Genomic DNA, 280,840 nt, shown 5'->3' on the forward strand with positions numbered 1-280,840 from the left:
CACGTTGAGATCCTATCGAGGAGAAGTCGGAGAGCCTTGGAAGATGACCTCGATCGGAAATTCACCGTGGAGACCTCCTTAGGACCAAACATTGCCATCTGCTCCAGCACCACAAGGGCTCTTCAAGGGCAGTCCCACAGGAAGAGTGAATTGAGGCGGCGCAGCAGAGGAACAAGGAGAGGTACGCGTCTTCTGTGCCGCCGAGCTGGGTGCAAGGCGCACACATATCCGTAGGAAATCGACCGTCGGGAACACGAGCTTCAAACGCAAAAAGACAACGAGCGACCTGGCAGAGCCGGCCGTGGAGAGCGCCCAGAGGCATTCTGGGTTTAAAAGAGCAAAACACCAGTGAGCTGACGACTTTGCAGGCAACCCAACGGCACTGTCGGAGGCGCGTCAGGCAGAAGTGACCTGCCGCCGCACCGTCTGCGCTCTCATTCGACACGATCACTGACATATGTTGGGGATAAACATGCGACCCGATAACACACAGACAAGACGGATGGAGGTGACCGGCTGATCTTTTGACTGACACAGAGCCCATTTATACGTGGTCAGCAGCATTTCTTGGAATGCGCTCCCATTCTTGTAAGCTTGTGGACAATCAAAACAATGAGGGCAGATTCCCTGAAAAGAAAGGTTTTTGTACAGTTACACAATGGGGCCAAATGACCTTAACTCTCTGGTGCAGGTTCACCTTAGTTCATTCCACCATAGAGACTGGCTAAACAATGAACTTTTCTGTTGCTCGGATTAATGGCGACGACGTGCTCTCTTGAGGTTCAAACGCATAGTGTGCCGTAGAGTTGATGTTAGCTAGCAGGCTATCCATTATTAGTTTGACGAAATTACTCAAAAGCAACCCAAGCAAACATTTTCTGCAAAGCCTTGAGAAAATGAGGTTTGCTTCCCAGTCTATCCCTTGACAAGGATCGCAGGAGTGCTGGCCCGCGGACAACTGCTCCTCCAGGACCACCCCTGGGTGGTCCACTGGTCCTCGGCTAGCATTCAAAGGACCAACGAGCTTCCCTTTATCATTATCCATCCATCCATCCATCCATCCATTTTCTTCCGCTTATCTGAGGGTTAGGGTTGCGGCGGTAGTAGCGTTAATAGGGAAGCCCAGACTTCCCTCACCCCAGCCACTTCAACCAGCTCGAGGCTTTCCCAGACCCGCCGGGAGACGTAGTCTCTCCAGCGTGTCCTGGGTCGTCCTCGGGGTCTCCTCCCGGTGGGACGTGCACGGAGCACCTCACCGGGGAGGCGTCCAAGAGGCATCCTAATCAGATGCCCGAGCCGCCACATCTGGCTCCTCACAATGCGGAGGAGTAGCGGCTCTACTTAGAGCCCCTCCCGGATGACCGAGCTTCTCACCCTATCTGTAAGGGAGAGCCCGAACACCTTGCGGAGGCAACTCACTTCGGCCGCTTGTATCCGGGATCTTGTTCTTTCGGTCACGACCCACAGCTCGTGACCCTAGGTGAGGGTAGGAACGTAGATCGACCGGTAAATCGAGAGCTAAGGCGAAAGTTAGTTCCTTCTTCACCACAACGGACAGATACAAAGTCTGCATCACTGCAGACGCTGCACCGATCCACCTGTCAAGCTCCCGTTCCATTCTTCCCTCTCTCATGAACAAGACCCAACTCCTCCACTTGGGGCAGGATCTCATCCCCAACCCGGAGAGGGCACGCCACCCTTTTCCGACCGAGGACCATGGTCTCAGATTTGGAGGTGCCGATTCTCATCCCAGCCGCTTCAAGTGGACACCCTTATCCTTGAACATGGCGTTTGTTATGGACAATCCGTGATGAGCACAGAAGTCCAATAACAGAACACCACACGGGTTCTGATCGGGCAGGGGGGGGGCGTTCCTCCCAATCACGCCCTTCCGTGTCTCACTGTCATTGCCCACGTGAGCATTGAAGTCCCCCAGCAGAACGACGGAGTCCCCAGCGGGAGCGCTCTCCAGCACCCCCTCCGAGGACTCCGAAAAGGGTGGGTACTCTGAACTGCTGTTTGGTGCATAGGCACAAACAACAGTCAGGACCCGTCCCCCCACCCGAAGGCGGAGGGAGGTTACCCTCTCGTCCACCGGAGTGAACCCCAACGTACGGGTGCCGAGCCGGGGGGCAATAAGTATACCCGCACCTGCTCGGCGCCTCTCACCGTGGGCGACTCCAGAGCGGAAGAGAGTCCGACCCCTCTCGAGAGGACCGGTACCGGAGCCCGAGCCGTGCGTGGAGGCGAGCCCGACTATATCTCGTCGTAACTTCTCGACCTCGCTCACCAGCTCGGGCTCCTTCCCTGCCAGAGAGGTGACGTTCCACGTCTGTAGCCGGGGATCGGATCGCCAAAGTCCCCGCCTTCGGCCGCCGCCCAGCTCGCAGTGCACCTGACCCCTATGGCCCCTCCCACAGGCGGTGAGCCCATGGGAAGGGGGACCCACGTTACCCTTTCGGGCCGGGCCCTATTGGTGCAGGCCCGGCCACAAGGCGCTCGCCTTCGAGCCCCGACTCCAGGCCTGGCTCCAGAGGGGGGCCCCGGTGACCCGCGTTCGGGCTTTGAGCCGTACTTTGTCTGGTCCCTCACCAAGGACCTGTTTGCCACGGGTGGCATAAAGCCCGAGAGACAACCTAGCTCCTAGGATCATAGGGACCCACAAACCCCTCCACCACGATAAGGTGACGGCTCACCTTATCATTAGGAAGGAAAGATCGACTAAAAAAGTAACCTAATGAAATTAAAATTGGGATTAGAACTGAATATCTCAATCGACCCAAATCACCAAAATCTAAAGAAACCCATTTCAAAAGCTTCAACGAGATCGATCCTTGAAATGACTAAATGACTTGAGATAAATGAAAAAAGCGACTGAGGCAGGAAGTTGCACAAGTTTTAACGAATGAAGTTGGGAAACTCAGCCAAAGGAAGCGATTGATCGATGTCACTTTCGGATTGTCATCCATCCTTCCATTTTCTGTCGCGCTTCTCCTCACGCGGGTCGCGGGCGCGCCGGAGCCCATCCCAGCTATCGACTGGCAGGAGGCGGGGTACACCCTGAACTGGTTCCCAGCCAATCGCAGGGCACATTTAAACAAACAACCGTTCGCGCACACATTCACACCTACGGGCAATTTAGAGTCCCCAATCAATGCATGTTTCTGGGATGTGGGAGGAAACCGGAGTGCCCGGAGAAAACCCACGCAGGCGCGGGGAGGACATGCAAACTCCACACAGGCGGGGATCGAACCCGGGTCCTCAGAACTGCGAGGCTGACGCTCTAACCAGTCGACCACCGTGCTGTAGGTGTGAACGTGAGTGCGAATGGTTGTTAGTTTTTATGTGCCCCGCGATTGGCCGGCAACCGGTTCAGGGCGTACCCCGCCTCCTGCCCGATGACAGCCGGGATAGGCTCCGGCACGCCCGCGACCCGCGTGAGGAGAAGCGCGACAGAAAATGGATGGATGGATGTAATAAAGTATGAAATACTTATTATACGTTGTATATTGTAAATAAAAATAATTCAATGATGTATATTTACTTCTTATTTATTTGTAATAAGAATTGATTGGTTAGCAGTTCATGGTCTTTTTTGTCAAATCCTCCTCAGCCACACATTCACTGGATATATTTCGATTTATATGAAGTCGATGAAAACTCCCTCCTGAACCTTGGGGAATATCTGGTGGCGCAAACTCAAACACAGCAAGTTCAGGTTAGTCGTAATCAATCGCTTTTCTGCCACCCGGAAGCAACCCCCACGCCAATTGTTTACAAAAATGATGAGAACGTTCCATCAATGAGATATTAGCCAGCATGCTCCACTTTACTGCCCCTTAAAGAAAGCAGGTCACATGACCCACTGATGGACGGTCAGACGGTCCAGCCCCCTCACCTGCCTGTGTGCGTGAAGACGGAGGAGCTTCCAGAAGGTCCTGCTGGAGCAGATTAGCATTGTGGTATGCTAATCTTCTCCTGCATTCATTTGTATTCATGAGCACCCTGCTAATCAACATGCTTGCGCTCTCTTGATTCTTTCTTTCCTTCATTCTTCTTCTTCTTCTTCACTTCCTGTCGCTCTTTGTCTCTTTCGTCCTCTCTGTGTTCACAATGAGTGCGCGCGTGCGAGCATGCAAGCGTGTGTGCGTGTTCGTGTGAAAGTGGAGAACATTCCTGAGCATTCACACAAAAGGCAGCGCTCCATTAATCTGACTGTCAGACAGTTGGGGGTTTAACACGTACGCACACACGCGCACACACACACGCACGCACACACGCACATACACACGCACACACACACACACACACACACTCGCATGCTGGATGAAGAAGAAGAGTTCAAAAGTGAAAAACATGCTATGAACGTCATATGATGAAGATGATGATGAAGGTCATTGCTTTATGTAAACAAAGTGTGTGCGTGTATGTGTGTGTGTACGTGCGGTCGGCCATTTTCAAAGAAACTAATCCACAGGGTGCTAAGTGTTTTGTGCAATGACCTTTGACCCTGACCTGATAGCTGATGGTCTCACAGGTTGTGAGCATGACCTTTGACCTTCATACAACGCACACACATTCCACCGCCAAGGTCAACTAAGGGCAACATCCTCACATTACCACGGTAACACGGCTACAACTTTTATCCAACATCTGATTCTCGCGCTCACACACACGTTCACACATAAACACACACACTCACACGCATAGACAGAAAGAGAGAGAGAGAGACACACACACACACACACACTCTAACACAACTCTCACACATACACGAATTGACACAAATACACACATACACACGTTAACAACAACTCACACAGCTCATACACGCACACACACACACACACACACACACACAGTGAGTGATTTCTATTTTTGTCTTCTGTTGTCACGGCAGGCGCCCCCCCCCCCCCCCCCCAGGTGCCCGCTCCCCCCTTATCTGTTTATTTTTACACTTGTCAGCTGTCTGTGTGTCCGTCCGTCTGTTGTTGGTCGACTGGCCGGTGGCAGACGGGCTATTAATAGAAACACGTAACATGGAGGGGGGGGGGGGGGGGGGGGGGCAGCTCTGCGGTGCATTCCACTTCTCCGGTTACACTTGAATGAGCGCTCTGACCCAACATGGCTGCCACAGGAGACACCGCTAACCTGTTTTTAGTAACATTAGCAGACGGCTAACTCGCCAGGAAAATACATGAAAACATTGTGATTGGCTGCCATCGATCAGACGATGACTTTTTTTGGCCTATCGTCTTCTAATTATTATTATCATTGTTACCACGGCAACTGGTGGGTTGGGCCCCACGACAATAGCCAACAAGTGTCTTCTTAACAAGCTAAAGCTGTTATCTAAACCTAATCTGTGAACTCCTGAAAACTGAAAAATGCAGCTCTGCTTAACGTGCGAAGCCGCCACTCAAGTAAGAGCACTGTGACTTTAGAATGATATGACTCAAGTAAAAGTAAAAAGTAGTCCTCCGAATAATTGAGTAAGAGGAAGAAAGTAGCTCAGTGAAAAAACAACTGAAGTAGTGAGTCACTCTTATTTGATCTTATTAACTTATTTTTTAAATCAGAGCATGAACTTCAAATAAAATAAAAATAACTAATGCCTCACAGTTTTGAGGTCGCAGGTTCAAATTCGGCCCGGCCTGTGTGGAGTTTGCATGTTCTCCCCGTACCCGCGTGGCTTTTCTCCGGGTACTCCGCTTTCCTCCCACATCCCAAAATCCTGCATGCGAGGTTAATTGAAGACTCTAAATTGCTCGTAGGTGTGTATGATTGTTTGTTTCTATGTGCCCCGCGATTGGCGGGCGACCAGTTCGGGGCGTCGCCCGCCTCTCGCCCGCAGTCAGATGGGATAGGCTCCAGCGCACCCGCGACCCGCGTGAGGAGAAGCGCTACGGAAAATGGATGGATTGAGGAGTATCTGTAACATTTGCACAACCGACATTGTCCCAGATGATCGCACGACTCGTCACTTTAAACCGCATACACTCCTTGAAGTCTCAGCGCCCTTTGCACAAAGGTCATTGCACCGGACTATTGCAATATTGGTCGTTCGAACTGCTCTAAGTGCTAGAGGACTCTGCATCTTTTTGCACAATTGTTTTTTGTCAATGTCTTTATGTCCCCAAAGTGTTCTGTAAATTGACTGTTTGTTGTGCTAGAGCGGCTCCAGCTACCGGAGACAAATTCCTTGTGTGTTTTGGACATACTTGGCAAATAAAGATGATTCTGATTCTGATTCTAATTCTGATATGAATGCGCAAATTCAGATATTGCTGAACAATGTCACTTCACCTCAAAGATCATGAATAAAATCTAATAAAAAAAAGAAATGGTCTGATACTCTTTTGTTTCTGATTGTTAAACCATCTTGGATACTGATTGGTCAACTCGAGTCAAACATCACCGCCCGATGCAGAAGTCGAAAACAAAAGTCAAAAAATAGAAAAAAATTGAAACTAAAAGTAGCGAGCGGCTTGTAGATCATTGCAACGGAGTAAAAGTAGCATTTATTCTTAACATAAATACTCAATTAAAAGCAAAATGGATGATGCATTAAAACTACTCTGACAAAATGTTACTTGAGTAAATATAACGGAGGAAATGTAATGCGTTACTACCCACCTCTGCTATACAGTGTGTGCGTGCGTGTGTGTGTGCGTGCGAAAGGGTGTGTGTGTGTGTGTGTGTGTGTGTGCGTCAGGCAGGCACAACGGCGTGTCGTAAAATGGCTGGGAGACGTTGACGTTGGTGTCAGCTTTTATTTTTTTCCGAACCAGATGAACAGATGTTCAGACCAACCTGCTGCCTTCAGGGTTGGGGGGGGCGGCGGGCGGGGGTCCACGGGCTATCCGGGGTCGGGGGTCAATAAAGAAGAGCCGAGAGTCGGACACGGAAGAAAAGCAGTCCGACAGAAAGTGTGAAAGAAAGAAAAAGGTGCTTTTGTATTTCTTGCAGCGGACTTTTCTCCACTTTCCATTCTGGCGCGTTCTTGAACTTTTCTTGAAACTCTTCCTTCCCAAAGGTCGCAACCTCCAGCGCACTGCGAACCAAAATCAATCGTATTCTTTGTCGCCAGAAGCATTCGAGCATTCCGATCCTCCCTCATGTTGGCCCCGCCCACCCGCCGGGCACGCCGCCACACGCTCGCCGCCTTCCCAGCATTCTGCAGAGTGACGTCGCCGTCTTCCGTTTCTTCTTCTTCTTCGGCTCGCTCAACGTGCGGACGCTCAACGACGGAATATCGTTGCTGTCGGGCAAGAAGCCTCGCAACTCCAAAATCCCTACATTTCAGGAAATCCAAAAAACGACATCTGGCCATTGGCCGCTTCTTTCAAGTTGCAATTATGCTGCATATTGCTATCATGCGTACGAGGCGCACAGATGGGAATTTCGAACTGGGGAGAAAGTATATCCAACCATCCATTTTCTGTACCGCTTTTCCTCACGCAGGTTGCGGGCATGCTGGCGCCTATCCCGGCTATCTTCGGGCGAAAGGCGGTTTACACCCTGAACTGGTCGCCAGCCGATCGCGGGGCACACATAAACAAACAACCACTCGCACTCACATTCGCACCTACGGGCAATTTAAAGTCTTCAATGAACCTAGCATGCGTGTTTTTGGGATGTGGGAGGAAACCGGAGTGCCCGGAGAAAAGGCAAGCGGGCGCGGGGAGAATATGCCAACTCCACACAGGCGGGGCCGGGATTTCAACCTCGGCCTCAGAACTGTGAGGCAGACGTGCTAACCAGTCGCCCACCGTGCCATATATATGTGTGTGTATATATATATATATATATATATATATATATATATATACACAACCCCAATTCGAATGAAGTTGGGACGTTGTGTTAAACGTAAATAAAAACAGAATACAATCACTTGCAAATCATGCTCAACCTATATTTAATTGAATACACTACAAAGACAAGATATTTCATGTTCAAACTGATAAACTTGATTGTTTTTAGCAAGTAATAATTAACTTAGAATTTTTGGGCTGCAACACGTTCCAAAAAAGTTGGGACGGGGTCATGTTTGCCACTGTGTTGCATCACCTTTTCTTTGAACAACATTCAATAAATGTTTGGGAACTGAGGACTGGTTTGGCATTGTCTTGCTGAAACAAGCAGGGGCGTCCATTGAACAGACGTCGCTTGGATGGCAGCGTATGTTTCTCCAAAACTTGTATGTACCATTCAGCATTATTGGTGCCTTCACGGATGTGTAAGTTACCCATGCCATTGGCACTAACACAGCCCCATACCATCACAGCTGCTGGCTTTTGAACTTTGCGTCCATAACAGTCCGGATGGTTCTTTTCCTCTTTGGTCCACAATTTCCAAAAACAATTTGAAATGCGCACTCGTCGGACCACAGAACACTTTTCCACTTTGCGTCGGTCCGTCTCAGATGAACTCGGGCCCGGAGAAGCCGGCGGCCTTTCTGGGTGTTGTTGATAAATGGCTTTTGCTTTGCATAGTAGAGTTTCAAGTTGCACTTATAGATGTAGCGCCGAACTGTATTTACTGAGGGGTGTGCCCCGCCTGGATGGATGGATTCAATTCAAATGAAGTTGGATAACGATCCAAAACACACCAGCAAGTCAACTTCTGAAAGACTTCAAATAAAACAAAATGAAGGTTTTGGAGTGGCCTCGTCAAAGTCCAGACTTGAATCCGATTCAAATGCAGTGGCATGACCTTAAAAAGGCCGTTCATGCTCGAAAACCCTCCATTGGTGCTGAATTCAAACAATTCTGCAAGGAGGACTGGGCCATAATATCTCCACAGAGATGTGAAAGACTCATTGCCAGTTCTAGAAAACGCTTGATTTCAGTTGTTGCTGCTGAGGACGGCCCAACCAGTTCTTAGGTTTGGGGGGGCCGTTACTTTTTCACACAGGGCCAGGTAACTTTGAATAGTTTGTTTTTCTGAATAAATCAAATCACTATTTCAGAACTGCATTTTATGTTTAACTTTGTCCAATATTTACATTTCTTTGATGATGTTAGACATTAAAGTGGGGAACCTATGCAAAAAAAATAAGAATTTGAGAAGGGGACAAATAGCTTTTCATGGCACTGTTGTTTGTCGTTTTTGTCGTTCTTCATCGTCGTCCAACATTCCTCCGTTGGCAAACTCGGAGCCTTCACGCCGACCCCTGACGAGATTCCGCCGATCCCAGAGAACCCGAGCAGACGTGTTGGGTGTCGCATTCCTCAGACGACCCGGCCCGAGGGCGACGTCCCCCCGCCCCAGGAACAATGCATCAAAGGCGGGATGGCGCCCGTTCCTCTCGGATTCTCGAAATACTTTCGGTCACCTGCCCGCGGGACGCCACCGGATCAGGACGGGAGCTCTCTTGTTGCCGTAGCAACCTCGCATATGATATACGTTATGTGCAAATTCCAAAAGGGAACACGTGCAAGGAGCTGACATCACTTGCTAGGCCACGCCCCTAAAAGGCACAGATCAAGTATTGCGAAAGCATTTTTTACATCACAGATATTGTTGTACAACTCGGCGACGCTTTGTCTTGATTAAAACAGAATGGGAAAATGAATTTGATATTCGAGTAATTTGAATGACGAGCTTGAGCGTTTGCGACATCCCACGATATGCGAACGACGTATTTGGCATGATGGCAGTTCAATGTGGTCACGTGATGCGCGCGCGAGCCGGATCCCGCCAAAATGTCAGTTTGTCCGTCTTTCATGCTACGGTGACCAATCATTTGGGAGGTGACCCGCTTTTTTTGCTTTTTTGCGTTTTGATTTCAGTTTCATTTGTTGCTTTCTACCGGCGCTGGTTGAACGCCAACGTTAGCGTTTCAGCACCGAAAGAAAAACTTTTCATCCGTTTGCCATCCGCCAGTCAATCGCACCATCGCAGCAACAGCAACTTTCAACGAAGCTAACATGCTAACATGTTTTGGGAAAACCCGCAAAAGCGCACGGACAACATGCTAACATGCTAACTTCACACAGGAAGGACGCAGCTGAGGTTCAAACCCAAACCTCGGCACTGTGAGACCGCTATGCTAACCAGATGATCGCGCTACTCGTCACTTGAAACCGCATCCGCTCCTTGAAGTCTCGGCGCCCCTTTGCACGACGGTCATTGCGCCGGACTATTGCGAGATTAGTCGTTCGAACTGCTCGAAGTGCTCGAGGACTCTGCATCTTTTTGCACAATTGTTTTTTGTCAATGTCTTTCTGTCTCCAAAGCGTTCTGTCAATTGACCGTCTGTTGTCGTACTCGAGCGGAGACAAATTCCTTGTGTGTTTTGGACATACTTGGCAAATCAAGATGATTCTGATTCTGATTCTGATTCTGATATAAACACACGCACACACAAGTGGACACTCACCCCAAGTCTGATGTGTTACTTTTTACACAAATGTGTGTGATGATGTGTTTTATTGACATAAAGTTTTCATCTCTCTCGCGAGAGAGATAGAGTGATAGAGAGAGATAGAGAGATCTGCATATATTTATATATGTTTCTATGCTATGTATGTGTCACGAGTCACAAGTCACGACACGCTCTGTTGTTCATTCATTCATCTTCCCTTCCGCTTTTCCTCACGCGGGTCGCGGGCGCGCCGCAGCCTATCCCAGCTATCTTCGGGCGAGAGGCGGGGGTACACCCTGAACCGGTCGCCGGCCGATCGCAGGCCACATAGAAACAAACAACCGTTCACACCGGCGGGAAATGTAGAGTCTCCAATTCACGCATGTTTTTGGGATGTGGGAGGAAACCGGTGAAAAGCCACGCAGGCACGGGGAGAACACGCAAACTCCACACAGGCGGGCCCGGGGATCGGACCCCGGTCCTCAGAACTGCGAGGCGGATTTGCTAACCGGTCGGTCACCGTGCCGGCATGCTTTGTTGTTCAAAGGAAAATGTTCAAGAAATTAAAAGATATATATATCTATATATAGATATATATGTGTATATATAGGATTAGTCAAAAAGTGGGCGGAACCTATCTTTGGCCTGCTCAGCGAGCCAAATGCTAACAAATGCTAACATGCGAATGTGCTAAGCTGCTCCTGTGGCTGGTGACGTCACCGCGCGGAGGAATCACGACGTGAAAAAGTGAGAGGAGCAAACAAGGAGAGTGAGGAAGGGCTGGAAAAAAGGGGGCGCGCCCTCGCCGTGGCCCCTCCCTCGCCGCCTCTATCCCCGCCCCTGCATGTATTGCTCCATTGTGGATCTCCGCCGGCTGACATTCGCGAGCCGAGCCCAGCCGAGCCCAGCCGAGCCCCGAACGGCCGGTAGCGACGACGAGCCCGGACCAGACCGAACGCCACGGAGCCTTTTCTTCGTCGTCTTCTTCTTCCTCGAAGAGCGCCAGCGGCAAACCTTCCCACGTTCACGGCGGTCAGTGGCGTCTTTGCACGTAAGAGGAAAGAGAGAGTCGTCGTGCACGCGCGCGCGCGCCGCCAGGCAGGCAGGCGAGGAGAGCAAGACGACGTCCCCCTTAGCGGGGACCTACCCGGCTGGCCCGTGCGCGTGCACGATGCGTGTGTCCGCTCGCCTCGGAACAGGTGCACGGAGGGGACGTGCGTGCGTGGGGGTTATTTGTGTCCGCTGCGGGGGTCTCAGGCCAACTTGGTGCGTGACCTCATTCCCCGTGCACGCGCACGCACACAAAGGTGTGAGGATGATGATGTTGACCTTCTTCACAGATCAACACTGCTGCGCGCCTCGGCTGAGGAAGACGTCCAACTTTGGACGCACGTGAACAATTGTTGACGTCGATGTGCAAATTTGGCCTCTTTTCAACGTCATCGGCGGTTCAACCTTTCATTCAAGTGTAAAAACAAGTCAGCAAATAACTTGGGCGATGTGTTGTTTGTCATGCTCAATCCCGCTTGCTCCGATTTCGCAAACCTTCCCTAGTTTTTCGCCTAAAAAGCTTCCGTCCAATTGCTCAGCTCCGCCGGCGACGGTCGCTCCCGCTCCGGAATGTTGACCTCTTGCTGCTAAATGCTAACATGCTAAGTGGCGTCTCGAACGTCGTACGACGACGACGTCGGACGGTGTTTATGTTTGCCGGGGATATTATGGGATGTTGACAGTTGGGAAATTATAAAATGGCCAAGATGACCCTCACATATCTTTTTGGGTCCGCCTTCTTGAGACTTTTTGTGGGTCTGCGCATGACAAACATGTGAACCAAATCTCACGTTTCTACGTCAAACAGGCTTCAGGGGCTGAATTTTCCAAAGGGGGGGGGGGGGGGGGGCGCTAGAGTGATCGCTACTCACGGCCCGGTCCCTTTCCCCCATATAATATATCGCAAATTTCAATGAAAAAAAAGAATACTGAATCACATTTTCGCATTTGATTGGAAACAAATGAACTCGTATCTTCTTCCGACAGGAACTGGAATGAATGAAGTCATGTGCCCGCCGCGCCCCATTTGACTTACGGCACACGCGCGGTTGTAGAGTACCCGCCGTAAGCCCCGCTGTATAATACGTAACGTATCACGGAGCCAGCGCCGCTGAGACAAGAATCTCCGTGGAAGAAAGTGCACGAAATGTTCACGGCAGACTCGTGCGAGCGCAGCAGATGAATTGGAGAAAGTTATTCAGCACATCATGGCAAATGATTGACAAGGGCTACCGCTAACTAGCAGGTAAGCTAACTAGCTAGTAGTAGACAAGATGTTGCCAGCCAGCGTGGAGTAAGCGTTTCTTTTGGCACAGACACCCGCGAGCGACCATGTTGATTAAAGTAGGCCATTCTAACTAACAAGAAGCGTTTGCGCAACTGCTTTTTTTCCGCCCAATTTCTTTACGTTGCGAGTAAATCCCAAAAATTGCGAGCAGGACTTCAAGAGGGGGCTGGAGATACTTTTCAAATAATCAAATTGGAGTTTTCATTTGTTGGACTATTATTTTGGAATAATACAAGAAGTAAGAGACGGAATTGATTGGATCATCGGACATCAAAGACAACGCGAATATCATTTGGGCTTTTCGGGGGCAAAGCCAAAACAACGTATGAAATTGAGTCCATGACCCGAAGCGCTAACCCTTTCCGAAGGAAGGAGCGAAGAGCCGAGTGTGTGTCGCAGCGCGTCGGGGCGGGCACCGTTCAGGTTTCGGCCCGCCGTGGAATTTTTCTTCCTGCCCGCAAACATCCCGGCTCGCCGCCTCGGTAACCATGGCGACCACTCCCAAGTCAAACAGTAGCCGACCTGCTGGGACACGCACGCGTGCAGACACGTGTGCGCGCTCCTCCTGTGCGTGAGTGAGTCGGTGCGCCGAATGTGTGCTTGTTTATGCGTGCGTGCGTGCGTGTCGACAGGAAACAAACAGCGCAGCAGCAAGTGTCGAACGTCGAAGTGTCAAAAGTAACATTCGAGCATCGGCAGCTCTGATGTGCGTGTGTGTGCGTGTGTCAATGTACAACACGCACACACGAGCTCCATTCCTTCAAGTGGCCCGAGGTTGGTGTTGTTTCTCACTTCCTGTTGTCATGAAATGCTGCGATTGGCACTGGGCTGAACGATTTCAGAAAAAGTTGAATTGCGATTGGCTGGCGACAAGTTAGGGGTGTACCCCGCCTCTCGCCCAGAGTCAGCGACCCGCGTGAGGCTAAGCGGTACGCCAAATGGACGGATGGATTTTCATTGTGTAGATCGCAAAACTCTGAAACTCAGCAAAAAGTAGTGCATTGTACACACAAGCGTTTGAAAGTTTGGTGTTGCGCCGCTCAACATTTCAGGTTAGCTTCGCAATGAGGTTGCCATCGCTTCTTGCACACTTAGCTACTCCTCGTCCACCTTCGGTGATAACAGACGTGTCACAAGCGGAACGTATTCGCCGCCACGGAGGCCACGATGACTTACTTAGAGGAGAGGATCCGCACCGCGGAAGCAAGTGCGGCTCGCAGCAAGTTAGCTTAGCGCACCGCGTAGCGTTCCTCGCCTCTTGCGGGAAAGGAAGACGGATGTGCCTTTTTTTTTTTTTTTTACCACGTCAGAGCTTTTAGCATCACTTGCTGCCGCTTTATGCCACTTCCTGTTACTTGCTGTTACTTCCTGTCTTTTCTTGCCACTTCCTGTTTGATGCTTTCTGCACAGGAATTTGATGACAATCGTTCAGATTTATTTATTTTTGATTGTAAAATTCGATCGTCCAAACTTAGAAGCTCGTCAGTTTGCCGATTCTTTGGTGACTGAGTTCGACCAATCATGTGCAACTTGGGGCTGGGCCGTGTGGCCGTCACATTAAAGTCCGGTTTTTGGGGACTCCTTTCTTGTCGTACGCAAACTAATGTGAAAAGGATTGTCCTCATGTTGTATGTTTGTTAGCGGGAATTAAAGTCACTCGTCACTTTTGGGAGAAGAAGTCGCCGGAGGGGTTGGAAAAGTGTAGATGTCAACACTAACTGTGCTTTTGTTAACTAGCGCCTCTCTGTTGGCACTCATGTTGTTCGCGGAAGCAATGCACATCAGCCAGGATGCGCTTTCACCTATGGAAGATATGAATCGTCCTGACAAATAAGCTCGAGTTAATCAATTAATAGCAATGAATCGTGCAGCCCGAGCGCAACCTGAGCAAGGAAGTGTGTGTTTGTGTGTGTGTGGGCCAGTACACGCCTAAAAACAATCAGGCTGTTTTTCAATCAGGCCGATTGTGCCCCTACCCGACCAAGGATCTTATGTCTTCTAAGATGATCCCATTAGATGATCCTCAGGTCTGCAAGCGACCTGACTGACGAACAAGGAAGTGGCCGTCAAAGCAAACGAGTCCTACCCGATGTCGGATTTTGTAGCTTTTGTAGCATCGAGTCCGGTGGACCTCAGAAACGGAGGACCAGCTCGTGGAGCTGTGGGAAGAGTGCTTATGAACGTTTTTTCACCGGCTTTGTTTTTGTTTTGTTTTTTGTTTTTATTATTGGGGTATTTTTCTTTAAGAAACAGATCCCAGGCCACCATCATTTCCTCCTCTTGTGTGCTCTCTTCGACGTTGCATCTCTGTTTTCTCTTTGTTTTTGTTAAATCACGTTTGATCACATGAGAGTTCGGTCTCAGAGCACCGGATTGTAGATCGGCGGCGGAACAGAAGCTTGATGCGTGCGGTGTCCTGTGTCGAGATCATCGGAGCACATTACGACCAAAACTGCGAAATCTTCTTTTTGGTCTTTATTGTGTAGGGTCTCCAACAGTTGAAGTCTTAAGATTTGAAAATGTGTGCAGGGGGCCTCAGACATGCGGCTGTCATTTGTGTCACACAACAAGTGTCCTCTTAACTGTTTATTTCAAACAAACACGCACACGCGAGCAGCTGGCAGCTGTTTGCGTGTGCATCGTGTCAGGTCTTTGCTGGTGGTCCCAAATGCAAAGTACAGGATGTTGTCGTGTGTTGTGGCAGCAGCAGGTGGGATGAGACACACACACACATCTTAGGCCTGGTACACGAAAAAGGATTTTTCCAAATCTTAAAAGATGATTTATCTGTGACAAGACCCCACACATAAAGATCCTGAATGTGGCATTCAGCAATTGTGTGTGGTGTGCTCCGCTAATTTCGACACAGGACACCACACACATCAAGATTCTGCGCCGCCGCTGATCTCAAAATGTCGCGTGATCTCACTAAAATGAAGACGAGCGGACACGATGTTACCCGAATGTTTCTGAGGGCACCGCAGGCGGGACAGTTGTTACAAAAACGACGCGCTTGCCCATACGAGGAACCACCGTTATACAAAATACGACATCGGGGTAGGACATCTTTGTTTGTTTTGTTGGTTTCGTTTTTTGCATGCCGCTTCTCTGATTGGCTAGATTCCGTTTCACGTCACCGTTCACGGCGTCACGATTCGGGATGAAGAGTTTTGTCGTGAATATTAAACGCGTTCGTTATTTAAGATTGTCGGCCCTCCGCCAAAAATCGCTCTTCACGCGGCTTTGACCGCAAGACTATCGTATCGGCTCCTCTTTTAAGACGTAAGATCGTCTGGCGTGTTACGTGGTCGATCGGGAAGGGGCGAAATCGGCACAAAAAGAGACCGATCGTCTGGATGCGTGTACCGCCCTTAACAGCTTTGTTGTGGCGCTTCGCCAGCAGCGGGTGTGATGTTCGCGCACTCGTGCGCGGGCCGAGGGTCAAAGTGCGTGTGTGCCTAAGACGAAGAAACATCCCTCAATGCTTAGCCTGCGATTGTGTTCTTTGAAGTTTGGTTTTGCTAGCAATACGGTGGCCGTCTGCGAGGGGGCGTGGCCTGCGCAAAACATGATGATTGGAAGACAGGAAGTTGTCGCGGGGAATAACAAAAACACACCTGACGGAACAAAACAAACAAAACCTTCCTGCTGGGTTTTCCGGAGCGGTCCGCTCGGGGTCGACTTCCTCCAACGGCCTCCGTGGATTTCCCAAAAGTTTATTCTCCGAGGAGTGTCCGGAACATTCCTGGTGGAGGGGGGGGGGGAGGCGCAGATGAAGATGGCGCAGCTGTCGTTTCCCAGGGTTCCGGCTGGGTTGCCACGGTTACCACATCGGGGTCAGAGCACCGGCCTCGGCAGACGTCTTGAGGAGGCCGTCTTCGTCATCTTAACCATCTTCATGTTCCGAAACTTAACCCCGTCTTGATTCTTGATTAGCATGTCGACTGGCATCATTAGTGTGTTTGTTAGCATTTTGACTAGCATCATTAGCGCGTTTTTTAGCATGTTAACTAGCATCATTAGCATATTGACGAGCATGTTCAGGCATGTTCATCAGTGATGAAACCAACATTTGCCAATCGTGCGGGTTTTGCCAGCAGGTAGAAGAAGATTGTGACAAGAATGAAAGACGTTTGTGATCTCGTTCGGAAAGTTTGGAGCGCGGCAACAAAGAAATGTGTTGTGTCCTGACTGGGACACATTTTTTTTTTCCATCGTGTTTTTGTTGTTGCCGGGAACTCCTGCGGCGAGTTCTCTTTTTGTGTCCGGCGGGCTTTTGCTCCCAGGAAGAAAGCGTCAGCGGGGTTTCTGCCGCACCCCCAAAAACCTCACAAAGCTAACAAAACCTCCCACCTCGTCCTCCCCCGCTGGTGGCCCGACTTCAAGAGGTGCATGAATAACGCCACGCACGCACGCAGAATAGTGAGTGGCCGCGTAGTTGATCGTTGGGTTTTCAAAGGGGGTTCGGCTGGGGGGATTCTTAGGAGGTTGATGGCGCAAAATGCAGTAATCAGATTACTTCTTGACAATTCCCGCACTTCAGAGCTTTTCTTTTTCTTCTTTCTTTTGTAGATGAGTGAAAAGTGAAAACGACATTGTGGAAGGAATGTGGAGAGTGGGCGGGGCCACGGTGGATTAGCGAACAAAGAAAAGAATTCAAAGCTTCGATGAATCAATGCGGCCTTTCCTCGTGTGTGCGTGTGTGAGATAGTGCCGGGGTTCGTGTGCGTGTGGAATTTTGTTCACAAGTGCGTGTGTGTAAACACCGTGATGTTGTCACGTCGCCGCCGCGCCTCCTCTCACGTTCCGTGCCCTCCTGTCAGGTTGTGGGCGGGGTCCGCCATGACTTCCTGCTGAATATCAGGCAGTGATGCTAACAAGGGGCGGGGCCAAAGAGGACAAAAGAGGAGGAGCTGGTCAAGTAGGCCCCTCCCCCCGCACGAGGAGTCGGCGGCACGTGGGCGGACTCGGGATGTGGGCGGGGCTGGTGGCCCTGCTGGCGGCGGCGGTCGGCGAGGCCGACGTGGAGGCGGACGCCCGGATCGGCCAGCTGGAGGCGTCCATGAGCTCCTCCCTCCTCCGAGACGTCCGGGAATCGACCCGCGACGACGCCAGGCGCAACTTCCCCGACGCCGACGCGGCGGTGGGGCGCCTCTTCCGCATCGAGGTGCCCGCCGCCAAGATGGACGACCGGCTGTCGGAAGTGAGTACGAGGCGTGCCGCCGCTTGACTAACCGACCGGGAACCACAGACGCCTTTTTGCAAAAGTAACTTGACTGATAAAGTGGCGACCTCAGAAAGCAACAAAAGTCACTTTGCTTGTGAAGGAAATGCATTCCAAAAAGAATGATGACTTCAATAACTATATTCCAACAGTAACAACACTCACTACAACTACTACATTCCGAAGGTAAAGGCAATACTCTTCAAAAGTAGCTTTACTCATGAAGTAACTACATTACAAAAGCTCATGACATAATACTATTAGGAAAATAAAGTAACTTGATGAGTAAACTAACGAACACTCCAGAAGTAACTTCTTTACTCATGAAGAAACTTGGCACGAGCGGTCATCAGGGAGCAGCTCTGTGATTGGCCGACGGCTGCCGTCTCCTGCGGCGTGTCCTGAAGCCGGTCGCTAGGCAACAGGCATCCACACATCCCATCATCGGGTGTGTTGTCTGGACGGCGATCGGCGGTCACAAAGGCACGCCGCGTGTGCGTGTGGTGGCGCCTGCGTGTGTGTGCGTGTCTTTAAAAAGCTCCTCGCCATCAATGACGATAATTACATGGCAACCACGCTGACTCACGCTCTCTCTGTACGCGTGTGTGTGTGTGTTTAGGTGCTCCCTGTAATCTCTCTCGCTCTCACGCTCACACACACACACGAGGAGTCCTCAAAGTGATCAAGCCCAAACTGGAAGTGATGATGATGATGATGATGATGATGCAATGGCCAGGAGAGTTAGTCTGGCCACGCCCACCGCACGGATCGCCTCCCTCTCGACTTGACAGCTCACGTCCCCCATGTCGACGTTACGATGTCATCACGCTTTCCGACTGGAAACATTCACCATACGCGCGCGCGCAGACTCGTACACGCGCCACCGCAAACCCGAGCGCGCCACACACGCGCACAAACATACACACGCGTACACGGAGGCTTTTTCACGAGCCTCCCCCTTCCTCGACATTTTCCACTGCCGTCCGTCCGTGTGTCTGTGGCCTACGCCAGGAATCCCCTCGCTAGCACCTCCCCCCGACCCCCTTCTCTCTGTTCATTCCACATTTTGCGTTCTCTTGTCTTCCTTCCTTCCTTCCTTCCTTCCTTCCTTCCTTTTCTTCCTTTTTCTTTCCTCCAACAATCAGTTCGTGTGTGTGCGCGTGCGTGTGTGTGGGGGGGAGGCATATGCGCATAATTGAATAGCTAATGAGTGGAGTGGGTGCGTCCTTCATAATTCATCCAACTTGAAAGCACCGTAAGGTGGCCGTTTGTCCGTGACATTGTTGCTTTTGAGCAGGACTAATAAGAATCATCTTTTTTCAGACGTCTGAGTCTGGGAAGGACGGTCTTCCATCCTGGCTGCACTGGGACGCCCCCCACAGGACACTGCAGGGACTGCCGCTGGATGAGGACGTCGGCGTCTACTACATCTCGGCCGGCGTCTCCGACGAGTCGTTTTTGTCCTCGTCTTCGTCTTTCTCGGAGGTCTTCTCCGTCGAGGTTCGCGCCGAGGACCCGTCGGAGGCGGAGTCTTCTCAGACGGCGACCGATCGAGCGGGCGCGGACGGCCGGTGCGGCCCCGACGAATCGGTCACCGTGTTGACGGTCATCCTGGATGCGGACTTGACCAAGATGAGCTCCCGCCAGAGGGTGGAGCTGCTGAACAACATGAGGAGCTTCTCGGGGGTGGAGCTCTCCCTCATGAGGGTTCTTCCCGTGGTCAACAACAGACTCTTCGACATGTCCGCCTTCATGGCCGGACCGGGCAACGCCAAGAAGGTCAGTCCGACTTCACGGCCGGGTTGAGAAGTGAGCGCGCGGGATGCACCGAAGGCGCTATTATCATTGACGAATCGGACAAGACGGTCGGCGGTGACGATCTGATCTTTTCAGATCAGACACCGAGCCCAATTATACAAGGTCAGCGGTATTTCTCGGACGATTGTCGGACAATCGAAACAATGAGCGGAGATTCCCTTAAAAGGAAGCTCACTGACGAAACGTGGTTCTTCTGTCCAGTTGCACAATGGGCGAAGTGGCCTTAACTCTCTGGTGGGGTTCATCTGGGTTCATCTGGGTTCAGTGTACCAGAGACAGTGGAACCTTGGCTTACGAACGAGTCTGTTCACAAGCGATTTATGCAGGGCTCTGCACTCACTTTTGCACTAGTAGCACCGGTGCAGCACATTATTTTTTTGAGGCGGTACAGCACGACCACGCCGTACCATACTTTCGTGCGAAGTCAAGACTGACATTCGCTGGAGATACGCTATCGCCAAAACATGTCACCGTGAACGAGAGGTTTGTCTGCGACAAGCAGGAGCGCGATTCGATTTGAAAAAAACAAAGGCTTTCCTTTTATTTGATCCTTTGTTGGAATCAGAGGGGCCGGTTCTTCTCGTGAGAGCTCCCGAGCCTCTTCCGCTGGGAAAAGGTACGACTTCATTTTGAGCATGATATATATCATTACAAAATGATTGCGTAAGTCTCCCAGCACCATCTAAAAGTATCGTTAATGATTATTCACACTATTTTGCGAATGATTGACTTGCAAAACAAACCAATTTGCCTATTTAAAATCACAGTCCCGAACAGAACACGGATAAATCATTACTACTGCAATCTCTGCACTTTATTTTAACGCTGCTCTCTTTTCCGATACAATCCTCTTTAAAAGAGTTCGTTTTGAACTTTGCACCTACGAACAGAGTATAGCTAGCTTTGTTAGCTTCTTAAAAAAAGCACATGACTGTCTTTGTAATGAGGAGTGAAATGAAAACAGACAAATTAAGCAGGCAATCTTTCGAGGCAGCGGCGTGCCGTCGCGCGGTCACAGCGCTCGCTCGCTCGCTCTCTCTCGTGCAGGCGGAGTTGCAGTGGAAAAAAGCAACTTTCAACCATGAAATCATGCGCTCGCGCAAATGCGACAAGATGAAATCTGTCACGGCACAAGCTGAAAAAAAGGTCGCCAATACGACCGGCTCGGTCGCGGTCTTGAGCCGTTATGTAAACCGTTTTCGTGTTATTTGGGATTTGCAAACGTTCTTTGTATGGACGAATGGAAAGATCTACGCTGCGCTTCTACTCGCGCCGTGAGACCATCATTGGCGCACAACGCTCGGGTGTAAGCTGAAAAGTCGTCGTCCGCTCTGCGGCGGAAGGCGGAAATGTGTTCGAGGCGGAAGTTCCGCCTCCGCGTCCTCGATCATCCGATCGCAAATCTGATCGTGTTTCTGTTTCCGGAAATCATTTTAGTTTGTTTGTATTGAATTGTAGCGTCTCGAATTAAAACAACGAACGGTTAATGTCGACGTAAATACTGTCGCTCTCTACGGAGACGTTCGTTCGGCGGACGTTCCGCCTATCCGCGCATTCGGCCAATCGGATGCGACCGGCAGCCGCCGCGTTAGGAACGAAGTCGCAATGGCGTCCGAGATGAAAGGGAAAGCGCTCAAGATAGCACGAGTAACCCTTTTCATCGATGAGCGGAAAGATCTGCGCATTGTGCAAGCGTCACCGACCGCGTGTCACGCGACGCAACCACGGCAGGCACCGCATCTTCTCACCGAGGGCGAGCGCGGTGATGCTAATCCGCGTTTGTACTTCCAGGTGGTGGAGAACGGCGCCTTGCTGTCGTGGAAGCTCGGCTGCGCGCTGGACCAGAGCAGCGTACCGGATCTGGCCGGCCTCCGGGGTCCGGCCAAGGAGGGCGCCATGTCCGCCAAGCTGGGGTACCCCGTGGTGGGCTGGCACGTGGCCAACAAAAAGCCTCACGTGGCCAAGCGTGTTCGGCGGCAGTTGAACAACACGCCCACGCCGGTCCTGACGTCGCTCCCGCCATCCTCCGCGGCGGAGCCGCCCGTCCGAATCGTCCCGACGCTGTCGTCCCCGTCCGTCGCGGCGCCCCCCCGGAGCTCTGCGCCGCCCGTGCGGGGTCCCGTCCCGCTGCCGGGAAAACCCACCATTCGAGTCCGAGACCCCGTCGCCCGCACGCCCACCGTGGAACCTCCTCAACCCACCAGGGCGACGGAGACCACCAGCTCCGTCCTCCTCGAGCCCACCGCCACCCGGCCCGTCCACGTGGAACCCACCGCCGCGCCGCCCACCCCCACCCCCACGCCCGCACGGAAACCCACCAAGAAGCCCAAAAGACCCAAAACCACGGCGGCGCCCCGCGAGCCAAAGACGTCCACGGCCAAGCCGTCTCGCCGCACCACACCTTCGCCAGGAGTCCTCCCGGATCCGTACAATGAAAAACCGGTTTTGCGTAATCCCATCGACCAGGTGAACGCTCTGGTGGGGACGTACTTCGAGGTGAAGATCCCTTCGGACACTTTCTTCGACAAAGAAGACGGAACCACCGACAAGCTGCGGCTTACCTTGAGGAAGAAACTGAACGAAGCGGTGGGAGAAGGTTCCTGGATCCAGTTCAACAGGTGGTTAGAGCTACTTTTATCTCGTCAAGTGGTTGAATTTGACTCGGCACGGCTGCAAATAGCCCTAGCTCATTCCACTGGAACAGTTGAGGCACCGCCGTGTCATATTGGTTCTTGGGTTCTGTACTCACTTGCTGAATTTGATTCCTCCTTTTCTACTTCTTAACACGATATTGCTCTTTTCGTCCTGTAAGGTAACGTCGAGTGACATGACAGGTGCCCCGAATCAAATGTCAAATCTTCTTCTTCTTCTTCTTCTTCTTAACAGCACCAGCCAGCTGCTTTATGGCCTCCCCGATGCGCATCACGCCGGCAAGCACGAGTACTTCGTGCAGGCCACCGACAAAGGAGGCCTGAACGCCATCGACGCCATCGAGGTCCGCGTCAAGCGCTGGCCCGCCAACGACAGAAGTCCCGTGGCGTTCGCGGCCCGACTGGAGGGAGAACCGCGACGGCTCGCCGGCGACATCCACAAGAAGATCCTCCTGGTGCGGAAGCTGGCCTACGCTCTGGGAGACCGCAACAGTAGCACGGTGAGCCTAAGGAACATCAGCAAGGGTTCCATCCTCGTGGAGTGGACCAACAGCAGCCTCCCGCACACGCCCTGCCCCAAGGAGGACATCATGACCCTGAGCAGGATGCTGGGCGACGCCGACGGGAGGCCCACGCCCAACTTCCGCAATGCCATGCAGCCCGACTTCCGACCCCTGGGCGTCACGGCCAAGGGGCGGGCCGACTGCGCCGCCGTCTCCTTCATCCCGCCGGGCGAGACGGAGATCCCGCCGCCCGCCGCCGTCACCCCGGCCCTCGGGACCGGACGGCAGAGCGCCGACGACGTTTACCTCCACACCGTCATCCCCGCCGTGGTTGTGGCGGCCATCTTGCTGCTGGCCGGAATCGTGGCCATGATTTGCTACCGGAAGAAGAGGAAGGGCAAGCTGACCCTGGAGGACCAGGCCACCTTCATCAAGAAGGGCGTCCCCATCATCTTCGCCGACGAGCTGGACGACTCCAAGCCGCCGCCCTCCTCCAGCGCCCCGCTCATCCTGCTGGAGGAGAAGCCGCCCCTGCCGCCTCCCGAGTACCCCAACGCCGGTCCGCCGGAGACGGCGCCCCTCAACCGGGAGCTCCCGGGCGAGTACGCGGCGCTCCGAGACGACGACCCCAACGCGCCGCCCTACCAGCCCCCGCCGCCCTTCGCCACGCCCCAGGAGGGGAAAGGCTCGCGCCCCAAGAACATGACCCCCTACCGCTCGCCGCCGCCCTACGTGCCCCCCTAATTACCCGCTGGCCCCGCCTCCCGCGGCGCTCCCGCTTTGGGCGTCACGAGGACGTACCCGGTGCTAATGTGCTAACGCTCGGCGCCGCTTTGGGGGAGGGGCTACCGGGGAGGGGGTGGGCTTTGGCAGCCGGGAAGGACTCCTGGTGTCGCCGGATGCTAAGTGACCTTTGACCCCACACACACACCTGACCTTGTGAGACCTGCGCTTACGTCTATTTCACCGATTTGGTTTTTTTCTGGACTTTTTCGAACAACAAGGTACAACGCGTGTGTGCGTGCAAGCAGGTCGTGATGGTAACTCACCTTGAGTGTTGCGTGCGCGCGTGTATGCAAATGTGCGTGTTTGCGCGTGCATGTGTGTGTGCGCGACTGCGTGTATGCACGTGTGCGTGTTTGTGCATCTGCTTGCGTGTGCGTGGGAGCGCATGTGTGTAAGAGGTCCAGGTCGTCACGGTAACTCAACGTGAGCGCACGTCGAGGCCGTCCGTACGTGACCTCCACGTCACGTGACCCCGCCTCACGCGATCATATTTCACGAGTACGTTTGAATAACTGAATGTGCTTTCGTTTTGTTTCATGTGTGAAGCAATAAAATGTTGAAATATTTGGCACAAAGATATTTGTGATAAAAAACAAAATGAAAGGGTGCTACGATGACGATGACGATGATGAGGCTTGTTTAGGTTCTGAAATATTTTTCTACATACGTCAAAGAACTCGTCATCTTTTCAAGGACTTTTGATACAAGTTTGATTTCTTTGAGGATTCGTCGACAAGCGCAAACGCGACGATGAGTAATCGTAATTATTTGACGAGTGCGTTCAATATTGACTCCTTTTGCTTCTTTTTGACATTTGAGCAACTTTTTTGCAATAATGCCGCTAACAGCTTCGTTTGCTTTCCACAATAAAAAGTCGACTTTCCGCCACAGCGCCGACTCGCTCTCTTTTTTCCCAGCATGCAACACAAACGCCAAGCAGCACTGATTGGTTGACAGCTCACGTCGCACGGGTCACTCGGGTAACGCCGTGCTATTACGGTGGAACTTGGATGGACAAACTTTTTTCTTGCAGGGGTTTGTAAATTGAACGTGATTTTCCCATTAGCAATAATGCAAACGTGAAGCATTGGTTCTGGCCTCGACAAAAGTCCCAATTTTCGTCAGTTTGTACACTTTGAACCCAATATAAACATATACACAACTGCAATGTCAAACATGAAAAGGGGCGATGAATCAAAAATCTCTGTTAACCAAGTTAACAACAACAAGTTCAAATGCAGCTGCCGAACAGAAAAGGAAAAAGGAAAGGTGGCGAGATGCATTTGTGGCACAAATCGGGGGGAGATCGAATTTTCAAGCGAAGAAGAGCGAAACGTCCATTTCACACATTTTTGTGTTATATGCGGAAGAAAATAACAATAACAACAACTTTTCAAATGAAATGTGGGCAGCACACTGGACGACTGGTCAGCACATCCGCCTCGCAGTTCTGAGGACCGGGGTTCAATCCCCGGCCCCGCCCGCGTGGAGTTTGCATATTCTCCCGTGCCTGCGTGGCTTTCCTCCCGCATCCCAAAAACATGCATGCGAGGTTCATTGAAGACTCTAAATTGCCCGTAGGTGTGAATGCGAGTGCGACTGGTTGTTTGTTTCGATGTGCCCTGCGATTGGCCGGCGACCAGTTCAGGGTGTAGCCCGCCCGAAGATAGCTGGGATGGGCTCCGGCGCGCCCGCGACCCGCGTGAGGAGAAGCGTTACACAAAATGGATGGATGGATGAAATGTGGCGTGACAAACAGTCCGTTCAGCGCCGCGTGTCACGTGACGGCACGTGCACTTCGGAGACAGTCGGAAATCAGAAACCCCCTCACTTTAACAAACAAGTTGCTCCAATTATGGAGAGTAAAAAAATGAAAGACACTTTACGTGGACTTCTCGGCTTACAGCTTCTTTTCTTTCGAAGTCACCAATATTTTCCTTTTTCCAAATGAGCAACAGCTTTTCCGCTCGGTCCGGCAGTTTCTCTCGCGTCCTTTTCCAGAATCGTGGCAATTGCGAGCGAGCTGTGCAACGCGCGCGGGTTGGAATATTGCGCAAATCGTCTATCGGGTTAATCGGGCCTCATCTTATTGCGCGATTGTCGGCGGGCGTCCCGGGTGACGTCCCGGATCGGTCGCCGGAGATTGTCGCTAGTCCATGTCAGAGCACACGGATGACAGATTGGTCGCCGGTCTTCTGCGAACTCGCGGCCCAGATTCGAACCCCGACGTCCCAACTGTCAGCCACACGCGCTAACCGCTAAGGCACCGGGATTCATTTCATTTTGATGATCACGATCAGACTCAGAATCGTTTTGATGTCAGTGTGTCAGAAACACGAGGAATTTGTCTCCGGTGATGATGGACGCCAGGGACGAGTTCACCAATGATGATGAGGATGATGATGACGATGAGGATGAGCGGGCGGTGGTCGGGAGCCACGGGGGGCGGGCGAGCGCGTGTCAAACGGGAAGCTGACGAATCCTTTTCATGAGGCCCGCAAGCCACGCCCTCGGCGGCGGGGTTGTTTAAAAATGGATCCTGTCGCCACGACAACGGTCAGCACGCTTATCGAACGTGACGAGGTCGTCAAGGTCAATCAATAAAAACAGGAAGGAGCGCTCACTTCCTGTTTTTATTGAAGGTCCAATCATCAAGGAGAACGTCACATGCTCATCAGCGTGTGCGTGCGCGTGTGCGACGTGCATTTTCACGTGTATATTTGTTTGTGCATGTTTGAGTGTGTGTTTTGTATGTATGTTTGTGTGAGGCTCCGTGTGTTCACGGATGTGTGTGCATGTGTGTAAGCACGGTGTGTGTGTGTGTGTGTGTCTGTGTGTCTGCGTGGGTATGTGAGGTCTGTGTGCGTGCGTTTGTGCGTATTTGCATCTAAGAGTGTTTGTGTGTGTGCGTTCTTGTTTTACTTGTGTGCGTGTTGATTGAGTTTGTTTGATGATTTTGTGTGAAAGTGATGATGAAGCGTGTGTAAATCTGCAAATGGGGCGTTGACGTTCGAGCCTTCCAAACCAGTCTAATAAACAAAAAAGACATGTTTTCCACGTATGTCAGCCAATCGGGAGCCGGTCCTCACGGCCGATCGGATTGCGATTTATTAGCTGACGTTCCAAACAACGAACGGAAGCCGTCGTCACGGAAACGCAGCAAAACCACAACGACTTGTTCCCATGTCTCTGCCTCCACAGAAGATTAACAGCAGAGGCTCCGCCCTCTTGTCGCCGCAAAGCTTGCTGTTGTTGCCGCGGCAACGCCAACGCAGCCTGACCTTTGGCGGGAACGCAGACAGCAACGAAAGGGCGCCAAACAGCCCGCGCTCTTTCGGTACTTATTATGCTTCTTTTATCAATTCTATTTGAGTATTTTTAACTAACTTTTGGCCCGGCACGGCGGACGACTGGTCATCACATCTGCTTCGCAGTTCTGAGGACCGGGGTTCGATCCCCGGCCCCGCCTGTGCGGAGTTCGCATGTTCTCCCCGTCCGTGCCTGCGTGGGTTTTCTCCGGCGCTCCGGTTTCCTCCCACATCCCAAAAACACGCGTGGTAGGTTCATTGAAGACTCTAAATTGCCCGTAGGTGGGAATGGTTGTTTGTTTCTATGTGGCCTGCGATCGGCTGGCGACCGGTTCGGGGTGTACCCGAAGATAGCTGGGATGGGCTGCAGCGGCCCGTGACCCGCGTGAGGAAAATGAAGAAATACTTCTGCTACTCGGTTGCACTGAAATACATTCGGCTCGCTACTTTTCATTTTTATCATTTGGTTTCTCCATTTGGTTTACTCCATTTTATCATTTGGTTTACTCCATTTTATCATTTGGTTTACTCCATTTGACCAATCGAATGTAGCCAGGCAGTCACATGACCGCACACAGAAGCAACATTTTCAGTTTCGGTAGCCTAACCAAAGAAAGTTCCAAATTTCTTACGCATCATTTACCTCGATGATGTTTTTTTTTTAGATTACATATAAATATCCCTAAATAACCTTCTCAGCTGGCTGCGGCTCAAGGGTCGCCGGTTCCAATCCCGGCTCCGACCTTCTGCGTGTGGAAGTACCCTTGGGCAAGACACTGAACCCAAATTTGCTCCCAGTGGGCCTCGCACGGCAGCAGCGCCCATTGGTGTGCGAATGCGTTCGCCAATGTGCCAATTTGTGCGTGAACGTGCGAAAGCGAGGTGTAAAGCAGGATAAAGCGCAAAAGAAGCGCAGTCCACTTAGCAATATCTGAATTTGCACGTTTCCGCTTTATATTTTTGTCAAGTTGACATTCGTGCTTCAATTGAAAAAAAAAAAAGTCCGAAGTTAGTCACCAGTTGCTCTACTTGAGTATTTTCCCCCTGAATATTTACTGACTCTTACTCGAGTATTGATTTGGAGGCGTACTTTTGATTTATCATGGGAAAGCAAGAGTCATCTAACTGGAGTGCGTCGCATCCATCATCAATCAACGTCAGTAAACGTCGCACGTGGCGCTGCTCTCATCGGCGGCAGCATCGATTAACACCCGGCGCTGACATCCCATCATCGTTCAATTCATATTTGTGCGTGCGTGCGTGCAGAACTGTCACCAGACCTTAATTTTGAAAGGTCCCGTATTTGACCAAACCAACTTTTTCTTGTATTTGGGATGTTAAATTGGCTCTACGGGTTGGGGAAATTCAATAACCAAATCATTTAGGGGAGGCCTTAAGAACTTTTTTGGGTGGGGCTAACACCTGTTTTTGTGTTTTTTGAGGCCTAAAAACATTTCAGGGGGGCGGCTGAGCCCCCCCTGAAATAGGCCTCGCGACGCCACTGAGCAAGTATGAGCAGCGACACGTCGATTGTATTGAAAGCGATACAATCGACATGACGTGACATAGAAGCATCTCTCGCGGAGGAAGCGCCCCTGCACGGCCATTGCGGCTTGGGGGCGAAGCAGACTTGCAACACACACACGCGCGCGCGAACCTACTTTGAGTGTGCGCGCTGATCGCATCGTTGCCATCAGACTGAAATTTGCTCAAATCATGGAAGTTCATTTTTTTCCTCATTAATGTACACACAGCACCCCATATTGACAGAAAACAAAGAAATTGTTGTATTGTTTATGAAAAAGGAAAAACAGGAAATATCACACCGCCATAAGTATTCAGAGCCTTTGCCGAGTATTTAGCAGAAGCCCCCTTTTGCGCTAATACAGCCGCGAGTCTTTTGGGGAATGAGGCAACAAGTTTTTCACACCTGGATTGGGGGATCCTCTGCCATTGCTCCTTGCAGATCCTCTCCAGTTCCGTCAGGTTGGATGGTGAACGTGGGTGGGCAGCCATTTTCAGGTCTCTCCAGAGATGCTCAATTGGGTTGAAGTCAGGGCTCTGGCTGGACCATTCAAGAACAGTCACGGAGTTGTTCTGAAACCTTTCCTTCGTTATTTTAACTGTGCGCTGAGAGTCATTGTCTTGTCGGAAGGTGAAGTCTGAGGTCCTGAGCACTCTGGAGAAGGTTTTTGTCCAGGATATGAACCTGTAGCCTCGCTGCAGAGGATGGACCGGCGTCATTTTGAAGCCTCTGGATTAGTTAGGGATGGGATGTCACTTGCATTCAGATGGGAGTCGAGGCAGCTCAGCCAATACAATATGGTGTATGAAATATTATTATTGTTATTATTAGAGAGCGCTGTTTCTTAAATGGGGGCGGGGGCACGGCCCCCTAACACACTGGCGTCCTCTGCAGAAAAGAGCAACATGGCGACCTCTGCTGGTCAAATATTGACAGCTTCTTCTTTTCCTTTGGGCTTCTCCCTTTAGGGGTCGCGCCACAGCGCGACATCCTTTTCCACATCTCCTGCATCCTCCTCTCGAACACCAACTGCCCTCATGTCTTCCCTCACGACATCCATCAACCTTCTCTTTGCTCTTCCTCTCGCTCTCTTGCCTGGCCGCTCCATCCTCATCATCGTTCTAACAAAATACTCACTATTTCTCCTCTGGACGGGTCCAAACCATCGAAGTCTGCTCTCTCTAAATTTGTCTCCAAAACATCGAACCTCGGCCGTCCCTCTGATGAGCTCATTTCTAATTTTATCCAACCCGGTCACTCCGAGAACAAACCTCAACATCTTCATTTCCGCCACCTCCAGCTCTGCTTGCTGTCGTCTCTTCAGTGCCACTGCCTCTAATCCGTCCATCATGGCCGCCGGCCTCACCACTGTCTTCTAAACTTTGCCCTTCATCCTAGCAGAGACTCTTCTGTCACATAACACACCTGACGCCTTCCTCCACCCGTTCCAACCTGCTTGGACCCGTTTCTTCACTTCCTGACCACACTCACCATTGCTCTGGACGGTTGACCCCAAGTATTTCAAGTCCTCCACCCTCGCTATCTCTTCTCCCTGTAGCCTCACTCTTCCCCCACCAGCCCTCTCATTCATGCACATATGTTCTGTTTTACTTCGGCTAATCTTCATTCCTCTTCTTTCCAGTGCATGCCTCCACCTTTCTAACTGTTCCCCCAGCTGCTCCCTGCTTTCACTGCAGATCACAATGTCATCTGCAAACATCATGGTCTATTGGGATTCCAGTCTAACCTCATCTGTCAGCCTATCCATCACCACTGCAAACAGGAAGGGGCTCAGGGCCGATCCCTGATGCAGTCCCACCTCCACCTTCAATTCGTCTGTCACACCTACAGCACACCTCACCGCTGTTCTGCTGCCCTCGTACATGTCCTGTATTATTCTAACATACTTCTCTGCCACTCCAGACTTCCGCATGCAGTACCACAGATCCTCTCTGGGTACTCTGTCATACGCTTTCTCAAGATCTACAAAGACACAATGGATCTCCTTCTGACCTTCTCTGTACTTGTCCATCAACATCCTCAAGACAAATAATGCATCTGTGGTCCTCTTTCTAGGCACGAAACCATACTGTTGCTCGCAAATACTCACTTCTGTCCTGAGTCTAGCCTCCACTACTCTTTCCCATAACTTCATCCCTCTCTAGTTCCCACAGCTCTGCACATCACCTTTGTTCTTAAAAATGGGCACCAGCGCACTTTTCCTCCATTCCTCAGGCATCTTCTCATGCGCTAGAATTCTATTGAACAAGCTGGTCAAAACCTCCACAGCCACCTCTCCGAGATGCTTCCATACCTCCACAGGAATGTCAGCAGGACCGACTGCCTTTCCATTTTTCATCCTCTTTAATGCCTTTCTAACTTCCCCCTGACTAATCATGGCCACTTCCTGGTCCACCACACTTGCCTCTTCTCTCTCATTTTCCTCAGTCAGCAACTCCTCAAAGTATTCTTTCCATCTAGCTAGCACACTGCTGGCACCTGTCAACATATTTCCATCTCTAGCCTTAATCACCCTAACCTGCTGCACATCCTTCCCATCTCCATCCCTCTGTCTGGCCAGCCTGTAGAGATCCTTTTCTCCTTCTTTAGTGTCCAACCCGCCATACATGTCCTCATATGCCTCTTGTTTGGCCTTTACCCTGTGTCGCATCTCAATGTATTCCTTTCGCCTCTCCTCGGTCCTCTCCGTGTCCCACTTCTTCTTCACTAACCTTTTTCCTTGTATGATTTGCTGTACTGTGAGGTTCCACCACCAAGTCTCGTTCTCTCCTTTCCTGGCAGAAGATACACCAAGTACTCTCCTGCCTGCCTCTCTGATCACCTCGGCTGCAGCGGTCCAGTCTTCTGGAAGCTCCTCCCGTCCACCGAGAGCCTGTCTCACCTCTTCCCGAAAAGCTGCACAACACTCGTCCTGTCTCAGCTTCCACCACGTGGTTCTCTGCTCTGCCTTTGTCTTCCTAATCTTCCTCCCCACCCCCAGAGTCATCTTCTTTGCCGTCTAGCCACACTCTCCCCTACCACCACCTTACAGTCGGTAACCTCCTTCAGATGACATCGTCTGCACAAGATGTAATCCACCTGCGTGCTTCTACCGCCGCTCTTGTAGGTCACCCTATGTTCGTGCCTCTTCTGGAAAAAAGTGTTCACTACAGCCATTTTCATCCTTGTTGCAAAGTCTACCACCATCTGTCTCTCCAAGTTCCTTTCCTGGATGCCGTACTTACCCATCACTTCTTCATCACCCCGGTTTCCTTCCCCAACACGTGCATTAGAATCTGCACCAATTACGACTCTCTCTCTGTCTGGGATGCTCTACTACTTCGTCTAGCTCCTTCCAGAATTTCGCTTTCACCTCTCGGTCACATCCTACCTGCGGGGCATAGCCACTAATCACATAATACATAACGCCCTCAATTTCAACTTTCAGCCTCATCACTCGATCTGATACTCTTTTCACCTCCAAGACATTCTGAGCCAATTCTTCTTTTAAAATAACCCCGCCTCCATTTCTCTTCCCATCTCCACCATGGTCAAATCATTTCAAGCCTGCCCCTAAACTTCTCGCCTTACTGCCTTTCCACCTGGTCTCTTGGACACAAAATATATAAACCGTTCTCCTCATCATCATGTCAACCAAATCCAGAGATTTTCCTGTCATAGTCCCAACATTCAGTTCTAGGCTCTGTGCTTTCCTATTCTCTTTCTGCCGAAGAGCCCGCTTTCCACCTCCTTCGACTTTGACCCACAGTCGCTGAATTTCCAATGGCGCCCTGCAGGCTGATGGCGCCGGGGGTGGACGTTGTTAACCCGGGCCCCGGCCGATACGTTATGGAATTCTTTAGATGAACACTCATATTTGTTTGGCCAAGTTTTAAGCCGGATGTCCTTCCTGACGCGACCCTCCGCATTTATCCGGGCTTGGGACCGGCCTACAGTTTGCACTGGCTTGTGCCCCGCATACGGCTGCATTTGGTCAAATATTGACAGCAATCGTCCTAATTTTGCACATTGAGAATTGACAAAATGAACTCACACACACACTTAACATTTGCAACCTGTTCAAATATGATCCTAATGACATCATCTCTCAATGTTTATGATTGGACCACTGTCTCCTGGCGTCACTTCCGGCCCACGTCAGATATCTCTTCTTTGCACAATCAACATTGTCCCAGATTATCGTACTCCTCGCTTGAAGTCTCGGCGCCCTTTGCACAATGGTCAAAAAAATAAATAAAAAATAATAATGTACCGGCATTACCAGATAACTAGCAACCCTTTATTGCTCAGTGACTGTCCTTCTCAATGTCTTTCTGTCTCCAAAGTGTTCTGTCAATGGACCGTTTGTTGTCATACTGGAGCGGCTCTGACCACCGGAGACAAATTCCTTGTGTGTTTTTTGGAGAAATAAAGATGATTTTGATTAAAACCTTGGATTTATGTGTACTTTATAGTGCATTTTTTGTAAGCCGTTGTTTTGTCTTTTTACCACAGATTGTTCATCACAGTCACGCAATCGGGTTTGTATGTTGTTTCGGAATAAATAGTGAAAAAAATAAATAAATCATTGCTAATGCTATCACCTTCTGATTATTAGCTTGCAGATTAGCATGGGTACTGCTGGAATGCTGTTTGCTAGCATCTGGATTAACACTAGAAATGCTAAGCTAATGTTGAATGCTTACAAGCTATGCTATCCATCCATTTTCCGTACCGCTTCTTCTCACGCGGGTCGCGGCGTGCTGGAGCCCATCCCATCTGATTCCGGGCGAGAGCGGGGTACACCCCGAACTGGTCGCCAGCCAATCCTAGCTATGCTAATGTTAGACAATTACATACATTTATTAGCATGTGGACTAGTATGACTCATTCTGGCGTTTACAATAGCAGAGCTAGTGCTATCACCTTCTAATTATTAGTGGATTCGCATGGCTAAACCTAAAATTCTGTTCCTAAGCATCAGGATTAACATGCTCATGTAAGCGTGGCTAATGCTGGCACCTTCTGATTTTTAGCACGTGGATAAGATTGGTTTTAGCATTGCTAAAGCTACAATTTATCATGTATGATAGCATGTGGATTAGCATGTGGCTAACTGCAATGTTTGTGCTGTGCGATAAAAAAGCATACCGTGAAGAGTTAACATTTTTGCTTTAACATGACAACATTTGTTAAGAACAAAATACATAAAAAGAGAATTATTCCTTTAAAAGGGTTACCATGGAAACAACATTTTCAACTGCTCACATTTCTACTTTCGGTTGGTTCCAATGCGTTCGAAAGCAAAAAAGTATGAAAAGTTCAAAGAAGTTTTTGTAGTGTTAAAACAGAACACACCAACGTGCTAATTATTCATGAGGGAAGATGCTTCAGTTTGTTTGTAGTGTTTGGGTGCCGCTGTGCCCTCTGGTGGACCGCCAAAGGAGTCTGGATTAGGAAGGGCGCCACCTTGAGGTCAATTAGTGTCGTTAACCACCACCACCACCATGTGCTCCTCGTCCAGAGGCGTCGCCACCCTCTTGGCCGCCTGCAGGAACTGCACCGAGAAGTCTCCCGGCGGAAAAGCGTACAGCATGGCACCCGGGCCGCCCTCCTTGGCGCCGGGCAGGCTCACCACGCCCGCCGCCTCCTTGTTGCGCAGGTAAGCCACCAGGTGGCGCAGCAGGCGGACCTGGAGCCCCGCCGCCCCTGGTGCGCCGGCCTGCCGGTCCACGGGTCCCTGGAGGGCCAGCAGCACGGCGAAGCCGTCGGGGCGACCCGCCTTCACGCGCCGCGCCACCTCGTCCAGACGGCTCTGATCCATGCGGAGGCGCTGCGCTATCTTCAGCAGCTCGCCGTTGCGCCGCATGATGGCGCCGAAGAAGGGGGCACCACCCTCCAGCAGGTACAGGTGGGCCGGGAAGCTGCTGTTCTTCAGCGCGAACACGCCACGCCAACACTTGGCCAGCGACGCCGCAGCGAACTCCGACAGCGAGCCTGGACACGCCGGGGGCGCACCCGCGGGGAGGGGCGGCGTCACAGCGGGCCGGGCGGCGGCCTCGCTGCCGCCGCGGTGGTGATGGGGGTCGGTATGTTTGCCACGGTGGCGAGTGGGCGGAGACTCTGGCTCTTTGGCGTCGGGGGTGTGGTCCCGCGGCTCTGTGGTGGAGTCGGGCGCCCGGACGCGCGCTCGGTCGGGGCTGACGTCGGGCGACGCGCGCGCTCGACCCCGCCCCTTCTCGCGCTCCGCCGAGGGACTGCGGCTCCGCCTCCGACCCCGCCTCTCCTCACGCTCCTTCGGCCAGCGCTCCCTGCTGCGGCTGCGTGCCCGGCCGCTCCTGCCAAGGGCCTCCGCGGCGCCCGCCCTCCTCTCAGGGCCCCCCGGGGGGCTCGGGGCCAGGTCGCGCGGGGACGGTGCACGCTCCCTGACTGCGCCCCGGACGTCGCGTTCCAGGCTCCGGCGGCGTCCGTAGGCGTCGCCCGGCACGTCGTAGTGGGGCAGTAGCTGCACGGGTGCGAAGGGCCGGGCGGGGCTTTCCTCCACCTTGGCGAAGTCCACGCGTAAGCGACGCTCGGCCCCGCCCAGGGGAAAGCCCCTCATTTGCGTGCACGCCGCCTGCGCCGCATCCAAACTTTCGTACTGGACGTACGCGAAGCTGTCGCCCTTGACGTAATCGATGTTCCGGATGCTTCCGAAGCGGTCGAACTCGCGCGCCAGAGTGGCCAGCGAGTTGGAGGGTCCCAGGCCGCCCACCCACAGGCGCGTAGTGGGGTTGGCTTTGCCGTAGCCGATCTTGACGGGGTGGCCGCCCACCAGGCGCCCCTGCATGGCTACCTTGGCGCGGTGGGCCATGTCCAGGTTCTGAAATTTGACGAAAGCGTAGGCGCCACCCTGGCCCCGCGCTGGCCTCTTGATGACCACGTCCTCGATGGCGCCGTACTTGTCGAAGCCGCGCCTCAGCTCGGCCTCGGTGACGCCGCCGTCCAGGTTGCCGATGAACAGGTTGCTGGTGGCGCGCTGGTCGTCCTCGGGCTTGAGGTCGTCGGGCGGCGGCTGCGGTGCGGGCGCCAGGCCGTAGGGGCGCCCCCTCTCGTCCAGCATCCCGTAGTAGTCGAGCAGGCGCTCGCGGCTCAGGCTCTCCAGGGCGTAGTGGCGGGCGCGCAACTCGCGCAGGCTGAGCGAGGGTCCGGGCGGCGACAGCGACCGCTGGCGGTAGGGCGGGTAGGGCGCGTGCGCGTGGGCGTGCACGGCCAGGTAGGTGACATCGGGCGGCGTGACGCTCCTCCTGCGCACGTACACCGGCTCGATCTTGAGCAGCCGCTCAGCCAGCAGCAGCCGCGAAGTGGTCTTCGCGTGGCGAGCCTCTTTGGCATCCTCGGCGTGCCGGAAGTTGACGTAGGCGATGCGGCCCAGTTCCGGCGTGTGCGACAGTTTGACGCTGACGTCGCCGAACCGCTTGAACTCGTGGAAGAGAGCGTCCTCCAGGTCGTCGTCGGGGACCTGCGGGCCCACGTTGCTGATGAGCAGCGTCTTGTAATCCCGGGCCGGGGGCCGCAGACTGGCCGCCGCCGGTTTGTCGCGCTCCCGGCTGCGGCTTCTCCGCCGGTGGCCGCCGCGGGTCTCGGCCAGCAGAAGGGCCAGCGGCGGCGGCAGCGCATGGAGCTCCTCCCGGCGGCCGCTCTCTCGGTCTCGGTCTCGGTCCCGCTCCCGCTCCCGGAGGCGCTTGGGGGCCGCCCTGGACGACAGCGGCGGCGGCGGCGGAAGATGAGGCGGGGAGGAAGCCTCCCTGACGGCCTGCCGCTTCATGTCGGCCGGGAACGTCAACGACGACGACGACGGCGGCGGCGGCGGCGGCGGCGGCGAGAAAGACGAGCGGAACGGAGCCCCTCCGGCGACGACAATCCGCGGCGTCCGTGCGGCGGTTTTAGCCACAAGCGGCTCCGCGAATGAGTCACTTCCGCCCCTCGACGGAGAAGCCAAAAGCGGCTAAAAAAGCACTAAAAAAGCAAAACATGTCCGCCAGTCAGCGACTCGACGACGACGCCATCTTGGACAAAAGAATGTGCGCCTTCGCCTCGGGGCGGACGTTGGTGACGTCATCGTACAGGGACACGCCTCCTCTTCCTTTTACAAATTTCAACCCAGTGAGTTTACCGAACTCAATTAGAGTCGTGTCAAAAGCTTCATTTCCTTCGATCGTTCAGTCCAAAAAGGGCAACTCATACTGTGGAGATGCACGACAGAGTGAAATATTTCATGATTTCTTTTAGATGTTTGTTGGAAAATGTATGTTTTATATATGTATGTATACCAAATATTACTTCTAGTTGTTTTGTACAACCTTCACAGGCTTTATTGTTATGTTGTGACGACTAACTCGCTCCCGGTCACACTGTGCGTATGAATTGTTCCCAGCTGTGTTGTGACTACAAGCTGCTATTCGTAAAGTAAGTTGATTGCAGCTGGACAAAGATTGTTGTTTTGTTTTCTTTCTCTCACTTCGATATAACAAAGGGGATTTTTGTCTGGGCTTCAGTAAGGAGTGACAACTCGTAAGACTTTTCTTTCTTTTTTGTAATAAAAACCTACAAAGACAAGAGTGCTTCCTCACTTATTCTATCAGAAAAAGATTTGCCTATATAAATGCATAATTTTGGTGATTATATTACATTTTTGGTGAAACGAAAACCCCAAATTCACCATCTCTAGAAACTACAACGTTATGTAACAAATAATGAAAATGATTTTTATGTAGAAATTAGGCAGGAATTTACCTTGTGAAAAGTCTTTTCTAAAGTATTGAATGAAACTATATCATGCATGAGTCACAAAAAGACACACTATCAATACCTATTGCAGAAATCTAACAAGAAACACAACTTTGAGTGTAAAATAAAAAAGATGGAAACAATGTGCAAGATATAATGAGATTTTTTCAAAAAAAGAAAACATTTGAAATCTTCCACTTGTCTCTGATGGAAATCGTTTGAACAATATTCTCTAGAATGTTGCTGGTTTTTATGGCCTGGATTTTTCTTCATCTTCAGGGAATTCTACAAACTTTTGAGTTCAGAGTAAAACGTGACTGACTATTTACGCCGTGAGTAACTCATTAAACTGCCTAAACCATTGGTATTTGTATTGTACAAAATTTCCGTAATGTAAGAAAGAAACTATTTCCCAACCTTTATTGCGCCAAGGCATACATTTTACATGAGTAAAATATTGCAGCATACCACCACACAAAAAAAGTATAAATACTGAAATAACGGTCTACTTTCTCAGTGTGAAAAGTGGGCGTGGTTAGTTGATGACTGCTGTTCATCTGTCTCGTATGAATGGCAACGGGCGGATTGTACTTTACTGGAAGAGCATTTCATTTGTTCTGCCTGTCATAGACAGATGAACAAAGATATATTTGGAATGATGTGTGTGTAGATTGTCAGTCATCTGCAAAGGTCAAATCGAGACATTTCTGTTCATGTTTGGCTTTTTACCTTTAACACATTCGCTGCCATTGACGGCTTTAGAAGTCAAATATCCATGTTAACTGAGGGCTGGCAGAGCATGAGCTAAGTGCAATAAAAACCTTCAATGGTGGAACGGTGGACGACTGGTTAGCACATCTGCCTCACAGTTCTGAGCGTGGCTTTTCTCCGGCTACTCCGGTTTCCTTCGACATCCCATTAACACGCATAAGAGGTTAATTGAAGACTCTTAACTTGCCCGTAGGTGTGAATGTGAGTGGACATACTTGGCAAACAAAGATGATTCCGATTCTGAAAGGTTGTTTGTTTACATGTACCCTGCAATTGGCTGGCGAGCAGCTCAGGGAGAACCCCGCCTCTCACCCTAAGATAGCTAGGAGAGGCCCCAGCACGCCCGCGACCCGCCTGAGTAGAAGCACTACGGAAAATGAATGAATGAAAAACCTTCAATGTTAAGGTTTACAAGAGCAGCAAAAATGAAGAGACAAAAACTAAAAGGTGACAATATTTATAAACTTATTCCCAGCCAGGAAGTGACTTTCAAAGTTCCTGGGTCCATGTTGACTTCCATGCTTTTTGTAAGTCTTTTCCTGCAGTTTTGAAAAGTCATTTCATATAATACATTTATTTGGAAGCAGCAATGAAGACTTTGCGTCCGGGTGGAAGAATTTTGTTTTTTATTTCACATCTGAAAACTCATAGTGAGGAGTTTTCCATCCATTCCCAGCAAGATGAACCGCACGCCAGCATCTGTGAAACAAACTTGAGCAAATCAAATACAGAAAGACAATTCCATAAACATCCCCGCCTTGAGCTGGAATGACATGTTAGCGTGTTTCTGGGACTCACTCACACGTTTGCTCTTCGCCGTTTCCTCCAAATGAGAAAACTTGGAATGTCCGTCATACATTTGACAGAGGTTAAAGGACTACAAATGTTACAAATAGCAGCTTGTGACTTGATGCTAAGCTAAGCGGACCCCCTCATTAGCCAAACTACCACACAGACCCCTAAATGTCATAGGAATGAAAAAGTTGGCTATTTTTCAAAAATGGTATAATGTTACAAGTTGAAAATTATTTTTCAAAGATTAATGCTTTAAAAAAAAAAAAAAAAAAAATGGGTCGATCTAAAAAATGTCACCATGTCTCAGCAGAAAAGGATATTTTGAATGTAATAATTTAGGGCCTGACCGATTTAATCAGCCAAGTTGAACCCCTTTCCAAATAGCCACAAAGCGGCCGATTATTATTTTTTTTTTTTAAAACACATTACAACATAAAACAAAGAATGAAATTCAAACAAACAAATCAGCAAAAATTGGTTGCAAAGTTCAACAGATAGCAGAGGACAAAGTTTTTTTTAAAAACAATCACATATTCTGCCTATAGTTCATATCTTTGTTGTTGTAAGCATTAAGAGACCAAAACAGAAGTTATTTTAGTTGGCATATATTTTTTAAATTAATCGTCCGATGAATCGGCTATGGGAATTTTATTCCCGCCAAATATCGGAACCGGCCTCAAAATATCCATATCGGTCAGGCTGTAGTAATAATACCCCTTTTTGTTGTATTAAAAATATGAATATTAATGTGGAAAGGGAGGATTGAAGCAATGACACATGGTAATCGAATCAGAGCTTTTAACTGGCCCAAAGCTAACACCGACCCTGCGGAGCCCGTTCCAGAACCGCTGCACTATTGTTTGTTTATATATTTTTAAAAAATAATAAAAAATGCCCATGAAACATCTTTTAATACAAACACAGACATCAAGTCACAAACAGGAAGTGATGACTGCGGCCTCTGGCCCGGACAGCGAGCGGAGCCAAACGTCCGCCTAACGGCGTCCTGAGCGAGTCGCATGAAAAGAAGTGAGAGGACGAAACTGCCAGTCAAGCAGGAGAGTCCCCGTGGGTCAGAGGTCACAGGTCAGTCCGTGCCCTGGCGGCGGCAGGGGCGTACTTGGGCATCAGCTCCGTGATCTTACGGATGAAGTCGGACTTTTCGGCGCAACCCTTGCACGACTCGCCCCACTCCTCCAGAATCTTCTTCAGGTCCTTCACCTTCAGCTTCTTCAGGTCCACCGAGCTCAGGTCCAGCTGCTTGTCTGCGCCCACATTAGCACAAGGCGGCACAAAACGTCAATGTGATTGCGCGGCGCACATGCCGCAATATTGTTTTATCGAAGACTCCAAAAATAAATCATAGAAGAAATTGAGAAACTTCTTATTGTCTGCTATGTTTTCTGTACAGCACTTTGCTACAGCTGCGGGTGTCATTAAAGTGCTCTCGAAATAAAGTTGAGTTAATTGCACAAAGTGTTTATCTTCCGCCAGACGTTACGCGAGTTGAACACTGTCTTTTACTTTTGTACCTGAAGTCGGCCACGTCACGTCTGTCAGCATTAGCATTTGGTGGTAACTTAGGATCCCGTGCTAAGTTGTCAGTGCTACGATTGACTTAAGTCGTCCGCTAACACGGACGTGTCCTAATCGAGGCGCTTTGTGTGACGCAATCCGGTATATGCGCCGCCCACTTCCGCATTCGGCAAAACGGGTCCAAGCGCTTCCTCCCGCTTCGGGTGAATGGCGAAGGGGTCCGTGACAAAAGCCACCGTGGGAACATTAAATGTCAGAGCCACCAAAGGTGACAAAATTCCATGTTTAGACTTCGTTAGTGTTTATGCATATCATATCATGCTTGTATAAACAAATTCTATATTTGTATTTAACTTTTGTCCAAAGACGGCAGCCATAAAGAAAATTTGAGCGAGTTTGACTTCAAACTGGGCTTTACACCATCAGGATTTTTGGGGCTGATCACAGAGTTTAAAAAAACAAAAAACAAAAAACCGAGAACCGATCACAAGATGGAGCAATGTGTCAATTTAAATGACTTGTTCATTTACGGTTTATACTTGTGTACCTTCAAATATATCTTGACAGGTCATGTATTCTAATCAGTCAGGTCAAACCAACATTACATGACAGAAATAATGGGTGCCAACTTACTTCAATGAAATGACTTTATTGTAATTCAATTACTTCACACACACCCCGAAACTTTAAAGCATGATTCGACAGAACTCCGGTACAACCGTTAGTGCTAGTACTAGCTTACTAGGTTACATTACATTTTGTTGCCTCTGTGCGAGCCGTATAGTACGTGAACATACCTCAAGCAGTCCTTGAATTAAAGTCCTCTCCCGAGCATCGGTGACCACCAGCACACGTTTTCCCCCATTTTGTTCTTATAATACAACCGACGCGACCGATTGTTGTTGTCGTCGTCGTCGTCGTGGCCGTGGTAACGAGTGTATCCGGTCGCGTTTGAGTTGACGAGATAAAGCCCAGTGATCGTAAAAGACGGGATGAGGTGGTATAAGAATACAAGATTTTATTGTAGTAGTCTGACATAGTGCAATCGTGAAAGACCAAATTTGTCTTGTAGTCTGATTATGTGTTGTCTGTCCCACACCGCCGACTTTTTTTTTTTTTTTTTTTAAATAACCTAATTGGCTGTCAGATATTTACAGTACTACATCAAAAGACATGCGACAAGACTAAAAATAAACCCGCTTTCAGATTCAAATGTAATGCACACGATGGCGACGCGGAGTAAACGTCTTTTGCGGAGCCGGTCAACGACGTCATTGATCGGCTCGGCAAATTACGACATTAAGGCCGATCAGCATAAAATGCTAATTATCGGCCAATACCGATCAGATCGGAGTAAAGTCTACTTCAAACTATCATATTATCAACCTGTACCATAGCGTGCGTGGTGTAGCATACACAGGAAGTCCAGTAACCCGTTTTCTGCGTTGGTCATTTGACAGTTCCCTTCAAAAAGACTTATTTTTCAGCTATACATTTAGCGGACTTTTATATTTGACGTGGACGCTTGTTCATCAGTGCTACCTAAATACGTTTTCTTTGGTGGTGTTTTTATTCCACAACACTCAATCAGATCTGACAAAAAAAAACCTAAGAACTAAAACTAAGCATATTTTCCCAAGGTATAAAACCAGCAAAAACCTAATTTGAGCTAAATGAATTCAAACAAAGAAGTTTAAATTAAATAACTAAATTTCCAAAACTATTACAACACTGGTTTATGCACACGCACGCACACACAAAACCAAGTGTCAGGTACCGTATTTGAGTTCGCAGATCTGGCTGTCTTTCTTCTTGAGCTTCTCGCAGATTCTGTCCACAGGGACGTGGTAGCTGAGCGGCTTGGACACCTCGTTGATCATCTTGGTGGCGGCGTCGCTGGTCGCCCCGATGTAGTAACACTGCGCGCAGGTACGCACGCACACACATGCGCACGCATCCTTGTTAGAAAGCGGCAGTCGAGCGACGACGTGACGGTTGCGTGGCAACTCACAAAACGATTTTCTTTGCCTTTGGCGGCGCCGCAGCTCTTGAGGAGCGCCTTCTCCACATCGCCGCTGTTCAGGTCCACTTTGTGCTCCTGAAGAGAGCCGTAGAACTTGCCCAAAAAAGTCACGCACACTGCAAGCAAGAAACATCGCATCACAAGTCATCAAGATTCGCTTGGCATCTGTGGCTTTGCGGTGACAGATTACAGGAAACAAGTAGTGCAGCAACTAACCATTATTTGAAATTGATTCATCTCGATTATTTTGATGAATTTGATTTTAAAGAAACCCCCCCCTTTTCCTTTGAATCAAAAACAAAATTTCGAATAGACTTTACACGATCAGGATTTCTGGGGCCGATCACCAATCAACAAGATTAAAAAAACGATCACCAATACGATCACTAGATGGAGGAGCAATGTGTCTATTTACATGGAGATCTCTGGAACTGTGCGAAGTACCATCCTGTTTCAAATGCTCCACCATCATTCCAGTCCCCAAGAAACCTGCAATCTCAGGTCTAAATGACGACAGGCCTGTCACCTTGACATCTGTGGTCATGATGTCCTTTGAACGTCTCGTGCTGGACCACCGCAAGAGCGTCACAGGTCCCCTGCTGGACCCCCTGCAGTTTGCCTACCGAGCAATGATGCGGATGATGCAGTCAACATGGGACTGCATTTCATCCTAGAACACCACGACAGTGCAGGGACCTACACGAGGATCCTGTTCGAGGACTTCAGCTAAGCGTTCAACACCATCATCCCTGAACTCCTTTCCTCCAAGCTTCTCCAGCTCAGCGCCTCGCCTGCCATCTGCCAGTGGATTTACAGCTTTTTGACGGGCAGGACGAAGCAGGTGAGGCTGGGGGAGACCACCTCATCCACACGCAGCAACAGCACAGGGGCACCGCAAGGTTGTGTCCTCTCTCCGCTGCTCTTCTCGCTCTACACAAACGACTGCAACTCAACGCACCCGGCTGTCAAACTCCTGAAATTTGGAGATGACACCACTGTCATCAGCCTCATCAAAGACTGTGACGAGTCTGCATATCGACAGGAAGCGGAGCGGCCGGAGCTGCGGTGCGGCCGACGCGACCTGGAGCCGAACACGCTCGAGACTGTAGAGATGATCGTGGACTTCAGGAGGCATTCTTCACCACAGCTGCCCCTCACGCTGTTCAGCTGCCTTGTGTCAACCGTCGAGACCTTCAAGTTCCTGGGAAGTACAGTCTCTCAGGACCTGAAGTGGGCGACCAACATCAACTCCGTCCTCAAAAAGGCCCAGCGGAGGATGTACTTCCTGCGGCTTCTGAGGAAGCACGGCCTGCCGCGGGAGCCGCTGAGGCGGTTCTACACAGCGGTCAGTCGTGTGTTCTTCCATCACAGTCTGGTTTGGTGCTGCTACAAAAAAGGACAAACTCAGACTGCAACGGACAATCCAAACTGCTGAAAGGATTGTCGGTACCCCCCTACCCACCATTGAGGACTTGCACGCTGCCAGAACTAAGACAAGAGCGTGCAAAATCCTCTCAGACATTCCACATCCCGGTCACCGGCTCTTCCAGCTCCTTCCCCTCAGGTAGGCGCTACTGATCAAGGCCAACTAGAACTAGCAGACATTCCAACAGCTTCTTCCCTCTTGCAATCAACTTCTTAAACAGCACCCCTGGGGTGCCATTATTTCTTGCCATGAGTGTATAAAAAGACACACTTTTGACATGGTGTGACATCGAGCCAGCGACCGCTCTTTTTCTGTTGTACAGCTGCTACTCGGCCGCTCGTCGTCGTCACCGTCAGGTTCCGACCTCCCGATCGGCTCAAACGTGCACGCTTTGACGATGCCGAGTTCAGTTAGGTGCTCCCGTATGTCGAAATCTTCCTCCTCCTCATATTCAAACACATTGCTCGCCCTTGAGTGTAGTGTGTAGCGTGCTGTTTGGCAATTGCAATGTCACTTCTGTAACCCTTGCGATGGATAGAGTAACCACACTCCAGGGTCTCGAGCTTCGGGTACGCTCGGGGAGTGCTCAATACTCGTAATAAAAACCTCATTTTTAGCTAAACTATGGTTGACAACTTGCTGGAAGTGACGTGCATGTATGGCATAACATATAAACAATGCAAATATGAATGTTAACTGACCCCATAACATATTTGCAGTGTGAGAGTTAAAATTTCCATTTTGCGCCTCAAAGAACATTGAAAAGCAAAACTGCAAATCACAGTTTTACCGCGGAGACGGTCGCGGATGCACGCAGGGGCGTGCATGACAACGCGCTTATGTCACCGTTTCGTGGGAAGTAGGACGCCAAAGTTATTCAGTTTCAGGAGCGGGAAGATGCGACGCCAAATCGAGAAGGAATTTTTTTATTTTTTTTATTTTAAAAAGGCAAAAGTGTGGAAGCATTTTATTGTGAAATACAAGGCGAGCACCCGTTTGTTGGAACACCGACCATTTTCTCCGCCTAAAATGCCGAGTATGACGCCAAGACCCGAGATACAAGATTAAATTAACATAACGCAAATCAGAAGGAATTACGTTAGTCTACCTCACTAACATAACGTTCGCCCTGTGTAATGTCGCTACTAAAGCTCCAATCCACAACTTTTTTTTGGTTAAAATTGTTTTTTTTCTGTAAATGCTGATTAAGCCTGTCAGCTCCTCTTAACAGCTTGCTGTATTCTTCAATTTTTTATTTTCTTATATTTAGTAAATGCCCGATTCATTTCGCACGCCGGCCCAGTTGGTGGCAAACCGAAAATGACGTCGAAGGAAACGATGGCACGGAAATGAGGCATTTTGCCGAGCAATGGGCGGAGGGTAGTTGTAAAACGCTCACTAAAAATATTATTTTGAGTTTCTGTTGCTTAAAATAGTCACACAATAATTACTGCGTAAACAAAAACAATACAAATTGCAGCAAATGAACAACAGCTACCTCTTTTGGAGGAGCCGTTGGCTGCCTGCAGCCGTGCGGGCGGTCACGAGCCAGCACTTCTCTCGTCCTTACTGATCGGTTTTTATTGTTTTGGGTGATTTCATTTCTTTTAACATGTGTGACAAAGGGCAGCCTTGGCGGAGTCCAACCCTCACCGGAAACGAGTCCGACTTACTGCCAGCAATGCGGCCCAAACTCTGACACTGGTCGTACAGGGACCGAACAGCCCGTATCAGGGGGTTCGGTACCCCATACTCCCTAAGCACCGCCCACAGAACTCCCAAGGGACATAGTCGAACGCCTTCTCCAAGTCCACAAAACACATGTATACTGGTTGGGCGAACTCCCATGCACCCTCGAGGACCCTGCCGAGGGTGTCGAGCTGGTCCACTGTGCCACAGCCAGGACAAAAACCACACTGCTCCTCCTGAATCTGAGATTTGACTTCCCGACGGACCCTCCTCACCAGCACCCCTGAATAGACCTTACCAGGGAAGCTGAGCAGTGTGATCCCCTTGTAGTTGGAGAACACCCTCCAGTCCCCCTTCTTAAAAAGGGGGACCACCACCCCAGTCTGGAAATCCAGAGGCACTGTCCCCGATGTCCCAGCGATGTTGCAGAGGCGTGTCAACCGGGACAGCCTATAACATTCAGAGCCTTAAGGAACTCCGGGTGAATCTTATCCACCCCTGAGGCCTTGACACTGAGGAGCTTTTTAACCACCTTGGTGACCTCAACCCCAGAGATAGGAGAGCCCGCCTCAGAGACCCCAGACTCTGCTTCCTCTTGGGAAGGTGTGTCAGTGGAATTAAGGAGCTCTGCAAAGTATTCTCCACACCGACTCACAACGTCCTGAGTCGAGGTCAGCAGCGCCCCATCCCCACTATACACAGTCTCGGTGGTACACTGCTTCCCCCTCCTGAGACGCCGGACCAGAATTTCCTCAAAAGCCATCCGGAAGTTTTCCTCCATGGCCTCACCGAACCCCTCTCACGCCAGAGTTTTTGCTTCAGCGACCACCAAAGCTGCATTCCGCTTGCCCAGCAGCTGCCTGAGGAGTCCCACAGGCCAAAGTTATGTCAGAGGTGGGAGTCCAAACTCCTTCTGACGGGATTGCGCCAGACGTTCCGAGCAGACCCTCACAATACGTTTGGGCCTGCCAGAGCTAGCTTCTGTAGCCGGAGATCAGATCGCATTAGGCCACCGCCCAACTCACACTGCACCTGGTCACATATAGCCTCTCCCGCAGGTGGTGAGCCCATGGGAAGGGGGACCCACGTTACCTTTTCGGGCTGTTCCCGGCCAGACCACACAGGTGCAGGCCTGACCACCGGGTGCTCGCCTTCGAGCCCCACTTCCAGGCCTGGCTCCAGAGGGGGGGCACCGATGACCCGCGTCAGGGCAAGGGAAACCTACATCCATTTATATTGCGTATCATAGGGGTCTTTTAGCTGTGCTTTGTCTGGTCCTTCACCAAGGACCCGTTTGCCATGGGTGACCCCTACCAGGGGCGTGAAGCCCCAGACAACTTGGCTAATAGGATCATTGGGACACACAAACCCCTCCACCACGATAAGGTGAGGGCTCCAGGAGGGGAGTAAAAATATAGTTTATCCAAATACTCGATTGTTTGATCGAATTTAGTAGGATCCTCGACTACTAAATTATTTGATAGGTGCAGGCCTACATTCAACTCCCCCTTTATATTGTCATATTTCTATTGTTTAAAGGTCAGATGACAAAGATGTTATGGGGTCAGTTAAAATTCATATTTTCATTGTTCATATGTTATGTAATACATGCACATCATAGTTTAGCTAAAATGAGGTTTTTATGACGCATATTGAGTCCTCCCCAAACATACCCGAAGCTCAAGACACCGGGGTGCGGTGACTCTATCCGCCGCAAAGGCTACCGGAAGTGACGTCCCAATTGACAAACGCAGCACGCTACACACTATACGTAATGGCGAGCAATATGTTGGAATATGTGGAGGACGAGGATTTCGACATACGGGAGCACCTAACTGAACTCGGCATCGTCAAAGCGTGCACGTTTGAGCCGATCGGGAGGTCGGAACCTGACGGTGACGAAGACGAGCGGCCGAGTAGCAGCTGTACAACAGAAAAAGAGCGGTCGCTGGCTCGATGTGACGCCATGTCAAAAGTATGTCTTTTTATACACTCATGGCTTGAAATAATGCCGCCCCAGGGGTGCCAATATTTTTCAGCACGACTATACGTATTATATATTCATATGTGATTCAGTGACACAGCACACGCTTTTACATAGGATGCAGTATTGCTCTATATTGTGTGCCCCTCGCTGACAGGAAGACCCTCACATCGAATTAAATGAACGCGCGAGGTCGCTATGAGCGCTTGGCCCTGCCGCAGAGATATCGCCATTCGCCAGCGGCCAATTAGAGCAGATCCGTTTTGGATATTTAAATTGGGGAAGATCCAATCACAGCAAAGCTCATTTACATGCTGCATTTTAATGAGAAACTCGGGCGTCTGAACTGCCAGGTGGAAAAAGTCCGACGAGAATAGCTTCAAAAAGGGACTGTCTAGGCATTTTCAACCCAAAGTATCTGCCAAACTGGGTGAGAAGAGATAAAGCTGACCAAAAATAACAAAAATTAAAACTGATGACATGGGACCTTTATACGATCTGCGTGCGCGCTGTTTTTTTAATTCCTGCAAGTTGTCAGCTTCGTGTTCGACTAAACCAGCCCAGCTTTCACCCAGAGTAAGTCGATAAAGGAGAGTAAATATGAGGCCTGGTCAACATTATTTCCATGTATATACTTTTGGGGACTTTTTTGGTTTCATCAAGTGTGGTGGTGTGCCGTGGAATTTTTCTAATGTACAATAATAAAGCGAGGGAAACACGTCACTATTACACTGAAAACAGGATATGCCCATAATTATTATTATTTTTTAAAATCCACGTTTATTCAACCATGCTTATCCTTTATAACTCCGCAGGAAACTCAAATTACCACTCAAAATAGTATGATCAATTCACACACATGATGATACTAACTCAAGCTTAATACCCGAGTTCAAACATGACCTTGCGCTGTCCATCATTTTTCGATTCGTTTTCGTCCAACAAGCAACCGGTGGCACACTTATTATTGATATTTCTGCTTGTCATTCGGACTAATTTGATTGGAGACGAGCTGCCGGTGCTAACGTTAGCTGGCCGTTGTTGAACTTACCTTCACATTCTCCTTCTTTGAGCGCCTCGCTCGTCGTCAGCACCGCGGCGAGCAGCAGAGCCGCAGACACGCCGCCCGGACTCAACATTTGCGACTTTCTTCGACGCCAAATTCAAACAATTCCAATTTCAAGCTCGCCGCCGCCACAGAGCCCGCTGGACCCTTTGCTTGCTACTAGCCTAGCGCCACACCAGAAGTCGGTCGCTCCGTTAGGTAGCCAATCAGGCACACTTGCCAGGAGCCAACGTGCGAGTTCGGGCTTTTACGTCACAGAAAAGGCGGAGTCTTATTGGCTGAGAGCAGCGGCACGCAACACTTCATTCCCCGTCCTTTGCGCTAATTGGACGAAGAGGAAACGGCCCGGTGTAACGTCCAGTTGGCGCCTTGTGATTGGACCAACACAAAAATCGTAACTATGACATATGAAGACAAGAGATACGCCATGTATATTATATATGTATAAAATAGTGCAAGTAACAGCAGTAGAAACAAAAACAAAGCAGTATTGAGGACAGGTTGAAATCAATTTAAATCTAATAAAGAATAAATAGAATCAAACCACGAATAAGAAGTGAGATGATGTTACAGTGATATTTGTGGGACGACTAATATTACTGATGTGATGATAAAAGGGGAAACGTGAGCGAACGTTCAAATGTGAACTTTCCAAACTGCACTGTATCACGTAATCGCATTCGCTTGACGTCGCGTTTGCTTGTTTTTGTGTGTGTGTGACGTCAGCGGTTGCAGGACACAAGCGCAGTCGCGATAGACGACGACGGCCGCATACTTCTTATTTGGAAGATTAGTCTTACTTTTTATCATTATTGTTATTCTCCTCGTCACGTTCACTTGACGTCACTCTTGGTGTTTTCAACGTGTTCGGAGCAGTTGGCGTCGTTGTTGTCAGCTAGCCGGACTGTTAGCATTGTGAGCTAGCTAACTCGTTCGCTGCTGAGCGTGGCCGTCCTCGAGGCCCCTCGGGCGGGTTCGACGGCCTCTATGTGCGTTGTGGATCCGGTGGTCGGCGCGGCGTGGACTTTGTGAACAAGCGTAAGTGTTGTAATTCGTTTCTTTGCTTCTTGTTGTCAAGCTTTCGCCTCGCTCGTTCGTTAGCCGAGCGGCTAACATTAGCCAAGATGGTGGCAGCAGGCAGCGATGAGGAAACATTTTGCTTCATCTTTTTAGGGCCCGACCAGCGACCGCTGCGAGGTTCTTATTGTTTTGAAAAAAATATATTATTAGGATTTGGCTTATTGTTATTATTATTATTACAGTCTTCACAAACAAGGGCATTTTTGAGGCCCTAAACATGCACGAAAACTCCTGAAACTTTGCACGCACATCGGGCTTGACGAAAAATGTCATATTTGATTGAAGACTGAGAGCGTCGGTGTGAATGTGCGTGTGAATGGTTGTTTGTCTCCTTGTGCCCTGCGATTGGCTGGCGACCAGTCCAGGGTGTAGCCCCCCTTCTCCCCCAGAGTCAGCTGGGATAGGCGCCAGCTCGCCCCAGAGCGACCCAAGTGATCATAAATGGTACAGAAAATTGATGGCTGATTGGCCTCTGTAGAATGCTAAAAGTACATCAAAGGACTACTCAGTGCTAAGTTTGACCTACGGCTACGAAAATCGGTTCGCATGTAAAACACCTCCAGATGCACAAAAACGTCAGCACAAGCCATATCCTAAACCCAATAGGAAGTGACCTTTTGAATACGAAATTTGCAAAATATTTGCAGTGTTTGTACTTTTGCAAACTTCTCATACAGCTTTCATCCAATTCACTTCAAACATGGTCTGTAACATCTCAAGCCCTGGGACATGAAAGTTGCCAACGTACAATATGACGCGGTCGGGCTAGGCTTGGGCATTGCTTGAATTTGTGCGATTCCGAAGTTTGCATGGTTTAAATTAGTCTTTAAATTAGTCTTCACACCGATTTGATCGGCCTGATCGGTATCGGCCGATAATTAGCATTTTATGCTGATCGACTGATCGGCTTTAATGTCATCATTCACCGATCTGATCAATGACCTCATTGAGCGGCTCCGCGAAAGGCATTTACTCCGCTTCGCCATCGTGCACAGTATATTTGAATCCAAATGCTAGTTTATTTTGAGCCTTTTTGCGTGTCTTTTGGCGTAGTCCTGTAAATATCTGACTGCCAAGTTATAAAAAAAACAAAAAAACATCGGCGATGTGGAACAGACAAAACACGTCTGAGACAGGCAAAACGTAATGCCCGGATCAGACTACAAGACAAATTTGCTCTTTCACGATTGCACTATTTCAGACTACTGCAATAAAATCTTGTATTCCGATACCACCGCATCCGTTTTTTTTACGATCATTGGCCTTTTTCTTGTCATCTCAAATGCGACCGGATACACTCGTTACCGTGGTGACAACAACAAGAGTGGATCGCGCCGACTATAATATAAGGACAAAATGGGGGAAAACGTGTGTTGGTGGTCACCGGTGATCAGGACAGGAGAGGACGTTCGTTTAAGGATTGCTTAAGGTATGTTCATGTACTTTGAATACGATACGGCTCGCAAGCAGGCAACAAAACGTTATGTAGCCTAGCAAGCTCCTGCTAGCACTGACGGTTGTCCCGGCGCTCTGTCGAGTCATGCTCTAAAGTTTCGGTGTGGGTGAAGTAATTGAATTACAGTAAGTTAGCACCCATTCTTTCTGTCATGTTGTAATGTTGGTTTGACCTGACTGATTAGAATACCGATGTGACTAGAGCAGTGATTTCCAACCTTTATGGAGCCAAAAAAAAAAAAAAAAAACATAATAAAATGTTACTTTCCCTGGTAGGACAGTCGATGTGCTGCTTGTATTTTGGGAGTTCGTGGGTGAGTTTAGCTTTGTTAAAGTCCCCGAGAATAATGAGGGTGTTTTTTTTCAATTTTGCTTCCTTGTTCAGCGAGCGTTAGCAGTGCAGCATTCGTGTTAGCTTGAGGCGGAATGTAAACACGGGCGAGTATGAAAGATGCGAACTCACGAGGCGAGTAGAATGGCTTACAGTTCAAAAACAGCGACTCTAAATGCGGGCTGCAGTGTGTGCTGAGCTCCGTGACGTCCGTACACCATTTTTCATTTATATAGAAGCATATCCCGCTGCCTTTTGATTTCCCCGATGATTCCATATCGCGGTCTGCCCCGGTGAAGATGGAAGCCGGGAAGCATGACCGCGCCATCGGGTAAAGCCTCACAAAGCCAAGTCTCCGTAAAGCACAGGGTGGCGGAACGTCCGAAGTCTTTACTGGTCTTTATCAGAAGATGAAGCTCGTGAAGCACGGGTAGGCGCCATCTTGGGGGTGACGTCACTCCAGTGAACAAAATTGCGTCAGCATGTAAACTGTCCAACACGTTTGACTTCAGGGGTCACATTCACCCCAATTTGATCTCAATTGGGCCAGACCAATCTTATACGCTACAAATAACTTCCAAATATTTCCCATCTTGTTTTGGGCTGCAAATAATTTCAACACATTTGGAAAATATTTACATTTATTGATTATCTTATTGCAAATCTTGTTTTAAATCACGAGCAGTCTGAAATTTCCAATGATTGCAATTTCAACAAATCCATGTTTTCATTTACATGGGTGCAATTTAGAGATCATGTCTGTATTTACCGTTTATATGTCTACTTGTAGGCGGCACGGTGGACATCTACCTCACAGTTCTGAGGGCCGGGGTTCAAATCATGGCTTCGCCTGTGCGGAGTTTGCATGTTCTACCCGTGCCTCCATGGGTTTTCTGCGGGTACTCTGGAGAATCGGCACCTCCAAATCTGAGACCATGGTCCTCAGTCGCATAAGGGTGCGTGCCCTCTCCGGGTCGGGGAGGAGATCGTGCCCCAAGTGGAGCAGTTTAAGTATCTTGGTGTCTTGTTCACGAGTGAGCGGAGAATGGAACGGGAGATCAACAGGCGGATCGGTGCGGACTTTGTATCGGTCCGTTGTGGTAAAGGAGGAGCTAAGCCGAAAGACGAAGCTCTCAATTTATCGGTCGCGCTACGTTCCTACGCTCACCTATGGTCACGAGCTTTGGGTTGTGACCGAAAGAACAAGATCACGGATACAAGCGGCCTTTTACGATCACTGGGCTTTATCTTGTCGACTCAAACGGTGCCAGGATACACTCGTTACCATGGCCACGACAACAACAATACTGATCGTGTAAAGTGTTAATTTATATACACTGTTTGTACCGTTTATAAAACTACTTAAGATCTAGAAATCATTGTTACATGGAGATACGATGCAGGGTGTGTTGACTGGTGCCAGTCGTGTGCTGGATAGATGGAAAGAATACTTTGAGGAGTTGATGAATGAGGAAAATGAGAGAGAAGCGAGGAATAGGCAAGAATAGAAGAGGCAAGTGTGGTCGGTCAGCAAGTAGCAATGATAAGTAAGGGGGAAGTTAGAAAAGGCATTGAAGAGGATGAAGAATGGAAAGGCAGTTGGTCCTGATGACATTCCTGTGGCGCTATAGAAGCATCTAAGAGAGTTTTTGACCAGCTTGTTCAATAGAAATCTACCAGGTGAGAAGATGCCTGAGGAATGGACGAAACGTGTTCTGGTGCCCATTTTTAAGAACAAGGGTGATGTGCTGAGCTGTACAGAAATATAGAGGAATAAAGTTGATGAGTCACACAATGAATTTATGGGAAAGAGTAGTGGAGGCTAGACTCAGGACAGAAGTGAGTATTCGCGAGCAACAGTATGGTTTCGTGCCTAGAAAGAGGACCACAGATGCATTATTTGCCTTGAGGGTGTTGATGGAAAAGTACAGAGAAGGTCGGAAGGAGCTACATTGTCTTTGTAGATCTTGAGAAAGCCTATGACAGAGTACCCAGAGAGGATCTGTGGAACTGCATGCGGAAGTCTGGAGTGGCAGAGAAGTATGTTAGAATAATACAGGACATGTATGAGGGCAGCGGAACAGCGGTGAGGTGTGATAGAGGAGTATAAGCTAGAGGTGGGAGTGCATCAGGGATCAGCCCTGAGCCCCTTCCTGTTTGCAGTGGTGATGGATAGGCTGACAGATGAGGGTAGACTGGAATCCCCGTGGACCATGATTAGGGTTGGGCATCGAAAAGCGATTGGAACCGGGACTAACGTTCCGGTTCTCCCGGAACCGTTCAAATTAAAAAATTTCGGTTCCCGGTTTCGATGCATACAGTCCTCCCACCACGAAGAAGAAGCGGCGAAAACCAACGAAGAACGCGCATGAAAGCCTGCTTGGCGGCGAACAAAAGTGTGTCTTAACTTTGTTAAAATGACCAGTCGCCTCGGTGCAACACTCGGAATAAGATTATATTAGGCAAAGGAGGCGTTGTAGATGTGTAGCGTCTGACGCGCTCCGAGCCTCAGCCTACGCCGCGCGGAGCTTCAGTCGAGTCAATAAAATAAGTCTACGCCAACATTGAGACAGCTAACAAGGTAAACGGTTGGTTGCACTTTTGCACTGATGGTTTTTAGCGTTTATTTCAGTCTTCAACGTAAGCACCGATGAGAAAAAAAACAAAGCTTGACATTGAGCTTAAACTTTGCCGTAGCAACTGTACATCACAATGAATTGGGACAAAATTCACATAAACGTCTCACAGTATCACAAAGACTAACCTCGTGCCTCATCGATGTGTAGGGGAAGGAATCAGCGTTTTATAGTATTTTGTTCTATCCATTTAAAAAAAAAATAATAATAATAATAAAATACAATCAACGGTGCCGTGTGAGAAGTTACTTTTCGTGCCAAAATGAGGAGTTCCGGTGCGTACCCTTCAAAATAAAAGGCTACAAGCTTAAAACAGGAAGTCAAGTTAAAACTTTCACATAGAAAACATTTGACGTGATGAAAGAGTCCCAAATAACTATTTGAACTATGATATATTTAACATATATCTAACCCTGAAACATTAATCAATGAATATTAAGTTATTTCCACACACACAGCGTTTTAGTTCATAGGTTTGATATTGATGCTCGTCAAATGTTCATCTTAGTCTATGCAGCGGGCTGCTCAGAAAATGGATGTTCATCATTTGGACACCCTTTATTTAAACCATGCAAACTTTGTCCCACATATTTACAAGCTATGGCAGCGCATGGGGAAAAAAAAAAACAAAATCAAAGGGTTCCGCCGAAGCAACTTTTGTTGAACCGATGCTGTTTGCTGACATTTTTCAGTAGGAGGTATTGATTTTCGCAGAACTAGCGCAAAGGTGGTGATATGAAGTAGGCTTCCGTTGCTCCTGAAATGCCATCAAAATCAGGTGTCAAATCCTGAACGGCAGCCATTTTCAGAAAGTCATTGACGCGGTAAGTGGTTGTCAGTGCGATCTCCAGTGGACAAAATGAGCAACAACAGTTAAGCTCATTGACAAATGTACTTGTTTATATCTCTTCAGTTTTATCGATCCATGAAACGTAAGCCAAATAAGAGGTGAAGGAATAATTGCCGTTGTTTTTGTGTCAGCTGGGGTCCGCGGCGGGTCCACCATGGCAGCGGGGGGTCCGGAGCGCGAGGACGAAACGCTGCGGACGGCCTTCAAGAAGCTGCGAGTGGACGCCGACAGGTACGAGCCGTCCCGTCGCGTGAGCCGGCACACGCCGATGGGGCGTTGACGTCTTTGCCGTCTGTGCAGCGCGCTCGGCGGCGGTCCCGAGACTCCTCGAGTGGCGGCGCGGGATGCCGCCGCGCCAAAGTCCAAACACGGCGGGACCAAGGATAACCGGCACGGGTGAGTGGACCCTCACGAACTGCGTTGGCAATCGTACGTGCGTTCGACAACCCCAATTCCGATGAAGTTGGGACGTTGTGTTAAACTTAAATAAAAACAGATTACAATGATTTGCAAATCATGTTCAGCCTATATTTCATTGAATACAGTTCAAAGACACGATATTTAAAGCTCCATCAAATTCTAAGTCCGTGATCATTTGCTGCACAAGCCGCTGTCACCGTTTCTGTAGATAGTTTCCTTCAGATCGCCACTGAAAATGTCTTTGTTGGCAATCGGGAAAGAGTGAATGATTCTGAACTCTGCCTGCACGATATATCGTTTGCGGGTCGTCGTGGCGACGTACATGGGAGCAAAAGTCCCATCTAGAGCTGCAACTAACCATTATTTGCTAATTATTCATCTGTTGATTCCTTTTTGATTAGTTTAAGAATCAGATTTTAAAATCACTTTTTTAAAAAAAAAAATATTGTAAAACAGGTCATGATTTCAAATTGACAGTGCAGAAAATGCAAAAAACAAAGCGATGACAATTCAGTTCCCGGTTTGGTGCGCAACAGCCGTCAGGAAATGGGCAAAATTGTTGATCGCGCCGACGTCACCGCGGCTATCCCGCGCGCAGTTTGCCTTTTTACTCGAGCGCAACCCACGCGCTGTGGTTTGAAAGTGTGCTGCAGTTCTCCTCCAAGGCGGGGGTGTCGCTACGGCTGGCGTCGGCTAGGACGCCACGGGGTGGAGTTTCGTCTGCATTTTTTGGCCAATTGCGGGAGCCGTTTTTATTTTCCGGAACAACGCGACAACAGTGGCGACCGTGGAACAGTGCCTGCTAGAACAAATGGACCCAGATGATGCGTTGAATTCGATTCCAAAATCGATCAAGAAAGCGGCGGCGTAGGTGGTATGTGCGGCTGAGGACGTCACCAGAGAAGGTGACTAAAACGGACCAATCACGAGAGATGATCTCCGAGACACAATTTGTGCCGTGTCGCGTCGGGGACCGCGCGGCCCAATGTGTCAGTCACGTGATGCGGTGCGTGCGCGGGGGTACAAAGGGACCCTAAATGTTGATTGACATGACAGTTGAAGTTCAATGTAAAATGATCAAAACAATTCCACCCATTGAACGTTTAAATACATCAGACTTTGTTTCTTCATCTTTGTTCGCAAAAATTACAAGCTCAAAGCTAACACACAATGATTGGAAAAACACAATTGATGAGCTAACAAAAATTAGCATTGAACTCGTAGTACTTAATAATGAATATTGGTACACAAACGCTGGATAAACACATGCAAACAGGCAATATAACAACACTCTCTGGCATATATTCTTCAAGCTCTGTCAAAAACGAGTTCCAATAACGATATTCGATCGTGACTTTTACTACGTTCTTGTTCCCACCCCATACTGATGGTAACAAAAAAAAAAAAAACATTTAAAAACTGAATTTTACACTTTTAAAAGTGTGATTTGTATTTATTATTGATTGAGATTATTTTTGTTTTCTAATTCCTTTTATTGAATCTATTCAAATGTAATCTCCTGTTTAAGTTAAGCAGTAGTTATGTTCCAATTAAAATCTGTTAAAATTTTGTTCAGGGTTATTTTCCAGGATTTCTTTATACAATATTTATTTTATTCAATTGTAGTACATACTTACTTTTAAAGTTAATTCATGTAACCCATTTGTTAATAAATGGGTCATTTTCTTATCACACCTACTGTTGCCAATTGTTATTGTTCTCCGTTTGAGTAACATCGCTTGATCGGCCGTTTCTAACGTTCCATATTACAAAACATTGTGTTTATCGCTGTAATCGGGTATCGGCCAAAATTCAAGGCAGCGATGTCGGTATCTGATCGGAAGCGAGGAAATTTGATCGGGACGTCCCTAGAAATACTAAAGCATATTATGTTTCAACATATATTGCCAAAAGTATTCACTTGCGTGCATTGACTCAGATAGGAATTGAAGTGACATCCCCTTCTTAATCCACAGGGTTTAAGAAGTGACATCGGTCCACCCTCTGCAACTCTTCTGGAACGGCTGTCCACAAGGTTTAGGAGTGTGTTTATGGGAATGTATGACCATTTTTCCGTCGGACGAGAATGCCTGCTTCTCAGTCTTTTCTCGAATTCATCCAAAAGTGTTCTACGGGTTTGAGGTCAGGACTCCGTTAAGGCCAGTAAAGTTCATCCACGTCCAACGCTCTCATCCGTGTCTGTAGGAACCTTTCTCTGGGCACTGATGCACAGACATGTTGGAAGAGGAAAGGGCCATCTCCGAAGTTGCAAATGTCCCAAATATTCAACCCTGAGCTCCGGCGAAGAGAACTCTGAATGTCTCCGCATACCAAGAGATTTTGGACAGTCAAACAGTTTGGGGAGAAGCCCTTCCTCTTCCAACATGTCCGTTGCACCAGTGAACAAAGCTAGATCCAGAAAGATACGGAGGAGAGAATTTGGTGCGGATGAACTCGACCGGCCTGCACAGGGTACCGACCTCAACGCGATAGAACACCTTTGGGTTGGTTTGGAGCGGACAGCGAGCCAGGCCTTGTCGTCCGACATCGGTGTGTGACCTCACAAATATGCTCCTGCGAGAATGGGCAAACATTCCGAGAAACTCACTCCTAAACCTTGTGGAAAGCCTTCCCACAAGAGTTGGTGCTGTTACAGATGCAAAGAGTAGACCAACATCATATTCAACCATTTGGATTTAGAATGGGATATCACTTCAAATCATATGTGAGTCAAGGCAGCTGAGCCAATACGTTTGGCAATATAGTGTATTAGTCAACACTTAAAATCGAAGGAATAAGGTTAGGAATGTGCTAATGACTACTTTGCAGTATTACTGGGCACGAAAAATGAACTTGAAATCCAATGCAATTAAATGCAGACAGACGTCATACAAATAAGCTCATACACGCTATGTTTGGGGTCTACTGAGCAGTTTTCTACTCGAGCTAATATTAACTATCCAAACAATACAAAAAGGGAAAACGAATTGTCGGTTTTTACATGTCATGCGTATGTTATCCTGTGTTTTTTCACATTGCAATATATATGGCAGTGTTAAAAAAAAAAAAAAAAAAAAAAATCACGTCTTTCCCCCTCACCCCCCCCCCCCAATATAACGCAGTCCTTTCCCGAACGTTCGGAATCATTCACTCGTTCTCGAGTCCCGAATCACAACAAAGGAATTTTTCGATAGTGGACCTAGTTACTTCCTAAAAAGTTTGAAATCTTGTTTGCAATCCCGAGACAGAGAACAAAACCCAAAGAGCAAAACTTGCTTTGCACGATTCCGTCATGTGCCTTTTGTATAATAATAAATAATCATGAAAATTTGAAATCAAAAAAATGAAAACACGTGAAGTGCGTTTTGTCTTGTCAGCTGCGTGAGGAAAACGTCACGAGGACCGAGTCGAACGCAGCGGCGGCGGCGCTCCAAGTCTCCCATCCTGCACCCCCCGAGGTTCACCTTCTCCACAATGCCGCCCCCCGCGGGAGCCCTCCAGCACCACACGGAGCTCGGACCCCCATCCCCCGCCGGGTTCGGAGCACCGTGCGCTAGGGTGACGCCCGTCGGGGGGGCACCGCGAGATCTCCCGGCTGCTGCTTCCCCATCTGATCTTCCCGGGAAGGACGAGGAAGGTTCAGGAAGCGTTCGGGAAAGGGACAGCGGCGACTTTGGAGTTTTATCCAAGCGTCACGGCGGCGGCCCGTGCACGTGTCCGCCCCCAGACGGCGACACGGATGGCCGGGACAAAGCGAGCGGCGCGGCGGCCCCGTGCGGCTGCGCGTTCAAAGTAGGCGCTTGGGGCGGCGCGGCGGCGTATTCGTTCACCGGACTGCGCGACGTCATCTCGGAGTGCGAGCGGCGCGGCCGAGCCCCGCCCGCCAGGACCAGCGGCGCCGCCCTCTCGCCGGCCTCCCCTCGCTCGTGCTCGTCGCAGGCACTCGTCTCCGTCGACGACGTCACCATGGACGACCTGGCGGGATACATGGAGTTCTACCTCTACATCCCCAAGAAGATGTCGCACATGGCCGAGATGATGTACACGTGAACACGTGACGATCGCGTATGAAGACAGAATGGTCACGGGCGGCATGACCCCGTGATGACGTACACGCAGTTTCTTCCTGCTGTTCCTGCTTCAATAAAGTTCAATGTTTGAACGTTGTCTTTTTTGATTGAAAAATGAAATCAACAAACTTCATTTGATTGATTGAAAACTGATAATTGGTTGCCAGCCAATCACATAAAGACAAACGGGATCTTACCAACGAAGGTCACATGACTACACAATTGCGCTTTGTCCGAAATCACTCACCAGCCGGGGGCCGTTTTCTTGTGGTGTCTAGTTCGTCATATAGTGCGACGGTCACTAACCGAGTTGTGATATTATTGTGTCTTCAGAAAAGAAATACAATGGCAGGGCTAGATGCTTTATTTTCCCCCCCAAAATAACCAACATGGAATGGAGTCATTATTACAAAACGGGGGGGTTAAACAAAAATATGAAATGTGTAAATTGCTTTTGTGTTTTTGGAGTTAATTATTGCATTAATAAAAATCCAAAAAGTTTGGAATGACAACGTTTTGATTTGTCCGTGTGGAATTTTGCAAGAATAGTTACGAAATCAGAAATACTTGTTCAGATTTGTTGCTATTATTGAAGGAACCAAACAATACATTTTCCCAATGAAGAGTGAAGTTAGACATGATCAATAACAAACCGGCTTGTATTTAGTTGCCGTTTGTATTTAGGGAACACGCTTATGTCGCATCAGACGCAGTGAGTCGTCATCGTCCAATCAGAGAACGCGTTGTTCCCTGACGACCTCCATCCAAAGGCCAATCAAGACATACAAACATCCTTGTTGTCAAACTGAGTGGCTGTGTGCGTGCATACACTGTGAGCAGTGGTACACAAAAGACGCACGCAAGCGGGCTCCCCCTTAGAGAACGGGTGAGAAACTCGGTCATCCGGGACGATCCCAGATTAGAGCGCTGCTCCTCCACATTGAGAGGAGCCAGGAGAGGTGGCTGGGGCATCTGATTAGGACGCCTCCCCGGTGAGGTGTTCCGGGAACGTCCCACCGGGAGGAGACCCCGGGGACGACCCAGGACACGGTGGCGAGACTATGTCTCCCGGCTGGCCTGGAAACACCTCGGGATCCCTGCGGAAGAGCTAGTTGAAGTGGCTGGGGAGAAGGAAGTCTGGGCTTCCCTGCTAAAACTACTGCCCCCGCAACCCGACCTCGGATAAGGAGAAGAAAACGGATGGATATATAAACACGTAATTTGTTATATCTTCCAAAAATAGCGGCCTGTCTTTTTTTTTTTTTTGTCTAAGGCATTGTTTACATTATCTGGGGGAAAAAAGACGAAAGGAGAGATCAGCGGTATCGAAAATGGATGATGTATTATGTGGCCAGATAGTCATAAAAAAGAAAAACGATGAGAAGCTTGCATGCAAATAAAGACACTTTGGGGTTTTTTTGTGCATAATTTTTTTTTTTTATTTCCACAAACAAAGATGACCAACCTATGACTTTGAGCAGCGAGCTAGCAAATGTACGCTAGTCGTGGAAGGTCAAAGTTCAAAGACTGAAAACTCAACATAAATAGAAAATGACAATGATGTGACTTTTTCGTCTAACGAGCAAACCAACTCAAGTTTGGTTGAAATATTTGGCAGATGTCATTCTGCAAGTTCACGCAAATCTATAAAAAAAAAAAAAACGAGCATATTGACAAAAGAATGGAAATAAAAAAAAAAGTACCGCATCACTTCGTCCAATCACAAACAAGCGTGTTGTGAGAGGAGAGGGCGGAGCTAGATGTTAAATTGGTTACAGCTAAGCTAACTAGCAGCTGCCCCCCCCCCCACACACACACACGCACGCCAGCCAACCAACCAAACACACTCGAACATGCGCACTCAAACAAACGCACTTAAACACGCACTCAAACATACAAGCTCAAACACGCGCAGCCGAACACACGTGCACTCACACACACACTAGTTACTATGTCCAATCACAAGCAAGGGCGTGGTGAGAGGGTGGGGCTAAATGTTTACTTGGCAGCTTCCAGCTTTTTGCTCCACTGAGCCAACCCAGCTACCGCACATCCCCCCTGCAGTCCCCTCACCCGCCATCGGAAGCACCGTTCGCTATGCATCAGCTGACGAAGCAGTTAGTCAACAACCAAGCCTTTAGCATTAGCATGCTAACTTGTACCATTTGCCTAAATGTGTCAACGGCAGTTGTAAATTTGTTCCAAGTCAAACCGCTTTGATTCACATGGCGTTTTCACACCACCCAAGTGTGTCTAGTGCATGTAATGTTTATATAAAGATAAAAGTTTGTTTTTCTAAAAATGCGCTTAGTGTCACGCAAACTCCTTGACAGGAATAACAAGGATTGGCATGAGGATCGACTGGAATATTTGAAAGGCAGAAAGGACGCCATCATCTTAAAGGCCACGTCGGCGATACAAAAATAAAAAATATATTCAGATTAGCGTCACGGGGGCGCTACCGATAGCTTAGCTCGTGTGTAGTGAATAAATAAGGGGGAAGCGGGCGGGTGGGGGGCTAGGCGTAGATCTCCGCAGTGGGGGTCTTGGTGTAGATGGGCTTCTTGGCCAGCTCGTAGCTTCCTTCGTCTTTCTTCTTCATGCGGTGGACGAGCAGCAGAACCGCCAGCGCCAGGCCCACGCCGCCCCCGCAGATTAGCGCTGCCAGTAAAAACAAACAAAGGCACAAAGTCGCAAATGCACGCCAGGGCCGACTTTCCTCAAAAGGCGCAACAATTGATCTATTTTGATGATTCATTTATTATTTCAAGACCTTGTTTCAATGAGGGCTGCACGATAGTGGAGAAAAACAAATAAATATATATATATATATATTTATGACATTGCGATTTATAATATCCCTGCGATATATATTGCGATGTGAAAAAAAAATAGTCGCATACTCAAGATGGGAAAACTGGCACAATTCTTTTCCCCTCTTCGTATTGTTCGTATCGGTTCCGAACCACCACCGCAATAAGTGAATTCCGCGATGTAGGAGCCATGTTTTTTTTTCTTTTACAAATTTTTAAGTTGTATGAATCTCTCCAGTCCCACACTTGGTTCCATGACTCTTATTGCCCTCTATTGTACTCAAACATTTCCTTTACCCTTAAACACTTTATACTCTGAAACATATATATTATTATCAATATTTAAAATGAAGCTACTCGCCATTAAAGTTGATGCCGATTGTACTGCGGCAAGAGCATTGCGGCTGTCACCCAGATATTATTTTTGTCCTCCTTTATGAAGCGGACCAAAGATTCATTTATGCCATAATGGCTACAGACAGGCAGAACCTTTGCTCCGGTATGCCTTTTATTCAACTGGTCGAGAAGTTCCATCTTTACCGCGAGATAGCTGCTACCTGCTAGCATCTTGCTCCGCCGCTAACTGCCAGCCAGCAGGTAACTTGTTTGGGCGGCATTGTAGTGCTTGACAAAGTATTGTAACTTCTTCCAATGATAAACGGCGAGATGTCAGTCTATTTAGCTCACATTTATCGATAACGTAACGAAACACGGTTACCGTGAGACGTACACAGTCAACAAACAAACTCTCTCTGCTTGCCCACAGGCACGGAGAAGCGATGCGTTCAGAGACTCTCTGAATTATCAGTAGGCTTTACACGATCAGGATTTTTGTGGCCGATCACCGATGACCGATCCGATAAGATAGAGGAATGTGTCTATTTAAATGACCTGTTCATTTACTGTATATACTTGTGTACTTAATTGCTCCAAAAATTATATTTACAAGAAATACTGTATCTTTGTTCCTCCATTTATGCCAGTGAGGCATAATGACAGACAGAACAAATGAATGGTCTTCTATTCGACGGCAGGGAGTAAATAAAGTACATTTTTGTTTGTTGGTGTGCCGTGAGATTTTTCAATTGTAAAAGATGTTCCTTGGCTCCATAAAGGTTGGAAATTGCTGCTCGAATTAGTTCGTGTATTCTAATCAGTCACGTCAAACCAACATTACATGACAGAAATAATGGGTGCTAACTTACTGTAATTAAATGCCTATTTTTAATTAAATTACTTCACCCACAACGAAACTTTAGCGCACGATTGGACAGAACGGTGGCCGTCACGTCAAACCAACATTACATGACAGAAATAATGGGTGCTAACTTACTGTAATTAAATGCCTATTTTTAATTAAATTACTTCACCCACAACGAAACTTTAGCGCACGATTGGACAGAACGGTGGCCCGCCACCTCCAGCTCTGCTTCCTGTCGTCTCTTCAGTGCCACTGCCTCTAATCCGTCCATCATGGCCGCCGGCCTCACCACTGTCTTCTAAACTTTGCCCTTCATCCTAGCAGAGACTCTTCTGCCACACAACACACCTGACGCCTTCCTCCACCCGCTCCGACCTGCTCGGACCCGTTTCTTCACTTCCTGACCACACTCCCCATTGCTCTGGACGGTTGACCCCAAGTATTTCAAGTCCTCCACCCTCGCTATCTCTTCTCCCTGTAGCCTCACTCTTCCCCCACCAGCCCTCTCATTCATGCACATATATTCTGTTTTACTTCGGCTAATCTTCATTCCAGTGCATGCCTCCATCTTTCTAACTGTTCCTCCACCTGCTTTCACTGTAGATCACAATGACATCTGCAAACATCACGGTCCACGGGGATTCCAGTCGAACCTCATCTGTCAGCCTAGCCATCACCACTGCAAACAAGAAGGTACATGTCCTGTATTATTCTAACATACTTCTCTGCCACTCCAGACTTCCGCATGCAGTACCACAGATCCTCTCTGGGTACTCTGTCATACGCTTTCTCAAGATCTACAAAGACACAATGGATCTCCTTCTGACCTTCTCTGTACTTGTCCATCAACATCCTCAAGACAAATAATGCATCTGTGGTCCTCTTTCTAGGCACGAAACCATACTGTTGCTCGCAAATACTCACTTCTGTCCTGAGTCTAGCCTCCACTACTCTTTCCCATAACTTCATCCCTCTCTAGTTCCCACAGCTCTGCACATCACCTTTGTTCTTAAAAATGGGCACCAATACACTTTTCCTCCATTCCTCAGGAATCTTCTCACGCGCTAGAATTCTATTGAACAAGCTGGTCAAATACTCCACAGCCACCTCTCCGAGATGCTTCCATACCTCCACAGGAATGTCAGCAGGACCGACTGCCTTTCCATTTTTCATCCTCTTTAATGCCTTTCTAACTTCCCCCTGACTAATCATTGCCACTTCCTGGTCCACCACACTTGCCTCTTCTCTCTCATTTTCCTCAGTCAGCAACTCCTCAAAGTATTATTTCCATCTAGCTAGCACACTCCTGGCACCAGTCAACATATTTCCATCTCTAGCCTTAATCACCCTAACCTGCTGCACACCCTTCCCATCTCCATCCCTCTGTCTGGCCAGCCTGTAGAGATCCTTTTCTCCTCCTTTAGTGTCCAACCCGCCATACATGTCTTCATATGCCTCTTGTTTGGCCTTTACCCTGTGTCGCATCTCAATGTATTCCTTTCGCCTCTCCTCGGTCCTCTCCGTGTCCCACTTCTTCTTAGCTAACCTTTTTCCTTGTATGATTTCCTGTACTGTGAGGTTCCACCACCAAGTCTCGTTCTTTCCTTTCCTGGCAGAAGATACACCAAGTACTCTCCTGCCTGCCTCTCTGATCACCTCGGCTGCAGCGGTCCAGTCTTCTGGAAGCTCCTCCCGTCCACCGAGAGCCTGTCTCACCTCTTCCCGAAAAGCTGCACAACACTCGTCCTGTCTCAGCTTCCACCACGTGGTTCTCTGCTCTGCTTTTATCTGCTTAATGTTCCTCCCCACCCCCAGAGTCATCTTCTTTGCAGTCTAGCCACACTCTCCCCTACCACCACCTTACAGTCGGTAACCTCCTTCAGATGACATCGTCTGCACAAGATGTAATCCACCTGCGTGCTTCTCCCTCCGCTCTTGTAGGTCACCCTATGTTCGTGCCTATTCTGGAAAAAAGTGTTCACTACAGCCATTTGCAACCTTTTGGCAAAGTCTACCACCATCTGTCCCTCCAAGTTCCTTTCCCGGATGCCGTACTTACCCATCACTTCTTCATCACCCCTGTTTCCTTCACCAACACGTGTATTAGAATCTGCACCAATTACGACTCTCTCTCTGTCTGGAATGCTCTACTACTTCGTCTAGCTCCTTCCAGCTTAGTACGTTATGTCTTGTAAACTTAGAAACCTCCCTATTTTCAAATAAATGCAGGAGCGACGGGAGAGATTGTTTAGAGCGTGTTGAGAGGCTGTAATCTGAACAATCTCCCATGCGCCCTCCTCATGAGTAAAATGACCAACGTCTTCATTCCTTTTGTGTTTATTCATTATAATGTTTGGTGAGATAAATCCAACAATTTCGCTTTCACCTCTCGGTCACATCCTACCTGCGGGGCATAGCCACTAATCACATAATACATAACGCCCTCAATTTCAACTTTCAGCCTCATCACTCGATCTGATACTCTTTTCACCTCCAAGACATTCTGAGCCAATTCTTCTTTTAAAATAACCCCGCCTCCATTTCTCTTCCCATCTCCACCATGGTCAAATCATTTCAAGCCTGCCCCTAAACATCTTGCCTTAGTGCATCCATTTTCTGAGCCGCTTCTCCTCACGCGGGTCGCGGGCGTGCCGGAGCCTATCCCAGCTGTCATCGGGCAGGAGGCGGGGTACACCCTGACCTGGTTGCCAGCCAATCGCAGGGCACATAGACACAGACAACCATTCGACAACCATTCGCACTCACAGTCATGCCTACGGGTAATTTAGAGTCTCCAATTAATGCATGTTTTTTTGGGATGTGGGAGGAAACCGGAGTGCCCGGAGAAAACCCACGCAGGCACGGGGAGAACATGCAAACTCCACACAGGCGGGGCCGGGGATCGAACCCGGGTCCTCAGAACTGTGAGGCTGCCGCTCTAACCGGTCGGTCACCGTGCCGCCTTTTCAGCAATATGAATAGTAAAAGTCCACGATGCACTGAATCTGCAATCGGTGAACCGCGATATAGCGAGGGAACACTGTACATCAATAAAAATAGAAGAAAATGTTCATGCGAGGAAATACTTGACGGAAAGGCCACGTGACCGGCGGCCGACTCACCTGCGAGGACGTCGGTCCTGGCGAAGAAGTCGTCGCGGGTGGCGGCGGCGTGCGACATCAGCACGTCGGACGCGCGGGGGGGCCCCTTCCGCAGCGGCGGGATCACGTTGCCGTTACGCGCCACGTCCTCGTCGGCAGGACGGGACGGGGCCGCCCGCTCCGGAATCTCGTTGTCTGTGTCGGGGCGCTGACGATGAGGAGCGACAAAGGCTTCATCAATCTGCCGCTTTGCTTTTCTATTCTTAAACCAACGCGGCAGTCGTGGATGCGTGTCAACTTGGGGCAAATGGAACTTGTACAAAATCATCTTCGGCAAAACTAACTAGTAGTAACTGGTAGAAAGCTGTAGAAAAGATAACTAGTAGTGTGTGTGAGCATTTCCTTGTTACACAGTGGTGCCTTGAGATAAGAGTGCCTTGACTTAGAACTTTTTTTCTTTCAATATGAGCTGTCGCTTGGTTGATATTTTGTCTTGAGATAAGAGCGAACATCTAAAATAGTGCGATCAGGCCCCCACCACTAGATGGCGCTATTAAACCAATTCATATTTTCCTTGCAGTGACAAGACAAGATCAGTTGGTGGTACTAATGCGCCATTAAGAAGAAGAAGAAGAAGAAATTAGGTACATTGGTGTTTTTGTGCTTCAAAGGACCGGAGGGTGTGTTCCAACTCCAGGGGGATCACACTCCTCAGCCTCCCCGGCAAGGTCTATTCAGGGGTGCTGGAGAGGAGGGTCCGTCAGGAAGTCAAATCTCAGATTCAGGAGGAGCAGTTGGGTTTTCGTCCTGGCCGTGGAACAGCGGACCAGCTCTACACCCTCGGCACCCTCCGAACCCCGATACGGGCTGTTCGGTCCCTGTACGACCGAAGTCAGAGTTTGGTCCGCATATCCATCCGGCAGTCAGTCGGACTCGTTCCCGGTGAGGGTTGGACTCCGCCGAGGCTGCCCTTTGTCACAGATTCTGTTCATAACTTTGACGGACAGAATTTCTAGACGCAGCCGAGGCGTAGAGGGGGTCCGGTTTGGTGGCCTCAGTATTGCATCTCTGCTTTTTGCAGATGACGTGGTTCTGTTGGTTTCATCGAGCCGTGACCTCCAACTCTCACTGGAGCGGTTCGCAGCAGAGTGTGAAGCGGCCGGGATGAGAATCGGCGCCTCCAAATCTGAGACCGTGGTCCTCAGTCGGAAAAGGGTGGCGTGCCCTCTCCGGGTCGGGGATGAGATCCTGCCCCAAGTGGAGGATTTCAACGAGTGAGGGAAGAATGGACCGGGAGATCGACAGTCGGACGGGTGCGCCGTCTGCAGTGATGCGGACTTCGTATCGGTCCGTTGTGGTAAAGAAGGAGCTAAGCCGAAAGGCGAAGCTCTCGATTTACCGGTCGATCTACGGTCCTATCCTCACCTATGGTCACGAGCTGTGGGTCGTGACCCAAAGAACGAGATCCCGGATACAAGCGGCCGAAATGAGTTTCCTCCGCAGGGTGTCCGGGCACTCCCTTAGCGATCGGGTGCGAAGCTCGGTCATCAGGGAGGAGCTCAGAGTAGAGCCGTTACTCCTTCACATCGAGAGGAGCCAGATGAGGTGGCTGGGGAATCTGATTCGGACGCCTCCCCGGTGAGGTGTTCCGGGCACGTCCCACCGGGAGGAGACCCCGGGGACGACCCAGGACACGCTGGAGAGACTACATCCTTCGGGTGGCCCGGGAACGCCCCGGGATCCCCCCGGAAGAGATGGATGAAGTGGCTGGGGAGAGGGAAGTCTGGGCATACCTGCTAAAGCTACTGCCCCCGCGACCCGACCTCGGAAAAATAGAAAATGGATAGATCTCGAGGCACCGCACTCTCTTTTTTTAACAACAAATTTAGCTTGAAATCACAAAGTAGCTAAAAGAACAATATTCATACGCATGAACAAATATTTTAGGATTGCCAATTTGTCTTATGGCAGTTAGGGGAAATCAATGGTTGTAAAATCATGAAGAAAAGTGAGTCAGAAAAATGACAATTTGGGAACAGATTTTCTGTCACAATGAAAAAGAAATTTAAATATTTTCAGCAAGAAACATGAAGTGGACACGGTCGCTTTGCTTTTCGATGAGCCCGCTTTGCTTTCACAGGCTTTTCAACTCTTAGGTGAAGCTCGGTCGCAACTCAAAAATACGCCGAGTAAGACTCCTAATTCAAAACGTGTCGAGCGGACGGACCTCGACTACGGCGACCTGTCCCGTCAGTCGGGCGGGAGAGGCGCGTGGCCCGACTGCGACATCATCGCGAAACTCACCCTCGTGGGCGGCGGTCCGTCACGTCTGGGAGACCGGTCCTCGCCCGATCGGTCGCTCTCTGCGGACAAAAACGAAATTGAGGTCGCGATTCGACTTTTCGGCGTCGCTGTGGAAATGTGGACAAACCCGCAACGTCGCCCGACCCTGACATCTCGTCTTCATCCTCCTCGTCATCGTCGTAATAGTAGTCGTCGTAGTCGTCCATGAAGCCGAAGTCGCCCGACGACTCGTGGCGATCGTGCTGGTCTGTTGCCATGCCGACGGCGTGCGTGGCCTTCAGGGGCATCCACGTCTCCGTCTCTCGCACCTGTCGGGACGGCGACACGTCGTCACACCCGCCGCATATTTACCACACGGAACAAAAGACGCCAGTTCCACGAGGACGGGCCAAATGCACGGAAAAATAACCAAAATTTTTTTCCCCATTTATTTATTTATTATTATTTATTTTATTTTTTTTTAAACACCCCCGCACAAAAATTGTACACGCGTTCGTGCGTGAGTGGGGGCGGGGTGTGTGACATGCTCATTAGCTTTTTGTGAGTGTACACAAATAAGCGCTTCAGAGCGGGCGACGTCGCCCTTGGGTGAGCGGCGTAACCACGGCGACAAGATTCGCTCTTATGCTGCTCCCCGGTCCCGCTGCGCGGGGTGAAAGGTTGCGACAATAAGAGAGGTTCCGCACGTAATCGAGCGGAGGGGGACACCGGACGACTTTCAGTTTTCGGGGCACGACGATGTCGTCGTTTGTCAGAAGGAGAAAGCGCTTGCCAAATTGCCAAAACCAGCAGAAAAACTCTTTACCGCCGATGTCAACATTTCTGAGCCGGAAGAAATTTCAATCTGGCGACAGCAGAAACGTCAACAAACGGGTTACGGCGGCAGATGTGGATCCAGAAGGTGGCCATTTTGGATTTTGGCACCTGCGTGTCCAAAATCATTTTGGCCTGTTCGAGTGCTCTCGCTTTTTTTTTTTCTTACATCGTTTCAGGGATCGAAAACCTTCGAAAAGGAGCAGGTGCCACATTCTAACATTTTAATCAATGACAGCATATTAAATTCGTGGGGTTTTTTTGCATTTTAAGTGAGCAATTGAAGATGATTTTGGCATGTCAAAGCAAAAATATAATCGCAACTTGAACAATACGGTGTTTGGAAACTCCAAAAAGATTCGGGTTTTTTTTGTTTTTTTTTTTTATTTCAAGTCATTTTGACGATGGGAGGATTCTGCCCAACAGAGACGAAACGTCGCTTGTCATTGCTGAATATTTGTGGGGATCACACGTCACATTCGGGACGGCTGATTACACGGCTTCACGTGAGAAAAATATCCGCACCTGAAATCAAAAGCAAGCGTGTGTTGATGTTATCATATTTATTTCTGAACTTTGTACCGACCGGATCAGGCCGGTGTCCGCAAGCTACGCGGTGGCCCGACGCGGCACCGTACCGGCCGCGGGCCATCGTTAACGTCGGACCCGGGGCGTAGCGGCCCCGAGGCCGACTGAGCTTGGGGGGAAAATAGGGGAAAATGTGCGGGTCCGGCATCCTATTCAAGTGTGAACGTGATAAAAGGCACAAGATGCACAACGGGAACGCGGAACTCAGATGGCCGTCATTCCAGAAGCTTCTGGAACACCGCGGTCCCACCCGGTCCACATCGCCAAGAAAACCATCAGTCGAGAAAGGCCCGGAAGGTCGGACCAAAGGTGTCGGCATTCCAGGTCTTTGTGTGCGTGTGTGGGGCCTTTGGAAAGGGTTCCGGGTCCATTGAGACTCTGCCAAGTGTGCAAAATCCCCCAGAGGGCCACTCAAGGTCAGCGGAGGTCACATTCCACAGGCAAGGAACAAGAGCACAAAAGGGGGGAAAGCGCCGGGACTGACGGACGACCCAACCGCGAGGAATGCCGACACACACACACACACACACACACACACACACACACACACACACACACACACACACACACACTGGGGATGAAAAGGGCGCTGATGTGATTTGGGGGCAGAAGTGAATCATAATCAAATAATAACACAGCGGGCTCACGCACGTCCAAACAAACATGTCGGAACGAGCACACAAACGATCTTCAACACGTCAATTACGACCAAGAAGAGTTACGATGGCTGGCGAGTTAGTTAGTTAGTTAGTCTTGCGGACAAGCCGTCCGTTCCAAGGTTAGCCTGCTAGCGGCTAGCCGGAGGCAAAGGTTTGTTGGTGTTTTATTAGTGTTCCAAACCAAACGTCGCGAGGACAAAACACGAAAACAAAGACGAGCCCAAAACGAACTTGAAGTTCGACCGATGAGTGACTTACCGACTCGGAGGACGACAAAGTGGAGAAAATGAGTAGAAGGCCGAGAGCCAAAAGGTTTGCCCAGGTTCCAAAAGGTGACATTTTTCTTCGTTTTCGTCTCTCCAAGTCAGTGAGCAACGAGACTAAACGACTGTTGGGACTTGAGGCTCGTGTTGGCGTAAAAAGTTCAACTTGTTGTCGGCAACTTTGATTGGGTCGCGTTCGTTCGTCGTCTTTTTGGCTCTCCGATAACTTGAACCTAACCCCGCCCTCGCGGCTCTCCGCAAATGAGCGGCTGGCACGCTACTGACGTCATCTTCAACTTTCCCGTAAACTGTCGCGAGCAACAGGTTGGCCGCACCCCTTTCCCCGAGGCCCACTACACAATAAAAGAACAAAACACAAACGCAGCTTTCATTTACTTTTGAGTTTACCCTTTATTTTTAAGAAATCAATTATATATATGTACACAAACACGTAGTGTATTTGCTTTTGGGGGATTCCAAGAAAATTTGCGCAATGTTTCAGTTCATCAGGAGTCAGTTCCGTCGTGTTTTATTTTGACGAAAGAGCAGCCAACTTCCTGTGGGACGGAAATTCCTCCAAGTGACGTCACTTTCCAGTAAAAACTTTCCCTTTTCTTCTCCAAACACGTTGACATTCACATTCCATTCTCTTGTCTTGTGACCTGTGTTGTCATGTTTTGTGTGTGTTTTGATTCTTTGTGTGTGTAAGTCATTTTTATTATCGCTAGTTATTACAATACTAATCATTATTATTTTAAAAGTCAAAAGTTGAGCAGCGGAAGTAGTAAATACAAACAAAATGTAAGGTTGCCAACGTGATGAACATGCGAAAAGTTCCTTTTTCCTCTCTTACACCGTGTGCGTGTGCGCGTGTGTGTGCATGTGAGGAAGAGGAAGTTGTCGTTCCGAGATGGACTGTGCAGCTTCTGTGACGTCAGAGCTCCTGTCCACACTTGTCGCTACGTAGACAGCTGGACTTGATTGTTCCCCGTTGGGAAAAGCCACCGTCCTTCCAATGCATCAAAAGACACGCGGCGTACACTTCAACCCTTACATGATATTGACATACACTACGTACTTTGTGCAATAAATGTCATTCTTCTATTTGATGACTTTTTCTAAATGGACCCAAAGTACACACACATGAAAATCCACATGCAGGTGCTAGCAAATTTGTCGCTGTTCCGGGTGCAATTTGCCGCCACGTGTGTACTAAAATGGATTTCACATTTCTCAATGTGTGTTCAACCAGGTTCAAAGGTAACAATGAAGGTGTGTATTTTTTTTTATGGGAAAGTGGTAAAGTGCTCAAGCGGGACCTCGAACTGTTGTGTTTCTACCGCATTTGCACAGGTTTCCGCGTCCGTCCTTCGCGTCCCTCGCATCCATCATTTGCATTCCTTGCATCCGTCCTTCGCGTTCCTCGCGTCCATCCTTCGCGTTCCTTGCATCCGTTGTTCGCGTTCCTCGCGTCCGTCCTTCGCCTCCGTCCTTTGCGTTCCTCGCGTCCATCCTTCTGTTCCTTGCATCCGTCCTTTGCGTTCCTCGATCCGTTGTTCGCGTTCCTCACGTCCGTTCTTCGCTTTCCTTGCGTCCGTCCTTCGCGTTCCTCACATCCATTGTTCGCGTTCCTCACGTCCGTTCTTCGCTTTCCTTGCGTCCGTCCTTCGCGTTCCTCACATCCGTTGTTCGCGTTCCTCGCATCCATCCTTCGTGTTCCACACTTCCATTGTTCGCGTTCCTCGCGTCCGTCCTTCCCGTCCGACCTTTGCGTTCCTCGCGTCCATCCTTCTGTTCCTCGCATCCGTCCTTTGCGTTCCTCGATCCGTTGTTCACGTTCCTCGCGTTCGTCTTTTGCGTTCCTCGCTTTCGTCCTTTGCGTTCCTCACGTCCGTTCTTCGCGTTCCTTGTGTCCGTCCTTCGCGTTCCTCGCATCCATTGTTCGCGTTCCTCGCGTCCATCCTTCGCGTTCCTTGCGTCCTTTGCGTCCCTCGCGTCCGTCCTTCGCGTCCCTCACATCCGTCCTTTGCATTCCTCGCATCCGTTGTTTGCGTTTCTCGCGTCCGTCCTTTGCATTCCTCGCATCTGTTGTTCACGTTCCTCACGTTCGTCCTTCACGTTCCTCGCGTTCGCCCTTTGCGTTCCTCACGTCCGTTCTTCGCGTTCCTCGCATCCATCCTTCGCGTTCCTCGCATCCGTCCTTCACGTTCCACACATCCCTTGTTCGCGTTCCTCGCGTCCGTCGTTCGCGTCCGTCCTTTGCGGTCCTCGCGTCCATCCTTCTGTTCCTCGCATCCGTCCTTTGCGTTCCTCGATCCGTTGTTCACATTCCTCGCGTTCGTCCTTCGCGTTCCTCGCGTCCATCCTTCGCGTTCCTTGCGTCATTTGCGTCCCTCGCGTCCGTCCTTCGCGTTCCTCGCATCCGTTGTTCGCGTTCCTCGCGTCCATCCTTCGCGTCCCTCACATCCGTCCTTTGCATTCCTCGCATCCGTTCCTGGCGTTCCTCGCGTCCATCCTTCGCGTTCCTCGCGTCTGTCCTTCGCTTTCCTCGCGTCCGTCCTTTGCATTCCTCGCATCCGTTGTTCGTGTTCCTTGCGTCCATCCTTCGCGTGCCTTGCGTCCATCCTTCGCGTCCCTCGCATCCGTCCTTTGCATTCCTTGCATCCGTTGTTAGCGTTCCTCGCGTCCGTCCTTTGCATTCCTTGCATCCGTTGTTAGCGTTCCTCGCCTCCGTCCTTTGCGTTCCTCGCATCCGTTGTCCGGGTTCCTCACGTCCGCATTTCTCATTTCTCGCGTCCATCGTTCGCGTTCCTCACGTCTGTCCTTTGCGTTCCTCGCATCCGTTGTTTCCGTTCCTCGCGTCTGTCCTTCGCATTCCTCACATCCGTTGTTCGTGTTCCTTGCGTCCATCCTTCGCGTGCCTCGCGTCCATCCTTCGCGTCCCTCACATCCGTCCTTTGCATTCCTCGGATCCGTTCCTGGCGTTCCTCGCGTCCATCCTTCGCGTTCCTCGCGTCCGTCCTTCGCGTTCCTCGCGTCCGTCCTTTGCATTCCTCGCATCCGTTGTTCGTGTTCCTTGCGTCCATCCTTCGCGTGCCTTGCGTCCATCCTTCGCGTCCCTCGCATCCGTCCTTTGCATTCCTTGCATCCGTTGTTAGCGTTCCTCGCGTCCGTCCTTCGCATTCCTCGCGTCCGTCCTTTGCATTCCTCGTATCCGTTGTTCGTGTTCCTTGCGTCCATCCTTCGCGTGCCTTGCGTCCATCCTTCGCGTCCCTCGCATCAGTCCTTTGCATTCCTTGCATCCGTTGTTAGCGTTCCTCGCGTCCGTCCTTTGCGTTCCTCGCATCCGTTGTTCGGGTTCCTCACGTCCGTCTTTCTCATTTCTCGCGTCCATCGTTCGCGTTCCTCGCGTCCGTCCTTTGCGTTCCTCGCATCCGTTGTTTGCGTTCCTCGCGTCTGTCCTTCGCGTTCCTCGCATCTGTCCTTTGCACGCTTTGGGAAAAATAAACTTTGGTGGTCACGCCCCCCTCCACCTCCTGCCACCCTCAGCCCCTCCCCCTCTGGATGAGAAAACTTCACGCCGCCGAAGTTTACGTTCTCGTCATGACACTTTTGTGGCAAGTCCAAGGATTTTGTGAAAACGGAGTCAACATGTTCTTCTATTGATTAGTTGTAAAACCTCTTCTTTTGGCCACGGACGTTGAACGAGAAGGCCTGGCTCTCAATCTGCAGTCTAATTCATCCCAAAGGTGTTCTATCAGGTCGGCGTCAGGACTCTCAACAATATTGTCATTCCGTATGTATCAGGTCTGTCTGAGCAACTCAGAAGGAATTTCAACCTACACAACATTCTGGGACACTACAAACCGGGTAACACCCTGAAACAAAGGCTAGTACACCCCAAAGACCGCCAGACACCACACATGTAGAAAAGCAATCTGGTGTATGCGGTCAAATGCAGTGAGTAATGCACAGATACATACTTTGGGGAAACCAAGCAACCTTGGCACAACACAGACGGGCATATGTATATTCTGGACAGGGAAGACAGGTGGTTTAAAAGAGGGCTGAGAGGGGCCATATACATTCTAATATGTTTGATTGTATCAGCTGAGCTAGGCGCCAGCACACCCGCAACCTTAGTCAGGATAAGCGGTACAGAAAATGGATGGATGGATGGATAGCATGTTTTAAATGTATTTTCATTTTAATTGTTTTTATATTTAATTCAGTGATTCTATCATATTCCACGAGAGGGAGCCTAAGTAACACTAGTGGTAATTGTTGAATCATTGCTCTATTGTAATAACAATAATAATATCCATCCATCCATTTTCTGAACTGCTTATCCTCACGCGGGTCACCGGTGTGCCGGCGCCTATCCCAGCTGACTCTGGGCGAGAGGCGGGGTACACCCTGAACTGGTCGCCAGCCAATCGCATGCCACATGTAAACAACCAGTCGCACTCACATTCACACCTACGGGCAATTTAGAGTCTTCAATCAACCTAGCATGCATGTTTTGGGGATGTGGGGGGAAACCGGAGTGCCCGGAGAAAACCCACGCAGACACCGGAAGAACATGCAAACTCCACACAGGCGGGGCCGGGATTTGAACCTGTGAGGCAGCTGTGCAAAACAGTCGTCCACCGTGCATAATAGGAAAGAGAAAGGATGAAAGTTAAGAGAGAAAATAGATGCAGACAACCAATAAATAACAAAATAATTTAAGAAAAGTAAATAAAAAAGAAAGTACAGAACATTATACAGCATTGTGCAGAAAGAAAGAAAAAGAAAGAAGGAAAGAAAGAAAGAAAGAAAGAGAAAAGAAAAGAAAGTAAAGAAACGAATCAATCAATCAATAATAAAAGTAATACCTGAAAATAAAATCGAAAAAGAAAATAAGGAAAAACATTAAAGAAAGAAAACATAAAAGAGAGAAAATATTTTCAAAGAATGTAAAGATACTGAGAAACTAAATAAGGTCGCAAATAAAGAAAGAAAGAAATAAAAAAGAAAGAAAGAAAGAAAGAAAAAAGAAAGAAATATAGAGAGAAGGAATGAAATTAGCTCAAGAAAGAATCGATAGAAGATAAATAAAGAAGGAAAAAAGGTAAAGACGTAAATGAAACGTCAAGCGGAACGTTGGTTGTGTTGCCTTTAGTTCCTGGACGGAGCACAGCGCGCGCGGGACTCAATCGGTTGACATTGCAACAGTTAGCAGCAGTTAGCTGCCGATCGACGCCGAGGTTTGGCCCGCCCGGCCTTTCCGTGGAGCTGTGCGGGTCATGTGGGCCACGTGGCTCGCGTCCCGGCGGCCGTTGCAGTCGGCCGTCAGAGGGGTCGGAACCGTCAGAAGAGTCCGAACCGTCCGAACCGACCTCTTCAACCACAAGGTTAGCCACTTTAGCCTTGCCTAGCTTCGCTACGTAACTCGACTCGATTTCATCAAGACACGGCAACGATTCATTTGTTTGCCATAAGTTAGTTAAAATGACATCTGAGTGACTCAGATATTTTAATCATCTCATGCAATGATGTTAACCCATTGACACTAAACGCTTTAAAAATAATCTTGTTTATGTCAGTATAAGTTCCCAGTAATGTTCGCAATAGCAAAAATGATGTTCATCATATCCTAAAGAACGACTTGGTCATTGGTGGCACGTGTGTTTAGTAGTAGTAATTGAGAAAGATTAAAAAGTAGACTCTTTTTCAATTTTGTTCCTGGCCTTCCATGGAAGGCAAATATTCCAATATCTTGTTCCTGACTGTCACAAAACCTCAAGTCTCCTCAATTACATCTTCATTTGCCTTCAGCTTTTCGTTCTTTGTGTTGTGTGAGTGCGCGCGCGCGCCCGTCTGTCTGTCTGTCTGTCTGTCTGCAGGTTTCCCAGCAGGTCTCTGCCATCAGCAGGCCTTGTGCGGTCCACTTGACAACAACATCCCAGCGCACGCTACACTTGGGCACACAGGTGAAATCGTGTTGTGTGTGTGTGTCTGTCTGTCTGTCTGTGTTGAACAGTAACGGGAAATGAAAATTGGAAAGTATTCCAAATGCAAAAACGGATGTTCATTAATTCACAGTTTGGGCATTCTGGCATAAACATCATAGTGTTAAAAAAGCTTTGTGACTATTGAATATAAATTGAAAATAATATGTATCAAATGATATATTTAGTCAGTAATGTTGTAGTATTTGATCAGAATCAGAATCATCTTTATTTGCCAAGTATGTCCAAAACACACAAGGAATTTGTCTCCGGTCGTTGGAGCCGCTCTAGTACAACAGACAGTCAATTTACAGAACACTTTGGGGACATCAAGACATTGACAAAAAACAATTGTGCAAAAAGATGCAGAGTCCTCTAGCACTTAGAGCAGTACGAACGACTAATATTGCAATAGTCCGGTGCAATGACCGTCGTGCAAAGGGCGCTGAGACTTCAAGGAGTGGATGCGGTTTAAAGTGACGAGTCGTGCGATCATCTGGGACAATGTCGGTTGTGCAAATGTTACAGATACTCCTCAATCGGTGTGCAAATGGAGCAGATGCGACTCTGGCACGAGTGGCCAATATATGCAAATAGTGCAGCGTGGCGAGACCACTACAGTGAGTGCACGAGTAATACATAATTGGCCCCACAGAAATGTGACAACGAACTCAAGTCAAAAAATTGCCAGCTTGTTGTCATGGAATTATAGGTTTGGTGTTTAAGAAGTTGATCGCAAGAGGGAAGAAGCTGTTGGAATGTCTACTAGTTCTAGTTTGCGTCGATCGGTAGCGCCGACCTGAGGGAAGGAGCCGGAAGAGCCGGTGACCGGGGTGCGGACGGTCCGAGAGGATTTTGCACGCCCTTGTCTTAGTTCTGGCAGCGTGCAAGTCCTCAATGGTGGGTAGGGGGGTACCGACAATCCTTTCAGCAGTTTGGATTGTCCGTTGCAGTCGGAGTTTGTCCTTTTTTGTAGCAGCACCAAACCAGACTGTGATGGAAGAACACAGGACCGATTCGATGACCGCTGTGTAGAACTGTCTCAGCAGCTCCGATGGCAGGCCGTGCTTTCTCAGAAGCCGCAGGAAGTACATCCTCTGCTGGGCCTTTTTCGCCTCAAATCCAGCCGAGCGAGCGTAGTTGTGAAAGCTTGTTTGTGTCTACGCTCTTGTTCAGACTTAAGAATCAAACGGGATCTTGAAGCTCTCTCATCTGCATTTATTTTAGCTGGAAGTGAGCACATCAAATTTGTGACCTCCACACATCAAAAAGACTCATCTGTAATGGTCGTCGGTAACCACATAGACATTGTATGAAGGCGGGCAATGTCATATTCAAACTAGGGCTGTCAAAATTAAAGCGATAATGCATATGATTCATTGCAAAATCATGTATTAATGGAGATTAATCACACAATTTATTCTGCCCGCACATGCCCCTTAACAGCAGATGGATATCTGAAAGGCGGCGCAAGTTGCTATACGGTCAGTGATCAATGCTTACGCCAGTGCAAAGATGAGTGAGGAGACTCCGACTGGTGTGCTCAGCGGCAAATTTTGCTTCAAAAGTCACTCCGATGAGACTTTACGGAAAACAAAGGTCATTTGCATATAGTGCAGCGCTGAACTCTTTTCATCCAAGCACAAGTTTCAAATACCATCTCAAAGAAAAATGTGTTGATGTGTGTGGTATATTTGGCACCTATGATTAATTGTAATTAATCGAAATTAAAAAGTGTGATTAATCTCATTTAAAAAAAAAATTGCTTTACAGCCCTAATTCAAACATAAAAGTATGAGCGGTGGGGAAAAACAGTAATCACAAAGTAATATTTTATGAAAGGCTTAAATAACAGTATAAAGACACTAAATGCAATATACTGACTACATCTAAATGTGCACGTGGATAACATTGTTGGTACCCCTCTGTTACTGTACGAAAACCCCACAGTGGTCACAGAAATAACTTTAATCTGACAAAAGTAATAATAAATAAAAATGTAATAAAAATTAACCACTGAAAATCTGAATTGTGGTTCAATAGAATTTTTTTTTTTTTTTAAACAAAAAAAAACACACGAAACAGGCTTGGACAAAAATGATGGTACTCTTAATATTTTCGTTCACAACCTTTTGACGTAATCACCGCAATCAAACGATTTTTGTATCTTTCAACTTGTGCACCTCTCAGCAGCTATTTTGGCCCACTCTTCATGAGCAAAGTGCTCCAGTTGTCTCAGGTTTGAAGGGTGCTTTCTCCAGATGGCATTTTCAGCTCCTTCTTCAGTAGGGTTTAGATAAGGGCTGAAAGAAGGCCACTTCAGAATATCCAATGCTTTGCTCTTAGCCATTCTAGGGTGTTTTTAGCTAGTCAAGACAAGTTTATCTGATTCGCCCTTAATCACAAAAGAGTCTCAAAGGGCTTCACATGCCCACAGTTGGCAAAGATTGACGACATCCTCTAATCTAAACCCCCAACTGGCCAAGCAAAAACTCAAAAATCCATTTGGGGAAGAAAGAAACCTTGAGAAGGGACTGCAGTAGGAGGGGAGCGGGGTCCTTATCCCACCCTCCGAGGATGACCAAGCTGCAGAAGATGTCGAGTAGGCAACATTTATCACATAGTCTGCTGCTGTGGCAAAAGAGACCATTAAAAGAGAAAAGGCGTCGCAGGGTAGACACCTTCGGGGGTTCTGCCTCAGGACCCGGTCCGGTCAGATGGAGCAGAATCCTCCATGGCAACGTCTCCGGGGAAGTGGGTCCACCGCAGGTCTCCTCCCGGTCGGTCGTTGCAGAACCCAAACAGCAACAGCCTCAGATTCGGTCAACGTCCCCCTCGGAGAGAGGGGGGAGGAAAAAGGACGAGCGGAAGTAAAACCAGCCAACATGTACGTTAACTAAATGCCAAAGAGTAGGAAACAAATCTTAAATCGGGATTGAAACATAGCAGCTCTAATATCCGTAGGTAGGGCATTCCAGAGTACTGGAGCCCGAATAAAAAAGGCTGGCGAGCCTGCGGACTTCTTTCTGGCTCTCGGAGTCACCAAAAGACGAGCGTAGGTGTCTGGACAGAACGTACAGTACGACTAAGTCAGCCAGATATTTCACGGGTTAGCACCCTCTTATTTTATGAGTAAGAAACAAGACCTTAAAAATCGCATCTCTAGTAGAGCGGGAGCCAATGCAGTTGGCCAGAATGGGGCTAATATGATCCAACTTGCTCGTCTTCGTAACAAAAGCGTGGACTATGATCTCTGCGTCACTAGCAGATAAGATGGGCCGTGTCTTAGTGATATTGCCAAAATGATAAGACACACTTTTGGTAATATTCTTAATGTGCTTTTGAAAGGAGAGAGTTGAGTCAACTATAACGGCAAGAGTTTTTGCTGTGTCACTTTGGGTAATGGTGCTTTTGTCAAAACTCAGAGCGGTGTCCTTAAACAAGTGGCTGTGTCTAAGCAGACTTGATGAATTGTCCCCTTTAATTCTGATTCCACCAACGTAATATTAATCCGAGTGGCGTGTTTTGACGAATGTTGCCACCCAATGTATTCTGGATTTTGGGGTACCATGACTCTGGTGGTAGAGTGGTTGTCTCACAACCCAAAGGTTGTGGGTTTGATCCTCTGCCACCTGTGACTATGTCTAAGTGCCCTTGAATAAGATACTGAAGCGCCAGTTGCTCCTGTTGTTGTGTCATGAGTCGGCGAATGAGGAGACTGCGCAAAGGCTCTTTGGTGCCTTGAAAGTAGAAAAGTGCTATACACGTTTTGGGCTGAGAAAGTTGTGGCTGGTGGCTTTTTTTGGGGGCAGGAAAGCTCAACGGCCTTGTTGGACGACGTTTAGATTCCTTTCAACTGCAAATTGCATGTACGAGTAAATTGAGTTTGGCACAAGGTCACAGAAGCAAGGCTCGAATTAAGCGGTCTGTCATCGCTATTTGCGAGTCTAAATTTGCATTTTGTGCCTCATAAAACACATTGAAAAGAAAAACTGCGAATCACCGAATGTTGTGTACCCAAAAGCTTCGCTGTGCTCGACAGACGCACGGACGTGACGACGCGATTACGTCATCACCGATAAGGCGCAAGTGAAGCAAATCTTGGTTGGTTGAATCATGTACCCAAACAGATGACGGTTTTGGTGAAGTCAGATGAAGGAAATATTTGTTTTCCTCTTGAGGTGTCTTCTTTTCCATTTGAACATGTCCATAACTACAAAGTACTACAAAGAATATTTGTCTTATTTCTAAAGATCATCAATGCAAAGGCATGAACCAAATGTATTATGTCACAAAATGCTAAAATGTTAGCTGCTTAAGTGAAGTTGCACAAAGGCTGTTAATGCTTTTTTTTTTAAATTAATGCCTTTTATGCCTTATGCCCAATGTGAATTTGAGAAATGAACTGATGAACAACCAATTAGTTATACGTTATTAAATGAAAGATTTTATTTTCTCTTTTATATTAATAATTGCTCTTGCAGAAGGAATGAAACTCACAAGTCAAGGTAGCGGTGTACCTGTGTTGTGACTGTAGGTGTGTGTGTGTGTGTGCGTGCATGTCAGGTGCACAATGTGAAGGAGACGCCGGCGCCCACGGAGGAGGAAGTTGGCGGTTTCACCAAACTGATTGAAGCCATGGGCTTCACGGGACCCCTCAAGTACAACAAATGGGTGAGGGGTGGGGGATAGGCGGGGCTGGGGGGGCACATGCAACGTTTCGTCAATGAATGAATGAATGAATGAGCGCGTCAACGTGTCGTTTTTGTTGTGTGCAGAAAATCAAGATTGCGGCATTGCGCATGTACACGTGCTGCGTGGAGAGGATCAGCTACGACGACTTCTTCAACAGTGGGTGGTACTTGTCCAATTTTGACACAAACAGGAAGTGGCTAACCAGCTGCCGCTTCTTGGAGTGATGTAGCTTAGCATAGGCAGCGCTAACGCTGACGCTTTTGTCTCAGGGTGCTCGCTGCCCGACACGCTCAACTCGTGGTTCCTCGTCGCACAGCTGCATGTGTGGTGAGACGCGCACACACACATGCAGACACATACACTAAGGCTGCCACAAATGTTTGTTTTGAAGTAGACTAGTAGTCACAGATTATTTTTTACAATCAGTCGTCTAATCGGATCGTATTAAATTTATCTTATGGCACCTGCAAGCAGATGCTCTTATCCAACCATCACTTAGCTTCCAGATTGAAGTGTTCAAGGCAGTGGTTCTTAACCTGTTCGACTATTGAATTGTCAACGATTTTGATCCTTGACGTAATTGTGACTAGTCGACTAATCTTGGCTGCTCTAATGTACACTAAGTTTAGGAATCCCTGGCATCAGGCCGCTACCAAACATACCCTGTATCTAGATGCACAGTTAAAAAAAAAAAAAAAAGGTTAGATATGATTCGGTTCAGTATGGGAGCGATACGATTCGGTTCGATTCCATACATACAATACGGAAACAATGTGATAGTTAACTTTTGTCAGGCACGTGCACAAATATTCTTAGGAGCAGGTGCTCAAGCCCAAAAAAAGGGGCACACGTTGCCAAAATTATTCATACTGTTAAGAAAGAACAAGTTTATATTATATATTTTTTTCTGTTAACAATCAACAGAGTTAATAAAGCAACTATTAACAAAGGAGGTGAAGGGAAGCTTTGGTGTACAAGTCTAAAAAAACACCAAAAAAAAGTGGAAAGAAGTATACACACCCCTGTTCAAATTACAGGTTTTTGTGGCATACCGAATGAGACCAAGACAAGTCATTCAAAACTTTTTCCCCCCACTATTAGTTAACCTTTAACCTGTACAACCCAATTGAAAAAAAATGAGAGACGTAAAAACAAACGAGATAACTTGGTTGCACAAGTGCACACTCCCCTCTTATAAATGGGATGTGGCTGTGTTCAGAATGAAGCAATCTCAGTCATGTTAATGAGGGTGCTGTTTTAAAGCTCCCATATTTTACCAGACCAATTTTTTTCTAGTATTTGGGATGTTATATTGGCTCAATGGTGCCTCAGTAAACATATGAAATATGAATTAAAATTGTCCACGCATTCCAGAGGTTTTTCTGCCGAGATGCCTGAAATCAGCTCACTGAAATTTCGAGCTCCTCTACGTCACTAGTGACGAGCTCCGCCTACCTCTCCGCTCCCAGGCCGGCGCTGTCAACATAACACACACGTGTGCTATCTACACAGACAAGCAACCAATTAGAGGAAAGGACAAAGCAGATACAAAACTGGGTCAAACAGAAGTAGCTCTCAGAGGGGCCTTTTGTGGACACTCTTAGAACAAAACCAAGGTGTTTTTTTTTAATGAAATGGACACCTTTATACTAAATCTGTGTTAGAGAGTCACTCTATGGAGGTCTAAATAGCCAAAATATGGGACCGTTCAGCCGGACTGAGTGCCGTAAAATGTGTAAATCCATGCTGGCTGGCAACATATGCTACTACTAAACCAGCTAGTTAGCTTGGCTGCTAGTTAGCAGTAGTAGCAGTAGTACTAGCTCTCGTCCATCTTCTGCCACGATGTGTTGAATGAATGGTGCATAACTTTATCACATTCGTCTGCCGCAATCTACCATGAACATCGGACGCCTCGTTCCACGGAGATTATCGCCTCGGGGGAGAGTACTGCTCCGTGATCCATGCTATCGGCGACTGTAGCCAATTGTACAACTGTGCATATGTGCATGGGCAGTAATTTGGAAGTCTAAATGGCAGCGGACGTAAACAAATGAAGCTATGCACCGTAGCAGCATTGCAGCGCTTGTCAGAATAAAATACGCACTGTTATTCTTTGATTCATTTTGATTCAAATCTGAAAATGATGAGTCAGTATTTGTTTTTTCAAGCGGACTCGCGAGTGAATCAAAATCACTTCAATCGTTCGTAGCTCTACTGTGTGTACATTCATGAGGGGGAAAAATTAGCTTAAATGATTTTAGCAAATGGCTGAAATATGACAGTTAAAAAAAATCTATGTGGGTCACTGTATATGCAGTATGAATGAAGAAAATAAACGGGCTGCAGCAAAAAGGGCCATTTTTTCCTCCAGGGCAGAAGGGCAGGTGCTTGAGCACAACTTGGGGTCTATGTGTGCACGTGCCTGACATTTGTTGATGTAGACCAGTGCTTCTCAATTGTTTTCTGTTACGACCCCCCAGGAAGAAGAAAAAATGTTGCGACCCGCAGTCCACGCGAGTACACTTCTATATAACATTGTATATAAAGGATAATCTAATCGTTATAAACATTGAAGAAAGTACAAAAGAAAGATATAGATCAACTTACAATAAAGAATACATTTATTGTTGTTTTCAGTCCGTAACAGAAAATAAAGTGCATAAACTTCCCTGAAATAGAAAAGAGCGACAGCAATGAGACTCCCATCTACTGTATTGGATGTGCAATTACACTTTATTCTAGTACGGCAAATTATGTTCTTCAGGGTCTCACACGCCCCCCCCATGGCATTGCAACGCAACCCCCAAGGGGGTCCCGTCCCACTATTTGAGAAGCACTAATGTAGACAATCATAAAGAACCAAATAATATAAAGTGACATTCTTACAGTATTTTCAAACATGTAAAAGAGAGAATTGCTGCTTTCTGGCACTGTAGAAAAATAAACTACAAAATATCTTACTTAAACTTACTACAACAATTTATTTTTGTAGAGAAAATAATCTGCACAAACCGAGCCAAAGGTGGTCTCGCATACAGGGTGCCATTCAAGCTCGGACCGCCACTGCATACACGCACGTGCTGATCGACTTTTTGAACTTGGAAGTTGTGAGTGATGTCTATCTTAGCCCCAGTGGCGATGACTGTGTTAGCTTCGGGGTGTGTGTCCTTATAATGGACCCCTTGGATGTTCACGGGAGCTGCTTTTTGGGGTCTCAAAGTACCAACCCGGTACGTGTAAGCGGACTGTGAGGGGTCGATAGTCTGTGGGAATTGCCCAAACAAACTGTACAAACTTCTGCCATTTTCTGCAGTTGCATGTTTACACGCTGCTGAGCACATTTCATTGTCGGCAGAAAAGCTACATAGCCTGGCGTTGCAGTAATGTTTACAACTTCCTGGGGAAATGTAGCGTCTGTGAACTCCACTTTGCTATCGCTGTGTGATCACAAAAATAGGTTAACTACTGAAAAGCTATTCGATGTTGAAAATAGTGGTGCTCATGTGACTGAGAAATGGAGTTAACTAGTTGTGTCGCTGCTGTTTGTTGTTGTAATCATAACATTATGTACAAAGCACAGAGTGAGAGCTCTCGCTCTTATTTTAAGAGATGAAGACTCTAAAACCTCAAGCAACCGATTCCCAGCCGAGCGATAGGCGGTCCGCACTTCGATAAGCTGTGTTTCGACCCATTGTCTATCCGTTGAGGAGTCTGCTACCGATAGTCGTATTTCTCGCCTTTACGAACGGATATCCCGTCGTAGCGCTTTATCCTTCCCAACGCTAATGTACACACGCATCGAACATACACTCACGTCTTACACACACACTCACATGTACACAGAATAAGGAAGACATACAGATGTGTGTGTGCGTAACGCACGACATACTGTATGTCTCACACACACAGGCACACATTCAAAGTGGCATAAGCCAAGGTAACACTGTGTATTATATTTGATTGACAGCTTATTGATGTGTGGTTTGGCAGGATGTGTCTGGTGCGGATGCGTCAGGAGGGCCGCGCGGGCAAATACATGTGTCGCTACATCGTGCACTCCATGTGGGAGGACGTGGAGCAGCGCAGCAAAATCATGGGGGTGAGCCACACTTCCTGTTTACATGGCTTCAAGTACTCCGGCGTAGTGCCGGAAATCTGGCGTATTCATTTTCTTTGACAAGTCTCACTTTACTTTCATGTGTGTTTGGGGGGGCGGAAAAGATAGCGGGATCGCACCAGTTAGAGGTGTGCGTGCACTGTAAAAGCATCTACCATACTGTTGTTATCTTGGATTTTCTTCTCGGCGCTGCTGACTTGAGTTTTCCCTCTGAGGGGCTCGCAGACGCGAGTAGCCCCGAGCCTCAGTCGATCGATAAAGAGAAGCCTGCAGCATTCTGGGGGAGTCTATACCCTAGGCCACAGGTTATTCGGAGTCTAAAACCGCCAGGTACGTTTAGCTGGCCAGCCCAGGCCGAGCGATCCACCGTTACGCCGTCACACTTTAGTTTTGTGGACTGGTCGCCGCCGGCTAAGCACAGCGGCGTGATCCAAGGCAAACACAGTCGAAGCGGGCCTTTGACATCCACATCAACTCAAGTATTGTACTTCAGTTCAGTTTGGACAAAGGGTGAGTACTGGCTCTCATTTCAGTCCACCTCCACAATAAGAGAAATCCGTGCCATAGAAGTACCCTATTTCAATACACCCGAGGCATGTTTTTGTTGCATTGACTGCGCTTACATTTTTTGAAAGGTCAATAAAAACACATAAAACAATACAAACACATTTAAACACATACATTGCCACCAGAAAGTATTCATTACTTTTGCCACATTTTGCTGTGTTACAGACATATTCTAAAGCTGATTTGAGTGTAGTGTTCTCTTTCAAAAATCTACATAGAATATCCCATAATGACTTAGGGTTGGGCATCGAGAACCGATTGGAACTGGGGCTAACGTTCTAAACTAATTGTTCAAATTTAAATATTGCGGAACAACAGTGTCTTAACTTTGTTAAAATGAATGACCAGTCGCCTCAGTGCAACACTTGGAATAAGATTATATTGTGCAAAGGAGGCGTTGTAGACAATGTGTAGCGTCTGACGCGCTCCGAGCCTCAGCCTACACCGCGCGGAGCTTCAGTCGAGTCAACTCTCAGTCACCTGGGTGAGTGAAACAATAAAATACGTCTATGCCAACATTGAGACAGCTCACAACGTAAACGGTTGGTTACACTTTTGCACTGATGGTTTTTAGCGTTTATTTTAGTCTTCGACGTAAGCACCGATGACAAAAAAACAAAGCTTAACATTGAGCTAAATCTTCACCGTAGCAACGTTACATCACAATGAATTGAAACAGAATTCACATAAACATCTCACAGTATCACAAAGACTAACCTTATACCTCATTGGTGAAAATCGGGAAAGGAATCAGCGTTTTAGAGCATTTGATTCCATCCATTAAAGAAATACAAGTAAATAAATCACCGGTGCCGTGTGAAGTTACTTTTCGTGCCAAAATGCTGACTTCCGGTGACTTCTCCGCCACTCCTTGGTCATCTTGGCTGTGCGCTTTAGGTCATTGTCGTGTCGGAAGGTGAATCGACGCCCTTGTCTGAGTTCCAGCGCACCCTGGAGCGAGTTCTCTTGAAGAATCTCATTGTTTGGCAGCTGTCATCTTACCCTCTATGCGGACTAGTCGCCCAGTTCCTGCAGCAGAGGAGAAGAAAAAAAAAAACGGCATGATGCTGACACCAGCATGCTTCACAGAAGGGATGCTGTTAGCCAGGTGACGCTTGCAATTCAGGCCAAAAAGTTCTATTTTGGTTTCATCAGACCAGAGAATTTTGTTTCTGCAGGTCTAAGGACGTTAAGGTGCCTTTTGGAAAACTCCAAGCGGGCTGCCATGTGCCTTTTAGTGAGAAATGGCTTCCATCCGGCCACTCTACCATAAAGGCCTGATCGGTGGCGTGCTTTAGCAATGGTTGACCTTCTAGATGGTTCTCCTAGCTCTGCAAGGGAACACTGGAGCTCCGTCCTAGTGACCATAGGGTTCTTGTTCACCTCTCTGACCGAGGCCCTTCTTCCCCGGTTACTCAGCTCGGTCGGACGGACAGATCTAGGACGGGTCCCGGCGGTTCCAAACTTCTTCCGTTTCCGAATAATTGAGACCACGGGGCTTTTTTTGTCATAGCAAAGGGTGTGAATACTTATTACTTTGAATGTTTACATTTTTCATAAATTTAGGCAAATGTCTGAAAATATGTTTTTACTTTTGTCATTATGGGATATTTTATGTAGATTTTATTTTTAAAGAAAACTATACTTAAATCCGCTTTAGAATAAATGTGTAACATAGCAAAATGTGGAAAACGTGAAGGGGTCTGAATACTTTCTGGTGGCACTGTATTATATATTGAGAGAGAGCAAGAGAAATGGATACAAATATTGTGGAAACGGTATGAAAAAAATTGAGTAACACATTACTGTAATTAAAATCTGCAATATAGTGGGACTGTAAAGCATGAAATCCCCCCAGGAAAAGAAAAATTCAGACCCAGAGATTTTCCTCACTTCAAGCCATGTGTTTACCAACGCGTTACTTCCTGTTTAACGCATAAATGTGGCACAACGAGAAGTTAGAAGTTTTTTTGCGGTCTGGCTTGCGTTGTGCCGACTCAGCAATTTGAACACTGACTCTTTTGTCGGCTTGGAAAAACACACGCCAACAGTGATGAAACGATCCCTGTATCATGTTGCGCAGGTCCCGGCCCATTTTGCTGCTCGGCTGACTTTAACGAGCACGGCTGGCCAAACATAAACAAACATCCCTGCTAAACTTCATCGGACGTCAAAAGGAGAAAAATGCAAGTAAAATTAGAATACAAAAGTCAAATGAGTGAAAGTTGTTTCATGCGGTGATCAAAGTAAATAAAATTACAAAGGTGATGCCAAGGCATGAAGGGAATCGCACAATATAATATAATGTAATCGTATTGTTGTACGGCTGGGCGATTTGGCCTTACAGTAAAATATTTTTTTTTAAATAAAAAGATGATGACCACTTGAGATTCGTAAAAATAATTTAAATAATACAAAATATACAAGACATAATAGATTTTCTGAAGGGTCAGCGTATAATGAACCGAAGACCGTCAGCACAAAACCAAGATACGAGCCGATCCGTCGATTTGGATTTTGTTTTATGTGCGCCCCTTTATTACTACTGTGTTGTTGTTGTTTTCTCGGTGCTCTATTAATAAAGTTGAGTACAGATAATGTGAAGACAAGTGCTTACTCTTGGAAACGAAATACATCATCCCTTAATAAATTCACAATTGAATTGTCAACCATTTGATGAGCTTTCAACGCCGGAAGCTGTAAAAAAAATAATGGATGAAAAAAAACATCTTGACTGACAAATAGAGCGGAATAAATGAATGAAAGGGAAGTGGCCCAGTCCTGGGAGATTGTTTGTTGTGTGACGCCACCTGGTGGATGGATGCGTAAACACTGCTGAAGACATTTTGGGTCCTTTAGCGCAATCATGAGGAGAACGCTACTAATGGCATTAAGATGATGATGATGATTGTGTGGCTGCAGATCGACGCCATCCATCGAAAAGAAGCCCTCAAAGCCATGACCGAGACATTCTACGCCGCCTTGTTTGGATACGACGAGGTGCGTATGTGCTTGCGTGCGTGCGTGCGTGCGTGCGTGTTGACGTTTGTGTGTGCGCGCGCTTAGGGCATCCTGTCGGGTGACGGCATCCTGGCGGCCGCTCTGTGGAGAAACTTGTTCAACTGCCAGTGTGACGACCCCGCCCAGTTGGAGCTCATGGTGGAGTACGTGCGCAAACAGGTGTGTGTGTGTGTGTGACAGCTATGATTCATATTGATACATAGAGTGTGTGCATATGCAGCACTGAGTGTGTCACGTTGGGCTGCTTGCTTTATTAGAGTTTCCAAAGAAGTGACCAGCATCATTTTGATTGGCTGTCTCGCATCCCTTTGATGTTTTGTTGCCGGGCAGCTTCCACGCGCGCACCAGCGGTCTTCGTTTTGAAGTCCGCCCACTCTTGCCGCTCGCTTCGTTGGCCTTGGGTCCTCACGGCTCGCCCGTTGTTAGATTTTAGATTATTGCTGCAAATGTATCCATCGACCGCTACATGAGAGAGGACCGTGTGAGAGTTGGAGCAAGTGCAATGTTAGCCTTCGATCGACTACATTCGACTCATTCAATGCCAGCCCTCCTGGTTAACATGGGTATTTGGATTCTTAGTCCGTAAATGAGTACATTTTGAATGGTAATTCATTGAGGATTGTTTACATTCTTGTTTTAACAAAAAAGGGGAAATTTTTCAAATAGGAATCCGAATTGCGTTTAATGGCAGAAGCGAAGAATTTGTAGCCGCTCGAGTTTGACACCAAACGAGCCACGAGAACAAAATATATTTTTGTACATTTACAACAAAAACAAGTACAAAGAGTCATTGCGCAGTATCAAGTGTGATTCAGACGGCAACAAATATGCAAACGATGCAGAGAATTGTCAAGCTACTTAAAGTCCACCACGTATTTTCACATTATTTGAAGAAAAAAAGAGGAAAAATTTTACTTATGTGGTGGTTGATGCAAGTTAAAAATATTTATATTTTCAAAGGTTGGCTGGTGTCAGCAGAAAGAAAGCAAATCACAAAATGGGGGGAAAAAAACTAAAGAGGGGAACTCCCGTCGTTTTCTGTAAGCGAAGAGAAAAGAAAACGGTTATAAGTTGTCATTTTGTGGGGGGGCGGGTCGGAACGGTTCACACGCAAGAGAGGACACGCTCAGCCAATGTGTGATTTTCATTTGGTGGTTTTTCAGATGCAGTTCATCGACACACTGGACGGCGAAGACCTGCTCCTGACTGGCGAAGTCAAATGGCGCCCTCTACTGGAGGAGAATGCTCAGAGCATCCTGAAAGTGGCCACGCCTACGTATAATGACGCCGGACTGTGACTTCCTGTCTCCTGCGTCACCTTGTAGATGTCACGTTTCCGGTATACGCTGCCGGCCACACGGGGGCGCCATTGCACTTACAAGAAGTGACCATCGTTCTGATGTCCTTTTAGTCTCGCGTATCAGACGTATTTTTCTACCCGAGTTGAGCATTTTTCCACATTTTGTCTTTCCGACCCTTCCTGAGGAACGTGTGTGCGTCAAGTCAAATAAAAAGTCTAAATGCCAATTGACTGCTCGTTCTACAGTTGCCACGGAAACCAGCCGCCGACGAGTCGTGTTCTGTCCGCCTCGTTTGGAAGTCGTCAGACGGGTTTGCTTATTTGGGCGGCGGGTGACCTGCAGCCCGTCCTGGACGCATTGGGGCGAGAAGCGGTATACACCCTGGACCGGTCGCCAGCCAATCACAGTCAGAAAACAACTTGCTTGCTGGGTACATTTGGGCCATCCAATCCGTTCCGTCAATTGGGGGGGTTGTAAACTCGACAAACATCAAAGGTTCACGACTTGTTCAAGATGTCACGTGCGTCAGTAGCGGCGTCATTGTCACGGTTGATCTAGCCGTAATTGACGTGAAAAATAGTGTGTGGGGACAAAGGGTGTGTTCCATTTTTGGCCACCGGTGGGGTGGGTGGGTGGGACGCGTTGTCGCCCAAGACAAAAGAGAAAAGGAAACCAAAGAAGAAGTCCAACCCGGAAGTTAGTTCTTCCAAATTGTCACCGAAATCTTATTAAACCTTTCCAAAATGGTAAGAAATGTTTACTATGACGCACTTTACGCTCGAAGTGTGAATTTGTATGTTTATATAATGAGCGCAGGGAATGTGATGTGTTGAAATGTTACCGGAAGACGTTTTGTTTGCTGCTCGGGCGTTGTCAGGTTAGCGCGACATTAGCACTAGATTGTTAACGCATTTTGTCATCAGATTGTCTAGTCTTATGCATTATATTGTAGAGCACAGTTGTAATAAAACACTATGATGAGATCCAAAGGGCACGTTTTTCACCAGCCAACGTCGAATCACGACTGGCGGATGCTGCTTGCTATCATTTTGCCTCGTTCATTGACATGACTTTATAAAGATATTTATAACCTGTACATTCAAATAGACGAGATCATTGGATAGAGTGATACACGAATAAAATGAGCCATAGTTTGTAAGAAGTGACTAAGGACTTTTTTATTAAACCATCACGCCTGCGTTTGCGAATGCACAACCAACCAATTTTGACGGACGCAAAAAATAACATTTAAAAATCGTTGAGTACGTATCAAATTAGGTGGCATTTTTCATACAAGTACCTTAGTACATAAGCTTACACTTCTTCAAAGTATCCGACAAATTCTTACTCACCTTCGACTAAATCATTGTTTTTTTTTTCTCCGAGCAAAAGCTTCAAACAGTGAAGCCATTGTTGAGGAAATTGAAATCCAACAAAACTAAGTGGAGGCTGAACTCGGGCTTTTCCCCAATGACGTTACAAACGGGAATTCCTTTCCGCATCCGAACCTCTAGGCGGCCGCCAAATCAACAGATGCTAACATGAGTCCTATATTTCATGATAATCATAAGTATGGTCAGTTGTTCGAGTATGCGTACTAGTATGTACAGAAGGGTGCTAAGTGCCAAAGAAAAGGTAGTGAGGGATGTTAAAGGTACAAGTTAAACATGGATGAAATGCTACTTAATGTTGTATTAAAAAAAGTATTATTATGGCAGTTGGGTAGCTTTGTAATGTTTGTTGTTGCTTAGGCTGAAGTGGAGGAGACCCTGAAGAGAATTTTGGGCCAGAAAGGAGTTCAGGGCCTCATCATTGTCAACTCTGACGGTGAGATGACAAAGAAAGTTGCTATTTGTTGGCCGGGTTGGGAATCATTCTCTACTCCCCAATCCCAATGAAGGGATTTTCATGTCACGGACCTAGATAGTTTCAAATTTCCACTGCAGTTGATTAATTCCCTGTCTAGTAAGTAGGGAGTGGGGAATGAGTGAGTGATTGCCAAAGCTTTTGCTCGTCATGCGTTTACTATTCCCTAATCACTATGTAGCCATTTTTATATTGTGGACTGAATAGTTCACTCAAGAGTCCGCTCGAAATCTAAAGACCAGGTGTGTCAAACAAATGTTTGTCGCGGGCCACGTTGTAGTCACGGTTTCCCTCAGAGGGCCGTTGACTGTGAAACCATAGAACTGTTTTGTCACCTCATAATACTATTACATACACACAACAAATTGAAGAATAACTAGTTTTGAAATCAGAAGTCAAAGGTAATAGTTTGCTCAACTTAGTTACTGTAAACCGGAACAGTAACTTGCAATAGCTAAACAATACTATTTATTATATATATAGAATTTGAGCAAGAATCATATGGAAGTTGACACAGATGACTTGCTTTCGCGGACCACATAAAATGAGTTGGTGGGCCAGATTTGGCCCCGGGGCCTTGAGTTTGACACCAGTGCTCCAACCAAGACAGTGATACATTGAGGGCACTATATCGAGGCTAAACTATAAAAACTACTAGAGGGGCAACAATTAATCGATGAATCGACCACGAATGATCAAATTAACCAACCACTATTTTGAAAGTTGATTAATCATTTGGAGACCTTGCTTCACTGAAAAATGAAATTGTCCAAGTCCTCAGCATTTCAGCCTCAACAGAAAATATTCTCCAATTTGTGTTGTCCTCCATGGAAGCAGAGTCATGATCCTTTTTCAAAAATCTGACATTTGCAAACATTGGCTTTTGCTATGCAAAACACTGATAAACATCTTGGCTGATTTTCTGATGTGTTACGGAGGAAACCAGGAACTGAATCACTGTCAATTTCAAATAAACTCCTGCATTTGAATGAAGGGATGGATATTAAAAAAAATATTTTTTTAATCCGATTCATCGAAAAAATAATAAGCAGCTTGACACCGGGGAACACAATATTTGTTGGGTTAGGTCTGACGGCTGTTTTTAACTAATTTATGTGTGCGGAATCCAAAACCGATCTCAGTTTTTCTCTATCACGTCAAGTCTTTGAACAAAGTGGAATGAAGGAAATATACATCTATATCAATAAAACACAAAGATGGAATCGTCACAAGCTTTGAAATCTAAAAAAAAATCGAAATGGAACTTACTACGTTATGCTCCTGGTTACAAGGTTAAGAGAAAAGCCAGCACAAATCCTCTTAATTCCTACTATGCTAGCTTTCTTTTTGCAGATATTGATAGTGCTGATCTATTGGGAGCTCTCACTGCACTGTCTCAATTGTGACTGCGCAAACAAGTTGCCACTTAGCGTTAGATGAGTCCAATCGTAATCAGCTGGCAAGTCTTACTACAGCTGATCAGTGGAAGCTGTGGGGGAAAAACTCGACGTGCTAGAAAAGACGGACTGCAATTTTGGAATCGGCATGCAATCGAACTCAACACAATTTTTTTTTCAAATTGTTCCCCGGTGATTAGTTGCAGCCGTTTTCACATTCCAACAGCACTACAAAATGGCGTAGCGGGAGGGCACCGGTGTGAGGATTGCGCGTGAACCTTTGTTTGTGTCAGGAATCCCGATCCGCTCGACACTGGACAACTCCAGCACGGTCCACTACGCGGGTCTGATCCACCAGCTGGTCCTGAAGGCCCGCAGCACCATCCGTGACATCGACCCCCTCAACGACCTCACCTTCCTGCGGCTGCGCTCCAAGAAGAACGAGATCATGATCGCGCCAGGTCAGGTCAGGTCCTCCTCCTCCTCATCGTCACACCGAGTAGTATTAACGTGATGATTGCTTTGTGCTTTGCAGATAAGGACTATTTCATGATCGTCATTCAAAATCCATCAGACTGAAAACGTTCTCGTTTTTAGCATCCGAAGAAAAAAGTGAAGATGGCACTTTTATCAACGAGATATGTCCAGCTTTTCCTTTTGCTCGTTCCTCCTTTTTTGTGTGTGCGTGCAGACAACATGACAACCTTGTCGTCGGCATGAAAAATGTTTTCAATAAACATCCGCAACATCTTCACTGTCTTCTTAATTACCGTTTGGAACACTGATCATTCCGCTTCTGTCGTCTCGCCCAGGACTGGTCTCTGCTCAATGTTAAGGCACTTCTTGTCAGACGGACTGGTCGCCAATGTCAGGGCACGTAGACAAAACGACCGACTGGTCGCTCGCTAATGACACCGCACGGAGGCAAACGGAACTGGTTGTGAAACGCGGGTTCCCGCCAATTTGTAACTCTTGAATGAAGCGAACATTGTTTCGTGGAAGGAAAAGGCCACCCTGAGCACGAGAAGAAGACGCAAAGCCAGCTCGGGAGCCTCAACTACGCACATGCTAATTTCAATCCCATTCACACTTTAATGCTAATTTTATTTTATTTTATAAATGACATTTCAGTCAATATCGGACATATGAACAATGTACAAACTGGGCCCAAAAGATTCCAACGTGGAACCTTGTTTCTGTGAGAGAGAGGCATGAGCCACGTTCTCCACTGTGGAAGAAATTGCTAAAAAAAAATGTTTTGGGGGGTCTGCAACATTGCACAATTTGAGGTGTTTTACTGTGGACAAAAAAAGTCGTTTACTCCTGACGAATGAATCCGGAGATTTTTCAATTGTGGACCATCTTGGATCGTTCCACTACCGAATCGGCCATTTTTAGATTGTGGACTGTCCTGGATGGTTCCACTTCAAATGAGTGAATGATTCCAAAGGTAATCGATTCATCATTCCCTCCTCCAAATCCCTTTTCACTGGTCCCTGGTTTATCGTGGGCTTTATGTTTTAGAACCCCCACGATTGATGAAAATCTGCATGGTAGATCATCGACCATTTAGGTACATTTTGAATCTTAATGACCCTCCCTGCGCACTCATGAACCTTTCTAAACACTTCCTAGTAGGGCAAGGGCTATCGAATATATTTAGAGTCGATTATTCAAGTGTTCAGATGAAAGTGATTTTGCATTATGAAACCAAACTAATACAAAATACGCATATGCAGTGGAGGTATAATGTTTGTGTCCAGATGTATGCGATATCACTTGAAAACAATTTATATTTGCCACAACTCAGTTTGTGTTGTGACAAAAATTGAATGATGGAAACATCAAATTGTTTTTCTGTATGCTCGCAATGCATCATGGGATATATCTGACTTCTATTGAGCATTTTTATTCCCAACGAGGGCCCTATACGAAGTAACCTATATTCACGTCACCTAACTCTAACCCATAGATTGGATGTATTATTATTATTATTATTATTCATCCATTTTCCACACCGCTTCTCCTTACGCGGGTCAAGGGCGAGCTGGAGCCCATCCCAGCTGACTCTGGGCGAGAGGCGGGTTACACCAATCGCAGGGCACAAATAAACAACCTTTTGCACTCACAATCACACCTATGGACAATTTCATCTTCAATTCTGATTCTTATTATTATTATGGGTGACTCGGCGGACGACTGGTTAGCACATCTGCCTCACTGTTGTGAGGTGCGGGTTCAAATCTGGCCTGGCCCCGCCTGTGTGGAGTTTGCATGTTCTTCCGGTGTCTGCGTGGGTTTTCTCCGGGCACTCCGGTTTCCCCCCACATCCCCAAAACATGCATGCTAGGTTGATTGAAGACTCTAACTTGCCCGTAGGTGTGAATGTGAGTGCGACTGGTTGTTTACATGTGGCATGCGATTGGCTGGCGACCAGTTCAGGGTGTACCCCGCCTCTCGCCCAGAGTCAGCTGGGATAGGCGCCGGCACACCGGTGACCCGCGTGAGGATAAGCAGTTCAGAAAATGGATGGATGGATATTATTATTGTTATTACAATAGAGCAATGATTCAACAAGTACCACTAGTGTTACTTAGGCTCCCTCTCGTGGAATATGATAGAATCAATGAATTAAATATAAATACAATTAAAATGAAAATACATTTAAAACATGCTATCCATCCATTTTCTGTACCGCTTATCCTGACTAAGGTTGCGGGTGTGCTGGCGCCTAGCTCAGCTGATACGATCAAACATTAGAATGAAGCTCGTAGCTTGGCATACATCTCGTCAAACGTTTTGAAACATTAATTTAGGTATAGCTAGTTGCTATTTAACTCGTGTGCGTGTGCAATGCATTTGGTTGAATCATGATACAAGTGTGCTTTGTTCTTCTATATTTAAGCAGTGTTAACATTCAAACTGCATAATGTTACAGTGGCTTACAAAAATATGAACTATACTTTTTAGGAATGTGACCACTGCCTCGTTTGTGATGAACATCTGGGCCTACTACGCTACTGTATTTGAATGTTGTTCATGATTGTGGTACCTGGAGCGCAAAGTAGTTTTCCAGCTTTTACTCGGTGTCGAAAACGTGAGAATCACTTTGCAGTTTGTAGCCAAATATTTGGGTGCCGAGGCCTCGCCCACGTTGGCTTTGCGACTAAAATGGCGTCGCTGTCTTTGGCGTAGAGAAGCCAACGTCACTGACGAGTCACGTGTCTTTGGTGGGGAAAAATAACAGATAAAAAAAATAAAAAAGCTTGTGTTCGCCGTCAGCAGCAGCAGCTTGTTTTGCGTTCTTTCTCTCTCTTCGCTCAAGCAAGAGGCTCCAAAGTGTTCACGACCTTCTTCGTCAAGTTTAACGTTAACCGTCGTCCGCAAGCCGCAAGATGCCGTCCGACAGAGCCTTCAAGCAAAGGAGGACTTTCGGTAAGAAGAACAGCAGCACCCGAGCTAACATGCTAACGAGCTATCCGGCCGCTATGTTGACAACATTGCGGCTCGCTCACATTTTCAACGTGAAATCTTTTGTCTTCTTAGTAGCTCGCAGCCGAGTCGAGGCTGTGACATTTGAAGGAAAAAAAACAAAACAAATAAACATCGTCAACCTACAAGTTGGAAGACTGTGACGTCACCACACCTGCTGAAAAATGCAACAAGAATCTAAGCATGATAGTGTTTTCTTTGAAATGTGTTTTAACAGCTGAACGCTGCAAAGAAGTCCAGCAGATCCGAGAACAACATCCCAACAAGATCCCTGTATGTACACACACACACACACACACAGGTTCCATGAACATTTTACACACTGACACACAAGATGCATGTGTTTTTTTTACACAAACGCACACATACACATCCGTGTACATTTTCCACATGTGTGTCAGGTGATCATGGAGCGTTACAAGGGTGAGAAACAACTTCCTGTTCTGGACAAGACCAAGTTCCTGGTCCCTGACCATGTCAACATGAGCGAGCTGGTCAAGATCATCAGGTGTGCGCACGCACGCACATCCGCTCTGTTGATGTGATTGCGATTGATGGTATTGTTGGGTCGGGTTAGGTTGGTTGGGAAGTTTTTTTGTTTTGTTTGATTGATTGCACTTGACTTGAGTGCCGGCAGCGCGGCCTCACTTCTGCTCGGTGACGATGGCGGACGGTCGTCTGGCTCTACCTGTGCCCCGCGACTGACTGGCGACCAGTCCGGGGCGTCGCTTGAGGGGGGAAAAACATTCCGCTCGAGGGAGCCTAAGTAACACTAGTGGTACTTGTTCCACACTAAGAATCACTGCTCTATAATAATAACAATAATATCCATCCATTTTCCGAACCACTTATCCTCACGTGGGTCGCGGGCGTGGTGAAGCCTATCCCAGCTGACTGTGGGTGACACTGGTTCACTGGTGAACTGGTCGCAGGGCACATAGAAACAAACAACCATTCTCACTCACAGTCACACCTACGGGCAATTTAGAGTTTTCAATTAACCTACCATGCATGATTTTGGGATGTAGGAGGAGACCGGAGTACCCGGAGAACACCCACGCAGGCACGGGGAGAACATGTAAACTCCACACAGGCAAGGCTGGATTTGAACCCGGCTGGGTCCTCAGAAGTGTGAGGCACATGTGCTAACCAGTCGTCCACCGTGCCGCGTAATAGACATGTTGGTTAAGGAAACAGGGGTGATGAAGAAGTGATGGGTAAGTACGGCATCCAGGAAAGGAACTTGGAGGGACAGATGGTGGTAGACTTTGCAACAAGGATGCAAATGGCTGTAGTGAACACTTTCTTCCAGAAGAGGCAGGAACATAGGGTGACCTACAAGAGCGGCGGTAGAAGCACACAGGTGGATTACATCTTGTGCAGACGATGTCATCTGAAGGAGGTTACCGACTGTAAGGTGGTGGTAGGGGAGAGTGTGGCTAGACAGCAAAGAAGATGACTCTGGGGGTGGGGAGGAACATTAAGCAGATAAAAGCAGAGCAGAGAACCACATGGTGGAAGCTGAGACAGGACGAGTGTTGTGCAGCTTTTCGGGAAGAGGTGAGACAGGCTCTCGGTGGACGGGAGGAGCTTCCAGAAGACTGGACCGCTGCAGCCGAGGTGATCAGAGAGGCAGGCAGGAGAGTACTTGGTGTATCTTCTGCCAGGAAAGGAGAGAACGAGACTTGGTGGTGGAACCTCACAGTACAGGAAAGCATACAAGGAAAGAGGGTTAGCTTAGAGGAAGTGGGACACGGAGAGGATCGAGGAGAGGCGAAAGGAATACATTGCGATGCGACACAGGGCAAAGGTAGAGGTGGCAAAGGCCAAACAAGAGGCATATGAGGACATGTATGGCGGGTTGGACACTAAAGAAGGAGAAAAGGATCTCTACAGGCTGGCCAGACAGAGGGATGGAGATGGGAAGGGTGTGCAGCAGGTTAGGGTGATTAAGGCTAGAGATGGAAATATGTTGACTGGTGCCAGGAGTGTGCTAGCTAGATGGAAATAATACTTTGAGGAGTTGCTGAATGAGGAAAATAAAGAATAGAAGAAGAAAGTGTGGTGGACCAGGAAGTGGCAATGATTAGTCAGGGGGAAGTTAGAAAGGCATTAAAGAGTATGAAAAATGGAAAGGCAGTCAGTCCTGATGACATTCCTGTGGAGGTATGGAAGCATCTAGGAGAGGTGGCTGTGGAGGTTTTGACCAGCTTGTTCAATAGAATTCTAGCGCGTGAGAAGATGCCTGAGGAATGGAGGAAAAGTGTATTGGTGCCCATTTTTAAGAACAAAGGTGATGTGCAGAGCTGTGGGAACTAGAGAGGGATGAAGTTATGGGAAAGAGTAGTGGAGGCTAGACTCAGGACAGAAGTGAGTATTTGCGAGCAACAGTATGGTTTCGTGCCTAGAAAGAGGACCACAGATGCATTATTTGCCTTGAGGATGTTGATGGACAAGTACAGAGAAGGTCAGAACAGGAGAGGACGTTGGTCTAAGGCTCGCTTGAGGTATGTTCACATACTTTGAATACGATATGGCGCACAAGCAGGCAACAAAACGTTATGTAGCCTAGCAAGCTAGTGGTAGCCCGAACGGTTGGACGTAAACATGCCGCCGTTCTGTCAAATCATGCTCTAAAGTTTCAGTGTGGGTGAAGTAATTTCATTCAAAATAAAGTAATTTAAGTACAGTAAGTTAGCACCCATTATTTCTGTCATGTAATGTTGGTTTGACCTGACTGATTAGAATCCACGATCTGACGAGAGCAGTGATTTCCAACCTTTATGGAGCCAAGGAACATATTTTACAATTAAAAGATTTCACGGAACACCAACAAACAAAATGTAGCAAACAGTGGATACATTAATAACTATGTACTTCCTGCCATCGAACAGAAGACCATTTATCATTTGTTCTGTCTGTCACTATGCCTCAGTAGGATATATAGATGAACAAAGATACATTTATTGTAAATATAATTGTTTGAGCAATTAAGTACATACGTATATACAGGTAAATGAACAGGTCATTTAAATAGACACTCCATCTTCTTCCTCCATCTTGTGATTGGTTATCATTTTTTTCAACTCGCTGATCGTGATCGTGTAAAGCCCAGTTACTGGTTTGGCCTGTAACATCTGTCAGAAAATTGGTAAAAATGTGAGTCCTTGTTTTCCAAAGTAGAAGCAGGTGTTTGCAAATGTCTTTATTTTGCTTTCATCAAGGACTTCAGAAATGCTCGAATATTTACTGTCGAGAGTCTGAAATCAGAGGATTTTTGACAATTTCAAGTTAGTTGATTATTTGATCAGATTGTTTGTTGCACCTCGAACCCCGTTTATCGCGGGGGTTCACTGTAAAGTACCCAGGGAATCCTCCTTGTGAGAAGCGCTTCTTACTTTGAGCTCCCACCTGCAGGCGCCGTCTTCAACTGAACCCCACCCAGGCCTTCTTTCTGCTGGTCAACCAGCACAGTTTGGTTTCCGTGGCGACGTCCATCTCAGAGATTTACGAGCAGGAGCGCGACGAGGACGGCTTCCTGTACCTGATGTACGCCTCGCAGGAGACCTTCGGCCGCGCACGCTCACCAATTCTTTAAATTTCTTTGAACAATCTTTTATTTTGAAGGGTTGGAAGAAGCATCTGGCACAGTCAGGCAAAATGTTAAAGTTGAATATTAGCAGCAGCTAGCCGGTGTTTGGTAACGTCAGTCTACTTTTGTTTCCCGATATCAATAAAAGTAGATGTAGGCTATTATAATGGTATTCTATTTTTGGTAAACAATTTTTGCACAGTCACAGCAGCAGTTGGAAATCTGTGATCCATCAATGTTGGCGTGCATGCTAACAGGCACGCGCAATCTTGACTAAATTTACAATCGGGCTCACGAGGCCACACGTGTGAGATGCATTAGCATTACGACAACACGTAGACAAGGTGTTTTTCCCCCGTCAATCAAAGAGCACGGCCAGAGAAATGTTAAGCTAAACCGTAGAGCCCCTTTATCCTCTGTTTAACGTTGTCAATTGAAGTAAATGCCAAGTTGGAGCATCTTTTCTCTTGAAGTTGACTTGCCAGTGTGTTAATGCAAACAGGAAATGGTGAGGCGTGTCACTTCCTGTAAGACAAACAAGCATCTTTTGCACTGCAAACATAAAACGTCATTATTCCTGGTAGGAACACTACAAACTTCGCACAGTTTTTTTATTTTTATTTTATTTTACTATTGAAATTGAGAAATCTACAAACCAAAATGTGAAATGTGTGTGTTGTAATGATGTGAAGTTGTACTTAAATGTAAATAAATGTCAACTTGAAAAGCTAAGTGGAAAACTGGTCAGATTGTCATTCTTCTCCGTGCACGTTTTATTGCCACAACGTTTAAAGACTCAAAAAGCCCTGGCGGAGGTTTCGACATTGAGAGAAAGCTGAAAAAAAAGTTTTGTGGGACATGACATTCTTCTCACATACACTGCTAAGATCCCTGTATGTTTCACACGCACGCATGTTCATTTGAGGGGAGGTAAAAATAAAGCAACAAGTTTGTAAAACGTTTAATGGAGGACGTGATGACATCACAGCATGTTAGACTCGTGACCTCGGCGGTTCTTCACGCACCCATCGGACAAGACGTCCAAAAAACAACCAAAAAAAAGGTTTCGTGGCCAACGGTAACAAACGTGTCACTTCCTGCGGCCTCACCCCCTAGTGGTCAGCTAAGGCGGCGTCAGCACCCCATCTTTTCCGCCCTCAAGCGTGGCCCAAAGATTCCCCAAAATTCAAAATGTTGACGGTGATGTGCGACAGGTGGTCTTCTTAAGCCATGCTGAACACACAAACGTCACATCACATCAACGTTAACGACGTGTCACGGTGTACATGGGTGAGTGTATACGAAAGTGTGCTTGCGCAACCTGTCGATGAGCGAGTCCCTCATGCTGGTGGTGATGGCGGCGGGTTGCGCGGCGTCTCCCAGCCTGAAGACGCTCTCGATGACGGACATCTCGGTGCTGGTGGTGTCCAGTCCGCAGAAGGCGCACCAGTCGTTCACCACCATGCCCGCCGCGATCACCTCGCTGCCCCGGTTCACCGTGCCCGTCTGCGGGCGCACACGCACGGTCCAAAATTAACACTTGCCAGGCGCCAAATTGCGACTAAATTATCCGTTTGGCGAGGGAATCTCAGAGTGCTACTCGCCATGTGGCGAGTCAATGTTTGTAGTACCGACGTACACAAACATACACATGTTTGTAGTACCGACGTACACAAACATACACGTGCCAATCATTGTGCAGCGGCGCGTGTGATGGAGCCAGTAATAATAGAGCAGGGCTCAATCCAACTGACAGAAATGCGCGTGAGGGCAGCCAATCAGAGACGTACTTTTCCGGCTCCACTTCCGTTTGCAAGCAGCGGGAGGGAAACAAGCCGCGCCTCCTCGGCTAACTCGCGCTGTAGTGAGATCTTCGAGACGCCGTCTCAGCTGTCCCCGGAGCCTGCTGAGTGGGCGGCGCCCTGTCCTCGCCCTGGCGACGTTGGTCCGCGAGTACACAGCGCCGTCTCCAAAGTAACGTGGCACAATGCTATTATAACGAGCCGACACGTAAGGTACGTCGGCAACCTCGAAAGCGGACATTGTGTTTATTCATTGGAAGAAGTACCAGCCAAGGGATTACGTGGAAAGCAAAAAAATAAATAAATAAAAATGCGATTGCAGTCGTCAGTACAGAACTGTCACGGTCTGTTGCTAGTATGGGTAGCATTAGCAGTTAGCCATGGCTAGCGGTGAGGCCACTAGCAACAACATGGATGTCAAAACTATTTTTTTCTTATTGCTGTTGTTTAATGTTGCTGTGACTTCTTTCAGTCTCATCCGACATATTACCATATTATATAAATGTGTGTAAAATTAGGGCTGCACACACATACATATTTTTTCGATATATTGCGCAATCCTATGTAAAATGTTTAGATATTTTGGCTGGAAAAAATATGCTTGGGCAACGCGGCCGGTGAGTCAAAAAGATCATTTCAGCCCCTGCACACACACACGCCCACCAACACGTTGACGGAAAGGCGACTGGCCGCGGGACTCGCAAGCACTCACCACCAGGGGGACCTGCAGGAGCGAGGACAGCTCGTCCTGGTCCTCGATGGAGGTCTTGGGATGCACCAGACCGCCCTGGTTGCTGAAGGCGCAGTACGAGCCCACCAGGACCTGATCGGCCACCGTGTGCCGGAACACCTCCACGTTCAGGGTGTCGCTCAGAACCTCCTCCGTCTCCTGGGGGAGGGGAGGGACAGCAAATTTGTCAGCCGACTGCGTGTGGGCACGCGCGTGTGCCGGTGCGTGCGGTCCGGCCAACCCTGTCCAGGTCCGGATGGACGAGCGCCACGTAGTCGTTGCACGCGATGACGTTGCCGAGCGCTGACAGACGTTCTTCCACTCGCTGGATGCTCACGGAAGAAGGGAGACAGTTTCGGATGTGCTGCAGTTCCTGGTCCGTCGTGTTGTTGGGAACCAGCAGCCCGTGGCGGTTGCCTGGAAACGAGAACGCCGGCAAATCACCACACGCGGCAGCGGGAAGTGGCAGGAAGTGAGAGGAAGAACACCAGGAGACCTGGCGCTCCCTGATGCTTTTGGGATGCTTCGCTGACTTCCGGCCACTCGCTCAAGCGACAGGAAATGAGGCCAAGCGGCGCCGGACTCACCCACACACATGCGTCCGATGATACGACAACCGGCGATGGAGGCGTGGACCACCGGAATGCTCTCGGACAACTCTCCTTCAAACACGCTAAGGAACGACACAAAGCGCATCGGTGACATCGCCGGCGGGGACGCCGTGCCGTCACCTGGCCTCACCTGTAAAAATTTTCAGCACCGCCGATGGCGACCAGGCAGTACGTGTTGGTGAGTTTAGCAAAGCAGCCAATCTCATTGTTCTTCTCAAAGGAAGCTCTCACGGCCATGACGTCACTGTGAGCTCCAATAACAGCCTGAGGGTGAAAAGACATTTCCTTTTTTTTTTTTTTTTTTTTTTTTTTTAACTTTAATTTGTTTACATTCAGCGTCAAGCATGAGTTTTCAAGTCCTCAGGCTATTGCCTCCAAAAGTACTGATAGCTCTTGTGTAAATGCCATGGGCAGACACACGTATATTTGGCGACGAGCCCTCTTGTATGATTCTGGAAGATCATTTATATACAGGCTGAAGAGTAATGGTCCTAAAATTGATCCTTGAGGGATTCCTGTTTTATGTTCAGACATGCAAACACCAAAAGCATGAAAACGGCGACAAAAAAATAATTGTGTAGAATTTTTTTTTAACTTTAACATAAATTAAGCAATCTGCAAGACTCTAAAGAGTACAATAAGGCAAAAAAATATAATTAAAATTCTTCATGCAGAAAAACTTCTTTTTTCTCTTCTTCACCTGATACCAGCTTCAAGCTGTGCCACATGAATAGCATCCTCCTCTTTAAGCACTCTCATTCTGGAAAAGAATTTACTAAAATCTTGACTTCATTTTTTACTATTACCAACTTCAAATGCTAATCCCAAATGCATCCTCCAGCAAAATATTAAGTACAATATTTTTCTGTTTTTATTGGCCATTTCTGAATTTGAAGTTAGTTCATTCTGTGTTGTGACATAATCCACAGACATTTAACATTAACATCAGTAAACTAATTAGATAATTGTAGCCGTGCTTCCTAATTAATACAAAATCTACTTGCGGCTCAGCTCTTGTCACCGATGTTCGTGTGCTTCGCGGTTCCACTTGGGACCGCAACCAGGGACCCGACCCGCAGCACCTCAACGTGAAACTACAAAAGACCAGCGCAACAAATACCACACTGGCTGATCTGATGAGCAACAATGTTGTTTAAACGTAAGAGTAGCAATAGAAGATGCCTGCTCCAGAGGTGGGTAGAGTAGCCAAACATAGTACTCAAGTAAGAGTACTGTTACTTGACAATAATGTGACTCAAGTAAAAGTAAATAAGTCCTCCAAGAAATTACTTAAGAGTAAAATGTACACAGTTAAATTATTACTCAGGTACTGAGTAAATAGTGAGTAACGTCTTATATTTTTTTACCACAGCATGAACATCTATTTAAAAAAAAATTCAAAATAAAATGCAGATGTACAAATTCTGATGTTGCTGTGTCTATGCACAGTCAAAACTACAAAAAAAACATCTGCAATTTACTGCACGGTGTTTTCTCAAGTGAGCGAAAATATCCACGTTTGGGCAGAAAGTGCCAGACAAAAACTCATCGGAGCTATACGATTTAAGTAAATGGCCTATTATGAGTTTAAAACGGCAAAGGCGACTGATTTGCATGTATGTACATTGAAAAGATAACGTATTGTTCATGATTCATAGGCTATTTGATTTAAACACACGAGAGAAAAAAAGAAACGAGAAGCCGAATACTCGGCGTTAGCACCCTAGCTAACCGGCTAGTTAGCTAGCTGACGAGCGGCTCGTTTGAAGGCGGTGACGTCACACATTAACTTAACCGGACACGTCAAGTGTTGTATGGCGGGGGGAATAAGAATCTGAACAATACCTGACAGAGAAAGTTTGATACTTCTTTCACCGTGCGCGTGTCTTCTGCGGCCTCACGTGTTCACTTCCACTATGCCTGTACGTCATTACGTCATGTACGCCAACACCAGCACGTTTGGACGTAGGCACGTCTCCCACCGTGTTCCACGCAGGACACGCCTCGCTGCAACATGATTGGCTCCTGCATCGCGAATGGGGCGGCTACGCTGTTGTAACGAGATGACCGTTATAAATATGTATCACATTTCTCCAGAATAAAAACAACATGGCCCTGCCCATAATGCTTTCCCCATGAGCGCTCCCAGGAATAAAATGGATTGGGTCAATCATCTTCATCATTATAACTTTTAATTCTATTACTGATGTGATTAAAATAAGTCAATAACAAACACACGTGGTAGAGATGTTGAATTGAAAACAAACTTTTTCTTTGAAATCGTCACCAAATCAATAAGAGCACGTCTGTCTATTCGATTGTACTCTATGTGGAAAGTACTTTTTTAATGTTGTTGTTGTAGCGCAAGTAGAAAAGTGACGCTCATTAGCCCCGCCCCCATGAGCCTGCAGCGGAAGTGGATGCGACCGAGGTCCTCTTGGTCCTTTTGGCCCTCTGCGGATTCTCGTTCTTGCTCAGGACATTTAAAAAAATCATAATAATAAGTTCTTGCTCAGGAACTCTCATTTTCTAGGCGAGCGAGATGAACCGGAACTACTTGAAGGATAGGTCGTTCGAATTCTGCAAAATGCTTCGGGTTGGAAAGAAGCGAATTGCTGTATTTTTTGTGATAAGGACAATTGAAAACTTGGGACATCTTTTTTTTGAGTTGCGAATCAGTACAGACCTTTTGGTTGGATATGCAGAGCTGGCTAGCTCTCTAAAAATATTGGACTGTCACCTTGGACGATGGAGTCCATTAAGTTTGGTGTGTTTGTCAAGGACAAGAATTTGGATTTTGTTGTTAATGTGTTGTTATTAGGGAAGTTTTTTGTTCACAAATGCAAATATTTCAAGACAAAACCGTGTTTAAGTCATTGGTTGAACGAGTTTCTGCTTTGGTACAAATCTTTGAAGTTTGTAAAGCATAAGAAAGCCCTTAAACGTATTTCTCTTCTTAGTAGATTTAACTTATATTTATAAAGCCCTCTTCTGTATTTGATTTATTTATTTTTATTTTAAATTTGTCAGTTTCTGTGACGTTTACACACACAAAAAAGATCTCTTAAAGGTAAGAGTTGTCACTTTGCACTAATCTGCTTTTGCCAAACTTTTCGTCTCGTTTACATTGCGATTGTCAGTACATTTGAGTTGAGGTCTTTTAAAAACAACAACAATTTGATTAATCCCTTAGGGAACGCTGCATTGTTTGTATTCCCAAAATATCATCACAAAATAAATATTGCCAGGAGGTACGACTTAACTTCTATTCTGTGCGAGTGGTGTTTAAACACGTAAATAAACGTGCAAGAAGTGTGAAATCAATAAATACATAAATCAAACATGACCGCGTGAAGGCGCGTCAGATAGATCGGTAGATAGGACACGCCCATTTTTTAGCTCCGTGCCCACGGCGACGGTAAGCTTGGGAGGTCGAAGTCGTCGGCGCCCAAAAAAAGAGAAAATTCAAGAAATCAAATCAAAAGAGCAGGTGCTGCTACATCGTGCTACATACGGTTGCGTAAAATGACGACAAGAGAACCGGAAGTCCTTATCGCGTGTAAAAATATATGTTTGCTTTTAAAAAAAACCAAATATGTGTCTGGATAGTATACGCTTTGGCGTTGACAAAACTGTAAGCTGCATGAAAATCGGTTACGAAAGGAGCAAGTTCGGACTGAAATGTGTCCGTGCGTTTGCCTTCTATGGGAACGACGACCTCCCCAACACGGCCGCCACGTAGGCACGTCGGTTAGTCGGGCAACTGCAGCGCGCTGGCGTACCTCGTCATCATATCTAAGGGTTCCTCTCTCCGGCACAATCTTTGGTGCAAGCCGGAATCCCCGCTTGGAAACCAGAAAAATCACCCCGCATTTGACGGCGCATCAAACGTAGGTGCAACTTTTTATTACATACATATACTTAATGTGTTTGTAAATATTCGTGAGATGTGATGATGTCATCATGTTCAGGAGTGAAAAAGGATGGGAGGGCAACAAAGTCAACAAGGCCAACAGCAAGACCCGCCCCCTGCCGATATTGCCCAATCGCAAGGTCACATCGTCACACACGTATAGTGTATAAAGATGTGTACAGTCAACAAGTTGTGCCGACGTGTGTCCTGGCCCCTCCCACAGAGGCTGAAGGAGAGCTGCCGCAGTGTATGATGGGAAACAGGAAGGTCGACGACATGCGCTACCTGATTTCATGCACCAACTGGTACTGATGAGAGATGACGATGCGTTCAGGGCCCTCCGGACGCAGCAAAATTACAAAACGAATACAATATTGGTGAATTGACTGTCTGTTGTACGCTCTGTTGTACTCGAGCGGCTCCAACTACCGGAGACAAATTCCTTGTGTGTTTTGGACATACTTGGCAAATAAAGATGATTCTGATTCTGATTCTGAATAATAATGCAGTTGAGCAATATTAATAATCATTTGCAAAACGGCGGCACGGTGGACGACTGGTTAGAGCGTCAGCCTCACAGTTCTGAGGACCCGGGTTCAATCCCCGGCCCCGCCTGTGTGGAGTTTGCACGTTCTCCCCGTGCCTGCGTGGCTTTTCTCCGGGTACTCCGGTTTCCTCCCACATCCCAAAAACATCCATGCTAGGTTAATTGACGACTGTCAATTGCCCGTAGGTGTGAATGTGAGTGCGAATGGTTGTTTGTATGTGCCCTGCGATTGGCTGGCAACCAGTTCAGGGTGTACCCCGCCTCCTGCCCGATGATAGCTGGGATGGGCTCCGCCGTGCCCGCGACCCGCGTGAGGAGCAGCGGCTCAGAAAATGGAGGGATGGATTTGCAAAACGCGTGGTTCATCGTGCACATTGGGTACGCTGGCGCAGCTTGCAGATTGGGTAAGTGCAACATCAGCGGTCATGTGATGATGTCATATGTGAAGTGATTGCTGTCATAGATACGATCAAAAAGTCCAATATTTTTCAAATTAGATTCTATAGTCACGTGTCCAAAATATATTTGTATTTTTTATTCATGCAAAAAGTTTGCAAGACCCTGTAAAATCAGAATCATTTTTATTTCCCAACTATGTCCAAGAAACACAAGGAATTGGAATCCGGTGGCTGGAGCCGCTCGAGTACGACAGCAGACGGTCAATTGACAGAGAACACTTTGGAGACAGAAAGACTGACAAAAAACAGGCAATCAGCAATGAAGGGTTGCTAGTTATCTGGTAATGCCGGTACACTTTAAAAATTTTTGGGGACAATTGTGCAAAAAGATGCAGTCCTCTAGCACTTAGAGCAGTTTGAATGACTAATATAGCAAGAGTCCGGTGCAATTGCCATTGTGCGAAGGGCGCCGAGACTTCAAGGAGCGCATGCGGTTAGCGCGATAATATATAATAGCGATAATCTGGGACAATGTCGATTGTGCAAATGTTGCAGATACTCCTCAGTCAGAGTGCAAGTGGGGCAGATGCTACTCTGGCATGAGTGGCCAGTATTGGTCAACAACAGAGTTAGCAGCACCAAACGAAGAACACAGGACCGATTCGATGGCCGCTGTGTAGAACCGCCTCAGCGGCTCCCGCGGCAGGCCGTGCTTCCTCAGAAGCCGCAGGAAGTTCATCCTCCGCTGGGCCTTTTTGAGGACGGAGTTGATGTCGATCGCCCACTTCGGGTCCTGAGAGACTGTAATTCCCAGGAACTCGAAGGTCTCGACGGTCGACACAAGGCAGTTGGAGAGCGTGAGGGGCACCTGTGGCGACGGATGCCTCCTGAAGTCCACGATCTACAGTCTCGAGCGGGTTCAGTTCCAGGACGCGTCGGCCGCACCGCAGCTCCGGCCGCTCCGCTTCCTGTCGATACGCAGACTCGTCACCGTCTTCGATGAGGCCGATGACACCCCCACCAATCACATTTCATATTCCACAAACAGGGATACCTCGAAGGTCCCGAGTGATGTCGGCATTTGCCCGTCCTCGATTGGTTGATTAGAACAGAAGGTGACAGACTTGGTGACCTACATTTATATATCAAACAAAAATGTGAAAAATTCAAGCTGGACGTTTCAAGACAAAAGTGGGCATTTTGAGGATAGGTCGACCAACACAGTCGCTGGTTGTCTTGTTTCGCCTCTGTAAAGGTTTATTCGGCACTTTCAGAGCACTACACAAAGAACTTTATGATACAGCTAGTTTATAGGGAGAAGCAGAAGAAAAAGGGGCGGTGGCCACAGCCATTTATGGTCATCCTTATCCTTTGAGTGCTTTAAACTTGTATTCATTTGTGTAATGTTGTTTGGTGCCGTTCAAGTGAAAAGTGAAGCTGCTTGGCGATCGTCAAGTTAGTCCGCCACTGACCTTTTCCTTCGGGCTTGTTCCTTTAGGGGTCGCCGCAGCGCGTCATCCTTTTCCACGTAAGCCTATCTCCTGCATCCTCCTCTCCAACACCAACATCCATCAACCTTCTCTTTGCTCTTCCTCTCGCTCTCTTGCCTAGCAGCTCCATCCTCATCATCATCCTACCAATATACTCACTATTTCTCCTCTGGACGGGTCCAAACCATTGAAGTCTGCTCTCTCTAACTGTGCTTCCAAAACATCGAACCTCGGCCGTCCCTCTGATGAGCTCATTTCTAATTTTATCCAACCCGGTCACTCCGAGAACGAACCTCAACATCTTCATTTCCGCCACCTCCAGCTCTGCTTGCTGTCGTCTCTTCAGTGCCACTGCCTCTAATCCGTCCATCATGACCGCCGGCCTCACCACTGTCTTCTAAACTTTGCCCTTCATCCTAGCAGAGACTCTTCTGCCACACAACACACCTGACGCCTTCCTCCACCCGTTTCTTCACTTCCTGACCACACTCCCCATTGCTCTGGACGGTTGACCCCAAGTATTTCAAGTCCTCCACCCTCGCTATCTCTTCTCCCTGTAGCCTCACTCTTCCCCCACCACCCCTCTCATTCATGCTCATATGTTCTGTTTTACTTCGGCTAATCTTCATTCCTCTTCTTTCCAGTGCATGCCTCCACCTTTCTAACTGTTCCCCCAGCTGCTCCCTGCTTTCACTGCACATCACAATGTCATCTGTGAACATCATGGTCCATGGGGATTCCAGTCTAACCTCATCTGTCAGCCTATCCATCGCCACTGCAAACAGCAAGGGGCTCAGGGCTGATCCCTGATGCAGTCCCACCTCCACCTTAAATGTGTCTGTCACACCTACAGCACACCTCACCGCTGTTCTGCTGCCCTCGTACATCCATCCATTTTCTGAGCCGCTTCTCCTCACTAGGGTCGCGGGCGTGCTGGAGCCTATCCCAGCTGTCATCGGGCAGGAGGCGGGTTACACCCTGAACTGGTTGCCAGCCAATCGCAGGGCACATAGAAACAAACAACCATTTGCACTCACAGTCATGCCTACGGGCAATTTAGAGTCTCCAATTAATGCATGTTTTTGGGATGTGGGAGGAAACCGGAGTGCCCGGAGAAAACCCACGCAGGCACGGGGAGAACATGCAAACGCCACACAGGCGGGGCCGGGGATTGAACCCGGGTCCTCAGAACTGTGAGGCTGACGCTCTAATCAGTCGTCCACCGTGCCGCCCCTCGTACATGTCCTGTATTATTCTAACATACTTCTCTGCCACTCCAGACTTCCGCATGCAGTTCCACAGATCCTCTCTGGGTACTCTGTCATACGCTTTCTCAAGATCTACAAAGACACAATGGAGCTCCTTCTGACCTTCTCTGTACTTGTCCATCAACATCCTCAAGGCAAATAATGCATCTGTGGTCCTCTTTCTAGACACAAAACCATACTGTTGCTCGCAAATACTCACTTCTGTCCTGAGTCAATCCTCCACGACTCTTTCCCATAACTTCATTGTGTGGCTCATCAACTTTATTCCTCTCTAGTTCCCACAGCTCTGCACATCACCCTTGTTCTTAAAAATGGGCACCAGCACACTTTTCCTCCATTCCTCAGGCATCTTCTCACGCGCTAGAATTCTATTGAACAAGCTGGTCAAATACTCCACAGCCACCTCTCCGAGATGCTTCCATACCTCCACAGGAATGTCATCAGGACCAACTGCCTTTCCATTTTTCATCCTCTTTAATGCCTTTCTAACTTTCCCCTTACTAATCATTGCCACTTCCTGGTCCACCACACTTGCCTCTTGTACTCTCCCTTCCCTCTCATTTTCCTCATTCATCAACTCCTCAAAGTATTCTTTCCATCTAGCAAGCACACTGCTGGCACCTGTCAACATATTTCCATCTCTAGCCTTAATCACCCTAACCTGCTGCACATCCTTCCCATCTCCATCCCTCTGTCTGGCCAGCCTGTATAGATCCTTTTCTCCTCCTTTAGTGTCCAACCCGCCATACATGTCATCATATGCTTCTTGTTTGGCCTTTACCCTGTGTCGCATCTCAATGTATTCCTTTCGCCTCTCAGTGTCCCACTTCTTCTTAGCTAACCTTTTTCCTTGTATGATTTCCTGTACTGTGAGGTTCCACCACCAAGTCTCCTTCTCTCCTTTCCTGGCAGAAGATACACCAAGTACTCTCCTGCCTGTCTCTCTAATCACCTTGGCTGCAATGGTCCAATCTTCTGGAAGCTCCTCCTGTCCACCAAGAGCCTGTCAAGATGTAATCCACCTGCGTGCTTCTACCTCCGCTCTTGTAGGTAGTCCGCCACGGACTAAAAGTGCAACTTTAAAGTTCAAAATAATAGCATAACAAGAAGTGCTATATGCGCTGCTTAAAAGTCGCTGTCTTAACATTATTTTGATAGAATAGAACAGAAGGCCTTTGTTGTCACGATACAAACATTTGCTTTGTAAACTGTAGTTCTATCTTAGAAAACCACACCCACAAAACTAAACACGTATACACCAAGAGACAGGAATTGTATTCAAGGGAAAAACTGAAAGAAGTCAAAGATTGAATTTGCAAGTATTTTTATGAGGTTAAGCTATTACATTTGGGTACCTTAAGCATTTTTCTTGTTTCATGTTCATTTGTGTATTATTATTTGAACTGTCACGGAGTTTGTGCATTGGTAGTAATGTCACAGTTGCTGGAGGAGCAAAACTTGCAATACAGTTGGTAGATGATAGTGTGTGCGTGTACAGGATTGTTTGTTTGGCCGTATGCTTTAACGACGAGTAGCGACACAAGTAGACGTGTATAAGTTCCCTGTTAACAATAGCCAGTAACTGTGTGTTATTCGTGTTCCATTCAATATGTAGTGAAAGATGCTGTGTAGCAATTGCTAAGTTAGCGGCTAAATCCATTTTCTGTCGCGCTTCTCCTTATGCGGGTCACGGGCGTGCTGGAGCCTATCCCAGCTAACTCTGGACGAGAGGCGGGGTACACCCTGAACTGGTCACCAGCCAATCGCCGGGCACATAGAAGCAAACAACTCACGGTCCAAATGACGGTAACAGATAAAATGTTAAGAAATGTTCAAATGTTTTTCTCCCTTTTCACAAGAGTTGAAACGGAAGCAACAAAAAGCTTCCAAGAAACTTTTCAATGTCTTGAAAAAATGATACAAATACAAAATGTTTAAATGTTCACATTTTTAATGGTTAGACAATGACATGGTTTAATCAGTTTTTGTTTCATAGAAGAAAACATGACAGCTGTATTGAAAAAATGAAACAAGTTCTTGTTTAATCATAAACCTAAAAAAAAGGAAATATCATAAAGGAGTTTGTTTTTATTTCATTGATTTAGTTTGATCACAAAAAGCAAAAATGCAAACAACTGTGTTCTTCTGCAGAATGTATGTTTGCATCGAAGAATACAAAAAAGCAAATATGTACACACCTGCCTGTGACCTCCGCCAAGGGCAAATTGCGACACCGCTCACATTACGTTTTGTATTTGTGGACGTCTTACGCTGACGAAAGAAGTCACGGAAGGTTTTCTTTGCACCACCTACAGGACGCAGATGCACTGCTTTGGCAGAGCTCTGCTCCGTTCTACGATATTGCATAGATACAAATATACGGTCAACCCTATGTGTACTCTACCTGTAGGGGGAACTTGTGATCTCGCATCCTTGTGTGCTCGATCGACTCCTAGAGTCCTTGTGGTTAGAGGTCACGAACTTTGTTTTTGGCCTTAGTGTCTGTGAGAAGTATTTCTTGTATTACAGAGTGTTTTGTAAGTGCTTTTTATTTTTGAGGCTGTGAGATGATTTTGAATATGTGATCATAGTTTGTGGTGTACAGTAGTTAGTGTTGATAAATTATCAACCCATCTCACCATTAGCTGCAAAAATAAAGGACCGACAAGATACTTTAAAATGATAACATTTTTGGCGGAGGCATTGACTAATGGCATGGGTTCTGGTTTCTAACCCCCGCGAATAGCGAGGGTTGACTATCATCAAAAGTCACAATAAAGCCAAGAGAATTCCTCTGAAAAGAAGAAAAAAAAACTGCATTCATGTGTTCACACACAAAATTACAAAGTTCTTCCGTGGCTTTCCAGACAAGTTTGTGGTGCTCGGGTGGCTCGGGGACACCCGGGTGGTCGTTCGGGGGCCTGATTTACTAAGATGTTCACGCTAACATATTGCGCGTGATCTACTAAGATTGCCATCTTTTACTGAGATTTAAAAGGCAAACAAATATATCACTGAGTACAGAAAACAAATCTATCACGCCGATAATTTGGGGGAAGCCAGCAAGCGTATAAAAGCCATCTTTTGCTTTATTGAACTCATCCCAGGGGTGTGGCAATTGGATGTATCCTCAGTAGAATTGTTTAAAACCTGGGACGGCAAACCAAAAAACTGCCCTGAGAAAGGCTAGCGCCAATTGTCACAGTGCACCAAAATGTGCCAGCTGCAAGGAAATGCTAAATTTTGTCATGGGTGACATGGCATGACCCCTTCTTGTGAGTGGCGAACGAGTCACCCCTCGAATCATTCACAAGCTCCAAAACTGCACAGACGATACAGCGCAATAATTTGTTTCTGGCATTTCAAAAATGTTTACACAAGCTGAAAAGTTCTCCCCACCGCCTCTCACGTGGCCTGCACGACACTGGAATGGCTCAGACGCGCTTTTTAATGACACAAAATCGCAATTCCTGTCAGGTTTGAGAAGTCAGATTGCGTGTGCTAAATTACTCTATTTGCATACACTCCTCTCACGTGGCGCAAAAGGAGCTGTATTGTATTTTGGCGGTTTGGCAAACGCAATCCTGGTTGGTAGATGAGGGTCCAATATTGTGCCTTTTTGAGGGTTTGCTCCATATAGTCATGATGTCAGTTAAATTAATTTAGAACTCTCGCATACGATTTAAGTTTTCGAAAAGCCCCTCTTAATAGTTGTGAATGAGAAAATATTGACAGCTTAATTTTCTTTAAATTTCAGCTTTGATGTTGAATTTATTCAATACAATGTCTTGGTATTTTATCGTGAGTCTAATATACAATATTTTGTTTGTCTTGAGTTTGTTGTCACATTTCTGTCGGGCCAATTATACATTACTCGTGCATTCCAGTCTCGCCACGCTGCACTATTTGCAAATCTGTTGTTTACCAATACTGGCCCACTTGCACACTGACTGAGGAGTATCTGCAACATTTGCACAATCGACATTGGCCCAGATTATCGCGCTACTCGTCACTTTAAACCGCATACATTCCTTGAAGTCTCGGCGCCCTTTGCACGATGGTCATTGCGCCGGACTATTGCAATATTAGTCATTCGAACTGCTCCAAGTGCCAGAGGACTCTGCATCTTTTTGCACAATTGTCCAAAAAATAAATAAATGGTACCGGCATTACCAGATAACTAGCAACCCTTTATTGCTCAGTGACTGGAGACATAAAGACATTGACAACAAAACCAAAGTGTTCTCTGTCAATTGACGGTCTGTTGTCGGACTAGAGCGGCTCCAACTTCCGGAGACAAATTCCTTGTGTGTTTTTGGACATACTTGGCAAATAAAGATGATTCTGATTCTGATATTGTAGTGACAGTTTTAGTTCCAGAATGACACAGAAGAAAACTCAGGTTTAGTGATATTTTAAGCGAGTTACTCAAGTAGATTTCCAAGTCAATGAGAACATAATGCTCCAATGAAATGAAATTATATTTCTCATATAGATTCAGCTGCGATCACTTGACTTGGAGTGGCTTGCTGCAGCAGCCTCGACAGCAAAAGCCATTTGCAGAATACATCTCGGAGGGTATCCCTATTATGGCCCATGATAGAGGATTGTTAACCTGATATGCACCAAGAATGTGCGCAGGCAGTGCGGTAAAATTGCTTAGTGCATTTAAGTGGATAAAACTCCAAATATTTGGGGTGAAAGACAAGAGCATAGGGCTGGGCGATATGGCCTAAATAAATATGTAATTTGGACATGTAGTATGCATAATTATTTTCTCTTTTCTCTCCAGTCACTTATTTCTCCTACTAATTTGCTGTTCGCTGTAACGTGCTTCCGGGCTTCTCGAATTCAGTCAAAAGTCGACTTACTGTAGCACCCAAGTAATTCTTTCCGATGTTTGGCGACTACATGTCACGTTAGCTTAGCCGTTAGCATGGCTTCTCTGTTGTCTTCTCCTGTTAAATACTCCTGGTCATCCCTTGGTGATAACAATACTTTGCAGAAGTGTAGTTTGTTCGCCGCCTAGTGACTTTGAGTGGCGCCCCGCTAGCTAGCCGGATGAAGGCCGTAACGAGCTGGAGCACCAAGCATTCCCCGATAGTACCCGGAACAGCAGAAAGCAGCGATTTTGATAAGAATGTGTTGATTTCATCGTATTTATTTCAGAAATTTGCACAGGCCTGATCGGGCCAGCGTCTGTAAGGTATACGGTGGTCCGGCACGGCGCCGTTCTGGCCCCGGGCGCTGGGGCCTGCGTTAGTGTCAGACCGTGTAGAATAGCTTCTAATTGTGTTCGTGAACAATCCAGTTTGTGCCATGCAAGCTTTTAGTAAATCAGGCCCTAGGAGGTTACTAGGAGGTCACAAGGATTTCACTGGGAGCTCGACTGTGAACTTGCTTGGCCCTCATTTTCAGATCCAGGTTGCTGTGGCACTTCTGGTCCAGTCTGGTGGTTCGTTCTGATCTGGTGGTTTGATCCCGTTTGATGTTCTGGTCCTGCCTGGTAACTGAAAACCATTAGAGGCCACGAGAGCCAAGAGAATTCTTTTGAAAAGAATCAAATGCATATTCATAGCATATTTTCACCAAAAGTTCTTCCCTGGGTTTCCGGGCGAGTTCGTGGTGTTCGGGGACACTTGGTTTGGTCGCCAGGAGGTCATTGGGAGTTCTTGAGCTCGAAACGACTGTAAACCTGCTTGGACTTCATCTTGTTGTACTGATTGACCAGATCCAGCTTGCTGTGGCCCAGAGTCATGCGCTTCTGGTCCTGTCTGGTAATCTGGTCCTGGCTAACAGTTTGGTCCTGTTGGGTGGTATGCTCCGGTCTGCTGCTTTTTTCCTGATAGACGTTCTGGTCCTGCCTGCTGATCTGTGCCAGGGGGGGCGGCTGTGGCGGCGGCGGCTGTTGGCTCTCGGGCTCACTTTGGGAGAGGTCGGGTCCCCCCCATGCGATGGTACCAGGAGGCGAGGCAGACCTGGCCAAGTGGTCTTTCCCGGATGGCGGTAGGAAGAAGTCCGACAGTTTGTGGAGGAGCTGATTGGACGAGCTTCTGTGCTTGGCGCCCAGTTTGGTTTCCGGAATCACCAGGGGTGGGCTGCGGCTCCGGTGGAGGAGAGGCGGCGGCGCAGTGGCTTGGAATAGTTTCACTTTGTGCTCGTACAGTCCCAGAGCTTGGAACTTGGAGGCCGGTGCTCCCCGGTGGGACCAGATGATGTCGGCCGGGTTGCCTTTGGTCCCCTCGAGCCCGTAGGCCAGAGTCCGGCGCTCCAAGAGCGGACTGTGATTGGTGGCCCCGTTGGAGGAGGCGCGTGGCGACGCCAGGTTCTGGACCCGCCGCTCGGCGCCGCGCCGCTCTAGACTGAGGTGAGAGCTGAGCGGGTCGGCTTTATCGTGACCTTGAGTCACCTTGTAAACTGGGTTGGAGGTCAGGCCGTGCGCAGCCTTTACGCTGGACAAGCTGCTGCCAGATTGGCTGCTGGAGTTGTCGGAACCGGGCCGCTGCCTGTCAGTTAGGACCAGAATGGACTGTTACCATGACTACAAAGACACACACTGACAAAAAACATGTTAAAGGAGAAAGTATCCACAAATGGAAACCACAAATTAGTGCAAGCACTATTATAAAGAAACAAAACAAATAAACAGGGTAAGTTTAATGTTCATTAACTTTAACTAAGGAGGGAAAGGGGAGGAGGACTACAGATCCTCATTGAAGAACCTTCTTCCAAAATAACACTGTTTTCTTTTCTTATTCATTGGTTGATTTTGTACAACCAACTGATCCAGGATAACTTTTTTTCTTCTCAGAAAAAATAAATAAATGTGAAAGTGGGACATCACATTGTCATTTGAAAGTTGCTCTGTTGGCCAGTTTGCTGCACATTTCTTTTAATCATTTTGCAATTTTTCAAATGTTGTGTATTGATAGCATATGCTTTGCCGCTGACAAAACAGTAACCCCTCATGAAAATCAGTTATGAAATGAGCAAGTTACGACTTAATTTCAATGTCCATTTCATGGCCTTCTATGGGAACGTCGCCCTTGCCAACATGGCTGCCACGAAGGCACGTCAGTTAGCTAGGCTGCTACTGCGCGCTGGCGTAGCGACTCTTCATATCTATGTCAACAGCTATTTTGACTTGATTACGCCAACATTAACTGTTCATTGTCTGAATTAAAGAGACGTTACCATTCAATGAATAGTGTAAATACAACCCCAATTCCAATGAAGTTGGGATGTTGTGTTAAATAAAAACAGAATACAATGATTTGCAAATCATGTTCAACCTACATTTAATTGAATACACTACAAAGACAAGATATTGAATGTTCAAACTGATGAACCTTATTGTTTTTAGCAAATAGTCATTAACTTAGAATTTTATGGCTGCAACACGTTGCAAAAAAGCTGGGACAGGTGGCAAAAAAGACTGAGAAAGTTGAGGAATGCGCAAACACCTGTTTGGAACATCCCACAGGTGAACAGATAATTGGGAACAGGTGGGTGCCATGATTGGGTAGAAAAGGAGCTTCCCTGAATTGCTCAGCCATTCACAAGCAAAGATGGGGCGAGGTTCACCTCTTTGTGAACAAGTGCGTGAGAAAATAGTCCAACAGCTTAAGGACAATGTTCCTCAACGTACAATTGCAAGGAATTGAGGGATTTCATCATCTACGGTCCATATCATCATCAAAAGGTTCAGAGAATCCGGAGAAATCACTGCATGTAAGCGGCAAGGCCGATAACCAACCTTGAATGCCCGTGACCTTCGATCCGTCAGGCGACACAGCATCAAAAACCGACATCAATGTGTAAAGGATATCACCGCGTGGGCTCAGGAACACTTCAGAAAACCAATGTTAGTAAATACAGTTCGGCGCTATAGCCGTAATTGCAACTTGAAACTCTGCGATGCAAAGCAAAAGCCATTTATCCACAACACCCAGAAACGCCGCCGGCTTCTCTGGGCCCGAGCTCATCTAAGATGGACTGACGCAAAGTGGAAAAGTGTTCTGTGGTCCGACGAGTCCGAATTTAAAATTGTTTTTGGAAATTGTGGACGTCGTGTCGTCTGGGCCAAAGAGGAAAAGAACCATCCGGACTGTTATGGACGCAAAGTTCAAAAGCCAGTATCTGTGACGGTATGGGGCTGTGTTAGTGCCAATGGAAAGGGTAACTTACACATCTGTGAAGGCACAATTATTGTTGTACGATACATACAGGTTTTAGAGAAACACGTGCTGCCATCCAAGCAACGTCTTTTTCACAGACGCCCATGCTTATTTCAGCAAGACAATGCCAAACCACATTCTGCACATGTTACAACAGCGTGGCTTCGTCGTAAAAGAGTCGGGGTACGAGACTGGCCTGCCTGCAGTCCAGACCTGTCTCCCATTGAAAATGTGTGGCGCATTATGAAGCGTAAAATACGACAACGGAGACCCCGGACTGTTGAACGGCTGAAGCTGTCCATCGAGCAAGAATGGGAAAGAATTCCACCTCCAAAGCTTAAACAATTAGTGTCCTCCGTTCCCAAACGTTTATTGAATGTTGTTAAAAGAAAAGGTGATGTAACACAGTGGTAAACATGACCCTGTCCCAGCTTTTTTTCCCAGAACGTGTTGCAGCCATCAAATTCGAAGTTAATGATTATTGGCTAACAACAATAAAGTTGGGATGTTCCAAACTGGTGTTTGATGAGCATTCCTCAACTTTCTCAGTCTTTTTTGCCACCTGTCCCAGCTTTTTTGCAACGTGTTGCAGCCATAAAATTCTACGTTAATGACTATTTGCTAAAAACAATAAGGTTCATCAGTTTGAACATTCAATATCTTGTCTTTTTAGTGTATTCAATGAAATATAGGTTGAACATGATTTGCAAATCATTGTATTCTGTTTTTATTTGTTTAACACAACGTCCCAACTTCATTGGAATTGGGGTTGTATTATTTTTGTACGAAAATAAAATGAAACTTCTTTTACTACGTCAATCACAAATGCTGTTAGATTTGTGATTGGATGATCGTGGATGTGGAGGCCGAACATCTGCCTCGAACAGGTTTCCGCCTTATGCCGCGGTGCAGACGAGTTTTCAGTTTACATCAAATCGGTATGCACGGAGTCAATGATCGTCACACAGCGCGAGTAGAAGCACGACATAGATCCTTTTGGTCGTTCATACCTGTGCCAAGGGCTTTAAAAAATATATATAATAAAACAATTGAATGGTGTTCGTGTTTTGGATCTTTCTGTGTAGTTTTGTTAGGCCAAAAATGTGTACGCACTATTCTCAACACCGAAAGACTCTTAGCATAGGCACATGAGACGAAGTATGTTTTCACACATTTCTGTATTGTCTTGTATTTATTTTGAACCACACTGATAAAAATATGATAAATATAACTGATGAATTGCATTACCCTTCATTTCAGTGTGAAACATTGACCTCGGTTTGCGAATGTTTCAGTGCATGAACGGAGTCAAGAACTGATTCAAATTGTGAAGCGAGGTTCCATTGTAGTCCAAAGATTGACTCGGCTGTTTAATTTGACACTTGGTGAGTGGGCTGCAGGCACTCCACACACACAAACAAACTACAGCGGAACCTCAATAAAACAGACCGGATCAAACAGACCGTCGCGACTGAACAATGTCTCCAAAAATAGTTCCCATTTGTCACTTACAATGCCGTAGACAAAATCTGTTAGTTCCAGAATTAGCCGCTGTTGTTTACTGGCGCCGTGGCGCATTGCATGCAGAGAATGAGACCGATGTATTTCCGGACCACAGATATACATTAATACTCGATGCTTCCGTGCCTTCATGTCAGCCATGTTGAATGTTGATGGATAGATCTATTGCCTATTGTACATAGAGTAGAGAGAGAGCATCATGGCTGCAGTGTTAACTCTGAGGAATACAAAAGTCTTTGGAGTCTGGAACATGCCATTTTTGGGACAGTACCTTTTTTGTTTTTGTTTTGTTTTGTTTTGTTTTTAAATCAAGCCGTTTGCAACAGATTTAGAACTAGAAAGCACATGAATGCCCCGCAGCTCATGAAAGCGACTCTCATACGATAAGTACTGTATGTCAATAATGTCACCATGACCAAGCACACACCGGCGTGGTAAATTTGGATAAAATGTGAACCTTTCAAACACTTAAGCTATTTTTTTTACATTCATTTAAAATAACTTTGCACTGTTTTAGGCCACGAAAAAAAAACCTACAAAACAATTTTGTACTCTACAGCAATATGGGTGCATATGGCCTCCCAAAAAGAAAAAGTGCTTCAACGTAACGGACAATCTGCTCTATCAGACGACCCCCCACCCTATTAGTCTGTTCTATCAAGGTTCCACTGTGTTTGTATAAGGCACATTAAAGTCACTTTTGCACAATATGTCCCCTTTGAAGCTACACAACTGACGTAGCAGTGGCATACCTGTCTGAAAGCTGATTGGCCTTGATGAACGGCGTGAACCCCATCAGCGGCGCTTTGTATGCCGGAAAATTAGGAAGAGCCTCGTCCTCGTCGTTGTAGAAACACTCGATGATCTGAGAGTCCGCGTACAAGCAGCGGAACTCGCGGTCGAAGCTCTCAGTGATGTGACCCGAAAAGTGCATCACCATGTTGCTGTGTACCTGAGCTGACAACCAAGTGAAGCTGAGAACACACACACAGACACACACACGATAAGACTTTGCTTCAACAACAGCAGCGAAGAATAACGTCACTCCAGCAGCTAGCATTAGGGTTAGCGCTTATTTTGAGAGCCGCTAGCATTAGCTGAGCAGCTAATGTCGCGTTAGCCCTCAGCAGTGAGCCTGTGGCTAATGTTAGCAGTTTTGTTTCCATGTCAGCTTTAAACCCTTAACGTGTTTGACCTCATTACCATGCTCGAAGGCATTAGCATGAAGGCTACTCGATTTGCCTGGCGTCAACGTTGCACGCAAACCTCGAACAACCGGAATGACAGCTTGTCACTTTTTTTTTTTTTTTTTTTTTTTTTTTTTTTTAAACCTGTGCTTCAAATTCTTTTGATTTGTTTTTTTGATCACCATCCCAGGCAAACTAAACTGCGTCCGTTCTTAGTATTATGGAATACAATAAAATAACCTCTGTAGTGTTGTTAACCCTACTGGAAAAATCAGAAGAAGTCGGCAGGATGGGGTTTTGTTGATCTCTAATGGAAAGGTGCGGGGAAGAGTGGTGTCATTCAAGATTGTCCTAATCGTCCACTTCACGACGACTTTGAGCTTTTGTCCTCAGGCCGTCGTTTTGGGGCTCCTACGAGCTGATGTATGTGACTGTAATCCATTACACTGCTGTGAGGAAAATTTGGGACTTTTTATGGAACAATCACTTATCCGGTTTGTCATATGAAGCGACATGGTTTAAATTGTGCACATTTGTCATTAGGTCAACATTGTATAATGTTTCCCATATGCTGTACACGTAATGCAACAAACATTAATATTTCATCATGTTTTGGTATCAGTTTAACAGTTTATTATTTGGGTAAAGAACAAATATGTGGTTAATTCCAAAATGGTTTTAACCCACTTTTTTTTCGAGGAAATATCCAAAGGTCATGTTGATGTATTCATTCAAAATTAAAGTCATCAAAATGTAATCAAATGTAATTAGTTATATTACTTTTAGAAATTGAAAAGGTTCCACTACTATTACATTTTCAACAGGGTAACTTGTAATTGTAACCAATTAATTTCCAAAGTCATCTTTCTAACAATGCCTACGAGGAGGATGAAGACTTCAGCTTTCAGTTATCCCCACTGCAATTTGATCTAATGGCAATTAGCCCTTAAGTTGCTCAGGTTCTTCTTGCACGTTTATTTGCGCATTTGCACTTTTTAATAACACTTGGTAGTTATTTGACATTTCATACACCGTTTATATATGGTATACTGTACATATACTCTATATGAAGGAGTGTTGAGGAGGTCAAAGTGATTGACAGACACACCCAGCTGTCAAGTTTAGAATTCCTGGGGGGGGGGTGATACGTAGAGGTGGAGCCTCGCCCTTCATTCCTGCGAGGTGTGTCAAGTCACCGCACACACTAACCAACTCAACTAGCTAATCGGAGTCAACTCTGGATGCTCAAACAACACTTACTGACCCGAGTTTTGTGCTTTCAAGCCACAAATGTTGCTGAGGTCTTGCTTCAGCTCTACAACTCTAAATGAGAAAAGAGTGTGCGAATGGTGTAATAGCTTCTTTTGGTGTTAAATTGATTTGCATTTTAATTTATTAAGGACGCTGTTTACATCAATGTTCTGACTAAAGGCACATTTTTCCAAGAGGAAACACTCATTTTCACATTATGCACAGAGAAAAAAAAAATTTTTTGCTACAGAAGCTAATGCTGGGGGGAAAAAATGTCATCAGCTTGTTTGGGAGGGGCAGGGGGAGGGAGAGATGGGTGGGGGGTGGATCAGCTAACTCGACGCAAAAATTTCCGTCTCGAACCAATAAAAATGATTAAAAGCACATGTTTACTGCCCGGCCATTTGTTTCAGATGGACGCGCTCAGTCCGGGCAGACATGATACATGACAAATAAAGATGCCCACGGTTTAACATCGCTTATAAAAAAAAAAAAAAAAAAAAAAAAAAAAAAAAGGACGTGTAATTATTGCAAAACGGGGCTCGGGTCGGTTGGCGAGAAAACATCCCAGTACAAACAGCACGACGGACACTACCCGCATATACATAAGGTAATTTTTGTATTTTTATTTTTTTACTTATTAGCTAATGTAATATATCCTATCCTACCTTCGCTAATTAGAACATTCCGTATGGTGTTTATAGACTACACAGTGTAATGAATTCACTCTGCAAATGACAGTGTGCGTGGCCAGTCTCATGTCCTTACAAGTAAATACAACGTGTGAGGGTAAAGTGACGTGATTATTGTGGGAAATGTGTACGAAAAATAAATACGAGCAGGCGAGCACAATGGTTGCGACTGGCTCTCCTCCCCAGCCCCCAGCGATCCATTGGAGCAGCCGGCTGCGAGGGGCACTTGAGCCGTCATGAAAGCGAGACATCCAAGCCTGGTTTATATTACAATTTATGTGCAAATACTTACTTTGAGGTGAGTATCGTTTTAGTAACTTCGGCAAACTTGTTGATTAACGGCTATCAAATAAAAATTTATTTTGCAATACATTTGACATTCAATTAATCAAGATCAAGATTATTTATTGTCGTACAAGAGATGATAGAATGAAATTCAGGTGCATTGAAAGATGAGAATAAAAACGAGTCGTAAAAAAGAAAAAAAAACAATTTTGGTGGGGAAAATCTTTTTTTGGGGGGCGGGGGTTACTCTGGAATAGTCGAACAGAATACTTGATTCTTAAAAGATTATTGACAGCCCTAATCAGGGGAATCCCAGAAGAGGGGAAAAACTGTAAAAAGCAAAACTTGTTTTGAATGATGTCATTGTCATTTGCTTTTTTTCCTGTACGTGAAGAGGAAAATTGTAAAAGGTGTTTTTGTGGGAAGCCAAAGTGGATATTTTGCAGCCCTAGTGTGTGTCCATGTTTGACCTGTAGGATCCGGCGATGACCTCCTCACAGTCGATGATCATGAACTTTTCCAGGACTTGGCCGCTGAACTTCCTGCCGCTCTTGGCGCAGTACGTGTCCCCGCACACGCTACGTATGCGCATGTTCTGCGAGTGACAGGAACGGGAAGCTTGAGTCACGCTCGTGTGTGTGTGTGTGTGTGTGCGTGAGACTTACGCTCATGTTGACGCTGTGCACGTCCAAAGAGGAGCACATGTCGGTGAAGAGTTGAAGGTTTTTGTGGTCCAGGAGGATGTAGACAGGAACTTTGCGTTTGCTGGATGCTTCCATCAGGTCACACAGCAGATCCACATCACTGAACTCGTCCATGACCAGCGCAATTACCTGCAACAAACGCACGCACGAGTCAATCAGTAAGAAGTGTTGTTGTCTGTACCTAAGGCAGTTTTTCCCAACCTCTATGCTCCCCGGGCGTGTTCCAGCAACATGTGTATGTGTTCACTGTGATGGGTTAAATGCAGAGAACAAATTTCATGTACATGCATGCATGTTCATGACAATAAAAGGTGATTATTCTTCTTCTATTTTACATGAGAAAAAGCTGACGGAAGAACACCAGTAAACAAAATTGCCCCAAAAAGAACAACTACTGAAAGCATTCTGTTGGCCTCCCATTTCCTGCCAAACAAACTTCGTGTGAAACGTGGCCGTGTTTGATTCGACACAAAGCTGACATACTCGCGGGAAGTTTGGTTTTATGAATGGCAAAAGGTGGACAGTGAGGTTTACTGTACTTGGATAGGATCTCCTCCTACACCCTTTTCCGACGGAAGACCGTGGCCTCAGATTTGGAGGTGCTGATTTTCATCCCAACCGTTTCACACTCAGCTGCGAACCGGTCCAGTGAGAGTTAAAGATCACTGCTTGAGGAAGCCAACAGAACCACATCATCGGCAAAAAACAGAGACGTACTGCTGAGGTCACCAAACCGGAACCCCTCAATACCTTGGCTGCGCCTAGAAAGTCCTAGAAATTCTGTCCATAAAGGTCATGAACAGAACTGGTGACAAAGGGCAGCCTTGGCGGAATCCAACCCTCACCGGAAACGACTTACTGCCAGCAATGCGGACCAAACTCTGACACGGGTCGTAGAGGGACCGGACAGCCCGTATTAAGGGGTCCGGTATCCCAAAATCCCGGAGCCCGCTCCACAGGACCCACGGGGTGACACGGTCAAACGCCTTCTCCAAGTCCACAAAGCACATGTAGACTGCTTGGGCGAACTCCCATGCACCCTCGAGGACCTTGCTCGGTGCCTCTCCCCATGGGCAACTACACAGTGGAAGAGAATCCCATCCCTCTAGAGAAGACTGATACCAGATCCCAAGCTGTGTGTCGAGGCGAGTCCTACTATGTCTACTCTGAATTTCTCGACCTCGCACACCACCTCAGGCTCTTCCTCTGCCAGAGAGGTGAGATTCCACATCCCTAGTGCTAGCTTCTGTAGCTGGGGATTAGACCCTTCAGCAGCCACCCAGCTCACAGTGCACCTGAACCCCTTGGCCCCTCCCACACTTGTTGAGCCCATGGGAAGGGGGACCCACGTCGCCCATTCAGGCTGTGCTCTGGGCTTGGCTCCAGAGGGGGGCCCCGGTGACCCAAAATTTTTACTCATCACAGGGGGTTTCAGAGCCATGCTTTGTCTGGTCCCTCACCTAGGATCTGTTCGCCATGGAAGACTCTGCCAGGGCCGCTAAGCCCCAGACAAATTAGCTCCTAGGATCATTGGGACACATAAACCGCTCCACCATGATGAGGATAGGGAGGGGGGGGGGGGGGGGGGGGGGGGGGGGGGGGGGGTTTCTTTAATTTAAATCTGAATTGTATTTATGTGGAAGCCAGAAGAAAAAAAGCATGACCACAAACACATTTTGCAATAGAATGACAATATTTGATCATTCCAGCATCCTGGCCAAAAGTCACAGATATTTGCAACCATTTACACGAAAACATTTGAGATTCACAAGTACTTTTCTGAACTATATTGCTCTATGAAGTCTATGAGCAGCATACAAAAGAATGATTGATTAATTCAGATTTTACTGGCATAATAGGCTCATTAGGTCAAGTTTATTTGTGACAAAGGACTTCAGAGGCCCACGGGTGACACGTATATCCCCTGATCTAAACCTCGCAATCATTATCTTTGAAGCCATTTTATGTTACCTTAGGTGCCCCACTAAGCTCGAATTCTGCCTGACAACAAAAGAACAGAGCAGTCGCTTCAATATGACATCGGCAATGCATTTTGTGCTCCTTGTATGCGATTCTACAACATTTTTATTATGTTTTGAAGGACAGCGGGTAGGGGAAAATAATGTGATTCTTTGGAAGAGGTCATTCTTGTAAATTCCCAATCACTGCTGCATTTTTTTGACTGCATTATTCGGTGCTGAATTCTGTTTTTTACATCGGGCAATTTGTTGGGCCGCGATAGGTCCTCGGGAATATGGGACCAAAGTGCCGACTTCAGGACGCATTATTAGGATTCCCACATAGTTTCTAGGCAGGACACGCCTGCTCCAATATTACTGGCTCAAGGACAAGTGCTGCGTCACTATGATTGGCCATTGTATCCCCTGTAGAACACACCCTACTGCTTCCAGATGGGAAAAGATGACTTAAGTGTGGTGGCGTTAATGTTTCCCACTAAACCTAGCCCACCCTTATCCTAACCCTAACCTATCCTCAACCATTTTAGGCCCCAACTCTAGCCCTAAAGCTAACCATAACAAACTTCATTTTTATTTCGTACAAATGTGATACGTTTGGGATGGTCATCTCGTTACATCTGCGTAGCCTGTCCTAACCCGGGACATGGGAGCCAATCATGTTGCAATGCGGCGTGTCCTTCGTGACAGTTGTTTTCTTTTTACATCGAACCCTGTCTGTGTTTGTGATGAAGATATCACAGAAATATCCCAGGCAGCAAAATACAGACAGAGCGAGTCATTCCGTATTATTGCTACATTTTGTGCTTCGTGTAGTTCACATCAGCCACTTTGTTGGGAGTTTTTTTTATTTTTTTATTGATGCTCGTAAGAAGTCTGGACTTTGTTCGTGGCAGTTATTGTTTCCTTTTTACATACATGCCTGTCTGCGTTTGTAATGAAGCCGTCGGACAGAAATATTCCAGGCAGTTAAACGCAGACAGAATGAGTCATTCCCAATTATTGCTACCGTTTGTGCTTCCTGTATTCTACATCAGGCACCTTGGTGGGCAGCTAAGGCCTCGCAAAGACTTTGAGTTGTGTCGCAGAAGTTATTTACATTTTGTTTTCATTTACACAGTAATTATTGTATAATTAATTTCTGGTAAAAAATGCAAAATATGTTAATTGAAATTTTTACAACCGGCGGAGCCCATTGCTTTGTAAAATGTGTCATTTCCATACCGTCATTTGTGGTGCGCCAGAGCGGGCAATAAATCGGACATTCACTAAGTATGAAAAATAAAATACTGAAAAATACAGCAAGATGTTAGAGGAGCTGACCGTCTTAATCAGCATTCTGTCATCTCCCCTATTACTTGAGTGAAAAGGACTTTTTGTTAACAAAAATATTGTAGGTTTTAACGACCCAAATTTGGTTTCTAAGTTGAAATGAAAGGTAGGTCTTAAAGTTGAGCTACCGGACAGTCTGATGAGGAAACAGTTTTGTGCCAATCTTTTGAACAATTTCAAAGTATGAAGGGATTTCTGTCATTAACAGTGAGCTAAAGAGAATCAAAACAAAATGAAAAAAACTATATTGATCATTTTGATCAAAAACTATATTGATCATTTGCATATTTCACTTCCTGTACACACGCATCTGATCATTAGTGAGCTGACTGCTTTGAAACTTGGTCTCGGATTTGGCGCCTCCGAAGAAATATGCAACAATTCGTTCTCCACGGTGAGAAACGTTTTCAGACCACAGCACAGGGTGCTATGCAAAGTTTTTTTTTGTTTTTTTTCTAGCAGTCAAATGTGCTCCCCCCCTGCGCCGACCGAATGTCCTCCCATAGGACGTGCTCTGGCGCTGACACTGATCTCAATTAGTGATCGAGGGGTGCCCTTATTTTGGCTTGAGCACCTGCCCCTGAAAATGTCTGCACATGCCTGTCTCCCAGACAATAACAAATGTGACTTACTTTTCTTCCCGCATTTATCATGTTCATCCTCAACTTGTTTTGAGACAGACTTTGTTAAACATTTGTCATGTCAAGAAAGTATACAGCAAGTAAACAAACATGACATATAGCGGACCCCCCCATATATCCGCAGCTCGGCATTTGCAGATTTTCCTGGGGAACCTATCCCTGAAATTTTGTGGTATTTTTCCCATCCCCTGTTTATTTGAATATCTTTTTTTCGGGGCGGGGTGCTAGATTTTAGTTTTTGTCCTCCCCCCACGGCAAATATAATGCATGTCAATTATTCATAGATCTTGGCTCTTCACGGTCGGGCATAGTCCCTAGCCCCAAGTATATTTTTTCGATCAAAACATTTTCTTGGTTGTTCTTCAGTTGGTCGTGACTTCGCCCACTCGGGAAATTGCGGTCACAGGCTAACAACAGTTGAGAAGCGCATAATGGTGACACATCGTCATCATGTAATGAGCGAGTAGACATCTCCCTCACGTCTGTATGTGGGGGGTCTCTTTCGTTTTCCTTATGTCATTCTACATGTTTTGTGTTGTGTTGTGTTGTGTTTGTTGTGTTCACCTTCTTCGCCTTGTTGATGAGCGAGCGTATTCGGTCTTTGACGTTGACGGTCTTGTCCCTCTGAAAGTAGATCTGCGTTTCCGAGGGCCCGTACCTGAGCAGAGCGTCCGGCCAGCCGAGCTCCAGCACCGGCGGCTCGTCGTCGGTCATCGTCGGGAAGTAAGTCCCGGAGGTGAGTTCGGACGCGACGTCATCACCCGCGTCGCTTTCGGCGGCGTCGCGATGCTGGTGCTCCTCCGCTCCCGAAGCCGCCGGGCTGGCCCCGGCACCACTGCCGCTCCCGGTGACCGCGGCGGTGCCGTTGCTGTCCGGGTCCCGGTACTGCGTGACGTACCGGATCTCGGCTTGGGACAGGAAGCTGAGCTCCCTCTCCTCGGTGAGGACCCGGCGGTACTCGCGCTCGCCGTGCTCGAGCAGGGCGTCAGTGGCCAGGCGGGCGGCCTCGTTGTGGCTGAGCTCCAGGGAGGACACCTGCCTCCACGGACTCTTGAGATCCTCCAGGCGGGCCGCCAGCTTGCCTAGCGGCTTGCGGCCTCCGGGGGCCGGACGGAGACTCTCCGACGAACTCATGGCTGCCTGCGACCGCCGCGAGCGCAAACTTTCATCAGTCTTCTGCGAAAGTAGAAGTAGCCAACAATAGATGACGAGTCAAAAGTTGTCGCCCTTGGACGAGGAAGAAAAAGAAGAATGAACAAGTGAAGTGACAATGGGGAATCGACTTCCCGGTCGCTCGCTCGGTTGGCAGTTTTCAGGTTCCGGTCTTCCGGATCACCTGTTGCTACCTTGGCTGTCACTCAGTCGCCCGAGCCCCGCCCCTCACTTCCCCCTCCTTCCCGCCTCTCGCCTACCGCTTCCCGTGGCGTCTATAGACTTTCACAATAAAAGCGCATCCACAGAGTAGTAACACTTGAAAACAAATCATTTGACTGAATAGGGCAGTTGTGACGCTACCTACCCAACTGCCCTATTCAGTCTAACCGTTAGAAGAAGGTGGCTAGAGAAGAATAGGATGGACGGTTGGTGTGTAGTTTTTTGTTGGGTACAGTAGGGGGGTGGTAGGTCAAGTAGGGTAGAGAAGTGTGGGTAGCAAGTAATAGGGCAGGTACTATAGGCAGAGTATGTATAAGAGGGTAGAGTTTCAAGACAGGATTAGAGTTTTAAACAAGGGTGGAGGATAAAATGATTTCTGTACTTCCTTTCGCCCTTCCTTCCTTCAACCCTTTGTGTTTAGTGTCACCTGCTGTTCTGTGGAGACATTGTTCCAAATCCTTCACAGAACATGAGCTCCGTGCCTGTTTGCTCTTCATTTGCTTTTGAAAACAAAGTGTATGATGATGAAGGTGATGATGATAATGTCAGTAGCTGCTCCTCCTCATTAGTCAACATTGAGTCAGCTTCCACAAGGATGTTGACTAAAAACACAAGGGTGTACGACATGTGGGATACGTACAACATCAACATATAACACATGCACAACCTAGACTATAAGACACAGTCGAGTATAACCCAGGGGTGGGCGAGGTATGTACGAGGCGGGGGGCTTGCCTTGTTCTTTTATCCGGCCCACCCACCATTAACATGATCAAGAGTTCGGCGCCGTCAACCTGCAGGGCGCCGTCGGAAATTCAGCTACTGTGGGTGTCACGTACGTGGTTAGGGCGAGGGCGAGTAACGCAAGGCAAGAACATGGTGGACCCAATTGCAGGGAAGCAGGGAGGCAAGGCAGGAGTGCGGGAGTCTCAAAATAATATTTAATCTTCAAAAAGGGAAAACTGAACAAAGTCTCACAACAGATACCAAACCAAAGTAACAAAGAAACACTTGAATATCTAAAACTGGAAACAAACTATGACCTGTGAGTAAGACATGGAATAGATAGGGAAAATGACACCTGACAATGACATATCGCAATGATAAAGACAACTGACGACTATGACATGGCAAAGACATGTGACAACGACAATGAACCGACAAGAACTGAAAGAAACCAGGGAACTAAATACAAACAGATAGACGAGACAACGAGGAACACCTGGACAAGACATGAGTGGCTGGAGAGAGCTGATTGGTCGACACAAATTAGACGAGAACAGGTGGACACAACAACTTAATGAGCACACGACAAACATGGAACACAGGAAAACATGGAACAAAACTAAACACAACCCAAACCAAAACACAGACCATGACAGTGGGTCAAAGTCGAAGAAGAAGAAGAGGTGGAAAGCGGGTTCTTCGGGAGAAAGAGAAGAGGAAAGCACAGTGTGGCTAGACAGCATATGATGCTGGTGTGTAAGATGACTCTGGTGGTGGGGAGGAAGATTAGGAAGACAAAGGCAGAGCAGAGAACCATGTGGTGGAAGCTGAGACAGGACGAGTGTTGTGCAGCTTTTCGGGAAGAGGTGAGACAGGCTCTCGGTGGACGGGAGGAGCTTCCAGAAGACTGGATCACTGCAGCCGAGGTGATCAGAGAGGCAGGCAGGAGAGTACTTGGTGTATCTTCTGGCAGGAAAGGAGAGAAGGAGACTTGGTGGTGGAACCTCACAGTACAGGAAATCATACAAGGAAAAAGGTTAGCTAAGACTAAGTGGGACACTGAGAGGACCGAGAAGAGGCGAAAGGAATACATTGAGATGCGACACAGGGCAAAGGTAGAGGTGGCAAAGGGCAAACAAGAGGCATATGAGGACATGTATGTCGGGTTGGACACTAAAGAAGGAGAAAATTATCTGTACAGGCTGGCCAGACAGAGGGATAGAAATGGGAAGGATGTGCAGCAGGTTAGGGTGATTAAGGATATAGATGGAAATATGTTGACAGGTGCCAGCAGTGTGCTAGCTAGATGGAAAGAATACTTTGAGGAGTTGATGAATGAGGAAAATGAGAGGGAAGGGAGAGTACAAGAGGCAAGTGTGGTGGACCAGGAAGTGGCCATGATTAGTAAGGGGGAAGTTAGAAAGGCATTAAAGAGGATGAAAAATGGAAAGACAGTTGGTCCTGATGACATTCCTGTGGAGGTATGGAAGCATCTCGGAGAGGTGGCTGTAGAGTATTTGACCAGCTTGTTCAATAGAATTCTAGTGCGTGAGAAGATGCCTGAGGAATGGAGGAAAAGTGTGCTGGTGCCCATTTTTAAGAACGGGTGATGTGCAGAGCTGTGGGAACTAGAGAGGAATAAAGTTGATGAGCCACACAATGAAGTTATGGGAAAGAGTCATGGAGGCTAGACTCAGGACAGAAGTGAGTATTTGCAAGCAACGGTATGGTTTCGTGCTTAGATAGAGGACCACAGATGCATTTGCCTTGAGGATGTTGATGGACAAGTACAGAGAAGGTCAGAAGGAGCTACATGGTGTCTTTGTAGATCTTGAGAAAGCGTATGACAGAGTACCCAGAGAGGAACTGTGGTACTGGATGCGGAAGTCTGGAGTGGCAGAGAAGTATGTTAGAATAATACAGGACATGTACGAGGGCAGCAGAACAGCAGTGAGGTGTGCTGTAGGTGTGACAGAAGAATTTAAGGTGGAGGTGGGACTGCAACACCCTTCCTGTTTGCAGTGGCGATGGATAGGCTGACAGATGAGGTTAGACTGGAATCCCCATAGACCATGATGTTTGCAGATGACATTGTGATCTGCAGTGAAAGCAGGGAGCAGGTGGAGGAACAGTTAGAAAGATGGAGGCATGTACTGGAAAGGAGAGGAATGAAGATTAGCCGAAGTAAAACAGAATATATGTGCATGAATGAGAGGGGTGGTGGGGGAAGAGTGAGGCTACAGGGAGAAGAGATAGCGAGGGTGGAGGACTTGAAATACTTGGGGTCAACCGTCCAGAGCAATGGGGAGTGTGGTCAGGGAGTGAAGAAACGGGTCCGAGCAGGTCGGAGCGGGTGGAGGAAGGCGTCAGGTGTGTTATGTGACAGAAGAGTCTAAGTTAGAGCGAGCAGAATTGGATGGTTTGGACACGTCCAGAGGAGAAATCAGAATCAGAATCAGAATCATCTTTATTTGCCAAGTATGTCCAAAAACACACAAGGAATTTGTCTCCGGTAGTTGCAGCCGCTCTAGTACGACAACAGACAGTCAATTGACAGAACACTTTGGAGACAGATAGACATTGACAAAAAAAAAAAAAACAGTCACTGAGCAGTAAAGGGTTGCTAGTTATCTGGTAATGCCGGTGTATGTATTTATTTATTTACAAATACATGTATTTACATGTATTTATTTTTATTTTTTTTTACAAATTTTTTACAATTGTGCAAAAAGATGCAGAGTCCTCTAGCACTTAGAGTAGTTCCAATGACTAATATTGCAATAGTCCAGTGCAATGACCATCGTGCAAAGGGCGCCGAGACTTCAAGGAGTGTACGCGGTTTAAAGTGACGAGTAGTGCGATAATCTGGGACGATGTCGATTGTGCAAATGTTGCAGATACTGTTACAAATAGTGAGTATATTGGTAGAAGGATGATGAGATGGAGCTACCAGGCAAGAGAGCGAGAGGAAGACCAAAGAGAAGGTTGATGGATGTCATGAGGGAAGACGAGGGCAGTTGGTATTCGAGAGGAGGATGCAGGAGATAGGCTTACGTGGAAAAGGATGACGCGCTGTGGCTCAGAACCCAGCCGAAATGAAAAGAAGAATAGCGATAAAATACAAAACTTGGATAAAGTTCACCACACATTTCTGATGACATTTCAACCACAGCACCTGAGTTGACGTGGGGGCTAGTACACTTTGTGTTTCGAGTCTTCAATCCACCTACCAAGCATGTTTTTGGGATGTGGGAGCAAAGCGGAGTGCCCGGAGAAAAGCCACGCAGGCACGGGGAGAACATGCAAACTCCACACAGGCGGGGCCGGGGATTGAACCCCGGTCCTCAGAACTGTGAGCCTGACACTTTAACCAGTCGACCACCGTGCTGCCTCGGCCTGTAATCAAGCCTTTTATAAATGAATGTCAAATTTATTTTACATTCAAATACGTCAAAATGAATGTTTTCACTTTGACTTCATTTTGTAGTTCACTTATTTGTAAGTCATGAAAAACATGAATAAAAGTAGAGCTTGCTCCAAAGTTTGATTTGAAACTGGCTACATGGGTCGATAACTTAACGGACATCGCTGATTGAAAATGCACAATATGAAAATCATGTCAATATTATGCAGGTGCTGACCCCCTCAAGTCGGGAGTGAGTGAATGATTGCAAACGCGGTCGCTGCGATCCGAATCTTCTCCGATTATAGGATGTAGAATGAGTGAATGATTGCGTGCTCAGCCGTTTGTCCAGAGGAGAAGACGACGCCCACCTGACAGGATGGGAATGTCCCAGGCACCCTGAAGGCATCACTCCATTTAAGCTCCCTTCCAGCTTCACGTGCGCAACCAAGTCGACTTTTAGAGGAGGCTACTAGTGCCACAGTACTATAGCTCCTACAGTAAGATTACTATACGTCATTGAGTTTAGCTGTCGAGGACAGGTCAAGTCCCTCCATACTTTTGGAACGATTCACTCACGGATGGCGTGATTTTTCCCTGTGACGTCAGGAAGCCAACACAACGGGTGAGTGTTAAGCAAGAGTAGTAATATTGAAATGACACTTTATTGACTCACGGCGATGCTGACGATGAAGTGATGGAATCAAACAAAATTTGAGCAAGTTCATTTGGGAAGTTTCAGGCTGCAGCGGAGATGAACTCGAACCCGAGCGGGCGGGACCTTCCTTCTTGTCGGGAGGCGGCATTTCTCACCACTTATTCCCCGTACCCCTTCCCTGGCTGCTACTAAGTTATTATTAGGGTTATTCTCTGTCATTTGTTTACGTCTTCCTTTGATTTATTGTCAAGTGTTTGTGTCACTGGGCTCCCACCATTGTGGATGCCTTCCTGTTTCCTCTGTGCGTGCGTGCGTGAGAGAGAGAGAGAGAGAAAGAGAGAGAGAGAGAGAGAGAGAGAGAGAGAGAGAGAGAGAGAGAGAGAGAGAATGAGAATGAGAATGCCTGTGCACATTACCTCCTGTGCGCATTTCCGTCTCTGTGCGCGTGTGCGTGTGTCTTTCCTGCAGTATTGTTGTGTGACGAGCCTGCTATTTATCAATTCAAGTGTAAATGTTGAGGTTATTGTTCTGTTGTCATTCATCAGACAAACATTTATGCTGTGTGCGCGTGTGTTTTCTCCTGGAGAAATTGCATTTACCACGGAAACATTATTTTCCCACATTATTATTATATTACTTATTCATATAATAATAATAAAAGGCATGTAAGCTCAAGAACTTAAAAAGTAGCACAGTCACACCATAGCATTCTTATTCTTAATAAATTCCAGATAAAGGTCAACGTAATAAATTGCAGCTAATTGGCTAGCGTGACCCCAAGAGGGCGGGGCTTACGAAACCTGCTGGCATAATAGTTCAACAACTGTCGTTTTTTGACTTTTACTTTTTTAGAATGCTTTTGTCTTCAGTGAAAGCAGCCCCCCAAAACACGCGCGCGCGGGCGCGCATACACACACACACACACACACACACACAGAAGCTCACTTTGAATGACTTAATTGGATCATGCACATCGGTTGCATATGATTAAAATGTGTTAAATCGGTTTGCCACTTCAAAATTATGTGCATCTGAAAATTAAGTAACTTTTTTTTCAGTGTAGTACACGGGTGTACTTGTTTACGTATCTTGTCGGTGTTGTGGTTGTTGTGAGACTCGTTTACTTACTTACTTTATTCAATTGAAATGTTTGAAGACAAAAGTTGCATCACAGTTTATCCAACATCCATTTAATTTAATCCGTTTAAGTAACATCGGGAGGGGCAAGTCTCTCCGGCGTAGTCCCCGGGGTCTCCTCCCGGTGGGATGTGTCCGGAACACCTCACCGGGGAGGCGTCCGGGAGGCATCAGAATCAGATGCCCCGGCCACCTCATCTGGTTCCTCTCGATGCGGAGGAGCAGCGGCTCTACTCTGAGATCTTCCCGGATGACCGAGCTTCTCACCCTATCTCTAAGGGAGAGCCCGGACGCCCTGCGGAGGAAACTCATTTTGGCCGCTTGTATCCGGGATCTTGTTCTTTGGGTCACGACCCACAGCTCGTGACCATAGGTGAGGGTAGGAACGCAGATCGACTGGTAAATCGAGAGCTTCGCCTTTCGGCTTAGCTCCTTCTTTATCACAACGGACCGATAACAAAGTCCGCATCACTGCAGACGCCGCACCGATCCGCCTGTCGATCTCCGTTCCATTCTTCCCTCACTCGTGAACAAGACCCCTAGATACTTGAACCACTCCACTTGGGGCAGGATCTCATCCCCAACCCGGAGAGGGCATGCCACCCTTTTCCGACTGAGGACCACGGTCTCAGATTCGGAGGTGCTGATTCTCATCCCAGCCGCTTCACACTCGGCTGCGAAACGCTCCAGTGAGAGTTGGAGATCACGGCTTGATGAAGCAAACAGAAAAACATCATCTGCAAAAAGCAGAGATGCAATTCTAAGACCACCAAACTGGACCCCCTCTACGCCTCGGCCTAGAAATTCTGTCCATAAAAGTTATGAACAAAATTGGTGACGAAGGGCAGCCTTGGCAGAGTCCAACCCTCACCGGAAACGAGTCTGACTTACTGCCGGATATCCGGACCAAACTCTGACACCGGTCGTACAGGGACTGAACAGCCTGTATCAGGGGGTTCGGTACCCCATACTCCCGAAGTTCGGTACCCCATGCTCCCCACAGGACTCCCCGAGGGACACGGTCGAACGCCTTCTCCAAGTCCACAAAACACATGTAGACTGGTTGGGTGAACTCCCACGCACCCTCAAGGACACTGCCAAGGGTGTAGAACTGGTCCATTGTTCCACAGCCAGGAAGAAAACCAGACTGCTCCTCCTGAATCTGAGATTCGACTTCCCGACGGACCCTCCTCTCCAGCACCCCTGAATAGACCTTACCAGGGAGGCTGAGGAGTGTGATCCCCCTGTAGTTGGAACACACCCCACGCCCCATCCCCACTATACACAGTGTTGGTGGTGCACTGGTTTCCTCTCCTGAGACGCCGGATGATGGACCAGAATTTCCTCGAAGCTGTCCCAAAGTCTTTTTCCATGGTCTCACCGAACTCCTCCCATGCCCGAGTTTTTGCTTCAGCGAACACCAAAGCTGCATTCCGCTGGGCCAGCCGGTACCCATCAGCTGCCTCAGGAGTCCCAAAGGCCAAAAAGGCCCGATAGTACTCCTTCTTCAGCTTGACGGCATCCCTCACCTTTGGTGTTCACCAACAGATTGGGGGATTGCCGCCACGACAGGCACCGACGCCCTTACAGCCACAGCTACGGTCGGCCGCCTCGGCAATAGAGGTCCACTCGGACTCAATGTCCCCCGCCTTCCCCGAGACATGGGTGAAGTTCTGCCGGAGGTGGCAGTTGAAACTACTTCTGACAGGGGATTCTGCCAGACGTTCCCAGCAGACCCTCACAATACGTTTGGACCTGCCAGGTCGGACCGGCATCTTCCCCCACCATCGGACCCAACTCACCACCAGGTGGTGATCAGTTGACAGCTCCGCCCCTCTCTTCACTCGAGTGTCCGAGACATGCGGCCGCAAGTCCGATGACACGACCACAAAGTCGATCATCGGACTGCGACCTAGGGTGTCCTGGTGCCAAGTGCACGTGTGTACACCCTTATGCTTGAACATGGTGTTCGTTATGGACAATCCGTGATGACCACAGAAGTCCAATAACAGAACACCGCTCGGGTTCTGATCGGGGGGGCCGTTCCTCCCAATCACGCCCTCCCAGATATCACTGTCATTGTCCACGTGAGCATTGAATTCCCCCAGTAGAACAATGGAGTCCCCAGCGGGAGCGCTCTCCAGCACCCTGTCCAAGGACTCCAAAAAGGTTGGGTACTCTGAACTGTTTGGTGCGTAGGCACAAACAACAGTCAGGACCCGTCCCCCCACCCGAAGGCGGAGGGAGGCTACCCTCTCGTCCACCGGGTTGAACCCCAAGTACAGGCGCAGAGTCGGGGGGCAATAAGTATACTCACACCTGCTCTGCACCTCTCACCGTGGGCAACTCCAGAGTGGAAGGAGAGTCCAACCCCTCTCGAGAGGACTGGTACCAGAGCCCAAGCTGTGTGTGGAGGCGAGTCCGACTATATCTAGTCTTGAACTTCTCGACCTCACACACCAGCTCGGGCTCCTTCCCTGCCAGAGAGGTGATATTCCACATACCCAGAGCCAGCTTCTGTTGCCGGGGATCGGATCGCCAAGGTCGCTGCCTTTGGCCACCGCCCAGCTCACACTGCACCCGACCCCTATGGCCCCTCCCACAGGTGGTGAGCCCATGGGTGCAGGCCTGGCCACCAGGCGCTCGCCTTCGAGCCCCAGCTTCAGGCCTGGCTCCAGTGGAGTGACCCGTGGCCGGGCAAGTGAAAATGTCTTCCTGAATTTTTTGTCATCATAGGGGTTTTTGGAGCTGTGCTTTGTCTGGTCCCTCACCTCGGACCTGTTTGCCATGGGTGACCCTGCCAGGGGCATAAAGCCCCAGACAACTTAGCTCCTAGGATCATTGGGACACACAAACCCCTCCACCATGATAAGGTGATGGCGCAAGGAGGGGATGTTTGTACGTCCGCATATGGAAATGCTTCACAGCACTACACGCACGCACGCGCACACACACACAGTCCAACAGTCAAACAGAGAAACGGCGTGGGGGGAGGGGCCGGAAGGGTCCTTACCTGATTGGAATGCATCCAGATGTTTCACACCTTTCTATTGGCTAGCTTTGTGAGCAGACATCCTGGAATCCGCTGACTCTTGAAGGCTCAGAACCCAGCTGACATGTATTTCTAAACTGTAGAAATCAGAAGTTCAGCAATAATTGATTGCAATTTTTTTATGACATTGTCGGCCGTCTTTGTGTCCGTTTCAGATCCAAAATGGCGTCGTCGTCTCAGATCGCGATGCTGTGGCTCCTCCAACTGGCCATGCTAACGGCTACAGATGCTAACCCGCGCGGCCAATGGGAAGCCAGGCTGAAGCTGTCGCAGCAAGGTAGGAAAGGGCAGGCTCAGCTTCTGGTTCTGGTTTATGTTCTGTTCTAAAGCCCGCAGTTGGAGGTTACAGGACAGGAAGTGAGTTCATGTTTGTGTCTGATTGACAGAACTGAAGAATGGTTCGGCGGTCTATTGGGGGAGTGGGACCAGCGGCGGTTTCCAGGTGCTCCTATTGGATGAAGATCGGGGTCGCTTATTGATTGGAGGGAAAGATCACATCCACATGCTGAGGTCGGACAGCGTGGACCTTCCTTAAGCACGGTCAGAAGTCTGCAAAGCAGCTCCCATGTTACCTCAATGTCACTTCAATGTCATCACAATTTCACTTCAATGTCACCTCAATGTCCCATCAATGTCACATCAGTGTCAGAATCCGAATCATCTTTATTTGCCAAGTATGTCCACAAAACACACAAGGAATTTGTCTCCGGTAATTGGAGCCGCTCTAGTACGACAACAGACCGTCAATTGACAGAGAACGCTTTGGAGACAGAAAGACATTGAGAAAAAAAGGGTTGCTACATATCTGGTAATGCTGTTACATTTTTAATTTTTTTTGACAATTGTGCAAAAATATGCAGAGTCCTCCAGCACTTAGAGCAGGTCGAATGACTAATATTGCAATAGTCCGGTGCAATGATCATTGTGCAAAGGGCGCCAAGACTTCAAGCGAGTAGTACGATAATCTGGGACAATGTTGATTGTGCAAATGTTGCAGATACTTAAGTGCCGTCTCAAAGTCACTTCAGTGTCATCTCAATGTCACAAATGCTAGCTAGGTGGCTAACTAACGTGCAGTTGTGTGCAAAATATATGAGGCAACTTTAACCAACACCTCCAATCTGAGGACATTGATTGGACTCTAGGTTGTCTGGAACCTGACTCAGATGAACTCATGGATAAGTTCTGAGTCTCGAGGTTCACATACTTGTACCACCAGTGTTGTGTGTTTAGGCCCTGACACAGCATCGAAGAAGAACGGCACCGACATGAACCCGTGTGCTCTCGTGAACCCACTTCAGTGAGGCAGAGTTCTGTCTGCCTTGCGTAATGCTTTTTTTTTTCCATCTGTGGTCAGCAAAACTGAAACTGAAAACGGAGCCCCCCTGGTGCCAAGGTATGAGAACAATAAAATTCATTGATACACTGGGGAACAATTTGGGGGAAAAAAATCTGTTGAATTAGATTGTTACTCTGATTAAAACTAAAATTGGCATGCTGATTCCCAAATTGCAGTCAGTTTTTTTTCTAGGATGTCAAGTTTTTCTCCACAGCTTACCCACCAGATAAGCAAAATTCCTCTGATTTGCTGTAGTCATCTACAGCTACGTGGCAACTTGTTTGAGCAGTCATAATTGAGACAGTGCGGTGAGAGCTCCCAATAGGCCAGTACTATCAATATCTGCAAACAGAAAGCTAGCATAGTAGGAATTAAGAGGATTTGTGCCATATTCTTTGTAAAACATCCAGCCATTTTCTGAGCCGCTTCTCCTCACTAGGGTCGCGGGCGCGCTGGAGCCTATCCCAGCTATCATCGGGCAGGAGGCGGGGTACACCCTGAACTGGTTGCCAGCCAATCGCAGGGCACATAGAAACAAACAACCATTTGCACTCACAGTCATGCCTACGGGCAATTTAGAGTCTCCAATTAATGCATGTTTTTGGGATGTGGGAGGAAACCGGAGTGCCCGGAGAAAAGCCACGCAGGCACGGGGAGAACATGCAAACTCCACACAGGGGGGGCCGGGGATTGAACCCGGGTCCTCAGAAATGTGAGGCCGACGCTCTAACCAGTCGGCCACCGTGCCGCCCTTTGTAAAACATAATAGTGTTAAATAAACATTGCAGTCATGCCTGTTTCTTTCATATTTCATTGTATGGCAATATTTGAAAAGTTTTATAAAGCAAGCACATATCTGTTAAGTAAAGTATTTTTCACGTTTTTCAAGAAAACGGGGATGTGTCGTTCAAAAACTTGACGCGATAGAGAAAAACTGAGATCAGTTTTGGATTCCGCACCCAAAAATGAGTTAAAAACCGCTGTCAGACCTAACTGAACAAAAATTGCGTTCCCCAGTGTAATCTGTTCCCGCCGTTTAAGTAAACTGTACCCTCACTTTACTACAGTTTACTAAACGGTGGGAGCAGATTACTAAATTGAGGGTACAGTTTACAAAACCGAGGGAACAGATTACTAAACCGAGGGTAAAGTTGACTAAACTGAGGGAACAGTTTACTAAACCGAGGGAACAGATTACTAAACAGAGGGTAAAGTTTACTAAACTGATGGAACAGATTACTAAATTGAGGGTACAGTTTACAAAACCGAGGGAACAGATTTCTAAACTGAGGGTACAGATTAGTAAACTAAGGGTACAGATATGTAAATTCAGGGTACAGTTTACTAAACTGAGGGAACAGATTATCAATGAATTTTATTTTTCCCCATACCTTGGCTCTAGGGGACCTCTGTATGAACATGAAGCACCAAAATATGAAATATATAAATCTGACAATGGAAAATGAGAGTGCGCATTGTGAGCCATGAAGATATTGTGAGACATGAAGAGCACCAGCCAATTACGAACCTTACGAGGTTGTGAGGGATTGTGCAATCTGAGGTGAGGTGAGGCTGTTCACTGCCACACTTGGCGTCTTGAACCGAACAGGAAATATGCTAATTCAGCAGTTTTGACGATGAAATTATTGAATATAATGATTGTTTAGTTTAGTCTGAAAAGTGAGCTTGTGTCTGTCCGCAGTTTTCCTGGCCTGCCACTCAGAGCGCCTTGCAGCACTGCCTCACGATTGGAAAAAGTTTGCACGTAAGTCATCATTTGAACTCATTCACTGCCAACCTTCCCAGTCAGTGAATGTGTTAAATTCACTGCCATTGACGGCTTTAGAAGTCAAATATCTATGTTAACTGGGAAGGCTGGCAGTGATTAAAGAGGACTAAGACCAAAAGCGCTGAGCTGTTGTTTTGTCGTTTTCAGGACGACTGCGCCAACTTTGTCCGTCTGCTGCAAGCGTTGAACGACACGCATGTTTATGTTTGCGGCACGGGCGCCTTCCGGCCCCAGTGTGCGATCCTCTTAGTCCAAAATAAGGTGAGCCGTCATCCTGCGTGACCACCGGGTGGCGCTCCTGCTGAGGACACGATGGAGTGACGGAGGGCTCCAGTTCCCGCTCAAGTGGAATAAATTGAAATTACATTTACAGAGGAGACCTGTATATTCGGGGTTGGGCACCCACGGATTCACCAATATGTGGATATTTTTGCCCCCCAAAAAAGTATATATATTTTTTTTAAATCTTCCCAACCCCGAAAAGGGTTACTGACGGTTTATCTGTTTATCCGGTTATATATATATATATATATATATATATATATATATATATATTCAATGCAATTATATCCATTTTCTGAGCCGGTTCTCTTCACAAGGGTCGCGGGCGTGCCGGAGCCTATCCCAGCTGTCATCGGGCAGGAGGCGGGGTACACCCTGAACTGGTTGCCAGCCAATCGCAGGGCACATAGAAACAAACAACCAGTCGCACTCACATTCACACCTACGGGCAATTTAGAGTCTCCAATTAATGCATGTTTTTGGGATGTGGGAGGAAACCGGAGTGCCAAATGCCAAGTCAAATGCCAACATAAAATATACAAGATACTGAATTGTCATTTGCTTCGTGAAATAAATTTTAGTAAACCATTTTTTTTATAGAATAAATAACAAAATAGCTAATTGTGCAGTGGTACCTTGACTTACGGATGTTGTGGTATCCTCTCCTGCCATCTCGCAGCGGCGTATCTGAAGCGGATGTTGTTGCGTGCGCTGCTGCCATCTCGTGGCTGCGTATCTGAAGCTTGCTCGTAACTCAAATTTGCAAAAATCCAACAATGCGAAAAAATTGAAGTTGGTGCACTCGTAAGTAAAGCGTTCCCAAAATATGCAAATGTTTTAATTTGACAAAAATCTATTATTTAAGGAGTTGAATCAATTTTTAAAAAATGAATGCATTTTATGAAGACGTTTTGGATGCGTTAAGAATTAATACAGCAAATATTAGAGTACACTTAACAATATCAATGCTCAGCGGCTGGATGAAAGAACAGAGCTGGCCAAATGTGGCCCTCGGGCCATATTTTGCCCACACCTCATTTAATTGATTTTTTAAAAAAATGCCCCTGGAAGCTCGGTGTAGGAACTTCATTTGTTCCGAGACCGCTCGTGAAACGAAACAGTTTTTCCATTTAAATGAATGGAAATCGAATGAATCCATTCCCGCCCCAAAACCAACTTGCCTTTGTGTGTGACTGGTGCAGAAGCGCAGTGAGGACGGTGGGGCGAAGCACTTTTGGGACTGAGAAGTACTGTGTGCTGTCATTACCTCTGGATGGCATGGAGTTCCATACGTTGCCGGAACAACAAATAGAAGCCTTGTCACTTTGGTTCATGTCAATACACTTTTCACTTAGAAGCCAAAATGAGGGCTAATTCAGAGGCCCAAAACTCAAAGATACAAATCTGTATATGACATACATGACACATGGCAAACGCTGCGAGAGAGAAAACACAACTCGGTCCAACGCGTCCATGCCAAGACTGTTTGTGAACCCAAGCAGAGTGCGTGAATCAAGGCAGTAATTCTTCAACAATTTTGTTGGTAAAATATATTGTTGGTGAACCGAGGTTCCACTGTCCTTGAAAGTGTCCATGCAAATGTGTGTCCTATAGGAAGCGCTCTCTATGCTGCCTCACACTGTCACGTCCGGACTAGGAAAATGTCCTTACAGTCCCAAAGAACCTTTCACTGCTCAACTCAGTGGTACTACACGTGCACACACACATGCACACACACATGCGCACATGTTTTTATTTTCAGTTTGCAGCTGAGCTAGCCGATTGTTAGCTTGCTGAAGTCGCTGCTAAAGTGACATACTTGATTTTAAGAGCCACGATAGCGTGTATGCGCGTGTTGAAGAGCTCCGTCCGCCAGTACCATTAATGAGATCTTCGTGCTGATATCAGCAATATAAGCGAGGCTGCGTAGTACGGGTGCGATTGTGAGAAGGGCCCAGGTGCAAATGGAAGATGCCAAGAACGGCTTCTCATGCAGAGTGTAGCATTTGTGACTGCTCAGAACCCAAAGCGGACACAGAAACTTGTGAAATCCAAACAACAGTCTTCATTTACAAAAGTAACAAACTAACCCATGTAGCGTACTACGGAAGCATAAGAAGAACACCATCAAAGGTAATCTGAACAAAAAGTGCTAAAACTGTGGTGCAAAGGCCAAGTTAAAGGAACGCAACAAAAAGAAAGTACAAGAGCAAAAATGTGGCTTACGACCAAGGAGTGGAGCAAGAAGGCACTAAAAACTAACGAGAAGAAATCAGGACTATAAAAACAAAAACAAAAAACATCCAACACAGAGTAGATCGTAAAAAACAGCATGTTTGAATGTTGATTTGTCATTTGTGTTGATGTGTTTGCGCTGTAAACGGTAAAAGATCGAAAGCGTCTTTTGTTCAGACGGTGACGTGTATGCCGCCACGTCTGTGGATTTCATGGGAACCAACGCCGCCATCTTTCGGACATCCATCGGGGCCGCTGGGCGCCACCTCCGCACGGAAGCGTACGACCGCAACTGGCTCAACGGTGACTTAACGACGCCATCGCCGGTTACCTTGGAAACCACACGGACCTCCTCTGACTTGTTTCTCGTGTCAGTTCCCGAATTTGTGGCTTCCTTCGCCATCGCCGACACTCACAACAGCGACGACGACAAGATCTACTTCTTCTTCAGGGAGGTGGCAGTGGAGGCGGAGCAGTGGGATAAGAAGATCTACAGCCGAGTGGCTCGAGTTTGTAAGGTACGACTGCCCCACTCCCGCCGTTGGCTGACGTGCATTCGGACCCTTCGTCGGGGACTTAATAATAGCGCCACAATTATACAAACCGTTAATACTACCTCAACATAACGGCACGCAACCGTGCCACACGCACACACCACCTGGAACAGTTCGCCAACAATACTGATCGAATAACATGAAAAAAACATCAAACATTCATATCAGATGCACATCAAAAGATTCTGATTATTAACTCGTTCACTGTCAGCTGGTTTCAAAAAAGGGTTGCGCATATTATTTCAGCAACCATTTTACAGCATTTTATTGTCATCTTTCAAAACCCACACAATATTTTGTTCTGTGATAATAGAAGCACCAAACATGCCAAAAGAAAGAGTAGACACTCTTCTTTCGCCAGAAAAAAAGTTTGTCTTTCCCTTTTTCTGTTCTTTGGTAACGGGAAGTAAAACATGGGTTAGTTTCCCCCAAAACACTGGTTTCTAACCAAGAAGTGGAGAAAATGAGCTTTTTGTGAAAAGAAATGTCAAACAGAACAGTGAGGTTGATGCTAGTATTTTTTGCTTTGGTGAAACCTCAAACTATAAAAGAACAAAACCAAGACTAAAGACGGGCTTTTGACAGCCAAATCATCTCTTTTTTTTGTGACAGATATACAACGAAAAACGCGCCGTGAGCAACGCTCACTTGAATTGAACGTCAGCACCTTTTTTACATGGCGTTCGCCATTCGCTTCATGAACGGCATCAGCTTTTCACACACTTTCTACTACCTACCGCCGCACATACTCTGTTTATAGTAAACATATTCACACTCTGTTGGAGCATGAGGCGCCTAGACTTGTCCGTCTTCCAACGTGTTGGACTATTTCTCCCTCCTAATCGACGTGACAGGCTAAGATTCACCGCCTAATCTTTATTTTCCACTCCAAATTTGTGTTGACCTCCAATCCGAAGCGATGCAACGCTCCCATCTGCTGGCGTATGTTTGTCATTACAGTTATATAGAAGCCTGATTTTCAAGCTGGGCGAGACCCTCTTGCAGGCCTACGCGTTGAGAAAAAAAAAAAAAAGGACTCGACGAAGACTGGGAGTAAACATTTAGATTTGAAACCATCCGCATCCAAACTAACTGGAAGCAGTGCAGCCAAGAGAAACATCACGTAGCAAATGAACCGAATACACCGTTTGAAAATATGAACAAGAAATATTAGAATTTAGTTTGTAAATATAGGTCAGTGCTTGTGATAGTGTTTCGCGCTTGCTGGCCCTGGCCGCTAACCACGTCCTTTTCCAACTTCCTGTCTCCTGGATAAAGAACGATGTGGGAGGGAGGCGAAGTCTGATCAACCGCTGGACCACCTTCCTCAAAGCTCGTCTGGTGTGTTCGGTCCCGGGCCCATCCGGAGTCCACACGCACTTCGACCGACTTGGTAAATCCAATCACGTCCGTCCTCTTTGCCGTCTTTCACCAATCGTTCGTCTCCTCAACACTGTTCTACGCGACGTACATTTTCAATTGGGCTCGTCATCATAACTGTGAGCTGGAGTCTATCCCAGCCGATTTGGGTACACCCTGGATTGGTCGCCAGTCAATGTCGGGGCACATACAGACAAATGAGAACTTTACACCTGTGGACAAGGTCTTGTTTTCAATAAAGCTAGCACAATAACATGATTTTGGAACATGGGAGGAAAAGCCACACAAGCACGGGAACGCCACACAGGAAAGCCGAGTCCAAGCCCTGATTCAAACCCAGAACCTCCGAACTGTAAGACAGGTTCGGTCGGCCTCGTGTCATCGGGTGTTTCCATCTTGCTGCGACCTTCCAAATGTGAAGACTTGCTGCTTTGCTTCCTTTAGAGGATGTTTTTGTTCTGGAGACCAAAGACCGTCAGAACCCTGTCCTCTATGGCCTCTTCACGACCTCCAGGTGAGAAAACCCACGGCAACAATCTGTGCAATGCAGCCCCTGCCGTCACGTTATTCTTTTTCCCCCTTAGCGCTCTGTTTGGAGGCTCGGCCGTGTGCGCATTCTCCATGGTGAGCGTTCGCGCGGCCTTCAACGGTCCGTACGCCCACCGGGACGGTCCGGACCACCGCTGGGTCGAGTACAAAGGCCGCATACCGTACCCCAGACCCGGGGCTGTGAGTACCTCTTAACGAATTCATTTGGGAGGATTGGCAACTTATTGATAGGCCGCTACTGAAACTGGCAGATGTGGGCAGTAACAAAGTACAGTACTTCGTAACTGTACTTAATCACTGCCAGGCTTCCGAGTTAACATGGATATTTGACTTCTAAAGGCGTCAGTGGCAGTGAATGTGTTAGTACATTTTTTAGGTATCTGTACTTTACTTGAGTATTTATTTTTCTGGCGACCTTTTACTTTTACTCCTTACTTTGTAAGCACAAATATCTGTACTTTCAACTCCTTACATTTAAAAAATTACCTTGTTACTTTTAAAACCTAAAGTTAGCGACGACGCTACTTAAAAATCAGAAGATAGAAAAAAACGGAAGTAAGTGACTTCGTAGATAAGACACTCTCCTTTCATCGCGTGCCTACTAAGCTAGTGGGGGCAAAGTAGCGGTGCATTCCATGTAGCTAAGCTAGTGGGGGCTGTCTGTGTGTTCCATGTTTGTGGTCGGCACGGTTAGAAACCAAAATAACAAGGATCCCCGCACATTGTGCTGCGTACGGTTGCACACACATCAAACAATCACGACAAGGGAGCTCTGAACTGGGAATAACCTGTCATAGGTAAGAATATTTTTTGGCTCTTTTTTTCCAAATTGCCTGCAATGAATGTTTTTTTTAGAAAGCTAGCTTGTTGAAGTCTGTCTCGCTGCCATTAATTTGTGTCATGTTTGAGCATTAACGTTGAAATTGGATTGATAAAATATCATATTTCCAACACATTTGCCTCCTGCCAAAAAAAAACCTTAAAAAAAAAATAGCCATAATTTGCTTTTTTTCGACTGGTTTGAGTCAGTCTCCCCCCCTTTCCCTCCCGTTTGGCATTGGGAAAATAAATGTTTGAAACAAATCTATCTTTTTTATTTTTAACTAGTACAAATAAATGCCCATCTTCATTTAAGCCTACCTGTTTTCATTTTTCTTTGTTTTGTCCATTGTTACCCCCAGAGAAAGCATACCAATCATCTGGAGAGGGACAAAAATGTATTTTATTATTGGGTTGAAAAATGTCAATTCACTTTAGAATTTTTTACTTAAGTACATTTAGAGAAGGGAGAGGCTTCAGTAGTTTTACTTTCACCAGAGTTGTTTGTTCCACAAGTATCAGTACTTTTATTTAAGTACTGAATACCTGTACTTTGATATCTCATCACTTTGTTTCTAATGAGAATAGAAAAGAATCAAATAGAATTGTTCACACTGTGGGGGTAGTGGGAAGATGCCTTCCACTGGTTGGTGGTAGAAGCAGTTATTTATCCTCATGGTTCTAGACTTGAATGTCCTGTGGCTTTTACCAGAGGGAGGGGGGTGGGGGGAGTAAGTTTCCGGGCTGTGACGGTCCCTCATGATTCCACTGACTTTCCGTAATCGTCTGCCAGTGGAGGCGTTCTTGACGCCGGGTAGTGTGCATCCAAGAGTCCGACTGGTTTCTGACTTGTCTTTAACGAGTGACTGTCCCGGACTAGTTTCCAATGAATCTGACTGGTCTCTGAATGGTTTTCTGATGAGTCTGACCGGTTTCCGACCGGTCCTACAGTGTCCCAGCAAGACGTACGACGCTCTCCACGAGTCTACGCAGGATTTCCCGGACGAGGTGGTGAGCTTCATGCGGCGGCATCAGCTCATGTGGGAAGCGGTCCTCCCTGCGGGCGGGCGACCTATCTTCACCCGCGTCAATGCGTCCCACCTGCTGACCAGTCTGGTTGTGGACCGACCAGACACAGAGGACGGAACGACGGTCGTCTTGTTTCTGGGAACCGGTCAGTACCTCACTCGTGATCTTTTTCACTTTACTCGAGCGGGCGGCGAATCTAAAGCTCACTCCCAACTCAAATTATGGCAAATAAATATATAGAAAATGACGACGAAATGTAAAGGGAGAAGAACAGTAATTTGCGGTACTCGTAATTAAAGGTAGCATTGTACAGTATTTGGAAAATCTTACAAATAAATCTTGGCAAGCCTGACGTGAAGTTTTCCTGGACTTTCTGCAGCCTCCGTCAAGGCCAAGGTGACCTTGAAGTCAAAAGCGGCAGATGTGGCCTGACACTTGTGCACGCTTGAGTTCCTTTTTGTGTTTTTCATTTGTTTGCTTGCCTTTCCCGCAGATGACGGCAAGGTGCTGAAGGTTGTGACCTCGGAGACGGAGGAGATTGTTCTAGAAGAACTCAACGTCTTCCAGGTGATATTCCACATGGAAAACATGTGACTCGATTTTTTTATGATTAGTTTTGTCGTGGTCGGCACGTTGGTCCAGTGGTTAGCGCCAAAGTCATAAAAAGGAAAGTCTGCAACCTCTTTGAACTCGGCGCATTGCTCCTCATTGGTTAAATCCACATCACATGGTTTACGGACACCATGTTGTCTCTATTCCCAGCATTGCGTTGCATTATCCTCAAACAGTTTTTATCTTTATCAAGTGGTTTTTGGGTGATTTTTGGCAAAACGGTTATTGTGTGGCTGTCGGCTGTTCCACTGGTCCCGGAAGAGCCGTGCGGACGCCTCGTGTCCCGAAAAAGCCCAAAAGGACAACGCTTGTGGGAGGTCAACCTTATGTTCATCAAATATTAGTTCAATAAAAGCTAGTATCATTACTTTAAAGAGATGAATAATGAGTAATAAGCTATTTTGTTTAATAAAAGGATTGCGCTGAAGTGGGAAGGAGGATTTCGGTCAGCCATCTTGGACATCACATGACCACGCTCTCAGTCCAACATCCGAAAATGTTTACAAGGAACTTTCCGGGCGCAGCCGGTGGGAAGGAAACCTTGAGAAATAAACAGGAAACCAGCTGCACTTCAAAACAGGAAGTGGAAGGACATGGGGGTTCAGCCATGTTGATGTGTGTCAGGTGACATCCTCCGATCTATCAACAATCACCTTGGTTTAATTATCAGCTCATTCATCACACCAGGCTTGGTAGAACAACCTCTGTCATTATCCATCCATCCATCCATTTTCAACACCGCTTATCCCGGTTAGGGTCACGGGACGCCGGAGCCTATCCCAGCTGACTTCGGGCGAAAGGCGGACTACGCCCTGAACCGGTCCCCAGTCGGTCGCAGGGCACATATAGACACGGACGACCATTCGCATTCGCACGCACTCACATTCACACCGTCATTGAGTGGGAACTGAACCCACGCTGCCTGCACCAAAGTCAGGCGAGTGTACCACTACACCATCAGTGACTACCTCTGTCAAAGCATATCAATAGTGCGCGCACACACATGCACACAAACACGGTTTGCGGGGAACTTTCTTGTGCTGTACATGTTCGCAGCTGAGCGCAACTAAGCTGAGAAAGGAAGAAATCGATTCATTCAGTTTGTTCACTCAGAAGTTTTGTTCGATATTTGTGAATGACAACACAACTCGAGCCCCGCCCACTGCTGCGCAAAATTTTTTGTTCATAAAAACACATTTTTAAATCAAGAAAATGCTTGGGACTTAAATACGTACTGATACAATCAAATCTGGTGCACTTTCATAATTTTCAGTGCGCACCACTTATGTGCACTCCTGATTATAAACCTTTAAGCAACAGATATTTGAACACAAATGATGCAGCATTACACATAGACACACAATAACAATACTTGCAGGTAAATTATTTGTACACTGTGAATAATCTTCATTCATATCTGTATTTATGCATTATACTGCCCTCTGGTGCCCAAGATGCGCACACCAGAAGGGGCCGCACAATGAATTCACTGTGATGAACAAACTGTAAAATTCTTTACATTTGATTGTATTAATGACGCTATTACTGTATGTTTTTACAAAGTGCAAAACCATAGAGTGCTGTTTGCCTTATTAACCCTTTTTCTGTTGCTTTTTAATTGGGCGGCTGCAAAGGAATAATGGTCTTTCCATTTTTTTTTCATTTGAATGGAGAAATGTGATTTGAGATATGAGTGTTTTGAGTCAGGAGCACAATAAGGGAACAACTTCAACTTGTAAGTCAGGGCAACGCTGTATGTTTGTGTTGGTGAGTAGATAAATTCCACTGACACCATTTTGACGTTTGCTCTGCAGAGTGGCGCCGCCATCCGCAGCATGAAAATCTCCAGCAAGAAAGTACGTTGTCCACTTCTCTCGTTTTCACACACAATTTCGTACAATCAGACAGTAAGAGCAGAAATATAAAAAGAAACACTTGCGAATATGTGAACCCTTTGAAATAACCGGAATGATTGCATGAATTGCTCCTAAAAATATTTTTGAAACCCTACACTGTGAATGTTTTTACATGTTGTGTCCAATAAAAATTGTTGGTGTGTTACAGCATTTGTTGAAGAAAAGGGTATTTGTCGATTGTTGTAAAGATCAGATCACATTTTATGCCCAATTAATGCTGAAATCCAGCTCACCTCTGTTCTTTATTGAATTGCAAGTCGTCGTTTGTTTTCTCAAACCTATCAATTAAAATGTATTTGTTCATTTTTGGGGCGGCAAGGTGGCCGAATGGAAAGCAGTTCTGAGGCGACCCTAGTGAGGGTGAGGGTGAGGGGTATGGAAGATCAATGAATGACTGTTAATTTTTTAAATGTATTTTCTAACCATTTACATCGGCTGAAATAAGTATTTAACACATCACCATTTTTCTCACTAAATATATTTCCAAAGGTGCTATTGACATGAAAATTTCACCAGATGTTGGGAACAACCCAAGTAATCCATACAAACTAAGTAGAACAAATAAGCTCAGAAATGAAGTTGTGTGTAATCATGTCAAATGACACAGGGAAAAAGTATTGAACACGACAACTGGTATTTATTTAATTCTTTGTACAAAAGCCTTTGTTTGCAATGACAGCTTCAGGACTCCTCCTGTATGGAGAAACTAGTCGCATGCATTGCTCTGGTTTGATTTTGGCCCATTCCTCCACACAATGAGTCTTCAAATCTTGAAGGTTGCGTGGGCTTCTTTTATGGACCTTGAGTTTCAGTTCTTTCCATAGATTTTCGATTGGATTCGACATCTGGTGAAATTTTCACATCCATATATTTAGTGAGAAAAATGGTGACGTGTTAAATAGTTATTTCAGCCGCTGTATCTCATTATTTAATGGGTTAGTTGAGTTATTGTAAAGAGAGAAATTAAAAATTTTAGCAAAATCAACAATTTTACAAATACATTTTTGTGTTTCATTTTACGTTCTATTTGATCATTAGTAAGCTGATTAAAAATAGTACAAATGAACATTTTACACATTCTTATAATGAGTGAATGAAACAATATTAATGTTAGGATAAGAATGAGGTGGCACGGTGGCCGACCGGTTACCACATCTGCCTCACAGTTGTGACGACAGGTGTTCAAATCCCAACCCCGCCTGTGTGGAGTTTGCATGTTCTCCCCGTGCCTGTGTGGGTTTTCTCCGGGTACTGCGGTTTCCTCCCACATCTAAAAAAAAATGCATGGTAGGTTGATTGAAGACTAAATCGCCCGTAGGTGTGAATGTGAGTGCGAATGGTTGTTTGTTTCTACGTGCCCTGCAATTGGCTGGCGACCGGTTCAGGGTGTACCCTGCCTCCCGCCCGACGATAGCTGGGATAGGCTCCAGCAGCCCACGACCCTAGTGAGGATAAGCTGTATAGAAAATGGATGGATGGAAGGACAAAATTGAGCAAAAGTAACATACTTCTGTTTTCTTGCTGCAGCAACAGCTTTACGTGTCCAGCGAAGGGGGCGTGTCCCAGCTGGCGTTCCACCGGTGCCACTTGTACGCCGACTGCAGCGAGTGTCGTCTGTCCAGAGATCCGTACTGCGCCTGGGACGGACAGACATGCTCGCCGTACTTTGCCTCCGGCAACAGGTACGTGCAGACGTAGCCTAGGGGGCACACTTGTACATGCTCGGCTTCGTAAACAAAGTCAAAGTGAGCGTGAACGAGCAGTCTTCTATATTTTCATTTCAAGACCATTTTGTGCTTGATTTTTTTAAAAAAAAAATTCCCACATAGTCGGAAGCGTGTCCACACTGATGTGCACTGCTAACACTAACAACCTGACTGTCAATGGAGAAGAGCCAGATTGCAACAGTACATTCAATGATGACAACTTTTTTTTCCATTTAGTGGCTATATGACCACCTTTCCTTTCTAACCTCGCTCGTGAAAAAAAAAAAAAAAAGACTCGCGACTTTAACTCCTGCTAATAGATGCAATGAGCTGAATCATTTTCACATTTTTCACACAACAACATTTTGTTTTGCGTAGGACAATTTAGGAGGCCGATGGAAAGAGAACACAATGCTGAACATTGCCAAAGACGTGGTGCCCATTTGGAAACGAAATGAAGAATTTTTAATAGAATGAAGGTAGACAATCGTAAAAGAAAAAGATGCCAAATAAAATGATGGTAGAGAAAATGATTGAAAATCAATACAGTCATAAACAAAATGTTCGTTAACCAACTGATTGTAAATAAAAATGATGGAAAGCAAAATTATTTTAAAACGAAACGACTGTCAAGTCAAGTCAGGTTCATTTGGGTATCACCAGAGAGTCTCAAAGGGCATCACAAGCCCTCAACATTCAATTCACAGAGATGGCTGACATCCTTGGTCAATATCAGAAACCCAGCCGGGAAAACCCAAAAAGGAAAAGACATTTCGACGGTTAAAGGGATGAAATCTTCAGAAGGATTCCAAATGGAAAGATGAGCAGCAGGACAACCCATAAACAAAATGATGATAAATAAAATGATAGTAAACAATGTAAACGGGAGCTCAGAGTACTCACCCTTCTTGGAGTCTGTGGAGGGGGTACTGGAGAGCGCTGGTGGGGTGTTGGCTCTGATGGTGGGGGAAGGTGCCGGTCCAACTTGGCAGACCCAAACGCATTGTGAGGGTCTGCTGGGAACGTCTGGCAGAGTCCCCTGTCAGAAGGAGTTTTAAAAAACATTTTCTCATTTCCTCCAAGAGTTCTTCATGAAAAAGTTCAATTGCACTGTCCAATAAACATTTGTCACCACCAAATTGAGCGTGTCGGTGTGCTTGTGCGTCAGGAGGGCACGGGGGCAAGACCCGGTGTACGGCGAGCCCTGGAGTCATTGTCCAATCACAGATGGTTGTAAGTAATGAACTATTGAATCTTATCACCTAAAATAGTTGAACATTGTCTCATATTATTATGATGATTTGATAGCCATCACAAGCTGCACTTTGACCTCGTGGTGTTTAATACGACGGACGTCTTTGTGCTTGAGTTTTGGGTGGTGTGTCGGTGAGGGAGACGTATGGCGTGGAGGGCAATGCGTCCTTCCTGGAGTGCTTCCCTCGTTCGTCGCAGGCGGCGCTCACGTGGACGCTGCAGCAGAGCAAGGAGCGCCATCCTGTGAGTTCAGCAAAACATGCTCACAGGCAACCCCTGCATAGTCGGGATTTGCCTATTTGGATTTTTTCTGCTGCTTTTGTGCTCGGGCTAGAAGAATAAAAGTAGGGCTGAAAAGATTAATGCAATAACAAGAATAATTCCATAACAAAGTGCAATGTGTCTCCTGTAGAAGTTACGACAACACAAGCTAATCAGAATCAGAATTTTTTTTTGACAATTGTGCAAAAAGATGCAGAGTCATCTAGCACTTAGAGCAGTTCGAATGACTAATCTCGCAATAGTCCGGTGCAATGACCATTGTGCAAAGGGCGCCGAGACTTCAAGGAATGTATGCGGTTTAAAGTGACTAGTAGCGCAATAATTTGGGACAATGTCGATTGTGCAAATGTTGCAGATACTCCTCAGTCAGTGTGCAAGTGGGGCAGATTCTACTCTGTCATGAGTGGCCGGTATTGGTCAACAACAGATATGCAAATAGTGCAGTGTGGCGAGACTACTACAGTGAGCGCACGAGTAATGTATAATTGGCCCCAGAAATGTGACAACAATTGAATGTAAGTGAAGCCAGGGGCGACGGATTGACTTTGAAAGTGTGGGGGCAAAGTACTTTTGGGGCACTTTATAGTGCTCCGAAACTAATCGTCGATGAGGGATGGGGGTCGGGTGCTGATGTAACTAATCAAAATCCAATTGTCGACGGGGGGGTGGTGAAAGGTTTTGTGTCAGAAACCCAATCGCCGCCGGTGGGGGGTGCAGGGGAGCTGATGGAATTTTTTAGGGGCACTTTGCCCTCTCCAAAGGCACTTTTTCTACACACATAGGGGCACTTTGGGTAAAAAAAGGGCATTTAGGGTGCCCTCCCGGTTTTGCCACCTCTGCTACCATTGCTCGTTAGAACGAATTGTAATCCCTCCGCAGGTGGTTAGGATAGACACAACTGTTGGTCCCACTTTCTACCGTTTTATTGAAAACACAAACAACCAAAATAAACACATAATAAACACATTCGTACACGAGCCACTGCGGCCACAAGTGGTGCTGAGATGCTCGACATTCGGATTGGCTAACGGTTAGCCAGCCAAGAGCAAGCTGTTAACCTAAACTCACAACAGCAAACTCGACTCACCGGGTCAAGACCCCACCTTTAAAACCACACACACTCAAAGTCACAGATATTCTAGTGTGGAACGTGAGTGTGGTGACCTCAAGCGGACAAAAAGGACCAAGCGCAAACACAGGCCGGGTTCCCAATCATTGACTCATTCCCTAGAATCCCATCTCACTAAAATAGAATTTTTTGGGAACATATTAGTCAACTATGCGGTCGATTATATAATAATGATTACAGGGTAGAGAATGAGTAAGTAATTAATTCCCAACACATACCAACAGCACGACAAAATGTGTACTATTTAGTAGAGAGGGAGGGATTTCCAAAACAGCCAAAGAAAGAATCCCCTTTTTTCCTCAGCTTCCTGTTAGCGAGGACGAGCGGTTGGTGCGCACCGAGCGAGGTTTGCTGCTGCAGCGTCTCCAAATGGCCGACGGCGGTGTCTACACCTGCAGCAGCACCGAAGGCCAAGACATTCGCATCATCAGCCGCTTCCGCCTCCGCGTCATCCCCGCCCGGGGCAGGAGTTCTCTCGCGTCGTCCCCGCCCGGGGCAGCAGTTCTCCATGCTGCCCCGGGCCCCATCCCCGCCCCGGTGGCGGCATGGGCGTGGCCGGGTAGCGCCAAAGAGCGCAAGATGGCGGAGCGCTACTGCGAGCAGCTGTGGTTCCCAGACAAACGGCGGCAGCACAAGATTTTCACCATCAAACTGAAACATGACGGCAGGAAAGCTCGCGTCAGGAGGAACCAATCGCCTCAAGCCACTGTCTGAGACCACGCCCACTCGTCGCATCGTGGACTTCATGACTGTACATATCCAATAGGTTTACAGTACTCTGCAAAAATCGTAGGCCACCACGAGTGACTACCCACAAAATTGTTGTTAACTAAATGATCGTATACAAAACAAAATGACCGTTTCTAAATCACTGGATACAAAAAGATTGTCAATGTTTTTTTTTTCTTGTTACCATTTGAGTCAGTGACGTACTATTGGAGCCATTGAACACCCAGAATCCAAGCCACTATATTCAGAAAGTCACGTGAGCAAATCCAGAAAACAGTTTAGCAGACTTCTTGTGTATGCTGCGCTAACAAGCATGACTACAGGTTTATGGCATGATGGTTTGAACCAAAACTTGCTAAAATTTTGTTTTCTTTATAGCTGGTGTCAAACGTTAAATAAATGTATATCATTTATTGAAACAAATTAATGATATATGTAAACACAACTGCGATTTATGTGCCCTGCGATTGGCTGGCGACCGGGTCAGGGTGTACCTGCCTCCCGCCCGAAGATAGCTCAGATAGGCTCCAGCAGCGCGCGACCGTAGTGAGGAGAAGCGGTAAAGAAAATGGATGGATGGATGCATGTAAACACAAATGAAGACTAAACATATATTATAGCCTTTGGTGGCTCTGTGGCGACATCTTGTGTTAAAGTAGAACCGAATAGACCAAAATATGTCTTGTAGATTTGACACACCACAGTGAAGTGTTTTTAAAACCTGCCAAATTTGAATAATAATTTAAAAAAAAAAATCGCCATTTATGCAAAATAAGGCTCTAAATTCATGATAAATAAGGCTTGCCCTCAAATTGCAGGACTTTGTGTCCGCTGAAGGTGCTGTAGACGGCCCTTCACCTGTCAATCAGATGTCTGGTCGTGTAAGTATCTGTAGCCAGCTACTAGCTGAATAACGTGCGCCAGTGTGGTTCCATCCATCCATCCATTTCCAGTACCGCTTCTCCTCACTATGGTCGTGGGCGTGCTGGAGCCTATCCCAGCTGACGCTGGACGTGAAGGGGTACACCCTGAACTGGTCGCCAGCCAATCGCAGGGCACATATAAACAAACAACCATTCACACCGATGGACAATTTAGAGTCTTCAATTAACCTACCATGCATGTTTTGGGATGTGGGAGGAAACCAGAGTACTCTGAGAAAACCCATGCAGGCACGGGGAGAACATGCAAACGCCAGAGAAGAGAAGAATGACCAGACTGAGAGACGGCAGCAGACGAGTAGTGGTATTTCACACACCCAAAGAGACACCAGCTGGCGGGTGCGATTCCAAATATGGTCATGAGGAGCAGCATCCTTCCGGATGCAACCAGGGAGGGGGCTAATTCCACGCCCAGAGAATTGGAACCTTGATAAACTTTTCGGGGGCTTGTTCGTCGTTCTGGCAATGTAACAGCTGCTAAGACACTAAGGAGACACTAAGTGTCTCGAAGTCTTCATTCACCCCTTGCCAGACGGAAGTCGGAGTTCTCCCGGGAGACCAACGGCTCGGAAGCACAGGCGAATGAAAATTAACCACAGTACAGTGCAAATTGCTATTGGAAGAGAGAAAAGTTTGATTATACAGAGTATACTGTACATGTGTACAGTCGTAGAATGGGATAATTTACAGTAATGTACAGTATTACAGAACTGTGATATGAATATGAATTAACAGCTGCAAATATGCAGTTGTGTAAATTGTACCAACATATACACTGTATGCATATATGTATATTTCTGTCTATATTACCAAAAGGAGTAGCTAATAAAATACACTACGTTTATAATTTAGTAGAAAACGGACAACTATAGTACATGTACAGTATACAATCAAAGATACAGTACATATCTGTACATACATTTACTGTACTTGTTCGCACGAGTTGTGTTTGAGTAGTTTTGTGTCATCCTGCCAACTAACAGAAGATGACTGAAACAACAAATAAACAATACAACAAGCACCGACGAAGAGAAAGAATGTGCGCATACAGCCTCCGTTTGAAAGGGGGCGCTAATGAATTACAAACTCATTGCAACCTCCAATCACGAAGAAAACGAAAACTAACAAGAAGGCTGCGGGGAAAGAACGTGTGACTTGGAAAAAGAAAAAGAACAAACTTTATTACGGCGTTTTATCACCTGTAAAGGTGCACAGAAGGTTAGTCACTGTGACAACGTTTGCTGATAGTAACGGTTTTCTGTATTTGTGCTTCCCCAGATAGCTAGCAGTGTATGATGCTAACCGCTGGTAGCGACGCTGTTTGTTGACTTTACTCAATCAAAAGTATCATTTGCGTCTGTCAGCACTTCCGCTGAGTGACAGTTTGTCGAAAAACTAATATATATACATGTATATGTAGATAGATAGATAGATGGATGGATGATTATTATGAAGTGGAGGTACGTTGGCCGACTGGTTAGCACATAGGCCTCACAGTTCTGAGGACCTGAGTTCAGGGCAGCCGGATTTGGGCACTTGATTATGAAGTTGGCAGCACGAAACAAGAGTGGTTAGCAGGTCTGCCTCCCAATTTTAATGTTCGCGTTTCGACTCTAGGCTTCTTTGATATCTCAAAATTGACCGGCAACTAATTCGTGGTTTATGCTACATGTGGCTTGATAGAGGATTCTGTTGAGTGAATAGATGTTTAAAATATCCTAACCTCTTTTCTTTGTTAGTTTTCTTGGCAATCAAGAGACTTTAGAAGACATTGAGCTGAGCGTCTTTGATGGCAGCTCCAGGCTTGCAGCACCCTGGCTTCCTCCTGGTGAGGCTCGTACTTTATATCCACTTGGGTCCCGATTGAACAATTGCTCGATCGATGGATTAAAGTCAACGTGTGTGCTGCTTTTAGGCCAATCTTAAAGTGGACTTCCCAAACAAAACTGTGGCTCAGCGATGCCAGGATCTCGTCAAGATCATCGAAGACTATCATGCAAAGGTACAAAGGCAATGGCGTGCTCTATGAGTCATCTTCACATGTAGTAGTGCAGTGAATCCCGTTGTTGGGCATTTGCAGTTTCACTTGTGAACTGGTTATTATCCATCCATCCATTTATAATCCTTGAACGCTGGCAGCTAGATCCATTCCACACATCCACCATCCACACACTGATGTAATTGTGAATATTACTCCGGCAGACTAATATGCGAGCGCATTGGCCTGAAGTTCTGCCTGTGCGCTCGGGACCTGCTTTGGATAACAAGACAAGACCAGAAAAAACATTTCTGCCGCTTCTGCTGTTAAAAAGTAACGGTACTTTTACTCCGTTACAATGATCTAAATGGTACTTTTATTTATCAACTATTTCATGTGCGAGACTTCGACTTCCGCATCGGGCGATGTTTGCGCCAATCCAATTTAAGCGCTAGTGAGGTTTAAGTCTAGTACACCAATGTAACGACACAAGGTCACATGACCTCACACAACATCTTCTATTCAGGCCTCTTTATACTCCCACGGTCGCGTGGCCGACAACGCCGCATTGCATCACGTGACTGACAAATTGGCCCGCGCGGCCCCTCTGCGTAGTTTGACGCGCGCACGACAAAAATTGTTGCTGTCCGTTTTAGTCACATGATGTAATCAGGGTTCCCCCCGGTTCCACATAACACCTACGCCGCCGCGTTCTCGATTGACTTTGCAGTATAATTAAACGTATCATCTGGTCATCAGGTCCATTTGTTCCAGCAGACTCTGTTCCACGGTCGACATTGTTGTTGCTTTGTTCCTTCTTACGGAAAGGAAAGTAAAAGTGGCGACCGGAAATTACCACAAAATGCAGAGGAAACTCCACACTGTGGCGTCCTAGCCAATACCAGTCGTAGCCACACACCTGACTTGGAGGAGAACTGCAGCACACTTTCAAAACAGCGTGCCTGAGTTGCGCTCAAGTATAAAGGCAAACTGCGTGCGAGATAGCCGCTGTGACGTCAGCGCGGTCGCCGTCCGCACGAGTATAAAGACGCCTTTAGGCTTTCCGGGCATAGGTATTAACACTAGTTCAGCCAGCCCGGCTGATTGTCTTGTCTACGTGGTGGCCATGTTGGGAAGGTCGTCGCAACGGCGCGCTACTCGTGTTTACATTTAGATGAACAAAAACAACAGATTTCATGTATTGTAGTATTTGTCTGGCACTGTCTGCCCAAACGTGGATATTTCAATTCACTTGTAAACTTTAGAAAACACCGTGCAGTACATTGCAGATGTTGTAGTTTTGATTGTGCACGCACACACACACACAACAACATCAGAATTTGCACATTCACAGTTTATTTTTTTATTGATGTTCATGTGGTGGTTAAAACAAATCTGAAGTTATTCACTATTTACTCAGTGCTTGAGTAATTATTTCGCTGTGTACTTTTTACTCTTAATAATTTTTTGTAAGACTACTTTTTACTTTTACTTGAGTCACATTATTGTCAAGTAACAGTACTCTTACTTGATTACAATGTTTGGCTACTCTACCTACATCTGGAGCAGGCATCCTCTATTGCTACTCTTACGTTTAAACAACATTTTTGCTCATCAGATCAGCCACTGTTGTATTTGTTGCACTGGTCTTTTGTATTTTCACGTTAAGGTGCTGCGGGTCGTGGCCCTGGTTGCGGTCCCAACGGAACCGCGAAGCACGCGTAACATCGGCGACAAGAGTTGATCCACTAGTACATTTTGTATTAATTACGAAACGCACTTACAATCATCTAATTAGTTTGCGCATGTTAATGTATTAAGCGACGCAGCAATGTTATGCTACGTTCCCACCGGATGCGAAACATTGCTTTGCATCGCGTCCCTCGCTTGAGTTTGATTACGGAAGTAGAAAATACACATTGAATGCGCATTTGCTTCATTAGTGTTGTAAAAGCGGAAGAGGCGGGGCTTCTCCTCCGGGAGGCGAAGACAGAATTTCCCCCTGCCATACACGAGCAGCAGTAGACGACGATTTGACCTGTATTGTGGCTCTGTACTCGTTGTGGAAGCCCAAACGTCTTCGGAGTGCCGAACGCTGGCGTGCTTGGGTCCACATCATCATCCAGAGGTGCACGCAGCTTGGTGAATTTCACCGCCTTCTCCAGGAGCTGCTTCTGCATGACTGCAGCTTCCAGTGCTACATGAGGCTAACCTGTGCCCAGTTTGACAACCTTTTGGCTCGAATCGGTCAAGGAGTTCCCTACAAACTACTAAACGACAGGCGTTACAATGTTGTTGTATAAAAGCCTGAAAACCTCCTGGAAAAGATTGCCACCCGGACATTATTGATTGAATTGGTCGAAATGTATTGTAAATGTGCTCTGTTAATACATTAATTTATGAATTTGAAATTTGACATATTCCTTCCACTCTAGTGGCAGTCTTTTGAAGGAAGGTATCATGCTTGTCATGAACAGCGTATCTTTGCAGTGAGGTCGCGGTGGAGGAACGTTTGTACGCTCCTTCAGGAGATGGAGAAGATGCTCCTCACTTCCTCTGCTTCGTTTACATTTTCCTGTATTAAATGGAAACTACATTTTGTGATATAAAGCAGTAAAGGTTATATTTTCTAAATCAATAATGCATTTTATTTTGGGTGCCTTTCATGTCATTTAATGTCACCTACACTGGGTTAAAACAATATAAAATTAATACATTAACAATAAAAGACAGCAACATAGTACACAAGAATCAATAATAGATGAGTAGTTAAACCCAAACCATTTATGACTATAACCTAAAATACTGAATTTCAAGCCCAGACAAAAACAAAACAAAAATTAACCCAAAAGGAAAAGTATGGAATACAGTACTACTCATTGTGAGAAGCATACCGAAAAAAAATGCATATACAGGTAGTACACTCGCACCCTATAAAATTCAATCCAAATGTTTTATATACATACCCCCAGGCAGTCTTTGAGGTGTGTGTGTTCTCCTTGACACTCCTCCTGTTCCACCGCATCTGTCCGATAAAGTTAATCTATAAATAAATAAATAGTGTGCATTTGTGTAATCAGGTGGCCGGTGGTTGTGCTAAAACTTTGGCTATTGCTATCTTGGTTCGCAGTTCAAGAGCTGTAAATGAATAAATACACTTTCTTCAGTCACGACTTTCCAAGCCTGTTCCTTTCTTACTCGGTCCCGGTAATGATGACGTCGTGTCAAACAGCTCAGGGTGCCCACAGACTGCAACAGTCACCTCCTTCATTTTCCTCTACTCAACAACTGCAGAGGACGCTATGTGTGACGTAGTCCATTCTCGATGTTGATTGGCTGTCGCGATGCGAATCTGGCTAAATTCAGCTCCTCCCAGCTTAAAGCGTTCGGGCGAAGGAGGCGAATTTGCATGTGTCCGCCCCGCATCATACGCACCGCCCCACACGGATTTGCATCTATATGCACGAAATGCATTGACTTTCTATGTAATCACGCCGCATGAAAAGCCCAAAACGTGTCCGGTGGGCATGTAGCATTACAGTGTGGCGAGTGAGACGTGGTGGGGTGACGTGTACAATTTCCAATGAGAGTCGGTATATATAAAACCCGTGACACGTAGGGCCAGCGTTGTGTGCTCCCATCGCTTCCCAGCCTTACAAACGTATAACAAAACATGTAACTGTACAAGGGGTGTTTAACGTGAGTACCCGATAGCATCAGTGCCATGTCGGGCTTGTAAGATTCGTCTGCCTTGCATTGGAGATATGAAATCAGGAGGAGGGGCTGAAGTGGACGAATGGATGAGTGTCATTCTTAATCTGAGTGGGTACCAGTACCATCTGGCAGCAACTACTCGCCTAACGACGGAGGTGGACCCTTCTCCAGCCTGCGACCGGTCTGCCACGTGAGGCTCTCTCTCAGCCGTGGCCGCGTGTGGGGCCATTGACTGTTCATAATAAGACAGCGCTTTCTCTTCTTAACAGGAGAGTTTGCCGGTGGAGGAAATTGACTAAAGCAGTAGAAAAGATGGTGACCTTCAACCACCATGTCTTAGTATGAGACAGTGTTAGAGGGAGCATTAAAACATGCACTTGTGCAAGTGCAACCGGATGAAAAAAGGATTGCATCGGCGACCATTTTTGACAAAGTCTCGAGCTCTGGACTACTTGACGTTGTAGCTAAGTTGTCCCAGTGAATAAGATGGAATCAAATATTTAAAAAATGTAAGGTGAGGTGTGCTGACTTCTGTGAGATACTGAATGTTTACGCATTTCAAGCTTACCCATGCAGTGCTTTTCCACGTTAACCAATTGAGTACTGTTTTGCTGCATTGTTCAGGAGCTGCACGCGATCTTCTCGTGGCTGGTGGAAAGCATTTTCGGAAGTTTGGACGGTGTCCTGGGAGGCTGGAACCTTCGCCTTCTCCATTCCCGATGCAGCGACTTTGCACTCGTCGTGGATTTCCTGATGCCCAGGTGACTCATCTCACCTAGACTTCACTGTGTGTGTTTGCGTGCGTGCGCGAACAGATGATCTTGTTTTCTTCCTCAGTGGGCCCATGATGAAACTGGTCTACAAACTTTTAGCAGAAGAATACAAATATGAAGTGCCCGTCAATTATCTGCCGGTAAGACCAGCCGCCTCCTCGCTGGGTTCTGTGTCACATCGATGTTATTGTTGCGCATTGTGTAGTTTGTTGGAGGCTTGGGCGAGTCATCCATTTTATCGACTACTATATTGCGGTTCACTTATTGCGGATTCAGTCCATCGCAAACATTGGTACTTGTAAGGTAACTCAGAGGCGTGCAGCGGGTACCTTCAAAGCCGTCTCTACTGACCTAACCCTTATCAAAGGAACTGGCTTGCATTTACAACTTACATAAAATTACCTTCAGACTCAAGATTGCTGGCTGATGCCAAATACACAATAGAAATCTCTGGTTCTTTTTTTAACCAATCTGAACCAATCAGATTTCAGATTCAATAAACAGGCCCCCGGTGTTGTTAGAATTTTTCTGTTCTCTGTTTGGTTTGTAAGTTAACTGTTTAAGAAGTTAATGGCAAGAGTGAAGAAGCTGTTGGAATGTCTGCTAGTTCTAGTTGGCATTGTTCGATAGAACCTACCTGAGGGAAGGAGCTGGAAGAGGTGGTGACCAGGATGTGGAGGGACCAAGAGGATTTTGCCTGCTCTTGTCTTAGTTCTGGCAGCGTGCAAGACCTCAAGGGTAGGTAGGGGGTGTGCTGAGCTCGGTAACGTCAGTACACCATTTTTCGTTGTATAGAAGCATATCTTACCGTCTTTTGTTTTCCCCGATAACTCCATGATGCGGTCTACCCGGTGTAGTTGGAAGCCCGGAAGCATTACGGCGCCATCAGGGACACGTTCACAAAGCCATGTCTCCGTGAAGCACAGGGCAGCGGAACGGTTGAAGTCTTTACTGGTCTTTGTGAGAAGATGAAGCTCATCCATTTTGTTGGGTAGGGCGCGTAGCTTCGTGAGGTGAATCGACAGGAGAGGCATTCGGAATCCTCTCTTACGTAGCTTAACCCTAACCCGCCTTCGCCCCCATGCTCTGTACACCGCGGCCCCGCTCCGATAAGTAACTCAGAGAAAAAACTGAGTGGATTTGTGAAAGTTGGTGGAAGAAAGTCCGGTGTAGACTCCCTAATGTTTAGCAAGTCGTCCCTTGTGTAAGTGAAGCGTAATGTCTCCAAGGATGAACGGAAAACACCAAAACATAGACAAGACTAGAGAACACGTAACCGCGGTGACCAAATGGTTAAGCGCCATCTTGGAACCAAGAAGGTGGACTTTTCAAGACAAACTGGAGATTGTCACAGTAAGTCAGACGATGCTTGTAGCTGGCTGGCGTGTTTAAACGAGGGGTGCTCCGATCAGGGTTTTATGTTGCCGATTCTGATACCGATCATCCATGGGTGAGATCTGCCGATCACTGCCGATACCGATGATATGGATTAGCTGTCAATTTTTCAATTTATTTTTTGTGAGTGATATTGGCTGTATGATCTCACATGTTTGTTTGGGTTTGCCTTTGCAGTGTGAATAGGGAAGGGGACGCTACACTCGGGTTGGGTGACTATGGAAAAAAGTAATAATCATGATTATTTTTGATTGATACTGAAATCACGATTAATAGTTATTCGTTTATTTCAAAACGTATGTATTTAACGACCAAAACTCAACTTTAAAAATATAACTTAAAAAAACAACCAGAAAATAAATTGGTAAAAAGTAAAATATGTTAAAATAATAGAAATTTGAAAAACAATAATAAAAAAAAAAAATAGTCATGGCTAAAAACGTGCCAATGTTTTTAGCCAAGTGTTACCCTGGTGTCTTACGAAATATATAATATGCAACATTTTCAGTTCTGATACGATACCGATATTGCAGCCTTGAGTATTGGCTGATGCTGATATTGATCTGATACTATATCAGCACGGATCAAACATACTTTTGATATTTTTGTAGTATGGAAATTTAAAAATTTAAATGTCAATTGGCTTTCCCTATCCACTGGTCACATATTCCTTTTTCACTTGGAAAGCCAAAAAAAACTCTTGCCCACTGCCTGAACCATTTCTACAACCAAATGCCACACTATAAACCATCGTGACATCACTAAATCATACGACAACAAATAAACAAGGACGGGAACCACAGCATGGCTGAATGAACAGGATGTTTGGCTCGTGTTACGTCACAGCGCCGGATAGAGCCGAAGACTGCAAGGCGCTGGATGCAAAAAGCAGAAGGCGCATTCTGCATCATATTTATCGAGTGATGTGAATGGTGACCCCAAGTGTACAAAAATAATACCTGCACCCCTCACAAATATGTTGATTAATGGATACAGTGATAGCATGTAACTTTGAAATACAAAGAAATAATTCAGTAACACTTCACTACTTCGGATGTCTATAGAGGGTGGACTGGAACGTAACCCCAACCATAAACGGGGGATTATCGTATTGCTGTTAATTTGTCAGGACGGTTGATTTGAAAGTAGTTGTTTGTCGTACGGTATTGTGTTTTCAGTTTCCGGTGAAGACTTCCATCCAGGAAGGTGTCCTTCCCGACTGTCCGCTCTTTCACAACCGGCCTCACTTTCCCATGTCTGGCATGCTGACTCTCAACATGGCGCTGAGTATCCTTTATGCCATACCCGGCCACCACTGACACCTGGTGGTCACTTTTTTAACTGCACTCGGGTGCCCTTTCACCAGCGAGTTGAACGTTTTCCTCAATGTTGTGCAGATCCTTTTGAGTTCTTCATGTTCTACTTTGCTTCCTGTCTCATTACACCAAAGGTGAGAGAAATGGTCACTGTACACACGTGCGCGCACAAACACACACACACACACACACACACAGTTAGGAGTAATGAGTCTTGCTGCTGTTCTAGAGCTTCCCTGTGGGCCAACATGGCGGCACCACTGACAGTGCCTACTTTGTGTTGGTGGACATGTACCTCAAGTACTTCCTGCCTACTGAAGGAAGTGTGCCCCCTTCTCCCTTTTCTGACAACAGAGGCTCCGTCAGCGCACCTTCTCCGAGGTATCTGCGCGCACGGGTTGATCACCCACATCGCACTCCTAGTCCTCTTATCATTGTTCAGTTATTACCCTTTGATTCCTCCATGAAATTTATCGATTTGTAGGGTTGGGTATTGTTTGAATTTGAGCGGTTCCGAATCTGGTTCCTTATTTTGATTCCAGTTCCAAACGATTCTCAATTTCAATTATTTTAGGGGGCTGCGTCAAAAATGTTTGCATGGTTTAAATAAAGGGTGTCCAAATTATGAACATCCATTTTCTTAGCAGCCCGCACATAGACTAAAATGAACATTTGACTCGGGTTCTTTATAACCAGTATCAATATCAAACCTATGAACTAAAAGGCAATGTGTGTGGAACTAACCCAATTGACGTAATATTCATCAATTAATGTTCATTACAATAAAAGGTGATTCCATTCTATTAGATGGCAGGAAGTACATTAATGTATCCACTGTTTGTGACATTTTTGTTTGCTGGTGTTCTGTGAGATTTTTCAATTGTAAAATATGTTCCTTGGTTCCATAAAGGTTGGAAATCACTGCTCTAGTCAGATCATGTATTCTAATCAGTCAGGTCAAACCAACATTACATGACAGAAATAATGGGTGCTAACTCACTGTAATTAATTATTTTGAATTAAATTACTTCACCCACACTGAAACTTTAGAGCATGATGCGACAGAACGGCGGCATGTTTACGTCCAACCGTTCATGGTACCACTAGCTTGCTAGGCTACATAACGTTTGGTTGCTTGCTTGCAAGCCGTATCGTATTCAAAGTACGGGAACATACCTCAAGGAAGCCTTAAATGAACGTCCTATCCTGTCCTGAGCACCGGTGACCACCAACACACGTTTTTCCCCATTTTGTCCTAATCAGAATCATTATTTGCCAAGTATGTCCAAAACACACAAGGAATTTGTCTCCGGTAGTTGGAGCCGCTCTATTACGACAACAGACAGTCAATTTACATAACACTTTGGGGACATAAAGACATTGACAAAAAACAATTGTGCAAAAAGATGCAGAGTCCTCTGCAGAGCAGTTCGAATGACTAATATTGCAATAGTCCGGTGCAATGAGCATTGTGCAAGGGGCGCTGAGACTTCAAGGAGTGTATGCGGTTTAAAGTGACGAGTAGTGCGATCATCTGGGACAATGTCGGTTGTCCAAATTTTACAGATACTCCTCAATCCGTGTGCAAATGGAGCAGATGCTACTCTGGCACGAGTGGCCAGTATATGCAAATAGTGTAGCATGGCGAGACAACTACAGTGAGCTCACGAGTAATACATAATTGGCCCCGCTGAAATGTGACAACGAACTCAAGTCAAAAAATTTCCAGCTTGTTGTAATGGAATTATAGGTTAGGTGTTTAAGAAGTTGATCGCAAGAGGGAAGAAGCTGTTGGAATGTCTACTAGTTCTAGTTTGCATTGTTCGGTAGCGCCTACCTGAGGGAAGGAGCTGGAAGAGCTGGTGACCGGGGTGCAGACGGGAGGATTTTCCGAGAGGATTTTGCACGCCCTTGTCTTAGTTCTGGCAGCGTGCAAGTCCTCAATGGTGGGTAGGGGGGTACCGACAATCCTTTCAGCAGTTTTGATTGTCCGTTGCAGTCGGAGTTTGTCCTTTTTTGTAGCGGCACCAAACCAAACTGTGATGGAAGAACACAGGACCGATTCGATGACCGCTGTGTAGAACTGTCTCAGCAGCTCCGGCGGCAGGCCGTGCTTTCTCAGAAGCCGCAGGAAGTACATCCTCCGCTGGGCCTTTTTGAGGACGGAGTTGATGTTGGTCGCCCACTTCAGGTCCTGAGAAATTGTAATTCCCAGGAACTTGAAGGTCTCGACGGTTGACACAAGGCAGCTGGACAACGTGAGGGGCAGCTGTGGCGAAGGATGCCTCCTGAAGTCCACGATCATCTCTACAGTCTCGAGCGTGTTCAGCTCCAGGTTGTGTCGGCCGCACCACAGCTCCGGCCGCTCCGCTTCCTGTCGATATGCAGACTCGTCACCGTCCTTAATGAGGCCGATGACAGTGGTGTCATCTGCAAACTTCAGGAGCTCGACAGTCGGGTTCGCTGAGGTGCAGTCGTTCGTGTAGAGAGAGAAGAGCAGCGGAGAGTGCTGATGCTGCGTTGCGGATGAGGTGGCCTCCCCCAGCCTGACCTGCTGTGTCCTGCCCGTCAGAAAGCTGTAAATCCACTGGCAGATGGCAGGTGAGACGCTGAGCTGGAGAAGCTTGGTTGAAAGGAGTTCAGGGATGACGGTGTTGAACGCTGAGCTGAAGTCCACGAACAGGATCCTCGCGTAGGTCCCTGCACTGTCGAGGTGTTCTAGGATGAAGTGCAGTCCCGTGTTGACCGCATCATCCGCAGACCTGTTCGCTCGGTAGGCAAACTGCAGGGGGTCCAGCAGGGGACCTGTGACACTCTTGCGGTGGTCCAGCACGAGACGTTCAAAGGACTTCATGACCACAGATGTCAAAGCGACAGGCCTGTAGTCATTCAGACCAGAGATTGCAGGTTTCTTGGGGACTGGAATGATGGTGGAGCGTTTGAAACAGGATGGAACTTCGCACATTTCCAAAGATCTGTTGAAGATCTGAGTGAAGACTGGAGCGAGCTGGTCCGCGCAGACTTTGAGGCAGGATGGGGACACATGGTCCGGTCCTGCCGCTTTGTTAATCTTCTGTTGTTTGAAGATGCGTCTCACATCCTGTTCATGGATGGTTAACGCAGAAGTCAGAGGTGTGGTCGTGGTCGCGGGTGCGGCCGGGTGGGTGTGTGGAGTGAAACTGTCCTTTTCAAATCTGCAATAGAAGGTATTGAAGTCGTTGGCTAGTGTGCTATTGTTCTCAGCTTGGGGGGATCGTCGCTTGTAATTAGTCAGCGATTGGAATGCATGCCAGACTGATTTTGAGTCGTTCGCGCTAAACTGTTTTTCCAACTTTGCTGCATAGAACCTCTTTGCAATGTTCATTTCTTTAGTAAGCTGGTTTCTAGCTCGATTATACAGGGCCCTGTCCCCGCTCTGATATGCATCTTCCTTAGCTTGGCTTATAATACAAAGTCTGTGCGCTCCACTCTTGTTGTCGTCGCCACGGTAACGAGTGTATCCGGTCGCATTTGAGTTGACAAGTTTGAGTTGACAAGATAAAGCCCAATAATCGTAAAAAACGGGATGCAGTGGTATCGAAATACAAGATTTTATTGCAGTAGTCTGACATAGTGCAATCGTAAAAGAGCAAATTTGTCTTGTAGTCTGATCCGGCATTATGTGTCGTCTGTTCCACACTGCTGACATTTTTTATTTAATTTTTTTAAATAGCTTTATTGGCCGTCAAATATTTCTAATACTATGTCAGAAGACGCGCGACAAGGCTAAAAATAAATTAGCTTTTGGATTCAAATATACTGTGCACGATGGCGATGCGGAGTAAATTTCTTTTGCGGAGCAGATCAATGACGTCATTGATTGGCTCGGCGAATTATGACATTAAAGACGATCAGCATAAAATGCTAAATATCGGCCGATACCGATCAGCCCAATAAAATCGGTGTGAAGTCTAGTTAAAATAGTTATTTGGGACTGTTTCATCACATCAAATGTTTTATATGTGCAAGTTTTAACTTGACTTTCTGTTTTAAGCTTGTAGCCTTTTATTTTCAAGGGTTCGCACCGGAACTCAGCATTTTAACATGAAAAGTAACTTCACACAGCACCGATCAAAAAATTAAATAAATAAATAAATAAATAAAATAAATAAAATAAATAAAATAAATAAAATAAATAAAATAAATAAAATTTAATGGATGGAACCAAATGCTATAAAACGCTGATTCCTTTCTCGATTTTCACCGATGAGGCACAAGGTTAGTGTTTGTGAGACGTTTATGTGAATGTTGTCCCAGTTCATTGTGATGTAAAGTTGCTATGGTGAAGTTTTAGCTCAATGTTAGGCTTTTTTCATCGGCTCTTACGTTGGTTTGAAGACTAAAATAAACGCTAAAAACCATCAGTGCAAAAGTGGACCCAACCGTTTACGTTGTTAGCTGTCACACTGTTGGCATAGAGGTATTTTATTGTTTCACTCACCCAGGTGACTGTAAGTTGACTTGACTGAGGCTCCGCGAGTGGTGTCGGCTGATCCTCGGAGCGCGTCAGACACTACACACTGTGAAAGCCTCCTTTGCACAATACAATCTTATTCCAAGTGTTGCACTGAGGCGACTGGTCATTCATTTTAACAAAGTTAACACACGTTTGTTCGCCGCCGCCGCTGTTGGGCACAAGCACGTCGTCTTGTGCGTTCTTCTTCGTTGGTTTTCGCCGCTTCTTCTTTGGGGTTGGCGGACTGTACGTATCGAAACTGGGAACCGAAATGTTTTAATTTGAACTATTTCGGGAGAACCGGAATGTTAGTCCTGGTTCCAGTTGCTTCTCGATTCTCGATGCCCAACCCTAACGATGTATCTCTCAGGATGCGTAAATGTTGTAAAATGTAAAGGTCATCCTGTAAATAGGTATACGTAATGCCTGTGCTGGTGCTTTCGTTGGGTCTGTAGGTCGACCAACATTTCCTTGACAGGTTACGGCCTCCACAGTCCGAGTCTGCTGAAGCATCACATCTTCCATCAGCCGTCCGTCAATGCCGACCCCGCAGCCCAGGAAATCTGGAGGTCTGAAACGCTACTGCAGGTGTGTTGCCTTGGCAACAAGCAATTGGTGAACAAGATGGACTCTTTCAAACGTGTGGTTGTTGTGTGTGTGTGTGTGTGTGCGTGCGCGCGTGAGACAGATGTTTGTGGAGGTGTGGCTGCATCACTACTCTTTAGAGATGTACCAGAAGCTTCAGTCTCCTCAGGTGAAGGTAAGAGCAGCAAATGCACTTTAACCTCTTTGCACCCCTGTGACCCTTCGCTAACCTTCTACTGGCTGACTCCTCATGCACTTCACTCGCCCTCACTCGCCTTTGCTCGCCTCACTCGTTGTCACTACATTTGAAACAGCTTAAAGTCCACCAAAGTAGACTCATCACTTTGGCTACATAGTGTGTGTGTGTGTGTGTGTCTGTTCATGATGGCATTGTGTTGATGACCAGTGCCTCTTGCTGTGGAAAGAATGAACATATTTCGATTCCAGGGTGGCGGCCAAGAGTGTTGTCGTCAGCATTTCCGATCCTCCTGACGTTCCTGTCGAGCTGCTTTGCCTTGCCAAACTTTGTTTCCTGCATGTTGACCCTCATATTTGGTTGTGTGGCCTGAAGTCACACTGAGGCTTCTGTAGACAACCAAATGGTTGCCTTAGGAATGCAAAAACAAAAAGCATTTGGACATGCTGAAAAAGGTCAATTCCAATTTATGTTTTTATTTTTATTAATTATCATCAGGAAGTGAAGAAATGGGTCCAAGCAGGTTGGAATGGGTGGAGGAAGGCGTCAGGTGTGTTATGTGACAGAAGAGTCTCTGCTAGTATGAATGGCAAAGTTTATAAAACAGTGGTGAGGCCGGCCATGATGTACGGATTAGAGACAGTGGCACTGAAGAGACAACAGGAAGCACAGCTGGAGGTGGGGGAAATGAAGATGTTGAAGTTCGCTCTCGGAGTGACCAGGTTGGATAAAATTAGAAATGAGCTCATCAGAGGGACAGCCAAGGTTCGATGTTTTGGAGACAAATTTAGAGAGAGCAGACTTCGATGGTTTGGACCCGTCCAGAGGAGAAATAGTGAGTGTATTGTTAGAACGATGATGAGGATGGAGCTGCCAGGCAAGAGAGCGAGAGGAAGACCAAAGAGAAGGTTGATGGATGTTGTGAGGGAAGACATGAGGGCAGTTGGTGTTCGAGAGGAGGATGCAGGAGATAGGCTTACGTGGAAAAGGATGACGCGCTGTGGCGACCCCTAAAGGGACAAGCCCAAAGAAAAGAAGAAGAAGAAGAAGACCCCAGTGCTAGACTTTTAATTTTTCTGTCGTAGGGCCAAATCGTGGGTTGCAGATTATGTCACACTTGAAGTTTTGTCATACCTGATGAGGGAAATCAGCCACGATAGCCAGTAGGGCCAGTAAAGGTACTACACTCTTGTAGTCTGATCCAGACAGAAGGTTCACACATCAGTGTGTGTTGTTTATACTAATGCATTCAAATTCACCTATGCTAATGCATATTATGTTAAAACATATGTGGAAAATCAATAATGCCATACGGACTACAGTATAACTGCATGAAAATAAATTATTTTAACCTAATGACTGGCTGGACACTTACCTGCTCAACCCTACAGTGCATTTAAATTGAGGTAGACTTCACAGAAATATTCCAGTATACGTCTGTGACCTGTTGAGTGTAGTTTATTTCTACAGAAGCTATTATAAACTGTCAAAAAATACATAGAGGGAAAAGGAAAAAATGTGTGCTGGATTTCACATGGCACGAGTATTTAAGCCTGTATTTTTTTCACATCGCAATATATATCGCAGGGATACAAAAAATGGCAAGGTCATTTTTTTCCAGTATCATGCAGCCCTAGAGCTGGTACTTTTCCAGGTGGAAATGGCTTCAAAATGTTTGACGTTTCAAAGATGAGACAACACTGTGGTGTGCCACTATGTTCGGCAGCAACTTGGTTTTGAGTTTGAACCCATTTTCCATGTTGCCGCTGTGTGTTTACATGGCGAGCAGCTTACACCCAACACGAAAGTCAGGGCGAGTCCGTTCAACTTGGACTCTGCTGTCTAGTTTGTGTTGCCCATGATGCGGAGAACAAGAGCACATGCATGTAGACAGTCAGTGTAAAAGAGACGCGCAAACAGCGCTGCACCTCTTGAGCCGGGAGGCCTGGGACGGTGCCTTGCTCAAGGGCATCACGACAGTTTCCAGCAAGCAGAGTCGCATCTCTCCAACAGTTCTCTTTTTTAGATTTTTGTCGGCAGTGGGACTTGAACCTTTACAGATTTTGTCAGTTGGTTGAAAGTCACAGTGAGACTTGGCTGGCATTTATTTGAAATGCACGAATGAAATATTAAATTATATATTGTATGTTGTCTTTCCTTTGAGTGACAATTAATGTAATAATTCTGTATTGTGACCTTTGTCTAATTTTAGTGCTCCTCTGAATGTTCTCAGAGCTCCTGATGGTTTAAACACAAGGGATGAGACTCATTGACAATGTCCATGAACACACAAATGCTCAATTGTGATCCCTCATGTTTTGTGTGAAAAACAAGAAGAATGTGTCTGAGTCTATATTTTATTTTTATCTCCTCTTTTCTTCACGTTATGTTTCATCTGTTGGCGTTTTCTTCTTGTTCTTCTTGTTCTTCCCTGATTGTCACCTTGCTCCCTGGCCTCTTCACTTACACACCTCCTCCTCCTCCTCTTTTCCTCCCCCTGGTGGTTTACGGGTCAACAGCTGGCGCTGCTCCAGTACCGCCTCAGTATGTCCAGCATGCCGTGTCAACCCCACAGCCCACCAGGCTCAGGGACCCTCCACACCTACCAAGTACTTATCAACCCTTCTCGCCCGCCGTGTCGCCAACTCTGGTCCCGCTCAAGGGTACTTCTTGGATACCTGAAGGTCCGGCTCAAGGGTACTTCTTGGAGATGCCTTGTTTCCTTCCCATTGGACCTCAGGCTCCTCCTATGACGTACTCTTGATGGGACAAGTGATCCTGGCTTGAATGTGCTTTGCTCTGCTTGCTCATTTGTTTGATAGCTGTTGTGTGTGAAGCAAATGCTAACAAAATGTGAGAAATAAATTGCCTGTGTCCATCCAAAGTTAAAACGAGTACAGTTTGGAATTTTTGTTTGCTGGCATTTGAACTTAAAGTATGCTGTGGCCGGTTGTGGAGCGCTGAGGTCCTCTCTCCCCAATGACTCTAAAATACTTTTTTGTTTTGTATTTTGAATTCCACACAAAGCCAGAGGCTGTCCAAGAAAATGCCTGATGAAACGTTTGGCGTGTTTTGGATTAGGTTGGAAGATGAGCCCAGCCTGGGTCGAATGCTCCTCCTCAAAGTTGGATTGTGTGGGACCTCCGCTCTCCAGTACACCAAAAGGCCTTTGCTGCTTGATTGGCTCGACCGGGCTGAGAAGCATTCCGATTGGGCGCTTGCGACATGGGTGTCTAATCAAGCCGGGGGTGGGGCTAGGTGGTGGTGGTGGTGGTGGAAGCACCGCTTGACTTTGTTGCGCTTGTGTTCCAGGAACCGTTCAGTCCGAGTGAGGAGCACGTCCTGGTGGTGCGTCTGCTGGTCAAACATCTCCACGCCTTCTCCAACAGCCTGAAGCCGGAGCAGCTGTCGTCTTCCCCGACCCACTCGCACGCCCATGCCAGCCCCCTGGAAGAGTTCAAGAGGTCATCTTACTCTTAAGATCTGATGGGCATGAAGGTTTTAGACCAGAATTTATTTGTGGAGCTGGCAAGTTAACACCAAGTGCTTCTTGGATGTCAGCATCTCGTTTGCCCTTTTTACGGCAAACTCTCAAAGATAGATGGGCAGGCAGGTGTGTGTGTGTGGGAGAGGAAGGGGGGGATTTCTGGGTGGGAGTACAAGCAGATGTCAAAGGTGGACAGGAAATATCAGAAACACAGCTCGCAGTCATAGATTATAGAGGAGGATTATGGCCACATTGAAAAGGAACAGTTGTCATCAGAATCAGCTTTATTGGCCAGGTATATTACAAGACACAAGGAATTTGTCTACAGTAGTTGGAGCCATTGTGGTATGAAAACAAACAGCCACTATGACAAAATATACATTTAGGACATAAAAAACACGAGAATGGATAGTCATTGAGCAATGAAAATATGCCACGAGTGAGGGGATACTGATTACGGTGGCAATTGTGCAAATGATGCAGAGTCCTCAGGCAATTTAGAGCAATTTAAAGTGAGTAATATTGGAAGGATCTGGATGGTGCAGAGAGTTCTCAAACACAATCTCAAATCAGTCAGCTGATAGACAAAAGCTGAGACTTGGGCACTTCTTGAAATATATTTGTCAATCAAAGTCCAGTGTGTTACGTGTTTCATGTTTGGACTGTGCGTCGTCTCCTGCAGAGTTGTGCTGCAGCGTTTCGTCCAGCAGAAGCTTTTCTTGTTCCTGCAGCACTGCTTCGGCCACTGGCCTCTGGACGCCTCCTTCCGAGCGGTACATCTCCTAACTTCTCCCTTTCTGTGTTCTGGTTCAGCCATTGACCACCTCGTCGTTGTCGTCCTCGTTGTTGCTTTGCAAAGGTGCTGGAGACGTGGCTGAGCTTCATCCAGCCGTGGAGGTACGCTGACAACAAGACCGTTAACTTGCCAGCAGATGGCGGCAGCAGAGGCGACCCCGAGAGATGGTCTGTCACGTGACTCGTGTTCCTCGTGTTGACATGTTTCTGCGTCTTGAGCAATTCTAACTTGTTGCAAACCGGCAGGGAGTCTTTCGTTCAGGAGAACCTGCTGGTTTACACCAAACCCTTTCAAGTGTTCCTCAACAGAGCCGTGCGCATGGACCTGGTCAACGCCAAGAATGCGCTGATGCTCTTCAGGGTGGCCAAAGTCTTCTCTCAACCCTACCTCGCAGAGATGATCCACAAGGGTAAAATTACCACAGACAACATGACCTGCAGAACACTAGAGATTTGGGGAAGTACACTTAACCCCCATTATTGTGGGGTATATGGTCCACACCCACCCAACTGCAATATGTGAAAATCTGTCGTATAGCCATATCAAATCAAAACCTCCCTCCCAAAACGTACGACGTCGTCTCTCCAGCGTGTCTTGGGTTGTCCCCGGGTCTCCTCCCTGTGGGACGTGCCCGAACACCTCACCAGGGAGGCGTCCGGGAGGCATCTGTATCAGATGCTCCAGCTCCCTCATCTGGCTCCTCTCGATGTGGAGGAGCTGCGGCTCTACTCTGAGCTCCTCCCAAATGACCGCGCTTCTCACCCTCTCTCTTAAGGGAGGGTCACCCTACGGAGGAAACTCATTTCGGCCGCTTGAATCCGGGATCTTGTTCTTCCGGTCACAGTTCGTGACCATAGGTGAGGGAAGGAACGTAGATCCACTGGTAAATTGAGAGCTTCACCTTTCGGCTTAGCTCCTTCTTTACCACAACGGACCGATACAAAGTCTGCATCACTGCAGACGCCGCACTGATCCGCCTGTCGATCTCTTCCCTCACTCGTGAACAAGACCCCAAGATACTTGAACTCCTCCACTTTGGGATCTCAGCCCCGACCCGGAGAGGGCACGCCACCCTTTTCCGACTGAGGACCACGGTCTCAGATTTGGAGGTGCTGATTCTTCGCTTCACTCTCTGCTGCGAACCGCTCCAGTGAGAGTTGGAGAACACGGCTTGATGAAGCCAACAGAACCCCATCATCTGCAAAAAGAAGAGCTGCAATGCTGAGGCCACCATACCGAACCCCCTCTACGCCTCGGCTGCGCCTTGAAATTCTGTCCATAAAAGTTATGAACAGAATCGATGACAAAGGGCAGCCTTGGCGCAGTCCAACCCTCACCGGAAACGAGTCTGACTTACTGCCGGCAATGTGGCCCAAACTCTGACACCGGTCGTACAGGGACCGAACTGCCTGTATCATGGGGTTCAGTACCCCGTACTCCCGAAGCACCCCCCACAAGACTCCCCGAGGGACACGGTCGAACGCCTTCTCCAAGTCCACAAAACACATGTAGATTGGTTGGGCGAACTCCCATTCACCCTCGAGGACCCTGCCGAGAGTGTAGAGCTGGTCCACTGTTCCACGCCCAGGACAAAAACCGCACTGCTCCTCCGACTTCCCGACGGACCCTCCTCTCCAGCACCTCTGAATAGACCTTACCAGGGAGGTTGAGGAGTGTGATTCCCCCTGTAGTTGAAACACACCCTCCGTTCACCTTTCTTAAAAAGGGGGACCACCACCGCAGATCCAGAGGCACTGTCCCCGATATCCATGCGATGTTGCAGAGGCGTGTCAACCAGGATAGCCCCACAAACTACTGAGCCTTTAGGAACTCCGGACGAATCTCATCAACCCCCGGACCTTGCCACCGAGGAGATTTTTAACCACCTTGGTGACCTCAACCCGAGAGATAGGAGAGCCCGCTTCAGAGACCCCAGACTCTTCTACCTCGTGGGAAGGTGTGTCGGCGGCATTGAGGAGGTCTTCGAACTATTCTCCCCACCGACTCACAACGTCCCGAGTCGAGGTCAGCAGCGCCCCATCCCCACTATACACATTGTTGATGGTGCACTGCTTCTCCCTCCTGAGACGCGGCATGGTGGACCAGAATTTCCTCAAAGCCGTCCGGATGTCTTCTTCCATGGCCTCACCGAACTTCTCCCATACCCGAGTTTTTGCTTCAGTGACCACCAAAGCTGCATTCCGCTTGGCCAGCCGGTACCCATCCTGCTTCCTCATAAGCCTGTGTGAAAAAGTAATGGGCCCCTTAACCTAAGAACTGGTTGGTCCATCCTCTGCAGCAACAACTGAAATCAAGCATTTTCTATAACTGGCAATGAGTCTTTCACATCTCTGTGGAGATATTTTGGCCCACTCCTTGCCAAATTGTTTGAATTGCCAGAACTAAGACTAGATCGTGCAAAATCCTCTCGGACCCTCCACATCCCGGTCACCGGCTCTTCCAGCTCCTTCCCTCAGCTAGGCGCTACCGATCAATGCAAACTAAAACTAGCAGACGTTCCAACAGGTTCTTCCCTCTTGCAATCAACTTCTTAAACACCTAACCTACAATTCCATTGCAACATGCTGGCAATTTTTTGTCTTTTTGTCTTGGGTTTGTTGTCACATTTCTGCCGGGCCAATCATATATTACTCGTGCACACACTGTAGTAGTCTCACCACGCTGCACTATTTGCATATCTGTTGTTGACCAATACTGGCCACTCATGCGAGTCGCATCTGCTCCATTTGCACACTGACTGAGGAGTATCTGCAACATTTGCACAATCAACATTGTCCCAGACTATCGTACTACTCGCTTGAAGTCTCGGCACCCTTTGCACGATGGTCATTGCACCGGACTATTGTAATATTAGTCATTCGAACTAAATGCTAGAGGACTCTGCATCTTTTTGCACAATTGTCAAAAAAAAACAAAAAAACGGCCTATTTAAGATCATGCCACTGCATTTCAATCCGATTCAAGTCTGGATTTTGATTAGGCTGCTCCAAAACTTTAATTTAGTTTTTTTAAGCCATTCAGAAGTTGACTTGCTGGTGTGTTTTAGATCGTTATCCTGCTGCAGAACCCAAGTGCGCTTCAGGTTGAGGCCACAAACTGATGGTTGAACACTCTCCTTCGGAATTTTCTGTTAAAGAGCAGAATTCACGGTTCCAGCAATTCACAGCAAGTTGTCCAGTTCCTGAAGTAACAAAGCAGGCCGAGACCACCACAATACCACCACCATGTTTGACTGTTGGTATGATGTTTTTTTTCTGAAATGTTGTTACATTTAAGCCAGATGTAACGAGACACACACCTTCCAAAAAAATCAACTTTCATCTCGTCAGTCCATATAATATTCTCCCAAAAGTCTTGTTTCTGCAAAAGTGAGCCGAGCCATTCAACTGTTTTTTTTATTTTTATTTTTTTTGCAAAAGTAAGACTAGCCTTTTTGTTCTTTTTGGTCAGCAACTCTGCCATGGATGCCATGTTTGACGAGTCTCTTCTTTATTGTTGTGTCATTAACACTGAGTTTAAGTGAGGCAAGGGAGGCCTGCAGTTCTTTAGAAGTTGTCCTGAGTTCCTTTGTGGCCTCCTGGATGAGTCATTGTTGTTCTCTTGGGGTAATCTTTGTAGACTGTTCACTCCTGAGAAAAGTTCACCACTGTTCCATGTTTTCTCCATGTGAGGATAATGGCTCTCCCTAAGGTTTGCTGGAAACCTAAAGCTTTAGGAGTGGCTTTTGTAACCCTTTCCAGACTGATGGGTGTCAATTACTGTATTTCTCTACTGTTCTAGAATTTCTTTGGTGTCATTTTGTTGCAGTTTTTTAGATCTTTTGTCCGGACAGATTCTGTTTAAGTGTTTTCTTGATTGAGCAGGTCAGGAGGTAATCAGGGTTGGGTGTAATCGGTGAAAATTAACCAGAAATTGTGATTGGCCACAATTAATTTACGATTTCATAGGTGGTAATTACGTTTTCACACAGGGGCAGGTAACTTTGATTAGTTTTTTTCCTTAATAAATGAAAATCACCATTTGAAAACCGCATTTTAAGTTCACTTGGATTATATTTGTCTATTTACATGATTGATGAGTTTAAACATTGAAGTGGGGAAACTATGCAAAAATATAAAAATTTGAGAAGAGGGACAATATTTTTTGATGGCACTGTATCATTTTATATCTTTTTCTTACCATGACATGAACTGAAGGGCATTTTTCTCTTGATCTCATCTCCATTTATGTATAAAATTAAAAGATGAATAAACAATCAAATATGCAACGATACAGCAGGTGAAAAACACTGTGAGCGTCTTAACGAGAGGGTCGGCCTTCCTTCCTTTTGCAGCCGAGCAGCTGTTTCTGGAGCCGGAGATGGTCCTCCATCACCGGCAGCCGCGAGGCTGCCTAACGCCCGGCCAAGGAGGCAGCTTCCTGTCGTCCCGTCAGGGAGGCGGCTTCCTGTCGTCACGGCAACGCACCGTGACTGATGCCGTGTTCCGGGTGAAGAGTCACCTGTACGCCTTGGAAGGCCAGGACTGCCGGTACAAACAGATGTTCGGGTCCGAGCTACGAGCCGTGGTGAAGCGCTGTCGGATTCTCACTCTGCCACTGTGACCGCACGCCCTTAATGCCAAAGATCGCCCTTGTGTTGTGCAGGTGGTGAAATTGGTCCAGATCGTCGCGCAAGCCAGACAGACGGCCAAACGGGTCTCGGACCGATCTAGCCAGGCGGCAGCCAACAAGTCTTTCCTGTCGTGGTTGGCCCCGCCTTCCTCTGATTCCAACAATGGGCTTTACGGCGTTGAGCCGGAAGAGAGCAGCGAGTGCCTGAAGAAGACTCACGAGTTCCTGGACAAGGCGCTGGAAAACTTGTGCACCATATTTAAGGTCCGTCCAAACATTGATTGCTTTGGTTCAATACGAGGGATGTAACCATCGTCTGAATCTCAAGGGTCGATTTCATCACGGTATTAAATTCATGGTAAATTAATGATTGCGAAATCGTGGGAAGCTCACTCTGTTATTGCTGCAGCAATAATCATGCTTTGCTCACAGAACAAAACTGTCGGTTCACCAATTTGACAGTATTATGTTTTGGGATTTATGACATTAGAAATTGCCTAATAACAGTGATTCCTTTGCTCAAGTCCAAAAATTCAAGTGAAAAACACAGGGAACACTCTTAAAAGGCAACACGGGTATAGAAATGTAGAAACACCTCATACATATAATAGTTATGGCAATCCTTGTTCGTTTTCCTTTTTCTCTGCTTAGTGGTATGCTGCCAAAACATTATCACTAGCCAGAAGCTGAGCTGTAGTATCTTTGTTTCCAGAGCAGTGAGGAAGTTACACTTCTTGTCCCTCACCTAATACTTTTGGTTTTGAAGCTGAATAATGGCCCCATTGTATCAATGCTTTCCCCCAGCATTTGGTTCGGGTTTTCTGGCTAGTTTTGGCAAGCTTTCACAGGCCACAAAAAAAAAAAAAGATGCGGAGGACCAGATCTGGCCCGCGGGCATCGAGTTGGACACCTGTGCTCTTGTACTTCAGCAAAACAAGACCCTTTTAAAAACAAAGCAAAGTTTCACACTCTGAAATAGCACATCAACTGTTTACTGGCAAGTGGAAAATAAGATGTTGTTCCAGAGGTTCGGCGCAGGAATAGGTGCCGCAGTCCGTCCCACACTTCGTTGTTGTCCCCAAGAATGGGGAGAGGGTTTGGACCCTCCTTTCATCAGTCGGGTCTGTTTTGGCCCTTCTTAGCAGCAGCAGCACCAAAGCAGAATGCGGTTGATTGAGTGCCGTGTGAAAGGTCCTCAGCAGCTCGTGCTGAAGCTCCTCTTGGTCAGATGCTTCCTCGGCACCCTCTTCGGGCCGTTTCACCGAGGACTTAGTGGAAAGGCCTCCCGCTTTTGCTTCCCAGGAACATTCGCCAAGAAGCTGCTGCGGCCAAGATGCGTTTCCTGAAATCTAGCACTTTTATTTTTTTGTCTTGCAGCTGAACCAGAGTCAGCTGACCCAGCTCCTCGCCAATGTGGCATCCTCTCAGGATGACGACGAGTCCAAGCGGCTGCCCGATTGCACCGTGGGAGAGCGCGGCTTGGTCCTCACCGACTTGGGAAGGCAGCAGGTGGAAACTTTTCCTTTTCTAATTGCTCGTTATCCCAGCTGGGGACTCCGGTCCCATGACTTAACTCCAGTCAGACTTTCTCGGCGAAAACGACTCTGCTTGACTTTGAATTCTATTTATGAGATTTGACTTCAACATGGGCTGCACGGTGAGCGACTGGTTAGCAGATCTGCCTCACCGTTGTGAGGTTGCGGGTTCGAATCAGGCCCCGCCTGTGTGGAGTTTGCATGTTCTCCCCGTGCCTGTGTGGGTTTTCTCCGGGTACTCCGGTCTCTTCCCACATCCCAAAAACATGCACGGTAGGTTGATTGAAGACTCTAAATTGCCCGTAGGTGTGAATGTGAGTACGAATGGTTATTTGTTTCTATGCGCCCTGCAATTGGCTGGCGACCAGTTCAGGGTGTACCCCGCCTCTCGCCCGAAGATAGCTGGGATAGGCGCCAGCACGCCCGCGACCCGCGTGAGGAGAAGCGGTACAGAGAATGGATGGACTTCATGAATTACATGACTTGCCTGTTTACACTTGAAAATCTGCATTTTTAAGATGGGGTGCCTTATATTTTGTTTTTGAAAGACAAACGTTGTTGTGTAGTGGGTGCAAACCTGACGCCCCACCAGTACGCTATGACGAGATGATTCAATCCGGCTTCAAGGATGATGTTTTTGATCAAATCTGGGAACACACGGTAACAAAAGTCAAAGATGAGAGACACGATAACTACGACCTCTAACTCGAGCCGTCACTATAAAAGCCACAAAGACTGCTAAGCTACGTTGGCTAACGTCACGGTTGAGGTTACTGATAGCTGCGCAAACATGAGCTCTCTCAACTTCGTTAGGTTCATTTAGTGGAATCGAGAAAACAAAGTAGAGTGACCAGGATGGAGCCCTGCTGCCAATATGGTAAAAGTGTGATTAATTAAAGCATGCACAATATTACGCCTAAAAAGACATTTTTACAGATAATTTTATTTTGCAAACGGAGCTTGGAACTTTTCACTGAACTAACTACAAAGCTCGTCTCTCAGTCGAGATATCACATTAAAATAATGTGGCACCAAAATGCCACAAGAAGGCGCCAAAGCCCTGTAATAAAAAGGCAGACGACCTTTCTTCTTCGTTTCCGTGTGGCATCTTCAGGTGTTTCAGAAAGGGTACAAAAACATTGAATAGGCAAGCGCTCAGCATATGATGGAGAATGAGGTCAAATAAATTTGGTTCAAATAGGTGAACTTGTGATAGCTGTTTTATCACATACGGTAGGTTTTTGTTTTGTTCTTTACTCACAAGGATGGATTCTGACTGCAAAGTCCCTAATATGTTGTGTATTGATTTAGGGCTTGACTTGCACTTGACTTAAGTCATGACTTCTTCGAACCCCCCGGTCACCACATTCAGTCGGGACCCACGTGAAACTTGACAATTGGGACTTAGTGACTTGCAGACGGTGTGCACGACTCAGTTGCACCTGTGCTCATTACTGACGATTGCGATCTGGTGCAGCTCATTAACGGACTGCGCAAGTTCGACATTCAGTACCAAGGCGACCCGGAGCTACAGCCAATCAGGAGCTACGAGAACGCGCTGCTGGTCAGGTTCTTTTACAGGATGTCGTCGCTGCTCAACACCAAAGTAAAACTTGACACAAAACTCCGGAGTGCGCGTGAATGTGACTCTCATTTAACCGGGTGGGTCTGCTGTGCGTCCTCAGTTTGAAGGCCACATGACCGAGCTGTGCTCGCGGACGGATTTCGCCGGTCGTCTGTGTCGTCGCTACCTGGCCGGTCCCGATCCCGACGTGGCCCTGAGCAGGAGTCCCGCGTCCCCTCGGATCTGGGACAGGAAGCGGCGGGCGGGCGTCAGCTTGCGTCCGCTGGCCAGCTACAGGACCCTCCTGGCGCTCGGCTTGTGCTACGTCACGGGCGCCCTCTTATCCTTCGGTCCCGTGGCCAGCACCCTACTGATCCTCGCCGCCGTATTCCTGCACGGAGTCGCCGTGACGCTGTGGGCGGACAAGTGGAAGACGCACTAGAGGGAAAGGTGTGGAACCTTTAGGAGGGGCAGAGCATCGTCAGAGGATTCCAGAAGCAGCTCCTGTAAAAAAAATCAGGGTTACAAGATTTTTTTTTATCAGAAAACACTCAATAAAAAGTTTGTTTTTCTTTTGTGGTCTTGAAGTTTTCCGAAAAAGTCAGAAATGTTGGAGACAAGCTTTTGGGATGGGCCTTCTTTTTGCTTTCCCTCACAAATTCCTCCATAAACCTTTTGCTCCTCATGGAACATATTGATATGAAGCTAATATGTTTTTGTAATCTCGGAAAAACAAACAGGAGCTGGATTTCATCTACAGCGTGATTGTAAAGTAATTCCCTATTTTAAATACTTTTTTGCTGAAATTGTTTGATCGTTACTGTGTGAATGGCTGTTTGTTTCTATGTTCCCCGCGATTGCTGGCGACCAGTTCAGGGTGTACCCGCCTCCCGCCCGCAGTTCGCTGGCGTAGGCTCCAGCATACCTGCGACCCGCGTGAGGATAAGCAGTGTAGAAAATGGATGGACGCGTGTGTAAAAAAAAAAAAAAAATGTTGCTGATCCCTTGTGGTCTTCTGGTGGTGTGGCGGCTCACGCATCCTGCTGTTCAATTGGACGACCGTGAGATAAATATAATACAAATGTCGCAACAATGTCACATACAAATGCTCATAAATTTAGCAATGTGTAAATAAATTCGATGCATTACTTTTCATTTGAGAGGTCTTTACCTTTAATATCAGTTTGCCCCTTCGGCACTCAGAAAACATGTTTTTAATTTGCTTTAGAATATAAATTAAACTAAAATCCAAATAATTTAGATGTTTTTTCAAACCTTATGCGACTGCGCGAGCGCGCACGTTGCTACTTGACACGTGACGGTTGACCAGGAAGCGCGCATGCGCAGAAGCCCGTCACTTATGATCCTCTTACAAGCGTGCACGCCCGGTGCGCATTCACGTTGACCATCTGAGTGTTGTAGAAGAGGAAGAGGAGTGCTTGAAGGTACGAGAGCTCGAAGAACATGATGATGACGTCTTGGACGTTTCATCTTTTTCTCACCTAACATGCCTTCGCTTTAGTGACGTCATCATCACTTTGTATGCTGTGGCGACTTAGTGACGTCATGTGGACGCTGACTGACGACGAGAGGCTTGGAGTGGGTAAGTGGATCCCGCGCGCACACGCTGTAACTGCTGATGAAAGGTTTGTGCACTTTGTGGAGTGGAATGACAAAATGTGCTAAAAATCTGAACGTCAGTCAATCTTTGATGTTCAACATGGTTGACAAACAGCAAGCAGTCGTGCCTGTTTCATGAGGGTGATTGGGTGTTTGAAGTTGCTGTGGTTTGTTGTGACGCTGAATGGTGGCGCCATTTGTTGCTGGCAACCTTTGACAAATGATTGACAGCCGATGGACTGATCCCATGACTGCATGTGCAGACAAAACTCACACAGACTCACTTTCAGGGACAATTGAATGTGTGTGTGCGTGCGTGCGTGTGTTACTGCACGTGAAACCAGTGAGAGTCATTCAGCAGCACGGATAAAAGAAGCTTTTCACAGGCCCTGAAAGCCTCATCACTCCCCCAAGACACACGCGGAGGAGAATGCAAATGAGGTTGGATTCATTGCAAGAAGTAAATAAGAATGATAAATATTAATAACTGGGAATCTCGACCACTGAACTACGAGATCACAACAAAAAAAAAGTTTGAAAAAGTTCAGCGTGTGTGCGCGCGTTGAATCCAGCAGGATGTTCCAACAAGGCTCCATGTCACTATGGCAACGGTCTCGCTCCCTTGTTGGCTCATCAAATTCTGTGAAACAAAAATTCTGTGAAACAAAAATGTGTTGAGTTGTGAGGTCGGAGGTCAGAATGGCGTTGTGTTATGAATGATCGAAAGTTGTGTATGAACACACTAAATGTGTGTGAGAGAGTGAGTGCGTGCGTACATATTCATTGACTTTACATCTAGTTGTACTTCAACATCAGCAGCGCTCTCACTTTTGCCTCGTCAATATTTCATATTTTTATATATCATCAATATTTCACCTACAAATGTTCTTTGTAGAACATTAATATTTCACCGAGAATGTTTTACCAGATCAATATTTCATCTGGAAATGACGCTGACGTCAGGTTGGCTTGTGATGTCATAGACAACAAAATGGCTGATAGCCACACAACCTTGCGTTGGCAAGATGAAGGTCACGGGGTCACGAGATTCTCATTACTCAGCCTACTGACCTGTGCGCACTATTTGAATTTATTTCTATTTACAATGTGAAACTATTTTGTTTTCTTTGGGCATCTGTGTGTGTGTGTGTGTGTGTGTGTGTGTGTGTCCAGATGGTCAGACACTCTGAAAGTAGATCACTGGGCTAAGCCACACGCACACACATTCATCATGTGTGTGCATGTGCGATCATCCTCAGTGACTCGCAGGGAGGCGACCGTCCGACCGCCCGTCACTCGCCACATGCGTTCGTGCGTTGTCGCTTTTTGAAAGTAAAAACATTTCTCCGCCAGCATCATAGTTTTATTCTTTCAAAAACATAAAAAGCATTGAAATACAAAGGAATTTCACCCTTTTCTTTTTCTTTCATACACACACACACACACACACACACACTGGTCACATGGGTACACATTCCTGCTAGCACTCTCAGACACAAACAAACACGCGCGTGCAGGCGTATTATCCAGGTCAGTAAGTTGATGTGATTAAATTTTTTTAACAGTTGCCTGAAGCACTCGCTCACTCTGCTTTTTTCGTCTTTGGCTCGGCAGGTTCCGAGCAGGATTTTTATTTATTTTTTGACACACATTTAGCCCAATCTCTCAAAATCTCTGTTGAGTTAGGTTTACCTAATAAATTGGGCCAGCTAACGCACACGAGTTAACGATGGCACACACGAAGACAGAGGGACAATTTGATGTGAGTTAAAACCATCCCAAATTCAAAGTAATGCATCACGTTGATTTACTCCTAACCGTTCTCATCAAAGGCAATGCGTGGACATTGAAAATAAAAATAGGTTGCTCATTTCACAGCCGATTTGCATAAGGTTAACATTTTTTGTCAACGTCAAAGCATGTGCTACTCATAGAGAACATTTGAAAAAAGAGCCCTAAACATATTCTTACCTATGAAAGGTTAATCCCTTGTTGTGATTGTACGTACGGCATTGTGAGCAACAGTCAATTTTCATTGAATTCCATCCATCCATCCATTTTCTACCGCTTATCCGGGTCGGGTCGCGGGGGCAGTAGCTTTAGCAGGGACGCCCAGACTTCCCTCTCCCCAGCCACTTCATCCAGCTCTTCCGGGGGGATCCCGAGGCGTTCCCAGGCCAGCCGAAGGACGTAGTCTCTCCAGTGTGTCCCGGGTCGTCCCCGAGGGTCTCCTCCCGGTGGGACGTGCCCGGAACACCACACCGGGGAGGCGTCCGGGAAGCATCCGAATCAGATGCCCCAGCCACCTCATCTGGCTCCTCTCAATGCGGAGGAGCAGCGGCTCTACTCCGAGATCCTCTCGGATGACCGAGCTTCTCACCCTATCTCTAAGGGAGAGCCCGGACACCCTGCGGAGGAAACTCATTTCCGTTCCATTCTTCCCTCACTCGTGAACAAGACCCCGTGATACTTGAACTCCTTGACTTGGGGCAGGATCTCATCACCGACCTGGAGAGGGCATGCCACCCTTTTCCGACTTGAGGACCACGGTCTCAGATTTGGAGGTGCTGATTCTCATCCCAGCTGCTTCACACTCGGCTGCGAACTGCTCCAGTGAGAGTTGGAGCTCACGGCTTGATGAAGCCAACAGAACCACATCATCAGCAAAAAGCAGAGATGCAATACTGAGGCCACCAAACCGGACCCCCTCTACGCCTCGGCTGCGCCTAGAAATTCTGTCCATAAAAGTTAAGAACAGAATCGGTGACAAAGGGCAGCCTTGGCGGAGTCCAACACTCACCGGGAACCAGTCCAACTTACTGCGGACCAAACTCTGAATCCGGTCGTACAGGGACCGAACAGCCCGTATCAGGGGCTTCGGTACCCCATACTCCCGAAGCACCCTCCACAGGACTCCCCGAGGGACACGGTCGAACGCCTTCTCCAAGTCCACAAAACACATGTAGACTGGTTGGGCGAACTCCCATGCACCCTCGAGGACCCTGCCGAGGGTGTAGAGCTGGTCCACTGTTCCACGGCCAGGACGAAAACCACACTGCTCTTCCTGAATCTGAGATTCGACTTCCCGACGGACCCTCCTCTCCAGCACCCCTGAATAGACCTTACCAGGGAAGCTGAGCAGTGTGATCCCCCTGTAGTTGGAACACACCCTCCGGTCCCCCTTCTTAAAAAGGGGGACCACCACCCCAGTCTGGCAATCCAGAGGCACTGTCCCCGATGTCCACGCGATGTTGCAGAGGCGTGTCAACCAGGACAGCCCCACAACATCCAGAGCCTTTAGGAACTCCGGGCGAATCTCATCCACCCCCGGGGCCCTGCCACCGAGGAGCTTTTTAACTACCTCGGAGACCTCAACCCCAGAGATAGGAGAGCCCGCCTCAGAGAACCCACACTCTTCTACCTCGTGGGAAGGTGTGTCGGCGGCATTGAGGAGGTCTTCGAACTATTCTCCCCACCAACTCACAATGTCCCGAGTCGAGGTCAGCAGCGCCCCATCCCCACTATACACAGTGTTGGTGGTGCACTGCTTTCCTCTCCTGATACGTCGGATGGTGGACCAGAATTTCCTCGAAGCCGTCCGGAAGTCTTTCTCCATGGCCTCACCGAACTCCTCCCATCCCCGAGTTTTTGCTTCAGCTACCACCAAAGCTGCAATAAGTATACCCACACCTGCTCGGCGCCTCTCACCGTGGGCAACTCCAGAGTGGAAGAGATTCCAACCCCTCTCGAGAGGACTGGTACCAGAGCCCAAGCTGTGTGTGGAGGCCCGGCCACCAGGCGGTCGCCTTCGAGCCCCACCACCAGGCCTGGCTCCAGTGGGGGGCCCCGGTGACCCGCGTCCGGGCAAGGGAAAACGAAGTCCATTGTTTGTCGTCATCATTAGGGGTCTTTGAATTCAATTTTCATTTAATTGAATTATGTTTTTATTTTGTTTTTGTGTGAAATGCATGTTTTGTTGGTTTTGTTCTTTTAAATCAGTGATTTTGTGTGCAACTGATGCATGGTTTATTTTGTGCAAAAACAAAATATACTGTACACAACTTTGGAATTTGAAATAAACAATTTCGTTTTTTCAACTACAACGGGTTCCCTGAATGGTTGAGTACCTCCAACAAGGTTAAGAATCCACGATTTACAGTTTGCTCGTTTTTGCGAACAGACATGCGGCTCATGTGGGAAAACTTTGGGAGTAAGTCTACTTTCTGGTTCATCTTCTTTAATCCCTCTTTTTTTCTGAACAACATCAGTAGCTGCTGGCTACACCCACTTGAAACTCTTTCATTGCATTTCAAATACATACACACACGCGATCTTGCTTTTTTTTCCTTTCAGTTGTTAGTGACATGGGATCAGTGGTCATACTGCAGCTTCAGATGTTGTGCTGTTTATTAAACAGCTCTATGTGTGTGAGTGTTTGTGCGTGTATGTGACACATTAAAGACTTAATGTAAAAAGACACACAAGTCACTGCAGACAGAGCTGCTTTATGTGGCAACGTCTCACTCTGACCCAAATGGAAAAGACAAAGTGTGCAGATGTTCTGCTGAATCATTCAACCGCTAAACACAACCTCACCATCATCATTAGCAGCGGCTCGACTCTGAGCCCCTCCTAGATCACCGAGCTTCTCACCCCATCTCTAAGGGAGTGCCCGGACACCCTGCGGCATGTATCCCGCAATCTTGTTCTTTCAGTCCCGACTCACAGCTTGTGACCATAGGTGAGGGTCGGAATGTAGCTCAACCGGTAAATGGAGCTTTGACTTTCGGCTCAGTTCCTTCTTTATCACGACAGACCCATACAAAGGCCGAAATCGATTTTATTGCCATTGCCAGTGAAAGTTACATTCACCACAATTTTTTCCCAGTCCAGTGGTGCAAAATGAAAGCGATGGTAATAGTAAAAATAAAAATTATAAATATGAATAGACTAAGAAGGAAAATAAACAATATGCAATAATCATTCGGTGTAGGTGTGAAGTTTTAATGGATAATAGCGGCTCATTTGTGTTCATGAGTCTGCTGGCTGAGGAGAAAAAGATGTACTTGTCTGGATGGAGTAGCATCCTGCCTGAGGGGAGCAGGTCGAATAGGTTGTGTTCAGGGTGTGTAGGGTCAGCTGCAAGGGTTAGGGTTAGTCCCCCGTGTCCTGGAGACATCAAGGTCCTGGATGGATGGGAGCCTGCAGCCGATCAACTCAGCAGCATGCACAGTGCGCTGCAGTCTGTGCCGGTCCCTGGCAGTGGCAGCAGCGTACAACATGGTGATAGAGGAGGTGAAGATGAACTCGATGGCCGTGTACAACTGCAACAACATTGCGGATTGGCAGCTTGAGTTTTCTCAGCTGCCATTGGAAGAATATCCTCTTTTTTGATGAGGCAGCTGATTATCAGCTTCCACTCGGTCCCAGTTGATGGTGGTGCCCAGGAAGTGGAAGGAGTCCAGGATGGAGATGGATGAGTCTGTGAGGGTGAAGGGGAACCGTGGGGCTGGGACTTTCCTTAAATCTGCAATCATGTTCTTTGTTTTCTGGGTGTTAAGCTCCAGGTTGTTGCTATTGCACCGGGACACCCGCCGTTATACCTCCCTCCTGTAGGCAGACTCATCACTATCCAAGATAAGCCTCATGTGGGTGGTGTCATCCGCAAACTTTATTAGTTTTACGGATTGATGGCTGGAGGTGCAGCAGTTGGTGTACAGGGAGAACAGCCAGGGGGAAAGTACACAGCCCTGAGGGGATCCGGTGCTGAAGGTCAGCGTGTCTGAGACAGTCTTTCCCTGCCACACATGCTGCTTCCGATCCATCAGGAAGTCTGTGATTCACCTGCAGAGAGAGTCGGGCAAGTTAAACTCTGAGAGCTTGTCCTGGAATAGAGCTGGGAGCATTGCGTTAAGGCAGAGCTGAAGGCCACGAACAGGATCATGGTGTAGGTTCCCTCTGGATGCCAGTTGCTGCAGAACCAAGTGGAGCGCCAGGTTGATTGCATCATCTACACATCTGATGGGTCTGTAAGTGAACTGCAATGGATCCAGGAGGGGGAGGTGATTGATTTGAAGTGGAGCAGGACCAGGCGCTCAAAAGCCTTAATGACTACAGACGTCAGAACCACAAGTCAGTAGTCAATAAGGCCTGTAATCCATGGCTTCTTTGGAACAGGGACAATGGTGGGGGACTTGAAACAGTCTGGCACATGGCATGACACCAGGGGGGTGTTGAAAATGTCAGTGAAGTCGGGAGTCACCTCATCCACACAGTGTAACATGGTGTAGGAGGAGACATTCTCGGGTCCAGGGGCTTTTTGGGGGTTCAGCCGCCTAAATATTTTGTGCACATCCTGCTCGTGGACTGACAGAGCGGTGGGAGGAGGGGTGGGGCATGGTTGGGGGGGTCATTGGAGATCATTGTGATGTTGTTCGAGACCGTAGGGGGTGTCTGGAATAAAATACCGACACATGTAAACAGAATAGATACTCATGAAAAAGACCCCAAAATATTTGAACTCCTCCACTTGGGGCACGATCTCATTTCTGACCTGGAGAGAGCTCTCCACCCTTTTCCGACTGAGGACCATGGTCTCAGATTTGGAGGTGGTGATTCTCATCCCGACCATGTCAAACTGTGGTGCGAACAGCTCAAGTGATAGTTCAAGATCCCGCCTTGATGTAGCCAACAGAACCACATGCAATACTGAGGTCATCAAACCGGACCCCCTCAACACCTCGGCTGAAGTTCTTCCGTAAAGGTTATGAACAAAAACCTCACTGGAAACTAATCCGATTTACTGCTGGCAATGGGGACCAAAGTCTGACACCGGACAGCCCGTATTAAGGGGTCTGGTACCCCATACTCCCGGAGCACCCCCCACATGACCCCTGCTGGACACAGTTGAATGCTTTCTCCAGGTCCACAAAGCACATAAAGACTGGTAGGGTGAACTCCCATGCACCCTCAAAGACCCCTCAAAGAGGGTGTAGAGCTGGTCCACTGTTCCATGGCGAGGACGAAAACCACACTACTCCTCCTGAATCTGAGTTTCGACTTCTAGACGGACCCTCCTCTCTAGATTGCCCTGTAGTTGGAACATACCCTCTTTGACCTGTGCTTTGACTGGTCCCTCACCTAGGACCGGTTTAGCCTGGGTGACCCTGCCTGGGTCATAAAGCCCCAAACAACTTAGCTCCACGGCTCTTTGGGACACACAAACCCCTCCACCAAGATAAGGGGACGGCCCACGGAGGGGGGCCTGTCATTTTGCTGCCAGAAAAACATCTGTCTATTTTCTGTAGCTCTAATTCTCATTCAGGTCGAGTGAGTGAGTCAGTGAGCCGGAGCCTATCCCAGCTGACTTTGGGCGAGAGACGGAGTACACCCTGAACTGATGGGCAGCCAAATGCAGGGCACATAGTGGACAACCAAGCATTCTCACTCACATATTTCACACCTGTGGACAATTTCGAGCAGGGGACCCCAAGGACCACATGAGCACCCCGCAGGCCTGTTCTAACAATAGCCCACCAGTGAGATGTGTCTAGTTTTTTGTGTTGCTATTCTAAATTAAAAAAAAAAAAAAAAAAAAAAAAAGTTGCTCACAGGCACAACAATGACGAGATGATTTAGCCCAAATTAATTTGCGCAAGGTTGGTGACCTGAGTCCTAAATGAGACGAACATGCTAATGTGTTTGGAATGTGGGAGAAAAAAACACAAAAGCACATGGGAACATGCTAACTCCAAACAGGAAAGCCAGACACTGCCGAAGAAAAACAAAATCATCTGACACGGGTTGCTAATAATGGAATCAATCATGTCTCTGTCTCCCCGTAACCCTAACCCTGCGTGGGTTTTCTCCGGGCACTCCGGTTTCCTCCCACATCCCAAAAACATGCATGAATTGGAGACTCTAAATTGCCCATAGGTGTGAATGTGAGTGCTAATGGTTGTTTGTTTGTATGTGCCCTGCGATTGGCTGGCAACCAGTTCAGCGTGTACCCCGCCTCCTGCCCGATGATAGCTGGGATAGGCTCCAGCACGAGAAGCGGCTCGGAAAATGGATGGATGTCTCTGTCTCTCACGCACCCAGTTCCTCATCTCTTGTTGTTGTTCTTGCGCAGCGATCTTCAACTTCCGGAGTTGCGTCCCTCAGACGCTAACGTTGGAGCTCGGTGAGACCGTTCACATTGTGGAGAAATGCGACGGTAACGTTAAACTCTGAACAAAGTCAATCATTATCCCGCCAGACACACAATTGTTTTCATCTTACATAATAAAGGACATCATTCCCATTTTTTGCTTATTATGTCAGATTAAAAAAAAAATATGACAAACATCCATTTTTCTTTTTTGTGGTTTTGCAGGATGGTTTCGAGGATTCTCTAGCAGGAGGTCAAATATCAAAGTAAGAAAGGGACGCCTGCCCTCATTTTTACTGTATTCATATTACTTCTCTGTATTTATGCTCCTTGTATTTCTTTATATACACGTGTTCATCTAAATTCCTTGTATTTCTTCATTATTTGCACTTTTTATCTTGCTCTTACTGCAGGGAATTTTCCCGTGCAGCTACATTCATCTGAAGAAATGCACCGTCACCGCTAAAGGGTATGACCACTACTAATAATTACAAATGATCTAGTAATACAAATACTACTCCTATCACTAGGTTCTGCTACCAAGAACTGCTACTATGACTGCTATCACTAAAGAACTACTAGTAGTGTGACCATGAAGTAGTAAGAGAAAAATGTTTCTCTTACTTTATTTTGGTCTTCGGTCATCTTTGGTCATGAAGACACAGTAAGCGACATCACAACAAACGACATCATAAGTGGAAACACAAAGGTCATCACGTGACATCATAAAAATAAGATCATATGTGACATCATAGGTGACAAGCCAACATTCGATGACCGGATTGATATGTTTTGGAAAGACAAAGAACTTGATATCAAGCATTTCTTTTTTGCGACATTTTCATTGAGCACAATTGTCGTTACCATTTTTTCAGGCCTGACAAGGTCGTGGTGCCCGTTGAAGACGGGGTCGTTACTGAGGTGACGTCCACGCTTCGGGAATGGGCGTCGCTGTGGAAACAACTCTACGTGGTGAGGGGCTTCTCTTTTTTTATTGCACCAAAACGTAATCTTTTAAAATGTTTTTATTTTTTATGTTGAGGGCGTATAATTGATGAATGTGAATTAAAGATAGAATTTTAATGAATGTCCCCCGTTAGAGACATAAGGTGGATTTGTTCTTCAAAGTGGCTCACGTGATGTCAGAGCTGATGGAACTCAGGAGGCAGCTGACGACGGCGTCTCAGCTGACGCAACAGCAGAAACGAGACGTCAAAAGACACGTGACCGCCAGACTGGACTGGGGAAACGAGTGAGGACACCCCCAAACACACACACAACCCTATCTCACACACACACACACACACACACACACACACACACACACACACACACACGTTACTGACTAGTGTGTGTGCGCGTGTGGTCAGACATTTGGGTTTGGACTTGGTGCCAAGAAAAGAGTTTGAGATGGTGGATGAAGATCAAATCAGTGTTTCCGATCTTTACAAGATGGTGAGTTTGATCCGGTGGCCTTCACTTTAAGCAGAAATTATGTTTTAATATTTATTCATATTTTCTTCTCAGCATCTCAGCAGCAGAAACAACATTCAACATAACTCACAGGTTTGTCAGCTTTGCATTGTCAACATTAAAACTAAAACTTAACAACAAGGTTTAAAACTAAAAGAGCTCAAACTGGGAAGGTTTCTGAATGGTCGGACCCCAAAGTAGATTTGAAGCGTTGAAGGAATTACTCAACAAAGTCACTACCCTAACAACTTGACTTTAGACTCGACTCGAAAATATGTTACAAGACTCGACTTGGATATCATTCCCTCTGTGTCTCTAATGCGATTATTAAAGCTTTTTATTTCATAATAATAATTCATTAAACCTATATAGCGCTTCTCAAGACACTCAAAGACTAATCAGATGACAATAACAGTAAGGTGAGCAAGCAGAAAGCCCGGCTGGCGGGGGCTGGTGTCAGCGACGTTCCACAGTCACGCCGGCTGGCGAGAGCCTAGTTGGACGTCAGGGGACGCGGAAGGATGGTAGGTAGCTGAGCCCGCTGCACGCGTGTTCACGACTCACAACCGAAGCCGGGTGTTCGAGAGCTTGCTGAGAGAGAGATGGGTAGGTGATAATTTAGCCATTTAAAAATTTGTTTTAATTATTTTTTTAAAATAATCTCCCCGCCTTTCCTCGTTTACAATACATGACACCAACAACGCATACTCCTTCGGTGAACATGTTGAGTGACCGTGAACCTCAGGGATGGATCATTAACTGAATGAGGAAGCACTTGAATGATTTTGTGAAAAAGAACTGAATGATTCGCTGAACGAATCTTTTTAATGAACTGATTCGCATGATTCATCCATCCATCCATTTTCCGAGCCGCTTCTCCTCACTAGGGTCGCGGGCGTGCTGGACCCTATCCCAGCTATCATCGGGCAGGAGCCGGGGTACTCCCTGAACTGGTTGCCAGCCAATCGCAGGGCACATACAAACAAACAACATTCGCATTCACACCTACGGGCAATTTAGAGTCCCCAATTAATGCATGTTTTTGGGATGTGGGAGGAAATCCCACGCAGGCATGGGGAGAACATGCAAACTCCACACAGGCGGGGCCGGGGATTGAACCCCAGTCCTCAGAACTGTGAGGCTGACGCTCTAACCAGTCGTCCACCGTGCCGCCCTCGCATGATTCAGTACACTCAAAAGAACTGCCGTGCCCATCACTAGCACTGACTAGAAAAGACTTGCTATTTTTGCCAAAGCACTGGAAAACCAACACTTTGTAGCTTTCTCTTGCTATAGCTACATGTGCTACTTTCTGTTTTACTACAGCAAAATATGGTAACTGACTACATAATGCTGATGGCCTTAATAACTGTTTATTAGGTTGAATCATTGCTCCATCATTGCTAATGTGAAGTTAACTTATTTTTTTTTTTTGAACAATTAACACCCTGTTGGGTACACTATGGTAGAGGAATTGACCAAGAGGTCATTCTTTCACACACTAAAAAAAGAAAAAAACAGTACAACATAAATAAACAATAAATATGACAATAAATATTGTATTCTTATCAGTCAGCTGGGATAGGTTCCAGCAAACCCACGACCCCAGTGAGGATAAGCTGTGTAGAAAATGGATGGCTGGATACTTGATTATTCCACCAGAATTGTCAGTAGAAATCGATTAGTAATTGCAGCACTACTGGATGCCAATTCTTATTTGTGACAGGTCTGTTTAATGTCACTTCAGAAATAAAGTGAGAAAAAGCGACAATTGGCTTTCAAGGTGTCAAAATCTTGATCCGTCCCCTAGTTTTCTTATAATGGTTCAATTGATTTGTTTTGATAAATAAATATAGATTTGTATAATACATTAAATATATAAATGCAGTATATAATATATACATATTAATGAAATATATATAATATGGTAAAATGACTCGAAAAGGACTCTAAACTCAAAGTGTAGGACTTGAGACTTGACACGGGACTTGCATGTCTTGACTTGAGACTTGACTCGGGACTTGCATGTCTCGACTTGAGACTAGACTCGGGACTTGCATATCTAAACTTGAGACCAGGGGCGGACGGAAAAAGGGGCCCGGGAGTCATGGACAGACTGGCCCAGTTCATGTGCACCGCGGTGAGCCAGCCAGCAGGCAACACAAGACTTATCCAACCCGATGATTAAAAGAAAATTTATTGGATGCTCTTTTCGACCATAATTCATGGAGTAGTTAATAAGATCAAAAACCTAAAACTAAAACGATAATCAAGTCCAAAAGGAACAGAGTAAGGACCATAGATCACTTGAGACTATGTGAGTCCCGGGATCCACAATGAGTACCAACCCGGGAACAATGAGTCCCTGCGACTTATCATCACGGAATACAGATACAGTAATCCTACGCTATATCACGGTTCTTGCTTCACAGTCCCGGTATATGGAATATTTTTATTACAGGTGTTAAACTGTATTTTTTATACTGTTTATACAATATTTTTGTGTTAATGCAGCCCTATGGTGCAGTGCAAACTGTAGGCTGGTCCCAAGCCCAGATAAATGCAGAGGGTTGCGTCAGGAAGGGCATCCGGCTTCAAACTTTGCCAAACAAATATGAGCGTTCATCCAAAGAATTCCATACCGGATCGGTCGTGGCCCGGGTTAACAACGTCCGCCACCGGCGTCGCCAACCTGCAGCGCTCCGGTGAAAATTCAGCTACTGTGGGTCGAAGAAGAAGAGGTGGAAAGCAGGTTCTTCGGCAGAAAGAGAAGAGAAGAGGAAAGGACAGAGCCTAGAACTGAATGTGGGGACTTTGAATGTTGGGACTGTGACAGGAAAATCTCGTGAGTTGGTTGACATGATGATTAGGAGAAAGGGTGATATATTGTGTGTCCAAGAGACCAGGTGGAAAGGCAGTAAGACTAGAAGTTTAGGGGCAAATTAAATTATTATTATATTATATTTAAATTATTTTACCATGGTGTAGATGGGAAGAGAAATGGAGTCGGGGTTATTTTAAAAGAAGAGTTGGCTAAGAAGGTCTTGGACGTGAAAAGAGTATCAGATCGAGTGATGAGGCTGAAACTTGAAATTGAGGGCGTTGTGTATAATGAGATTAGTGGGTATGCCCCACAGGTAGGATGTGACCTCGAGGTGAAAAGAGAAATTCTGGAAGGAGCTAGACGAAGTAGTAGAGCATCCCAGACAGAGAGAGCGTCGTGATTGGTGAAGATTGTAAATGCACGTTGGTGAAGGAAACGGGTGATGAAGAAGTGATGGGTAAGTACGGCATCCAGGAAAGGAACTTGGAGGGACAGATGGTGGTAAACTTTGCAAAAAGGTTGTAAATGGCTGTAGTAGAGAACACTGTTTTCCAGAAGAGGCAGGAACATAGGATGACCTACAAGAGCGGAGGGAGAAGCACACAGTGAACACTGTTTTCCAGAAGAGGCAGGAACATAGGGTGACCTACAAGAGTGGAGGGAGAAGCGCGCAGGTGGATTACATCTTGTGCAGACGATGTCATCTGAAGGAGGTTACCGACTGTAAGGTAGTGTAGGGGAGAGTGTGCCGAGACAGCATAGGATGCTGGTGTGTAAGATGACTCTCGGTGGACAGGAGGAGCTTCCAGAAGACTGGACCACTGCAGCCAAGGTGATCAGAGAGGCAGGCAGGGGAGTACTTGGTGTATCTTCTGGCAGGTAAGGAGAGAAGGAGACTTGGTGGTGGAACCTTACAGTACAGGAAATCATACAAGGAAAAAGGTTAGCTCAGAAGACGTGGGACACTAAGAGGACCGTGGAGAGGCAAAAGGAATACATTGAGATAGGGCAAAGGTAGAGGTGGTAAAGGCCAAACAAGAGGCATATGATGACATGTATGCCAGGTTGGACACGAAAGAAGGAGAAAAGGATTGATACAGGTTGGCCAGACAGGGATAGAGATGGGAAGGATGTGCAGTGGGTTAGGGTGATTAAGGATAGAGATGGAAATATGTTGACTGGTGCCAGTAGTGTGCGAGATAGATGGAAAGAATACTTCGAGGAGTTGATGAATGAGGAAAATGAGAGAGAAGAGGCAAGTGTGGTGGACCAGGAAGTGGCAATGATTAGTAAGGGGTAAGTTAGAAACGCATTAAAGAGGATGAAAAATGGAAAGGCCTGATGACATTCCTGTGGAGGAATGGAATCATCTAGGAGAAGTGGCTGTGGAGCTTTTGACCAGCTTGTTCAATAGAATTCTAGCACGTGAGAAGATGCCTGAGGAATGGAGGAAAAGGGACTGCATCAGGGATCAGCCCTGAGCCCCTTCCTGTTTGCAGTGGTGATGGATAGGCTGACAGGTGAGGTTAGACTGGAATCCTCGTGGACCATGATGTTTGCAGATGACATTGTGATCTGCAGTGAAAGCAGGGAGTAGGTGGAAAGATTAGTTAGAAAGATGGAGGCATGCACTGGAAAGGAGAGGAATGAAGATTAGCCGAAGTAAGACAGAATATATGTGCATGAATGAGAGGGGTGGTGGGGGAAGAGTGAGGCTACAGGGAGAAGAGATAGCGAGGGTGGAGGACTTTAAATACTTGGGGTCAACCGTCCAGAGCAATGGTGAGTGTGGTCAGGGAGTGAAGAAACTGGTCCAAGCAGGTTGGAACGGGTGGAGGAAGGCGTCGGGTGTGTTATGTGACAGAAGAGTCTCTGCTAGGATGAAGGGCAAAGTTTATAAAACAGTGGTGAGGCCAGCCATGATGTACGGATGAGAGACAGTGGCACTGAAGAGACGACAGCAAGCAGAGCTGGAGGTGGCGGAAATGAAGATGTTGAGGTTCGCTCTCGGAGTGACCAGGTTGGATAAAATTAGAAATGAGCTCATCAGAGGGACAGCCAAGGTTCGATGTTTTGGAGACAAAGTTAGAGAGAGCAGACTTCGATGGTTTGGATACGTCCAGAGGAGAAATAGTGAGTATATTGGTAGAAGGATGATGAGGATGGAGCGGCCAGGCAAGAGAGTGAGAGGAAGAGCAAAGAGAAGGTTGATGGATGTCGTGAGGGAAGACATGAGGGCAGTTGGTGTTCGAGAGGAGGATGCAGGAGATAGCCTTACATGGAAAAGGATGACGCGCTGTGGCGAACCCTAAAGGGACAAGCCCAAAGGAAAAGAAGATACAATGTTTTTGTGTTATACATTGCGCTTTTTCTCTCTCAGTATATTATGCGCGTTTAGGCCTGTCATGATAGCAAATTCTTTTAGGACAATATATTTCCACAAAAACTATCACAACAAGCGATGGTATCGTTTTTTTTCATTCCACTTATATAATTATATTAGAACATAATAATTCAAGTGCATACTTTTTAAGAACACCCCATCTGGCTCCTCTCAATGTGGAGGAGCAGTGGGTCTACTCTGAGATCCTCCCGGATGACCGAACTTCTCACCCTATCTCTAAGGGAGAGCCCGGACACCCTGCGGAGGAAACTCATTTCGGCCGCTTGTATCCGGGATCTTGTTCTTTGGGTCACGACCCACAGCTCGTGACCATAGGTGAGGGTAGGAAAGTAGATCGACCGGTAAATTGAGAGCCTCGCCTTTCGGCTTAGCTCCTTCTTTACCACAACGGACTGATACAAAGTCCACATCACTGCAGACGCTGCACCGATCCGCCTGTCGATCTCCCGTTCCATTCTTCCCTCACTCGTGAACAAAACCCTGAGATACTTGAACTCCTCCACTTGGGGCAGGATCTCATCCCCGACCCGGAGAGGGCACGCCACCCTTTTCCGACTGAGGACCATGGTCTCAGATTCTGAGGGTCCCCGCTCTTTACAATCTCTGATTGGTTTAGAGACCATGATGAAACCCATCATGTGTCTGCTTTCAAGTCGAAATGTTTTTTTTCTTCTTACTCAAATGACTGGGCAGCTGTACGCCTGCATCCCCCCTACCATTCTGTTACATTTTCTTCTTAGTCTTGGTCCCTATATATATCCCATATGAGAGTGGCATAGAAGCCATGCCACTCTCATATGTCCAGCTTGAATATCAAATGTTAGTTATGGATTTGATTTTGCATTTTATGTACGTAGGAATGATGACTCTACGTAACGTAGATTCATTGATTGATAGATTGAGATGGAGCTGAAGCAAAATTCCGTTGGCAATGGGCCGCAATTCTTTTTTTGGCATCTACTTTTAAGTTGGACCATTTTTTTGTATTTCCTCTACAGTCCTCCCCGTTAAACTCACTGCGTTCACTGCAGCAGTGACCTGCTGCCACTCGCTGCGTTTCTTTTTATTTGTTGTGGCGCTTCCAAAGCCAGCTTTTGTGTGTATGCACACTAGTAGCTGGAATCCTGTGCACTTTTTGGTGACTGAGGGCCCAGTTTTACTTAATATCAAACATTATAGGATGCTCTGATTTTGCACTTTATGTACGATTTTGTTGTTTTGTTGGTATTTTTTTTAGTAATGCAGCTCATGCCTTTTGAAGTATGTGCCCTTTGGGTATAAATAACATGTTTGGATTAGAAAATTGCATATGGCGTGAGTGGGTGAGCGGAGAGGAGTGGCTGGCTGCCACCTACCAGCGCTCATGAAAAATAATAAAATTATATTAAGTACGTTCAAAGTACTTTTTCGAGTCTCATAGCAATAACACTGGGCTGCATTAAATTTATTTATTTATTTATTTTTTAATCAAGGCAAAATCTCTACAGGTGTGTGTGTGTGTGTATGCATGGTTTGATAGGATTTTGGTCGTACGGCACTTTCCGCTTTTGTTCATACGTACAGTTTTAGTATGAACCGTACGCTCTCTTTGATAAGTGATGTTGTTGTTATTGTTGTGAACACTAAGCTTAAGACTGGGTGCAAGACTGATTGCAATTACCATCCAAGTGCACCTCCTTGCTCCACTCTCCACTGGCAACTGCACCGCATACAGTAGGCAGAGGGAGGAGAGACATTTATCATAGCTCACAATGAATCAGTACCTAAATGTTAAGATAACCAAAATTAACAATCAAGAAATGACGATTCACATTACCTATCATGTCTTGGTAGATAAATGAAAACATGCATTTCTCTTATCCTTTTTTTGTGGAAAGAAATGTTCTGAATGATTAGCATCAACATCAATGTGATGACCTGCAGACTAACTTAAACCTTAACCAGAAGAACGGTGGTGGCGACCCGTGCAGAGTGCCAGTAGCACATCACCTACTTGTCAACTTGAAGAGTTTCACCTACAACAACATCGGTGAGGACAGCGACATCTTCTTCTGGCTCTATGACTCGAGGGAGGGAAAAAGCATCAGGTAGGCCTATGCCTCTGTGAGGGAGAAGACGCTTTCCTGAGGAGATCAGAGTGAAGATCGGCTTCTTGCTTGTCTTTCAGTGAAAGGTTCCTGGTTAGACTCAACAAAAACGGAGGGGTGAAGAATCCAGAGAAATTGGACAGGCTGTGCGCTCTTTTTACGGTAAAGACTTTGTTAGGGTGCACCGCTGTCCCCATCCTTGTCACCACGATTCTGTTGTAACATTGTGTGTGGGTGTGTGCGTGTGGGCGTGTGTAGGATTTGAGCAACAAAGATATGAAGCGAGATCTGTACATCGTCTCACAGGTGATTCGTACAGGTAAAAAAAACAACATAGTGAACACTTGTGACTTTGTCAATGGATGTCAACAATGTTCAACAACACGTACATGCACACACACATTCACACTCTCGCTGTTGCAGGGAGAATGTTGCTGAACGATCACAAAAAAGGTCCACCGCACGTTCGATACCGACGCCCTTACGGCTGCGCTGTTCTCGCCATGAGCGATGTCCTGCAAACCATCTCCGAACTTAAAGAGGAGAAAGACTTTGTCCTCAAAGTCTACATGTAAGTCTCTCTCTCTCTCTCTCACACACACCATTAGCGGACATTAGTTGTATTTGAAGTTCAACCTGCAGGTGTAACAACGAGAGTGAATGGTACCAGATCCATGAGAACATCATCCGCAAGTCCAGTACCAAATACTCAGCGCCTGGAAACAACTACGGTATGACTTTCATCTTTGAAATGTTATAATTATTATTTGTTACTAGTCGGGGTTGGTGTAAAGTTGGATTTTGGAGGAGCAGAGTGATTTTCATTCTGGCTGGTGAACAGGACACCAGCTCGACACCTCAGCGGGGTCCTCGAGGGTGTATGGGAGTTGGCCCCACCAGTCTTCATGTGCTTTGTGGATTTTGAGAAAGCATTGGACTGTGTGCGCCGAGGAGTCCTGTGTCCTGAGTCCTTTATGGAGTACCAGACCCCCTAATATGGAATGTTCAGTCAACAACACAATTTATTTTCAATATATCGTGTTTGCTTTGTGTTATATGCATCCTTCGCACCAAACCACAGGCTGTAGATGTAAATAACTGTCAATAAACTTGAAAAAAATCATGGAAAGAAATTCCACATAATGAAATGGTTTTCTTGAAGTATTAAGCAGTTTTGTTGCTTAAACTCGATAGACTTGTTGGATCAACGTAATTTAATATGGTTAATGTAACCAAATTACTAGAATTGCACCCAACTTAGTTTACTTGGCCTGAATAAACTTAGTTAATTTAAATAGGTTTCGTCCAACTTAATATCATACTTTTGGGCAAACTAAAATCCAACGTAATTTAATATGGTTAATGTAACCAAATTACTAGAATTGCACCCAACTTAGTTTACTTGGCCTGAATAAACTTAGTTAATTTAAATAGGTTTCGTCCAACTTAATATCATACTTTTGGGCAAACTAAAATTACACTATTCAAGCTAACCAAAGTAAATCAAGTTTGATGCAATCCTTGTAATATTGTTAAATTGGACACGTTGGCGGCGGCACGGTGGACGACTGGTTAGAGCGTCAGCCTCACAGTTCTGAGGACCCGGGTTCAATCCCTGACCCCGCCTGTGTGGAGTTTGCATGTTCTCCCCGTGCCTGCGTGGGTTTTCTCCGAGCACTCCGGTTTCCTCCCACATCCCAAAAACATGCATGAATTGGAGACTCTAAATTGCCCGTAGGCATGACTGTGAGTGCGAATGGTTGTTTGTTTGTATGTGCCCTGCGATTGGCTGGCAACCAGTTCAGGGTGTACCCCGCCTCCTGCCCGATGACAGCTGGGATAGGCTCCAGCACGCCCGCGACCCTAGTGAGGAGAAGCGGCTCAGATAATGGATGGATGGATGGACACGTTGGCGAGACTGTCTCACGGCTGGCATGGGAACACCTTGGGATTCCCCGGGAAGAGCTGGACGAAGTGGCTGGGGAGAGGGCAGTCTGGGCTTCCCTGAGTAAGGTCCTGCCCCCGCAACCCGACCCCAAATAAGCAGAAAAAAGTGTCTGAAAGCATGGATCTACCTTTAATACAAGAGCTATCCCTCCATAGAACAATCTTGTTTCCATGTATCGTTATCTTGTTTTCTGTGTATCTCCATCTTGCTTCCATGTTTGTATCTTGCTCCCAATTGTCTTCATCTGGCTCACGTTTACACGGTGTTCTTGCAGGTCTCATCATTTCGTTGCAGCTGTTGCGCGGCGACTTGGAGGAGCTCCGTTGTGAAAACAAATGGATGTTAAGTGGAGGCGTGGCCATGACGCGCAAGCTCAGCTTCCCTGACGTCATCATGCCCGGTGAGCTCGTGTTTTTCACGGTTGTGACAAAAATAGTCATGTGAGTTCAGCGTCATTTGTTTGCGTTGACAGGTGACATGCGAAACGACTTGTACTTGACACTGGAGCGAGGAGACTTTGAGAGAGGAGGAAAAAGCGTTCCGAAGAACATCGAAGTTGGCATTTACGTGCTCTACGCTGACGGAGAACTTGTACAGGTTGGTTAGCGCTCATCATCGTGTCTTCAAGGGCTCAAGATCATGTGCACTGAGTTACCGGCCAGCTGATGTTCTTGACAACTTTAGTGGTTGATTAAGCAAGGGTCTTCATCAAGGAGGTTTTCTATCAGCAAAAAATATTTTCCTCACTTAAGTGTTCCAAAAAATCACAAGCATCAAGCCCTTTTTGTTCTAGTAATTCAAACCAAGAAGTGCTACTAACGAGTCGGAAAATGTGTATGTAAGCATTCAAATAAACAAACGGATCAATTACATTACTAGTTAATGACAAAAAGGACCGAGCAAGGGAAAAATGTGGCTTAAAGCGAGGGAGGAGTGGAGCAAGAAGGGTAGCCAAGAAGATGCCAAAGTCACCTTAACGATAGGAATACAGAAAGTATCTAACACAGTAAATGTAACACGCAGCCGATCAAAACTAGGAACGGGACAGGATATTCTACGGCAAACGACAGTGGGGAAAAAAAAGTAACCATCATCTGGTGTCATTCTGGTGGCCACGCTGCCTAGAGGACCAAACAAAAATAAAAAGACAGCCTTTTTGTCACTATCATCCAATTATTCACTCCTGGCATCACCAGGCAGGCTAGGAGAGAAGGTCCAAAAAGAATCGTTTCGGTGACTAACAGCAAGTTGTCATTTCTGTGTTTTGGAAGAGAAAAGTGAAAATGAGAATAATATGAATCATGAGATGAAAGAAATGTTGATCTTGTGGTGCAGGACTGCATCAATCTGGGTTGCGGTGAGCCCAACGTGGCAGAGCATCGCTCCTTTGTGCTCTACCACAACAACAGCCCCCGATGGAGCGAGGCCATCAAACTTCCCATTCCCATCGACCAATTCCGAGGCTCTCATCTTCGCTTCGAGTTCCGACATTGTTCCAGTGAGGGTGACGGGCCTGCTTCATTAAATTTCTTCCTACCCAGACCATGTCTCAATTGTCAGCTTGTCTTCTTTCTGCTTCATGAAGCCAAGGACAAAGGAGACAAAAAACTCTTCGGTTTTTCTTTCACCCCACTGATGAGGGACGACGGGACTACACTGTCCGATCAGAGCCACGAACTGTTCGTTTACAAGGTGATTTTTTTTTGTTTTCTAACGATGTCCAATGTCTTCTTTTCTGTGACTGGTCCAGTTGTTGATGGCGATCTCTTGTGTGCCCTCAGTGTAATGAGAACACCACTTTCTGTAACCCCAGCCTCTATCTGGCCCTGCCCTGCTGCAAAGACCACTTGAACCTGGGGGTTCCCGGCATGGCCTTTCAGCGCAGCATGAGGGAAATTTTCTGGATCTCCACCCAGCTTTCGTCCACCAAGCTCACCCAGAATGGTAGACAAGAAGTGGTTGAGGTCTCTTCAGTCCATGTTCCCGATTGGAAATGTCAAATGTCTTCCTGTCTTCTAGTGGACCTTCTGGCTCTGCTCAAGTGGAAAGCTCATCCTGACCGAGTCGGCGACATCCTCGGTCGTCTGCGACATGTCAGCGGAGAGGAAGTCGTCAAGGTGAGCTCATCAGCTCAATTTTCCCTGTCAGCCGTCAGCTTTTATCTGACTTTCCTATTTACCACTTGGCAGATGACTTTAATGAGATTTCGATACGCTGCTGGATGCGAATGTTGTGTGCCTCATGATTTTTTTCTGAGGAAAAAGCATAAATATTAGGAGGTAACTCTTTACATACAGTTCTAAAACAATTCTAGATTGTTTTGATAGTTGTTTCAAAGGTTGTATATTACTAGCTTTTAGAAACATTGTACCTGGAGGTGGGTCTTGAAGGCAGGTGCCTAGTGGTCGGGTCTGCACCCATGCGGCCCGGCCTGCCACAGCCCAAAAGGGGAACGTAGGTTCCCCTTACCATGGGCTCACCACCTATGGGAGGGGCCATAGGGGTCGGTTGCAGTGTGAGGTGGGCGGTGACCAAAGGGAGAGACCTTGGCGGTCCGATCCCCAGCTACAGAAGCTGGCTCTAGGGACGTGGAACATCACCTCTTCAGCAGGGAAGGAGCTTGAGCTGGTGTGTGAGGTCGAGAAGTTCCGAGTAGATATAGTCGGTTGCCTCCACACACAGTTTGGGCTCTGATACCAGTCTTCCCGAGAGGGGTTGGACTCTCTTCCACTCTGGAGTTGCCCACGGTGAAAGGCGCCGAGCAGGTGTGGGTACACTTATTGCCCCCCCCGGCTTGGCGCCTGTACATTGGGGTTCACCTCTGGGTCGGGGTACGGTTGCTGACTGTTGTTTTTGCCTATGCACAAAACAGCAGCTCAGAATACCCACCGTTTTTGGAGTTCTTGGAGGAGGTGCTGGAGAGCGCTGCCGGTGGGGACTTCATCGTTCTGCTGGCGGACTTCAATGCTCACGTGACAATGACAGTAAGACCTGGGAGGGCATGATTGGGAGGAATGCCACCCCCCTCCCCCGATCAGAACCTGAGCTATTGAGTTATTGACCTTCTGTGCTCGTCATGGATTGTCCATAACAAACACCATGTTCAAGCATAAGGGTGTCCATACGTGCACTAGGCACCAATACTCCCTAGGCCGCAATTCGATGGTCAACTATGTGGTTGTGTCATCTGACTTGCACCCGCATTTCTTGGACACTTGGGTGAAGAGAGTGGCAGAGCTGTCAACCAATCACCACTTGGTGGTGTGTTGGCTCCGATGGTGGGGGAAGATGCCGGTCCGACCTGGCAGACCCAAACGTATTGTGAGGTTCTGCTGGGAACATCTGGCAGAATGCCCTGTCAGAAGGACTTTCAACTCCCACATCCAGCAGAACGTCGCTCAGGTTCCGGGTGAGGCGGGGGACAGACATTGAGTCAGAGTTGACCATGTTCCACACCTCCATTGTTGAGGCGGCCGACCGTAGCAGTGGCCGTAAGGTGGTCTGTGCCTGTCGTGGCGGCAATCCCCGAACCTGTTGGTGGACACCAATGGTGAGGGATGCCGTCAAGCTGAAGAATAAGTTCTATCAGGCATTTTTGGTCTGTGGGACTCCTGAGGCGGCTGATGGGTACCGGCTGCCCAAGCGGAATGCAGCTTTGGTGGTTGCTGAGGCAAAAACTCCGGATGGCTTCGAGGAAATTTTGCTCCACCATCCGGTGTCTCAGGAGGGGGACGCAGTGCACCATCAACACTGTGTATCGTGGTGATGGGGCGCTGCTGACCTCGACTTGGGAGATTGTGAGTCGGTAGGGAGAATACTTCGAAGACCTCCTCACTTCTACCGACACGCCTTCCCATGAGGAAGCAGAGTCTCGGATCTCTGATACTGGTTCTCCTATCTCTTGGGTTGAGGTCACCGAGATGGTTTAAAAGCTCCTCGGTGGCAAGACCCCGGGGGTGGATGAGAGTCACCCGGAGTTTCTAAAGGCTCTGGATGTTGTGGGGCTGTCCTGGTTGACACACCTCTGCAACATCGCGTGGGCATCCTGGACTCTGCCTCTGGACTGGCAGACTGTGGTGGTGGCCCCCCTTTTAAGAAGGGGGACCGGGGGACAGGAGGGTCACACTCCTCAGCTTCCTGGTAAGGTTTATTCAGGGGTGCTGGAGAGGAGGGTCTGTCGGAAAGTCAAATCTCGGATTCAGGAGGAGCAGTGTGGTTTTCGTCCTGTCCGTGGAACAGTGGACCAACTCTACACCCTTTGCAGGGCCCTCGTGGGTGTAGGGGAGTTCGCCCAACCACTCTACATTTGTTGGAGAAGGCATTCGACCATATCCCTCGGGGAGTTCTACTGGGAGTATGGGGCACCAAACCCCTTTATAGGGGCTGTTCGCTCCCAGTACGACCAGTGTCAGAGTTTGGTCCGCATTGCCGGCAGTAAATTGGATTCGTTTCCGCATTGCCGCCAGTAAATTGGATTCGTTTCCTCTCGATGTGCTCCTCCACATCGAGAGGAGCCAGATGAGGTGGCTTGGGCATCTAATTAGGATGCCTCCCGGACGCCTCCCTGGTGAGGTGTTTCGGGCATGTCCCACTGGGAGGAGACCCCAGGGACGACCCAGGACATGCTGGAGAGACTATATCTCCCAGCTGGCCTGGGAATGGCTCGGGGTCTCCCCGGAAGAGCTGGATGAAGTGGTTGGGGAGAGGGAAGTCCGGGCTTCCCTGCTAAAGGTACTGCCCCCGCGACACGACCTCGGACAACGGGAAGAAAATGGATGGATGGATGAAAACTTATAAAAAATCTTAGTAATGAATTAGACAGAATAATAAAGGTGAAATATATTTTTTAGTTTCTTCAAGACATTCTGGACACATTGTTTTCCATTCTCGATGACAACACAGACAAATATGGCCCTCTGGTCTTTCAGTCTCTGGTAAGATGGAAACAAAATCCACCCTTCTTTATATGCTTCTTACATTATGCAAGGAAATTAGCATTTGCATGTGTATTTGTTTTTTTTGTACAATAAAAATAGTTGTCTTCAGTCTGTTACCTGTCAGAGAACTTGATTTATATAAATTGAGTTGTCTGTTCATATTCAAATAAAATGTTGGAAGTCTTAGAGGAAGTCAAATGTTTTTTTTTAAGAAATGACATCACAAAGATAATTGAGACTCGTTAGGTCAGAATAGAAAAAAAAAAGCTCATGTGATCTGTTTTCTGATGAACGCCACTGGTCTGGCTTTTCTCATTTTTATGTACGGTCTTTGGCCAACAACAATCAAGGAATCGTTCAGAGAATATTTCCAAACTTTCCCAATGGAATGCTTATCCCAGAATTCCTCTTCAGGTTTTCGTCATCAATTTGCTGAGGGACAGCAAATATTTCCACTTCCGAGCTGTCATGGACACGTACATTCACAAACACTTTGCTGGGGCTTTGGCCTACAAGTGAGTGGTGCTGGGTGTGTGAGTGTGTGTTTGTGTGTGTCTGAGTTTGTGTGAGTGCATGCGAGTGCTGTTGAACGGCTTCACTTTTGTGTCAGGGAGCTGATCCGATGTCTCAGGTGGTCCATGGAGCGTTCGGCCGAGGCGACGCGACAAGATCACATCCAGGACGTAATGCGGGTAAGACTTGGCCACTTCAGCCATCATTACCCTGCAAAGGCTCATTTCTACATTCAACATTAAGAACTGTTCTTGATTTACTGGTATATGAACAAATACTAAACTGGTTAATGGATGATAACCATTGTGTGTTTAAATATGAAAAAAAATATCCTGTTCATTGATCGCCAGGCTCTGGAGTATCTGTTCAAGTTCATCGTTCAGTCTCGGAGTCTTTACTCTCGCGCCACCTGTGGGATGGAGGAGGAACAGTTTCGGAGCAGCATCCAAGAACTCTTTCAGTCCATCCGCTTTGTTCTCAGTCTGGACCGGCCCACCTGTGAGACCCTCATCTTCACTCAGGTGGGCAGACCAATCCTTAGTTTGACCCTGCTTAACACGGATCTTTGGAATCATTTAGAAAATGGGCTGGTCTGACTTTTGGTGTCCTTCTTCCTCCTCCGCCATCAATCTCCTACAACTCTTTTGTTCCACTGGCTCCTTTGTTATTCTTTGGGGTCGTGGGTTCCTCCCTTCTATTTACCGACACCCACGGCCCTCAGCCCATTCAAGGCCCGAGTCAGACCGGGCCCCGGGCCCAAGCCCTGCCCCCCGCCCCAGGCCTGGTTGCTTACAGTGCTCAGGTGTTGAGCTCCAACACCCTGCAGATGCCGCCTCTGTCAGTAAGTATGGATCCAGTAGATGTGTGGACTATGGACAGGCGGGAGGAAGGAAAGCCCGCTGCACCTTGCTTGGTCCACCACGCTCACACACATGCTTGGTCTGGGAATGTTTGGCGATATCACTCACTTCATCCCGCAATTTACACAAACGCTGTTGGCAGAAGCGACTAACATTTGTCTTTCTTTTTCAAAGCATGTTTTTCTCTCAAACATCCCAAAAATTATTTACTTTTAGTAACTTATATTGAAACATTTGCCTTTGGTGGAGGAAAAAGATAAAAAGATGATTCACTCCTAAAATGACACAAAATGTTTCCTTTGACGAAGAAGACTAAGAAACATTATTCAATTTTAGCCACACATGAAATGTTTGGCTTTGTATTGTTTCATAGTCTTCTTGGTTGGTCCGTACCAAGAAGAGATTGACTTTTGGTTAATTCATTCAATTCATTGATGGACCTAGGAGAATATGAAGGATGATTCACTTTTTAATCAGATTACCTGAAACATTTGCTATTGATTGATCATGAAAACTAAGATGATTCATTTTTAGTTAAAAAAGGCCTTAGTTTGTATTTCACATTGTCAACCTTAATATCGGTGTGACCATTTGCAGGTCGCTGTGTTGAACTCTTTTCCAGCCATCTTTGATGAGCTGCTGCACATGTTTTCAGTCCAAGAAGTGGCAGAATTTGCGCGCGGCACTTTGGCTAGTTTGCCATCCATGCTTCACATTCCAGGACATTCCATGGATGCCGTCAAACTGCAGTCCATAGCTCGCACCGTTGACAGCAGGCTCTTCTCTTTTCCAGGTGAATGTCTCACTGGAAACATGACTACCATTCACAAACTGATGACTCGGCCCACGTCAACTGATAGTGCGCGTGTGTGTGTGTGTGTGTGTGTGTGTGTGCATGTCCGCATGTCCGCGCGTGTGGTTCATCAGAGTCTCGAAGGATCATACTCCCTGTGGTTCTTCATCACATTCATCTTCATCTGAGGCATCAGAAAGAGCTGTTAATGTGCTCTGGAGTTCTCACCTCTCTTTTCTCGATCATCAAGACCAGCTCGCTGGTAACTAACACATATACACACACACACACACATAAACTGAAATATAACACTCGAATTCTTCAGCAGGTTCTGTGTCACACAGGAAAAAAAGATTCTTTCTAAACTCGAAGTCCGACTTTTTTGGATTGCTAAATGTTTATAACAAGTTAGGTCTCGTCATAAGACATTCATTTGGTTAAATGACATCAGTACCGGTATGTGACTTTTGAGGGAAAATTATTTTCTTCTCCGCAATTTTTCCCAGGATGCATCGGTGCAGGAGGAGGTGGAGATGATGGTGGAGTCTGTGCTGGAGGTCCTCCTGCAGACCCTGCTATCAATCATGAGCAAGAGCCAATCACAGGAGGCGGTAAGAGGTCATCGCTGTCCTCAGTGCACCGCCGAGATCTCTGTTAGTAACTAACAATCAAAATTTTCTCGAACTAGCTGCCATCAGTGGGCGGGGGAAAATGTGATTGACACGTGACTCAGCAGAATGCTGTAAAATGAATAAAAAAGTAACATTTGCTTTAAGGAATAAAAGTAGAGGAATAACTACACCAAAAAAGGTATTGCTATTCTTCTTCTCGCAATTATTATTCAAACGAAAGTAAAATTTCACGCATTTTACCCCGTCCAATTCATTTCCCCCTCACCCGCCTTGTGTTTATCATCCACTTATTTTTGGGCATGTTTCCACATGTGAATTTTCATTCAAGCTGCTTTTGCACTCAACTGAGTTTATATACAGTATGTAACATTACAGAATGTGGTGTTCATTTAGTATAGTTTGAAAGGAAATGTTACCCTTTGAGATGTGATGAAGTTGCGGGTAAAAACCGGGCTATGCTAACAAGCTAACTGATGGACTCGTCATGTTTCATACATCACTTCCTGTCCATTGAGTTTCCGCTTTCACTGACTGCTTCCCGGTGTCCTGTGATGGGCTGATGTGTGTGTGTGACTGCATCCCTATTGGCAGGGAGAGTTTGTGTCCTGCCTTCTGTCCCTCCTCCGTCACATGACTGACGTCCACTTCCAGCACCTGATGGAGAACTTTCAGAGCAAAGAAGTGCTCAAGGTACGTCCAAGGAGCAAGTACTGCCTTGCGAAGACTTTTAAATAAACAGTAAATATAAAAAATCCCACCCTTTTTGGAGTCCTTGGAGGGGGTGCTGGACAGCGCTCCCGATTATTATTCGGGAGCGCTGTCCAGCACCCCCCTGGCCTGGGAACGCCTCGGGATCCCCCCGGAAGATCTGGAGGAAGTGGCTGGGGAGAGGGAAGTCTGGGCGTCCCTGCTAAAGCTACTGCCCCCGCGACCCGACCTCGGATAAGCGGTAGAAAATGGATGGATGGATGTCAAAAATCCTATGAGTGTCAAAGAAAAGAATAGCGCTTTTAGTTTGAGGCCCAAAGAACACGTTCAAATCTGTCAGACCAGCAGAATATTGAGAACTATTTTTGTCTGATCAGGAATTCATGATGAAGATTTGGTGCGTGTTTCGAAACCTCATGAAGCTGAGTATTTTCCCACGGGACTGGAACGTGATGAGGCTCCTGACGAGCCAGTAAGAAGCGCAACGGAGAACGCCAAAGAAGGCTGGGGTCATATGACTCACTTTGACTTTCTGCTTTTCAGGATCATCCTGTCCACCGTGCAGCGTCTGGCACCATTTCAGCTCAAGAACTTCGTAGGAGCTGACTTTGACTTCAAGGTACTGCCAGCATTATTCATCAACCACCATCTCAACATCAGTGATCATTCGTATCTATTTGGCAAACACATTATTACTATTATTATTATTATTATTTTATTTTACTTATCTACTTCTGTGCGCAGGTGTGGAGCTCCTACTTCAGTCTAGCAGTTTTATACATCAACCAGCCCAGTTTGCAATTGGAGAACATGAGTCCATCAAAAAGGAAGAAGATATTTGACAAGTAAGGAAGCTTCTGTGACCTCATGTCCGCGTGTGAAAGGTCGTTGCTTCAAGTTGTACCCAGAAAATGAAGTCATCATCATTTTCAAGCAACACATCTGCTTGCTAACACTCAACCACCTCGTTTGCTCATTTCTGTTTCTATAGAGCAAGAGGACGAGAGCTATGTATGTTTTCCATATGGTTCTGATTCTGTACTGCACATGCACTGGACTTATATAGCGCTTTATCTACAACCCCAATTCCAATGAAGTTGGGACGTTGTGTTAAACATACAAAAAACAGAATACAATGATTTGCAAATCATGTTCAACTTATATTTAATTGAATACACTACAAAGACAAGATATTTATTGTTCAAACTGATAAACTTTGTTTTTAGCAAATAATCAGAATCAGAATCAGAATCAGAATCATCTTTATTTGCCAAGTATGTCCAAAACACACAAGGAATTTGTCTCCGGTAGTTGGAGCCGCTCTAGTACAACAAACAGTCAATTTACAGAACACTTTGGGGACATAAAGACATTGACAAAAAACAATTGTGCAAAAAGATGCAGAGTCCTCTAGCACTTAGAGCAGTTCGAACGACTAATATTGCAATAGTCCGGTGCAATGACCATTGTGCAAAGGGCGCTGAGACTTCAAGGAGTGTATGCGGTTTAAAGTGACAAGTAGTGCGATCATCTGGGACAATGTCGGTTGTGCAAATGTTACAGATACTCCTCAATCAGTGTGCAAATGGAGCAGATGCTACTCTGGCATGAGTGGCCAGTATATGCAAATAGTGCAGCATGGCGAGACAACTACAGTGAGTGCACAAGTAATAAATAATTGGCCCCACAGAAATGTGACAACGAACTCAAGTCAAAAAATTGCCAGCTTGTTGTAATGGAATTATAGGTTAGGTGTTTAAGAAGTTGATCGCAAGAGGGAAGAAGCTGTTGGAATGTCTACTAGTTCTAGTTAGCGTTGATCGGTAGCGCCTACCTGAGGGAAGGAGCTGGAAGAGCCGGTGACCGGGGTGCAGACGGTCCGAGAGGATTTTGCACGCCCTTGTCTTAGTTCTGGCAGCGTGCAAGTCCTCAATGGTGGGTAGGGGGTTACCGACAATCCTTTCAGCAGTTTTGATTGTCCGTTGCAGTCGGAGCTTGTCCTTTTTTGTAGCAGCACCAAACCAGACTGTGATGGAAGAACACAGGACCGATTCGATGACCGCTGTGTAGAACTGTCTCAGCAGCTCCGGTGGCAGGCCGTGCTTTCTCAGAAGCCGCAGGAAGTACATCCTCTGCTGGGCCTTTTTGAGGACGGAGTTGATGTTGTTCGCCCACTTCAGGTCCTGAGAGATTGTAATTCCCAGGAACTTGAAGGTCTCGACGGTTGACACAAGGCAGCTGGACAACGTGAGGGGCAGCTGTGGCGAAGGATGCCTCCTGAAGTCCACGATCATCTCTACCGTCTTGAGCGTGTTCAGCTCCAGGTTGTGTCGCCCGCACCACAGCTCCAGCCGCTCCGCTTCCTGTCGATATGCAGACTCGTCACCGTCCTTGATGAGGCCGATGACAGTGGTGTCATCTGCAAACTTCAGGAGCTCGACAGTCGGGTTCGCTGAGGTGCAGTCGTTCGTGTAGAGAGAGAAGAGCAGCGGAGAGAGGACACAACCTTGGGGCGCCCCAGTGCTGATGCTGCGTGTGGATGAGGTGGCCTCCCCCAGCCTGACCTGCTGTGTCCTGCCCGTCAGAAAGCTGTAAATCCACTGGCAGATGGCAGGTGAGACGCTGAGCTGGAGAAGCTTGGTTGAAAGGAGTTCAGGGATGATGGTGTTGAACGCTGAGCTGAAGTCCACGAACAGGATCCTCACGTAGGTCCCTGCACTGTCGAGGAATTAGAATTTTTTTAGAATTTTATGGCTGCAACACGTTCCAAAAAAGCTGGGACAGGGTCATGTTTACCACTGTGTTACATCACCTTTTCTTTTAACAACATTCAATAAACGTTTGGGAACTGAGGACACTAATTGTTGAAGCTTTGGAGGTGGAATTCTTTCACATTCTTGCTTGATGTACAGCTTCAATTGTTCAACAGTCGGGGGTCTCCATTGTCTCCATTTTACGCTTCATAATGCGCCACACATTTTCAATGGGAGACAGGTGTGGACTGCAGGCAGGCCAGTCTCGTACCCGCACTCTTTTACTACGAAGCCACGCTGTTGTAACACGTGCAGAATGTGGTTTGGCATTGTCTTGCTGAAATAAGCAGGGGCGTCCACGAAAAAGACGTTGCTTGGATTGCAGCGTATGTTTCTCCAAAACCTGTATGTACCTTTCAGCATTAATGGTGCCTTCACAGATGTGCAAGTTACCCATGCCATTGGCACTAACACAGATCCATACCATCACAGATGCTGGCTTTTGAACTTTGCGTCCATAACAGTCCGGTTGGTTCTTTTCCTCTTTGGCCCGGAGGACATGACGTCCACAATTTCCTAAAAAATTTGAAATGTGGACTCGTCGGACCACAGAACACTTTTCCATTTTGCATCAGTCCATCTTAGATGAGCTCGGGCCCAAAGAAGCCGGCAGCCTTTCTGGGTGTTGTTGATAAATGGCTATTGCTTTGCATAGTAGAGTTTCAAGTTGCACTTACGGATGTAGCGCCGAACTGTATATACTGACATTGGTTTTCTGAAGTGTTCCTGAGCCCATGTGGTGATATCCTTTACACATTGATGTCGGTTTTTGATGCAGCGGCGCCCGAGGGATCGAAGGTCACGGGCATTCAGTGTCGGTTTTCGGCCTTGCCGCTTACATGCAGTGATTTCTCCAGATTCTCTGAACCTTTTCAGAATCAGAATCGGAATCAGAATCATCTTTATTTGCCAAGTATGTCCAAAACACACAAGGAATTTGTCTCCGGTAGTTGGAGCCGCTCTAGTACAACAGACAGTCAATTTACAGAACACTTTGGGGACATAAAGACATTGACAAAAAACAATTGTGCAAAAAGATGCAGAGTCCTCGAGCACTTAGAGCAGTTCGAACGACTAATATTGCAATAGTCCGGTGCAATGACCATGGTGCAAAGGGCGCTGAGACTTCAAGGAGTGTCTGCGGGTTAAAGTGACGAGTAGTGCGATCATCTGGGACAATTGTTGGTTGTGCAAATGTTACAGATACTCCTCAATCAGTGTGCAAATGGAGCAGATGCTACTCTGGCATGAGTGGGCAGTATATGCAAATAGTGCAGCATGGCGAGACAACTACAGTGAGTGCATGAGTAATACATAATTGGCCCCACAGAAATGTGACAACGAACTCAAGTCAAAAAATTGCCAGCTTGTTGTCATGGAATTATAGGTTAGGTGTTTAAGAAGTTGATCGCAAGAGGGAAGAAGCTGTTGGAATGTCTACTAGTTCTAGTTTGCGTTGATCGGTAGCGCCTACCTGAGGGAAGGAGCTGGAAGAGCTGGTGACCGGGGTGCAGACGGTCCGAGAGGATTTTGCACGCCCTTGTCTTAGTTCTGGCAGCGTGCAAGCCCTCAATGGTGGGTAGGGGGGTACCGACAATCCTTTCAGCAGTTTTGATTGTCCGTTGGAGTCGGAGTTTGTCCTTTTTTGTAGCAGCACCAAACCAGACTGTGATGGAAGAACACAGGACTGATTCGATGACCGCTGTGTAGAACTGTCTCAGCAGCTCCGGTGGCAGGCCGTGCTTTCTCAGAAGCCGCAGGAAGTACATCCTCTGCTGGGCCTTTTTGAGGACGGAGTTGATGTTGTTCGCCCACTTCAGGTCCTGAGCGATTGTAATTCCCAGGAACTTGAAGGTCTCGACGGTTGACACAAGGCAGCTGGACAACGTGAGGGGCAGCTGTGGCTGCCTCCTGAAGTCCACGATCATCTCTACCGTCTCGAGCGTGTTCAGCTCCAGGTTGTGTCGGCCGCACCACAGCTCCAGCCGCTCCGCTTCCTGTCGATATGCAGACTCGTCACCGTCCTTGATGAGGCCGATGACAGTGGTGTCATCTGCAAACTTCAGGAGCTTGACAGTCGGGTTCACTGAGGTGTAGAGAGAGAAGAGCAACGGAGAGAGGACACAACCTTGGGGCGCTCCAGTGCTGATGCTGCGTGTGGATGAGGTGGCCTGCCCCAGCCTGACCTGCTGTGTCCTGCCCGTCAGAAAGCTGTAAATCCACTGGCAGATGGCAGGTGAGACGCTGAGCTGGAAAAGCTTGGTTGAAAGGAGTTCAGGGATGATGGTGTTGAACGCTGAGCTGAAGTCCACGAACAGGATCCTCGCGTAGGTCCCTGCACTGTCGAGGTGTTCTAGGATGAAGTGCAGTCCCATGTTGACTGCATCATCCGCAGACCTGTTCGCTTGGTAGGCAAACTGCAGGGGGTCCAGCAGGGGACCTGTGACACTCTTGAGGTGGTCCAGCACGAGACGTTCAAAGGACTTCATGACCACAGATGTCAAAGCGACAGGCCTGTAGTCATTCAGACCAGAGATTGCAGGTTTCTTGGGGACTGGAATGATGGTGGCGCGTTTGAAACAAGATGGAACTTCGCACATTTCCAAAGATCTGTTAAAGATCTGAGTGAAGACTGGAGCGAGCTGGTCCGCGCAGACTTTGAGGCAGGATGGGGACACATGGTCCGGTCCTGTCGCTTTGTTAATCTTCTGTTGTTTGAAGATGCGTCTCAGATCCTGTTCATGGATGGTTAACGCAGAAGTCAGAGGTGTGGTTGTGGTCGCGGGTGCGGCCGGGTGGGTGTGTGGAGTGAAACTGTCCTTTTCAAATCTGCAATAGAAGGTATTGAAGTCGTTGGCTAGTGTGCTATTGTTCTCAGCTTGGGGGGATCGTCGCTTGTAATTAGTCAGCGATTGGAATGCACGCCAGACTGATTTAGAGTCGTTGGCGCTAAACTGTTTTTCCAACTTTGCTGCATAGATCCTCTTTGCAATGTTAATTTCTTTAGTAAGCTGGTTTCTAGCTCGATTATACAGGGCCCTATCCCCGCTCTGATATGCATCTTCCTTAGCTTGGCGAAGCTGCTTAAGTTTAGCAGTGAACCACGGCTTGTTGTTGTTGAATGTCCGAAATGATTTTGTTGGTACACAAACCTCTTCACAGAAACTGATATAGGATGTGACAGTGTCCGTATATTCATCCAGGCTGCCAGCTGAATTTTCAAAGACACTCCAGTCTGTGCAGTCTAAACAGCTTTGAAGTTCCATCTTTGCTTCATTGGTCCACTTTTTGACTGTTTTCACTGTAGGCTTCGCACATTTAAGTTCTTGCTTGTACGTCGGTATTAAGTGAATTAAGCAGTGATCGGACGAGCCCAGGGCTGCACGAGGTATAGCACGGTATGCGTTTTTTACCGTAGTGTAGCAGTGGTCTAAAGTATTATTTTCCCTGGTAGGACAGTCGATGTGCTGCTTGTATTTAGGGAGTTCGTGGTTGAGTTTAGCTTTGTTAAAGTCCCCGAGAATAACGAGGGGTGAGTCAGGGTGTTTTTTTTCAATTTCGTTGACTTGTTCGGCGAGCGTTAGCAATGCGGCGTTCGTGTTAGCTTGCGGTGTAATATAGACTCCAGCCAGTATAAACGATGCAAACTCACGTGGCAAGTAAAAGGGTTTACAGTTCAAAAACAGCGACTCCAAATGCGGGCTGCAGTGTGTGCTGAGCACCGTGACGTCCGTACACCATTTTTCGTTTATATGGAGGCATATCCCGCCGCCCTTCGTTTTCCCCGATGATTCCATGTCGCGGTCCGCTCGATGAATGTTGAAGCCGGGAAGCATGACGGCGCCATCGGGTACGGCGTCGCAAAGCCAGGTCTCCGTGAAGCACATGGCCGCGGAACGTCCGAAGTCTTCACTGGTCTTTAACAGAAGATGAAGCTCGTCCATTTTGTTGGGTAGGGAGCGTACATTCGCGAGGTGGATCGACGGGAACGCCAATCTGTGTCCTCTCTTGCGGAGTTTCACCTGAATGCCGGCTCGTTTTCCTCTGTGGCGCCGCTTCCGCATCCATGCGCCGAAAACCGCGGACGCCGCTCCGGTGAGTAACTCGGGGAAAAAACTGAGCGGATTTTCGAAAGTTGGTGACAGAAAGTCCGGAGTAGCCTCCTTGATGTTTAGCAGGTCTCCCCTTGTGTAAGTGAGTCGTGTAAGGTCTCCAAAGACGGACGAAAAACACAAAAACAAAGACAATACTAGAGAGCGCGTTACCGAGGCGACCACACTGGTAGGCGCCATCTTGGATAGCCATTTTGATGATATTATGGACCGTAGGTGATGAAATCCCGAAATTCCTTGCAATTGTACGTTGAGGAACATTGTCCTTAAACTGTTGGACTATTTTGTCACGCACTTGTTCACAAAGAGGTGAACCTCGCCCCATCTTTGCTTGTGAATGACTGAGCAATTGAGGGAAGCTCCTTTTCTCCCCAATCATGGCACCCACCTGTTCCCAATGAGCCTGTTCACATGTGGGATGTTCCAAACACGTGTTTGATGAGCATTCCTCAACTTTTCTTTTTTGCCACGTCCCAGCTTTTTTGGAACGTGTTGCAGCCATAAAATTCTAAGTACGTGATTATTTTCTAAAAACAATAAAGTATATCAGTTTGAACATGAAATATCTTGTCTTTGTAGTGTATTCAATTAAATATAGGTTGAACATGATTTGCAAATCATTGTATTCTGTTTTCATTTATGTTTAACACAACGTCCCAACTTCATTGGAATTGGGGTTGTACACCATCACAGTGCCTGAAGCGCTTTACAAAGCCTCACATTCACATTCATACACTAATGGGCGACTGCTGGCCTGCAAGGCGCTGCCAGGTCCACTGGGAGCAATTTAGAGTTCAGTGTCTTGCCCAAGGACACTTCGACACGCGGACAGTCATAGCCCCCCCATCGGTCACTGGGCGACCCGCTCTACCTACTGAGCCCCAATTCTGACCCAAACACAAGCAATATTGTGACATCCGAAGACTTTTTTTTGGCTGCTACAGTGTGCAACATCCATGATAAGGTTAAAGACCCTGTAAACTGACCCCAAACAAATGTATTGTAAATTTAACACACCACTGCGTGTTGTTATCAAGTCTGGCAAATCTGAATGACTAAATAAAGGTCTGTAATATCTGTTGAAATTCACCAGGTCGTTGGCGGAATTGTGCCCGCCTGTTGCGCACTCGGAGGTGATCACAGCAGCACGGCGCATCTGTTACCCTAGATGATTTTTTTTTTTTTTTTTCCTACGCCTCCTCGACTTTGCACTGGTGGTTACAAGCACTGGTGGGCGGGCGTTGGGCAGTGGAGGCGCTGAGACAGACACACTGGTGCTCAAATAGTACATAACACTTCAGGGAAGATAGTTTTTCCAGTTGTAGTAGGGTTAGCTTGTTGGCCAACTGCACGCTTTAGTGGTAGGTTTGTTCTTATCATTAAGGAAGTGGCAATTGCACTGAATAACCACAGCTAATATGAGGGTGCTGAGGTACTTATATAGTGGGGAAGGGACGACTTATGGCCGGAATGTACGTCCAAACCCAAATGTGTACTTGGGCTTGCTTTTAGCCTCGCCCAAAACATCCAGACAACTGAGGGGTGAGTTTAACCCTATATTTGAACAATTCAGTACCACAATGTTTTCAGTCTTTGCAATGTTTTCAGCACTTACTGTATCTTCAAACATATTTCTTGTGTTTAGAAACAAAACACCAAAATGATATTGTTCCAACAAAGTTTATTGTCCCTTGCTTGTCTTTCTTGAGCATAACAAGGCGCAGCGGGATCAAAATCAAATGAAGGTGGCAGTGTGAATGGGACTGCTTGTCTGTCTCTTTGTGCTCTGTGATTGACTGGCAACCAATCCTGGTTGTAGCCTGTCTTTGTCCTGAAGCCTGTGAAGACTCCAATTCTCGATAAGCGCTATAGAGAATGGATGATAAGCCTGTCAAGTCCACCTGGAGTCCCAATTGCTGAAACCAAGCAATGACAATATGTGACACCAGGTTCATTAAGTATATAAGGTATTTTTCCAGGATGCTGCTTAGAGAATATTAGGACACCCACACTAGTTTTTGTCTGTGAAAATGGACCACTCTATGTTATGAAAAGACACGTGCACACACACACTTGCAGTACAGACGTCCTGATAACATTCAGGCTAAGAACAGCTACGAACCGGTTTGATAAAGAGGGGCTGCCCAGCGAAGGAAGATGTCACTATTATCTGAAAAGAATAGTCACTCATCTTCTGGGTCCCACAAGAGACGGAAGAGAGTCCAGCGCACGCACTGTATTTTGAGACAATACTTCCTTCTTCCTTCGCTGGGAAGCCCCTCCTTATCAAACTTGTTCTTGCCTGTTGTTAGCATGAATGTTACAGCATATCTGTAGTGCAAGTGTGTGTGTTCGTAACATAGTTTGGTCAGCTTTCACAAACAAAAGTGAGTGTGTGTGTGTGTGTGTTCTGTAAGCAGCAGCATGAGAATATACCTTATAACTACAATGCAAGTCAGACATCTTATTGAATTACTGGTATTGTTAATGTGAGCTCAAACATAAAATGTTTAATAAAATGAAAACATTTATGATATGAAATGTAACTTCAGGTATGGAGACATGAGGGTGATGATGACGTACGAACTCTTCAGCATGTGGCAGAACCTGAGTAAGAACCCACCCCACAACCTAAATCTAAGACTTCAAGTATCACTTCAAAAAGTCTTCCATGTGCTTCAGGTGAAAGCAAAATTCATTTTATTCCCGGGATGATTGGTCCATTTTTGGGAGTCACGTTGGTCCCTCAGGTGGAGGTCCGAAATATCATGATACCGATCTTCCATGACATGATGGACTGGGAGCAACGCAAAAATGGAAACTTCAAACAGGTTTGTTCTTGCTACAGATGGACCTCTCACTTTTTCTTTGCGACAACACGGTCACAAGCTTCTTTAGCAATGAGGCGCATAGTCACAAGTTTCCTGAGCAACAAAACATGTTCAAATGCTTTGTAACTGTTCCCAAAGGTTTTCTTCTGGTTCGAAATACTTGACGAGTCCACCAATATTCAACAACTTTTATTCTTCTCATCCACCAGAATCTGAATAATCTTTATTTGCCAAGTATGTCAGAAACACACTAGGAATTTGTCTCCGGGAGTTGGAGCCGCTCTAGTACGACAACAGACAGCTATTGTGACAAAACATACTTTTAGGACATAAAAACACACTACGGGGAGTCACATAGCAGTGAAGGGTTGCCAGTAATGTGATACTGATGACATAATTGTACAAATGATACAGAGTTCTGAAGCGATTCAGAGCAGTTTGAAATGATTAATTGAGTGATAGTCTGGTGCAGTGACAATTATGCAAATGTTGCAGATAGTTCTCAAGCACATGAGTGACCGGTATTGGGCAACAACAGATATGCAAAGTGAGTGCAGGAATACTGTAGTAGTGTCTCAACAGAGATGTGCAAAATTGTCAGCATGTTACAGTGAAATTGTAAGTTAACTGTTTAAGGGGTTGATGGCAAGAGGGAAGAAGCTGTTGGAGTGCCTGCTGGTTTTGCTTTGCATTGTTGGATCGCGCCTACCTGAGGGAAGGAGCTGTAAGAGGTGGTGACCAGGATGTGGAGGGTCCGAGAGGATTTTGCATGCTCTTGTCTTAGTTCTGGGAGTGTGCAAGTCCTCAAAAGTGGGTAGGGGGGTACCAACGATTTTCTTTCACCAGCCTTGACTGTCCCTTACAGTCTGATGGATGAACACAGAACCGATTCAATGACCGCCGCCGTTGAACTGCCTCAACGGCTCCTGCTTCCTCAGAAGCTGCAGGAAGTACATCCTCTGCTGGGCCTTTTTGAGGATGGAGTTGATGTTGGTCTCCCACTTCAGGTTCTTAGAAATTGTAATTCCCAGCAACGTGAAGGTCTCAACGGTTTACACAGGGCAGTTTGACAGCTTTGGCAAAGGTTGCTTCCAGAGGTTCACGATCATTTCCAGAGTCCTGAGTATGTTCAGCTCTAGGTTATGTCGGCCGTACTAACCATCATCGGTGCAACCAATTTTCAGTGAAAAACTGTAACAAAAACATACACACACATTGTAGAATAAGTACATGCGCCACAAGGACGCCAGTTCCCCCAACCCTAACAACACATTTACCATAGTCACATACCATTTTGCCCTCTGTTAAGAAACTCTGTCGTCAGTTGATGTGCAATATTATGCTTCTGCCACAGAGAAGCGCAATGACGCATGCCTCTTTCATGTTTGCTTTCTTCTTTGTGTGACAATGAGTTCTTTGACGCTTTATTCTTTTATTACTTTTGTTTCCGCTAGGCTGATGTGACCACAGCTCCTTAATAAATTTGCAATGCATTGATAAATGTACACATTTTCTCCATCATTCATTCATCCGAATGCAACATTAAGCTGTAACAATTTAGCACACTCTGAACGGGAATTCAGAGTGTTTAGGAGAAAATGACGATCTTGGTGTATGCAGCTCACTCTGTTTTTTTTTCTTAAAATTTCTCAAGCTTTTGTCTCTTCCTTTAAGTAGCAGCTCAAGTTCTTTCATATCTTTCATCAACCAACCAACGAACTCACGATTACATAACATCTCTGCGACACGCACTGCAGCCCTCAAATAAGAACAGGGGCACTGTAATCCAAATTAATACAAAACATTTCTCAGCAAATTGCATACATCGTAACATTGCAACCATAAGCTTGTATTCATTGACAGATACATGCTTCCTTGGGAACAAGGCTGATGTTGTGACTATTGTCTTGAATAGTAAAAAGCCAAACACAGTACTGTTGTGTAGGTATGGGCTACATTTGTGGTTTTGTTGTTGTCATTGTGTAGGTGGAGGCCGAGCTGATTGATAAGCTGGACAGTCTGTTTTCAGAAGGCAAAGGCGACGAGAACTACCGAGAACTCTTCAGTCTGCTGTAAACCAAAAGTTTTGTGTGATTAGAATCCTTCATTGTGGGTCTTGAAACATACGCTAAACTCTCTTTTTGTATACTGACGCTGCTGTTGTTCATTTGCTTTGTGCTACTGTGATTAGAACTCAGCTGTTTGGACCATATCCCAGGTATGAATGAACGAACACATGCACTAACATCTATTCAATTCTCTGCCTCTCCTTAAAATCGTTTTGATCAGCAGACAAATTCAAATATATTCACAGAAAAAAAGTAAAGTCCATAAAGATGTCATTTAATTAACATTTTACTGTGGAGGCTGTAGCTCGGGAACCGGAGAGATCTGCTATGTCTGATTGATGATTGTGTACGCATGATATCAAAAGTCTACACTTAACTCACCCAAAGAGGAGAATCAAGGGTTGAATTCATCAAGTTGATTTGTCTTTTCGAAGTCTGTTGGAGAAGATCGAGCAGGAAACGTGGAGAGAGACGGGCATCTCCTTCGTTACTTCAGTCACTCGACTCATGGAACGTCTTCTGGACTACAGGTGGCACACACACACACACACACTCACACACATATATACATACAGGGTGTACTGCCAATTTATGTTAATTATTCTTTTGTTGTCAATGATTGATCTTTTGCAAGAGTGGAAATACAAAAGACAAGTCATGAGCTGTGTCGATCTTGCTTTCAGGGATTGCATAAAAGGAGATGAGCTCGAGAACAAGAAGATCGGTTGCACGGTCAATCTCTTGGTAAGATCAAAGCATCGCTAATGACAATTGATGACTCATTCCAACCTTAACGCAAAGTTGATGCACAGAACTTCTACAAATCTGAGATCAACAAAGAGGAGATGTACGTCCGCTACATCCACAAACTGTGCGACATGCATCTGCAGGCAGACAACTACACTGGTACAACGCAGACACACGCACACACACATGCGCATAGAGTACATGTGTTCATGTGCATGATGATACCCTGCAGAGGCGGCTTTCACGCTCTTGTTGTACTGGGAGTTGCTGCACTGGGACGAGCGGCCAATAAAGGATCTTCTGCATTATCCCGCTCAGTCCGAGTGGCACCGCAAGGAGGTGCTCTGCCGAAAGCTCATCCACTATTTCAACAAAGGAAAGGTAAACATTCGAATGTGGAGGTAAAAGCAGCTTCAGTAGCTCACATTATGTTTCAAGTCTATTTAAAAAGTTAAGGCTAAAGTGTGTATTTGTGTGTGCGTGTGTGTGTGTTTGTCCATGCAGTGTTGGGAGTTTGCGATTCCTCTGTGCAGAGAACTGGCCTTCCAGTATGAATCCATGTACGACTACCAGAGTCTCAGCTGGATTCGAGTGAGTATGAAAAAGACGCAACACGTTCTTCGTGCTGTTCATCACTTCAACGAGAATAAAATGTTGTTGAATGAAAAGAAAATAACTAGATAATCTGTTCCACTGTTTTTGTCTTTTTATGTGTGTTTGTTTACAGAAATTGGAGGCAGCATATTTTGATCACATCATGGAGCATCAACGTCTGGAACCGGAATTCTTCAGGGTGGGATTCTACGGCAGGAAGTTCCCCTTCTTCCTCAGGGTCAGTTGAACCTTGTTGCAATCGTATGAAATGCTCAGCATTTCAAGAAAGAAGCTCTTAGAAGAATGTATTAGTATTAGCATGTAACCTGCTCTCTGGGACTCTAGCTCATTGATAATTCATCATAAATTAAATTCCAACAAGCACAAATGTGAATTTTTCTACATTTGAATTTCTCTTCACCAGAACAAAGAGTTTGTGTGCCGTGGTCATGACTATGAAAGACTTGAGGCCTTTCAGCAAAGGATGCTGGGAGAATTTCCACAAGCCATCGCCATGCAGCACCCAAACCAGCCTGATGAAGCCATTCTGCAGTGTGATGCTCAGTGTATCCTGCCTCTCAGTGTGTGTGTGTGTGTGTGTGTGTGTGTGTGTGTGTGTGTGCGCGCGTGTGTGCACACGTGACTTATTGTGTGTGGTTTCTTTGACGAGCGCTCCCCAGACATCCAGATTTATGCCGTTACTCCAGTTCCTGAAGCTGTCAGTATCCTACAGTTGGACCAAGTCCCTGAGCAGATCAAAAGTTTTTACCGGTTCAACAACGTTCGCCGTTTCCGTTACGACCGACCTTTCCATAAAGGACCCAAAGATCGAGATAATGAGTTCAAGGTTATTTAATACATGAGAAAGCCTACCTGTTGTATTTTTCACAAAGTGCATATTCATGCTTCATTTTCTGAATACATGAAAAAAGAATTGATACTTAATCAAGTGCAAAAGTCAGCATGATCCATCACATTTTAAATTCAACCTTGCACTGATTTTGATGATGTCAATCACTTTGTTGTGTTTCAGAGTCTTTGGATTGAGAGGACAACGCTGATTCTTGCTCATCCTCTGCCTGGAATTTCACGCTGGTTTGAAGTGGAGAAGAGAGAGCTGGTGAGAAACTGAATGACTGAATGGTGGCATACGCATGTAAATGAATGGCTGTCTAGCAACAGGAAATTTGGGGTTCAAATCAAATCAAATTATATTTATATAGCACTTTTCATACATTAAAATTGCAACACAAAGTACTTTAAAGAGATAAAAACAGTCAATTAAAATAGCCAGAAATATTTTTTATAAAACACACCCGTGCCATACCCACATATAAACACAAACACACACACAACATATATTAACTAATAGTGTAGAGACATGGCAAGGGACTGAGGATCCTGGGCGAGGAGAAACAACTCTTTGGGAGTCCTCCCCATTGAACGGTGCCACAGCCTGCAGCCACGGAGGATGCCACCTAAATTCTTAAGTAGTTGTAGAGTGGAGATGTTCTTTTGGGGAACACGAGCACATTGCAGTGGGTACTTGGAAACAGACTTGGACAGGTGTCACGAAATGCATGTACCTACCGGCGTTAACGTATTCAGGATTTTAAAAAATAAAATACAAATTAACTGTAATCCGATAGTTACTGAAAAAAGATTTCATCAGATTATAGGTACATTTATTAAAAAATATTATTTTACTGGACTACATTTTCAATGCGGCGGCACGGTGACTGACTGGTTAGAGCGTCACAGTTCTGAGGACTGGGGTCCAATCCCCGGCCCCGCCTGTGTGGAGTTTGCATGTTCTCCCCGTGCCTGCGTGGGTTTTCTCCGGACACTCTGGTTTCCTCCCTCATCCCAAAAAAACATGCATGGTAGGTTAATTGAAGACTCTAAATTGCCCTTAGGTGTGAATGTGTGCGCGAATGGTTGTTTGTTTCTATGTGCCCTGCGATTGGCTGGCGACCAGTTCAGGGTACCCCGCCTCTCGCCAGAAGATGGCTGGGATAGGCTCCAGCAGCCCGTGACCCTTGTGAGGATAAAGTGGTACGGAAAATGGATGGATGGATTTTCAAGGTAACATATATATTTTATTTGAGTTAAAAAGAAGACAATGCCTGAGAATTACATGTTCAAATTAAGGAGACGCAATAAAATGATTTTCTTTCAATAATCAGTTGCGTTAAGTTCTAATTATGAAGGAGACATGGCAATGTACAGCTGTGTGTCATCTGTGTAACTGTGGAAGCTGATGATGTGTCTCCTGATAACATCCACAAGGGGAAGCATGTATAGATGAAAAATAATTGGACCTAATATTGACCTTTGGGGCACTCCACACTCAAATCCATGTGTTCTGGAGGAACACTTATCCATACCTACAAAGTAACTTCTGTCTGTGAGATGAGAGCTGAACCAGTTTTAAAAAAAAACCAAAAACAAAACAAAACAAAAAAAAGACCCAGAGAGGCCAACCAGGTTTCGGAGTCTGTTTAATAAAATGTTGTGATCTGTTGTATCGAAGGTGGCGCTGAGATCCAGTAGAACCAAGACTGTGATTGTTTTTGTGAATCTGCATTATACCTGATGTCATTGAATATAAAAAAAAGGATGTCTCGGTACTGTGGTTCTTCTTAGATCCAGATTTATATTTCTCTAAAATGTTTCTATTTAAGAAAGAATTTGTTAAACACCGGTTGTTCTCGTATTTCACCTAAAAAAGGTAGGCTGGATATAGGTCGGTAACTACTATATTTAAAATGTTGGGGTCTAAATTACTTTTATTCACAAGGAGCTTCGCCACTGCAGATTTTTAAGCAGTGGGGACGACACCCATCTGGAGAGTAATTCAAAAGATTTTAAATATTTTCCTCAATGAAACCAAAAAATGGTTTTAAGAGCGATGCCTACATCACTCTTGTTGGGTTTACTTGAGAGAAAACTCAACCGAGTGTCCTTCCATCAACCATGCCAAAACTTGGGTTAACCCTAACTGGAAAGTTACTTCCTCAATCCCCAGTGCCTCCTCCGAAGAACATCCTGTTAGTCCCAAGTCTTACATCAAGACCAAATATTTGCATCATACGCTAATCACTAACCTTAACCCTTTCAGGTGGAGGCAAGTCCGTTAGACAATGCCATCAGTGTGGTGGAGAACAAGAACCAGGAGCTGCGCACGTTGATCACTTGCTATCAGCTTAAGCCTCCGCACAACAACAACGTCAACCTTCTCAGTATGACGCTCAACGGAGTTGTCGACGCCACCGTCAATGGCGGCATCACCAGATACCAGGAGGTCGGCATTTGTCAATCTACTGCTGTTGTCAGGAGCAACACTCTCTTTTATTAACTAAGACATAGTCGTGTGTTTTTTTCTTTGTCTTTGCGATTGGAGTATATCATGTACAGTATGTGACTAGATGAAAAAATAGTAATGAGAATTGTGATGATTGTGAACTTGGTTGGTTGGTTATATTTTGTTTGTTGTTGTCAGGCTTTCTTTGACAAAGATTACATCAGCACACACCCTCAGGACAGTGACAAGATCACACAGCTGAAACATTTGATGCAGGAGCAGGTGAGAAGTTATTTTGAATTGTTTTGTTGAGTTCAATATTTCTTTTTGCTCTGTACAATATATAGCCCTCACCCAAAGTCTTGTAGGCAAATATTTGTTTTCCTTCAGGTTCACACTCTTGGAAGTGGCCTGGCGGTGCATGACAAGCTGGTGCATCCTGAAATGCGTCCGCTGCACAAGAAGCTGATGGATCAGTTCCACGTGATGAAGAGCAGCCTGAGCCATGTAAAAACTTTGTACAGGAAAAAAAAATTCACGTTCAATATGGATGTATTCTTCATCTCAGATTAACACTGTTTTACTCGACCATTTTGGTTCAAATGTTCATACGCTTGTTCTTAATGAGTACTGTATCTCCATTCAAGCAGAAAGCGAGAAGCAATAATTGTTACTTTGCTACACGACCTTTGAAAATGATTCGAATGGTCTGAGATGTTAACTTTTGCTACAAGTCATTATAAGCTGACCAGAACATGTCAAGCTCGACATCACTACGTTCACACGGGACGCTTGTGAAAAGATTGATTTTAATGTTGATTTTGTCTGCTGCTAAATCTGTTTTGTGTGATGCTGTTGAATTGCAGGGTCCGAGTGCAGGGTCCGACCAACCAAACCCCACCAGAGGGATTGTGAGTCCCGAGGGCTTCAAAAAGCATCGACACAGGTCAACAACGTTCTCATCTGGAGATTCATTGATCATATTAATTGTAGCCTTTCACCCACAACTGAGCCCTCATCAAGTCCAAACGGGTCCATTTCTTTTGGTTCAGAGTAGTGTTGCACCAAGTACTGGTACCAGTACCGAACCAACGTATTTTGAGATAAAAAATAGCATGGTGCCAGTTTTGTTTAATACCGGTACAAAAAACATGTGCGACGGCGCTCATATGGTGTCTTAAAGGGCAGTACACAAAAAGCCGACTGACTGACTGAAAATGACTTCCTGTCTCCAGAAAAATTTGAAAATGCCTTCAATTGTGAGCGTGCGGCTGTTTTGGAGGCAGGAGAATGAATTGGCTTCAAACTGCCGACTAGCTCCTGCCTCCTGCGGACACGTTAGCCACGGGGATGTAACCTTAGAGTCCGCAGGTCACGAGGCTCTGTGAGCAAAGTCAGTGTTATTTGCAGTGGATTTTCCTGTGCTGTTAGGCAAACTCAGCATTCGATGCACGTGAGAGTCAGTCTTACAAGCAGGAGATCGATAGGATCGATTAACATAGGACAACTTGGCGCGGGTGCGCACAGCATAGAATCCCAGTTTGTAGCGCTCCAACCCGAATAAAGGCGACAGTCGGTCAGAAACAATGATGGCAACTAAAATAGCGCATAAGAGTTTAATATAAAAGCTCATATCCAGCTCTAGCAATGTTCAATGGTTGTCTTGATAACCAAACTCATATTTAATAATACAATTAAGCTTACGTATTCTTCAGGTGAAATCCATTTAGTGGTACCAGGCATTAAAATGAACAGCAAATTGAAGAAACAAGGGTGGTGTAATATTTTTTTTTAATGACTATGTATCATACATATACTGCAAATAGTTATACAAATTTATTTACATAAACGGCTGGCAACCAGTTCAGGGTGTACCCCACCTCCTGCCCGATGATAGCTGGGATAGGTTCCAGCACGCCCGCGACCCTAGTGAGGTGAAGCGGTTCAGAAAATGGATGCATATTTGTCATGTACATATGATCATGCAGTCACTCATCTAGTTATTTAAAAAATGAGTAATTCCATTATAAATTTTTCAAGTTGATCAAAATTTTTTGAATGAATAAAAATAAAGTATTTGATTTTTCATTCTACTGCTTTTACTTATATTTGAGATTTTTTCCATGGTATCATTTCAGTGCCGCTTTATGCAGGTACGAGGTCAGAGGCAACAAAGTAAGAGTAAGAAAGACTAGCAAGGTGTTTGTCCAGTCATGGCCGGGCCAACATCTGTGCAATGGTAATCGATCCATTTCTCGCCACTTTCTTTCCATGACAAAAAGGTCGAAACAGTGGAAAGAGACAAGACAAACCCTTTTCCTTCATTTATTCTCACGTGGAATCATGACATTACATTTTCCTGTCAACATTTCTCATCTCTTCTGCACCTCTAATGGTGTCCATCCTCCAAGTGTATTAATATTTTCTTGTATGCTTCCTTTTGTCTCTGTCTCCTCATGGCATCCTCCTCTGATAACCTTTGAAATTATCTCCCTTTTCTCCCTCCTACTTGTCCTGACTTGGCCTCTTCTCTCTCATCACACCTTCAGTGAGGTGGAAAATGTTGGAAACTTGCTCATCCTGGCTGACAACAAAGACTTCTACGGCATTCAGGTCAGGAACTGAAATTCAGAGAAATAAAAGCAAAAACTAAATTTTGAAAATTGTGGGAATTAAATAGTTTCATATTGCTTAAACGTCAGACCTACGACGAAATACAATGCAGTATTTTCATACCTAATGTAGTGGACACTTTTACAGTGAAAATTGAAGAGTTGAAATTTAATGTCATGAATATAAGATAATGTAATGTCTACTAGCTCAGGGGTCCCCAACCACCAATACAGAGTCCACATCACTGCAGACGCTGTACCGATCCGCCTGTCGATCTCCCACACCAATTCTTCCCTCACTCGTGAACAAGATACCCCAAGATACTTGAACTCTTCCGCTTGGGCCAGGTTCACATTCCCGACCTGTAGTGGGCCCATGGTACACAGTCGTAGTACCTAACCCTAACCCTCAGAATTTGAGGTGATGTTTCGCATCATGACCATGTCAGACTCCTGTGGTTTGATGGAGCCAACAGAACTATATTATCTGCAAAAAGCAGAGATGTAGTAATGTGGGCACCAAACCGGACCCCCTCAAGGCCTAGGCAGCACCGAAAAGTTCTGTCCATAAAGGTTATGAACAGAATCGATGACAAAGGGCAGCCTTGGTGGAGTCCTAACCCTCACTGGAAACAAATCCGACTTACTGCCGGCAATGGAGACCAAACTCTGACTCTGGTCATACAGGGACTGAACAGCCAGTGTCAGGGGTCTGGTACCCCATTCTTTGAGGATGGAGTTGATGTTGGTTTCCCACTTCAGGTACTGAGAGACTGTAATTACCAGGAACTTGAAGGTCTCAACCGTTGACACGGGGCAGTTGGACAGCATGAGGGGCAGCTGTGGCGAAGAATGCTTCCTGAAGTCCACGATCATCTCTACAGTCTTGAGCATGTTCAGCGCCAGGTTGTGTCAGCCACACCAAAAATCCAGCCACTCCACTTCCTGTTGATATGCAGACTCGTCACTGTCTTTGATGAGGCCGATGGTCGTGGTGTTGTCTGCAAACTTCAGGGGTTTGACAGCCGGATGTGTTGAGGTGCAGTCGTTCGTGTAAAGAGACAAGAGCAGCGGAGAGAGACACATCCTTGGGGCACCCCGGTGCTGATGGTGCGTGTGGATGAGGTGGTGTCCACCAGCCTCATCTTCTGTGTCCTGCCCGTCAGGAAGCTGTGAATCCACCGGCAGTGGCAGGCGAGACACTGAGCTGGAGAAGCTTGGAGGATAGGAGAGGAGGATGATGGTGTTGGATGAAGACCTGAAGTCCACGAACAGGATCTTCGCATGGGCCCCCGTGCCATCGATGTGTTGTAGGATGAAGTGCATGTTGACTGCATCTTGAGATGGTTCACCACGAGGCGTTCAAAGGATTTCATGACCACAGATGTTAGGGCGACAGGCCTCTAGTTATGCAGCCCCGATATAGCTGGTTTCTTGGGGACTGATAATGGAGCACTTGAAACAGGATGATACTTCACACAGTTCCAGAGATCCATTGAAGATCTGTGTGAAGACTGGAGTGAGTTCATCCTCACAGACTTTGAGGCAGGATGGGGACACAAGGTGTGGGCCTGCTGCTGTGTTGATCTTTTGTAGTTTGAAGATATGTCTCACATCTTGTTCATGGATGGTCAACGCAAAAGTCAGCGGTGCGATGGTGGTCGGTGGTGCGGCTTTTAAAGGGTACTCAAAGATGCGTGACAAGAAAAAAAATGCTCGGATGAAAACAATTAGAATATACATTTAACAAAAAGAGGAATAAAATATGGCAGATTTACATATTAACAGCAGTTTGGAAGAGTTGGGTTTTGAGTTGGGATTTGAAGGTGTAGAGATCTGAACACTTGCGTAGGGGTTTTGGGAGCTGATACCAGAGGGTGGTAGCAGAGATGGTGACGGTTCTGTCCGTCCCATGTTCAATGCTTGGTCTGGTGAGGTGAAGAAACCGTAAAGTGGAGAAAGAAGGTTATTGTTGGAGGAGTGGAGGCTACGGTAAGGCGGTGTTTTGGTGGAGGAGGTTGCCAGAACTTGCCGGATGTGGGAGTTGAAAGTCCTTCTGACAGGGCATTCTGCCAGATGTTCCCAGCAGACCCTCACAATACGTGTGGGTCTGCCAGGTTGGACTGGCATAGTTCCTCACCATTGGAGCCAACAGACCACCAGGTGGTGATTGATTGAATGCTCTGCTTCTCTCTTCACCCGAGTGTCTAAGACAAGCAGCCGCAAGTCTGATGACACGAGCACTAAGTTGATCATTAAACTGTGGCCTAGGGTGTCCTGGTGCCGAGTGCATGTGTGGACAACCTCATGTCTAAACATCTCAGAGTTTACGTTCGTTCGTGAGATATTGTTCCACGAAGAATGCTTCGCTTCAAGGTGTATTTCAGGCTGAGCAGGGAGCAGTTCGAAAGGGTCCTGCAGAGATGTCTCGGTATATAATTTTTCTATTGCCCAAAATTCTGGATAGTGGGACACTGCAATTATTATGCCTTCCTCCATACCCTAAATGAAAATTTAACTTGGAACTCGAAAGAAAAATCGCTTTTTTCCTCAATTCCCAAATAATGTAATTGTTTCCTTTTTTTTATTTGAACTCTTTAAATGCAAATATCGCATCAAATATAAAATGGAGCTGCAAGACAAGGAGAACAAGTCAATCCTTACCATCAAAATCTTGACTTTTTAGAAATCTTTCAAATATTTGTCTGTAGGCAAACCACTGCTCCTCCAGCCTTAGCTCCACCCACTCCGCATCCTCTCACTTAATCAACTCATCTCTGTGGACACACAAAGGTAAAGACTGCAAGCAAGAAAGATTATGTGCTATTCATTGTTGCAATCTCATTACACTCTTCTTCTCCTTCTTTTTCTTTTTCATGGTAGAAAAAAGCAGAAACAACAGAGAAATGTTGATGCTCTTGCCACCGCCGCGGGAGCGTCCGAACAGCATCATGTACCAAAACTTCAGCGAGAGTGGACAGGTCAGCAGTGGTTCTCTGTATACCACAGTGTCGTCCAATATAGTAAATTACAGTAGAATACAGTCAACCCTCACTATTTGCAAGGGAAAAAGTAGATGCTCCCCCTAAAAATGTTTGTTGTCATTAGGAATGGGAGTCTAAAACAAATGAATTGGTCCAAAGTTAACTCTTAAGTACCAGCCATTTTCAGAAAAGACAACCCCTGAGTACCAGCCATTTTTGAGAATTTTTACTGATCTTTCAAGGCTTACGGGATATTGTGTTCTGTGGTTATGTACATACAGTGGGGGGGAAAAGGATTTATTCAGTCACAAATTGTGCAATTTCTCCCACTTAAAAAGATGAGCGAGGGAGGCCTGTAATTTTCATCATAGGTATATCTCACCTATGAGAGACAAAATGAGAGAAATAAAATCCAGAAAATCACATTGTCTGATTTTTAAAGAATTTATTAGCAAATTATGGTGGGAAATGGGTAACCCTTTGATCTATAGCCTTTGTTGGCAATGACAGAGGTCAAATGTTTTCTGTAAGTCTTCACAAGGTTTTCACACACTGTTGCTGTTATTTTGGCCCATTCTTCCATCCAGATCTCCTCTAGAGCAGTGATGTTTTGGGGTTGTCGCTGGGCAACACAGAGTTTCAACTACCTCCAAAGATTTTCTCTGGGGTTGAGAACTGGAGACTGGCTAGGCCACTCCAGGACCTTGAAATGCTTCTTATGAAGTCACTCCTTCGTTGGCCGGGCGGTGTGTTCGGGATCATTGTCATGCTGAATGACCCAGCCACGTTTCATCTTCAATCCCCTTGCTGATGGAAGGAGGTTTTCACTCCAAATCTCACAATACATGGCTCCATTCCTTCTTTCCTTTGCACGGATCAGTCGTCCTGGTCCCTTTGCAGAAAAACAGCCCCAAAGCATAATGTTTCCACCCCCATGCTTCACAGTAAGTATGTTGTTCTTTGCATGCAACTCAGCTTTATTTCTCCTCCAAACACGACAAGTTGAGTTTTGACCAAAAAGTTCTATTTTGGTTTCATCTGACCATATGACATTTTCCCAGTCCTCTTCTGGATCATCCAAATGCTCTTTAGGAAACTTCAGTTGGGCCTGGACATGTACTGGCTTAAGCAGGGGGACACGTCTGGCACTGCAGGATTTGAGTCCCTGGCAGTGTAGTGTGTTACTGATGGTAATAATTTTTACCACATGGGGTGAGATCTTGCGTGGAGCCCCAGATCGAGGGAGATTATCAGTGGTCTTGTATGCCTTCCATTTTCTAATAACTGCTCCCCCAGTTGATTTCTTCACACCAAGCTGTTACCTATTGCAGATTCAGTCTTCCCAGCCTGGTGCAGGTTTACAATTTAGTTTCTGGTGTCCTTTGACAGCTCTTTGGTCTTGGCCATAGTGGAGTTTGGAGTGTGACTGTTTGAGGTTTTGGACAGATGTATTTTATACTGATAACGAGTTCAAACAGGTGGCATTAATACAGGTAACGAGTGGAGGACAGAGGAGCCTCTTAAAGAAGTTACAGATCTGTGAGAGCCAGAAATCTTGCTTGTAGGTGACCAAATACTTATTTTCCACCATAATTTGCTAATAAATTCCTTAAAAATCAGACAATGTGATTTTCTAACCTGTTTTAGATTTTTTTAAATATACCTGTTCCTCTCAGATTATAACAATAGTCTCTTATCACGAACAACCTCTGTGTGGTGTGGGAAAGTAAATTGTTGTGTGTTTTATACATAAGATGTGCTGTTTTGAAGTCACAGAATTTGAGATTATTTAAAACGGATTGAATAATTCCGATTGCCTTTTTGTTGCTTGAAGACTTAGTCTTAGATTGGTATAGCAGTGCTATAAATTGATGAGAGTAGTTTACAAAGTGAAGTTGTTACTCATTATGAAGATGGCATGAAAATTAGGCTAGCTTTCAAAGAGTAATTTAATAATACATGAGCAAGTATCAAAATGTGCTTGGATTTCAGCGAATTAGTTGTTAATTACGAAATTTGCCACTCTTTACTCTTCCAGAGAGCATTTCTCCATCAGCTGATCAGTCCAGCTTGTAAACCCAGCAGCGACCCCAACCTGTCGTTCACTGAAAAAGGTTTGTAGGTAGCTTGACTGCGACTATGAGCAATGCGCCGGATTCGTTGTCAGCAAATAATTTAAAAAATTTATTTGCTCTGGCAGTTGTGAGCACGCCCAGTAGTTGGAGTTTAGACAGCGGTACCAGAGACGTCGTCACCGTTCTGCCTGCTCACATTGCTAGCATCAGGGCGCCTCCCGTTCCGCCCAGAAGTGCGCCACCACACGGTATGGCCCAAGTGCAGCGTGTGTCCTGTGAGATTGTTGATTTGAATCACACATTTTGCGATTTCTTTAACAGATGAAGTTGTTGAAATGAAATGAAATCACTCATTACAAAGTCAAACTTCGATTTGACTCCTTTATTTATGTATTTATTTTAACCTGTCCTGTTCAGCTGCATGGCCATGCAGAATGGTGGCTCCGTATGTATTTTGTGCTGGAACAATTATGGTGTGCGACGGGAGTTTGAAATTCTTCCTCTCCTCATTTTTATTTGTTTTGTCATTTTAATGTCCCCCCAACCCCCACCCAACCTAGTCTTATCATATCAACGTCATCGTCATCACCTTCCTCGGTAGTTTTCCTCATCACGTCCCGCTGTCGCCCCCTATAGGTCAATACCTGTCGATGTACTATGGCGCTTTCCACCACCAACTCAGGGACCTCCCTTGTGCTCTCCCTGTGCGCTCCCTAAGAAAGGTACTCTCACCCTCGCCCACCATTTCCTACTATCCTCACTCTCTTCCTCAGGTTTCTTTTCATCCTCCTCCCCCAAATCTTCTTCCTTTCCTCATCATCCTCCCGTGCTGGATGCATTCACACACACGATCACCATGTGTGAAAGAGTACATTAGCTTATGAATGTAGAAATATTCAAACCCTACAAAGGTTATTTCATTGCCAACTACTTTCCTAACTCTCTGACCTTTTAATCGAGATACTTTGTACACATTTGATGTTTAAAAGCATTCCTATTACCAATGAAATGAGTAGTATTGATGATGGTGATGATCAACTCTCTTTTCAGTCTCACCTGCAATGTTCACTTGCCTTGCCCACCAGCCCGGTGTCCATCCCGGATCACACTAAATCCACTCTGTCAGACGGCAACAGTACCTCAGGGGTCTTCACTCGAAGCGAAAGTAACTCAACTGACACCTCTGAGTTAGCTGGCAGCCAGGCTGAGCAGGGGGGCCACTGGGGTGACCCCCTCTCACCTTACTGGCTCATCGGCTACAACGTCTCAAATCTATGTCCGAGCCCCTCCGCGCCTCAGTTTCACTGGTTCGGCAGCTTCGGAGAAGGATCACCGCCATGCTGCCAATATCTCCACTACATCCCCACCCACTCGCCTCTCGACCGGCCCACTGAACCTCCTCCCACTCTGCCACGCAAACTTTACTTCAGAGAGGGGGGGTCTCCCTAATGAACTGCATTCTGTACCTGCACTCGTGCCATGCAGCAAGTCTCAGTCCCTCTTTGGTGCCACCAATCAGGAGCAAGGCAGAGTGGCATGGGCACATGGCATCACTCAGGAGTGACAACCAGCCAGAGGGGCGTGGGCACATGACATCACTCAGGATTGACTTGCTCACATGTGAAAAGTGACCACACTACACGAACAACTGGCCAACAGAGGCCACACCACTCACCACATCACACAAGACAACATAATAAAAAAAAGAATAAGAATGCTTTAAAGTACATGTATATCTATTTTTAGATGAGAAGGATAAATATGTAGTTAGTGATGAGTGAAGTAGTTTGGTTCTTGTGTTGGGAGAGGTGTGTTTCCATCCAGGTTCGTAAAAAAATCATAATCGGAATTTAACAGGAGCCAGCTAGACTATGCGGATGGATGTTGAGAAAACTCACTCGCCAATCCTCAAAAGAGGGTGCTGGCCACTGAGTTAGCAGGTTGGGATTTTAGCTTAGAGTCAGTGTACTTAACCCGTGGGTTTGAACCGAACCCTGGTGTGGTCGATGGCGCAGCAACCCAGAACACAATGCGGAGCAAAGTCAGACAGTTAACACTGACTGTTGTTCAAAGTTGTACATGTTCAGTAGCTCCTCTTCAGCACGGGAGATAGCATGTCGGGGTGCCCTTCTGCGCTCAGCTCAGAGATGAATGCAGCTCGATTCACGTATGGAAACCGTCCCAACGTGGGACCGGCGTCTGTAATAGCTCGCCGTGTAAAAAAACTCAAATCAGCCACCACTGCTGACCACCAATGAAGGAGGTAGATTTGCATCACCAAGTGTCACACTTTTGCCTTTGGGCAGAAACCAATTTGTATCTCTTCCTTCTAATAAACATTACAATGCAACTTTTTCTCCATCCTTTATTTCTGTCATGTATGGAGAGGAGCTGGACCAGAGAGCAGGCGAAGGCAGATAGATTATGATGAACAGTTTATTTAGGAAAGGTAATGTAGGTGGTCCTGGATGCGTTGGCAGGCAGTGGTGAGGACAGGTGGCTGGCATGGCGGCACGAATGATGTGGATCAGGAACACGGGGAAACACTGAGAACAAGGAGAGACACAGGAGTCAAAAAGAAAACTGTGAGGCAGATGTGCTAACCAGTCGTTCACCGTGCTGCTCATATATTTCCAATATATATCAAAGGATATTAAATCTATTCACCAGTCAGTCTCACTAGAGGAAATGTGAAAAAGCAATCAGCAGAGTCCAGTAGAGGGTCACAGGCCAGGGCCAAAACAGCATTCTTTCCGCACTATCCCCAGTAACGTACATTTCCTATTAATCAAACATGTCGTTTAGTTTTGTTCCATGTTTTCCTGTGTTCCATGTTTGTCGTGTCCTCATTAGGTTGTCGGGTCCACCTGTTCTCGTCTACTTTGTGTCGACCAATCAGCTCTCTCCAGCCACTCGTGTCTTGTCCAGGTGTTCCTCGTTGTCTCGTCAATTTGTTTGTATTTAGTTCCCTGGTTTCTTTCTCTTCTTGTCGGTTCATTGTCGTTGTCACATGTCTTTGCCATGTCATAGTCGCCAGTTGTCTTTATCATTGCGGTATGTCATTGTCAGGTGTCATTTTCCCTATCTATTTCGCGTCTTACTCACTGGTCATAGTTTGTTTCCAGTTTTAGCTAATAAAGTGTTTGTTTGTTACTTTGGTTTGGTTGTTATCTGTTGTGGGACTTTGTTCGGTTTTGCTTCATCCAATGTCCTTGTTTTCCTTTTTTGAAGATTAAATATTATTTTGAGACTCCCGCATTCCTGCCTTGCCTCCCTGCTTCCCTGCAATTGGGTCCACCATGTTCTTGCCTTGCGTTCCTCTCCTTCGCCCTAACCACGTACGTGACAGAATGAACCGACCAGAACAGGACCCAGCGGGAAGAACATGGCGTCACCCCGGACACCACCAAACTGCCTCCCACCGTCCTCAGTCTGCCATCCATACCTACCCTCCTCCAGTAAGCCCTATCGTTCAGTCTTTTCTGTCCTTTTCATCGGGTCCCCCCACTTGTTATTCACCATGCCCGACTATTTTACATCCACGTTTCTTTAGATTCTGATTTGGGTTAGGTGAGGGGAACCGAACCCTCCCTCTCCCAGTATAGGGGAAATAATTCCCCTTCCGGGATCGGGGGGGAGATGCACGGTCCATCCCCCTACGCCATCTCCCGTCTCAATTTCCCCATTCCTGGCGGCGTGCCTGCTGGCCCCGCCGGTCATAGTGGACCACTTTCCACTCTCCACCATTCATTTTTGTTTTAATTTTCTTTTTTATATTTCCAAATGAATTGTATAGAGTCGCCTTTGTTATTTATGTAATATTTATTATTTAAGATGTGCTATTTATTAACAGTTATGAATTTGTAATATATTTCTAATTACGACAACAAAAAAACAACAAAAAACAAAAAAATCCCCAAAAAAACAATTTTTGTCGACCAAACGGTGTGCCTCGACAACGTTTCGGCTCTAAGGAGCCTTCCTCAGGTCTTGGCACACTGAATTCAATAATTGCACTTGTATAAATAAGTAGTGTTAACTGTCCAAACTCCCAAACCAAACTGAGTCAGTGCAAACGTTCTCCCCTTTTATACTTGCTGTTTTTTGGTCAAAAAATATCTTTTAAAAAGAATGTCCAAAGTAAAACCCACTTTAAATTAACCCATAATTGCCAATCCTTCTGTATAATTGCTATTTTGAATGTAAAAATCCTTAATGTAATTGAACCTTTGTATCCCATGTATAGATATTTTAACCTTATAACTCGTTTTAATACCATTTTAATAATTGTATAGTTTTTTTAGATTTGTATGCTGTTTTATACTTTTTAATGTATTTTTACAATTTTTTAAAACTTTTTTAGGTCTTTTAACCTTTTTGTGATGTAATTATAATAAACTTTGTTCCCCCTAGGGTTAAAGTTGGAAATGGGGATAGGGATAGGAATGAAGTGGTTAGGGTTTGAAATGGTTAGGGTTTGAAGTGGTTAGGTGAGGTGAGGTTAGGGGAATGAAACCGATCCCTCCCTCTCCCGGTGTTGGGGCGATAATCCCCACCCCGGGATCGGGAAGGAAGTGCACGGTCCATCCCCCCGCGCCCATACCCGTCCTCCCGCCACCCCTGGTGTTGACGGTCCGTCCGGCCACGTCCTCCATAGCGGACCGTAGTCCACTGGCCATCCCAACCCATGTTTTGTTACTTATGTTGTAATTTATTTATTTATTTATTTGTATTTTTTAATTATGAGTTCGCCTTGGTTATATAATTAATGAATTCGCCTTGGTTATATGAGTAATGAATTGTTTGATTTGTTTTGTATTTATTAGCCAAGGTATCAATTTGTAATGTATTTTTATAATAATCAACCAAAAAACCCCAAAACAATTGAAAAAAACCAAAACAAAAAAACCCCCCCAAGAATTGTATCCCCGTGTGCCTGGACGACGTTTCGGCTCTTGTGAGCCTTCTTCAGGTCCCTGGCACACAGATTCCCCAAGCGCAGCTCTTTGTGTTGTCACTCCGGTGGTCAAATGCAAACTGAGGCTCTTCGTGTGCGCTGGCTTTTATATACTCCCTCATTTGCATAAACGTTTTCTCCCAACAATGAACCGAATTTATTTTTCACCATTACCCTTAACCCTATAATCCCCCAATGAAATGTAGTTCTAATGAGTTTTCCCATTGTAAAACTGCACATATAATGCATTATAACTATATTAATGATTATTAAATGTTTTTTAATCTTCATACCACCTTTGATATTTTTAACTTTTAATCTGAAGTTTGTTGAATGTATTGGTGTTTTAATTGTTTTATATGTGTAGTTTAAGTGTTTTAATGGTTTTTATCTCTGTTTTACTTAATGATATATTTAATTAATTAATTATTTATTTCTATGCTAGGGTTAGGGTTGCGAAGACAACTAGAGTTAGAGGGTTAGGAAATTGAGGCTGAACCCTTCCACCCCGATGGTTAAAGGCCTCCGGCCGACCGTCGGAGCGGAAGGGAGGTGCACTGGCCTTCCACCCTTGGAATCTCCCTCCACCTTGATTCCCCACTCCTGTCTGATATCTATTTTGGCCTCGGCGACCATACCGGGCCACTGTCCATCCGTCATCCATCATTTTGTTGTAAATTTGTGTAATTTGTATTTTTATGAACACTTTTTTTTGTTTTTTATACTTTTAGTTTTTTAATTTTTGTTGTTGTTTTAGTATATATTTTTGTAATGTTTTTGTATGTTTTGTTGTATTTTTTCAGTTTTTATTGTTTTTGTATTGGGCGAAAGGCGGACTACGCCCTGAACTGGTCGCCAGTCAGTCGCATTGCACATATAGACAGGGACAACCATTCGCACTCACATTCACACTGTCAGTGAGTGGGAACTGAACCCACACTGCCCGCACCAAAGTCAGGCGAGTGTACCACGACACCATCAGCGACTTACCCAAATCTGTTCAATTTCATATTTTTTCACCAATTAATACTGTTGTTCAGTACACACGTGGGACTGTTATTCTTCCAAATGACTGAGCGTTGTAAATTGCTTGCTCTTTGATGATGCAGCGTTAATAAAGACGTAGTTATTTTCTTTTCCTGAAAAGTAATGGTTTTGGACATGCAAGTATTCCACCCAACGCCAATGATATCCAAGCTATAGGATACAGCGTGGTTTTTGTACGAGCGCGCATTTGGAGTTTGTAATCACTTGTGGACGTGCCGCTTTAGGAACACGGGATGTCAAGTGTACGACTCCTAAAGCAGAATCGCCAGGCAACCGATGATCTTTTCCGGCCCCTAACCTTGACCGCCGCGAGTGAGGAGACGCCGTCCTCTTATCTGCCGGCACCCGCTGTCCTGACTGTGGCGTAGGCGGCAAGGATTAGCTGTTTTGCGTTTCCTGACTGTGCATTTTTTTTTCGAAGCGGTGTCACTCGCATTGCTCCTCCACTGGCCTGCTGTGCTAATGAAAGAGCCTACAATTATGTCATTTTGTCATAAACAGTGTCTACACGTTGCTTGCATGCAGCAGAGTACAGCCATCTTTTAGAAACGACACGATCGAAACCGCCTTCAGACTGAAATGAGACTTTTCGGGGACACCTTGTTTCTACATCATGCAACCTTCAATGGCACCAGAAGCCGATGGGACGTGGAACTGAAAATAAAAACATTGAATGTATTTGTGTGTTGAGTTGTTAATACTACCACTGATAATAATACTGATAACATGCAAGGTGCTCAAGTGGTTTTGACTTTGTTTGGCTTGTCGTGACCTCAACTAAAGAGGTCATGGAGGTGGTTCATGATCAGCTGACTCTAGATGTAATGCACCAATGTGAATGTTTGCTTTGCCAGTAGTTCCCAATTGTTCTTATCGTCTTGCTCTCGTGGGTTTGCTGTCCAATCCCCCACCACCCCAGGTCCCCCCAACCTTCCCCCCCCCCCCCCCCCCCCCCCCCGTGCGTTCATAAACACAATAGGATCAATCAAGAAATCAAGTTGGCCAAATGGGCAAATTCTTCTTTTGCATAAGCATGTTTAGTCTAAGCTGATGCTTGCTGTGAGGGGCATACTAAATGATAGCGCGTGCAGGAACATGCTTGTTTCCGCTCACGGTCGAGCATTGCCAAGCTCCACTGTAATCGGGTACTGTTTCTGCATCCAGTGTGCGCTGCTGCCTTTTTGCCTTCAAGGCTTTCGTGGTGTTGTGCCAAGTAGAGCGACACACTCCAGCGGTGTGTGCAATGTGGCGTTCATTTCAAGTTTACTGTGTCTGGGCTCGCACTTTACAGACTCCTTGATGGGGGAAATGTGCGTGTACACGCGTTTACGTCAAATTAGGTGAAGAATATGAATTTTTATTTGTGATGAACTATTAAATAATAATGTAAAAATGCACGCCCATCGATGTGATCCATGTCTGTGGCGTTGCTGCTCCTCTGTCCACTGATGCGGTGGGCCGTGTTACCATGGTAACCACGTTATCCATTTGAAGCTTAAAGCCAAAGCTTAAGTAGACTCATGAATCACTTATTGATGAAGATAAAATGTTTGTGTACAATGTGTAACTTTTTGAAATTGTATCATCAACTTGTTCTGAACATATGAATTAAATCTGTATATGGGTTTTAAAAAGAAAGCTCATGCATATTTAATTTTATCAATGATTGTTTGAATGTAATTTAATGGGGTTAACAATGATTCCGCAATGCTGGGTGTTTGCACGAGTGTGTGTGTTGCCAGTTGTTCCGTCATGTAACAAAGATAAGCTTTGGAAATTAAAATGACTTGATGGTGTGATAAATGTGCGTCTGCTGCTGCTTCCAACGTGTCTGACTTAAAAGTAAGTTTTATTAATACCTGCATGTAAGTTTGTTCGGTTTGTATGAAAATGCTTGCCGCCGCTTCTCCCTACATACATTGTGACCAACAAAGCTGACACAATATGGAGTTGTCATTTCTCTTAATTGTTGATTAATGAAATGTTTAGAGTGAGGAGCTATGAAGGTGTTCTGTCATAAACTGACTTTGCCTCTTTTCCCAACACAACTCTGCTTTCAGCCTGACTATTGCATGACAGGCGTGCGTGTCAAATGCCTCAGTGTGTTCTGCATGTTGTTTGTGAATCCATCCAGTAAGGAATAAACCGTATTGGAAAACTAAGTGATTGTTGCAGTGCATTGTGCAAATAAAGTGAAAAATACCTCCACTTGTATACAGAAAAGTAATGCACTTATACCCAAATTGTGGCCTCATGAGAATCAATGCAAACTAATTGAACAACTATTTAAAAATTGTACTACATTTATGGCAAAACCTGCAGAATCCAAACTTTTTGGGGAGTATTTTTTTTCTAAATTTCTTTGAAAATATAACATTCGAATGAAAGACTTCCATTGTGTGTAGTGACCCTGAACCATTCAGTTATTTCAAAAATAAAAACTGTGATGCAAATGAAACATATTCGACAACCTTTCCTCCTAGTACTAGTACAGCAGACTTCGGCATCACGTGAATGACTTCAATCAAGCACGAGAAATGGACATTTCTAGGACATAATTAGGACTTGGTCATCTGATTGGTCGCATTTGGCAGCAAAAGGTACGCACACTAAGATGATTGGTTAATGCAAAACATCTATGATTGGTTAATGCAAAACATCTATTTCCGGTTTGGATCACTTAAACGGGTGAGGCGAGTGCCGTTACTTTCGCCTTCATTTGTTTCAGTCAAGGTAAGCACGCTGTTTCAAGCTCTCTAGCAATTAATGTTGTTTTTGCTGTGTATTGACTTATTTGAGCGTGTTTTGACATGTTTGACTCTGGCACGCACTCGGGGTGCGATAGCGTCTTGTGAGTGAATTGACATGCGTTAATTTGTGCTATACAGCTGAGTGAACATGCGGGGGTCGCCATTTTGTAGCGCAAGGTTTGAACTTTACTCGACGGCTAGATGCATAATTGGCGTCGCTGGCTTGGGTTTTTACACTTTGCGTGAGTGGTGCGAAGGCATTTTGAGTGTTTTAGCGGTGTTGTAACGTACAATTGCCGTCGTCCTGGTGGCGGGACTGTTGCTTAAAAATGACGTCACCGCGGCAGCGCTGCTGCTCCGCGTTCGTCATTGTTCAGCAAAGGTCGAACTTTGTTCGACGCCCAAATGCATAAGTGGCTTCTGGCGTCGCTGGCTTGGGTTTCTACACTTTGCTTGAGTTGTGTGAAGGCGTTTTGAGTGTTTTATCTGTGTTATAACGTATAATTCCCGTCGTCCTCGTGGCGGGACTGTCGCTTAAACATGACGTCACCGCGGCAGCGCTGCTTTTCCGCGGTCGTCATTGTGTGTAGCAAAGTTTGAACTTTGTTCGACGCCCAAATGCATAATTGGCTTCGTGGCGTCGCTGGCTTGGATTTTGACACTTTGCGTGAGTGGTGTGAATGCGTTTTGAGCGGTTTTATCAGTGTTGTAATGCACAATTTCCGTCGTCCTCGTGGCTGCAGTGTCGCTTGATATGGCGTCAACGTGGCTGCTACGTGGTCGCCATTTTGTTGAGCAAAGTTTGAACTTTACTCGACGCCCAAATGAATAATTGACTTGGCGTTTTACCCTTTGCGTGTGTGGCGCCAAGCAGTTTTCGAGTGTTTACGTGGCGTTTTAGCGAGCGGGCTTGTAATGCACAATTGCCATCGTACTCGTGGCGGGAGTGTCGCTTGAATATGACGTCGCCGCTGCTGCGACATGGTCGCAATTTTGTTGAGCGAAGTTTGAACTTTACTCGACGGCCAAATGAATAATGGACATGATGTTGCTGGCTTGGCGTTTTACACTGCGTGTGTGGCGGGAAGCAGTTTGAGTGAATACGTGGTGTTTTAGCGGTGTTGTAATGCACAATTTCCGTCGTTCGCGTGGCGGGAGTGTCTCTTGTATATGTCAACGCTGCTGCTTTTTTTGTTTTGTTGCTGTTTTGAAATGTACCTATAAATCACTGTATATCCAACCGAATGATGTACTAATTTAACATAACATTGTTTTTATTATAACATTTGATTTAGGTTTAATATTGTTTTTATATATTTTTTTTACTTGGCTTGGGGAACTGAACACTTCCCCACCAGGAATTGGGGGCATTGCCCCCTCTTCCTGTAGGAAAGGCTGGTGCACGGTCCATCCACCCATGGTTACGCCTCCCGTAACCCTGGTTCCAATCCCTGGGGTATGTGGGCTGGCGGCCCCGCCCATAGCGGAGCGCTGTCCAACCCCCACCCTCCATGATATTTGCTTCCTTTATTTGAGTTCGCCATGGCTATTTAAGTAATCTTTTTGTTGTTTCTTATTTATTAGTTTCGGTATCAATTTATAATTTATTATAATGAAAGAAACAACACCAAAAGTAAAAAAAAAACCAAAAAAAATCCGCAATTCAAACCAAAATACCTATAACAACCTATTATGCGTGTGCCCTGACAATATTTCGGCCTGTAAGGGCCTTCTTCAGGTCGTGGCACACTTTCTTTTAATAAAACAACAGCAAAGCAGCTCTACTCTTGAATGATGTTCACCCTCCGAAATCCAAAACAAACTGAGGCTTCTGGGCATGTCCGCCTTTTATATGCTGCTCTTTTTTAAAAAACATTTTAACTTGTGGTAAAAGTAACATAACTTCAAATTAACCCTATGTTGTTGTCTTTTACTACTATATGCATTAAATAACCTCTCTTTTAACCATTTAAACCAAAATGTTAACTTTATTTATAACTTAACTGTTTTTGTTCTTTAATGTTTTATAGTTTTTTTTTTTAATGTTCTATAGTTTCTTTTTATTTTAATAGGACCACTATGTATAGTTTCAATCCCTATAATCTAAATTGTAAGACTATCATCTTTTTAGCAATGTATTAACCTTTTATTGTAATTTTATAGTATTTTAACTGTCCTATAACTTGAAATCATTTTTTAATTGTTAATGCATTTAGGGTGAAGGAACCTGTGTTTTAAAATCTGCTAACTTCCGTGGTTCCAAGCATGTTCGTTTTCGTGAAAGAACGTCGTTCACAACAATGTATCAAAAGCAACCAATTTATTCCTGACAGAGGAGTCTATACATTTTGCAGAGCTCTGGGTTCGTAACTACCCTAACTTATTCTTAGCAGATACAGTCGTAGAACCAAACTATCTGACTCTCCCCCAGACTTGTACAATGTTTCAAACAGGCCGGTGTGGAATCGCTGTCGTCCGATTGGTCCGTAATCTGACGTCATCGTTGTTCGGCCAAATGATGACTATCTGATCTGGGTCCAGACGTCGCCTGCCGATGTCTCCTGCATTCAATGTTTATAGTGGCTCCCCGCAGTTCCTTTCTTCTTTGCCATCTGTCTCCAAATACCCCCTGATGGGGGCCACATACCCGCCGCTGGGGGCCTTCCTGCAGTATACTCCTATACTCCAATACACATTCTCTTCCAAACTAGTTAGAATTACATATTAGAATATAAAGTATTCTATATTCCCTTCAATGGTTAGTCCGATTAGGGTTAGCGGGAGATAGGGGATAGAATTCCAGTTAGTAAGGGTTAGGTGAGGGGAACCGAACCCTCCCTCTCCCAGTATAGGGGAAATAATTCCCCTTCCGGGATCGGGGGGGAGATGCACGGTCCATCCCCCTACGCCATCTCACGTCTCCATTTCCCCATTCCTGGCGGCGTGCCTGCTAGCCCCGCCGGTCATAGTGGACCACTTTCCACTCTCCACCAGTCATCCCTGTTCTAATTTTCTTTTATATATTTCCAAATGAATTGTATAGAGTCGCCTTTGTTATTTATGTAATATTTTGTATTTTAGATGTGATATTTATTAACAGTTATGAATTTGTAATATATCTCTAATTACAAGAACAAAAAAACAAAAAAAATTCCCAAAAAAAACAATTTTTGTCGACCAAGCGGTTAGGGTTAGGAAATTGAGGCTGAACCCTTCCACCCCGATGGTCAAAGGCCTCCGGCCGACCGTCGGAGGTTAGGGGTTAGGGTTAGGGGTTAGGGTTAGGGTTAGGGTTGGTTAGGTTAGGTTAGGGAAGGGAATCCGAGCCTCCCCCTCTGGGGACGCGAGCGCCCCCGAGAGGAAGGAAATGCACTGTCCATCCCCCAAGCTCCACACTACGCAACCGCCCGGCCCCACCACTGAGACACGCGGAAGAATTCCCCTTTAATGTACTCTGATTTGAGTTACTTCAATTTGGTTAGGGTTTAGGGTTAGGGTTAGGGTTAGGTTAGGGTTTAGGGTTTAGGGTTAGGGTTAGGGTTTAGGGTTAGGGTTAGGGTTAGGTTAGGGTTAGGGTTAGTTTAGGGGAGGGAATCCGAGCCTCCCCCTCTGGGGACGCGAGCGCCCCCCAGAGAGGAAGGAATGCACTGTCCATCCCCCAAGCTCCACACTACGCAACCGCCCGGCCCCACCACTGAGACACGCGGGAGAATTCCCCTTTTAATGTACTCCGATTTGAGTTACTGCTTTAATTTGATGTTTGTTTTGACCTTTTTGTTGTCTTATTTGACTTCAATTGTTCCGTATTTGGTTTTATGTTTGTTTTGACCTTTTTGTCTTGTTTGACTTCAATTTGTCTTTTGTTATCACCCTGTGTCCTTATTTGACTTTATTTTTTGTCTTGTTTGACTTCCATTTGTTTTTTTGTTAATAAAATTGCTTTTAATCACTCTGTGTCCTTATTTGACTTTGTATTTGTGACTTTTTTGTCTTTGTTTTGTTTTTCTTAGTTTTCTAAATTTAGACTTTTCATTTTGTTTTTCTTCTAATTAGCCGAATTTGGCGTGCCAACCTCCTTCCATTAGTTACATTATGTTCCGTCCATCCTCCAAAGTTAATAAAATTGCTTTTGATCACTCTGTGTCCTTATTTGACTTTGTGTTTGTGACTTTTTTGTCTTTGTTTTGTTTTTCTTAGTTTTCTAAATTTAGACTTTTCCTTTTGTTTTTCTTCTAATTGGCCGAATTTGGCGTGCCAACCTCCTTCCATTAGTTACATTATGTTCCGTCCATCCTCCTAATTTAGGTTTTAAGTTTGTCTGTCCTAATTTTGACTTTGTTATCCTTAATTTAGGTTCAATTCCTCCTTAATTTAGGTTCAATTTATTTTAGTTCCACCTCTTTCTTTGTCTTTTCACCATTCCCCTAACCAAATTTGGCGCCCCCTGTCCATCAAATAAAAAATGGCATGTCCGCCCCAAAATAAATACATACACATATACAATTAATGGCACCCCCCACATCAGTCCAGCATCATTCCCCCGAGTAAGCTTTTCGCGCGCGACGTTTCGGCTTGGTTTAGCCTTCTTCAGGCACTGCTTACTCACTGTGTCTGTTGGACTTCTTGTCCTTCCGTTTGTCGTTTCCCCAAGATGCTTTTCTTTAAAACAAAATCTTCTCTTGTTTATTCTGTCTCGTAGCTGTTCCTCTTTCCGTTGCTTTTCTTCAATTGTGGTTTGTTTTGGTTCCTCTGTTGGTCTTTTGGTTCCTCTTCTGTGTTTGTGTTTCCCGCTTGGTCAGCTCCACTCCACTTCCTTGTTTGTGTTTTCCGCTTAGTCATTTCCTGTCTGCGTTCCACTCTTTTCCGTCCCCTCTTGTTGGGCTTGTTTTTTGGTTCCGCTTGTTTTTGGTTCCGCTTCTGTTCTTTACTCTTTTCTTCTGTTCTTTACTCTTTTAGTGTTTGAGTGATTTCTCTTTTCTTTTTTGAGTTATTTTGCTTCTGTTCTTTACTCTTTTAGTGTTTGAGTGATTTCTCCTTTATTTTTTGAGTTATTTTGCTTCTGTTCTTTACTCTTGTAGTCTTTGAGTGATTTCTCCTTTCATTTTTGAGTTATTTTGATTTTCTTGTAGTCTTTGAGTGATTTCTCCTTTCATTTTTGAGTTATTTTGATTTTCTTTTGGTGTTAATTTTTCGCCCCATTGGGAGAGGCCCTAGGGTTCGGGTTATCCCCCGAATTTAATGGCGTAACTGGGGTTGCGCAGATCCAAATTTAAGGTTAGGGCTGGACCCCTCTGGGGTTATGGTTAGGATCCGGAGTGGGTGAGGCATCCGGTCCTCCAAGGAGGAGCCGGCAGGAATCCCCCCACAACGCGACCCCCCCCACTGACGCCAACTCCAGCCACACTCATTCCACCAACCTGACTAAGGTCCAATTTGTTGGTTCACGTGCTCGTCCGGCATCACCTCCTCTGTTGCGGATGGATCCCTCGGATCCCAGCTACGACTCCAGCTCACGCGGCTTACGGCTCTCTGGCGGCGCGACTCCATTCACGCGTCTTACGGCTCCCTGGCGGCGCGACTCCACTCACGCGGCTTACGGCTCTCTGGCGGCGCGACTCCACTCACGCGGCTTAGGCTCTCTGGCGGCGCGACTCCAATAGGTAAGGTCCGGAAGGCGGGACAAGGCGACCAGGGCCAGGGTCGGGGGACGAGCACGCAGGCGAGGGACCCCACCGAATCCAGGCCAATGGCGCGGAATCCAAGGGAGGGGTTCGGGCAGAAGAGAGCAAGGGGGAGGCACTGGCGAGGTTAGGGGAGGGAATCCGAGCCTCCCCCTCTGGGGACGCGAGCGCCCCCCAGAGAGGAAGGAATGCACTGTCCATCCCCCAAGCTCCACACTACGCAACCGCCCGGCCCCACCACTGAGACACGCGGGAGAATTCCCCTTTTAATGTACTCCGATTTGAGTTACTGCTTTAATTTGATGTTTGTTTTGACCTTTTTGTTGTCTTATTTGACTTCAATTGTTCCGTATTTGGTTTTATGTTTGTTTTGACCTTTTTGTCTTGTTTGACTTCAATTTGTCTTTTGTTATCACCCTGTGTCCTTATTTGACTTTATTTTTTGTCTTGTTTGACTTCCATTTGTTTTTTTGTTAATAAAATTGCTTTTAATCACTCTGTGTCCTTATTTGACTTTGTATTTGTGACTTTTTTGTCTTTGTTTTGTTTTTCTTAGTTTTCTAAATTTAGACTTTTCATTTTGTTTTTCTTCTAATTAGCCGAATTTGGCGTGCCAACCTCCTTCCATTAGTTACATTATGTTCCGTCCATCCTCCAAAGTTAATAAAATTGCTTTTGATCACTCTGTGTCCTTATTTGACTTTGTGTTTGTGACTTTTTTGTCTTTGTTTTGTTTTTCTTAGTTTTCTAAATTTAGACTTTTCCTTTTGTTTTTCTTCTAATTGGCCGAATTTGGCGTGCCAACCTCCTTCCATTAGTTACATTATGTTCCGTCCATCCTCCTAATTTAGGTTTTAAGTTTGTCTGTCCTAATTTTGACTTTGTTATCCTTAATTTAGGTTCAATTCCTCCTTAATTTAGGTTCAATTTATTTTAGTTCCACCTCTTTCTTTGTCTTTTCACCATTCCCCTAACCAAATTTGGCGCCCCCTGTCCATCAAATAAAAAATGGCATGTCCGCCCCAAAATAAATACATACACATATACAATTAATGGCACCCCCCACATCAGTCCAGCATCATTCCCCCGAGTAAGCTTTTCGCGCGCGACGTTTCGGCTTGGTTTAGCCTTCTTCAGGCACTGCTTACTCACTGTGTCTGTTGGACTTCTTGTCCTTCCGTTTGTCGTTTCCCCAAGATGCTTTTCTTTAAAACAAAATCTTCTCTTGTTTATTCTGTCTCGTAGCTGTTCCTCTTTCCGTTGCTTTTCTTCAATTGTGGTTTGTTTTGGTTCCTCTGTTGGTCTTTTGGTTCCTCTTCTGTGTTTGTGTTTCCCGCTTGGTCAGCTCCACTCCACTTCCTTGTTTGTGTTTTCCGCTTAGTCATTTCCTGTCTGCGTTCCACTCTTTTCCGTCCCCTCTTGTTGGGCTTGTTTTTTGGTTCCGCTTGTTTTTGGTTCCGCTTCTGTTCTTTACTCTTTTCTTCTGTTCTTTACTCTTTTAGTGTTTGAGTGATTTCTCTTTTCTTTTTTGAGTTATTTTGCTTCTGTTCTTTACTCTTTTAGTGTTTGAGTGATTTCTCCTTTATTTTTTGAGTTATTTTGCTTCTGTTCTTTACTCTTGTAGTCTTTGAGTGATTTCTCCTTTCATTTTTGAGTTATTTTGATTTTCTTGTAGTCTTTGAGTGATTTCTCCTTTCATTTTTGAGTTATTTTGATTTTCTTTTGGTGTTAATTTTTCGCCCCATTGGGAGAGGCCCTAGGGTTCGGGTTATCCCCCGAATTTAATGGCGTAACTGGGGTTGCGCAGATCCAAATTTAAGGTTAGGGCTGGACCCCTCTGGGGTTATGGTTAGGATCCGGAGTGGGTGAGGCATCCGGTCCTCCAAGGAGGAGCCGGCAGGAATCCCCCCACAACGCGACCCCCCCCACTGACGCCAACTCCAGCCACACTCATTCCACCAACCTGACTAAGGTCCAATTTGTTGGTTCACGTGCTCGTCCGGCATCACCTCCTCTGTTGCGGATGGATCCCTCGGATCCCAGCTACGACTCCAGCTCACGCGGCTTACGGCTCTCTGGCGGCGCGACTCCATTCACGCGTCTTACGGCTCCCTGGCGGCGCGACTCCACTCACGCGGCTTACGGCTCTCTGGCGGCGCGACTCCACTCACGCGGCTTAGGCTCTCTGGCGGCGCGACTCCAATAGGTAAGGTCCGGAAGGCGGGACAAGGCGACCAGGGCCAGGGTCGGGGGACGAGCACGCAGGCGAGGGACCCCACCGAATCCAGGCCAATGGCGCGGAATCCAAGGGAGGGGTTCGGGCAGAAGAGAGCAAGGGGGAGGCACTGGCGAGGTTAGGGGAGGGAATCCGAGCCTCCCCCTCTGGGGACGCGAGCGCCCCCCAGAGAGGAAGGAATGCACTGTCCATCCCCCAAGCTCCACACTACGCAACCGCCCGGCCCCACCACTGAGACACGCGGGAGAATTCCCCTTTTAATGTACTCCGATTTGAGTTACTGCTTTAATTTGATGTTTGTTTTGACCTTTTTGTTGTCTTATTTGACTTCAATTGTTCCGTATTTGGTTTTATGTTTGTTTTGACCTTTTTGTCTTGTTTGACTTCAATTTGTCTTTTGTTATCACCCTGTGTCCTTATTTGACTTTATTTTTTGTCTTGTTTGACTTCCATTTGTTTTTTTGTTAATAAAATTGCTTTTAATCACTCTGTGTCCTTATTTGACTTTGTATTTGTGACTTTTTTGTCTTTGTTTTGTTTTTCTTAGTTTTCTAAATTTAGACTTTTCATTTTGTTTTTCTTCTAATTAGCCGAATTTGGCGTGCCAACCTCCTTCCATTAGTTACATTATGTTCCGTCCATCCTCCAAAGTTAATAAAATTGCTTTTGATCACTCTGTGTCCTTATTTGACTTTGTGTTTGTGACTTTTTTGTCTTTGTTTTGTTTTTCTTAGTTTTCTAAATTTAGACTTTTCCTTTTGTTTTTCTTCTAATTGGCCGAATTTGGCGTGCCAACCTCCTTCCATTAGTTACATTATGTTCCGTCCATCCTCCTAATTTAGGTTTTAAGTTTGTCTGTCCTAATTTTGACTTTGTTATCCTTAATTTAGGTTCAATTCCTCCTTAATTTAGGTTCAATTTATTTTAGTTCCACCTCTTTCTTTGTCTTTTCACCATTCCCCTAACCAAATTTGGCGCCCCCTGTCCATCAAATAAAAAATGGCATGTCCGCCCCAAAATAAATACATACACATATACAATTAATGGCACCCCCCACATCAGTCCAGCATCATTCCCCCGAGTAAGCTTTTCGCGCGCGACGTTTCGGCTTGGTTTAGCCTTCTTCAGGCACTGCTTACTCACTGTGTCTGTTGGACTTCTTGTCCTTCCGTTTGTCGTTTCCCCAAGATGCTTTTCTTTAAAACAAAATCTTCTCTTGTTTATTCTGTCTCGTAGCTGTTCCTCTTTCCGTTGCTTTTCTTCAATTGTGGTTTGTTTTGGTTCCTCTGTTGGTCTTTTGGTTCCTCTTCTGTGTTTGTGTTTCCCGCTTGGTCAGCTCCACTCCACTTCCTTGTTTGTGTTTTCCGCTTAGTCATTTCCTGTCTGCGTTCCACTCTTTTCCGTCCCCTCTTGTTGGGCTTGTTTTTTGGTTCCGCTTGTTTTTGGTTCCGCTTCTGTTCTTTACTCTTTTCTTCTGTTCTTTACTCTTTTAGTGTTTGAGTGATTTCTCTTTTCTTTTTTGAGTTATTTTGCTTCTGTTCTTTACTCTTTTAGTGTTTGAGTGATTTCTCCTTTATTTTTTGAGTTATTTTGCTTCTGTTCTTTACTCTTGTAGTCTTTGAGTGATTTCTCCTTTCATTTTTGAGTTATTTTGATTTTCTTGTAGTCTTTGAGTGATTTCTCCTTTCATTTTTGAGTTATTTTGATTTTCTTTTGGTGTTAATTTTTCGCCCCATTGGGAGAGGCCCTAGGGTTCGGGTTATCCCCCGAATTTAATGGCGTAACTGGGGTTGCGCAGATCCAAATTTAAGGTTAGGGCTGGACCCCTCTGGGGTTATGGTTAGGATCCGGAGTGGGTGAGGCATCCGGTCCTCCAAGGAGGAGCCGGCAGGAATCCCCCCACAACGCGACCCCCCCCACTGACGCCAACTCCAGCCACACTCATTCCACCAACCTGACTAAGGTCCAATTTGTTGGTTCACGTGCTCGTCCGGCATCACCTCCTCTGTTGCGGATGGATCCCTCGGATCCCAGCTACGACTCCAGCTCACGCGGCTTACGGCTCTCTGGCGGCGCGACTCCATTCACGCGTCTTACGGCTCCCTGGCGGCGCGACTCCACTCACGCGGCTTACGGCTCTCTGGCGGCGCGACTCCACTCACGCGGCTTAGGCTCTCTGGCGGCGCGACTCCAATAGGTAAGGTCCGGAAGGCGGGACAAGGCGACCAGGGCCAGGGTCGGGGGACGAGCACGCAGGCGAGGGACCCCACCGAATCCAGGCCAATGGCGCGGAATCCAAGGGAGGGGTTCGGGCAGAAGAGAGCAAGGGGGAGGCACTGGCGAGGTTAGGGGAGGGAATCCGAGCCTCCCCCTCTGGGGACGCGAGCGCCCCCCAGAGAGGAAGGAATGCACTGTCCATCCCCCAAGCTCCACACTACGCAACCGCCCGGCCCCACCACTGAGACACGCGGGAGAATTCCCCTTTTAATGTACTCCGATTTGAGTTACTGCTTTAATTTGATGTTTGTTTTGACCTTTTTGTTGTCTTATTTGACTTCAATTGTTCCGTATTTGGTTTTATGTTTGTTTTGACCTTTTTGTCTTGTTTGACTTCAATTTGTCTTTTGTTATCACCCTGTGTCCTTATTTGACTTTATTTTTTGTCTTGTTTGACTTCCATTTGTTTTTTTGTTAATAAAATTGCTTTTAATCACTCTGTGTCCTTATTTGACTTTGTATTTGTGACTTTTTTGTCTTTGTTTTGTTTTTCTTAGTTTTCTAAATTTAGACTTTTCATTTTGTTTTTCTTCTAATTAGCCGAATTTGGCGTGCCAACCTCCTTCCATTAGTTACATTATGTTCCGTCCATCCTCCAAAGTTAATAAAATTGCTTTTGATCACTCTGTGTCCTTATTTGACTTTGTGTTTGTGACTTTTTTGTCTTTGTTTTGTTTTTCTTAGTTTTCTAAATTTAGACTTTTCCTTTTGTTTTTCTTCTAATTGGCCGAATTTGGCGTGCCAACCTCCTTCCATTAGTTACATTATGTTCCGTCCATCCTCCTAATTTAGGTTTTAAGTTTGTCTGTCCTAATTTTGACTTTGTTATCCTTAATTTAGGTTCAATTCCTCCTTAATTTAGGTTCAATTTATTTTAGTTCCACCTCTTTCTTTGTCTTTTCACCATTCCCCTAACCAAATTTGGCGCCCCCTGTCCATCAAATAAAAAATGGCATGTCCGCCCCAAAATAAATACATACACATATACAATTAATGGCACCCCCCACATCAGTCCAGCATCATTCCCCCGAGTAAGCTTTTCGCGCGCGACGTTTCGGCTTGGTTTAGCCTTCTTCAGGCACTGCTTACTCACTGTGTCTGTTGGACTTCTTGTCCTTCCGTTTGTCGTTTCCCCAAGATGCTTTTCTTTAAAACAAAATCTTCTCTTGTTTATTCTGTCTCGTAGCTGTTCCTCTTTCCGTTGCTTTTCTTCAATTGTGGTTTGTTTTGGTTCCTCTGTTGGTCTTTTGGTTCCTCTTCTGTGTTTGTGTTTCCCGCTTGGTCAGCTCCACTCCACTTCCTTGTTTGTGTTTTCCGCTTAGTCATTTCCTGTCTGCGTTCCACTCTTTTCCGTCCCCTCTTGTTGGGCTTGTTTTTTGGTTCCGCTTGTTTTTGGTTCCGCTTCTGTTCTTTACTCTTTTCTTCTGTTCTTTACTCTTTTAGTGTTTGAGTGATTTCTCTTTTCTTTTTTGAGTTATTTTGCTTCTGTTCTTTACTCTTTTAGTGTTTGAGTGATTTCTCCTTTATTTTTTGAGTTATTTTGCTTCTGTTCTTTACTCTTGTAGTCTTTGAGTGATTTCTCCTTTCATTTTTGAGTTATTTTGATTTTCTTGTAGTCTTTGAGTGATTTCTCCTTTCATTTTTGAGTTATTTTGATTTTCTTTTGGTGTTAATTTTTCGCCCCATTGGGAGAGGCCCTAGGGTTCGGGTTATCCCCCGAATTTAATGGCGTAACTGGGGTTGCGCAGATCCAAATTTAAGGTTAGGGCTGGACCCCTCTGGGGTTATGGTTAGGATCCGGAGTGGGTGAGGCATCCGGTCCTCCAAGGAGGAGCCGGCAGGAATCCCCCCACAACGCGACCCCCCCCACTGACGCCAACTCCAGCCACACTCATTCCACCAACCTGACTAAGGTCCAATTTGTTGGTTCACGTGCTCGTCCGGCATCACCTCCTCTGTTGCGGATGGATCCCTCGGATCCCAGCTACGACTCCAGCTCACGCGGCTTACGGCTCTCTGGCGGCGCGACTCCATTCACGCGTCTTACGGCTCCCTGGCGGCGCGACTCCACTCACGCGGCTTACGGCTCTCTGGCGGCGCGACTCCACTCACGCGGCTTAGGCTCTCTGGCGGCGCGACTCCAATAGGTAAGGTCCGGAAGGCGGGACAAGGCGACCAGGGCCAGGGTCGGGGGACGAGCACGCAGGCGAGGGACCCCACCGAATCCAGGCCAATGGCGCGGAATCCAAGGGAGGGGTTCGGGCAGAAGAGAGCAAGGGGGAGGCACTGGCGAGGTTAGGGGAGGGAATCCGAGCCTCCCCCTCTGGGGACGCGAGCGCCCCCCAGAGAGGAAGGAATGCACTGTCCATCCCCCAAGCTCCACACTACGCAACCGCCCGGCCCCACCACTGAGACACGCGGGAGAATTCCCCTTTTAATGTACTCCGATTTGAGTTACTGCTTTAATTTGATGTTTGTTTTGACCTTTTTGTTGTCTTATTTGACTTCAATTGTTCCGTATTTGGTTTTATGTTTGTTTTGACCTTTTTGTCTTGTTTGACTTCAATTTGTCTTTTGTTATCACCCTGTGTCCTTATTTGACTTTATTTTTTGTCTTGTTTGACTTCCATTTGTTTTTTTGTTAATAAAATTGCTTTTAATCACTCTGTGTCCTTATTTGACTTTGTATTTGTGACTTTTTTGTCTTTGTTTTGTTTTTCTTAGTTTTCTAAATTTAGACTTTTCATTTTGTTTTTCTTCTAATTAGCCGAATTTGGCGTGCCAACCTCCTTCCATTAGTTACATTATGTTCCGTCCATCCTCCAAAGTTAATAAAATTGCTTTTGATCACTCTGTGTCCTTATTTGACTTTGTGTTTGTGACTTTTTTGTCTTTGTTTTGTTTTTCTTAGTTTTCTAAATTTAGACTTTTCCTTTTGTTTTTCTTCTAATTGGCCGAATTTGGCGTGCCAACCTCCTTCCATTAGTTACATTATGTTCCGTCCATCCTCCTAATTTAGGTTTTAAGTTTGTCTGTCCTAATTTTGACTTTGTTATCCTTAATTTAGGTTCAATTCCTCCTTAATTTAGGTTCAATTTATTTTAGTTCCACCTCTTTCTTTGTCTTTTCACCATTCCCCTAACCAAATTTGGCGCCCCCTGTCCATCAAATAAAAAATGGCATGTCCGCCCCAAAATAAATACATACACATATACAATTAATGGCACCCCCCACATCAGTCCAGCATCATTCCCCCGAGTAAGCTTTTCGCGCGCGACGTTTCGGCTTGGTTTAGCCTTCTTCAGGCACTGCTTACTCACTGTGTCTGTTGGACTTCTTGTCCTTCCGTTTGTCGTTTCCCCAAGATGCTTTTCTTTAAAACAAAATCTTCTCTTGTTTATTCTGTCTCGTAGCTGTTCCTCTTTCCGTTGCTTTTCTTCAATTGTGGTTTGTTTTGGTTCCTCTGTTGGTCTTTTGGTTCCTCTTCTGTGTTTGTGTTTCCCGCTTGGTCAGCTCCACTCCACTTCCTTGTTTGTGTTTTCCGCTTAGTCATTTCCTGTCTGCGTTCCACTCTTTTCCGTCCCCTCTTGTTGGGCTTGTTTTTTGGTTCCGCTTGTTTTTGGTTCCGCTTCTGTTCTTTACTCTTTTCTTCTGTTCTTTACTCTTTTAGTGTTTGAGTGATTTCTCTTTTCTTTTTTGAGTTATTTTGCTTCTGTTCTTTACTCTTTTAGTGTTTGAGTGATTTCTCCTTTATTTTTTGAGTTATTTTGCTTCTGTTCTTTACTCTTGTAGTCTTTGAGTGATTTCTCCTTTCATTTTTGAGTTATTTTGATTTTCTTGTAGTCTTTGAGTGATTTCTCCTTTCATTTTTGAGTTATTTTGATTTTCTTTTGGTGTTAATTTTTCGCCCCATTGGGAGAGGCCCTAGGGTTCGGGTTATCCCCCGAATTTAATGGCGTAACTGGGGTTGCGCAGATCCAAATTTAAGGTTAGGGCTGGACCCCTCTGGGGTTATGGTTAGGATCCGGAGTGGGTGAGGCATCCGGTCCTCCAAGGAGGAGCCGGCAGGAATCCCCCCACAACGCGACCCCCCCCACTGACGCCAACTCCAGCCACACTCATTCCACCAACCTGACTAAGGTCCAATTTGTTGGTTCACGTGCTCGTCCGGCATCACCTCCTCTGTTGCGGATGGATCCCTCGGATCCCAGCTACGACTCCAGCTCACGCGGCTTACGGCTCTCTGGCGGCGCGACTCCATTCACGCGTCTTACGGCTCCCTGGCGGCGCGACTCCACTCACGCGGCTTACGGCTCTCTGGCGGCGCGACTCCACTCACGCGGCTTAGGCTCTCTGGCGGCGCGACTCCAATAGGTAAGGTCCGGAAGGCGGGACAAGGCGACCAGGGCCAGGGTCGGGGGACGAGCACGCAGGCGAGGGACCCCACCGAATCCAGGCCAATGGCGCGGAATCCAAGGGAGGGGTTCGGGCAGAAGAGAGCAAGGGGGAGGCACTGGCGAGGTTAGGGGAGGGAATCCGAGCCTCCCCCTCTGGGGACGCGAGCGCCCCCCAGAGAGGAAGGAATGCACTGTCCATCCCCCAAGCTCCACACTACGCAACCGCCCGGCCCCACCACTGAGACACGCGGGAGAATTCCCCTTTTAATGTACTCCGATTTGAGTTACTGCTTTAATTTGATGTTTGTTTTGACCTTTTTGTTGTCTTATTTGACTTCAATTGTTCCGTATTTGGTTTTATGTTTGTTTTGACCTTTTTGTCTTGTTTGACTTCAATTTGTCTTTTGTTATCACCCTGTGTCCTTATTTGACTTTATTTTTTGTCTTGTTTGACTTCCATTTGTTTTTTTGTTAATAAAATTGCTTTTAATCACTCTGTGTCCTTATTTGACTTTGTATTTGTGACTTTTTTGTCTTTGTTTTGTTTTTCTTAGTTTTCTAAATTTAGACTTTTCATTTTGTTTTTCTTCTAATTAGCCGAATTTGGCGTGCCAACCTCCTTCCATTAGTTACATTATGTTCCGTCCATCCTCCAAAGTTAATAAAATTGCTTTTGATCACTCTGTGTCCTTATTTGACTTTGTGTTTGTGACTTTTTTGTCTTTGTTTTGTTTTTCTTAGTTTTCTAAATTTAGACTTTTCCTTTTGTTTTTCTTCTAATTGGCCGAATTTGGCGTGCCAACCTCCTTCCATTAGTTACATTATGTTCCGTCCATCCTCCTAATTTAGGTTTTAAGTTTGTCTGTCCTAATTTTGACTTTGTTATCCTTAATTTAGGTTCAATTCCTCCTTAATTTAGGTTCAATTTATTTTAGTTCCACCTCTTTCTTTGTCTTTTCACCATTCCCCTAACCAAATTTGGCGCCCCCTGTCCATCAAATAAAAAATGGCATGTCCGCCCCAAAATAAATACATACACATATACAATTAATGGCACCCCCCACATCAGTCCAGCATCATTCCCCCGAGTAAGCTTTTCGCGCGCGACGTTTCGGCTTGGTTTAGCCTTCTTCAGGCACTGCTTACTCACTGTGTCTGTTGGACTTCTTGTCCTTCCGTTTGTCGTTTCCCCAAGATGCTTTTCTTTAAAACAAAATCTTCTCTTGTTTATTCTGTCTCGTAGCTGTTCCTCTTTCCGTTGCTTTTCTTCAATTGTGGTTTGTTTTGGTTCCTCTGTTGGTCTTTTGGTTCCTCTTCTGTGTTTGTGTTTCCCGCTTGGTCAGCTCCACTCCACTTCCTTGTTTGTGTTTTCCGCTTAGTCATTTCCTGTCTGCGTTCCACTCTTTTCCGTCCCCTCTTGTTGGGCTTGTTTTTTGGTTCCGCTTGTTTTTGGTTCCGCTTCTGTTCTTTACTCTTTTCTTCTGTTCTTTACTCTTTTAGTGTTTGAGTGATTTCTCTTTTCTTTTTTGAGTTATTTTGCTTCTGTTCTTTACTCTTTTAGTGTTTGAGTGATTTCTCCTTTATTTTTTGAGTTATTTTGCTTCTGTTCTTTACTCTTGTAGTCTTTGAGTGATTTCTCCTTTCATTTTTGAGTTATTTTGATTTTCTTGTAGTCTTTGAGTGATTTCTCCTTTCATTTTTGAGTTATTTTGATTTTCTTTTGGTGTTAATTTTTCGCCCCATTGGGAGAGGCCCTAGGGTTCGGGTTATCCCCCGAATTTAATGGCGTAACTGGGGTTGCGCAGATCCAAATTTAAGGTTAGGGCTGGACCCCTCTGGGGTTATGGTTAGGATCCGGAGTGGGTGAGGCATCCGGTCCTCCAAGGAGGAGCCGGCAGGAATCCCCCCACAACGCGACCCCCCCCACTGACGCCAACTCCAGCCACACTCATTCCACCAACCTGACTAAGGTCCAATTTGTTGGTTCACGTGCTCGTCCGGCATCACCTCCTCTGTTGCGGATGGATCCCTCGGATCCCAGCTACGACTCCAGCTCACGCGGCTTACGGCTCTCTGGCGGCGCGACTCCATTCACGCGTCTTACGGCTCCCTGGCGGCGCGACTCCACTCACGCGGCTTACGGCTCTCTGGCGGCGCGACTCCACTCACGCGGCTTAGGCTCTCTGGCGGCGCGACTCCAATAGGTAAGGTCCGGAAGGCGGGACAAGGCGACCAGGGCCAGGGTCGGGGGACGAGCACGCAGGCGAGGGACCCCACCGAATCCAGGCCAATGGCGCGGAATCCAAGGGAGGGGTTCGGGCAGAAGAGAGCAAGGGGGAGGCACTGGCGAGGTTAGGGGAGGGAATCCGAGCCTCCCCCTCTGGGGACGCGAGCGCCCCCCAGAGAGGAAGGAATGCACTGTCCATCCCCCAAGCTCCACACTACGCAACCGCCCGGCCCCACCACTGAGACACGCGGGAGAATTCCCCTTTTAATGTACTCCGATTTGAGTTACTGCTTTAATTTGATGTTTGTTTTGACCTTTTTGTTGTCTTATTTGACTTCAATTGTTCCGTATTTGGTTTTATGTTTGTTTTGACCTTTTTGTCTTGTTTGACTTCAATTTGTCTTTTGTTATCACCCTGTGTCCTTATTTGACTTTATTTTTTGTCTTGTTTGACTTCCATTTGTTTTTTTGTTAATAAAATTGCTTTTAATCACTCTGTGTCCTTATTTGACTTTGTATTTGTGACTTTTTTGTCTTTGTTTTGTTTTTCTTAGTTTTCTAAATTTAGACTTTTCATTTTGTTTTTCTTCTAATTAGCCGAATTTGGCGTGCCAACCTCCTTCCATTAGTTACATTATGTTCCGTCCATCCTCCAAAGTTAATAAAATTGCTTTTGATCACTCTGTGTCCTTATTTGACTTTGTGTTTGTGACTTTTTTGTCTTTGTTTTGTTTTTCTTAGTTTTCTAAATTTAGACTTTTCCTTTTGTTTTTCTTCTAATTGGCCGAATTTGGCGTGCCAACCTCCTTCCATTAGTTACATTATGTTCCGTCCATCCTCCTAATTTAGGTTTTAAGTTTGTCTGTCCTAATTTTGACTTTGTTATCCTTAATTTAGGTTCAATTCCTCCTTAATTTAGGTTCAATTTATTTTAGTTCCACCTCTTTCTTTGTCTTTTCACCATTCCCCTAACCAAATTTGGCGCCCCCTGTCCATCAAATAAAAAATGGCATGTCCGCCCCAAAATAAATACATACACATATACAATTAATGGCACCCCCCACATCAGTCCAGCATCATTCCCCCGAGTAAGCTTTTCGCGCGCGACGTTTCGGCTTGGTTTAGCCTTCTTCAGGCACTGCTTACTCACTGTGTCTGTTGGACTTCTTGTCCTTCCGTTTGTCGTTTCCCCAAGATGCTTTTCTTTAAAACAAAATCTTCTCTTGTTTATTCTGTCTCGTAGCTGTTCCTCTTTCCGTTGCTTTTCTTCAATTGTGGTTTGTTTTGGTTCCTCTGTTGGTCTTTTGGTTCCTCTTCTGTGTTTGTGTTTCCCGCTTGGTCAGCTCCACTCCACTTCCTTGTTTGTGTTTTCCGCTTAGTCATTTCCTGTCTGCGTTCCACTCTTTTCCGTCCCCTCTTGTTGGGCTTGTTTTTTGGTTCCGCTTGTTTTTGGTTCCGCTTCTGTTCTTTACTCTTTTCTTCTGTTCTTTACTCTTTTAGTGTTTGAGTGATTTCTCTTTTCTTTTTTGAGTTATTTTGCTTCTGTTCTTTACTCTTTTAGTGTTTGAGTGATTTCTCCTTTATTTTTTGAGTTATTTTGCTTCTGTTCTTTACTCTTGTAGTCTTTGAGTGATTTCTCCTTTCATTTTTGAGTTATTTTGATTTTCTTGTAGTCTTTGAGTGATTTCTCCTTTCATTTTTGAGTTATTTTGATTTTCTTTTGGTGTTAATTTTTCGCCCCATTGGGAGAGGCCCTAGGGTTCGGGTTATCCCCCGAATTTAATGGCGTAACTGGGGTTGCGCAGATCCAAATTTAAGGTTAGGGCTGGACCCCTCTGGGGTTATGGTTAGGATCCGGAGTGGGTGAGGCATCCGGTCCTCCAAGGAGGAGCCGGCAGGAATCCCCCCACAACGCGACCCCCCCCACTGACGCCAACTCCAGCCACACTCATTCCACCAACCTGACTAAGGTCCAATTTGTTGGTTCACGTGCTCGTCCGGCATCACCTCCTCTGTTGCGGATGGATCCCTCGGATCCCAGCTACGACTCCAGCTCACGCGGCTTACGGCTCTCTGGCGGCGCGACTCCATTCACGCGTCTTACGGCTCCCTGGCGGCGCGACTCCACTCACGCGGCTTACGGCTCTCTGGCGGCGCGACTCCACTCACGCGGCTTAGGCTCTCTGGCGGCGCGACTCCAATAGGTAAGGTCCGGAAGGCGGGACAAGGCGACCAGGGCCAGGGTCGGGGGACGAGCACGCAGGCGAGGGACCCCACCGAATCCAGGCCAATGGCGCGGAATCCAAGGGAGGGGTTCGGGCAGAAGAGAGCAAGGGGGAGGCACTGGCGAGGTTAGGGGAGGGAATCCGAGCCTCCCCCTCTGGGGACGCGAGCGCCCCCCAGAGAGGAAGGAATGCACTGTCCATCCCCCAAGCTCCACACTACGCAACCGCCCGGCCCCACCACTGAGACACGCGGGAGAATTCCCCTTTTAATGTACTCCGATTTGAGTTACTGCTTTAATTTGATGTTTGTTTTGACCTTTTTGTTGTCTTATTTGACTTCAATTGTTCCGTATTTGGTTTTATGTTTGTTTTGACCTTTTTGTCTTGTTTGACTTCAATTTGTCTTTTGTTATCACCCTGTGTCCTTATTTGACTTTATTTTTTGTCTTGTTTGACTTCCATTTGTTTTTTTGTTAATAAAATTGCTTTTAATCACTCTGTGTCCTTATTTGACTTTGTATTTGTGACTTTTTTGTCTTTGTTTTGTTTTTCTTAGTTTTCTAAATTTAGACTTTTCATTTTGTTTTTCTTCTAATTAGCCGAATTTGGCGTGCCAACCTCCTTCCATTAGTTACATTATGTTCCGTCCATCCTCCAAAGTTAATAAAATTGCTTTTGATCACTCTGTGTCCTTATTTGACTTTGTGTTTGTGACTTTTTTGTCTTTGTTTTGTTTTTCTTAGTTTTCTAAATTTAGACTTTTCCTTTTGTTTTTCTTCTAATTGGCCGAATTTGGCGTGCCAACCTCCTTCCATTAGTTACATTATGTTCCGTCCATCCTCCTAATTTAGGTTTTAAGTTTGTCTGTCCTAATTTTGACTTTGTTATCCTTAATTTAGGTTCAATTCCTCCTTAATTTAGGTTCAATTTATTTTAGTTCCACCTCTTTCTTTGTCTTTTCACCATTCCCCTAACCAAATTTGGCGCCCCCTGTCCATCAAATAAAAAATGGCATGTCCGCCCCAAAATAAATACATACACATATACAATTAATGGCACCCCCCACATCAGTCCAGCATCATTCCCCCGAGTAAGCTTTTCGCGCGCGACGTTTCGGCTTGGTTTAGCCTTCTTCAGGCACTGCTTACTCACTGTGTCTGTTGGACTTCTTGTCCTTCCGTTTGTCGTTTCCCCAAGATGCTTTTCTTTAAAACAAAATCTTCTCTTGTTTATTCTGTCTCGTAGCTGTTCCTCTTTCCGTTGCTTTTCTTCAATTGTGGTTTGTTTTGGTTCCTCTGTTGGTCTTTTGGTTCCTCTTCTGTGTTTGTGTTTCCCGCTTGGTCAGCTCCACTCCACTTCCTTGTTTGTGTTTTCCGCTTAGTCATTTCCTGTCTGCGTTCCACTCTTTTCCGTCCCCTCTTGTTGGGCTTGTTTTTTGGTTCCGCTTGTTTTTGGTTCCGCTTCTGTTCTTTACTCTTTTCTTCTGTTCTTTACTCTTTTAGTGTTTGAGTGATTTCTCTTTTCTTTTTTGAGTTATTTTGCTTCTGTTCTTTACTCTTTTAGTGTTTGAGTGATTTCTCCTTTATTTTTTGAGTTATTTTGCTTCTGTTCTTTACTCTTGTAGTCTTTGAGTGATTTCTCCTTTCATTTTTGAGTTATTTTGATTTTCTTGTAGTCTTTGAGTGATTTCTCCTTTCATTTTTGAGTTATTTTGATTTTCTTTTGGTGTTAATTTTTCGCCCCATTGGGAGAGGCCCTAGGGTTCGGGTTATCCCCCGAATTTAATGGCGTAACTGGGGTTGCGCAGATCCAAATTTAAGGTTAGGGCTGGACCCCTCTGGGGTTATGGTTAGGATCCGGAGTGGGTGAGGCATCCGGTCCTCCAAGGAGGAGCCGGCAGGAATCCCCCCACAACGCGACCCCCCCCACTGACGCCAACTCCAGCCACACTCATTCCACCAACCTGACTAAGGTCCAATTTGTTGGTTCACGTGCTCGTCCGGCATCACCTCCTCTGTTGCGGATGGATCCCTCGGATCCCAGCTACGACTCCAGCTCACGCGGCTTACGGCTCTCTGGCGGCGCGACTCCATTCACGCGTCTTACGGCTCCCTGGCGGCGCGACTCCACTCACGCGGCTTACGGCTCTCTGGCGGCGCGACTCCACTCACGCGGCTTAGGCTCTCTGGCGGCGCGACTCCAATAGGTAAGGTCCGGAAGGCGGGACAAGGCGACCAGGGCCAGGGTCGGGGGACGAGCACGCAGGCGAGGGACCCCACCGAATCCAGGCCAATGGCGCGGAATCCAAGGGAGGGGTTCGGGCAGAAGAGAGCAAGGGGGAGGCACTGGCGAGGTTAGGGGAGGGAATCCGAGCCTCCCCCTCTGGGGACGCGAGCGCCCCCCAGAGAGGAAGGAATGCACTGTCCATCCCCCAAGCTCCACACTACGCAACCGCCCGGCCCCACCACTGAGACACGCGGGAGAATTCCCCTTTTAATGTACTCCGATTTGAGTTACTGCTTTAATTTGATGTTTGTTTTGACCTTTTTGTTGTCTTATTTGACTTCAATTGTTCCGTATTTGGTTTTATGTTTGTTTTGACCTTTTTGTCTTGTTTGACTTCAATTTGTCTTTTGTTATCACCCTGTGTCCTTATTTGACTTTATTTTTTGTCTTGTTTGACTTCCATTTGTTTTTTTGTTAATAAAATTGCTTTTAATCACTCTGTGTCCTTATTTGACTTTGTATTTGTGACTTTTTTGTCTTTGTTTTGTTTTTCTTAGTTTTCTAAATTTAGACTTTTCATTTTGTTTTTCTTCTAATTAGCCGAATTTGGCGTGCCAACCTCCTTCCATTAGTTACATTATGTTCCGTCCATCCTCCAAAGTTAATAAAATTGCTTTTGATCACTCTGTGTCCTTATTTGACTTTGTGTTTGTGACTTTTTTGTCTTTGTTTTGTTTTTCTTAGTTTTCTAAATTTAGACTTTTCCTTTTGTTTTTCTTCTAATTGGCCGAATTTGGCGTGCCAACCTCCTTCCATTAGTTACATTATGTTCCGTCCATCCTCCTAATTTAGGTTTTAAGTTTGTCTGTCCTAATTTTGACTTTGTTATCCTTAATTTAGGTTCAATTCCTCCTTAATTTAGGTTCAATTTATTTTAGTTCCACCTCTTTCTTTGTCTTTTCACCATTCCCCTAACCAAATTTGGCGCCCCCTGTCCATCAAATAAAAAATGGCATGTCCGCCCCAAAATAAATACATACACATATACAATTAATGGCACCCCCCACATCAGTCCAGCATCATTCCCCCGAGTAAGCTTTTCGCGCGCGACGTTTCGGCTTGGTTTAGCCTTCTTCAGGCACTGCTTACTCACTGTGTCTGTTGGACTTCTTGTCCTTCCGTTTGTCGTTTCCCCAAGATGCTTTTCTTTAAAACAAAATCTTCTCTTGTTTATTCTGTCTCGTAGCTGTTCCTCTTTCCGTTGCTTTTCTTCAATTGTGGTTTGTTTTGGTTCCTCTGTTGGTCTTTTGGTTCCTCTTCTGTGTTTGTGTTTCCCGCTTGGTCAGCTCCACTCCACTTCCTTGTTTGTGTTTTCCGCTTAGTCATTTCCTGTCTGCGTTCCACTCTTTTCCGTCCCCTCTTGTTGGGCTTGTTTTTTGGTTCCGCTTGTTTTTGGTTCCGCTTCTGTTCTTTACTCTTTTCTTCTGTTCTTTACTCTTTTAGTGTTTGAGTGATTTCTCTTTTCTTTTTTGAGTTATTTTGCTTCTGTTCTTTACTCTTTTAGTGTTTGAGTGATTTCTCCTTTATTTTTTGAGTTATTTTGCTTCTGTTCTTTACTCTTGTAGTCTTTGAGTGATTTCTCCTTTCATTTTTGAGTTATTTTGATTTTCTTGTAGTCTTTGAGTGATTTCTCCTTTCATTTTTGAGTTATTTTGATTTTCTTTTGGTGTTAATTTTTCGCCCCATTGGGAGAGGCCCTAGGGTTCGGGTTATCCCCCGAATTTAATGGCGTAACTGGGGTTGCGCAGATCCAAATTTAAGGTTAGGGCTGGACCCCTCTGGGGTTATGGTTAGGATCCGGAGTGGGTGAGGCATCCGGTCCTCCAAGGAGGAGCCGGCAGGAATCCCCCCACAACGCGACCCCCCCCACTGACGCCAACTCCAGCCACACTCATTCCACCAACCTGACTAAGGTCCAATTTGTTGGTTCACGTGCTCGTCCGGCATCACCTCCTCTGTTGCGGATGGATCCCTCGGATCCCAGCTACGACTCCAGCTCACGCGGCTTACGGCTCTCTGGCGGCGCGACTCCATTCACGCGTCTTACGGCTCCCTGGCGGCGCGACTCCACTCACGCGGCTTACGGCTCTCTGGCGGCGCGACTCCACTCACGCGGCTTAGGCTCTCTGGCGGCGCGACTCCAATAGGTAAGGTCCGGAAGGCGGGACAAGGCGACCAGGGCCAGGGTCGGGGGACGAGCACGCAGGCGAGGGACCCCACCGAATCCAGGCCAATGGCGCGGAATCCAAGGGAGGGGTTCGGGCAGAAGAGAGCAAGGGGGAGGCACTGGCGAGGTTAGGGGAGGGAATCCGAGCCTCCCCCTCTGGGGACGCGAGCGCCCCCCAGAGAGGAAGGAATGCACTGTCCATCCCCCAAGCTCCACACTACGCAACCGCCCGGCCCCACCACTGAGACACGCGGGAGAATTCCCCTTTTAATGTACTCCGATTTGAGTTACTGCTTTAATTTGATGTTTGTTTTGACCTTTTTGTTGTCTTATTTGACTTCAATTGTTCCGTATTTGGTTTTATGTTTGTTTTGACCTTTTTGTCTTGTTTGACTTCAATTTGTCTTTTGTTATCACCCTGTGTCCTTATTTGACTTTATTTTTTGTCTTGTTTGACTTCCATTTGTTTTTTTGTTAATAAAATTGCTTTTAATCACTCTGTGTCCTTATTTGACTTTGTATTTGTGACTTTTTTGTCTTTGTTTTGTTTTTCTTAGTTTTCTAAATTTAGACTTTTCATTTTGTTTTTCTTCTAATTAGCCGAATTTGGCGTGCCAACCTCCTTCCATTAGTTACATTATGTTCCGTCCATCCTCCAAAGTTAATAAAATTGCTTTTGATCACTCTGTGTCCTTATTTGACTTTGTGTTTGTGACTTTTTTGTCTTTGTTTTGTTTTTCTTAGTTTTCTAAATTTAGACTTTTCCTTTTGTTTTTCTTCTAATTGGCCGAATTTGGCGTGCCAACCTCCTTCCATTAGTTACATTATGTTCCGTCCATCCTCCTAATTTAGGTTTTAAGTTTGTCTGTCCTAATTTTGACTTTGTTATCCTTAATTTAGGTTCAATTCCTCCTTAATTTAGGTTCAATTTATTTTAGTTCCACCTCTTTCTTTGTCTTTTCACCATTCCCCTAACCAAATTTGGCGCCCCCTGTCCATCAAATAAAAAATGGCATGTCCGCCCCAAAATAAATACATACACATATACAATTAATGGCACCCCCCACATCAGTCCAGCATCATTCCCCCGAGTAAGCTTTTCGCGCGCGACGTTTCGGCTTGGTTTAGCCTTCTTCAGGCACTGCTTACTCACTGTGTCTGTTGGACTTCTTGTCCTTCCGTTTGTCGTTTCCCCAAGATGCTTTTCTTTAAAACAAAATCTTCTCTTGTTTATTCTGTCTCGTAGCTGTTCCTCTTTCCGTTGCTTTTCTTCAATTGTGGTTTGTTTTGGTTCCTCTGTTGGTCTTTTGGTTCCTCTTCTGTGTTTGTGTTTCCCGCTTGGTCAGCTCCACTCCACTTCCTTGTTTGTGTTTTCCGCTTAGTCATTTCCTGTCTGCGTTCCACTCTTTTCCGTCCCCTCTTGTTGGGCTTGTTTTTTGGTTCCGCTTGTTTTTGGTTCCGCTTCTGTTCTTTACTCTTTTCTTCTGTTCTTTACTCTTTTAGTGTTTGAGTGATTTCTCTTTTCTTTTTTGAGTTATTTTGCTTCTGTTCTTTACTCTTTTAGTGTTTGAGTGATTTCTCCTTTATTTTTTGAGTTATTTTGCTTCTGTTCTTTACTCTTGTAGTCTTTGAGTGATTTCTCCTTTCATTTTTGAGTTATTTTGATTTTCTTGTAGTCTTTGAGTGATTTCTCCTTTCATTTTTGAGTTATTTTGATTTTCTTTTGGTGTTAATTTTTCGCCCCATTGGGAGAGGCCCTAGGGTTCGGGTTATCCCCCGAATTTAATGGCGTAACTGGGGTTGCGCAGATCCAAATTTAAGGTTAGGGCTGGACCCCTCTGGGGTTATGGTTAGGATCCGGAGTGGGTGAGGCATCCGGTCCTCCAAGGAGGAGCCGGCAGGAATCCCCCCACAACGCGACCCCCCCCACTGACGCCAACTCCAGCCACACTCATTCCACCAACCTGACTAAGGTCCAATTTGTTGGTTCACGTGCTCGTCCGGCATCACCTCCTCTGTTGCGGATGGATCCCTCGGATCCCAGCTACGACTCCAGCTCACGCGGCTTACGGCTCTCTGGCGGCGCGACTCCATTCACGCGTCTTACGGCTCCCTGGCGGCGCGACTCCACTCACGCGGCTTACGGCTCTCTGGCGGCGCGACTCCACTCACGCGGCTTAGGCTCTCTGGCGGCGCGACTCCAATAGGTAAGGTCCGGAAGGCGGGACAAGGCGACCAGGGCCAGGGTCGGGGGACGAGCACGCAGGCGAGGGACCCCACCGAATCCAGGCCAATGGCGCGGAATCCAAGGGAGGGGTTCGGGCAGAAGAGAGCAAGGGGGAGGCACTGGCGAGGTTAGGGGAGGGAATCCGAGCCTCCCCCTCTGGGGACGCGAGCGCCCCCCAGAGAGGAAGGAATGCACTGTCCATCCCCCAAGCTCCACACTACGCAACCGCCCGGCCCCACCACTGAGACACGCGGGAGAATTCCCCTTTTAATGTACTCCGATTTGAGTTACTGCTTTAATTTGATGTTTGTTTTGACCTTTTTGTTGTCTTATTTGACTTCAATTGTTCCGTATTTGGTTTTATGTTTGTTTTGACCTTTTTGTCTTGTTTGACTTCAATTTGTCTTTTGTTATCACCCTGTGTCCTTATTTGACTTTATTTTTTGTCTTGTTTGACTTCCATTTGTTTTTTTGTTAATAAAATTGCTTTTAATCACTCTGTGTCCTTATTTGACTTTGTATTTGTGACTTTTTTGTCTTTGTTTTGTTTTTCTTAGTTTTCTAAATTTAGACTTTTCATTTTGTTTTTCTTCTAATTAGCCGAATTTGGCGTGCCAACCTCCTTCCATTAGTTACATTATGTTCCGTCCATCCTCCAAAGTTAATAAAATTGCTTTTGATCACTCTGTGTCCTTATTTGACTTTGTGTTTGTGACTTTTTTGTCTTTGTTTTGTTTTTCTTAGTTTTCTAAATTTAGACTTTTCCTTTTGTTTTTCTTCTAATTGGCCGAATTTGGCGTGCCAACCTCCTTCCATTAGTTACATTATGTTCCGTCCATCCTCCTAATTTAGGTTTTAAGTTTGTCTGTCCTAATTTTGACTTTGTTATCCTTAATTTAGGTTCAATTCCTCCTTAATTTAGGTTCAATTTATTTTAGTTCCACCTCTTTCTTTGTCTTTTCACCATTCCCCTAACCAAATTTGGCGCCCCCTGTCCATCAAATAAAAAATGGCATGTCCGCCCCAAAATAAATACATACACATATACAATTAATGGCACCCCCCACATCAGTCCAGCATCATTCCCCCGAGTAAGCTTTTCGCGCGCGACGTTTCGGCTTGGTTTAGCCTTCTTCAGGCACTGCTTACTCACTGTGTCTGTTGGACTTCTTGTCCTTCCGTTTGTCGTTTCCCCAAGATGCTTTTCTTTAAAACAAAATCTTCTCTTGTTTATTCTGTCTCGTAGCTGTTCCTCTTTCCGTTGCTTTTCTTCAATTGTGGTTTGTTTTGGTTCCTCTGTTGGTCTTTTGGTTCCTCTTCTGTGTTTGTGTTTCCCGCTTGGTCAGCTCCACTCCACTTCCTTGTTTGTGTTTTCCGCTTAGTCATTTCCTGTCTGCGTTCCACTCTTTTCCGTCCCCTCTTGTTGGGCTTGTTTTTTGGTTCCGCTTGTTTTTGGTTCCGCTTCTGTTCTTTACTCTTTTCTTCTGTTCTTTACTCTTTTAGTGTTTGAGTGATTTCTCTTTTCTTTTTTGAGTTATTTTGCTTCTGTTCTTTACTCTTTTAGTGTTTGAGTGATTTCTCCTTTATTTTTTGAGTTATTTTGCTTCTGTTCTTTACTCTTGTAGTCTTTGAGTGATTTCTCCTTTCATTTTTGAGTTATTTTGATTTTCTTGTAGTCTTTGAGTGATTTCTCCTTTCATTTTTGAGTTATTTTGATTTTCTTTTGGTGTTAATTTTTCGCCCCATTGGGAGAGGCCCTAGGGTTCGGGTTATCCCCCGAATTTAATGGCGTAACTGGGGTTGCGCAGATCCAAATTTAAGGTTAGGGCTGGACCCCTCTGGGGTTATGGTTAGGATCCGGAGTGGGTGAGGCATCCGGTCCTCCAAGGAGGAGCCGGCAGGAATCCCCCCACAACGCGACCCCCCCCACTGACGCCAACTCCAGCCACACTCATTCCACCAACCTGACTAAGGTCCAATTTGTTGGTTCACGTGCTCGTCCGGCATCACCTCCTCTGTTGCGGATGGATCCCTCGGATCCCAGCTACGACTCCAGCTCACGCGGCTTACGGCTCTCTGGCGGCGCGACTCCATTCACGCGTCTTACGGCTCCCTGGCGGCGCGACTCCACTCACGCGGCTTACGGCTCTCTGGCGGCGCGACTCCACTCACGCGGCTTAGGCTCTCTGGCGGCGCGACTCCAATAGGTAAGGTCCGGAAGGCGGGACAAGGCGACCAGGGCCAGGGTCGGGGGACGAGCACGCAGGCGAGGGACCCCACCGAATCCAGGCCAATGGCGCGGAATCCAAGGGAGGGGTTCGGGCAGAAGAGAGCAAGGGGGAGGCACTGGCGAGGTTAGGGGAGGGAATCCGAGCCTCCCCCTCTGGGGACGCGAGCGCCCCCCAGAGAGGAAGGAATGCACTGTCCATCCCCCAAGCTCCACACTACGCAACCGCCCGGCCCCACCACTGAGACACGCGGGAGAATTCCCCTTTTAATGTACTCCGATTTGAGTTACTGCTTTAATTTGATGTTTGTTTTGACCTTTTTGTTGTCTTATTTGACTTCAATTGTTCCGTATTTGGTTTTATGTTTGTTTTGACCTTTTTGTCTTGTTTGACTTCAATTTGTCTTTTGTTATCACCCTGTGTCCTTATTTGACTTTATTTTTTGTCTTGTTTGACTTCCATTTGTTTTTTTGTTAATAAAATTGCTTTTAATCACTCTGTGTCCTTATTTGACTTTGTATTTGTGACTTTTTTGTCTTTGTTTTGTTTTTCTTAGTTTTCTAAATTTAGACTTTTCATTTTGTTTTTCTTCTAATTAGCCGAATTTGGCGTGCCAACCTCCTTCCATTAGTTACATTATGTTCCGTCCATCCTCCAAAGTTAATAAAATTGCTTTTGATCACTCTGTGTCCTTATTTGACTTTGTGTTTGTGACTTTTTTGTCTTTGTTTTGTTTTTCTTAGTTTTCTAAATTTAGACTTTTCCTTTTGTTTTTCTTCTAATTGGCCGAATTTGGCGTGCCAACCTCCTTCCATTAGTTACATTATGTTCCGTCCATCCTCCTAATTTAGGTTTTAAGTTTGTCTGTCCTAATTTTGACTTTGTTATCCTTAATTTAGGTTCAATTCCTCCTTAATTTAGGTTCAATTTATTTTAGTTCCACCTCTTTCTTTGTCTTTTCACCATTCCCCTAACCAAATTTGGCGCCCCCTGTCCATCAAATAAAAAATGGCATGTCCGCCCCAAAATAAATACATACACATATACAATTAATGGCACCCCCCACATCAGTCCAGCATCATTCCCCCGAGTAAGCTTTTCGCGCGCGACGTTTCGGCTTGGTTTAGCCTTCTTCAGGCACTGCTTACTCACTGTGTCTGTTGGACTTCTTGTCCTTCCGTTTGTCGTTTCCCCAAGATGCTTTTCTTTAAAACAAAATCTTCTCTTGTTTATTCTGTCTCGTAGCTGTTCCTCTTTCCGTTGCTTTTCTTCAATTGTGGTTTGTTTTGGTTCCTCTGTTGGTCTTTTGGTTCCTCTTCTGTGTTTGTGTTTCCCGCTTGGTCAGCTCCACTCCACTTCCTTGTTTGTGTTTTCCGCTTAGTCATTTCCTGTCTGCGTTCCACTCTTTTCCGTCCCCTCTTGTTGGGCTTGTTTTTTGGTTCCGCTTGTTTTTGGTTCCGCTTCTGTTCTTTACTCTTTTCTTCTGTTCTTTACTCTTTTAGTGTTTGAGTGATTTCTCTTTTCTTTTTTGAGTTATTTTGCTTCTGTTCTTTACTCTTTTAGTGTTTGAGTGATTTCTCCTTTATTTTTTGAGTTATTTTGCTTCTGTTCTTTACTCTTGTAGTCTTTGAGTGATTTCTCCTTTCATTTTTGAGTTATTTTGATTTTCTTGTAGTCTTTGAGTGATTTCTCCTTTCATTTTTGAGTTATTTTGATTTTCTTTTGGTGTTAATTTTTCGCCCCATTGGGAGAGGCCCTAGGGTTCGGGTTATCCCCCGAATTTAATGGCGTAACTGGGGTTGCGCAGATCCAAATTTAAGGTTAGGGCTGGACCCCTCTGGGGTTATGGTTAGGATCCGGAGTGGGTGAGGCATCCGGTCCTCCAAGGAGGAGCCGGCAGGAATCCCCCCACAACGCGACCCCCCCCACTGACGCCAACTCCAGCCACACTCATTCCACCAACCTGACTAAGGTCCAATTTGTTGGTTCACGTGCTCGTCCGGCATCACCTCCTCTGTTGCGGATGGATCCCTCGGATCCCAGCTACGACTCCAGCTCACGCGGCTTACGGCTCTCTGGCGGCGCGACTCCATTCACGCGTCTTACGGCTCCCTGGCGGCGCGACTCCACTCACGCGGCTTACGGCTCTCTGGCGGCGCGACTCCACTCACGCGGCTTAGGCTCTCTGGCGGCGCGACTCCAATAGGTAAGGTCCGGAAGGCGGGACAAGGCGACCAGGGCCAGGGTCGGGGGACGAGCACGCAGGCGAGGGGACCCCACCGAATCCAGGCCAATGGCGCGGAATCCAAGGGAGGGGTTCGGGCAGAAGAGAGCAAGGGGGAGGCACTGGCGAGGTTAGGGGAGGGAATCCGAGCCTCCCCCTCTGGGGACGCGAGCGCCCCCCAGAGAGGAAGGAATGCACTGTCCATCCCCCAAGCTCCACACTACGCAACCGCCCGGCCCCACCACTGAGACACGCGGGAGAATTCCCCTTTTAATGTACTCCGATTTGAGTTACTGCTTTAATTTGATGTTTGTTTTGACCTTTTTGTTGTCTTATTTGACTTCAATTGTTCCGTATTTGGTTTTATGTTTGTTTTGACCTTTTTGTCTTGTTTGACTTCAATTTGTCTTTTGTTATCACCCTGTGTCCTTATTTGACTTTATTTTTTGTCTTGTTTGACTTCCATTTGTTTTTTTGTTAATAAAATTGCTTTTAATCACTCTGTGTCCTTATTTGACTTTGTATTTGTGACTTTTTTGTCTTTGTTTTGTTTTTCTTAGTTTTCTAAATTTAGACTTTTCATTTTGTTTTTCTTCTAATTAGCCGAATTTGGCGTGCCAACCTCCTTCCATTAGTTACATTATGTTCCGTCCATCCTCCAAAGTTAATAAAATTGCTTTTGATCACTCTGTGTCCTTATTTGACTTTGTGTTTGTGACTTTTTTGTCTTTGTTTTGTTTTTCTTAGTTTTCTAAATTTAGACTTTTCCTTTTGTTTTTCTTCTAATTGGCCGAATTTGGCGTGCCAACCTCCTTCCATTAGTTACATTATGTTCCGTCCATCCTCCTAATTTAGGTTTTAAGTTTGTCTGTCCTAATTTTGACTTTGTTATCCTTAATTTAGGTTCAATTCCTCCTTAATTTAGGTTCAATTTATTTTAGTTCCACCTCTTTCTTTGTCTTTTCACCATTCCCCTAACCAAATTTGGCGCCCCCTGTCCATCAAATAAAAAATGGCATGTCCGCCCCAAAATAAATACATACACATATACAATTAATGGCACCCCCCACATCAGTCCAGCATCATTCCCCCGAGTAAGCTTTTCGCGCGCGACGTTTCGGCTTGGTTTAGCCTTCTTCAGGCACTGCTTACTCACTGTGTCTGTTGGACTTCTTGTCCTTCCGTTTGTCGTTTCCCCAAGATGCTTTTCTTTAAAACAAAATCTTCTCTTGTTTATTCTGTCTCGTAGCTGTTCCTCTTTCCGTTGCTTTTCTTCAATTGTGGTTTGTTTTGGTTCCTCTGTTGGTCTTTTGGTTCCTCTTCTGTGTTTGTGTTTCCCGCTTGGTCAGCTCCACTCCACTTCCTTGTTTGTGTTTTCCGCTTAGTCATTTCCTGTCTGCGTTCCACTCTTTTCCGTCCCCTCTTGTTGGGCTTGTTTTTTGGTTCCGCTTGTTTTTGGTTCCGCTTCTGTTCTTTACTCTTTTCTTCTGTTCTTTACTCTTTTAGTGTTTGAGTGATTTCTCTTTTCTTTTTTGAGTTATTTTGCTTCTGTTCTTTACTCTTTTAGTGTTTGAGTGATTTCTCCTTTATTTTTTGAGTTATTTTGCTTCTGTTCTTTACTCTTGTAGTCTTTGAGTGATTTCTCCTTTCATTTTTGAGTTATTTTGATTTTCTTGTAGTCTTTGAGTGATTTCTCCTTTCATTTTTGAGTTATTTTGATTTTCTTTTGGTGTTAATTTTTCGCCCCATTGGGAGAGGCCCTAGGGTTCGGGTTATCCCCCGAATTTAATGGCGTAACTGGGGTTGCGCAGATCCAAATTTAAGGTTAGGGCTGGACCCCTCTGGGGTTATGGTTAGGATCCGGAGTGGGTGAGGCATCCGGTCCTCCAAGGAGGAGCCGGCAGGAATCCCCCCACAACGCGACCCCCCCCCACTGACGCCAACTCCAGCCACACTCATTCCACCAACCTGACTAAGGTCCAATTTGTTGGTTCACGTGCTCGTCCGGCATCACCTCCTCTGTTGCGGATGGATCCCTCGGATCCCAGCTACGACTCCAGCTCACGCGGCTTACGGCTCTCTGGCGGCGCGACTCCATTCACGCGTCTTACGGCTCCCTGGCGGCGCGACTCCACTCACGCGGCTTACGGCTCTCTGGCGGCGCGACTCCACTCACGCGGCTTAGGCTCTCTGGCGGCGCGACTCCAATAGGTAAGGTCCGGAAGGCGGGACAAGGCGACCAGGGCCAGGGTCGGGGGACGAGCACGCAGGCGAGGGACCCCACCGAATCCAGGCCAATGGCGCGGAATCCAAGGGAGGGGTTCGGGCAGAAGAGAGCAAGGGGGAGGCACTGGCGAGGTTAGGGGAGGGAATCCGAGCCTCCCCCTCTGGGGACGCGAGCGCCCCCCAGAGAGGAAGGAATGCACTGTCCATCCCCCAAGCTCCACACTACGCAACCGCCCGGCCCCACCACTGAGACACGCGGGAGAATTCCCCTTTTAATGTACTCCGATTTGAGTTACTGCTTTAATTTGATGTTTGTTTTGACCTTTTTGTTGTCTTATTTGACTTCAATTGTTCCGTATTTGGTTTTATGTTTGTTTTGACCTTTTTGTCTTGTTTGACTTCAATTTGTCTTTTGTTATCACCCTGTGTCCTTATTTGACTTTATTTTTTGTCTTGTTTGACTTCCATTTGTTTTTTTGTTAATAAAATTGCTTTTAATCACTCTGTGTCCTTATTTGACTTTGTATTTGTGACTTTTTTGTCTTTGTTTTGTTTTTCTTAGTTTTCTAAATTTAGACTTTTCATTTTGTTTTTCTTCTAATTAGCCGAATTTGGCGTGCCAACCTCCTTCCATTAGTTACATTATGTTCCGTCCATCCTCCAAAGTTAATAAAATTGCTTTTGATCACTCTGTGTCCTTATTTGACTTTGTGTTTGTGACTTTTTTGTCTTTGTTTTGTTTTTCTTAGTTTTCTAAATTTAGACTTTTCCTTTTGTTTTTCTTCTAATTGGCCGAATTTGGCGTGCCAACCTCCTTCCATTAGTTACATTATGTTCCGTCCATCCTCCTAATTTAGGTTTTAAGTTTGTCTGTCCTAATTTTGACTTTGTTATCCTTAATTTAGGTTCAATTCCTCCTTAATTTAGGTTCAATTTATTTTAGTTCCACCTCTTTCTTTGTCTTTTCACCATTCCCCTAACCAAATTTGGCGCCCCCTGTCCATCAAATAAAAAATGGCATGTCCGCCCCAAAATAAATACATACACATATACAATTAATGGCACCCCCCACATCAGTCCAGCATCATTCCCCCGAGTAAGCTTTTCGCGCGCGACGTTTCGGCTTGGTTTAGCCTTCTTCAGGCACTGCTTACTCACTGTGTCTGTTGGACTTCTTGTCCTTCCGTTTGTCGTTTCCCCAAGATGCTTTTCTTTAAAACAAAATCTTCTCTTGTTTATTCTGTCTCGTAGCTGTTCCTCTTTCCGTTGCTTTTCTTCAATTGTGGTTTGTTTTGGTTCCTCTGTTGGTCTTTTGGTTCCTCTTCTGTGTTTGTGTTTCCCGCTTGGTCAGCTCCACTCCACTTCCTTGTTTGTGTTTTCCGCTTAGTCATTTCCTGTCTGCGTTCCACTCTTTTCCGTCCCCTCTTGTTGGGCTTGTTTTTTTGGTTCCGCTTGTTTTTGGTTCCGCTTCTGTTCTTTACTCTTTTCTTCTGTTCTT

At 46.3% G+C, this 280,840-nt stretch overlaps 13 protein-coding genes, 1 long non-coding RNA gene and 1 pseudogene across 32 annotated transcripts in view; 8 read left to right on the forward strand and 7 right to left on the reverse strand.

Annotated features, from left to right (window-relative positions):
• nicn1 (nicolin 1) overlaps positions 1 to 4,083 on the reverse strand; it is a 14,828-nt gene extending 10,745 nt beyond the window's left edge. The window contains exon 1 of one of the 2 annotated variants that reach the window (XR_009769305.1): positions 3,899 to 4,083. Coding sequence is in view for 1 of the 2 variants with exons in the window: in XM_061687282.1 (XP_061543266.1) it covers positions 3,899 to 3,958 (60 nt within the window). In the remaining variant the exon portion in view is untranslated. The remainder of the gene's footprint in view (positions 1 to 3,898) is intronic. The other variant, XM_061687282.1, reaches the window with a different exon arrangement.
• A 7,154-nt stretch (positions 4,084 to 11,237) lies between these two features.
• LOC133408402 (dystroglycan 1-like) lies at positions 11,238 to 24,582 on the forward strand. 3 transcript variants are annotated; one of them, XM_061687281.1, is made up of 6 exons: positions 11,238 to 11,423; positions 12,410 to 12,668; positions 17,534 to 17,913; positions 19,258 to 19,713; positions 21,544 to 22,370; positions 22,639 to 24,582. In XM_061687281.1, the coding sequence occupies exons 3-6, from the start codon at positions 17,581 to 17,583 to the stop codon at positions 23,648 to 23,650; spliced, it is 2,628 nt and encodes an 875-aa protein (XP_061543265.1). In that variant the 5' UTR covers positions 11,238 to 11,423; positions 12,410 to 12,668; positions 17,534 to 17,580; the 3' UTR covers positions 23,651 to 24,582. The 3 variants fall into 3 exon arrangements, with proteins under 3 accessions (XP_061543265.1, XP_061543264.1, XP_061543263.1); XM_061687280.1 differs by lacking the exon at positions 12,410 to 12,668; XM_061687279.1 differs by lacking the exon at positions 12,410 to 12,668 and having other exon boundaries at positions 11,238 to 11,404.
• A 9,098-nt stretch (positions 24,583 to 33,680) lies between these two features.
• On the reverse strand, positions 33,681 to 36,611 carry rbm15b (RNA binding motif protein 15B). The gene has a single exon (XM_061687657.1). It carries the CDS (start codon positions 36,330 to 36,332, stop codon positions 34,002 to 34,004), a length of 2,331 nt encoding a protein of 776 aa, XP_061543641.1. The 5' UTR covers positions 36,333 to 36,611; the 3' UTR covers positions 33,681 to 34,001.
• A 1,818-nt stretch (positions 36,612 to 38,429) lies between these two features.
• Positions 38,430 to 48,774, reverse strand: manf (mesencephalic astrocyte-derived neurotrophic factor). Its single transcript, XM_061687891.1, has 4 exons — positions 48,570 to 48,774; positions 42,408 to 42,535; positions 42,174 to 42,315; positions 38,430 to 40,125 (listed from the first exon to the last, which is right to left on the reverse strand). The coding sequence occupies exons 1-4, from the start codon at positions 48,655 to 48,657 to the stop codon at positions 39,941 to 39,943; spliced, it is 543 nt and encodes a 180-aa protein (XP_061543875.1). The 5' UTR covers positions 48,658 to 48,774; the 3' UTR covers positions 38,430 to 39,940.
• A 147-nt stretch (positions 48,775 to 48,921) lies between these two features.
• oser1 (oxidative stress responsive serine-rich 1) lies at positions 48,922 to 59,518 on the forward strand. Of its 2 annotated transcripts, none has more exons than XM_061687142.1 (4): positions 48,922 to 48,978; positions 55,068 to 55,167; positions 55,237 to 55,332; positions 58,734 to 59,518. In XM_061687142.1, exons 2-4 carry the CDS (start codon positions 55,091 to 55,093, stop codon positions 59,404 to 59,406), a joined length of 846 nt encoding a protein of 281 aa, XP_061543126.1. In that variant the 5' UTR covers positions 48,922 to 48,978; positions 55,068 to 55,090; the 3' UTR covers positions 59,407 to 59,518. The 2 variants fall into 2 exon arrangements, with proteins under 2 accessions (XP_061543126.1, XP_061543125.1); XM_061687141.1 differs by lacking the exon at positions 48,922 to 48,978 and adding an exon at positions 49,257 to 49,622.
• Positions 59,519 to 60,710: 1,192 nt separating this feature from the next.
• Positions 60,711 to 71,423, reverse strand: sdc4 (syndecan 4). Its single transcript, XM_061687143.1, has 5 exons — positions 71,164 to 71,423; positions 68,973 to 69,153; positions 68,846 to 68,904; positions 66,563 to 66,749; positions 60,711 to 62,087 (listed from the first exon to the last, which is right to left on the reverse strand). The coding sequence occupies exons 1-5, from the start codon at positions 71,242 to 71,244 to the stop codon at positions 61,945 to 61,947; spliced, it is 651 nt and encodes a 216-aa protein (XP_061543127.1). The 5' UTR covers positions 71,245 to 71,423; the 3' UTR covers positions 60,711 to 61,944.
• A 4,938-nt stretch (positions 71,424 to 76,361) lies between these two features.
• Positions 76,362 to 91,479, forward strand: LOC133408588 (ubiquinol-cytochrome-c reductase complex assembly factor 1). Its single transcript, XM_061687648.1, has 9 exons — positions 76,362 to 76,564; positions 77,057 to 77,143; positions 81,728 to 81,835; positions 81,940 to 82,012; positions 82,126 to 82,183; positions 85,850 to 85,958; positions 89,466 to 89,543; positions 89,610 to 89,723; positions 90,728 to 91,479. The coding sequence occupies exons 1-9, from the start codon at positions 76,457 to 76,459 to the stop codon at positions 90,860 to 90,862; spliced, it is 870 nt and encodes a 289-aa protein (XP_061543632.1). The 5' UTR covers positions 76,362 to 76,456; the 3' UTR covers positions 90,863 to 91,479.
• A 35-nt stretch (positions 91,480 to 91,514) lies between these two features.
• dynlrb1 (dynein, light chain, roadblock-type 1) lies at positions 91,515 to 94,878 on the forward strand. Its single transcript, XM_061687649.1, has 4 exons — positions 91,515 to 91,611; positions 92,617 to 92,692; positions 94,422 to 94,589; positions 94,664 to 94,878. The coding sequence occupies exons 1-4, from the start codon at positions 91,609 to 91,611 to the stop codon at positions 94,705 to 94,707; spliced, it is 291 nt and encodes a 96-aa protein (XP_061543633.1). The 5' UTR covers positions 91,515 to 91,608; the 3' UTR covers positions 94,708 to 94,878.
• A 2,453-nt stretch (positions 94,879 to 97,331) lies between these two features.
• Positions 97,332 to 101,944, forward strand: map1lc3a (microtubule-associated protein 1 light chain 3 alpha). Its single transcript, XM_061687697.1, has 4 exons — positions 97,332 to 97,563; positions 97,838 to 97,893; positions 98,022 to 98,128; positions 101,038 to 101,944. The coding sequence occupies exons 1-4, from the start codon at positions 97,524 to 97,526 to the stop codon at positions 101,216 to 101,218; spliced, it is 384 nt and encodes a 127-aa protein (XP_061543681.1). The 5' UTR covers positions 97,332 to 97,523; the 3' UTR covers positions 101,219 to 101,944.
• Positions 101,419 to 106,319, reverse strand: eif6 (eukaryotic translation initiation factor 6). The gene is made up of 7 exons (XM_061687696.1): positions 106,201 to 106,319; positions 104,486 to 104,619; positions 104,332 to 104,417; positions 103,986 to 104,161; positions 103,727 to 103,903; positions 102,534 to 102,718; positions 101,419 to 102,445 (listed from the first exon to the last, which is right to left on the reverse strand). The coding sequence occupies exons 2-7, from the start codon at positions 104,590 to 104,592 to the stop codon at positions 102,436 to 102,438; spliced, it is 741 nt and encodes a 246-aa protein (XP_061543680.1). The 5' UTR covers positions 104,593 to 104,619; positions 106,201 to 106,319; the 3' UTR covers positions 101,419 to 102,435.
• Positions 106,320 to 107,431: 1,112 nt separating this feature from the next.
• Positions 107,432 to 158,100, forward strand: LOC133408847 (semaphorin-3D-like; annotated as a pseudogene).
• Positions 113,905 to 131,099, reverse strand: fam83c (family with sequence similarity 83 member C). Its single transcript, XM_061688138.1, has 5 exons — positions 130,302 to 131,099; positions 125,750 to 125,917; positions 125,555 to 125,679; positions 122,422 to 122,643; positions 113,905 to 118,477 (listed from the first exon to the last, which is right to left on the reverse strand). Exons 1-5 carry the CDS (start codon positions 130,869 to 130,871, stop codon positions 117,631 to 117,633), a joined length of 1,932 nt encoding a protein of 643 aa, XP_061544122.1. The 5' UTR covers positions 130,872 to 131,099; the 3' UTR covers positions 113,905 to 117,630.
• Positions 149,513 to 157,718, reverse strand: LOC133408848 (uncharacterized). The gene is made up of 3 exons (XR_009769333.1): positions 155,201 to 157,718; positions 154,100 to 155,092; positions 149,513 to 151,314 (listed from the first exon to the last, which is right to left on the reverse strand). It is a non-coding gene; the product is annotated as an uncharacterized LOC133408848 (long non-coding RNA).
• Positions 158,101 to 159,731: 1,631 nt separating the features above from the next.
• On the forward strand, positions 159,732 to 185,669 carry smpd4 (sphingomyelin phosphodiesterase 4). 6 transcript variants are annotated; one of them, XM_061689214.1, is made up of 20 exons: positions 159,732 to 159,850; positions 160,372 to 160,460; positions 160,548 to 160,634; positions 164,949 to 165,085; positions 165,162 to 165,237; positions 167,671 to 167,779; positions 167,890 to 167,942; positions 168,038 to 168,189; positions 172,759 to 172,891; positions 172,992 to 173,063; positions 175,604 to 175,693; positions 176,397 to 176,548; positions 177,254 to 177,344; positions 177,431 to 177,534; positions 177,613 to 177,776; positions 181,722 to 181,954; positions 182,033 to 182,263; positions 183,377 to 183,508; positions 185,012 to 185,140; positions 185,220 to 185,669. In XM_061689214.1, exons 2-20 carry the CDS (start codon positions 160,422 to 160,424, stop codon positions 185,538 to 185,540), a joined length of 2,505 nt encoding a protein of 834 aa, XP_061545198.1. In that variant the 5' UTR covers positions 159,732 to 159,850; positions 160,372 to 160,421; the 3' UTR covers positions 185,541 to 185,669. The 6 variants fall into 6 exon arrangements, with proteins under 6 accessions (XP_061545198.1, XP_061545199.1, XP_061545200.1 ...); XM_061689215.1 differs by having other exon boundaries at positions 181,722 to 181,951; XM_061689216.1 differs by having other exon boundaries at positions 172,992 to 173,057.
• Positions 185,670 to 185,776: 107 nt separating this feature from the next.
• On the forward strand, positions 185,777 to 241,340 carry LOC133409333 (dedicator of cytokinesis protein 3-like). Of its 10 annotated transcripts, none has more exons than XM_061689203.1 (56): positions 185,777 to 186,543; positions 186,621 to 186,701; positions 194,850 to 194,933; positions 195,093 to 195,133; positions 195,281 to 195,336; positions 195,743 to 195,839; positions 195,968 to 196,119; positions 196,238 to 196,322; positions 196,395 to 196,433; positions 203,492 to 203,655; positions 203,736 to 203,817; positions 203,914 to 203,974; positions 204,079 to 204,226; positions 204,298 to 204,386; positions 205,878 to 206,003; positions 206,076 to 206,200; positions 206,939 to 207,101; positions 207,189 to 207,295; positions 207,385 to 207,547; positions 207,623 to 207,720; positions 210,454 to 210,537; positions 210,955 to 211,055; positions 211,151 to 211,232; positions 211,404 to 211,574; positions 211,775 to 211,894; positions 212,511 to 212,706; positions 212,841 to 212,968; positions 213,213 to 213,359; positions 213,930 to 214,028; positions 214,424 to 214,518; positions 214,590 to 214,665; positions 214,791 to 214,891; positions 223,524 to 223,582; positions 223,654 to 223,802; positions 225,789 to 225,874; positions 225,994 to 226,020; positions 226,306 to 226,401; positions 226,555 to 226,615; positions 226,684 to 226,777; positions 226,851 to 226,999; positions 227,123 to 227,209; positions 227,346 to 227,450; positions 227,637 to 227,778; positions 227,893 to 228,059; positions 228,246 to 228,332; positions 230,334 to 230,516; positions 230,715 to 230,798; positions 230,907 to 231,023; positions 231,383 to 231,462; positions 233,066 to 233,129; positions 235,840 to 235,921; positions 236,012 to 236,109; positions 238,151 to 238,226; positions 238,313 to 238,435; positions 238,824 to 238,909; positions 239,238 to 241,340. In XM_061689203.1, exons 2-56 carry the CDS (start codon positions 186,641 to 186,643, stop codon positions 239,634 to 239,636), a joined length of 6,042 nt encoding a protein of 2,013 aa, XP_061545187.1. In that variant the 5' UTR covers positions 185,777 to 186,543; positions 186,621 to 186,640; the 3' UTR covers positions 239,637 to 241,340. The 10 variants fall into 10 exon arrangements, with proteins under 10 accessions (XP_061545187.1, XP_061545191.1, XP_061545189.1 ...); XM_061689207.1 differs by having other exon boundaries at positions 213,213 to 213,317; XM_061689205.1 differs by having other exon boundaries at positions 203,513 to 203,655.
• The last annotated feature ends 39,500 nt before the right edge of the window (positions 241,341 to 280,840 follow it).

The sequence above is a fragment of the Phycodurus eques genome, chromosome 10 (assembly GCF_024500275.1).
Source record: "Phycodurus eques isolate BA_2022a chromosome 10, UOR_Pequ_1.1, whole genome shotgun sequence".
Taxonomy (NCBI): domain Eukaryota; kingdom Metazoa; phylum Chordata; class Actinopteri; order Syngnathiformes; family Syngnathidae; genus Phycodurus; species Phycodurus eques.

Excerpts from the sequence above, each read along its gene's own strand:
- sdc4 (XM_061687143.1), bottom strand. The coding sequence starts at position 71,244 with ATGTCACCTTTTGGAACCTGGGCAAACCTTTTGGCTCTCGGCCTTCTA. Across the intron at positions 69,154-71,163 it reads CTTTGTCGTCCTCCGAGTCG|GTGCGAGAGACGGAGACGTG; the intron begins GTAAGTCACTCA and ends CCGTCCCGACAG. Across the intron at positions 68,905-68,972 it reads AGGGTCGGGCGACGTTGCGG|AGAGCGACCGATCGGGCGAG; the intron begins GTTTGTCCACAT and ends TTTTGTCCGCAG.
- map1lc3a (XM_061687697.1), top strand. The coding sequence starts at position 97,524 with ATGCCGTCCGACAGAGCCTTCAAGCAAAGGAGGACTTTCG. Across the intron at positions 97,564-97,837 it reads CAAGCAAAGGAGGACTTTCG|CTGAACGCTGCAAAGAAGTC; the intron begins GTAAGAAGAACA and ends GTGTTTTAACAG. Across the intron at positions 97,894-98,021 it reads AACATCCCAACAAGATCCCT|GTGATCATGGAGCGTTACAA; the intron begins GTATGTACACAC and ends CATGTGTGTCAG.
- LOC133408588 (XM_061687648.1), top strand. The coding sequence starts at position 76,457 with ATGTGGGCCACGTGGCTCGCGTCCCGGCGGCCGTTGCAGTCGGCCGTC. Across the intron at positions 82,013-82,125 it reads CTACGACGACTTCTTCAACA|GGTGCTCGCTGCCCGACACG; the intron begins GTGGGTGGTACT and ends CTTTTGTCTCAG. Across the intron at positions 89,724-90,727 it reads TGGAGTACGTGCGCAAACAG|ATGCAGTTCATCGACACACT; the intron begins GTGTGTGTGTGT and ends GTGGTTTTTCAG.
- smpd4 (XM_061689214.1), top strand. The coding sequence starts at position 160,422 with ATGGCAGCTCCAGGCTTGCAGCACCCTGGCTTCCTCCTG. Across the intron at positions 172,892-172,991 it reads GGTCTGAAACGCTACTGCAG|ATGTTTGTGGAGGTGTGGCT; the intron begins GTGTGTTGCCTT and ends CGCGTGAGACAG. Across the intron at positions 183,509-185,011 it reads CCGACTTGGGAAGGCAGCAG|CTCATTAACGGACTGCGCAA; the intron begins GTGGAAACTTTT and ends GATCTGGTGCAG.
- dynlrb1 (XM_061687649.1), top strand. Across the intron at positions 92,693-94,421 it reads CATCATTGTCAACTCTGACG|GAATCCCGATCCGCTCGACA; the intron begins GTGAGATGACAA and ends TGTTTGTGTCAG. Across the intron at positions 94,590-94,663 it reads CGAGATCATGATCGCGCCAG|ATAAGGACTATTTCATGATC; the intron begins GTCAGGTCAGGT and ends TGTGCTTTGCAG.
- rbm15b (XM_061687657.1), bottom strand. The coding sequence starts at position 36,332 with ATGAAGCGGCAGGCCGTCAGGGAGGCTTCCTCCCCGCCTCATCTTCCG.
- manf (XM_061687891.1), bottom strand. The coding sequence starts at position 48,657 with ATGTTGAGTCCGGGCGGCGTGTCTGCGGCTCTGCTGCTCGCCGCGGTG. Across the intron at positions 42,536-48,569 it reads CAAAGAAGGAGAATGTGAAG|TGTGCGTGACTTTTTTGGGC; the intron begins GTAAGTTCAACA and ends TCTTGCTTGCAG. Across the intron at positions 42,316-42,407 it reads AAGGCAAAGAAAATCGTTTT|TGTTACTACATCGGGGCGAC; the intron begins GTGAGTTGCCAC and ends ACCTGCGCGCAG.
- oser1 (XM_061687142.1), top strand. The coding sequence starts at position 55,091 with ATGGCAGCGGGGGGTCCGGAGCGCGAGGACGAAACGCTGCGGACGGCC. Across the intron at positions 55,168-55,236 it reads CTGCGAGTGGACGCCGACAG|CGCGCTCGGCGGCGGTCCCG; the intron begins GTACGAGCCGTC and ends CCGTCTGTGCAG. Across the intron at positions 55,333-58,733 it reads ACCAAGGATAACCGGCACGG|CTGCGTGAGGAAAACGTCAC; the intron begins GTGAGTGGACCC and ends TTGTCTTGTCAG.
- LOC133409333 (XM_061689203.1), top strand. The coding sequence starts at position 186,641 with ATGCTGTGGCGACTTAGTGACGTCATGTGGACGCTGACTGACGACGAG. Across the intron at positions 212,707-212,840 it reads CAGGCTCTTCTCTTTTCCAG|AGTCTCGAAGGATCATACTC; the intron begins GTGAATGTCTCA and ends GTGGTTCATCAG. Across the intron at positions 226,616-226,683 it reads GTTGCACGGTCAATCTCTTG|AACTTCTACAAATCTGAGAT; the intron begins GTAAGATCAAAG and ends GTTGATGCACAG.
- LOC133408402 (XM_061687281.1), top strand. The coding sequence starts at position 17,581 with ATGCTAACAAGGGGCGGGGCCAAAGAGGACAAAAGAGGAGGAGCTGGT. Across the intron at positions 17,914-19,257 it reads TGGACGACCGGCTGTCGGAA|ACGTCTGAGTCTGGGAAGGA; the intron begins GTGAGTACGAGG and ends ATCTTTTTTCAG. Across the intron at positions 19,714-21,543 it reads GACCGGGCAACGCCAAGAAG|GTGGTGGAGAACGGCGCCTT; the intron begins GTCAGTCCGACT and ends TTGTACTTCCAG.
- fam83c (XM_061688138.1), bottom strand. The coding sequence starts at position 130,871 with ATGAGTTCGTCGGAGAGTCTCCGTCCGGCCCCCGGAGGCCGCAAGCCG. Across the intron at positions 125,918-130,301 it reads TCATCAACAAGGCGAAGAAG|GTAATTGCGCTGGTCATGGA; the intron begins GTGAACACAACA and ends CGTTTGTTGCAG. Across the intron at positions 125,680-125,749 it reads TGCACAGCGTCAACATGAGC|AACATGCGCATACGTAGCGT; the intron begins GTAAGTCTCACG and ends TGTCACTCGCAG.
- eif6 (XM_061687696.1), bottom strand. The coding sequence starts at position 104,592 with ATGGCCGTGAGAGCTTCCTTTGAGAAGAACAATGAGATTGGCTGCTTT. Across the intron at positions 104,418-104,485 it reads GGTGCTGAAAATTTTTACAG|CGTGTTTGAAGGAGAGTTGT; the intron begins GTGAGGCCAGGT and ends GTCGTTCCTTAG. Across the intron at positions 102,719-103,726 it reads TCCTGCAGGTCCCCCTGGTG|ACGGGCACGGTGAACCGGGG; the intron begins GTGAGTGCTTGC and ends GTGCGCCCGCAG.